Raw genomic sequence first — 248,399 nt, 5'->3', positions numbered from 1 at the left:
CCAGTGCTATGTTCAAAATTTGTAAAACAACCAATCATGTGTAAGCGCACAAAAATGCCTTCCTCCCCCCACCCCATGCTATAAAAGACCCTTTAACCCACCACACGGGGCCAAAAACCCTGCTCTTGGAGCTAAAGAGCTTGTCGTTTTTGACCACCAGTTCCTCCCCTAATAAACCTCTGCTGATTGCATCCAGGTATGGTTTCTTGTGATTTTTGGGTGGTCGAGATTTCCGGAGGGTTGAGGAAGGGTCTCCCGAGTATGGGGGTCTTCATTACCATGTCTATCTGCACACTGCCATGTTTCCCGTCATGATGATAATGGACTGAGCCTGTAAGCCAGCCCCAATTAAATGTTGTCCTTTATGAGTTGGCATGGTCATGGTGTCTGTCCACAGCAGTAAAACCCTAACTGAGACAGAGACCTTGCTGTGTTATGTAGCCTGGGCCTCCTCCCAGGCCCGAGCAGTCCTCTTCCCTCAGCCACTGAGATAGCCAGACTGCCGGTGTGCTGAGCCTAAAGCCCTTCAATGTTTTTTTCCACAACTGCATGAATAATTTCTCATGGTAGAGTAAATCCTAGCACAGAATAATATAAATTAGAACGGAACTTTCTGGGTCACGTTCTTTTCTACTTACCTCCCCAAAGAGTGAGCACTGCCAGGTGCTTTCCGTGAAACTGCAGATGGCCTTTTACACACTTGATTATCTGCCTTTGTTTTGACAATTTGCATAAATGAATAGTCACCATAAACATTATACTACAACCTGCCTCCCTATACAGGTATAGATTTTAAAAGTATAATTTTTAAAACTACATTTTAAAAACTTTTAAAGTTTTAAAACTACAGTAGACTCTTATTTTGTGTTGATAGATTTTAGGTGATTAACTGCCTATACAAACCAATGTTTTCAAAATCAATGTTTTACATCAGAGCTACAGTGGTATGTGTTAGGTGACTTTTTGCAGAAGATGTGGGCAGATGTCTCTGTACCCCAGATAGAACACCAACAACTTGCCAAAGAAATGATTCCACCGAAGGCTGCCTTACTGAACCTGTGAGTGTATTAGGGTTACCTCAAAGAGTATGAATAACCAAAGAGCCCACCCTGCCATGGGCAGTGAACCATGCAAAGCTAATCTCTGGGTTTCTGTACACATCTCGCAGGCAGCTTAGCTGGGCAGAGACTCCTCTGCCTCACAATCATTACTGCTCATATAATCTTGGGAATAGGGCTTGTGAAAACCCAAGAGCTTCTAAGAGCTCTCAGTTTCTTTTATGCTCTGTCCAGCCAGGCACTGGGAATGGACAGCTGGGGCACCGAGAGAGTAAAGAAAGGGCATGGGGACACAGGACACACAGAAAGCTGGGATTGACTGATTTGGGCTGGAGAAAGCCCAGCTCTCTGGAAGTCCAGCGTGTTTATTAGACAGTTGAACAGAGAGGTGGTATTGCTGCAGTCAGCTGAATGAGGAGGTGAGGTTATTATGTACATATAAACAAGGAGGCAGGGTTTATAGTGTTGGCTGCATCAGGAGGCAGATTTACCTGACCTCAGTAGAAGCGGTCTCCAGTGGGCAACAGCCTTCAGGCCATCGGTATGGGGGTAGTGCTAAGAACAATGTTGGGCATTTTTTGCTCATACTGTTGTTAGGTTTCAAACCCAGGACAAACAGCTGAGGTGTCTATGTAAAAATAGTCCTCTTTGATATTTTAAATAGGCATGTCAGCACCAGATGAATGAAAAAAGAAAGGAAAGAATGTGACCACTCCTAGGTGTGGTGGAGGATATCTCTCTGTCTCTGTCTCTCTCTCTCTGTGTCTCTCTCCCTCTCTGTCTCCCCCCCCCCCATAATTGTAGGTATGAGGGAGGGCAAAGGCAGAGAGCTGGGAGAGTCCAGAGAACATGACCCTGAGTGAGGCTATGTGAGGTGAGCGGGTTGAGGAGAGAAGAGACCAGGAGAAGAAAGTGCAGGAAAAGGAAGCCCAGTAACCAAAATGGCTGGACTGTATAGAGAAAGGCAGCTGGGGAAAGGGCAGCACAGACTCTGGGCTGGAGAAGTTTAGGGTAGGAGGTGGGACATGCCAGCCATACCTAGTAATGGATAGGGACTGAGGGATGCTGGGAGAACCTCACAGCTGGGTCCACTTTGATATGTAAATAGGTACCTCAGCAGTTCGTCCTGGATTTGAGACCTAACAACTGCTCAAACTTGGTCTTCCTGGGAAGGCTTTGCTATCCCTCTGAGCCTGAATCCATGGGGCCCTGGAGACAGCTCAATATAGGGGCCAGGGAATGGGATGTGCTAGTTTGAATTAGAATGGCCCCATAGGCTCATATGTTTGAATGCTTAGTCATGAGGGAGTGGCATTACTTGGGAGGGATTAGGAGGTGTGGCCTTGTTGGAGGAAGAGTGTCACTAGGGGTGAGCTTTGAGGTTTCAAAAGCCTCAACAGGCCCAGTGCTCTCTCTTCTTCTTGCCTGTCTGGATATAGAACCGTTAGCTCCTCCTCCAGCCCCATGTCTGCCTGCCTGCTGCCATGATGATAATGGACTGCACCTCAGAAGCTGTAAGCCAGCCCCAATTAAATGCTTTCCTTTATAAGAGTTGCCTTGTTCATGGTGTCTCCTCACGGATATAGAACACTGACTAAAACACTATCTTTATGGACTTTACAAAGAGTTTTGATGATGCCATGTCTGATCTGTTCTTAGCTGACTTAGTTTCTCAAGGAAATTTACATATGCTTTGTTGTGCATATGGATGGAGTTAATTATCACCAGTGGCTTTCACCAAATTGTGCTGTGTGTAGATATGCCTAAAATAAACAAAAAATTGGGGTCAGACTTCCATTGAGCCAAACTGCCTTCTTGTCTTCTGTGGGCGTGAAGGTCACAGAGCCACCCTCACAACTCCCTACATTTAGGTCGTGACTTCCAAACCAGACTCTGGATGAGAGGACTGGAAATACAACCAGATGTGGCACTCATGGAAACCGAGCTGCTTGTGACTGGGTCAGGACATCATGTCTCTCTCCAGACGGACAGAGAAGCACTGCATCTCGTTAAATGTGAAAAGAATGGCAGTGTTGGCCTCTCACACATGGGTACACTAAACAGGCGCACGCCCAGAATGAGCACTCGGGAGTGCAGACAGAAAATAGAAGTTCAAGATGATCAGTGGTTACATACGTGGGTTCCAGAACACCACCCTAGGCTACATGAGACCCTGTCTTAAACAAATAAATAAAAGATAAACATATACTAACAATGCCTAAAATCAAGTCAGCCACATTTCTTTACTATTATCATATTCTTTTTATTGTTATTTTTGAAACAGGGTCTTGCTATGTAGTTCCTGGCTGGCTTGGAACTCACTTTATAGACCAGGCTGGCCTCCAGCACACAGGGATCCACCTGCCCCAACCTTTCATATGCTGGAATTAAAGGTAGCACCACCATGCCCAGCCAGTTGTCATATTCTTTACCTCGGAGTAAATAGAATCTGCTGTTCTTCTGAAGGGAATAATAATAGATCAAAAGAGATTCGTGACTGTACCACAGTTCAAACAAATATACCAAAGGAAATTCTCAAATACTTTATTAGTTGTAATAACATTTGCTTAATCAAAGTTCTAAATGTTGAGCCAATGGTACAAAATAATTCTATAAATATATTTGGCCATAATTTCTCCTACAGCCAATTATTCGTAAGGAGCTGCCATGGTTACATGGCTGTAAGGAACGTTTGTCATAGACAAGTATTCATAGAATGCCAAATTTGCGTTGGCCCTGTGGAGAAAAACAAAGATGAGCCAGATCTCAAAAAGACTTACTGCCTCCTAACTGATGCAATGTGATTGGCAATAGCAACCCTTCGGGCGTCTTAGTTACTTTTAAAAAGAATTCCAAGCTGAAGATATAGCTCATGGTAGAGAACTTGCCCTGCAAGTGTAAGGCCCTGGGATCAGCCCCTAGCACCACGAGGAGGGAACAGTAATGATAATTTCCAATATTCCGTTTCAGGTCACTATTCAACCGCCCTAAGTCATCACTCTGTCAGCCAAGTACAGCAGGCTTAGGCACAGTTGCTTCCTCTCTAAGCCTGATTGGTAGCTACTGTTATGGCAAGTATTCTTGGAGCCATCTCTAACTGTTCTCTCTAGCAGACTCCAGTGAAGACTCCAGAAGAGCTGTTCTCAGTCAGAAGACTCAATATTCCAGTAAGAATTGTGTTTTGACTAACTTCTTATAACAAGTTTTGAGAACAAAAGGAAAATATTCTCTCATCTACATACATGTTAAAGCCAATGCTTTTTAGTTGGTTATATCATGAATAACATTTATCTTCTAAAGTTTATACTTTCTTAAGTTTATACAATGAACATATTCATTTGTTACTAAGAAAAATGGTTTTTGTTTTTTTGTTTGTTTGTTTGTTTGTTTGTTTGAGACAAGGTTTCTCTGTATAGCCATGGCTGTCCTGGAACTCACTCTGTAGACCAGGCTGGCCTTGAACACAGAAATCCACCTGTCTTTGCCTCCCAAGTGCTGGGATTAAAGGCGTGTGCTACCACTGCCCGGCTAAGAAAAAATGTTATAATAAAGTTTTCTCTACAATTATTGACTAAGTAATCCACATTTGTCTAGAGAGTACTTAGGTAGAAAGCTATTTTTACACCCCCTTACCTCAAATGATTAACACCTCTGATATTTAGGAAACTTAAAACAAATCCATAAAATAATTACTAGTTGAAACCAACTCCTTGTTCATCCTGCTGTTGAGCTGCTGGGGTGAGCTAACGGTTGGAAAGGTCACCCCTGGGCCTGAGACTCTACTGAGAACTGGAACCCAACTGTCTTTATAGAAGTTGTATACTTGAAGTCGCTAAAAGCACAAGGAAAAGCTAACTACAGTTATTTGACCATGCCAGCCAACATTCTGATCCTTTAAATGTGAAGAAAGCACTTCCTTTTAAAAGCACCACTTAATTCAAGGCTGAGTTTGTAATAAAACGTGTTAACTGCTTCAAAAGCTATGGACTACACTTGAGCTCTTGCCATATAAAGGCCAATGGAAAAGAACTCCATGGGTGTGGTTGTGGTTGGTCACAGAGGTCAGCCACACATGTCTGTCCTGTGCCCTCCCACTTCTGGACAGCAGTTTTAAGGTCTGTCCTGGTATTTCCTATATTTGAGGCTGGCAAAAAATATGGATTACCTACTGCGGGAAGCATTTATTCACTATTTCCTTACCACTTAGATACAGAATATAATAAAGTTACCTTAAGATTCATCTTTATTTGTATGAGTGTTTTTGCCTGCATGTATGTATTTACATAACATGTATGCCTGGTGCCTATGGGGACAGTGAATCTGCCAGAACTAGAATTGCAGACAGTTGTGGGCAGCTGGGAACCAAACTCAGGACTTCTGCAAGAGCAGCAAGTGTTCTTAACTGCTGAGCTTGACAGCCCCTGCAGCTGTGTAACTAGGACATACACGGGGCTACAAAGTGGCCATACGTTTTTCTTTTAATCTAAAAGAACAAACAAGTTTCAGGCTAGAGAGATGGATCAGTGGTTCAGAACACTTACTACTTTGTAGAGGACCAGAGTTCAATTCAATTCCAAGAACTCATGTCAGGAGCCACACAACCTCTCTTCTTCTGGCCTCTGTGGGCACCTGTATCCGTGTGTTCAGAAATTCACATACACACACACACACACACACACACACACACACACACACGGGAGGGGGCGGGGAAGAGAGAGGGAGGAAGGGAGAGAGGGAGGGAGAGAGGAAGAAAGAGAGGGAGAGAGAGGAGAAAATTTAAAAACAAATCCTTGCTGAATAGTGGTGACACAGAGCCGGGTGGATCTTTGTGTGTTCTAGGCTAGTCTGGTCTACACAGTGAGTTCCAGGGCTCCCAGGGCTACACTGGTAAACCCTGTGTCAACATCTAAAAATAAATAAGTAAATCCTTAAATTTTTTAAAGGTTTCTAATATCTTAGTAGCCACATTAAAGGTAAAAGTATAGAAAGCACAAAAATGTATATAAATTTCTAAAGGTAGAAAGTCTTTAGATGGCTAATAGAAAGGAGAGCATTGGGCAATCTGTAAACCTTTTATATTAGAGTTCAATTATACTTTTTGAGAGAGTGTTACTTCAAAGATGACTTGTATAAACCTGCCATGGTATTACACAGTCATGATCTCAGCTCTCAGGAAGTGGAGGCAGCAGGACCAGGAGCTCAGGGTAATCCTGCAGGAGACCCTGTCTCAAAACAAAATTTTAAGGAAGAAAGGAGTTTTGAGCTGGGTATGGTGGAATAACATTCCAGCATTCAGGAGGCAGAGGCAGGTGGATATCTCTGAGTTCAAAGGCCAGCCTGGTCTACATAGTAAGTTCAAGGTTAGCCAGGACTACACAGTGAGACCTTGTCACATAGACACAAAATGAAGAATGGACTTTGTGTCTGTGCTTATTAATTAATTACATCTGTCCAGCTGAGTGCTTGCTATAAAAGGAGATTCTGATGTTCAAATAATCCTGATAGCTGGATCTAGAGGAACACACTTTTAGTCCCAGCACTGGAGACCTGAGTCCAGGATAGCCAGAGTTACATGTGAGACCATGTCTCTAAAAATAAACAAAAAAAGAATGATCACAGCTATTTTATACTAAGCCCTTACGTTTAACTTTTATTTGTTTGTTTGTTTGTTTGAGACAGGGTTTCTCTGTGTAGCCCTGGCTGTCCTGGAACTCACTCTGTAGACCAGGCTGGCCTCGAACTCAGAAATCTGCCTGCCTCTGCCTCCCAAGTGCTGGGATTAAAGGCGTGCACCACCACCGCCCGGCTCACGTTTTTATTTTTAATTGTCAACTATTAAGTACAATATGTTATAGTGATGGGTATGTATATATTCTGGAATGGATATGTCAAAAATACATACATGCCTGCTCTGACATTTTCTACTTATTGAATCTCCTAATCAGGAAAAACTAAACAAATGTAACTTGAAATGTCCGTTGTATAAAGGCTCTACTAATATGAGTTTCTGACCTAAAAATCTTATTTGAGGAACTACTCTGAATATTGAGCTTGAGCAATTTTAACAGGAAAATGGATTTTCCCACTTATGAGATAGAACTAGGTTAATGTCACACAAATGAATATTTCCAGTATATTGTTTCTTGGTATTAATACATTGACTCAATAGAGATATACAGGATCAATAGCCGTCTATTGAAGGAATCAAATACCTGAATCCAAGGTTACATAAAACTGCTTGCTCTTAATGAGATCAGTCCAGACTCTACTTTGCAATAGGATGATGTAAGCTGTTAAGAAACTTCTCTGAATCTATCTGGGTGTGTTGTCAGTGGCATGAGGAACTCTGACATCAGAGCACTGATAATACACTCCCCTCCACAGTGTTCCACTTAGTCTCAGCTCACCTTAGGAGGTTTTTACTTTAATGTAGACACTAAAGCAAAAGATGCCAGTTGGTTCATCTAAGTGGTTACCTTAAAACTATGTATTCCCCAAAATAGTAAATTTTTCATAAACCTACCTTGATATTCATAAACACAAAAGCACTTAATAAAGAACAAATTAACTGTCATATTGTAATTCACACACAATCAGCAGCAGAATCCCTCACCTGCTTTGGAAGAATTCTGGAAAAAAAAATGACTTTCTGTGGTACATAAATGTTTTTAAAACCTTGAGTTCTTAGCTCTTTTTAACATCTAGAACCTCATGCTAATTTGCAGTCACTTAAAAGAAAGCGGGCTCAGGAAGATTGTGTCACTTAGAGGGCATGCTGGGGTTTGTTGTTTTGCAGCTTTTGGTTTTGTTTTACCTTTTTTCCCCCATATGTGTGTGTTGTTCATGTACACATGTGTGGAAAATGCATATATGTGTGTGTGCAGAGGAACACGGCTGATATCAGAAACATTCCTGGATCACTGCTTCACCTTGTTCTTTAAGGCAGCATCTCTCAGAAACTCATGGTTTGCCGGTGAGATTAGTCTCCCCAGCCAGCTTGCTTTGAGCATCCCTGGGCTGCCCTCTGGGCAGGATTTACAAGTAGCTTCCACACCCACCCAGAGTTGTTTCTGAGGATCCAACTGAAATTCTTTGCTTGGCAACAAACACTTCAAAAACTGCTAAGCCGTCTCCACAGCCCTAAAGTGAGGTTTGACTTAGTCTTTGCTGGTTCTGTTCCATTTCTTATTGTCTCAGAAATGCATTGAAAGTCAAATAATTAAAAATTATTTTACTGAGAGAAAGAGAGAGGGAGAGGGGAAGGGAGAGGGAGAGGGGAAGGGAGAGGGGAAGGGAGAGAGAAATCACCAACTGAAACACCTCCCTTAAGTATAAAATCACCAGCCAATTCAAAATTGCACATGGAACATGTGGGCTCTTTGACTGTGAAAAATCCCAAACCTCACAACAGTGCCCCAGTTTGCAGCCCTCTGGAAATTTCTGTTAATGTTTAGTATGCCATGGGTCACAGTGATTTGTGGCAGTAGATATATTTCAGGAGAGAAAGTAATTAAAATACAGGTTCCCTAAGGTTCCCTTCAGTCTAATTTGTATTACAGAACAGAAATATTAGGTATAGTTCATCCTGTGTTCTGGGGGTATTTAATTTTGTTCCATCACTATTATAATTGCACAACTCTCTTATGAGCTCCTTAAAATTTGCTAGGTCCTCTCTCTCCAGCCACCTACATTTAAAAGTTTATCTTTCCTTTTAGGGTCTGATTTTATCCTGAATGAACCTATGGTTACGAGGAAGAAAATAGCCTTCATGCTCTTAAGTGATCTTACAGTTTTGATTGGCTCTGGATACTGTCACTTTGAATTCATAATTATCTTAAGTACCTAGCTTAGCAGTTTTACATCATGGAAAAAAAAAAAAACCAGCATCATTCTCTGGGTACCTACAGTCACTCTAAAGCTAAACCACAAGGCCACAGAAAGGTGTTGCCCACCCTCCCAGCCTCATATATCCCTGCCCTCTGGTGTAACACTGCATACTAAGCCCTTCTGTCGCTGGCCCCTGCTGCTCCAAGATCCACAGCTTCTCCCGTTTCTTTTTCTTTGGTTTCAGCTTCTTCACTTTCTTTCTCATTTTTCATCTCTGCTTCCACCTTTTCTCCTGTCTCACCTAGAAAAAGCAACCAAAAGAGACAATAAGAGATGCTTGCTTAGCCAGTGTGCCCTGGCTAGGTGGTTTTTTTTTTTTTTTTTTTTTTTTTTTTTTCAACCTGAGCATTGTTTAAAAGGAAGGAGCTTCACTTGAGAAAATGCTTCCATAAGATCCAACTGCAATACATTTTCTTAATTAGTGATTGATGGGGGAGGGCCCAACCCATTGTGGGTGATGTCATCCCTGGGTGGATGGTCCTGGGCTCTATAGGAAAGCAGGCTGAGCAAGCCATGATGAACAAGCCAGTAAGCAGTACCCTCCATGGCCTCTGCATCAGTTCCTGCCTCCAGGTCCTGTCCTGCTGGAGTTCCTGCCCTGACTTCCTTCAGTGGTAGGCTATGGTATAGAAATGTAAGCCAAATAAACTCTTTTCTCCCCAACTTGCTTTAGGTCCAGGTGTTTCATCACATCAGTAGTGACCCTCACTAAGACACACTGAAAACGTGTAACCTCACTGGGGACCATTTTTGCCCTCTAGTAAACACAGTAGGTTTCTTCTGCACTGTCATGCCAGCATTCTCATTACCCAGAGGCTCTGAGAGGCCAGTGTCATGTCACTTAACATCCCTGGGTCCTGGCCTGCTTCTAAAGCCAAGATGCAAAATTCCCTAAGAAATAGTTTTTGGAGAGTTTTGTTTGGGGATGAAGAGGTGCCTTGATGCATAAGAGCCCTCACAGCACAAACGTGAGGGCCCGAGTTCAGATCCCCAGCACCTGTGTGTGAAGCTGGTTTCAACACAGCATGTCTGTAATGCAGCAAAACCAGGCAGATCCTAGAGCTCCTGAGCCAGACAGATTCGCCATTTAGTTAGTTACAACTAAGGCAATATGCTACAGACTGAGAGACTACCTCAAACAGAAGCAGGAGAGAGAGCAAGCGAGCAAGGAAGACACCTGATGTCAGCCTCCTGCTTGGACGCATGTGCACCCCTGTGCACACCCACATGGACATGGGCATCCAGGCAGAGATACTAATAATAAAGTAAATTTTTAAAATTTTGACATAGCTTGTGTTTTAGAAATGAGTTGCTGGGAGCTGAACTGAGCCAGGATAGACTGTTTCCCAAATAAACAGAAGTCTTGTGTGTTTGGGTCAGTTGAACTTCAACCACCCAACAGAGACGTCAGCACCTCTGGCCCCACAGCTGGCCTCCATCCCCTTGGAGCCTACAGGCAGTCAGGCCCTGGCTAGCCTCCATTACCTTCAATGTGTTGCTCCTCTTTATCAGGGTGGCTTTCTCTGGCCATTCCCACCTTTGCTGCTGTCTCTGAAGTCTCAGCTGGCTGCACCCCGTTACCACCTCTTACTTGAGGCTGAGACTCGTGGGCATTTCTGCTACCATCAGGAGCTTCACCGAGTGACTTGTTCATCACAGGTGTTGGCACGAGCTGGCTTCTGTCTGGCATCTGTGGTGTTTCATTCTCTTTGAGAACTGTTTCTAGAACTTGGGGCTGCTCAGCTTCACCTGGTGCTTCTGAAAGCTGCTGCTTTTCACTGTTTTCTGCAGATTGGCTCCCTTCCACTATTTCTGGAGAACTGTTCTCTTTGGGAATTGTTTCCAGAAGTTGGAACTCCACGTCCTTTCTCGGGATCTCTTGAAGATCCTTTTGCTCAACTTTTTCCACCAACTGATATCCTTCCAATATTTCTGGAGAGCTGTTCTCTTTGGGAATTGCTTCTAGAATCTGAGGCTGGGCATCCTTTCTCATTGCTTCTTCAGCAAGCAATAGCTCCTGAGCTGTTTCCAGAGGCAGAATGTTCTCAGCTGTTTGGAGAAATGTCGTCGTCCCAGACTGTGGAAGCTTGGTGTCGTCCCCTGCTCCAGGGGAGTCCCTCTCTGCTGATATCCTCAGAGGCTCCATCTCAGCATTTCCTTTTAAAGACTGGATCTCTGTCCTTGCTTCCACATCTTTCTTCACATCCTCAGTTCCCAGCATGTCGTCTTTTCCTCCTGGCTGAGGTAGTTCACATTCTCCCCCTTGCACTAGAGGCTCAATCTTCTTCAGGGGTCTTGAGTGATCTGTGGCTTCCTTTGCAGGGGTCTCATCGTTTGCCAGAGATTGTTGGCAGTAGGATTTAACACCATTGGCTGTAGGCACCACTGAAGCCTTGGGTCTCTCTAGTGGAGGACGGCTTTCCCTCTGTGTGTTGCCACGAAAGGTAGCTTCTCCTGGTGTACATGGTTTGGGTTGAGCCACACAGAACTTGTTTTGTTCTACAGTGGAAGAATTCTCATTCGAAGGTACTTTTGACCATTTAGTTGAAAAAATGGGTAGAAAAGAAAGAACAGAATTGTTATTTAGCTATCTTGAGAAAGTTAATTGGTATCAAGTAGATTTAATGGTTCAATCAAACTACCACCTTCACTCCAGATCAAAGTCCTTTAACACAGTCAGCCCAAACACCGTACCCTAAGCATTAGAGTCCTCTAACCTGGCTTTCTCCCGCGCATGCCGTCAAGGCGTCTGTTCCATATACTAATTCATCACAATTACATGCGTCTCTTGCCCTCACCCTTTCAGCCTCTACCTTTCCATGTGTGGTCCTTGGGCTGGTACCCATTCCCATTACACATTGGTATCATCATTCAGTTTAGTAATTGTGTATTGGTGACCACGTAAAGTAGTCACTTGTCATCATATAGAGAACACAAAATGAAGGCCATGTTCTCAGTCTGACCTCATCTCAACAGACACTCTAATGAATGGAAAAGAACTGTTTCCAATGAAACACCTAAGTGATGTATGAAGGCAGTTTCTGAGCAAACATGAAAACCCATGCCCTCTGGTGTGACAGAATCACGTGAAGCACTGTAAGCCTTCATATATGCAGTGGGGAGAGGTCTGGTGAGCACTGAACTGTATAGAACAGCTCTTTTGGAGTTCTCAAAGAATGCACAAGGAGGTCTGGAGGCTTCAGGGAAGGATCGCTGGAGTTCAGGGCTGGAATTAGAAGGAGCCTGTAGGTGGCGCTGATGAGCTCAGAGTGAAGCATGAAGAGTAAGAATTGTGAACAAGCCTTTAGTAAAAGGTTGACTATGGAGAGTAGAGCACAGCTCAGAAGTATTGCCTGTGTTTACAGTACATAAGACCCTGGGCTCAATCTCAGCACCAAAGTCAATATAGAACAGCTATTTCTCTCTTATTTTTCCAGGAGAAAACAGGTGTTTCTTTACAGGGAGTTGTTTACATAAATGTTAAATTTTCATCAGAAGATTAATGGGCATATTGAGGCATAGTCACACAACAGAATGTTACACCAAACATAGTGGCACACATGTGGAATTTCAGCAATCAGGAGACAGGCAGGAGGACCACAAGTTGGGGCCAGCCTGCTCTACATAATGAGTTCCAGGCTAGCCAGGGCTACACAGTGGGACCTGATTCAAACAAATAAAAATAGCAATTGATAAGTGCAACAAATTGATAATTCACTAATTTTCAAAATTAAATTTTAAAAAAATTTCAAAAAAAAGCTTCATGAAAAAAGGCAGAATATATACTGTATGATCTTTTTTTTTTTTTTTTATAAACTAGAAACTATTCCAACCTGCTCATCCGTGACAGATGCAGAGCAATGTTTGACACCTAGGACTGGGACAGGATAGGACTGGAGATTTCCAAGAGACATGAGGAAACATTTGGAAAACCAGAAACAGTCTCAATCTAGATTGCTGATTGCTATGGGTGCATTTGTGGGTGCACACAAGTGCAAAGTTTGCTGAAATGTCACGGCAGGATGTGTCATCAACATATCAACAATACTCTCCCAACCTGCTAATTTTAACGTAATAAAATAATGTGAAAAAAAAAAACCCTGTAAACATGGGAGTGGGTAGATGAGATACAGACTGTGAAAAGCCTCCTTTTTAGAGGTAGGGGCTTAGTTCAGTGCTCCAGGGCCCAGAAAGGAGGGATGAAAGCTAGATGTAATGACAGTATGAGGGACAGTCTTGGCTACCACTGAGTAACCATGTGGATCCTGAAGACAGAGAATATGAGTAGAGGATCTGGGATGAGAGAGAAAGAAACCTGCATAGTTTTGCCTGACGCATGTGATGGAGGCAGATATAGGTTGTGAATAGACAGGCAATGTCTGGGAGCAGCCAGATCTTGACCAGAAATGCATGTTGCCTGTGTCTGGAAAAGGGCAGTTTTGGCATAAAAGCAAAATGAGGGTGCAGAAATGGGGTGAGGTGGGGGTGCACAAGAGACAGAGAGATTGTATGTCTCTCCACCTTGCTCTACAGACTGTGATTCTCACTTGAAGGTCCAGAGATGAAAAAGTACATTAACAATTTTCTGAGCAGCCAGGTATAGGCTGTCAGTGTGAAGGGCTCATGACCAAACTGAGAGAGGTCTCTCTCTTCTCCCTTCCCTACCTCACTGAGCATGAATGAAACTTTCAGAACAACAGCAAGAGAGACAGCATAATGATGGTGCTTTCTCAGGACCACAGAGAAACCCAGCATGATAAAACAACTCACTTTGCTTCCACACAAGGCTGTCCTGGCAGGAACTGCCTTCAGGAGTGAGCACAGAAGAGCATTACTGTATTAATCACAGATGTTTGCCCAGTGTCATTTCTTGATGAAATAGTTACTATGGTGATTAGTACTGTCAGTGAAATGAAGCAAGCCATGGTCACCCACCTCTGGCAGCTGGTTGTGTTCCCAAGGTGCCACCCTTCTAGAGGGAGGGAAGGTGCAGGCACACCCAAAACACAGGCCCAGGCTTTATGTAGAATTTTTAACAGCAAATACATTTCACAAAAAGTTAAATGTGTAGACTTCACTCAGTTTGCTAAGTAAAATTAATAGGAGCACATGATAATCCATAGCACAAGATGAGGGGTAAGTAACCGAGACAATATCTGAATTAAATCAGCCTTTGTCTCCTAATAAGCTTAAAATACAATTGTTAGTCTTTATTAGTTAAATCTATTATTTGGCCATTGCAACAGAAAGAGTGAACTGCAGCATGAGAGGGCTTTGTACACAGTCCCCTGAACACTATGAGTTGTCAATACTGACCTATCAAAGTGTGGCATTCTCATGGCGGGCTTGGAAGCATGATCAAGGATGGAGAATGGAGCCATAGTCACAGGCAGCAACAATTTGATCAGACTTGACTGACCTCAAAATGAGCTACTGGTAACTTCTGGTAACACAAAAACAACAGCAACAACCCCCCCCCCCCCAACACACACACACACACACACACACACACACACACACACACACACAAAACCAGAGATGGTGCAGAGGTTAAGAGCATGTTGTAAGTCACTCTTCAGGAGGTCCCAACTTGATTCCTAGCACTCACATCAGGGGGGCTCACAAACTACCTGTAACTTCAGCTCCAAAGCCAGACACCCCTGGCCTCTACAGATACCTACACTCATGTGCCCATTCCCACACACAGTCACACATCCATGTACATAATTGAAAAGAACAAAAATGATTTTAGAATTACACATACAGGCCGGGCAGTGGTGGCGCACGCCTTTAATCCCAGCACTTGGGAGGCAGAGGCAGGCGGATTTCTGAGTTTGAGGCCAGCCTGGTCTACAGAGTGAGTTCCAGGACAGCCAGGGCTATACAGAGAAACCCTGTCTCGAAAAAAACCAGAAAAAAAAAAAAAAAGAATTACACATACAAAGTGTTTCATTCCACTTGTGGTTTTGATTTCATTTTCTATCAAGTCTTCTTCATCATCCGTCACAGGCAGGCTCCCTACTGGGCGCAGGGATTGAAGCAGGCTACAAGGAAGGGCTCTTCCCTGGGATCTAACTGACTTAGGGCTTACTGACTGTAGGAAAATTCAAACAGTACCTACTTCCTCACCAGCCACAACTCAGTACTTGTACAGTACCTGGTACCCGAGCATCTCCATACACTCCACATGAATCCCGTCCTTAAGGGAGATCAAGCAGTGCATGTCCTCTGGCGCCCTAACTTGAAGGCAGAGATCTACTTTTATTTTGGTACCTAGTCTACATCATTCTGTAATAAGTGCTGAGGACAGATGCATTGATTCCATACCCAGAACTGGTTAAAGATGTGTCTGGTTTCTGAACCCTCTGTTTCATCAAATCTTACCCTGCTCTGGGCCTAATCCCCTGATACTCATTATCTCTGACTGTTTGAAATCGGCCCATGCACAAATGTGTTGTGACAGCTGAACCAACAGAACCCTTGTTGCAAAAAGCATTGTGATAGGCACACAAAGAAACTAAATACCAGGTCACATTACTGGAAGGATTAGAACCACATCTAAAATACCTGAAATTCACATTATGGTAGAAGCTCTTCAATCAAGGTCATTGCCCTGATTAGAAATGACGACTTTCTACCCAGCAAGGAGAAACACTTGAGGTCAATATTCCCTAGGCTAAGCCAGACAGGACCCCCAAAGGCCTTAGCCAATCTTCGTAGATTTCTACAGTATCCCAAGGAGATGCTCTCGGTGTGTTCTGTGCTGCTACTGTGGAGGCTCTAGGTTCTGAGAATTTTACTTTAATTCTTCTGTGGAGAGGCCCTCCCTCTCAGGTCACGGTGCCTTCCATCTCTTCTCATGAACATAGTCACAAAAATCTATTATTAGGCAACTTTGGAAACTAGTGGTACAGTGTGAGTCTGCCCAGCAGAGTGGTCCATTGTATTCATTCTTTCCTGGCATTCTTCCCTGTCTTATTCTGGGAAGAATCCTCCCATCCCAGCAACACCAGGGAGCTATTCTGGATGGTTGTACCCCTTCCCTGCCCTCCTACAGCACAATGTGTGAATGTCCTGCTACCATGACTCCAATTCCGCCCCAAAGTGCAATGCGCTCTAATTACCAGTAGATATTAACAAGGTCCTCATTTTGAGCAGAGGTAAACTTAAGCAATATTTCATGTAATTGAGCAACATATTATCTAAAAACTATACAGGTTAAATTTAAAAACCAGTGTTTTCTGGGGGAGGAATTATGTAAAGGGGGCAGGGGGCAGTGATTGGGATGTAAAGTGAATTAATTAATTAATTAATTAATTAATGGGGGAAAAAATCAATGTTTTCTAACTACCTGTTAGACAATTTAGTACAAGATTTTTCATCTTGCTGTACTGAGAAAGCAGCCACAGGCAATGCATAATAAATGTTTAGGGGTGTGTTCCAGCGAAACTTGACTTACAAATCAAGCAGCAGGCTGTATTTCGCTGTCAGCCCAGTTTGCCATTCCCGTCTTGGGCAGTATTTAATCTCTGTCTCGATGCACTAAATATGTTAACTGGTTGGCTCCTCAGAACAACTCCAGGAAATAGACATCACTATTAACCATGAGGCAAAGAAAAAGGAATGACTGGTTCGCAGTAACACAGTTAGTAAGTGGCCCTGCTCCAGGACAGCCCCTCCATAGATCCATAGACCTACGTCCTTTTTCTTTCCCCTATTGAAAACAGGGACTATTGGGCTGGAGACATGGCTCAGTGGTCAATAGCACTGCCTGCTCTTCCAGAGGTCCTGAGTTCAATTCCCAGCAATCACATGGTGGCTTACAACCATCTGTAATGAGATCTGATGCTTTCTTTGGGTGTATCTGAAGACACCTACAGTGTACTTATATAAATAAAATAAATTGATTAATCTTTAAAAAGAAAAAAAAACAAGGACTATTATTCTTTTGCCTACATCTTCCTAGTGTTGGGATTACAACTATGTACCTGCTGCCACACCTGCAGAACCTACATTCTTGATTTGTTTTGTTTTGTTTTGTTTTGTTTTGTTTTGAGACAGGGTCTCTCTATGTAGTCCTGGCTAGCCTGAAACTCATTATGTAGATCAGGCTGGCCTCGAACACAGAGACTCATCTGCCTCTGCCTCCAGAGTGCTGGGATTAAATGTGTGCACCACTATACCCAGATCACTTACATTCTTTTTTTTTATATATATAGATTCATTTTTTGCTTTTTTAAAAGTATTATTATTTAGGTTTTTTGAGACAGGGTTTCTCTGTGTAGCCCTGGCTGTCCTGGAACTCACTCTGTAGAACAGGTTGGCCTCGAACTCAGAAATCCACCTGCCTCTGCCTCCCAAGAGCTGGGATTAAAAGCATGCATCACCACTGCCCGGCTTTTTTTTTTTTTTTTTTTTTTTAAGATTTATTTATTTGATATATGTGATTATACTGTCGATGTCTTCAGACACACCAGAAGAGGGCATCGGATCCCATTACAGATGGATATGAGCCATGGTGTGGTTGCTGGGAGTTGAACTCAGGACCTCTGGAAAAGTAGTCAGTGTTCTTGACTGATGAGCCATCTCTCCTTTTTTTTTTTTTTTTTTTTTTTTTTTTTTTTTTTTTTTTGGTTTTCCGAGACAGGGTGTCTCTGTGTAGCCCTGGCTGTCCTGGAACTCACTCTCTAGACCAGGCTGGCCTCGAACTCAGAAATCTGCCTGCCTCTGCCTCCCAAGTGCTGGGATTAAAGGTGTGTGCCACCACCGCCTGGCTCTCCTATTATTTTTATTATGTGTGTGTCTGTGTGGGGAGGGGGAGGGTATTCGCACATGACTGCAATACCTCTAGAGGCCAGAAGAAGCCACTGAATCCCTGGAACTGAATTACAATTGTGAGCCACCAGATGGATGCTTCGAACTGAATTTGGGTCATCTGGAAGAGCGGACGGTGCTAAGCCGTCTCTCCAGCCACTAATTTAAAAACTGTGTATATATAATGGGTGGGATGGGGGTTCATGAGTGCAGTGCCCAAGGCGACTAGAAAAGGGTATCAGATGCTCTGGGGCTGGAGTTACAGGTGTGAACCTCCCCACAGAGGTTCTGCAAGAGCAGTACAGGCAGGGCTAGATTGCAGGTGAACTGGAGGCTGCCAGCTAAGTGGGAGTTTTGGGGATCACACATGAGCTTAAGCTGTAGCTTAACAATCCAATAGTCTGGCAAGTTACTCCTCCCCACATTAGTTTTCAGGTAAATTTGGTACTCATGTTTGTTCTAAGACCTCTACAGGCACTAAAAGCACAGAACAAAGCTGTAATCAAGCGCTTGGCCTCTCTCCTGCATCTTGCCTTCTCTTGTGTTGATGTGGCTGTGTAGGTGTCTCTATAAGGTTTCTGTTGTGAGACGGACTCAGTGTCGAGGTTGTAAACTTATGCTACTGTCATAGAGGTAGTTAGGACATTGTCTATCAAAATTATGAACCTGTACCTGCTTCGACCCTAGTACCGCCACTCCTGAGAACTGTCTGCAGATACGCTGGCGCACATTTGAAATGATGTACACACAAAGGAATTCACCACAACCTTGTTCACAAAAGGAAAGACTGGAGAGAGATCAAATGTCTCCCAGCAGGGGACTAGCCAAATAAGTCACACAACAGATTATTTTGCAGGTATAAAAAGGGATAACAGTACTTCCATCTTGTTAGACTTGAAAAATAGTGGGTAGATACACTACGCTTTACAAACAAAGCCAAGAAAAGAATATCTGCAATGCAAAAAATAAAAATAAAAAAATAAAAAACAAAAAACAACAACAACAACAAAAAATCCCTCTCAGCTGTGGGTGGTGGTATACATTTCCAACCCAGAATCTATGATGCTGAGTCAGGGGGATCACTAACCTGGCCTGCATAGTGGGATCCTGTCTCAAAACAGAGGTAGTTAGGACATTAACTACATGGCTCTACACAGATAGGGTCCTGGAGCTGAGAGAAGTGGACACATGCCCCACCCCTCACCCAGAAGCTGTCTCTAATCAATAACCACTTGCAAATGAAAATTCAGTGTTCTCCAAGGGAGACTTACACAGAAACAAACTACTCTTAAGGTAGGCTGCGTGCCCAGCAGTAGATGCTAACAGAAAATGATTTCAAGGGTGTCTTTGGATTTCCTTGTCTCATAATGTCTTGTCAGAACTCCCCCCCCCCCTTTTAAAGAAATTATCTTGTTTATTTTTATTTTACTTATAATTTTCTTCTGTCTTTTTACACTGCAGATTTTTTGCACAGATGTTATGGCTTCCAGTTTTGTTTTTGTTTTGTTTTGTTTTTTATTCCCGAGTGCGTGATGAGTGGCTTTCTGCCTCTGTGTCTGTTTCTTGTGTCTTTTCTTGGGTTCTTTTCTTCTGTATATTTTTTTCCTATTCTGATTTGTGAAGTTTTGTTTTATTTTACTTTATTATTGTCCCTTAGAAGCCTGTTTGTTTTCTAATGAGAGGCAGAAAAGGATGGAACCAGGCGGGAGGGAGGTTCTCAGGGGAAAATATACAAAAACAAGCAATTGAAAAACAAACGATCAAAAAAACCAAACTCCACCTTTGTAGGGATGGCACGCCTGTAATCTCAGCTCTTAGAGAACTGAGGCAGGAGGCCTCATGGCATGAAGGCAGCATATGGTGAATTCAAGGCTAGCCTGAGCTACAGAGTGAGAATTAAAAAAAAAAAAAATCACCAACAAAGCACCCAATAATGGGACAACAGAGGTGGTACTGGTGGGAAAGGGTAATACTCTCCTTACATTCCTTTCTCCAAAACTTCCCATTGTGAGCCATACATCTGCACTCCTTATATTTTATCTAAAGTAGCAGTAAAGTGTAACACCTAAGTCCATGCCAAAAGCATTTTGAGCATTCAAAACTCAATCCAGAGACTTTTAGCATGTGAAAAAAAAAGTCCCATTCATATAGTATCTGTGTGGAAGAAAAAAATTATATGAATTAATGCTAATTTTAGTGATGCCCTCCAGTTATGATGCAACGACAATCTAAGATTGAGGTGTCACTGTGTAAAACTATTAGCTGAAGGCTGATCAAAGACCTTTCCAAAGACCATTCTCGTACCATGTGAAATTCAAACCTCCCTGATTGCCTAGGGAACAGACTCCAAGCAGCCAGTGAAAGTTCCAGTTAGAACAAACAGATGATTATAGCTGTCAGTGGAAACGAACACATTAACCTAGCAATGGATTCATCAATAATTACCCCGTATTTATTTTGTCCACATTGGTGCTTAAAATGTAAACCGTAGGGGTGGAGAGTCCTGGCAGAAAGGGGTGGCATTTATATCAGGAACGAATGATGAAACAGTCAAGTGTCAGCAAGGAGCTGGCGGGATGGGGAAGGGGCTGGGGAGACCACTGGAGACATTAAAGCCTGTGAAGTGGATACAGCCTCATGCTCAGGTTCCATTAGACCAGAGATGGCTGTGATGCTTAGAATTTACTCCAACAAACTTAGGAAACTCGAACCTGGGCCTATTTATCCTTTCTTCCCCAAACAAAAGCCTCTCTTCTCACAGTTTTCTAAATAAAGTGCAAATGCTACTGTAGAAATCTGGGTCTGTTCTAAGCCTGGAGCAGCTGGAGGCCATTCTCCTCTGATCCCAAGGCACATGCTTGTGCACTGGCTTCGGGGGTGATGGACAGATCTACAGGTAGGCAGGAAACTGAGTCCCAGCAAATATCCACCCACCATAATGTGTGGACCGCATTATTCCGGTGCCTCCCATTAGCCGTCTAACCAGTATCAGCTGGCTGATTAACATTTGAGCCTAGAAAATAGGGTCTTCTGAGTCCAGGAAAATAGGTCACTTTGTAAAGTACTAGGCAAGCACAAGGACCTGAGTTCAGATCCCCAGAACCACCCAGAGATAGCACCTATAATCTCAGAACTGAAGGGCCAAACACAGACAGATCTCTGAAGCTCACTGGCCAGCCGGCCTTGTCCAGTGATCTTTAGATTCAGCTATAGAATTATCTCAAAAGAGAAAGGTGGGAGGTCGGAGAGACGGCTCAGCGGTAAAGAGCCCATGCTGAGAGTTCTATTTCCAGCACTCACAGCAGTGGTTCACAACGACCTGATCCAATGACACAGGCACCGACACTCACATGCACATGTGGCTTTTAAAAAGTCTTTAAAATTAAAAATGTCCACCAAATATTTCTACTTCCCAGAGTCTTAGGAATTATAATAGGTGTTTTACTTGTAATATATTTATGTTGTGTGCATTAAATCACTCTAAATCCCCATTAAATATATAGTCACTTGCTATGGAAACAATCAAAGAAATAAGGTACTAATGTATTATGAATATATAATAGTAATATAGGTAAGCATGACATTTATACAACAGTGTGACATATCATATCTTTATGTAATATATTACATATTTATAAATAATATATGATATATGTTATATAATACTTGCATAACACCTAAGTATGAGAATAAGTATTTTTTAGTGTATTTCTTTTGTTGTTTCCAGGACCAAATACCTAATGGGGTCCAGAGTGATCTGATACAAAAACACTTAATTATAGTTAGCACAAACTGGCTCAAAAACCTGTATCTAAAGCCCAACTTGAAGCCTTGGCATCTCTGACTTGTGGTAAATTATTTGTATCTCTCTGTAAAGTAGAAATAAGCATAATTCTTAGTTACAGCATTGTTGTCAGGATTAAATGAAGTGACCCATTCAACAGGTAACTACCAACAGCAACTTTAAAGAGTGTTTTAATTATCTATATTTAAATATACAACAGGACTTCCTTGTTTTCCTTCCTTCCTTCCTTCCTTCCTTTTTTTTTTTTTTCTTTCTGTTTTTCAATACAGGGTTTCTCTGTGTAGCCCTGGCTGTCCTGGAACTCTGTCTGTAGACTAGGCTAGCCCCAAACTTAGAGATCTGCCTACTTCTGCTGGGATTAAAGGCATGTACCACCACGCCTGCCTCATGATGTGGACTTCACTGTACATCATACATGTATAGAGGTCAGAGGACAACATTGTGGCCCAGCTCTCTCTCTCTACCTTTACATGGGCTCTGAGGATGGGACACAGGCCTGTCAGGCAGTTGCTTTACCCACTGAGCCATCTCACCAGCAGCACGATGTTTTAAAATACTCATCTCGACCCTCCATCTTCTTTTTTATGTATGGCATCACCTAGATCAACTCTTGTCATTATGATGTTTGTATCTCTGGACTTAATTGTCTTACATAACTGCCATTCCAAACTCTTTGGCTGACGTTTTCCCATCCCTCCATCTACCCCTGCTACTCACAACCAACAGTCTACTCCTGTGTCTCTCTGAGACAAGCGTTTCATTCTCCAAGGTAGTATGAATAAAATGTATCATTTACTGTGTTCAATGAAAACTAAAATATTAGAGACGAAACCCAGGTTTAGGGGTCCCTAGTATGGTATACTGTTTGCAAGTTGAGCACTTAGGAAATCTTGTCAGAATTTGATGGCACTTCCCTATACTGTCAAATGTGACTTCTTTAAAACACTTCCCTGGGAGGCTGGAGAATAGTTCAGCAATTTAGAGCACTTGTTACTCTCACAGAAGACCCTTATTCAGTTCCTAGCACCAATATGGTGGGTCATAACTATTTGTAACTCCACTTCGGGATCAAATGCTATCTTCTGACATCCTTGGGCGCTGCATGTACATGGTCCACATACATACATGCAGATGAAATAAGCATATAAAAACAAAATAAGCTTACCTCGTTTTAAAAACATTAAACCGCTCCCAAATAGTCCGCTGATAAAATAGTCTGTTGAATTTTGCTGTTGTTTAGCTGCAGTAAGGGAAAAATGCTGCCCTGGTGGTTTGCTCTTAGCAGTTGTCCTGGGTAGGTTTTGTTTGTTTGTTTGTTTTACAACTTGACACAAGCTAGAGTCATTTGGGATGAAGACATCTCAACTGAGAAGATGCCCCTAACTTACTAGCCTGTGGGAAGACAGCAGATGTGGGCAGGTTCAGTTCACTGTGGGCAGTGCCATCCCTGGGCAGATGATATATATATATATCAGGCCAATAAGCTGCACTCTCTGTGGCTTTGTTTCAGTTCCTGCTGAGAGTTCTACCCTAACTTCCCTCAGTGAAGTGTGATCTGAAATAAACGCTTTCCTCTCCAAGTTGCTTTTTGTCATGGCTCTTATCACAGCAATAGGGACCTTAAGTAAGGCTACTGTCACAGTGGAACTGGAAGGTACTGTATTTATAAGACTTGAGAGAGCTGAAGCTGGGCGTGGTGAGAGCCAGCACTCTCTGAGTTCCAGGCCAGCCAGGGCTATACAATGAGACCTTGTCAAAAAAAAAAAAAAAAAAAAAAAAAAAAAAAAAAGCCACCCCCAAATAATAAGATTTGGAAGATCTGTTTATTTTTGTGTTTTTTGTGTTCCCAAGACAAGTTTTCTTTGTGTAGCCCTGGCTGGCTTGGAACTCACTTTGTAGATCAAACTGGCCTCCAATTCACAGAGATCCACCTGCCTCTGTGTCTCAAATGCTAGGATTAAAGGCCTGTACCACCATTGTCATTTGGTGGAGGGGGTGTGCAGGTGTATCTGATTTAAGAGTAGTCTCACAATGGAACCTAATTGGGATCTGGCAAAGTTTCTGACATAATAGTTTGGTAATGGACAGAAGTGAGAGTGTGGGAGTCTTTCACAATCCCCTACCATTTTAGACTAACTGCCATTCCCTTTATGATCTTGCACTTCTGGCGACTAGAACAGTTCACCAATGTAAAGTTTCCATTTTTCACCGAGAACCTATTACATACTAAACAGCGTTAGGCACTGGAGCGTGCGGTGAATGGATGCATATTACAGGCACTTAATAAACGAGGGACTGTTTTTAATCTAAAAGCACACATACACAGGCTTAGGTTATATCTAGAATTTAAAGAAATCTTAAGCTGTACAGAGAGTACTGAATTATTTATCAGGCCTCTAGGATCACAAAGTTGAAATGCTGAGCAGACAATAGTATTTGATTACCAGAGTATTGTCCATGGAGGCTCAGAGGCAAGACACCTGTTGGTTGATTCAGTATACGTTTCAAGCAATTTATGGTGCATACAAATCAATTTCTTATATCCTCAAACTTGTTGGCAAGTACTTAACATTTCTTTCAAGAACAACATTTATGCAAACTTACAAAAGAAATCAAGGATCAAAAAAAATGAGAGTGTAACTCACATGAATTGTTAATATGGTGACCAAACACTTTCTAAATGAGAGAATTAAAGCCCCCATTCTATTGATTAGATACATTTGCCACTCCTGGAGTTGTATTCCCTGGGATGTGCGTGTGAGTGCAAGAGCGAGTGTGTGTGTGAGCAGGTGTGCTGAACCTTGGGTATACTGCTTCCGTGTTCTACCACTGAGCTACACTCACTCTAACTTTTTAAGCCAGGACACCACTGAGAGGAGATAAGAGAAGATATGATGATATTATCCCCTAAAAACATCGCTTTTTCTTATATTTCTCATAAATTCTTATGAATTATCATGGACAAAGGCAAACATTCATGTGATTTTATGAGACGTGAAACATGAAAACAATTTCTAATCGCATTGGCCTTAATGGAGCTTGCTGAGGTATGAGGTATGAACTCCTGGTAGAGTGGTAGAGGTGGGCGGGGTCGGCAGGGGGCGGGGTCAGCAGGAAAATCTAATAGACTTTCCATGTCTTTATATTGTCAGTGACAAAGGGCTTGAATCATTTGCACATAGGGCTTTGATTTTTGTCTACTTCCTCACTTTCTGCTCATCTACAGAAGGTAGAAATCTCGATGCTCACAGCACAAATTATCAGCAACACATTTCTCAGAAGGCTAAGTTCTGAAATATCTTGAGGGATAATTTTGTGTTCTCTGCCTCAAAACAAAACAGCCAAAAACCTCTGCTTCTGCAGTAACACTGATGAAAAGGTATTTAAAAAAAAAAAAGTAAATTCCCCCTAAAACATTGTGCCTTAATGAAGACTCTAAGCTGCTTGGGGGAATGCACTCAGTGTTATGCCAACATCCAAAATTTATAATGTAAGAACTACCATAATCTACTGACTGTAAAACCCAGTCAGTCTCTAGTTCATTCATCTACCTCTATTCATTCTACAGTATTTATCACTGTCAGAATGATTATACACTATGATTATACATTATGCACCTCTCCAGCATCTGTGTACAGTAAGTAGATTATCAAAATGTGCTGGCTGAATTTCTTAACAATAATCAGTGGTGGTCACCTTTCATTACACACGATATGCCTCAAGAATATACAAATCGAGGCCAGGGGAAAGTGTTTGTGATCTTTTAAAACTTCAGGAGGAACCTATTATATGGAATGCACACGGGTGTTCCCCGCATTTGGCCATCTGGCGATGCAGAACAGTCCACAGGAGGGCAAAATGGGACTTTCAATGGGGAATTTCTCACCTGCATGGTTAAGGGGGACGTCGGAGCAAGTTTAATTAGTAATTTAGTACCAAGAACCCTAGCTCCCACCAGGCACGGCAGCACTCAGCTCTTGGCTCTGCCATCCTGAGCGGGAACACACGGTGGGCGCACAGGGATGGGCACACCTCAGTCCCAACAGATGATGCAGCTCTAGGTAGTCTGGGATACCCTCCCAGATGCTCTCTCCTCCTGCGGGAAAGAGCTCTCCCCCTGATGGCGAGGCTGGGCCAGGGCCGCACCCTCTGGATCTGGGGGCAGCCAGAACGCAGAATCCCCCTGCATTGGTGCGGTGTAAGTCCCTTGCTCACCTCCGCTGCCGAACCTGCTGCTGTCGCCCGCCTTGTTGAGGGAGCTACTGGAGCAGCCCATCTCGCAAAGCGCAGTCACCTGGCCCAACCCCACACAGGTGTCGGTCGCGGGGCGTGGATGCGATGCTCACCGCAAACCTAGCGGCTGAAGTTTCTCCAACTATGGGATCTTGTTTTCCCAAGAGTTCAAGGCGCACGGATAGCGGAGCTATGGCTATCGGGTGCACACCTAGAGGGGCGAAGCGAGAGACGCACAGGTGGATAAAACCGGAGAGGGCAAAGTGCCAGATGGCTGGAGGACCAGCAGGCAAGAGAGAGGGGGGGACAATTAAAACCGAGGGACCAGTTGTGCAGGAGGAGGAGGAGGGCGCTGGGAAGGGAAATGGGGAAAAGCTCGGGAGATGAGATGGGAGACAAGGGCGAAGCGCTGGGAGGGATAGTGTGAACAATCGTCCCTAAATAGTTAGGAAGGGGAGGCGGTGGCTGCAGCCAGAGGCAATTGATTGGTAGACTAGATGTGCGGTGACAGCCTTATCCTCTTACATAACTCCAACATAGTTATCACAAGGAAGTTCAACAATGAATACCAAACTGCTAGACCTGCCTCCACAGTCAGTTTGCTGGGCATGCTATAACAAAACACCATAGACTGAGTTCCTTGAACAACAGAAATTTAATTGCTCACAGTTCTAGAGTTTAGAAAACAGCCACAGGATGGCTGCTGCTGCTGCTGCTGCTTCGTCTTCGTCTTCTTTTCTCTCTCTCTTTCTTTCTTTCTTTCTTTCTTTCTTTCTTTCTTTCTTTCTTTCTTTCTTTCTTTCTTTCTTTCTTTCTTTGCTTTCTGTCTGCTTGTATGCCTGCAGGCCAGAAGAGGGCACCAGCTCTCATTATAGATGGTGGTTGCTGGGAATTGAACTCAGGACCTCTGGAAGAGCAGTCAGTGCTCTTCACCTCTGCAGCTCCCAGGATGGCTTCTTCTAAGGCCCTCTCCTTGACTGACAGCTGGCTCTCCTTTCCATATGTCTTCTGTATGTCTCTGTCTTAATACTCCCTTCTATAAGACTACAGAACTATTGGCTTGGGGACTCATCATTCTGACTTCATTTAACATTAAATCCTATTTACAGAAACAGGAGGTCCATCTTTATAATGTTCATTTGGGTGCAGAGACATGGCATAGACAACTCCATTCCCAAGGTTTTAAAAATAAAAGTCAATTTCTGAAAAAGATTTACTTTTATGTTATTGTTATTTTATTTTATGTGCATGGTCACCTTCTGCAGACACACCAGAAGAAGGTGTCAGATCCCATTACAGATGGTGGTGAGCCACCATGTGGGTGCTGGGGATTGAACTCCAGACCTCTGGAAGAACAGCCAGTGCTCTTAACCTCTGAGCCATCTCTCCAGCCTCATAAAAGCCATTTTTAATTTAGCTAGTGAAGGTTTTTAAATTTTTTACAGTAAGATATAATTTACATATTAATTAAAAGTAAATATGTTACTTTAAATTTCCTAAACTGACTTCTGTCATCTTCAGAGGAGGCTCTTGGCAATTAGACAAACAATAACAACCAGGTACTTAATGAGTATTAGTGCTTTTCAGGAATCATCCCATTGCTTCATAAATTAGCACAGGAATAAAATAGATATAGGAACAGGGATAGAAGCCAGACTTGAGCTCAACAACTTGTTCTTCCATTTTCCAGAGTTTACCTGGCCAAGTGCACAAAGGTGATGACAAACGTAAAGTCTCTTAAATGATACGCCAATGAGATCTAGCGGCCTTCTTGAGAAAGATAAAATAGATTGCTTTTAGGACGTGTGTGTGTGTGTGTGTGTGTGTGTGTGTGTGTGATATGTGTGAATGTTTGTATGACTGCATGGTGTATATGTGGAGGTCAGATGTTTGTTTTTTTTTGAGATGAGATTTCTGGGTGTAGCCCTGGCTATCCTAGAATTCTATCTATAGACCAGGCTGGCCTGGAATTCACAGAGATCTGTCTGCCTCTGCGTTCTGAGTGCTGGGATTAAACCCAGGTCAGGAGTGGCTGGCACAACCTTTCGTGTGGATCCTCACTTTCAACTTTGATTCAGAGACTCTTGTTTGCTACTGTGTTCTCTCACAAGCTTTCGGGGACCCTCCTATCTCTACCTCCCATCTTGCTGAAGGAGTGCTGGGATCATATACACTATGGAATCAACTTTATGTGGATTCTAAGGATCTGAATTCAGGTTCTCATGCTTTTGAGGCAAGCTGCTTACCCACTGAGCCATCTCTGCATCCCTAGGTGAGCAGACATTTTTGACTGTAATGGATGCTAGATCAGACTTGTTATTCCTAGTCACCACATCTTTGCCAGTATCACTCATCAGTGGTCCTGTCATTAAGATGTTAGTCATCCTTTGCCAGATGTAAATATACCACCCCACCCCACATTCCCTGCTACTGAGTGGTGGGGGTCATGCTAAGCAAGGAGAATCACTTGGGCCCAGGATGTTGAGATCACCTTGGGCAGTATAGCAAGATTGCCCCATGTCAAAAGGAGAAAATGAAAACAAGACACCCTACCTGCCTGCCACATTCCATTCCAAATTGTATCTTATCAAAGAACTCACTTTATTATGACACAAGCATAGTAATAGGTTAATTTCTACATGACTTACTGGTCTTTCCATGCATCTACCCAGAAGCAGACAAACCTATAGAGTGGTGGAGTTGTAAATGAAGCACCCAATTATGGCACCACCCAAGATAAGATTGTCCTGTCCTGTGTTTTGCAGTTTGCTTTGAACCGGAAACATGATGCTGTTTTTCCCATACCTAGTTTGCACAGACTTGGGTCTTGACCTCTGATTATCTTGTCCATTTGTTGAACTGCAAAACAAACTGCTTTTCTTCTTAATTTGGCTTCTTTCTGTTGTTTCTTCATAAGCCTGCAAACTACACGATGCATGCTTCTACCTGACTGATCTCAACAGTCACCTGGCCTCCTTTAGTCTTATTAGATGACTGGCTTAATACTATCTGGTCAGAACTGCTACTGTGATTTTTCTTATTTTACGTCTTTGGTTTTCAGAGACAGAGTTTCTCTGTGTAGCAGCCTTGTCTGTCCTGGAACTCCTTTTGTAGACTAGGCTGGCTTCAAACGTAAGAGATCCATCTGCCTCTGATTCCCGAGTGCTAACACAAAGACCAAGTACACAGACAGCACTTTATCTTCCAAAAAAGATTACTCCCCACAATAAACACAGGAAAGAAGTATTCTTACATGGTTCTTTGTATCAATGGGTATAAAAATTTATGCTACCTTGAATAGAAATTGGCAAAATAAAACAGAATCAGATGAGGAGAAGCATTACTCTGGCTGGCTTTCATCTCAGAGTTGTAGTCTGTTGAATGGGAGTGGTTTGGGTAGCTACCATTCTCCCTTACCCCCTTAGGATGCCCGGACTAGTGCACACTGGTCATTCACCAAGTTTTCAGAGACTGTTTCCTTGGGTTCATCATTCCTCCTTATCAACATATATATCAGCATATATATATATATATATATATATATATATATATATATATATATATGGTTAATGTGCAGGTGAGTTGGCAAGAATATTAAGGCTGAGTTCCACAGGCACTGAGGCATGCCTTACTACGAACATCAAGTAACTGTTAATATGATCCTTTTAGCTGCTGGGCAGCAAGGGCCAATGCCCTGAAGCAACAATTATCAGATGAGATTGTTAGAACTGTTTGTGTTCTAACAAGGGATACAGCTTGTCACTTTTAATTCTCATAGCAAGGAAAAACAAAATAAAACAAACCCCCCAAACCCAGGAGACACCATGAATGTAGGTGCCTATGTTTGTTTTGGTTTTTCAGAAGCTTGGAATGGCAGTTTTGGTGAAAGAAAAACAATAAAGAGTCTTGTGTTAATTTCCTTCTCTTGTAATTACGTTATTCTTTTTAAAGTCACAATGAAATGCTAGACACCAAAATGCATTCAGGAGTAATAACCTCTGGATGGTAAAGTCCTCTTAAAGCACACACATCTCATAGGTTTTAGTATGGAGATTTGTTTTTTTCAACACAGGGTTTCTCTGTGCATCTTGCATCTTGGTGGGGTTAAAGGCTTGTGCGGCCACCACCTGGCTCCTATGGATATTTTTAAAGTAACAGAATGCTGACTCACAATGAATGCCTGGATATACTCCACCTGAATTCAGAAGCTGATGATACATTTTTGCATTTGCCCTACTTACCTGTCAGCAGATGTTTTACTGAAATTAATCTGAAAATAAAAGACATGATAGCAGTAATCTTCCATCACAGGCCAAATCTGGCCAGCTGAGTTTTCTAAAAATGTTTCACTGGATTTCACCACACTATAGTTAAGATATCTGCAGAAAAAGTGATTCTCTCTTTATAGTGAGTACAGGAAATGAGGTTTCAGGAAAGTTACTTAAAGAACTTTGATTTTCTATAATGGAAATCTAGTAATTCTGATTATTTTGAAGGAAAAAATTATATACACCAGTAGTTTTATTCTGTGATAAAACACCATGACCAAACACAACTTGGAAGGGTTTATTTTAACTTAAGAGTTCCATATCACCCAGCAGTGGTGGTGCATGCCTTTAATCCCAGCACTTGGGAGGTAGAGGCAGGCAGATTTCTGAGTTCAAGGCCAGCCTGGTCTACAGAGTGAGTTCCAGGACAGCCAGGGCTACACAGAGAAACTCTGTCTCAAAAAACCAAAAAAAAAAAGAAAGAAAAAAAAAGAGAAAAAAGTTCTATATCATAGGCCATCACTGATGGAAGTCAAGGTGGGAAACTGAGGCAGGAGCTGATTCAAAGGCCATGGAGGAATGTTCCCTTACTGGTTTGTTTGCTTTCCAAGGGTTGCTCAGCTTGATTTCTTTTTTTTTTTTTTAAGACAGGCCTAGGCTTGCTTCGAACTCAGAGATCTGCCTTCCTCTGATTGCCAAGTGCTGTGATTAAAGAAAGGGTTTGTTGGGCACACACCATCTGTAATGGGATCCAATACCCTCTTCTGGCATGTCTAAGAGAGTGACAGTGTGCCAGTGTGCTCATATACAGAAAATAAATAAATCTTAAAAAAAAGACAGAAAAGGGTTTGCCACCCCACTCTACCCATTTCTTCTAGGGTTTTTTTTGTTTGTTTGTTTGGTTGGTTGGTTGGTTTTTTGTTTTTTGTTTTTCGAGACAGGGTTTCTCTGTGTAGCCCTGGCTGTCCTGGAACTCACTCTGCAGACCAGGCTGGCCTCGAACTCAGAAATCCGCCTGCCTCTGCCTCCCAAATGCTGGGATTAAAGGTGTGGGCCACCTCTTCTAGTTTTATTATCTATAAAAAAAGGTTAATATGGTCTATGACATTCTCCTGACCATAAGCTGAAGTTTACCAAAAGTATATTAAAGTCTGCACATTTGTAAGCAGACATTATATTCTTTATGTTTTTGAAGACGAGGTCTCCGGAGGGGCTTGAGCTTGAGTTGCGATGGAAGATAACCTAGAACTGGAGCTTCTGTCCTAGCTTCTTCCCATCCAGCCCCAAGTGCTGGGGTTACACAGCACGAACTACTACTCCCAGTTTTTTGTGGTACTGGGTTAAATCCAGGACTTTGTGCATGGCAGCCAAGTGTCTACCAGCTGAAACACATCACCAGCACTTCTGAAAGCACCTCACGGGGCCAGCAGTACAAAGGGCCTGTGGCACCACCTCCAACACTTACGTCCATAAAAATTTCTTCACACAGCCGTTAGACTTACACTGTATCTTGGCATGACATTAGTTCTGAGGGTGGAGTATGGTTCATTTTATGTATCTACCAAGAATATTTAAGAATGGGGAAAAGTGGGAGGAAGATTCGTACCTGAATGTCTAATGTGACCAGGAGGCCCTCAACATTCCCAAACTGTACCAGAAGAGAACTGTACTGCAAAGTGCTCTCAAGCAGACATTCCATTTCATAATCAGACAAAACAGGTCAGTAAAGAAAAGCACAGGATTAAAAAACATGGGGGTGGGTTGGGTAGGGTGGCATTTTAAACAGTAATGCCTCAACTCCAATCTAGGCTCAGTTCTTTGAATTTAAATCATACAAGCTATTCGTTAAAGTTCATTTAAAGATTACTATGTTTACAAAACTGGACTAATAGAAAAAAATCTGGATTTGTACCATCTTAAGTACTTTATGCCTAAATGCTAAAGTAAATAGTATGGTGATGGAACACTACTGTTTGGTCAGATTCACATTAAGATGGGCCCCAACAATTGAATATACTTTAATTGTAAAAAAAAAAATACCTAATTCACAGGCCTGGTTCGATTCATACTTCTGTATTATAGTAACTGTAAAATTTGAGAATAACAAGGTTACTAACTCATAGGGTGTGTGTGTTGGCTAAGTAATATGTTTTAGTTTATGACTTTTTTTTTTTTAATCAAAGATCAACTCACACAGATTGCCTGCCTCAGATGGGATTATAGGCATAGGCCCCCACGACGATGGATGTTTTAAAAATTAATTTTATTAAGGGGAGGCAGGGTTGTTCTTCCCTCTCCTAACCTCCAGAGCAAAGTAACACACCATACAGCTTACTTACTAACCTGGTTTTACTTTTTTATGCTTATATAAGTTTGGTGGCACAGGTGCTCGTGCAGTTGGGCAGAGGTCACAGGTCAATTTCTGGTGTCCTAATTCGGTGGTCGTCCACCTTATTTTTCACAAGATCTCTCACTGAGAACTGGAGCTGACAGGTTGTCTGGCTAGCTAGCCTTGAGGATCTGTTCCAGAAACGGAATTACAAGCGTTCACAACCATGCTAGAACTTTTGGGGGGGGGTGGGGGTGGGGGCGTTTAGGCATAGAATCCAGGTCCTCACGCTTTGCAAGGCAAGCACTGAACAATCTCAACAGCCCCGGGTTTTTGTTAGTGTTAGTGCTTAAATAGTAGAGGCTTCCAGTCATTTTTTTTTTTCTTGAATGCTACATTTATATAACGTTCCAAGTTTCGTAGCAAAATGAATTTAAAAGTACTCGCATTGTGACTTATTTCTTTACTTCTGTATACGTATGTGTGTATGCAAGCGCAGGTCAGAGAACGACCTGCTGGAGTAGGTGCTCCCCCAACAACACGTGGGTTTGGAACTCATTCGTCTGCTTAGCGCATTTACCCGCTCAGCCACCTCACCGAGTCTGGATTTTTTATTTTTTTTTTCGAGACAGGTGTGCCACCACTGCCCGGCAGATTTTTTTTTTTTTTTTAATTGCGGTTCCCGTGCAAAGTCGGCTCCCAAGTACGCGGTATAAAACCACCCCAAGAGGTGTGTGTGTGTCCGTCCCTCGGAGCAGCAAGCAGGAAGATCAGAGGCTGGACAGAGATGCTTCCGCTCGTGGTGAGCAGTCGCGGGGAAAGCGACGTCCTGGGTCCGCCCGGAGCATGCCCGAAGCAACATCAGGCGGACAGCAGCCCGGTAGAGGCCAGACCCGGGTCGCTGCCTCCTCACACATGGCGCCCTCGGCCGTCGTCGCCAGCTCCTATCGGGCTCCGGTTCTCCGCAGTCTCAGCCCGGAGCAGCAGAACACAAAGCGGAAATCCGTAGGCCGCAGCCCAGGCCACGCCGCAGCCTAGCCTCCGGTTTAACCCGGTCCCCATAGCAACCAACAGCTGCAGTCCGCTCCCGCAACTTCCGCTAGTGATTGGGACCGGTTTCTGCTTCCGCTTCCGGTCCCATAATCCTCTGTCCGCCTAGAAGAGCTTTGCATTGTGGGAACTCCTTCCTTTCTCGCTCCCCGGCCATCTTGGCGGCTGATCTTGGTGAGTGAGCTCTGCTGGTTAGGCGATTAGGCGGTTCGGGGAGCTCTGCTAGTCGGTGCTTGACGCTCCGGATCGTAATCCTGTCTTCTGTCCTTTGTGTATGCTAGGTTGGGGGCTGTCTCGCACCTAAGGCAGGAAGATGGTGGCCGCAAAGAAGACGGTGAGTGAAGCGGACCGGGCCCGGAAGCCGATTCACGTGGAGAGTTGGGTCTGGGCGGATAGATGTGAGCACACTGGGTGGACAGCATGCCGCCGACGTCTCAGGTCCTCAAAGTAAATCCAAGAGGCTCTTTGTGACTTCGCAGGCATCATTAAAGGGTTCAATTCCAGAAAGCTGGAACTGGAGTTGGTTTTGAGATGACTGCAAGTGGTTTTCAAGTCTCAAATGTTTGCATTGTAGAAAAAGTCTCTGGAGTCGATCAACTCTAGGCTCCAGCTTGTTATGAAAAGTGGAAAGTACGTGCTGGGGTACAAACAGACTCTGAAGATGATCAGACAAGGCAAAGCGAAGTTGGTTATCCTCGCCAACAACTGCCCAGCTTTGAGGTAATGAAGGGACCCCGGATGTGTGTGGCCTATTGTAAATTCTTTGTGCACTATCCAGCGTTGGGAAGAATAATTAGTGATGGTTGCTTTCTGGTGTTTGGACCTTGCTTTGTGTGTGTCGTCTAATTTGAAGCACAGTGTGTGACAGGAGGCATACAAATGATACAGGCAGGTTCAGGGAAGCACGGAGGCTTTTCCCACGTATCTTGTGCATCCCTATTTTTGATGGTCTTTGTAGGTATGAAGTGCTAACACTCCATTGCACGTGCCTGTTTTAGTTTAGAAAAATTACGGAGGTGGATTTTTCATATCATAAAATCGTCTACTTAGCAGGGCCCAATTTTCTAAACATATGTTTATTTCTGATTAGCTATTTTAACTTGAACCTAATAAGTATTTTAAGTAACCTACAGAAGCTTGTATAGTATAAGCCCCTTGATTTTTTTTTTTTCTCCTGTGGCAGTTGTACACCTTCAGTCCTTTATGTAGGGTGTCTATACTTAGTGGCAGAGTTTGGAATGTTTGGTCTTATTTTAAACCTTTTCAGTTGCAGGGCGTTGGTTTGTATTTTTCAATTTATAGTAGCAGTATAGACATTGATTATTAAATTACAAGCTCAGACTCAGTGGTTCCAGGCTGGGCTTCAAGTTCATTTGTCATAAGCACTTTGGAGCTCTGTTAATCTTAAGCATTTGTACCCCTTAACCTGGCATTCAAGTGTTTATTTGAGTAATAGTTCCACAGTCCTATATCATCAGTATGTAGTAGGTGGTTTAAGATGACCCTCCACTCCAATTCCTGTTCCACTCTATCTTCCTATTATTATTATTTGCCTTACTTTCTTCATTAAAATGGAGTACATAATTCTTGTTATTGACATGAGAGGTAGATTCTCCTGGGGCTGGAGTTGTGAAATGGCTGGTGTGAATCCTGGGGACTGAACTTTCTTAGGAGCAGTGCCAGCTCTCAGTGGGCTCCATCTCCAGGCCAGCACTGACTGACCCTTTTCTAGTACTCTAACAGTTTTCCTTTGGTTTTTAAGTAACTAAAACACATTTTAAGTTTAGTAAATTGAAACATGAGTACAGTGTATTTAGTAGATAAGTGCAGGGTCTACTATAATCAGGACAGCTAGAAAGGATCTTTAAGAGGTGGAAGTCATTTAGTTACTGGTAAAAAAGCCTGTCAGTGCCTTGGTATGGGATTTTATCTGACTTTTTGTTGTTGTTTCCCAAGGAAATCTGAAATAGAATACTATGCCATGTTGGCTAAAACTGGTGTCCATCACTACAGTGGCAATAATATTGAATTGGGCACAGCATGTGGAAAATACTACAGAGTCTGCACACTGGCTATCATTGACCCAGGTACGCTTTTAAAGTTATGTATTTTTCTAACGTAAGTGCTTATTGGACAGTGGCTTTGGTTCCTGAGTTGAGACCATTAGAACTTTAACATTGAAGGAGATAGGCCATAATTTTATTTTGCAGAGAGTTGGTAATGCATGTCAGTACATTGTAATTGGATTTTCTGTAAATAAAATATTTTTAAACTTTGATGCAATAAGTTTTGTTTAATGGAGTGAGGCTGGCTTACAGAGTGAATTCCAGGACAACTGGGGTAACACAGTGAAGCTCTCTGTCGCTCTTCCCCCTCTCAGCCTCTTACCACACCCCACCCCTGTGGGAAGAAAAGTTTGGTAGAAGGTGAAAACACCAGGCGAGATCAGAAGTAATCTCTTTGTTGCTCGGGAACAAATGGTTTGTTATGAATGCCTGCAAAATACACGTTGTCTTGTGTTTTGAACTTAGAAAGTTTAGTTGCCATATAGAACATTGCGAATATTCTCGCTGTTCTGATTCTGTGATAATCAGGACAGGCTAGACATTCGCTATAGTAAGACCATGCATGTGTCCCCAGACCTAGTTCTTTACCTTGGTCTGGTTTTCTGAATGCTGGTGACAAGCCAAGTCTGACTCATTATGTGTATGAGCTGTGTGGTCATAGGATGGCTGAGATTTTAAGGTATTTTTAATTGGTTTTAAGAGTGACAACCAACAACAATTTGCACATAGTGCTACTCTTCCTTATCACCTACAGAACATGTAGGGGAATTCTGTGATTTCAGTTGCCATTAAGTGACTTGTAACCCTTTTATTTTCCAGGTGATTCTGATATTATTAGAAGCATGCCAGAGCAGACTGGTGAGAAGTGAACAAGAAAGTTTTCCTTTAATAAAACTTTGCCAGAGCTCCTTTTGAAAAAATACAGTGTCTCTTTGGGTTTTCTTCCTATTGATTGGCTTTCTTAAAACCACAGGCAAGACTTGGGTAAAAAGTTATACTACTGGTTTCCATTTTGCTGGGGCTTTGTTTTTTGTACACTGTGTCACTATGCAAAATGCGTGGAACAGGGGTGTTTTCCAGTGTATATTTCTAATATTGAAATACACATTTGTGTTGATGTAATGTCTAATATTTAATCAAAAGGACATTTGGTGTTTTTATTACTTTTACATATGGAGACAAGGTCTCTCACTTAAACCTAGTTTGACAATGCCAGCTAGTCTAGCCATCTTCCTCTGGGGAAATCCCCAGACACCCTGAGTGATATGATAGAATTGCAGGCTGGCACCCACCATTTGTTTTACGTGGGTTCTGGAGGTTCAGCTTCAGTCCTCAAGCTTGCCTCTAAGCCCCAGCTCCTTGTAAAGGAAGGCGTTGTATTTTTGGGTATGTTTGAGAGGCATTAGTGAACCAAGATTTGTGAGGGACCAAAGCTGTGGACTCTGCATGTTATTTTGAGTGATTTTTTTTTTTTTCAAATTAACTATTTCCTACTTACTGTCTTAAGATACAAGGAGTTTCTGTATTGTGACTTGGCTATTGGCATTTAGATTTTTTTTTGTAGGTAGTGATAATATATGGTATAAGGTAATTTTTTTAAAATTTATGCATACTTTTTGTGTAGTCATTGTGTTTGCAAGAAGGGTTTAAAATTCGGAGGGAAGTTTAAAGCTAGATCATAGGAAACATTCCTTACTCTGCTGTGTTTCATGGAGTATCTGTAAGAAGTGCTATTATGCTGTTACTGAAGGGAAAAGGTCACTGTCCCAAATCCGGGATGGTAAAAAGTGGCATTTCAATGTGCAGGGGACTAGCTTGAATTCACAGCGCTACTGGCTAGCTGTGGAGTGTGTTAACTGCAAGCAACACTCTGTGGCAGATGAACAAAACTGTCTGACACAATTTGAGCTTGCTATAGCAAGAAAGTCTAACCTATTCCGGTGTTCTCTTCCTCATGAGACAAGCCGTTACATAGGCTCAAACAATATTTAAGAAAAAAGAATTGGCTGGTAATGAATGGAGTTAGTTGTGTAATGTGGAAGACAGTCTCTGTGGAAAGGCTTTTTCTGGTTCATCTTTGAACTTTGCTGTGCTTTTACCCACAATGGCAAAGGTTTCCTGCCCCAATTCTGGGCTTCCCTGTATTTGATCTAGGTGCCACCTACTTAAAAATTGGCCTTTTTAAAAAAAGCATTAGTCACATCTGTATCTCACTAAACTATGGTCTTAAAGAACTAAGGATTCAGCGTTTTCTACTTTATGTCACATAAAAAACTTGAATATTTTCCAGTTCTTAAACACTTCCCCATTAGACTTGTGACTGTCTAGTTGAGAACTTCTACTTGCCTTGTTAATAGTAATTTTTTGGGTGGGTTTATCATTTAACATGATTAACAGATGGAGTATCTGTTTCAGAGTCAGAGCAAACAAAGTGATGTTCTTCTACTCAGTGTAAATCTCCCTAAGCTCCATCTGGTGCTGAAGAATAAAATGTCACAACTAAACTGAGCATTTAAGATGTGGGCAGGGGGAGGGGTTGCTGTACACTCTTCTATACTCTAGGCACTTGCTGCATAGCATTCGCTTAAATGTCTGCATGCCTAAAAATTTTTTGGAGATTACATGCATGAGTGTTGTGTTTGGTTCCTGTTGAGGCCAGTAGAGGGCACTGAATTCCCTGGATCCTAGATCATCTGCAAAAACAAGTGCACTTAATTGCTGAGCCATCCCTCCAGCACAGGTTTATTTATCTGTGTTTGTTTTGCCTACGTGCATTTAAGTGCACCATGTGTATGCGTAGTGCCCAAAGAGGCCAGGTGCTGCTCTTGGGTCTTCAGAAACCAAGTCACAATGGTTGATAACAGCAAGTGCACTTAACCTCCCCGCCCCCCCCACCCCCCCAAAAAAAATTGTACATAAAAAATGTTTTGAGATTTACTAGATGTGTATGTGCTCAATATTATGCCAAGAGTACTGTGACATTACAGGGGACATACACGCTTAAAGAGGTTAGTGTCAACAATGAAATAAAACAAAATGCTGATAACACTTGGACAAGCTTAATTATTTTGAAAGGTTATTTTATGTGTACTCGTGTTTTGCCTGTGCATGTCTGTGTGAAGGTGTCCGATATTCTGGAGTTACAGGCAGTTGTGAGCTGCCGTGTGAATGTTTGGAAGTTGAACCTGGCCCCTCTGGAAGAGCAGCCAGTGTTCTTAGCTGCTGAGCCATCTTGCCCCAGCCCTGTGAGGGTTTTGTTTTTGTTTTGTTGTTGTTGTTTTTAAGACAAACTTTACTTACCATGTCTGCATGTGAGCATGCATGCCTGATGAGGGCATTTGATGGCTTGTAGCTGGAGTTTCTGGTGACAGCTCACCTGCCTGATGGGGACTCAGGTCAGCAGCAGGCACTCTTATCAGGTCCCTAATCTATAACGTCTTGGATTGGCTGCAGGCTTGTGTATTGCATGTGGCATCAAGGAGATGGGTAGGGATGGTTTTGTGCAGCTAGAGGGAGGCTGAAGAACAGCCAACTTGAAGCCCTGTGCCTTATACCTCAGTCTTTGTGGCATCCAGATTAATGCTTTGCAACGAAAACATGTATTTTGAGTCACAACACTGACCTATAGAAATAATCATTCAGTTGAGCGTGAAGCCTGGTAAATGTTCTTTCGCCCAGCTACCCTTTGGGAGAACATTGCAATCAAAGCACTTGTAGTATCAGTATAAACTTAATTACAGTATTTTGAGTATAAAAGGTTCATATTCTAAAATCCAGTGGCTTGTTCTCTATAAAGCTGCTACTTCTTGCTAAGTGCATTATTAAAGTGATACTGTAATTTCCTCTTGACTTGTCCCATTTCCTGCACTTAATGTGCATGTTAATATATCGTTGCATAACTACTTGTGTATGTGTTAATTCATAGAATTACCAGAATGCTAGATGTCAGAGTCTCAGTATATAGATCAGGCTGGCTTTGAACTCAAGGAGATATGTCTGCTTGTTTCCCAAATTGTAATTGATCTGAGGGCTGGAATGTGGCTCAGTTATTGAGTGCTTTCCTGACCCACAGGAATCCCTAGGTTCAGTCCTCGGCACCAGGTAAACCAGGTATGGCGGTGCATGACTGCAATGCTCAACACCCAGGAGGTAAAGCGGGAGGATCAACAGTTTAGGGTTATCCTCGGTTACATAGTGAGTTTGAGGCCGGCTGAGGATACTTGAAATCCTACTTTTAAAAAAAAATTATCTTAGTTTTGGGCTTCACCATAGATACTGGACATTTTTGTAAATGTATAGTATTTCTGTGATTCAGACTACATGGTGAATCAGTTCTGATGGTTAGGCTATTCCTGACTTGCTTTCATGCACTAGTGACATTTATCTACTGGTCTCCTTGTGTATGTTAAAACCATATGTTTTGATCTCAAATGGCAGCTGCTATATAGTTAAAAAAGTCTGTTTCCAGAGCCTGCCGGTTTGTACTCTATAGCAGCATGCAAGGACCTGTATTTCCACATCAATAACCATCACAAGTCAGTGACTTTGCTGAGCTGATGAGGTTTAAAAAAAAAAAAAACCACAAAATGTAAACCTGCTTTTCCCTGATTATACTGGCTTTTCATGTATACAGAGTTTGTACTTACAGTGAGTCATGCTTGGCGGCAAGGGACTGGTTCCCAGTAACTCGGAAGGTAGCAACAAGAGCATTGGGAGTTTGAGGCAGCCTGAGTCACAACCAGCACATAGCATGAGCCCTTCTTAAAGTTAAACTAGGAAGTTTATTCAACACACTTTCTGGAGTGGTGAATTTTAATATTGTGTAGAAATTCAACTTAGTACAGAATATAGGTCCTTAAGGCTTATGCACATGCCCATATACACATCAAGGTAAATTCCAGTACAAAAAAAATAGCAATTTGTGGAGTCAGTTTTCTGCTGGATTAGATATTTCAGTTGTCAAATGAACAGTTTCAGTGTTGAGGCAGAAGTCATGTCCACAGTACATCATGGGACACTGCATGGCTTATTTATTCTCATGGGAAACTCAGAATTCAGGATTCCTCCCCCCACCCATCTTGAATTTAGACAACTGAATGTCTCCATTTTCTCTTGTCCAGCAGTCAAGCAATCCAGTGTCTTCTGTACTGGTTGTATTTTGCTTTACAGCTGATAGATCTACTTATGGTGTGAGCTTTCAGGCTCCACTACCTTTGTCAAAATCCGTTTTATGATTGTGTACAAATATACATAAAAGCACTTCTAGTCTTCATCTGTATCTTAGGCGATTTTCCAAGGCTTCCATTCTTTGAGTCATTTCTTCTAGTAAATCTCAAATTAAGGAAGAGTCTGAATTGCCTGTTTTAGCTTACAACCAAGTACAATTTAACTAATAAAAGTTGTCAAAACAAAAACCTTTAGGATTGAAACCAAACTGTCCAATATTTAAAAACCCTTGTACATTTATAGTAGTTAACATACCTTAAGACTATAGTTCATGTTAAGCTCATTTTCAAAACATCAAAGCCAGATAATTTGAGTTTACTTTTCTTTATGATTAAAACAGCCATATCCACACCAATGTTTATAACTAATTAGCCAGTGATGTGAAGTGTGACATCAGAGGACCGGCATGGGGTGAGTTCCTAAGTGATGGTGAGGCCGAAAGCTAGGGAGTGGGGGGGAGGGGACAGGAAGAGGCTGCAATTAATGCTTGTCTTCCCTCTAAGCCACTTAATCTTCACCTGCCCATGAGTGAGTCCAGCTTCATCTGTGTATCTACCATCAGGAAGACAGTCCACATGGAGGACCAGTGTTCCTTCACCCCCTTACATGGGGAATTGCTGTGTTCTTATATAATCCTGTTGGTACAGGAGTAGTTCAGAATTAAGCATTTCCCTATTGACTTCCCTATGGACTAGCTGACACTGAGGTGTGTATCTGCCCAGTTCCAGTGCTGATTAAGGCTCATAATGTATTTTTTATCCAGTAACTGAATGACCAAAGGCAGGGCAAAAAAACCACCTATTGAGATTACATATTTTCAACAACAGAGCATTTGACTGGAAAAGGATATAGCGTTGGGTTAATTTTCTTACTTCTTCATTTGCAAGATTCTGGAACAGTATAAGGTTTTCACATTTGCATTGGTCCTGGTTTTCTTCCAAAGGGTTTCCTGAGAAAGCAGAGTTTGCCTTGGAGGTCTTTCACCACACTTCCCAGACAATAATGGGACTGATCAGTACACAGGAAACCTTAAAGTCTTTTCCATGCATCCAAATCCAGGGAAGTGAATGCTGGGAAAGGCTTTGTTGGCTTCAAACACTGGAAGAGGCAGTGTATTTTGAGGGTCATAGGGCTACTGCTTTACTCTAGTTTTTAGGTAATGCACTTAAGTTAATTTCCTCCTTCCCAGCTTTAAGATCTAATTCTGTTAGCAAACTCAAAGGCACCGTATCTAGAGGTGACCATTCATGTGGAATTACCTGAAGATTTCATTGAGTGGAAAAGTTTTTGTGTAGACCGTGGAAGATTGTCTTCTTCAAACAGGTACCTATGATGCACTGCAAAATTAGAACAGGAAAGTAGGTCTCTGATACTTATAGTGACTGGCTCAGATTCTGTGAAGAGAAAAAAGTGTATTCAAATCTGTTTCACATTACTGTCTAAAGCAGCCAGCAGCTGAGGCAAGGTGTTTGGTGTGGAGCTTTGCTTTGAGACATGCTGTGACAAAGACCTGGCAGAGATGGTAGCTACCAACTGTGGCTTAAGGGACAGAGTGATGCCTTCTTGTCTGTCAGAGGAAAGGGGCCCTAGGTGACATTTAAATCTTAACTATCACTTTACAACTTATGTCTACAGGGGAACTGAGACAGAAGCCCCAAGACTGACCACAGAACCTTTTAAGACTCACCTGTTGACTGGTGGACCTGCCTTGGCAGATCCCTGGCTGGTGAGTCCTGTCTTCCATCAGAGTCTTCTAGAGCTGAATGGAAAGAGATGGCCAAAGGGAGTGAGAGTTTCACACATGCTCTTTAGGACCCAGGGTCTTTGGTGTTATCTGGTAACACTAAGGATTCAAAAAAGCAGTTGGCTGTTGTAGTGATCTTTGACTTCTTTAGAGCAGTTCTCTCCGGAAGAGAACTTAAATTACATCTAAAGAATGCCCATGCCATTTCAAAAAGGTGATGTTTAAAAAAAAAAGTTGAAGTTGTTAAAAGACCCAGTATAATCACTGCAGCCCTACCTACCCAAGACATTTCACTAGGAATGAAAGCCACAAAGCAAAGCATGCTCTACCCTTGGGAATCTGGAAGGCTTTCTCCTTGGGTCTCCTCCTCACTCCAGAGTTCTTTGCTTTAGAGGAATAAGGTATCATTTAAATTGGATCTTAAAAGGAGTCTGAACCCAAAATGTGACTAACAGGCAAAATGGGTACTATGTGTAAGCATAACTGGATTAGTTAGTGAGCTGGAGAAAAGTATATTAAATGTCTAACATCTAAAGGATAGTCATTCTAGAAATAGAAGTCCCTGCAGGAAGGTACCCGTTAGGTGTCAGTACAGTGAGCCCTCAAAGGACAGGCATCCCTTTCTACAAATTTCAGGAAATTTGTACTACTTATGTTTTGGTTTCTTTAGTGATGGCTCCTTAAACTTTTCTAGGGTTTGGTGAGGATTAAGACTAGTATATTAAAACATTCAGAATGGGGGCTGGAGAGATGGCTCAGTGGTTAAGGGCACTGGCTGCTCTTCCAGAGGTCCTGAGTTCAATTCCCAGCAACCACATGATGATTCACAACCATCTATAATGGGATCTGATGCCCTCTTCTGGCATATAGTAGTACATGCAGATAGGGCACTCATACAAAAAAACTTAAAAATGTTTAGTATGTTGTTTGGCACAGCAAGACATGGTAGCTCTCACGTTTGTCTTCCCCTCTCCATTCAGTGTCTTTAGGTATCACTTGGTCAGCAGGGAGGCATCTTTCTGAGCACTGAGGAGACAGCTTGAGGATTTTTCTCCAGGGTTCATGCTGCCCAGACCCAGAGGCTGAGGTCTACCCTAGACACATTCTACAATACCTTCACAGATGCCTTGCTTCAGCTTTTCACTTATTTCACCCATTGTGCTGAAGTCTTCTGCATAGAAGAGATGCTTGTCAGTGGGCTCAGAGGCAATCTCCTGTAGTTCTTCCTCGATGGCTTTTCCTACCCCAACAGCATACATAGTGATACCTAAGCGACAGAAATTAGAATAAGATACCATCGCCTTCCCACAGTCTGGACATTGTGTTGTCCCAGAGATGCAGCATTTAGAGGGGGGCAGACAGTAAGGCACAGATTCATTGATTAGCTCTGGAGAGGGTCAGGTAACAAGTGAACAGCTTTCTCTTCAGTGGGCCTCTGGACAGTAGGAAAAAGTCTCACAGCTTGGTAAATGTAGTTTTCTGGGAAAATTCTAAGCAGGTTAATTCATAACATTAGTTTACAAACAAAATAGGCCCTTACCATTAGCTAAGGCTGGGCTGGAACCTCGGCTGTTATCCCCCTGCCTCAGCCTTCTGAGTGCTTGGATAGTTTAACCTCAAAAGGAAATGAGAAGAATCCTAACTGTCTTGGGATCAAGTGGAGCTGCCTTCTGCTCACCTCTCTTGGTGGCCTGGGGCATTGTCTTGAACAGAAATGAAAAGCTAAAGAGGTAAGTCTGCAGACCACTGGAATTCCCAGTTAGGATGAAGAAAAAACTGAAATATCTTCCTGAGATTTCAAAGGGGTATATGAGGTTAAAACCTCTAAATTTAGTCTGTAGACTTCATTCCCTCATACGAAAGGGAAGTAAGCAATTGAGCTCTGCTCGGTTTCCAACAATTTTCAACACTGGTATCTTATTCTGGGTAAACCATTAGACTAGAGGTTTAAGCGTGCATTATAGAATGGCCCTTAAAGCCGGTGGGTGGGGTGACACCTTGTTCTGAGTCTGTGTTGACAACAGTTGAGCTCAGCAGATTTAGGAGCCAGTAACCTTGCAGACAGTTTCCTCCAAGAGGGAAACTGCTAGTTCAAGGTCATATTAGCCATACCCAGAGAAACTGAATTCATTAAAAGAATGTCATTTTGGATAAGCCTGGATGACTCAAGAACTAAATATCTGCTTCCACTAGCTGCCTTTGGGTAATTTGAAGCAGTTTGCGTGTGGAGGTGTAAGCTGGGCTAGTTTCAATGAGTCTAATAAAAGGCTAATTACTGTTTTGGGAGGAAGAGAGTCTTCCCTAGTGCTTTTTAAGAATGCAGGCTACCAGGGCTTATACTTGAGCTCTAGCAAGCTAGTCTAGAGTGAACAACCAGTTCTACAAACCACTCAGATGACCCCAGAGATAGACAACTCTAATGGTTCCCTCACTCTTGGACAGGGAAAGATTGAACACTGAGGTAAGAAAAATCTATAAAATGGACTCTTTCATTAAAAAATTGGAAACCATCAGCTGTTCTGTGAGGAAGGATGGAGTTTGCCAATAGAACTCAGGGTACACTCCTGTTTTTATAGACTGAGCAGATGTCAATCATCTATGCACCTGGCCCATTTAGGCACAAATTCTAGAGAATCTCCAGTGGGACTGCATGCATTCTTTTTTCTTAGCAGTGTGCCTTCAGCACCTGAAGGAGTTTGGCTTATCTCATCAGAGTAAACCCATATATAACCATCAGGAACTGGTTCCACTATCCATCAAAGGCCACCTCTTCCACATTTATGCAAATAAAGTCACCCTTCAGACTCACCCTGCAGAATACACAAAGTCAGGAAAACCCCAGAGAATGGGTTGAGCTTTATGGAACATTAGGAACTTGGACCCATCCAACTTAGTTCTTTTCAAAAGCCAGGTTTCTGCCAACACACGTCTCTATCCAAAGACTTCACGTCTTCAGACTATTCACTTACAGGCTTGACCAAAAATCTATTCATGTGTTGGCTTATAGTCCAAGTCCTAGGGAGGCTGAGGCAATGAGTGTGAAGACAGTCTGTGCTGCATAGTGTGTTTCCGGCAGCCTGAGCTAGAAAGAGAATCTTCCCCCCTGCCCCCTTCCTGCTCCATTTTTATTAAGTGTCTTGGGGTGGGGGTGATGTCTCAGTGGTTAGGAGCACTGGCTGCTTTTCCAGAAGACCTGGGTTCAATTCCCACACCCACATGGCAGATCACAGCTGTCCCTGACTCCAGTTCTAGGGGGCCTGATACCCTCATATAGACATACATGTAGGCAAAACACCAATGCACATGAAAATGAAAATAAATAAAATTTAAAAGTGTACTTGTGTCAGTAAAGTTGCCACCAGAAATTCATCTTTAAAAAAAAAAAATTCTTCAGGTGACTCTGGAGGAAACATACCAGGGCGTTGAAACACCTGCTGAGGTGATTGTCTCTACTGAAGGTCACATACTAGGTGGTAAATCCTATTACCCGGGCTGTGAAGAGCACCGCCAGGGTCCTATTATGGCCTCTAGGTGGCAGTACTGCCAAGGTGTATTTTTAATGGCTTAGCCAGCAATTACTGATTGCTCACTGATTCCTAAGACCAGCTGTGAATTTAAGAGATCCAAACTTTGAGTAATATAACCCACAACTCCATCCCATTTTACCATTGGCCTTGGCTTTACTGGCCCACTCGGAGACATCATCCTGAGCTCGTCCGTCGGTGAACACGATGGCTACTCTGGGCACCCGTGTGGAAAGGGGCCTGGCCCCTTCTACTTGGGTAAAACTTCTCTCAAACATGTGTTTGAGGGCCAGCCCAGTCATAGAGCCTTTGCCCATGTATTTCATGTGGGCCACAGCTTTCTTCATGTCCTTGGCTGAGTTGAAGCCCCTCAGGGTAAACTCTGTGCGGACCTGTGTGGAATACTGCAGCAGCCCCACACGAGCAGCTTTGGGGGAAACTGCCAAGGAATCTATGATCCCAGTGACAAAATGCTTCACAATCTCAAAATTCTCTTCTCCAAGGCTCTTGGATCCATCAATCACAAAGACTAGGTCAATTGGGCCTTCAGTGCATCCTACAGGAATGAAAGGAAAGGTAACATGGTTCAAGATAGAGATCATGTGTATACAAAGTGTAAAAAAGCGTGCTTCAGTAGGAGGCATAGGCGAATTTAGAGAGCTGTTTGTTTGTTCTTCAGCTCGCACACAGGATAGACGAGTGGGGGATAGCACAAATACTGGTTTTTCCAGATACCCATTTATGTTTGAGTTACCAATTATTAACAACAGTAATTTCCCTAAGTAAGCTACACAATCTACACACATTGTAAAGGAAATCACACACTGACTACTGGCAGCAAGGCCTTTACTGCACAAAGAGTGCGGTAAAGGATTAGATCAGTGGTTCTCAACCTTCTAAATGTCACCCTTTAATACAGTTCCTCAGGTTGTGGTGACCCCCAACCATAAAATTCTTTTCATAACTGCGATTCTGCTACTGCTATGAATTGTAAGGCTCTGCCAGCCTCCCAGGAGCCGTGACCCACAGGTTGAGAACCACTGAGTTAGGCTAGACCACAGCGGTGCCTTTGGCTTTGCTGTGGGAGGCTGAGACACAGTGCTGATGTTTTGACTGACCGTAGAAGATGTTTACTTTCTCCTCAGCCATTACCTCTTCCAAGAAGCTTACACAGTAACCCAGCTGTGTCAGCTACTCTCTGCAAACCCTAACACATTAATTTATTCAACCGAAATCAATGTATTGAGTATCTGTTTTGTGCAAGGCAGTGGACACAGCAGGATTATGATAATGACTAACACAAAATGTCTAATACCACTTTGCTTAAATCCAATGTGCCCTATGCTGTATCCATGTGATAATTATTTAACAATGAGTCTTTCACCCCCTAGTCTGTTTGTTTGTTTGTTTGTTTGTTTTGGTTTTTCCAAGACAGGGTTTTTCTGTGTAGCCCTGGCTGTCCTGGAACTCACTCTGTAGACCAGGCTGGCCTCGAGCTCAGAAATCCGCCTGCCTCTGCCTCCCAAGTGCTGGGATTAAAGGTGTGCGCCACCACTGCCCGGCACGCCCCCTAGTCTGAATTCTCCTTCAGTAGATACTAAGTGGTTTTTACTTTTGGGCCCATAATGTTTGGCACACAATAGGTGTTCTATATATTATTACTGACAGAATAAAGAACCCAGTAGTATCTATTTGGTAGCACATGTATAAGAATCCTGCTGACCTATTAAGACTTAAAAATGTAACTTAAAAAAAAAAAAGCTTTTTGGGAAACTTAGATGGTTAACAATAAAAAGAAAAACTTTATATAAATACACAGGCAATTCAGATTTTAAGAGACTTTGTATGTAGGGCTGCATAAGAGAATTGTACCAATTCCAAATGGATGATCTCATCTCAAACAGTCTACAGTATGTTATTGTAATATTCCCTTTTATATAGATCAAGCAGCTATCTAATCTTTCAAAGTGAAGTACAATAATAAAGCAAGTAAAGACATACATACACAAAAATATGTCTATGCCTGGGCAGCAGGAAGCACTAATGTGAGTGCTCCCGTGTGTGTGTGTGTGTGTGTGTGTGTGTGTGTGTGTGTGGCAGTTGGGGGTTGAGTTCTCGCTCTTTTTTTTAAATTTTATTTTGTTTTATGTGTATGAGTGCCTCATGTATATGTCTCAGATCTTCTGGAGCTGGACCCACAGACAGCTGTGAGCTGCCATATTGGATGTTGGGAATTGACCCCAGGTCCTTTGAAAGAACAGATAGTGTTCTTAACCACGGAGCTAACTCTCCAGCCCCAGGGGTTCTCTTTCTTCATTAAATGCTCATCCTCATTACTCAGTCTATTGATTCATCATAGAAAGGAAATCAGAAAAGACTCAGATGTCATGCATGTGGCTCTCCAGCAGATGTCAAGGGTACTGGAGCAAATGCACAAGCCACTCCCCTTATATACTCTTTGCATACGGAACAGAACCAGCCATTGTATTTACTATCTACTAAATCACTGGTGTTCTGGCTGCTGTTGCTGCTGTCTGCATATACATCTTTGTTTATGGGAGAAGGAGGGATAAGGGGTCTATTGCCAGAAAATGCTCCAGAAAGCCATTGCTCCAAAACCAAATGGAAGCAGCAAGCTGGTTCTGGTCACTTACGCTTGCAATGCCTTCCATCCTCAGCTAGGACAAAGCCCTCTGAGCACCTGCACAGATAGGAATTCCCACTGTTCACACAGATATGCTCACAGCCATGCTGGGTTGACTTGCAGACATCCTTCCCTGGGGAAAATGTGGAGAGATGAACAACCCATTATTGTAGAAAGAAGCTACCAAGAACAGTCATGCCAGGGGAGGGCAAGGAAGTAATCCATCTTAAAGAACACATCTTTGCTAAAACGATCGATCACCTTTGCAGTCCATGCCAGAACAGGCCAAGATCAAGGAGCAGTTCCCCTCAGAGCTCTCTTGACCTACTGGCCCTGGTGGATTTGTCATTTGATTTTAGAATGGCTATCTAGAGGTTAGCTTCATATTTCTTAGTAGAGATCCCAGATACCCCATGCTGATGGTCTAATGAGCATTTCTCACGGTGAGGTAATTTGAACTTTTTGAAGTAATTAATGGCCCTTTAATCCTAACAACACCCTGGGGGTGTGGCTAGGTACACACAGAGAATAAATGAAGGAATGGATGCCATGTGTCTGACTGGCCAGAGAATTGCCCAGTTGAGGCCCACGTCCCCAAGTCTTTACTTTCTGATTGTATGACACCCCTGAGCCCCCTTTAAAAGGAGAAACCTTACATGAAATTGGAATCTGTAACTATAGATACCTCTAGGAAGTGGGAAACTGTGGGATTTAATTTAGGGATCAAACTGCAAGGCTAGAAATAGTGCCTTGTACACACCTGTTCAGTGTATTGACTGATATATATGTTAAATGAATAGAAAAACTGGCTCAGGCAGATATGTGGGCAGGATCAAAGCATGATCTCCATGAAAGAAGAATTGCAGTGTGCAGCTAGAAGGCCAGACAGTGCAGCAGGGGCTGGCGGAGGCCAGCCAGGGCCCAAATGCATTCACAGAACCTTTTGCTAGACACAAGCCCTGCTCCTGGAGAAGAATGGCGCTAATAAGTTCTCTGCTCAGCTTTGCTGGCACGTGTAGTGCCCCATGCTCTCAAGGAGTCTGTGGGGAAACTGCCCACAAAGCAACCTCAAAACCAAATGAACTTGATTTGTTTAACCAAGAAAGGACCATTCTGCCCACTACAGCAGAGTAAAAAAAAAACCGCATAGTTATTATCAACCCCACCCCCACTAGGACTACCATCTAGAAAGGGAAGAAAGTCTATACCCATATTCTAACCCCCTCTTCACTGAGCTGCTCTTTCTCGAGTAGCATAACTGCTAATTTTATATAAACTTTGGCTGGCTATGGTGCCAGCTTTTTGTTTTGTTTTGTTTTGTCAAGCATAGGTCTAGAAGTTGCTGTGAAGGTACCGTGTACATGAGATTAACATTTAAATCAGCAGATTCTGAGTAAAGCAGACTACCTTCCCTAGTGTATGTGGGCCACATCTAGTCACGTGAAGGCCTTCAGAGCAGGCTAAGATTGCCAGACGAGGGGAAGACTCTCTTCACCTGTAAGTTTAGCTCTTACCCGGTTTCCAGCCTACCCTCTGGACATCCTCACCAGCCCTCACAATCTCATGAGCCAATTCCTTAAAGTCAATTTCCCTTTCTTTTTCTCCCTCCGTATCCACAACATGTTTGCACATATTCCTCTGCCACACAAACACTGTTAGCTATTTTTCTGGAGAATCCTAGCATGAGTCTATGTGAGTGTCTGTGTGCACTCACACATGTTTGTATGTACTTGTGGGGGTCAGAGGTCAGAGCCTCAGTCACTATCCACCTTATTTTTTGAGACTAGGTCTCTCTCTGAGCCTACAGCTCACCAAATCAACTAAACTGGCTGGCCAGCAAGTTTCTGGGATTCTCCAGTGAGCCTCCCCACACTGAGGTGACAGTGTACTCCACCATGCCTGCTTTCACAGGGTGCTGGGGATGGGCCTCGGGTCCTGATGCCTACACAGCCGCTCTTTACCGACTGAGCCGTCTCTGAGATCCCTCCTAAACTTTCTAATGAAATTCTGTTTGAGAAACCTGGTCTAGAGAAGCAAATGGTAGGGTTTTGTTGTTGTTTGCTTGGTTTTTGTTTCTCCTCTTAAAAATCCACAGAGCCTCTTCCTCCAGCCCTTTTCCTAGCCTTACCTTACATATATAGTCTGGCAAAAAGGAAAAGCATGAAAATCATCTTTTGGCCCTGGTAGTCAATTGCTACCAATGAGTCTAGCTTTGCCTGTTGGCCTGCTAGGCCCGACACTAGGCCCTGTGCAGCCACCCAACCACCATGCAAGAGCTGAGAGAAAACAGAAGCAAAGAACCACTGAGAAATTCCTGAAGAGCCCAGAGGTAGCTGGCTTGATCCCTTGGAAACACCTTCAGAGCACCCAAAGTTGGAATCTGAGTTTGTGACATGGTTATGGATTCTACAAAGGAACAGTGTGAGGAGCCAGTGAAGAGCTGTGCCCAGAGTCCCATACGCAGGGCTTGCTCTCTCAGCTACTTACTCCTGCAGCGCTTCCCATCCTCAGCCAGCCTGAATCCCTCCAGGCACTTGCAGATGTATGATTCGCCACTGTTCACACAAAGGTGCTCACAGCCATGGTCTACAGCCTGGCACACGTCTTTCCCTGAGGAGAGTAGTGATTAAAACAACAGCATCAACACAAAGTCTATGTGGACTCCCCCAGGAAGATCCATCCATTTTGGCCTCTGGACTCGCTTGAGTAGGAAGGTGAAGGCGGATGAAGTTTGGTGGCTCTGGATTGACTTCAATCTTCAAACATTCCCACTGCCTGAGCCCCCTCCACTCTCCAGCACCAACTTCAGTGTCTCAGGATGCAATCCAGCCCCAGCTGTCTGCAGCATGGCCTCTGGTATCACTGGAAGGGGTTGCTGGTGAGATTACGTAGGGGAAAACTTTCTTTTAAATTGCTAGCACTGGGAGCTGATCTTGCCTTTGTCCCTGGCATAATCTATGATTTAGGAAAAATCACATAACCTCTTAGAATCTTAGCTTTCCTGTCTGAAAATGAGAGCAATGACTCATCTTTCCTTCAAAGCTCTTTGGAAAGAGTTTTGAGAAGTCAGAGAAGAAGATGACTGACAGACATGAGATCCATTTGGCCAGATGTGCACACTGCTCTTTGATTGTTATTGTGACTGGGGTTTTAGGGACAGAACCCAGAGCCTTATGTCTGCTTGGAAACTGCTCTACCACTAAGCTGCATCCTTAGTACATTTATTTATTTATTTATTTATTTATTTATTTATTTATTTATTTATTTTATGTTTTTACTTATGTGTCTGTGTATGGATATGTGTACATGAGTGCAGATGTCTTCAAAAGCTAGGGAGGGTGTCAGATCCCCTGGAGCTGGAGTTACAGGAGCCTGTAAGCCACCTGCTTGGGTGCTAGGAACTGAATTCATATCCTCCAGAAGGTCCCACCACATATTCTTCATCACTAAGCCATCTCTCCAGCCCTCTGGTTTTTGTTTGTTTGTTTGTTTGTTTTGTTTGTTTGTTTGTTTTTGTTTTGTTTGTTTGTTTGTTTGTTTTTTGTATTTTGAGTCAGTGTCTTACTAAATTGTCCAGGAGAGCTTACTGCCCAGGAAGTCTGAATTTGCCATGCTCTTGCTCCAACTTTCTTTTTCTTTCTTTCCCTCCCTCGTTTGTTCCCTCCCTCCCTCCCTCCCTCCTTCCCTCCCTTCCTTCCTTCCTTCCTCCCCCCACCCCCCCCAAGACAGGGTTTCTCTGTATAGCTCTGGCTGTCCTGGAACTCACTCTGTAGACCAGGCTGGCCTCGAAGTCAGAAATCCACCTGCCTCTGCCTCCCAAGTGCTGGGATTAAAGGTGTGTGCCACCACTGCCCAGCTTGCTTCAGCTTTCTAAGTAGCCAGGATTATAGGAGTATACCACCAGGCCCAGCTTAGTATGTTGCTGTTGTTGAGCAAGGGTGTCACTATGTAGGGCAGCCTAGAACTTGCTATGTATACTAGACAGGGCTTGAATCCACAGAGACCTACCTACCTCTGACTCCTGGGTAGTTTGAATCAAAGCATGTAACACCACACCTGGCTCGACAAGTTATTATTTAGTAAACATTATAACATACAGTTATAGTTACTTCATTATTACACAGCACCCTGCTTCTGTTCCAGGATCCCACCAAGGACACCACATGGCATTTGATTGTGTGCTGTTAGCTGTTGAGAGTAATTGGCTCACACCAAAGCTGCCATGGTAGATCTCAGGCATGGCTGTATGAGCTAGCTCTAGCAAACTTACTTCTGCAGGTCTTCCCATCGTCACGAAGGATGTATCCCTCAAAGCACTGACACACGAATGAATCTGCACTGCTGACACATGACTGTTCACAACCATGGTCCCCCAAAGCACAGGAGTCCAGTTCTGGTTGGAATTACAGAAATGGAAGAAAATTATTCATAAATAAATGAATAGTGACCTAGTCATTTCTAAAAGATGTTTCAGACATCTTAAGTTAAAACTGTGTCTTTTTTCACATAGTTCATTTTAGGATAGAAAGTATCTATGAGCAAAAATTCCTAATATATACAAAGCACATACATAAAGCAAAACATCCAGCTCTGTGAGGAAAGAAAACAGAAAAAGACAGTTTCTAAAAGGAGATGTAAATAGCTAAGACTAAAAGAGAGTAAGTCTAATACCAACTTTCTGAGATCTACACATGCATGTAGAATGCTTGACCTATTCATTCATTTATTCAAAGGCAGCAAAGCTTTTTGTAGTTATTTCAAGATAGGTTACCACTATGTAGCCCAGGTTGGCCTTGAACTCATGATCTTTTGCTTTAGCCTGAGCACTAAGGTAAGCTTCAACACACCTAGATAATCAGCAAAAGAGTTCTTACTGTGGGTCAGGCATTGCTCTAGACACTAAGGACAGAACAACACACACACACACACACACACACACACACACACACACACACACGGTGTCTGAGGAAGAGTGTCTGCGTGAGAAGGATGACTATCTGCATGCTGTAGATGCAAGAGCATGTTCATCATGTTTCAGGAAAGGCAAAAAGCCCAGCAAGGTAGGGGTAGGCAGGATGCAGCATGGGGGCACATAGGCAGAACATGTCTGAGGGAGAAGGGCAGTCATAGGATGTTTACAGCAGGAGAATCTCCCAGTCCAGCTGCATTGTGAAAGCACAGGAAGCTGTGAGGGTAGGGAAGGAACACAGGAGATGGATACGGTCTACTGCAGTGATCCTACTGGTCCAGAACACAGTGGTGATCATGTGCTCAGACTGGCTATGTCTCCATGGTAGAGCCTATATGATTAGCTGGTAGACTGATGCTAGACCACAGATCTGGCTGTCTTTCTCCCACTTCTAGAAATCAGGCTACACCTCCCTGAAGCCTGTTTTTCTGGTAGTTCTCTCTTCCTTTTTGCAGCTGTGAGCAAGCCTAGTCACCCTGACCCCTAGACCACAGACGACCCTTGAACTACAACTTCAGTCAGTGCCAGGCCAGATCACATGGCTGGCCACCTCCACTGACAACTATGAATTAGAATGTCCAGGACTCTCTGACATCAGCTGCTTTGCTCTGGTGTGGCTGGCTGTGCCTGCTAGTAGTCTCCATGGCCTGGCCTCATCACAGCTGCCCATAGTTTTGAGGATCTCTCCTAATAATGTTCATCTGAAGGGCAATTTTGTGTCAACTCCTGTCCTTTCAAACAATTGAAGTGAAGAGTCCACCTTCACATGGCTAGGGCAAGAGTCAAGGATAAATGTGAGATCACCAGACTGACCTCTTGAAATATAGCATTTTATTTTATAGGCTGGGTGGCAGTGACATTTCTAAAAGATTAATTGATTAATTAATTTAATGTATGAGTGCTTGGCTGCATTTTATTTATTTATTTATTTATTTACTTACTATTTTATGTATGAGTACTTAGCTGCATGTACACCCACATGTCAGAAGAGGGCAACAGATACCCTTAGAGATGGTTGTGAGTCACCATGTGGTTGCTGGGAATTGAACTCAGGACCTCTGGAAGAGCAGCCAGTGGTTTTTGTTGTTGTTGTTGTTGTTGTGGGTTTTTTTTTTTTTTTTTTTTTTGGTTGTTTTTGTTTTTTTGAGACAGGGCTTTTCTGTGTAGCCCTGGCTGTCCTGGAACTCACTCTGTAGGCCAGGCTGGCCTCGAACTCAGAAATCTACCTGTTTCTGCCTCCCAAGTGCTGGGATTAAAGGCATGTACCATCACTGCACAGCTCAGCCAGTGTTCTTAACTGATGAGCCATCTCTCCAGCCCTATGGGGGGCAGTAAGATTTTATGAGAACCACACAGATAACTGAAAGCTAACCCAGCCTTTTAGAAAATGAACAGGGGCTGGAGAGGTGGCTCAGTGGTTAAGAGCACTGACTGCTCTTCCAGAGGTCCTGAGTTCAATTCCCAGCAACCACATGGTGGCTCACAACCATCTGTAATGAGATCCAGTGCCCTCTTCTGGTGTGTGTGAAGACAGCACCATGTACTCATATATATATAAAATAAATAAATCTTAAAAAAAAAAAAATGAACAGGATTTCACCAGAGGGTGTGCACCAAAGCGGGAAAGGGCCTGGCAGGGGTTACAACAGGAAGAACCCATCAACTTTGTTTTTGTCACGCATCATTGCAGCATTTTTCAGAAAATGGAAGTCCTCAGAACTACATCCTGTAGGCGAGTTAAGGGATCCAATATTATTTACCAGCAAGACAAATTAAAGTTGAGGAAGACTTGTGACAGCTCGCCAAGACCACTTGCTAATAAACAGAGGAACCAGATTAAAAATGTTATTTTTTATATAATGAAGCCCATGACTTTCCCCAGCTACACAGCATTACCATTTACTAAGCTTTCAGACACAAAGGGAACTTTGCCTTTCTTTGGGCAGGAACACTGCCAGAAGGTTTGAACAACGGGGAAATGATGCAGGCTGGAGTTTTAACTGCAGAGGAGACTCTAAGCAGAGTTAGGTGCCCTGGTTTGTTCTGGGTGTGACTTACTTCTCTGGGCACATTCTGGACTCATTATTAATTCTTTGGGCAGGTACACTGCCAGAAGGTTTGAACAACGGGGAAATGATGCAGGCTGGAGTTTTAACTGCAGAGGAGACTCTAAGCAGAGTTAGGTGCCCTGGTTCGTTCTGGGTGTGACTTACTTCTCTGGGCACATTCTGGACTCATTATTAATGCAGAACATTCCCCTGTGGCTGGGTAGTTCCTCACAGAGTTGGAAGTGCCACTAAGTGACACACAGTATAGACAGCTGTTTTGCACAGAGGGGAGAATTTTCCCTCTTTCATCATGCATTTATAAGAATACTCTATTTTCCAAGGTATAACATAGCAAAAGCTCTCTGAGACCAATATTGCCAAGCCCTAATCCAGAGTGCACTTTCTGATCACATTCTCTGCCTGGAACTTCCTAAACCCAGCCCTGCTCTACCATCTACAGATCAAGCTTTCCAAGCCAGAGTGGCCCAAGCCCATGTCTGTCAGATGGCACTCCTTTTCTTTATCAGAGGTCAGGGCAGCCAGGGAGAAGCCCTGTGCCCATAGGGCCATGTCCTTATCCTTGGCTATAAGCCAGCAGCTCCCAGCCCAGCTCCTCAGTTCTCCTAAAACTGTTACTGTATGCATACTTTAAGCTTATATTTTCCTCTGTTCATTACATCAGGAGATCTGATCCAGAGCAGGATGGGTAACTCTCAGGCAGTCATAGGAGACTTATGCAGATGCCTGCTAAAGGGAAAACGGATACAGTTCCCAAAGTCAACTGTACTAAAGGGCTTGCTTGTCTATGGAGGGGTGTCTGGCAGTGTCTATGAAAGTTACAGAATGCACCTTTCACTCAGAAACTTCATGTAGAGACTCCCTTCTGCAGCTACCCTTATACTATGTAAAGGAATGTGCTTTCAAGTTAGTGACTGTATCGCTGTCTGTAAAGGTGAAAAGTGAGAGTCAACCAAAGTGTCCAGAAATGGGACTGGCCAAATGCAATGGCCACAACTGTTAAGAGAATGAAGAACTTGCCTATGTAATTGTGGTGGTTTGAATAAGAATGTCCCTTACAGGCTCACAGATTTGAATGATAGGGCAGTAAGCCCAGAGTCTGTCTGTCTGTCTCTCTCTCTCTCTCTCTCTCTCTCTCTCTCTCTCTCTCTCTCGGTCAGTACGTCACTCTCAGCTACTGTTCCAGCGTCTATGTGCATGCTGTCATGTTCTCTGCCATGATGATAACAATGGACTAAACCTTTGAAAGTGTAAGCTAGCCCCAAATTAAATGTTTTCTTTCATAAGAGCTGCCTTGGTCATGTTGTCCCTTCATAGCAATAGAACAGTGGCTAAAACAGACATTGGGGTAATTGCTGTAAGCAGCCTGACCAAGCTGCCTCCTGGCAGAATGTAGACTTTGGGATTCTGGATTAGGAAAGCAGTTGAATGTTTAAGCAGGGCCTAATGGGCCACACTAGTGGTATTACAGAAGACAGTGGTTCTGAGAGCAATGGAGATTATGACAGCTGGGTTTATGAAGGTTTGTAGGGAAGGAGAGTAAGTAATAACTAGGCTAAAGACATTCTTGTGATGTTGTGGTAAGAAGTGTGGCTGCTTTTTCCTCTCAACCTAAAAATCTACCTGAGGATAAACTGAGGAGTTTTGTTACTGGTGCTGGCAGAGGAGGTTTCAAGACAGCCTGGTATTGACTGTGTCATGTGGTTACGAGTAACCACTCTTATGCAACCCTATGTGAAAAAGAGCAAGCTAGGCAGAGGAAAATGCAAAATGTACAGTTTGAGGATAAAAGGAGTACCAGAAAGTAAGATGGGAGTTCATTGCACAAGGAGATAAAACGGTTAAAGAAGAGCCTGGGGGGAGGAGAAGGAAGAGGAGGAGCTAAGGGTGGGATGGAGAATGAGAGAGGGGGACATGGAGGCTGATGTTCACTTGTCTGTAGCAGTCAAAGGTAGTTGGTATGTCTAGGTTGGGTATTGGGTTACACCTCTGATTGTAAGGGCATCTTGTTATTGATCATTACCAAATATATAAGCCTTTCATTAATCTTAAAAAAAAATAAAATAAAGAAGGGCCTGAGGCTAAATGGGAGTGGTAACTTCAGGGCAAGACCCTGCTCACTATGCTTCCAATTTGTGAAAAGTAACGAAGATTCTGCAGTGATGGAAGCTGCCAACGGCAGAAAGCTGATGCAGATGTAACTGAAGGAGGGGTGAGGCCCAGGCCTCACAAGCAGCAGAATTGGCAGCTTTAGCTATAGTGGCAAGGATACATGAAAGGGGTTGTGGACACTCCCTTCTCAGCAAAGAAAAGTCTCTACACGAGACCCAGAGAGGTCATTGTGTAAAGCTGTGATCTAGCTGGACTGTGTTGGAGACTCCAGGATGTTGGAGAAGCCAGAGTTGTGGAATACCTGCCAAGGAAAGCTGCAGATCAGATGTGGAACCAGGCCAAGACAGACAAACATGCTACAGTCAACAAAGCTGAAAGGAGTTGGGGATCTCAGATATTAGACATGGCGATGCAGAGGAGTTTGCCCTACTGATTTTCAGTCTTTTTTTTTTTTTTTTAATTTTTTTCTTTCTTTTTTTTTTTTTTTTTTTTTTTTTCCGAGATAGGGTTTCTCTGTGTAGCCCTGGATGTCCTGGAACTCACTCTGTAGACCAGGCTGGCCTCGAACTCAGAAATCCACCTGCCTCTGCCTCCCAAGTGCTGGGATTAAAGGCGTGCGCCACCACTGCCCGGCGATTTTCAGTCGTGTATTGGTCCAGCATTTCCTCACTGTGCTTCTTTTACTCCTTTTTGGGATGGTAATATACATTCTCTATCATTGTATGTTGGAAGTATGTGATTTGTTTTTTATTTTGATTTATGGGAGTTACAGTTAACTGTAACTCTTAAGAGAGTGCTTTGGGTCTCAGAAGAAATTTTGAACATGGAGTTTAAGACAATGTTGAAACTGTGATAGACTATGGGAACTTTGGAAGTTGAACTGAATGCATTTTGTGTAAGGAGAGGTTCTGATACAGATGTCTTGTTCCCCAGTTGGTTCTTGATTAGCCAGTAAAGAAAGCCTGGCAGGGGTATGGGGGCAGTTGCTGGGCAGAAGGTATAGGTGGGAGTTCTGGGTCCTACAGGAAAAAAGCAAGGAAGGAGAGAGGGCTTTTCTGTCATGCTTTTGAGGAAGAAGAACACTGTAACCATGTCAGGTCTTGGGGAGAGTTGGGGCTATGTCCTCTGTTCCAGGCAGGTGACCAAGGATATTTGACAGGGACTAAGTGGGACTAGCCACTAAGTTTAGGGCAGGTGGAGAGACAGAAGTAATAAATTGATAAGGCCTTGCTTTTCCAGGCAGGAGATATCTGCGCCCAGCAATTGTGCCAAGAAGGCAGATTGTAAAATAGCAAACTGTGTATGTGTGTCTTTTATCCATGGATTCAGGGAAGCTAGAAAAGAGCTGGTAGTATGGTCACCTTCTGGAACCAAAGGCAGGTAAAGCAAAAGAGACAACATGAGGGGCTGGTAGCTCTGCCAATACCAGGCAAAGGCGGTAGTGAATTTAAAACTACAAGCAACAGTTTGCATTATGATATGGCTACAGGCCTATGGGGGCCAGGAAGTGGAATCTGGTGGTTTGAATAAGAATATCCCTCATAGGCTCATATATGTGAATGCTTAGTCACCAAGGAGTGATAATATTTGAGAGGATTAGAAGGATTGGGATGTGTGTTCTTGTTAGAGGAAGTGTGTCACTGGTGCTAAGATTTGAAGTTTCAAGGGCCCATGGTAAGCAAGCTTAGTGTTCCTTTCTCTGCCTATGGGTCAGCATGTAGCTCTCAGCTACTGCTCCAATGTCTGTCTGCAAGCCACCATGCTCTCTGACCCGATGATAATTGCATTAAACCTCTGAAACTATAATCAAATCCCCAATTAAATACTTTCTTGTATTAACAGTTGTCTTGGTTGTGCTGTCTCTTCACAGCAATAGAACAGTGATGAAGACAGTAATGATACAAAGAGATCTTCAGGAAATAGTGTTGTGTGAAAAAATAGAATATACTATATTGAATACTATCTTGTGTGTGAGGAAGAAAGCAAAGAACAAAATATGTATTTTATTTGCATCTATTCACATAAAGGAGCACTGGAAAGTTATATATATATATATATATATATATATATATATATATGTATATGTATATTTCGTTAATCCCAGGATTTGGAAGACTAAAGTAGATCTTGAGTTCAAGACTAGCCTGGGCTACGTTAGAAAGCCCTTTCTCAAAAGACTAGCCTGGGCTACATTACTAAGCCTTTCTCAAAAGCAATGAAAAACTAAAAGGTTTTTTTTTTTAAAGATTACATTTGTGTGTGTGTGTGTGTGTGTGTGTGTGTGTGTGTACTCATGAACATATGCCATAGCTGGCAAGTGGAGGTCAGAGGTCAACTTGCAGGAAGTTGTTTTTCTCCTTCCAACATGTGGGTTCTACAGGCCAAACTCAGGTGAGTTCAAGTCTGATCAACTTTATGAGACTTCATCTCAAAATAAAAGTAAAAGCAGGGCTATGAATCTAGCTCAGAGGTGGAGTGCTGGCCTATCATGATCTTAGGGCAGTGTCTCCAAAGCATCAAACACTGGACCAAGCGCTTCTTTAACGGTTTGACTATGTATGTGGGCGTTTTGCCTGCCTGTGTGTTTGCACCATGTGTGAGCAGTGCCCTTGGAGGCCATGAGAGGGTGTTGGATCCCCTGGAACTGGGGTGCAGATGATTTGGAGCTGTCATGTGGGCGCTGAGAACTGAACCCCAGGTTCACTGGATGAGCAGCCAAGTTCTCTTAGCTGCTGAGCTACATCTTCAATCCTCTGCACTTCCTGATGATGCTACGACAGGAAATCTTTAAGTAAGATTGGCACACCTGCCCTCCAGTCTCATCACCGCACTTTTCCTTCCTCTCCCATCTCCCAGCAGTCTCCTCCCTGCCCCAGGGTCTCCTCCTCTGAGCTCTTCCCTTCTTTTCCTCATGAATGTCTTAGGAAGTCTTCCCGATAACACAGATCTCAAAGCCTCATGTGTCTCACGTTTCGGGCACTATCAACCTGTATATATCATTTTGGGGGAATCTATGTCCACATCCTGTGTCAGGGTCTAAAAGGACCATGATAGGCCCATGGACCACACCTACCATTTTCTTCTGTCACCAGTGCCTTCCTGCCTGCCATATAATTGCCCCCAGGAAAGGCCTGTTGCATAAGAGGAAACATTTTCTCAATGTTCTACTCTAAAAACTGTGGTAATTAAATCCACATCATAGGATCTGGTGGATGCTCTCAATGAAAACTCTGGGTGGAGAGTGCTGGGTGTCAGCTGGGCTCCCCATTCCCAGGCTCCCCACTCTTCTCATATCCTGCCCAGGGATTCTAGTCCTACCTAGGTACACACTCTGGAAAACATCTTGGCCTCAGCTTCTCCCAGGGCCAATGATACTTTGCTACAGGAATGTACTTCAGTGCATCCTCTCAGTTACCATCTCTAACTTGCACCAGCCTACGGAAAGGATGTGCACTCAGGTAAGGACTGCACTTGTGTAGCAAGCATTGAACAATGACCTGTGCCTACTACTATCCATATTTATAGGCTAAAACAGGCCTTGGAAGTATACTGATCCAACCCTATTTTTAGAGATGAGGAAACTGATGGCCAGTGAGCAGAAGTGACTGTCTCATGGCTCCTTAACCTGAAGAGGTGACTTGTCTTAGCTGTACTAACCCCAGTAGGTCACAGATCCATCCCCTCTGTGTTTCCCTCCCAGCTCAGTCTGGTAAGGCTCTTGGAAGACAAACTAATAGTTGGCTTAAGGTAAGCTCCAGAAAGTTTCCTGTCGCTCTCTGTGCTATAGGCGACAGGTCCCAATGGCTCCTGTGGCTCCCTCTGGCCCATCTGGATCATGCACCTGCACTGCTGCTGCCCATGTCAGGGAAGCTCATGGGCTGTACCCGTGGCTGGCTCCCTCCCCTGACTGAGTATCTAGCATCAAATTTAACGTCTTTTCTGAGACTTGGGACTTCCTACTCCATGCTCTTATGGATGTTCTGCCCACATCCCAGTGGCCACCACACACATCTTAAATATCTCTTCCAGAGGAACCTTAACCACTGCTGGGGCAGAAATTGAATTAGGTCAGTCCCAGGGACCACCAGCACCTGGTGTACCACAGACAAACACGTGAGAGGAGATGGACAAATGAACAAGTGCTGAAGCAGATATTAAGACTCCCACCCAGGGAAGGGGATGAGTCAGACTCAGTCAGTGCTGAAGTAGAACAGGGTAGAGGGCTTGGGAAGTCTTGGGAAGTGGGACAAAAACATCTCCTATTCAAAGACATGCCTTTCCCTTTTCTGTTCCCAGGTGTCTTGGTAAAGGTTTTACTGTTGTGAACAGATACCATGACCAATGCAAGTCTTATAAAGGACAACATTTAATTGTGGCTGGCTTACAGATTCAGTGGTTCAGTCTATTATCATCAAGGTGGGAACATGGCAGCATCCAGGCAGGCACAGTACAGGAGGAGCTAAGAATTCTACATCTTTATCTGAAGGCTGCTAGCAGAATACTGGCTCCCATGCAGCTAGGAATAGAGTCTTAAAGCCCACACCCACATTGACACACCTACTTTAACAAGGCCACATCTCCAAATAGTGCCACTCCCTGGGCCAAGCATATACAAACCATCACACCAGGTCACACATTCAATTAAGGCCTTGTGAATGGGGTCTGCCCTCTGTGACCAAGATGGCTAGAGGTTGTACAGCATAGCTAGGTTTTTGGGGGTGCTTATACACTGACACAAACTGTGCTTCCCACATGTAAGTTATAAGCCAGGCAGTGCATGTAGGCTGGGGGTTGTAGGAATTGTGGGGTAATGTGTCCAGTGTACTCCGACTGTCAACGATGACAATGCAACTTCTATCTGGTTCTGAACTCCACATACAATGTAATTGAAAGGCACCTGACCCCAGGAGGAGATGGTCATAGGGGTAGTCTGACAAAAAGGTGACTGACCTAAGGTCAACAGGTAGCATGATGGTGGCAGCTGACCCTTTGGTGCCCCCGTAGAAGCCTTTTGTTAAACTGAGAAGCATTCACATATCACCACCATGGTCATCACTATCACCATTATCACCATCATCACCATCATCATCACCATCACCACCATCACCACCATCATCAAGTATACTTGGTGTGATGGAAGCTTAGGTGCCATGGTGTAGTCAGTCTGGAGGTCAGAGAACAACTTTCTGCAGTCAGTTCTCTGACCTTTATGTGCGTTCTTAACAGTTTAAACAGCTCAGCAGGCTGCCAGGGCAGGCACTTCACTGAGTCATCTTGTCAGCCAGGGACCAGTGTTTTATTTTAAAAGACACCAAAGCGCTCATTCAGTCACTCCCTGTCTCCATCTCTCTCCCTTCATGAGAGGACACAGCCATTGGTGGGGGAGCCCTCTCCAGAGCATTCCCATGCTGGCCTGAGTTTTTCTGGCCTCCAGGACTAGGAGAAAGACATTTCTGTGGTTAGAAAATAATACACTGTCTGTGGTATTCTGTCATAGCTTTCAGTGCAGACTTAGACGACTAGGGATGGGGTGGTACAGGGGCAGGACATTGAGGCTGAAGGTTTTTCATGTTCACCTGTGGTGGATGGGCCTTGATCCCGGAGGCTTCAAGGCTCTGGCTCCTGTGGACACAGGCAGTGTCCTCCACAGGTGGAAAGAAGGGCTTCTTCTAGAACAGTGTGTGGACTCCTGAGCTTACTAACTTCTGGAGTTGGGTATCTCTGAGCCCTGCAAGAACCGAGTGCCAGGGCTGTCCCTGAGAGATAGGTCTCTAGCAATACAGGGCGCTCCCTTTGGGCCTTTCCATGAAGAACACAGCTAAAGCTGAGTAGTGAGACCAAGAGGCCTCCTCATTTCCCTCCCCAGCTCACTCCCAAACCATACAGCTAGAACCTGGCATCAGAAGACTGAAAGGAAGAGAGGATAGGCCTCACGCCAACCAGTACCTGCTTTGACCCAGGAACTTGGACTTAGCTCTATACTTCAGTACCTTCCAGAATCAGTGATGGACTCTTTGACCATCTGTTGTCAAGGGTCTAAATAAAGGCTGAGGAACCCTTGTGTGTTGAGCAAGGCCTGGCAGACCCTGGCTTACTTTAGCGAAGTCTACCAGACTTTACTAAAATGGTACAGTCATGTATCTGGCTCTGTGTCATCTGGCATGGGGCTGGGGCAGATTCATCCCAACCCTGTTAGCTGTGACCATAGTGAAAACCTAGGCTTCGATTACAGGAGGAAGCAGCTGCACTGAATCACTTGAGAGCAGAGAGAAAGTCTTCAATTAGGAGGACAGCTCTGGCTCGTAAAACACTTCTGTCCCGTATGTTCTGAGGTACACTGTAACCTGTCAGGTTACCTCACGTGGCTCAGAACCACAAGCAGACATAAAGCCCACTTGTACTTGCTTGTTGGCTCTTTATTTAGACCCTTGGACTTAAACTCACATAGACGATGGCACCATCCCTTAGTTACAAACACTAAGTGTTAACCGAGAAAACGGGCAACGTTTAAGGGCAGCGGAAGGGCAGGATGAAGGAAGAGTCTGCCTGTGCTTCAGGAAGTCCTGCAATCATCTCACCCCTTGCTTAAAAGAGCAAGGAAAACAAAGGAGGGAAATAGCCCTAGATGCTGGAGAATCATACCCATAATCCCCTCACATCTGGCTTTGGCAGGCAGGCAAGTATAGATGGTATTTTATGTACCCACCCTTTTTCCACACCCCAGTGTCCGGGCTCTACTAGAGTTGGCTGCTGCTGCAGTCTGCAAGGCAGCTGGGCAGAGATCAACAAGCAAGCAGCAACATGGACAACCTACTTGCCAAGATCCAAGAATCCATCCCAAACCGGGAAAGTATTTTCTCACAGGAAGCGCAGTTGGAGCTGCACAGCTGTGCGGGCAGCTCATCTGCCCGTGTGAACTGACGACACAGAGGGGAGGAGGTTCACTGCTACCTCAGTTGTGCCAGTGGCCAAGGAACTTGGTCCTATAACCAGAAAGGCAGGAACCAGGGAAAGAAAAGTATGGTCTTGGCTTCCCCTTTGACCCTTTCTCTCAAACCGTTCCTAGTCCTTCACCTTAGTCTATGTGGAAGTAGGAGCATTGGGCAGAAAGCACATTACTGAGCGGAAGAGATGAGGAAGCCTGGAATGATTTTTGTTTGTTGTTTTGTTTTTGTTTTTTGGCCTTTCGAGACAGAGTTTCTTTGTGTTGCCCTGGCTGTCCTGGAACTGGCTCTGTAGACCAGGCTGGCCTCGAACTCATGGAGATCCTTCTGCCTCTGCCTCCCGATGCTGGAATAAAGCATGCACCACCACTGCCCAGTGAAGGAGCCTGGAATCTTATAGTTTGGTTGGTTGTTTAAATGGAGAAAGGAGTTAAAGCCAGCTACAAGGAAATGTATACCTAGATAATTTCACTGCCAACCTGGCCTGCTAAGGTGACAGGGCTCAGGGAAGGCAAAGGATTTCGCAGAGCTTTCAGAGCTCACTGAGCTCCCACACAGATTGAGACCCTACTTAGTAGAGGGCCTTCTAGGACTCCTCCCTGAGTCTGAGCTGCCGCTAATCCGTCTGTCCCTGGAGTGTGATAGCATGTACTCAGCGCCTGGCATGCAGCCAGCTGGCAGGCAGCAAATCTCTGTACTGTGGTGTGGGTCCCAGGTGTGACTGGCAAGGGGTGGAGCTGAGAGGGAGTCTGTGCTCTGGAGGGAATGACGAGGAAGTTAGGACTTCATCCTGCTTCATCTCACCGTGGGAAAGCACAGTGAGGGCTTATGTACAAAAGAGATGAGGACAGAGGGACTGATCCCATGCTATAATTACTCAGTCTCCACAATCAGCCCACTCCCACAAGAAAGGCATTAATCCCACCAGCACAACAATCACCATGTCTTAAACATATCACAATGGCAACTACATTTGAATGTAACTTCGAACAAACCACAACTCAAACCACTGCAGCACGCCAAAAATGAGGGCCTGTTTCCTACCTAATGCTGGTGAAGCAGGGCGTGGAGCTAGCACAGCCATTTCCAGGACATGGAAAGGAAGTGTGGGCAGGAGCACCAATGGTTTTGAGATACAGGCACACACATCACCAGGGGCCCAGTGAAGCATGAGGGAGAGACACTCAGGTACATGCCCGTGTCAACAGCCTGTGTCTGTCCCAGGATCAGAGATGTAATGAGACTCACTTGCACAGGTCCTCCCATCACTGCGGAGCACATGACCCTCAGGACATTGGCAGGCAAAGGATCTGTCTGTGTTGACACAGGAGTATTCACAACCATGGTTGCTCAGCAAGCAGTAATCTGCCCCTGTAAGACCAAAGCCAAGTGAGGTCCCTGAGCCTGTCTCAGCAGGCCTTCTGGGCTGTATGGGAATCAAGTAACTGTTCATTTACTGCCTTTACAATCATGTGGTCCCCAGCAGGTTTCCCCTTGGTCTCCCTAGGGGGGAACAAAGGGCAGAGAGAACATGCTTTTCTCTGCACTGTCTATACACGCCACTTCTGTTGGGAACCCTTCCCTGTAGAGAGGTGACAGGGAGACTCACTGGAGCAGGTCTTGAGGTCATCATTAATAAGGAAGCCTTCCGAGCACTGGCAGACAAAAGACTCCTCGGTGTTCAGACACAGCTGCTCACAGCCATGGTCCTGCTGTGCACAGTGGTCCACCCCTGCAATGGTCACAAAATACGAAAACATAAAGGGACTGCCAACTTGCCATTGAGCAAGGCTAAGCAAAGCCTTCTTGGCAGCCACAGGGAAGGACTGTGCTTGCTGAGATACCAGCCTTGCTTCGTATCAGTGACACAAACCTAAGTCACTTGGGATGAGAAAATCTCAGCTAAGGAACTGCCTCCCCCAAAGTGGCCTGTGGGCATGTGTGGCATGTCCTTGATGTTGACTGACGCCCACTGTGAATGGTGCCACCCCCGAGAAGGTAGTCCTGAGTGGTGTTAAGAATGAACCAGCGTTCCTCTGAGGTCTCTGCCTCAGTTCCTGCCTTGAGTTCCCTCAGTCACAAACTGTTACCTGGAAGCATAAACTGAAACAAGCTGCTTTTGGTTATGGAGTTTATCCCTGCAGCAGAGAAGCAAACGAGGGCAGGGCCAATCCCCATGCCCTTGCTGTGGATGCGGGTCACACTTAGCCTCTCTGTGCTGTGACCTCCTGACCCGGGGGTCATGGCAGTTCCTTTTCTTTTTTATGCCTCCCTTGACTCTGTGTGTTCACGTATGGTGCAGTGCATATGGGAGTTTGTGGAGGCCAGAGGACAACTTCATCATTCTCAGGAAATGTAGTCTTCTCCTCTAGACCGGCTCTCTCACTAGCTTGGAGCCCAACAATTAGGCTAGACTGGCTGGCTAACAGGAGCCTTTCTGAGGAGGAAATTCCTGGTTTATTTGGAAATTCAGTTGTGTCATGTGATGCTTTTCTGGAAGCTGTCTTATGAGAGGCTGTTTTGCTGAAGCAGATACATGAGAGGACGCTGTGATGTTTGGAAAGAGTCTAAGTAGAAACCAACAGACTCTTGCATTGGTTCACCTTGTAACCGGTCTTCACTGATCTTCACAGAGAGAAAAGTGCCAAAGATCTTCTCATGGCATTCCAGCTGCTTCCTGATACTTCAGAGGATTGATTCGGCAGAGCCTTGTGGTTTCTTCTGGATCGAGCTGCTGCTATGGATTTGTGTTTGGAATCACCCCCAAAGAACTATTTCTAAACAGGTCCACACCCCATTTCCTATCAACCTTTCTTCTCCCCTGCTTTTGGGTGGTGGGCTAGAAGGGAGGTTGAAGCATTTAAGAACATTTATTAATATAGGTTTTGGAAAAAATCCAAGCCTGCACTGTTCTGTTTCCACCTGCCCTGTGCTGAGATCACAATGCACGCTGCCACGCCTCCACTCTTACCCACGTTCTGGATGTAGAACTCAGACCCCTGGCTTGCAAAGCAACCACTTTACTGATGTGTTATCTCCCCTAAACACCTGGCAGTTACTTTCTGGTAATAATGCAAAGTCAGAGGAGATGATCCATCTAAAGCCCTCCAGTGGCTGGCATATGGTAACCACTTAATGAACAGCTATTATTATTACTAAGTGGAGCTCAGAGAGAATTATTGTGTAATTCATTTCTATTTGAAATTTTAAAAGTCAGTTTTTTAAAAAACAAAACAAAACAAAACAAAACTCTCTTAATCAGGACATCCAGAATCAGAAAATAAACAAAAGCTTCAGCTACCTGTGTGGTCTCTTCTGGCATCTAAACACTGTACAGCTGGTCCTTGGGCAGGGAGAGCAGAAAACCAAGGGACACACAGCTATGATGGATGGCTCCCACAGAGAGCCTCAAGCACTGCCTCCCAGATTTACTGAATGGAGAAAATGTAACCCCCATCAGCTGGACAGACGCTGAAGACTTCATGACAGCCCACGGAAGTAAGCCTTTTCACTCTGCACGGCTGAAGCCTAGTGCTTCTGCAACAGTCCACTGGTCAGCATACCTACTGTAAACTCTTTCAAGGTCTCAGGAGCCATATGCGCATGCTCACATCCTGATCTGCCATTTACCAGGCAGAATTGTTGGGAGGCATGCGAGAGCTAAGATGTTGAAGGTGCTCACAACCGTGCCTGCATGGAATGAGAACCTCAGAAGGGCTGGCTGCCGTCATGCCTGGGGCTCTCTAAGAACCCCATGAGTTTCCCTGGGGACTTCTGGGCAGAAACAGCTTGATTTATACTTTCTAAATGTCGACAAATCTTATAAAGACCCCTATCTCTTCTGGGCTCACATCTGAGCTTCTAGATTCCCCAAGGCATGATGGGAGAGTCAGGGAGTCCCGAACTTTTAGCTGCCTAAGGTAGACTCAGTGAAGCTGCAGATTACTACCAGTGTCAGCAGCAAGCCAAACCTACACATGCTGAGAAGGCACGATCTGGCACCTCCATTAACCAGGCATCTTCTTGTTGAATGAAGACCTCATTCTGCTCCCCCTCAGCTCAGGACCCAGTGACAGAAGAAAGTGTACAGCACAGTGCTGACTTTACATCAACTTCTTCATTCAAAACCCCCTTGACTTCTGGGATCACACTTAGACAGCCAAATCTCCTTCCCTCTGAAGACAGAGGAGAACGAGGTTTCCCCAGGTTGGCCCTGTATCTCATACTTCAGCTGTGAAACTTCCCTTCCTGGCAGTCGAGGGTCCAAATGTTCAACAGCTGCATGCTTCTCACTCAGGCTCCTGCCTGCAGAGCCAAGCAGATGCAGTGTACTGTGTGCAAAGCATACAGGAATGATTCTTATATAGGCCAGTGCCACTAGCCCCCACTCTCAGTGTGTCATGGTCCTGGTAACCATCACAGCCCCCACATACTCTTAGCTTCTGCTGGCTTGGGACTGTGAAGACTGTACCTTAAAAAAAAATTATGGGCTTACCCAGCTGGTAAGATCTGAAAGTTCTCATATGGTTATGTCACCAAGCTTGTTGTGGGTCTGATACAAGGAAATAAAAGATAAGCTTCACAAAATTCTCATGTTGCCCTGTTTCCCCCTCACATCAGCCTGGGGAGTCCAAAGTTTTCCAAGGTCCACCCGTTCTGGCTTCTTGTCCCAACCTGGTACTGGCCGTTAGTCACTTTTACAGGCTTGGTGATATGGACTATTATCTTTTATCTAGTATTATGTTTATCATAAACCTAGCACTAGGCCAAGAGATTGAAACGGCCTCAATTATGCCCCATAACTACCTGGGGAATTAATGCTATTAATTTTTAAAAATAGGCAATCAAAACTTGGAGAACAGCCTGTCTGAGTCACATATATAGACTATGACAGAGCTTAGATTTAAATTCAGGCCTATCTGACTTAGCAAATGCTTTTGATAGCAAAGACGAATAGTCGCTGGCAGCCCTGTTCTAAGTAGCCTATATTCATATTCATTCTCTCTCTCTCTCTCTCTCTCTCTTTCTCTCTCCCCTTTCTCTTTCCTCTCTCTCTCCTCCTCCTCTCTCTCCCTATCCTCTCTCCTCCTCTCTCTCACTTTCCTCTCCCTCTCCTCTCTCATCTCTTTCTCCTCTCCTCTCTCTCCCTGTCCTCTCTATCTCCTCTTCTCTCTCCTCTCTCTCTCTCTCTCTCTCTCTCTCTCTCTCTCTCTCTCTCTCTCTCTCTCTCTCCCCCCCCCCCAGCTTTATTCTCGCTAGGACCTAACCAATAGCTCTGTGCATGTAAAGTTACCACTCTACTTACTGGCTTAGCTACACCCTCAACCTCTATCTTAGTTTAGATTTCAATTGCTGTGAAGAGACACTATAACCAAGGCAACTTTTGAAGCTGGCTTATAATTTCATTGTGGCAGAAAACATGACAGGGTGTTGGAGGAGCTGAGAGATGTGTATCTTGATCTGAAGTCAGCCAGGAGAAGACTGGCTTCCAGGCATCTAGGGAGAGTTTCAAAGTCCACATCCAAAGTGACACACCTCCAACACTGGCACACCTACTCCAACAAGGCCACACCTCCAATAGTGCCACTCCCTGGGCCAAGCATATTCAAACCACCACATTCCATGCCTTAGTCCTCATGGGTTTGTTCAACACATGAGTCTATGGGAACCATACGTAGCCATAGCTTAATACAAAATACATTTAGTTCAATTTCAAAAGTCCCCATAGTCTATAACAGTCTCAACAATGTAAGAAGCCCAAAGTCTCTTCTGAGATTCATCTAATCACTTAACTGTAATCTCCTGTAAAATCAAAATAAAAAAGCAGATCACATACCTCCAACATCATATGATATATGTTACCATTCTAAAACATCATAGGAAATACTGGGCTGAAATAAGACAAACAAAACAAAACAAAAAAACCCAAAAAACAGCTGGACAAACTCCAAACTCTGTGTCTTCATGTCTAAAGTCAAACTGCTCTTCAAATCTCCAACTCCTTTCATCTTTGTTGACAGCAACAAACTTCTTTCTCTTGGGCTGGTTCAATTCCCTGTTAGCAGCTTTCCTCAGCAGGCTCTGACATCTCTAACAACTTGGGGTCTCCACAGCAACTTCAACTTTACAGATTCTTGTTCCAATGTCTGGGATCCACACAGTTCCTCTGGGATCCTCCAAAAGGCTTGGGTCACTTCTCCAACTCTGTCCTCTGTAGAACTCTAGGCTCTGGTTGACACCACTCCACTGATGCTGCTGTTCTTGGTGGTCATCCCATGGTAGTGGCATCTCCAATATGCTGGGATCTTCTGCTGCAACTAGACTTCACCAATAGCCTCTCATAGGCTCTCTTCATGGTGCCAAGGTTCAACTTTCTTTCTGTGACTCCTTCAGTTCTGGGCCATCTGAAACTGCACCTTCACCAATGGCCTACCATGGCCTCTCACAGTGCCAATCCTATGCTGCTCTCCATGACCCCTTCATGCTTTCAAAACCTTATCACCTGGGTGATTCTTAAATATTACCAAGTCCAATTGCAACACAAGGTACAACCTTGGCTATCTATCTCTGGAACATAGCTTCTTTGTGCTCTCAGAAAGGTGCTAGTCTCTTAGGTGCTAGTCTCTTCTTAATCACCACTGATTTCTTAGCTCCAGGTAACCAGCATCAACTGTCCCAGTAGTCTCTTCTATTCTTGACTCTAAAGCCAGAGCCACATGGCTGAAGCTACTGATTTCTGCTGCTTGCTGGAGCTAGAACATGCCCCCCCCACACACACACACTTATTGTACTGCCAGCTTTCTGTTTTTCAACTCCCTCATTGCCTAAACTCGGCTGTCCTAAAACTTGTTCTGTAGATTGACCTTGAACTCAGTCTCAGACTCAGTCTTCTGAATGCTGGGATTAAAGGCATGTGCCACTATACAAGCTTTTCTTTACCTGGAACTTGTTCTGTACTAGGCTGGCCTTGAACTCAGAGATCTGCTTGTCTCTGTCTCCTGGGATTAAAGGTGTATTCCATCATGCCTAAACCTAAGCTTTTCATTATAGATTTTAATCAAGTTGAAAACTGAGAATAGCTATCACAATCTATCTCTTGTCAATTTGATATGCAATCACATCTCCTTATGTCCAAATGAAAACAATAACCAGTCATAATAACACCTAATGAGATATAACCCTCCTTCATACAACTGCAAATATGTAAATTTAGCTGGGTGGGATTTTGCCTGAAGGTCACCACTTCCTTAATTCCATTTAATATCCTTGAACACAGGATTTAGCTTCATTCCACTTCCAGGTACCCCTTTACTTTTTGAACCATACATTTTGTATTTTTTCTTTCTAAGCTGGCTATGCTTGATCAAAATGCTCTTCATGAGAGTAAACCAGAGGACAACGTCTATACTGGGCTTTTTTTGAGACTTCCTTTGTCAATGCAATAAATATAAATCCCTTTACCTTAGCCTCAGGCAGACTGTTTGAATAAAGCCAAAAAGCAGCAACATTCTTCACCAAAACATCACAAGAACCATCTCCAGAGTTCAAATCACCCCAATACCAATGTCTTCCATAGTCCTACTAGAATGGCCCATCAAGTCCCACTTAAAGCATTCTATGGCTTTCCAAATCCAAAGTCCCCAAATCCACATTCCTTCAAACAAAAACATGGTCAGTCCTATGATAGCGATATCCCAGTCCCTGGTACAATTTCTGCCTTAGTTTGGATTTCCACTGTTGTGAAGAGACACCATACCAAGGCAACTTTTATAATGGACAACATTTAATTTGGCTGGTTTTACAGTTTCATCGTGGCAGGAAGCATGACAGCATCCAGGCAGACAGGGTGCTGGATGTAGCTGAGAGAGCTACATCTTGATCTGAAGGCAGCCAGGAAAACACTGGCTTCCAGTCAGTTAGGAGGAGGGTCTCAAAGCCCATGTCCAAAGTGACACACTTCTTCCAACAAGGCCACACTTCCTAATAGTGCCACACCATGGGCCAAACATATTTAAACTACCACAAACCCTACACATTTATTTCCATCCTCCATTCCCATCTTGTTCTCTTCCAATTTTTTAAGGTTACATCTTGCTCTAGAGCCCATGCCAGTCTTGAACTCACCATCTTCTGCCTCAGCCTCCTGAGTGCTGAGACTGTTAAGTGTGTACCGCTGTACTTAGCATTCACTAACTCTCTTCAGATTTCTTTTAGATTTATGTATTTTATGTGTATCAGAACTTTGCCTGTATGTATGTATGTATGTATGTATGTATGTATGTATGTGTATTATATGTATGCCTGGTCATACATCAGAACAAGGTGTTGAATCCCCTGTAACTGATGTCACAGTTATGAGCCACTAGGTGGACGCTGGGAACAGAATCTGTGTCTTCTACAAGAGCTCTTAACCACGGATCCATCTCTCTAACCACCATATGAATTCTCTTAATCATTACAACTCAACCTTTGAAGACACTTGATTGTTTGTAAACTGCAGGAAACCCAGAAGCTCTGGAAGGGCATGGATGCTAATGTGCCCAAGGGACTGTGAATGGACGTCACTCCATCAGCACCCACACCCCTGGGGCACACTCACGGCTGCAGGTCTTGCCATTGGGGTCCAGAGTGTAGCCCTGACGGCAGCGGCAGTAGTGACCCTCCTCTGTGTTCACACACTCATGCTCACAGCCTGGTTTGTTCAGTGCACAGTAGTTGATCCCTAAGGAAAGAAAGTGAAGACCCCCTGTTTAGACCGTGTGAGGCTATTAGGGTGGGCTCCAGGGTTCTCATAGACCTCATGGAAAGAAAGAGCTGCTGGATACCACTTGCTGAGGCTGGGAACTATCATTCAGTCAGTCAGTTACCAGCCAAGGGCCATGCCTTAAACTAGATGTACCGATCGATGTAAATGTGAACACTGCTGAGGCCCAGGCTTCAAGGATTTGCACTCCAAAGACACAGCAAAAAGGAATCAGGACAGTTAGACACCAAAAATGTAACTGAGTGCCAAGAACTGAGGTGAGGTTATTGATGCCTTCTGTGCACTGCCCTGCTGGTTAAACCATAAACTGAGGAGTAGTATAAGGGTGAGGACTGGATGTAACTTCATTTAGTAGGGTCCAGAATGCCAAAGTCACATGCCAAAGTCACATGCCAGAATTGTCACATAGTGTCCTTTATGTGTATCAATTCGTGAAGAGTTCAAGTTGGATCAAGAAGGTCAGACTAAAGACAGGAATGATGAGCAGCCCCACACGTCAAGTCATGATGACAGGTGACATGGGAAAGAAATTCCAGAAAACCCACAAAGGTTAAAAATGTTGAAGCAGAGAGTCTAAACTCCTCACTAAGGAAACCCAGGTCCAGAGAAGTAAAAGTAGCCTGTGACCTCAAGACTCATAGCTCAGACCATGGGAAATTCACACTGGCTTTTCAGGACATTATCCCAGCTATGATGAGGCCCAACCTGAGTACCAGAATCCAGGACCTCACAGCCACATCCAGGTCACACTGCGATTGCTCGGCCTCAGATCCTGATGACATTCCAGGCTTTGAATCATCACCGTCATGATGGATGTCTGGAACTGACAACAGCACTCTCCAGCAGGAGATGAGGAAGAAGGTGGAGGCCTGGCCAACAGTCTTTCCTCTGTTCCCCAGTTTAATGAGATGATACTGAATTCTTTTGAAATGGATTTTTTAAAATTAGATTTGAAAGTCACCACCAGCCCACTGTTCCATGTAAGTGGTCCAGTGTTCTAAGGCTCTATACATTCTCCAGATCCTAGGCTCCTAAATATAAACCCCAGATTTTAAGACAATTCCTTTGTTTCCCTCTGCCATGGGATGCTCTAGAGGGGCCATAAGCACTCCTTCCACTCCCGGTGGCCTGTCACAATCCAGGACTGAATGCAAGCATGAAGGGTAGCCCTGACAGGTAGATCTTAGAGGTCCAGGCCTGGGCTCACAGCAAAGACAACAGAAAATGTAATGAGGAGGAGGAAGAGGAGGAAGAGGAGGAAGAAGAGGAAGAGGAGGAAGAAGAGGGGGAAGAGGAGGAAGAGGAGGAAGAGGAGGAAGAGGAGGAAGAGGAGGAAGAGGAGGAAGAGGAGGAAGAGGAAGAGGGGGAAGAGGAGGAGGAGGGGAGGGGAAGGAAGGAAAGGAAGAGGAGGAGGGGGGAGGGGAAAGAGGAGGAAGATTTGGAGATGGGCCAACAGAGTCACTAGCTAGCTCTTAGGGAAACTCTGTTTTCCTTCCCCCCCCCCCCCATATAAAAGCGGGCTCATGGCTGCAAAGAAAATGGAGCTGTCACTATCAAACATATGTGGATGAGTGTTAGGGACTCTGGCAGGGGCCACAGCCTAGCAAAGGGCCCATTTGGGGTCTTACAGCAGCTCTTCCACCCTGTTCTCTCAGCACATCTCCTTTGATGATCTGTGCAATGGCTGCCTGAGAGGCTTCTCCTCTTCAGGAGCCTCCAGCAGGGAGTAGAGGGAGGGGTATAAGCCAAGGGAATCTAGAGGACTGGCAAGAGATGCAGAGTCTCAAGCAAAGTGTCCATCAATGGCTACATGCCTGATTTGTTTCCTTTTTCTACACCATTAGTAGCACAGGAAGCATGCTATCATAATGCCTGTCTGTGCTGAACCAGATCTAATTATCTCCTTAAGAGCTCTCATCCACTAATATGAGTCCACTGGCAACTGATTTCCTATGGTGTAGTCAGCTCCTCACACATTTATCCCTAGGAAACGGTGTCAGCAGACCAGAAGAGAGCAGCTAGGCCATGAAGCCAAGCCTCCCAACATAGTGTTACATGTGTGTGCTCTAATGGAAATACTCCACCTTATTGTCTTCACAGTTTGAATCTCTTCATTCAAGCTCTCATTTAATACTTGACTATTTCAAGGGTTTGTATCCAGGCTTGGCAGTAGGAATTATCTTTTATAAAGGAGGCCCAGTTTCAAAATATGGGCTCTATAACCACACTAAGTTTAATATTCATTAGAAAGAGTGTGGAACTTAGTCTGTGCCATAAGCAGACTAGGATTTGTCTAGATTCAGTTCTACCTATGACCCATAATGCTTTTCGGAAGATGTGCATGGTACAGTCTTGTCACACAACACATGATGGCTAGGAAGAAGTAGCAGGCACAGTACACAGGGAGACATCCCAGCAGGCATGATAGTGTACACCTGAGAACCCAGCTTTCAGAGGTTAAAGGAATATAGGTGCAATGTTGAGACCAGCCTGTACAACATAGCTAGAGTCTGCCTTAAAACATGCCAAACAACAAATAACAGCAAGAGAGGGAGAGAGAGAGGGAGGAAGGGAAGGGAAGGAGAGAGGAAAGGAAGAAGGGAGGGAAAAAGGAAATAAATGCACCACTAATCAGAAGTTCCAGAGAAATCACAAACAACGATCAGGAAATTCCATTTATGTCAAGGGCAGCCTTGCTTATACACTGAAGGCCTAAAATCAGCAATAGGCCTAAGTCAGCCTGCTAACATAAAGTCTTGGGTCTCTGTGGAAAAACACTGAAACAGATAGCTATAAGATATTGTAAACAGGCAGCTTTGGTGGAAATTTACCAGACTGGATAAGAACAAGTAGTCATAGGTCTTGTGGATAGTCATAGACCTTGGATAGCCTTGGTGGATAGTACTAACTTAGATAAGGACAAGTGAATCATAGGTGGAATCATAGTGACCTGTCCCCTGAACCTTCACCCAGCCAATACCCTGTTCTGGAAGATATCTGTACTCCCCCTGAACACCTATTCTCCTGCGTCATCTCCTTCCCCACATCCTGCCTTTTTGTGTTTATAACCCCTGTGTGAAAAAAGTAAAAATTACAGTTTGATCAGCCTATAGACAAGCCGTCATTCTTTGCGTCTGCCTGTTTCCCCACTCTCTTTTTCAGGTGACCTCCCTGGACCCCTGTTTAATGCCTTGTTGGATGGGACACATTTATAGTGTACTTTCTCTAGATGAAGTACCTCAGAGTAGCTCCATTGCTCATTCCTTCATACATAATCTACTCTACAAGTCTGCACTCAACCCACATGAGCCAAGCACTCTGAGCCACTGAGGATTCTGTGATGTAAAAAGGCAAGCACAGCTTCCTGGTAGGACTTCCACTCTGGTGTCCTTCGGAACAGTCTGGTGTGTGTGTGTGTATGTGTGTGTGTTTATGTGTGTGTATGTATGTATGTATGTGTGTGTATGTGTGTGTTTATGTGTGTGTATGTATGTATGTGTGTATGTTTGTGTGTGTGTGTGTGTGTGCAGACACTAGGGATATAGCCTAGAGGTCTGGTTTGGAGTAGATGCTCCAGTTGCTGGCTACCCCTCAGTGTGACTCAGGTGACAGGCATCTGAGTCACATGGACTTTCTCACCACCATCCTGCTGGTGCTTGGTTGCCTTTGAGAGCTGCTGCAGTGGCTGAGTGTACTACCCTCCTCCTTCCTTCCTATCAAAGAGAACAGAACCTTGATGTCCCCACATTCCACTGTCATCAAGTGTCCCATCTTGTAAGACTTGAAGAAGCCAGATCATTTGATGTCACATCTCTAAGCCCAGCCTTTTTTCTCCTTTAGGTTCCATGAACCCTTCGTAGGGGCATGGAACAGGGGTGTGCATCGTCATTTCAAGGAGCAGCGTCAGTATGGACTGAGTTGCTAAGTGACCAGATTCAGTCTATTCAGTCTCTAGAAAAGTGTCCCACAAAAGGTTCTCCTGAGGCTAAAGGAAAATAAGGGCAGAATAATGTAATAAACACAAACATCCACTACAAGGACAGGATGCTAAAGGTCTGCCAAGAAGGGAAACCAAGAGGAGCATTTGGAGGAATGGGCTAGGGTCACTTACTTCGGCAGGTTTTCCTGTCTGGGTTTAGCATGAAGCCTTTCAGGCATCGGCAGAAAGCGGACGTCTGGGCATTGACGCACTCATGCTGACATCCGTGATCCGAGGAGGCACAGTAGTCAATCTCTGGAAATCAAGCAAAGCCCTGGGAATCATGAGTAAGTCAATGCAGCTAGCCACGGAAACCAAGGGTCTCAGTCTCCATTTCCCCCAAGGGCATAAAATACAGAACTTACAATTTTGAGCCTCTCCCAAAAGCCGTTTCCATGTCTAGATATTATGTCCTCGTCTCAAAGATCTTTTTGACATTTGATTTTACAAAGTATTTATATATGGCAGAGGAATTTGTAAACATGTACTTTCCTTGAGTTGGTTCTCATAAAAGCGACTGGATTTCAATCTACACTGTGGCATGGGTGTGGTGCACACCTTTATTCCCAGCCCTTGGGTGGCAAAGGCAGGCAGATCTCTGAGTTCTGAGTTCAAGACCAGCCAAGACTATATATTGACATTTGGTCTCAAAACACACACACACGCAAAGTGTGTTGGTCTGGGGAAATATCTCAGTGGTAAAGAAGTTACACAGCCTGCACTGTTGAGGCCCGCACTAGCCTCACGTTCGGGCAGCCAAAAATGTTGAGGCCCGGGCTGCCCTGAGTTTGGTGGCGGCCACTGTTTCCCGGCCCAAGCTGCCGCTCCGGTCTGTGGGTTGGGGTTCAGCAAGAGAGAGAGTGAGGATGGACTCGAAGAATGGAGACCAGACATAGTGTGAGTCAATCCCGTTTATTCTTCAGTCTCTCTTCCTGGTCCAAGTCCCAAGTCTAGCTGTACTCTTGAAAGAGTCTCCCTAAAGAGTATATTTCCTCTAAGTGTCTGATTCTCTCTCTACAGTCTGATTCTCTCATCTCTTTTCTGTTTACCTCTTGCCTTTATCTGTCTCACTTCTAAGCCATGCCTTTTGGTCACACCTTTAATCATGCCCTTAGGTCTTGTCTCTAAATCTGATCTCTACACTTCTAAGTCACACTTAAGTTACACGCCTTTAATCTCACACACCTTTAATCTCACACACCCAAGGTATCTAAATCAAGATTATCAGAGTGTGCTCAGCTGTTGCAGGCTATTGTAATCCAAGTCTCATGTCAGGGTATATGGCTCAAGATGGCTGCAAAGCTGATAGTCGCTTTCTGCTAAAAGTCGGCCCCCAACACTGCACAAGTTACATAGCACAGAAAAAAAAAAGGTAAATGTTATATAGACTTGGGGATATGACTCAGTGCATAAAGTACCTGCTGCTGGATATTAGGACCAGAGTTCAGAACTCCAGTACCAATGTAAATGCCCATCTGTAATCCCAGCACTCCAGAGGCAAGATATGTGATCCCCAGAGCATGCATCCTTCAAGATTAGCCAAACTGGCAAGTTCTGGGTGCAGATCTTGACCTGATGTATACGGTGGAAAATGATCATGGAAGGTACCCCATGTCAAACTCTGTGCCACCTAAGGCAGGCAAGAGACCTGGCCCCCAGGTCAGAGAGCTGGCCCTGCCCCTCTCCTACTGCAGCATTCCGGAGAGTAGCTCCTCCACCTTACCTGGGCAGCATAGTAGAGCTGTCCTGGATGTGGGGGTTGTGGGTGAGTCAGTCCGAGAGAGAGCCCATCCTGTCTCCCTGTCCCCATGCCACATATGGCAAGTGCAAGAGCTGGCCTGGAGGCCATGAGAGAGGGAGAGTGTCCCTGTCCCTCACCGGCTACACCACTCTGGAAAGTAGGCCCTGTACATCACCTGGGCAACAAAGTAAAGCTGACCAGGTTGCGGGGTTGCCAGTGAACTAGGGTGTGAGAGTGAGGGAGATGACCCTGCCTCTTGCTGGCTGTGGCATCGGATAGGTCAGCCAGGGCAGGGCAGGAGAGCTCACCCTGGTGGTGTGGGTATGGGAGATCCGACTGGCTGAGCAGCCCAGATACTTCTCAGGCCCAGCTCCAGGGCTTCGAGTTGGTCCATCCCAACATCTACCCTGTTCATGAACTGCTGGCATACATGAAGGGGCCGGTTTTACAGATCCCAAACTAGGATCTCCATGACACAGGGCAGCATCAGGACATCTGAGAGGAGTTCAGGTGTGAGTTCCAATATTGATAGTGAGACATATAAAAGGCGAGAGGCAGACAGAAGAAGTTAGTCAGTTATTAGGCATTAGGTAGTAGGCACTTGAGACAGGCAACTATTATTAGGTATTAGGCACTTGGCACTTGGAGGAAGAACTTGGAATTAGAGAGTAGGCACTTGAGACACTTGGAGGCACTAGAGACTAGGAACTCAAGACTTGGGACTTGGACTAGGAAAAGAGACTGAAGAATAAATGGGATTGAATCACACTCTGTCTGGTCTCCATTCCTTGCGTCCGTCCTTACTCTCTCTCTTACTGAACCCCGACCCTCGGACTGGAGCAGCTTGGGGCAGTGCGGGCTCTAACAACTTAGCCCCCAAGGCTTCTAGCAGTGCGGGTTCCAACATCAATAGAGCGGTCTGCGACATTTTGGCCCCCAAACGTGGGGCAGTAAGGTTCCCGACATTTTTGGCACCCAACGTGGAGCAGCTTGGGCCACGACAGGTAACAACTTATATCTAGATTAGTTAATTGGTTAACACTCCCAATTGTGTGGGCATCTTGTTAATTTGAGCATTACCAAACATATAAAGCCTTTGGATAATCTGTAAGCATTAGAGTCTCATTTCTACTGGGTACCTCGTGGATGGCAGGATGGACTAGGCTCAGCCCAACCTTGTGTAAACAGCATGGTAGATAGGCAGAGCCATCCCCCATACTGGTATCTTGTGGATGGCAGGGCCAGTGTCTCTGGCTGCCTGAGCCGGTGGCCTGAGACGAGCAGTGGACAGAACACAAGGCAGCTTGAGGCCTCAGGCCTAGCCTAGTCGGGAACGTAGTGGCTCTGTAACTACAAGCCAGATCTAAAGCCGCTTTAAATATTACTAGTAACAACTAGAAACAGGTCTTTCCAGTAAACAACACAATCTTGGGGTTCACAGTGTGATCAAATATCCTGTAACACATTGCTCTTTTTTGTATATTATTAATTTGTTGCAAATAGCTAAAGAACTTTTGCATATATTTCATGAGAAATATTTGTGTGTACATTTTTCTTATAGCTTATTCTGGATTGAGCATCAGAGTAATGCTGGCTTGAGAAGGAGCTGAAATATGTTTACTTATCATTAATTTTGAGGGATCACTTGTAGAAAATTAGCATTAGTTATTGCTTAACTAAAGACAGATTTCAGTAGTTTAGTCAACTAGATCTAAAATTTTCCTTGTGTGAAGGTTTAAGGCATAAATTAAAAGTTACGAGACAATTTAAGAGACATGAAGTTTAAGAGACACATGGTTACCTATTCAGATTACCTATTTCTTCTTGAGAAAACTGTAGTAGTTTGTGTCCTTTAAGGGATTTGTCTATATCACATAACTTATTTCATATATTTGGGTGCTATTTTTCCTTTCAATGGATCAATAGTGATATCTGCAGAGGCCTGGGTAACTGCTGCCTGTCTAGCCAGCCATTTTAAGCTCTTACTAATGTTAGTAGGAAACTTTGTCATGTCCGAGTTGATGACATATTCTGTTATGTCCTGTGTTTTGATGTTCTTGGAAACCAATCACAATAGAGGTCAGTTAGAATTGCTTTGTATAGTTAGAAGCTTGGACCCAAACTGCCTGGGCAGCACTTCCTGCACCTGTGTATGATAAGTTGCCCCTGGGACAGATCCCAACATAAGAGAGACACCTGCGCCAATATAAGAAGTCATTTGGAATAAGACTTCCATTCTGAATAGGGGTCAAGTTTTCAGTTTTAAGTTCCCAAGATTTGATAACTGACATTCTACTTGACAGACAGAGCCATGTACCTGGGTATTTGACATTCTGGTTTGCAAGTTAAGACATGAATGTCAGGCCAAACAAGTCCCCTGCCACAGTTGAATACCCCAACCAATGGGAACAAGATAAATGTACAACACAGACATGTTCCTAAGAAAATCTCCCATGCCAAAATTGTGATTAGTGAAATAACTTGACAGTGATGTTTGTAGATTTCAGGCTTGAAAGCTATGTAGGATTTTGACTGGAGGTCACATCAACTCCTGAGTCTGGTCTGTGGCCCTGATTAGCCAGTCCTGGGGCAAGAGCTCAATAAACTATCCCTGTCTGACTGAGATCGATGTTTTTGTGCTTTGTAAGGCAACTCCTGGACCTCAACAGTATTCACATTTCTAATATTGGGAATTTCTATCTGCTCTCTCCTTTTTCTCCTAGCTAGTCTGATAAGAAATTTGTTTATTTCCTTCTTTGTTTCCTTTCTGTCTCCTTTCCTTCCTCCCCTCCTCTCTTTCTTCTTTTCTTTCTTTTATTTTTTATTTTTATTTTTTGAGACAGGTCTCACTATGTAGTTCTGGCTGTCGTAGAACTCACTATGTAGACCATGGTGTTGAGACCTGCCCCCTTCCCACTCCAGCAAAGCTGTAGCCATTGTGTTCCATGCCTGCCAGCTACTTCATATTGTTGCTGTAATATGCCCGCCAGTCATTGACACAGAAAAATGACTTGACTCAGAGCAGGGTCATGCTGATCACATACCCTGTTATGTTCTGTATAAGGTATATTAATCTTACAAATTCCACAAAGCTTTATGTAGGACCTATCAAATTAAAGGCCAATGTGAACTGTTCTATCTAAAATGGCTTGGATCAGAGCTGACCACTGGGCAGCACTTCCTGCACCTGCGTATGAACATACTGTGTTTTTTTTTGTTTTGTTTTCTGTTATAAGCCAGCCCTGAGAAATGTTCAGGTTGTAGTCTCAGGCCCGAAGTCTGAGTTACAGCCCTGATTGATCAGTCTTTAGAGTGTGCATTCAATAACCCCCCCCCATCTGACTGAGATCAGTGTGCATGTGATTTATGGATGACTCCTGGATGCCTCTGGACTGCTAAGATTTTCTTGATTCTAATTTTAAAAATTAAAATTATATCACCCCCTCCTTTCTTCCTCCTTCCCACCCTTCTCACCTCCTCTTCCCTCCCTTTCAAATTCAAATTCATGGCCTCTTTTTCTTTAACATGTACACACACACACACACACACACACACACACACACACACACACTTGTTAGTCCATTTAGTGTGCCAGTATGTGGATGACTTCAGGGCTGACTATGACCATTTGGTATTGGAACAACTAGGGCTCTTCCCTGGGGAAGACTTGTCCTCCCACCCTTGGCTTTCCTGAGTTACCTGTTCTTTGTCTATGAATGAGGCATCCCGAGGTTTGCACATCTATTGCTGTGGTTTGTTCAGGTCTTTCTTTCTTCTTCCTTTTTATTTTTTCTAATTGTAATTTTTCTTTCTTTTTTTTTTTTTTTTTTCTTTTTTTGGTTTTTCGAGACAGGGTTTCTCTGTGTAGCCCTGGCTGTCCTGGAACTCACTCTGTAGACCAGGCTGGCCCTGAACTCAGAAATCCAACTGCCTCTGCCTCCTGTGCTGGGATTAAAGGCGTGCACCACCACCGCCCCTGGCTTGTTCAGCTCTTTCTTAGGTAGTTATTGTATGTTTATTCATTTGCTTCCCACTGCCTTTTCTTTTTTCCTTTGTTTTTCAGAGACAGGGTTTCTCTGGAGCTTACTCTGTAGACCAGGCAAACCTCGAACTCACAGAGGTCTGCTTGTCTCTGCCTCCTCAATACTGTCCAGCAAAAATAAGCCCTTTGTTTGTTTGTTTAATTTTTGGAGAACCCCTCCTACAAGGCCACACTTCCTAATCCTTCAGTCCTTCCCAAACAATTCCACTGTCTAATGACTGAGTATTCAAATATATGAACCTCTGGGGACCATTCTTTTTCAAAGTACCACACATGAGTTCCAGAGCTTTAAATTCAGATCATCAGGGTTTAGTGCAATCAGTGACCCATCTCAACAGTCTCTCTTTTAAAAATATACACATGTGGATGTGTTTTTGTAGTTTTAAGATCATACAATATAGCATTAAATCAGGAGCATTTTAGCATATCATTTGCATGTGTAAAACATTTTAATGTCTATAAAATGTTCTGTATATTACATGGTATAATCTGGTAAACAGGTTTTTTGTAATAGGTTTTTCAAATACATATGCATAAATTCTTGTGTTTTTATGTTCTTAGGTTTGAAAAAGAATGGCCCCCAGAGGTTCATATAATTGAATGCTTAGTCTTTAGGAAGTGGAACTGTTTGAGAAGGATTAGAAAGATTTAGAGGTGTGGCCTTGTTGGAGGAGGTGTGGCCTTGTTGGAGGAGGTGTGGCCTTGTTGGAGGAGGTGTGGCCTTGTTGGAGGAGGTATGGCCTTGTTGGAGGAGGTGTGGCCTTGTTGGAGGAGGTGTGGCCTTGTTGGAGGAGGTGTGGCCTTGTTGGAGGAGGTGTGTCGCTGCGAAATGGGCATTGCCTTGTCTCACAGTTCCTGCTCCAAGGTGTTAGGACTGAGAGGTAAGGCCTGTGTCTACAACTATATCTAGCACACAGTAGCTACTCAACAAATATGGTTGAATGAATAAACGATTATCATTACTACTCTTAATAGAGTAATACCTAGTGGCTATTTTGTGTGTCTGCTTGTCTGTGCACCACAAGCATGCCTGATGCTCTTGGAGTCCAGAAGAGAGTATTAGATGCCCTAGAACTAGAGTTACAGATGGTTGTGAACCAACATGTGGGTGCTGATAATCAAACTGGGGACCTCTGGAAAAACAGGCAGTGCTTCCAACAGCTGAGCTATCTCTCCAGCCCCACAGTGGCAAATTTGATGCTATATTGTTAAAGCAATAAAAAATGAAAAATTCTAGCCAAAGTATTTGCAAACCAGTGCTATCTGAGTGTTTTCCTCTTCCACTGGGATGTGTTCAGCTGATTTGTTCTAAAGGGGAGAGCTTTGTTTTTATAGTTGAACTTAGCTAAAAGACAAAAGTGTTCATCTGTTTTAGTTTTTGGGGGTTTTGTTGTGTTTGTTTTTGAGATCAGATCTTTCTACAGGGCCTGGCTAGCTTCAAATTCACTCTACAGACCAGGTTGACCGAGACTTGCAGGGATGCCTCTTCCTCTGCCTCGCCAGTGCTAGGGTTACAGGTATATGCACTACCTTATAGTGGGCATACTTTTTGGATACTATTAATCTCTGTTGGTTGATATATATATATATATATATATAGATATATATATATATATATATATATATATTTTCAGGAACATAGCACATTTTGGCCCAATCACACATTAGTCATGGTTGGTGTATTACCTTGACTAGTAAACCATCTATAGACAGTACACGCACAGCTACTTTAAGTATATTTTGGAGAGATAACTTAGCAGTTAAGAACACATACAGCTCTTGCAGAGGACCCAAGTTGGTTCATAGCACCTGTACCCAGTAATTTACAAACCCCTAAAATTCCAGCCTTACATGTGCATAAGTTATCCCCCCAAAAATATTTTTTTTTAAAAAAAATACATCTTTTTTAAGACTGAATTTTTTTTAAAGATTTGTTTATTTTATGTATGTGAGTACACTGTCAGTGTCTTCAGGCACACCAGAAGAGAGCGTTGGATCCCATTACAGATGGTGGGGAGCCAAACTACCATGTGGTTGCTGGGAATTGAAGTCAGGCCCTCTGGAAGAGCAGTCAGTGCTCTTAACTGCTAGCCCAGAAAGATACATTTTAAAATAGATCTACAGAGATTGAAATGTAAAAAATTGATTTTTAAAAAAATTTTACTAATTTTTTGGAAGTGTGTGAGAAATGGAATTTTTTTTTCCCAGCATGAGAGCAGTGACCAGGTAGCTGGGACTGTGACACCTCAAAGCTACTAACAAGGTGGCTGCCTGGTTGCTGTTTTATTTGTCCCTTTTGTCACAATCTTTGCCACTGGCTGTTTCTCAGCTGTTTCTTGTCATGCTGGAGACAGGGACACCCCAACATAGTATCTGTATGAGCCGGCTTTTTCTTTACGGCCTGCACCGTTTTCTAAATACTTGCAGCATCTCTTCTCTTGCCACGCTTTTCATTCTGGCTCCGGCCTACCTCCAGGGAGGGTGGGAAGGTGGCCTTCCTAGGGGGCAGTTCACCCTAGTGCTGTTGGCCTGGACCCCACAGCTTTCCCAGCATTCCTCTCGGTCCACGAATTGGGCTGGCCGGCTTCAAGGTTTGGCTTTAACATGGCCCGAAGATCGCTGAGCTGCTGGCTCTAAGCCTAGCTGGTGAGACCTCCCAGCTGGAAGAGCCCTTCGCTCACTCCCAGCCAAACCTCTCCCAGGCAGCTTCTACTTCCAGATGTGACCGCGAAGCTCAGACCTTGTCTCCACTCTCAGGTTTGGAATAGGATTTAGTAAGAGGGACTGTGCTGAGAGGCAGCGTGGAGGCTGAAGCTGTTCTGGAACTAGGGCGGGGATGTGATCGGGACTCCTCTCGTGAGGAAGTTTTGAGATCAGACAGACGTGCTTTCCTCCATTCCTCTGACCATGGGGCCATGCTCCCACCTCCCCTAGTCCAGCTTATCTCCATCACACCACGGGCCTGGGTCACATGTGTCCTGGTGTTGTGACTGAGCTGCTTCTCTGTGTGGTAGGACTTGTGTTCCCACCAACTTTTAACAGAAGTCTTGAGTTTTTTATGTACCTTTCTGCTCAGTCAAGGCATATGGTACATGGTCATTTATACTAAAATCTTTGTGGCCAGTGTTATCTTTTTGTTAGTGTGTATGTGTTCATGTGTGCACAAACATGTACACATGTATGGGGGTCAGAGGTCAATGTTGGGTATCTTCTTCAATTGTTCTCCATCTGATTCTTTTGAGACCAGTATCTCTCTGAACTTGGAGTTTACCTAGCTGTCTAGACTGTTGGCCAGAGGCCCCCAGGAGTCTCCTGTTTCTACCTCCTCAGTGTGTGCCCTTTTTCACAGGGGTGCCAGAGACTCAACTCTCCTTTCTGGCACAGCAGTCACTTTACCAGCTGAGCCATACCCCCAGATCCCTGCATCATCTTTCGTGAAAATGTAATTAGTACTTGGCAATTTGATAAATCATTTTTATAAGTGATCTCATTTAGTCCTTAAGATAACAGACTGAATTATCTCCGGGTGTTATTATCTCTTGTTGCAGTTGAAGTCATTGCAGCATAAGGTTTGCCCAAGATCGCCCAAAGAAAAGGCAGAAAGGCTGAGCTTTGAACAGGGTCGCCCTTCGATGGGGAACGCTGATTCATCAGCCCATCGACCACAGCTCCCGGCCACAGTGATAGCCTGTCTGCTGTTTCCTAGTTCAGAGTGTGGTTTCTTGAGGGTGTAGTGGGACTAGGTAGAAAGCGTCTCGATGAGAACTGCTCAAGCTTTGTACAGAAAGGAGGGGAGACTATGAGCAGAGCAGCCTATTAAACCACTCATTCCTTCCAAAATCAGAGCTGTACACGAGCTGTGTACTGGGCATGGAGGTCTGAATGCCCTATCTTAGTTCCGCTCTGGACTAAGCTGTTCCTATCTTAGCACTTCCTCTCTCCCTCCCCCCCCACCCTCCTCTGCTTTGTGTGATAAATGATAGCTCACTTTAAAATCCAGCCAAAGTCTATCCTCATCCAAAGACTTTGCCTCCTTTGGCTCGAGGTTGGGCCAGTAGAAACATATAACATATGTTTTCAATGTAATATGCCCTGCCTCCAGCTCTGGGGTTTTAAGCTGTTAATAGTAAGAGACTGGAGACAGGAAATAGAAAGGATGCTTTTGAAAACACGCCCAGCAGTATATATGGATATACCTTCGAAAGGTGGAAGGTACACCAACTTTTTATCAATTAAAATCCCATTTTCTTGTTGATATACATTGCAGAAATGCCTTACTTTATTTTGAATTGTTATGAAATCTCATTAAAATATCACTGGGCCCCAATATTTCAGAAGTAGGCATTCCTCAAGTGACTCTCCCACTGTATCACAGGATAATAATCTATCCACAGAAGCCCCAGAGTGTTCCCCTGCATCTTTATATAAAACTTTTATAAAACTGCATCTTTTATAAAACTGGTCATCACCTTTAGTTTATAGATTTTTTCTGTTCCAATTTTAGGAGTTTAAATTAAGTTCAATATTTATGCATATAGCAAAAATCAAACAGAACTAAATAGTTTTCAGAAACTTGAACAGTCCTCAGCAAGATGCTGCCCACCTCAAGAAACCACATTCAGTTCCTTTTGGCTCAGCGATTTCCTGGCCATCCCGTGGAGTCAGTGCTGGAGCCCACAAGCCACAGAGCTTCAGGGAGAATGTTCTTCAGGCCCTGCTATGACGATAGGCATAGCCACACTGAGGCAGCATGTGGGACACTGGTTTGATTGTTAGCATGTTTGTCTCTAACAAAAGATGCTGTCACCAAAACCTTTGATTGGGGATAGTGAGACCAAGTAAGCCATAATCTTAGAATTATATAGAAAGGCTGACACAGGAGGGGTAGGAGCAAATCCCCATGACTTAACATGAGCTAATCCATGCTTGGGACAGGTCTATGTCCACAGTGCCCGCCACAATAGCACTGTGTGTGCGTATAACTTACTTGAGCATGTTTTCTTATCTGTGTTAAGAGCAAATCCCTCGTGGCACCGGCACAGGTAGGAACTTTCAGCATTTACACACTCGTGTTCACATCCATGATTTTCTGAGGCACAGTAGTCAACAGCTGAAAACAACACATATTTAGACTTTAACTAGGAATACAAAGACTAGAGCACTAGAATGTCAGAATACCTATAACAAGAATAATTGGAGCTAATATTGTCCCATCCTCCACCCCCCAAACAATATGGATAAATAAACATGAATCCAAAATCCCCCTAAAACCATCAAGAATCTAGATCAGGCTTTCATTCTGGAAGATGAAGAATATATGGACAAGTATATTTAAAAGTCAAAGAAAGGCAAATCAAAATTATTACAAGGCACACCTATTGAACTGGGGAAAATGGAGATCGGATAAAACCTAGTGGCAGCTGTGAGTGTAGCTCAGTTCGAGATTCCAGAGGCTCGAAGACCATCCCAGCACCGTAAAACAGCAAAGTGTTGAAAACTCAAGGCAGCAAGTCAGCACAAACAACTACTACATAAATTGTGAATAGCAGTAAGAATCATTATGGAAGCAATTTGATAATTTGAATTTGCAAATCTAATTCAAGCAAATAACTGGAGTGGGAAAATTATTTATATGCAATAAGATATTTATAGTAGCATTATCTACAGTGACCAAATATGTTTGAAAATAAGAACTTATAATAAGGGTAAATTATTTAGTAGTTCATGAGAAAACATACTGGATTATACCCTATTATTTCCATATATATTCACTGAGTATTTACTATATTTTAGAGACAGAGTGAATCACAAATGAGACCCACACAGCCTGAGGGTGTTAACAATGGTGGTGGTAACATACCAAAGTCATTAAATAACATGATCCACTAGAAGATGGAGAATGGTCTAGAGGAAAACAAGCTGAGTAGGACCTGTCAGGGAAGGAGGCTGGGATATGACAGGGGTGGTCTGGAAAGGATTCTCCAAAAAGGTGATTGGGCAGTACTGAATTAAGTACCAGTCATAAGGACATCTTGGAGTGTCCCAGGTATACAGGGTAAGTGGAAAGGTCAGGAGGTGGGGACACACATACTGTACTACAGGACCAGCAAAAGAGGCCCATGAAGAACAGGAAGAGAGGTAGAAATGCAAGTGGTGTGGTTAAAAGAGACACGTGGGCTTCAAGGACATAACATTCTACACTAGTGTCCATGGCTTTATGTGGAAACAGCATTACAGAGGTAATAAAGTTAAGATGAAGACTATTCAGTATGACTGATGAAGGGGAGTAAGTAGGAGTGGCTCTGATGCTAAGGTCCTGTTCCCCAATTGGTTCTTGATCTGTCAGTAAAGAATGCAAGGGCCTTGCTGGGTGGAAGGGACAGGCAAGACTCTGGGTCCCTGGAGGCAAGCAGAGAGATGCAAGGAAAGGAGAGGAGAGTTGACATGCTTCTGTTGGAGAAAAGTTGACCAGTCATGTTAGATTTCAAAAGAGCCACACAGGCTGCTCCTACAGGCAGGTGGCTGGGTGTTTAGATGTAACTGAGCACTAAAGTTTAGGGCAGGTGGGAGGTGCAGAGATGAGAATATAGATAAGGGCACCCTAGCCATGGTAGTTTAGTATTGCCCAGCAATTGTGCCAAGAAGGCAAGTTGAAATTGAACAACTGTGTGTGTGTCATTTATCTGTAGATTAAAGGGAAGTGGGGTGGGGACTCGTAGTGTGCTTTGTTCCCAGAGCTTGGTGGAGTAGCAAAAGCAGGAGTACCCAGGAAGACGAGGAGCAGGCAAATATACTAGCCATACACAAGGACCTGATTCCAATTCCAATAAATATCTTATTGCATATAAATAATTTTCCCACTCCAGTTATTTTCTTGAATTAGATTTGCAAATTAAAATTATCAAATTGCTTCCATAATGATTCTTACTGCTATTCACAATTTATGTAGTAGTTGTTTGTGCTGTATAGAAAGATAGATATAGTGATCACATTTGTAACCCAGCACTCCTACAGTAAGATGGAGGTGGAGATGAAATGGGGAAGCTGAGAGATCAGAGAGCCTGGAGTAAACAGAAACTCTGCCTCACAAAATGGAAGATGGAAATTTACTCCCCAAAATTGTCTGTCAGGGGGAGGGGATGCCTCAGCATGGACCTGGGGAGGCACCCCCTCTCCCACACACCTGACTGCACATCCACCAATCATATTCCTTCTATTGTTTTATAAAACACAACATACACACCAAACACGAGCAAACATACACACATACATACACACACATCACACACACATATACTACACACCACACACCACATCACCCAACCCTCCACACACCATACACCACACACACACCACCCCCACACCATACACCACACACACACACACACACACACACACACACACACACACACACACACACTCACTTTTGTTTTGGAAAGGAGAGCATCCTGTGAAGATTAGACTTCAAGACTGCAGGTTGGTATCACAAATTAGGAAGGGGCAGGAAGACCCTGTGCTGTGTGCATGGCCTTGCTCGGACCTTGGTTCAGGTTTCTAGTTTCCTGTACTTCCAACATTGCTGTTGCTTTAAATCCCCCAAATTCAGGGTGTTTTGGTAGACAGCCCTAAGACCAATCCCTGGGTGCTTGTTAAACGTGGGGCCAATGGGATTCCTGCTGAATTAGAGATGAATCCAGAGAAAAATATCAAGACTAACTCCAGGCAGTTGAAAAGAACAATCAGTAGGCTCTACCAAGAACTAAGATGGAGATGGTTGGAAGACTGTGGCTGGAGACCCAGACCTCCATCTGGAGCATCAAGGAGGCACTGACATTACAGTTGTGATGGCTTCACTGTTCACAGACACACAAAGTCTGGCAAAAAACATTATTAGATCTCAGGCAGGCAAGATGGCTCAGAGTAAAGACGCTTGCAGTGCAATCCCAATGAACTGAGTCAGACTCCTAAGAACCCATGAAAGGGTGGAAGGAGAGAACCAATTACACAGATGTCCTGTGGCTCCCCACGTGTGCTGTGGCACGTGCATTACCCCACCCCAGAAATAATCAATGATAAAGTTTTAAAAACCAGATCTCAAAACAATATATGTATAGTGATGATATCCTTTTTCTCAAGCAGAGCCCCCAAATGGGAAGTAGAAGTAAGAATTATTGTTACATTCAGGTGGTAGGACTAAATAGATAAATAGATGATAGACCTATTTCTGAAAGTTTCTGTCCATAGAATTTTAGGATATACAAATGTTAAAAGTTTTCAAATAAGAGAAAGGAAACGGAATCTGAAACCTGATCCATGCATACTTTTTTGTTGTGGTTTCTGTACTAGAGGCTGAACCCAGAGCCCGTGCACGTTAGGTGAGCTCTATCACTGCTCTGCCCACTCTGTCAGCATTCGAAGTTCCGTATAAGAAAATCATGCATGCAGGAGACAGTAGTGCATCGAACACAGTAACTGAAGGATGTAGAAGGAGACCCAAGACCTTAAAGAGCGGCAGTCTGTGTTGTGTGCTTCTTTTGCTTTCTGGGTCAATCAAACTTCAGTTGGAAGCATAGTTTTTAAAACGTCACCTCTGTAAGTAGTTCTAATAGCACCTAGGACCTGTGAGTTCAGTACATAGCACCTGACTTTCAAGTCCTATGATACTTCTGGTGCCACAATGACAAGGGTCGAATCACTATATCACAAAGAACTCAGACTCTTCACCTCTTTCAAACTTCTCATAAGGTATGACCCCTTGTTTGGAGGCTATGAAAGAAGTTATATAAAATAACATTGTACATAAGCAGCTTTAAACATTTAAACAAGAACACCATTCTTGATAAATCGGTGCTCTCCTCTCCTCTAAGGCCTCTGGGGTTTTATGTGACTGAGGCAGTTGGAGTCCCTGCATACTAGGCTATCTGTGCGTGTCTCACCTTGGCTGGGATGTGTGCTTATACAGCAGCTATGGTGGGACACCTGCGCTCTTGAATATCCCCATTCTTCTGCTGCCCTCATGGTATGTCTGTAAGGCACAGGTTCTCAAGGTATGGTCTGTGAACTGCTCACATCAACAATCATTTGAAAACTTACTCATAATATCAATTCTCTGGTCCTGCCCTAGACAAGTGGAATCAGAATTTCTGGGGATGGGAATCTGGAATCTGTGTCAACAAGTCCATAGAGGATTCTGATGCACACATGCCTAAAGGCATGGCTTAGAAGTGAGACATATAAAGGCGAGAGGCAGACAGAAGAGACAGAGAGAATCAGACACTTTAGAGAGAACATCTTGGAGAACAATTTGGAGTAACAGAGATTCAGACACTAGGAGTATGAGTAGACATTAGACACTCGGAAGAGAACAAAATTTGAGTACAACTAAGAACTAGGAACTCAAGACTTGGGACTTGGACTAGGAAGAGAGACTGAAGAATAAACGGGATTGAATCACACTCTGTCTGGTCTCCATTCTTCGAGTCCATCCTCACTCTCTCTCTTGCTGAACCCCGACCCGCAGACCAGAACGGAAACTTGGGCCAGGATACAGTGGCCACCAAGCGTGGAGTGGAGAGGGCCGCAACATTTTTGGCTGCCCAAACATGGGGCAGCTCAGGCCTCAACAGAAGAAACCCATTTCCAGTCATGTGAACCTCAGAGTTTTAGGATCCAGAGAGTTCTAGTCCACTCAGCTTGGGATTTCTTCACCAAGGATTTTGATTTGTTGCATAACTTCCTAAGTTGCAAAACGGTACTTTTGAAAAGGCCAAGGCTATGGGCAGATGTGTGGCGCTGACCACCCTCCTTACCCACTCCACCAAAATCCCTTGTTATCTCTTCCTGGAGTTTCTATGTGCATCTTCATAGATGGGAAGAATACTGTAACTCCCTGGCCTCATTCCTTGTCCAGGCATATAGATCATAGAGGGCTAATGTCCTAGAGTCTGAAATGAGCCTGGCTGAATCCGGTCTCTGTCCAGCGTGTGAGGAACCACTCAGCTGTCTTCAGACATAAACAGTACTTTAGTGCACTGACAAAGACCAAGATGGATTTGTCATGATACTTTATCACAGCACAGAGAATAACTGGAGACATTGTTAAGTTTAGTCACCCACAGAAAGCAGTCATAAAGGAAATACAAGCATCTAATTGAGATCAAGTGCCTAACCACTAGACATTGTAATGGTGGGAGACTATCTGACTCTAATAGAGTCACACGTTAAACTGACCTGTAAGTTACACGTTATTATCCTTAATTTACAGACTGTGGTGATTGAGCCATAAAAAAAAAAAATCCAGAGACTAATAAGAGCAAGAACGATGGTGCTTTCCACACAGGATGGCTGTCCTACATGTAAAATACTTCAGAGAGGTACCAGGACCGGTAGCAGTCAATAAATGCAAGCACATCTTTATCACCAGCACTCTAAGAATATAAGGTTGGGCTGAATGACACAGGGACACCTATGCCATTTATTTAGTTCAGGAGCACTTAATTCAGTGATTACTGAATCAGGCAATGTGTTGCACCTTGGATAGCAGTGACAAGCCAGGACCAGATGGGACATTAAGCAAGTAGGGTAATGATTTGAATTCTCAAGCCTTTCCAAAATTGGTGTTCAAATTTAATTTCTAATGCACTAGTACTGGGGAGTGCAGCCTTTAGGAAGTGACCAGACCACAAGGGCTCTGCCTTTATTAATGAGCTGGAGAAATGGCTCAGTGCTTGAGAGAGTGGACTGCTCTTCCAGAGGGCCCAAGTTCTGTTCCCAGCACCTATGTATGGCAGATTACAACCACGTGTAAGTCTAGCTCCAGGAGATTCAACTTCCTCTGCTGGCCTCCAATGGGCCTCGGCACTCACATGTATGTGTCCCCATATGGATACACACACACACACACACACACACACACACACACACACACACAATTAAAAATAAAATCTTAGAAAGGTCTCCATAGTACTCAGACCCTTCTGCCGGTCCACCTTCCATAACAAGATGACGCAGAGTTCACGGTGCCACCTTGAAAACAGAGAGCAACCCTCACCAGGCAGCCCATACTATTTAGAATACATTTCTATTTATGAATTACCCAGTTTCAGGTATTTTGTTGGGAGAGCATGAATGAATAAAAACAAAAAGAAAAAATTGGATTTGCAATTTAAAAACCAATTGATGGAGAAGCCATTTAAAAGACAGAAATGGCAATGGAAGTTCAATCTGACAAGGGAAAAGTACAGCTTGCTTCTGCCTGGACAGTTTATACTCTGCTCAGATAGACGGAAGGAAAACAGAACCAAGGCTACCTCCATTTACAAAGCCACTAGTAAACATCAGGTAAGCAAGTTCATCAGAAAATGCACAGCCAGGGTATAGAAGCACAGTCCATGAGAGATGTACAGGGTGGGATGACAATTAACACAGCTTCAGTAGCAGCCAATGCATTTCAAAGTCAGGAGCACCACAACCACATAGGGCATCTCAGTGAGTAATCCACCACCAACGGCTGCATGTGAAAGTAAGTTCTGTACTGTCTACAGTGAAATGGTAGCAAGGGAGATGGGACCTTGCTCCTCAAATGCGGTGTTCACTAACTCAGACGGGTGGAAATGTTAACTTGAATTCATGAGTCGGTACCTAAGAGATGGGTACTCATGCAGCGCACAGTGACAGCTCTGGGAGAGTCAGTGCAGCCAGTGTAAGATGGCCACTGCCTAGGACATTCTGGGCACTTTACTCAGTAGCCTGTCCTCTCAAACCCTATGCAGTAGGTAGTAGGACTCCTCATTGTGAAGCTCAGAGATCACGTGAGATAAAACCATGCTTCACTGGGAACTGGGACATAAGGCTTGAAGGTCCGGATGCCCTGAAAACAAGTAAAGACACATAGACATTTACAGCGAAACAACCTAAATGGACATTGAAAGGAACAAGGGGGAAAGCATGTAGTTTCCTGCATGCATGTTGGCTGTCTAAGCATCCTCTTCTATACTGGGGCTCTGTTCTCTCTCTCTCTCTCTCTCTCTCTCTCTCTCTCTCTCTCTCTCTCTCTCCCTCTCCCTCTCTCCCTCCCTCCCTCCCCCCTCTCTCTGACATATCCTTGCCTTGTCTCATAGTTCCTTGTATCCATTCTCTCTCTTCCCTCACCACCATGCCATTCTCAGAGTCTTAGAAACTAGAGGTCATGGCATTCCAGGTGTGTCCCACCCTGGATAGCCATGAAGTGGCTCAATACAAAACTGTAATCTTACTTAAAATATTACAGTGTTTTGTTTTGTGACATTTTGTAGCCCCTGGAGTCTCTGTTTGAGAATTGGGCCCTTGTTAGGCTGCTTGCATAGCTTCTGATACTTCTCTATGATAGCTCCCCTTTGAAAGCATTTGCACCTCCACACCATCTCTGCCCATCACATCGGCTCCTGCTTGCACATTTGTGCAATGGCCACCCTTCCTTCTATATGCAGATCTTCCAAACTAGCTCTCTAGATGTCTCTCTTCTATACCTCAGTCCTTCCTGGGCTCTCGACACAGCTCAATGGAATAGCAACTGGCTTTTGAGAAATTTGATCCCCTAACTGAGGTTACTGGTCACTGAGATCTACGTGGTCATCTCACACCTAGCTCCCCAGAAAGCTTGGTCAGTGGCTGTCAAGGGCAGTGGTAAAGATGGTAGTGTCAGGATCATCAGGGGAATGAGACCTGGGTCACCTTAGGAGACAGTTCTCTTGGCCTTCCATTTTTCTGCTTGATGGCCTAATACAGGCAAGACATTCTTGGCATTTTGGTTGTGAGCCTAGCCTTTAATGGCTGAACTATCTCTCCAGTCCAAGATACCCTTATATACTTATAAGCATCGGCAAGGAAAGCGCCCTTCTTGGATGAATACAATGCCGGGCTGCTCCCTGGCAGCCACAGCGTGGACTCACTCTTCAGCAAATGTCAAATTCCAAGCTTACAGCAGAATCCCGAAAGACACAAAGATTCTCTACTACACTGGGACAATTAGACAATTATTTGGTAACAGAGAGGACTGGGTTCCCCACCACCCTCCAGTTCCCCAAGGGCCAAGAGTTGACCTCCTGTTCGTTTGTCCTCTGTGACTCACACTCTTAGTTCATTTGTTTCTCCCCTCACTCAGTTAGAACTTTTCTACTGGCTCCTTGACACTGTCTCCAACCTTCCTCATAAATGCCCGCCCCACTTTTTTCTTTCTTTTTTTTCTTTTTCTTTTCTTTTCTTTTTTTTTTTTTTTGGTTTTTCGAGACAGGGTTTCTCTGTATAGCCTTGGCTGTCCTGGAACTCACTCTGTAGACCAGGCTGGCCTCGAACTCAGAAATCCACCTGCCTCTGCCTCCCACGTGCTGGGATTAAAGGTGTGCGCCACCACCGCCCGGCTTCTTCTTTTTCAGTTCACAAAGTTTCTACTCATTTAACAACAGGAAGGGGCAAAAAATGTTTTGTAGTGTGTATTTCTATGGGAAAAACTATGGCGGAAAATACAATGAATTATTAGCAGTGATTTTCTCAATCTTTAAATATTAGCTGTACAATAAAGAATTAATGAATCAAAATAGTAATTGATGGGTCCGTGTTGGCTTGTGTTTTCGCGGTGTGTTAATGGAATACCCTGCCACTCTGTCATAGTCACCACCAGGAAATTAACACCCTATCCGCAATAAATAGCTCCAAGCTTAGGAAACTGATCCCGTTTGCTGATCTCAGACGAGGGCAGTTTTCAAACATACCAGTGTATGAAAGCAAAGCCACAGCACTCTCCTGACTCCCATGCAAACAGCAAATGACCCCTTTTTGTTGTCGTTGTCTTTTTCCTCTTTCACACATCTAACAATCGGAGTATGCTGGAAAACATGCATTTGAAATACAGAAGAATAAACAGATACCCTGGAAGGAAACAGGGCACGAAGAGAGACAACATGGCCTCTGAAAGCAGTGGGCTATAGAACAGAAAAGCAAGATTTGGTCAGGAATCTACATTCACTCCAGCTCAGCTTACTACTTCTTTGAGTAAAATAGTTAGTGGGGAATGTCCAGGGCCTAAAAGAATGACTTAGCTTCGTGTGTGTGTGTGTGTGTGTGTGTGTGTGTGTGTGTGCTGGCTTTCAGAAGTTCGCCCAGAGTCTAATCTTCAAAGTATAAACTTTACAAGAACACCTGTTTTTTACCTACTCTTTCTTGCTCTAATGATGAGATCAGGCAAGGGTACTATAGCCAATCAGGAAGGTCCTGCATACGTATTAGGGGTTTGCTGGCCTGTTCTCCAGGGCCTCTAAGGAAAACTACAACCCATCAGTGAAGAAAGCAGAGGCTACCCCAAACCCTAACCCGCTCAGTGTGGTGTCCCCAAGTTGGAAGGGTGTTCAACTGTGAGTCGGTGCTTGCAGCTTGCACTTGCTGGAGACCCCCTCCCTGGCTTTATGTTTGAGGCTGTTTATTTTCTGTGACCATGATACCAATGCAGAGAGTTGAGCCTTTCACTGAACTGCAGGTCCAAATTGAAAAAGAACACTGACAGTGTCTTTGAGGTACTGCATAGAATACCTGCCCATCACCAAGTAAATGTATATATATGAGCTATACAGTTACATCCCCTAGCTCTGCCCTTTTCAAGCAGCGAAGTAGAAAGCAATTACATTTATATAGATTATCATCAAGTATGCTTCACACAGACGATCTAGAATGAACAGATACTGACTCCAAGCAAAAACAGTCTTTAACGTTCAAAATCTCCCTAAAAAGTAGACCGCAAAACCAAGAACTTCATTAAAATCCAAAGGACAATCTGATCCTCGTGATGTTGTGTTCTACCCGCAGTCCTTCCTATTCTTTATGTGCCTCAACACACAGGACTGAGAGATACTCACCTGTACATCGCTTCCCGTCCTCGGCAAGGGTATAGCCACTGTAGCACTGGCAGACGAAGGAACCCAGCATGTTCACGCACAGCTGCTCACAGCCATGGTCCTCTGTGGCACACAGATCCTGGACTGAGGAAAGTCACACCATTAGCTCGTAGCTCTGGAGGACAAGAGTTCCTGGCCCATGACAATCCAACTCTATAGCACTTACTACAGTAATCTTAAGTAACATTACACATTTTAATACATTATCATTGTAGAAAATTGAGGGGCAAAATACATAAAAGGGAAATCCACCTGTAGTCTACTGCCCAGAGACAACCACTCCTGACATTTTATGCATTTTAGTGTAGATAAAAAACATTTTCAAAGTTGCAATTATATGAAAACCAAATAATTTTAATTAATATCAATTTTGTCTTTTCCTGCGGCAATGAAAACCACTTTGAACATATTTTTGAGGGCTCATATGAGTTGAATTGTGAGCAAGAGCTTTTGCTTGCTCCCAGAAATTATCATTCCTAGCCATTGGGCATGTGTAGTATCGTCAGTGTATGCTGGGCTGTCTTTATTTTGAGCTGCCTTTCACGCTGTGCAGATAAGATCTGCTGGAAACAAGGTACAGTGGTTTGAGTAAGAATGGCCCCCATAGGCTGTCACCAAGGAATGGCACTATTAGTAAGTGTGGCCTTGTTGGAGTAGGTGTGGCCTTGGGGTAGGTGTGGCCTTGTTGGAGTATGTGAGGCCTTATTAGAAGAGGTATGTCACTCTGGAAAGGCTTTGGGGGTTTCAATCCTCAAGCTAAGCCCAAGTATTCGTCTTTCTGCTGCCTGCCAATCAAGATGTAGAACTCTCAGCTACCTTTCCAACACCGTGTCCACCTACGTTCCACCAGGACAATAACGGACTGTGAGTGTAAGCTAGCCTTAGTTAAACGTTTAAGAGTTGCCATGGCCATCGTGCCTCTTCACAGCAATAGAACAGTGATGAGGACCCGTGGCACGTCAAGCACACCCCTGATCCCCAGGTTCCCATCAGCCTTTCCTCTTCCCACCTGACTACAGGAAAGGTCTTTGAAAGCTCTCTGCGATCTACCCATCCATTCGCCAGACGCCATGAGCGGAGCCAAAACAGATTACAGGGAGTGACGGAGGAGTGACAATGCATGGTCTGATTTGAGTTAATTAGTCATCACATATCCACAAAGTGCTGAGCTGGCTAGTCACTCACACACAGTGCAGGAGTGTGTGTATGGGGATCTGCCTCAGCCATGGCTTAGGAGTACGCTAGATGAAGAAAAGTTAAAGGCACCGTCAATCCACCACTGACTCAGCCTCTCCTTGGCACAGATGGGCAGACATGATGGTGCTGTTTCCTGGCAAGGAGACTGCTTGGATGCCATGAAATAACTCTACTCACGATCCTGCCATTAAAACCAGTGAAAGCCAGAGAGCAGAAAGGGGACTGAAAGCATTAAAGAGACATTCCTTTGATTTAAAAGCATCACTACATCAAGTGTGATGAAAACTCAGTTACTCAGAAAGCTGTCAGCCCCTGACTTAAAAGGAAAAAAAAAAAGTTTATAGCATTTTTTAAAAGATTGATTTTATCTTAACTGTGTGTCTGTTTGTATGTGCCCACCAGCATAGCTGCCCACAGAGGCGAGCACAGGGTTTAGATCCTCTGGAGCTGGCGACACAGGCTCTTGAGAGCCACCTGACATGGTACTGAGAACTGAATTCAGGTCCTCTGCAGGACACTCTTAGTGGCTGGGCCACCTCTCCAGCCTCATCATCCTTCCCTGTTATTAAATATCCTTTAAATTAAATATCCTTTAAATTAAATATCCTTTATTAGTTTCTGACAATTTTGGACAAGTAATGCTTTCTGGTTCTCTTGCTCTTCCCCCTCCCTATCAGTCTCCTTCCCATATTCATGCCCTTTCCTTCTGTGACCACTGAGTTTTCCCAGGGCTTTCTGTGAAACCTTGAGTTTGAAACTATCCAGTGCATCCTGGGGGTGGAGTTACCAATGGGTATACAAGTAAAGATAAGGGCTGTCCCTCCCCAGGAGTCCACTGTAGGTAGCAGCTCAGCAAGGAAGGGTCGGGCCGTAAGTCCCTACGGATCTATGATTAACTCTGCCCAGTCTTGTGAAAGCTCAGTTCCAGCAGCCAGGGCTGCTGGAACAGCGGGATTGCAATGGCTGCTCTGCCTGGACAGAGCGGTCTGCAGCCCTTCCCCCATGTCCCAGCTCTCTTACATTCTTTCTGCTCCCTGTTCTGTGATTTCCCCTTGGCCTCAGAGAGGGTGTCATAAGCACCCCAGCACCTGTACAGTTTTTAAAATTGATTTTATTTATATGAGTATACTGTCACTGTCTTCAGACACACCAGAAGAGGGCATCAGATCCAATTACAGATTGTTATGAGCCACCATGTGGTTGCTGTGAATTGAACTCAGGACCTCTGGAAGAGCAGTCAGTGTTCTTAACCACTGAGCCATCTCTCCAACCCCATAAGCCCCCCTTTTAGGGAAAAGCCCTCAACTGTCATGTATTCTTAGCACTGTGAACATCCATTTGTCTCACACTATGAAAAGCAGTTTTTCTAACTGTCCCCTCCTGGGGATGATGGTTAAGTCTGCAAAGTTCTTGTCTTGGCAACATGAGGACCCGAGTTTGATCCCCAGAACCCACATAAAAAGCCAAGCATGGTAACAGATACTTGTAATCTTGGCAGTGAGACAGGAGGCAGAACAGAATCGCTGGTGTTCCCTGTTAGCTCTCCTCACCCACTTGGAGAAGACATAGACCAGTGACAGACTCTCAAGTAAAAGGTGCACAGTGCCTGAGGAATAACAAGTGAGATGTCCTCTGACCGCCACAGACATGCACACACGTGCACACACACAAGAACATACACAAATATATCATCAACTTGGTCTTTGAATTTTGTATTGTGCTTTCAGATAAACATTAAAATTGACAAAAAGATAAAATCTGATCTGAGTCAGCATCTCTATTAAGTAAATTGGGCCTTTTTTTTTTTACTTTTTATTTTTATATGTATGGATGTTTGCCTGCGTGTATGTCTGTGTACCACATTCTTGCATATAGTTCTCAAGCAGGCCAAAAGAGGGCATCATGTCCCCTAGAACTGGAGTTACAACAGTTGTGAGCTGTCGTATGGTACTAGAAGTCAAACCCAAACACTCTGGAAGGGCAGCCAGTGTTCTTTTCCATGGAGCCATCTCTCTCCAGCTTGAGATGAGCCCTTAAAAAATAAATTAAGATTTACACTCTCACATATTAAAATGCTCAGGTCTAAGAAGGAGATTGGAGACTGAGGGGACGTGCTGGTACAGAGGAAACCAGGATAGGCTTGGAATTTGGAGTCTGCTCTGAATCCCCGGAAAGTGGCAGGAGAGCCTGGGAAGGGCTGTTAACACCAGATGGCTGAAAGCCCTCTAGCAGGCTGAGGAATTTAAGTCTGTTCAACAGACAAAAGTGCCATCCTCGGGGAGCGACCAGGATTCCATCCAAACTGTGCTTTGTGCTCTAGTGTGTCTGACAGCATCTGTCACAGATATTCTCAGCGCTGGGGACCTTAGCAGACTTCCAGCACAGCTCAATGAAAACTATTTATTTGTATGAGAGCAGTATCAGGGTCTGCAGTCACAGGCTTCAGTGTGCCCGTCGGGTGACAACCAGTTTGCCTCATGAGGAGGGTTTGGCCTCACAGTGGCTGGCTGTGCGCCCTGCTCTCTCCCTCCTCAGCATGCGTCATGATATTAACGGTGCATGTGTGCTTATGTGGTGATGCAGTCACTGCCGTCCTTACGAGACTCTAAGTCCCTTTGCAGGTGGCCAGCACAAAGTCCTGCTGCTGAGGAAATGTATGGACCCAGCTTATGGCAACAGCAGTTCCTAGCTATCTCTGCAGGAGGCAAGAGCTTGTGCCTCTGCTCCAAGTGTCGCCTGGACCTCTTGGGTCACTAGACGACCCCCCCCCCCACACACACACACATACACACGTACTAACCAGGAAGAGCAAGAAGAGGTGGGAATAAGGGCTTTTAGTCATTTACTTACAGTTGCCTGGCTTCAAAATTCTGAGGAAGAGCTTTTGTAATAACAGGAGAAAATCAGTGTATTACCTTTTAAAAGAATCATTTCAAAACAAATGAACAAGGTCCTTGAGATACTATGTGGTTTTGTTTTTGTACCAGAAGACTTCCCCTTATAGAACAGACAGAGCAGATGGCAAGGAAATGCTGATTATTTTCTGGACAGGCTGGGGCTCTGCAAAGTCCAAGGAATAACTGTGTGGCCCCGTCTACTGAAACAGAATGCTATTAGACATTCTGGAGTCCATTAAAAAACACTTATGTTAGGACTGGAAGATGCTCAGATAGTGACGTGCCTGTTGGGCAAGCATGAGGACCTGAGTTCAATCCCAAGGCAATGTGAAAAGCCAGGCATGGGTGCTGGTAACCCAGCACTGGGGAGGCAGAGACGGGTGGATCCTTTAGTTCACCAGTGAGCCGGCCTAGCTTGACTGGCAAGCTCCAGAACCCAGTGAGAGACTTTGTTGGCCTGGAGGAAAAGAGGGGAAAAAAGAAAGAAAAAGAAAGGGAGGAAGAGGAAAGGAAAGGAGAAGGGAAGACCTCCTCTTTCCATCCCCCATTGCATTGCACCGTGAAATTCACTTACTTACAGTTACACACACACACACACCATTTCCCAATGCCAAGATGCATCCCTTCTGTTAAACTAGACTGGCTAAGAGGTAGGATTTCAGCAGCAGTGTTTGCTAAATATCCTTAAAATCCCTAGAGTGAGGTAGTAGAGAATCATCAAATCCCATGAAAAAAAAAAAAAATCCCCATGATCCTCTGAGGGGAAAGTATTCTTCTAGGACTTCTTTTGTGACCTAGGACGCCAAGGCTCAACCTTTTCTCTCCAGACACACAAGAGAACACAGTGTGGTAGGACCAGGAAAGATTACAGCTCCCAGTCCCAGAGATTTGGCCCATGAATACCGAGCTTGCCAGTTGGCTCTATGTGGCTGTTCTCTCATTCTGTTTTTAGAATGTTGGGATTTATGACCATGAGTGATTTGTACTGACCCAAGGGAGACTGTTGAGGGATTAATCTTATTAAACAAAGACAAAGGAATAAACGGAGACCGGGCTCTAACCAGATGCCTTGTTTTCCTAGCATCGATCTCTTCCATTTGAGAAAAAAAGTACAGATGTTTTTGGACAATCCCTTTATACTTTTGAAAAACAACTATTGTCTCCCTCACAGCCTGGAAGGACTTCACTGAAGAGTGATAAACCCACTTTAGGGCATGGAAGAGACCTCGGCTTCAGAGTTCCTGTTACCCTGGCACAGTCTTCTGCCTTGTCTGCCTGGTGACTCAAGTATGGCTTGCGACATCCGTCATCCGTCAAGCATTCTCTTCCAGAAGCTGTTCAAAGACTTCCTCCCCAGGGTTCTGCAGCTATTACCATTTTCCCCAGTATGGAAAGGCTGCTGTGTGTCACTGTGCCTGGCCCAGTGAGCATAACTGGTCTGCTCTACTGGATTGCTCAGAGTCTCCTGCGCTGCCCCTTTGCACATGTTTCATAAATGTTCATGGCTGAAGAGACAGTGACTGTTGGAGCTATGTGCCGGGACCCATAAAGTCACACCACGGGACAGGTCTCACGTGGGAGGTTTATCCAGGGGAAAGAGGGGTCGGGGGTACAGAAGCTGCCTCTGGGTGGAGGAAAGAAAAAAAGGAGAGAGGGGAGGAGGAATGGGGCCTCTTATCAGGAATGTGGTACCTGTGAGGGAGAGGACATGTGACACTAGGTAGCAATGAGAATTGCCTCTCAGCGGCTAGTGATGACATGTCCTGCTGTAGCTAGGCTCCTCGGGCTGGCCATGGAGGTACCTGACTGCCAACAATGACTGAGGTCCATATCCCCTGCCTTCCAGCAAAGATGTTCCTAACTCCCCAAAGCCCTTTCCCCCAACAGAAATGGGATCCAGGAAAGATGAGAGAGATGAAAGTGAACTCCTGCACATCTTCATGCCCCTCCTCATCCTTAGCAAAATTCACTCCTGTCTGAGGACAGGAGCATGGAGGCACCTCTAGTTACCAGATAGGAAGCCAGAAAAGCTGTCATGATGGGTAGAGAATCTGCTTGCTATCTGCTAATGCCTAGTACCAATTACAGTACCCAACACATTGGAGTTGCACAACAGGTCATTGTTGGCTAGATAAATAAATTCACATCTCTGTCACACAAACACAGGCTTGTTGGATGTCTTGAATTTATTCTTCTTACATGGACTACAAGCTCAGTGAAGGATTGGGCCAACACCCAGAAGTGCAGGCATTCCTGTGTCGTTGGGATGGATCAAATTGTGAGTTACTGCTGTTCTGACCTGATAGCCTCCTCTCTGCCCACCCCAGAGCACTGCCACCTGGTAGGTGCTCCTGGGAAGGAATGGGAGACCTGGAAAAGAGCCTTACTATTCTTTAATTTCCCTTCATCAAAGATAAATTTTTCTGATTAGCAGATCTTTGCCTTGGAGTTGAAGATAGTCACAGAATTTGGGTGTCTTCCCACTTCTGTGTTCTTCAAACCCAATCAACTCTTTGATACTTTTTGCTACTGTTCTTAACCTTCCCTGCCAAGAGGAGCCAGGATCAGCTCAACCGATCATGGTAAAATGCCACCCAGTCTTCTGGTGTCTGCTCCAGCCTAGCACGGCAATCCGCTCTGGTCTCTCCTTTGCATAACTCTTAGTGACTTCCCACTGCTCTAGAATGATATCCCAACTATAGAGAGTGAGGCAGAGAGTACCATACAATTGCCCGGTTACTCTTCAGTTCTACCTAATGCTTCTCCATCTCTCCTCTTTGTCCTTCAAGATTTTTCATGCTCCATGACTTCTGCACATGCTGTTCTTTTTTACCTCAAATGTTCATACCCCTCCCTTGCCTGCTTTTCACCTACCTAATTTTTATGTATCCTTTAGGATACATCTTAAAGTGTATTTTGTGAGGGCTGGAGAGATGGCTCAGCAGTAAAGAGCACTGGCTGCTCTACAAGAAGTCCTGAGTTCAATTCCCAGCACTCATATGTGGCTCACAACCATCTGTAATAGGCTCTGAGTCCCTCTTCTGGTATGTGTGAAGACAGAGCATATATATATATATATATATATATATATATATATATATATATCTTTTAAAGTGTATTTTCCAAGGAAACTTCAGTTGTATTTGTTAAGTCCTCTCTCACAGTTTCCCACTATAGTTTCCACAACAACTATAATTTAATGCTGAATTTGTAAACAACATGAACTCCCGCCTGTCACATAGAAGCAGCCAAGTCCTTATACCTGTTTGACTCAGCAGGCTCAACTACCCAGCCTGTTGCCTGGCATGTAGTCAGTGAAGGAATGTTTGTGAATGATCGAATTGTTCTACTTCTTCATTCAAGAAAATTCTCCATTGTATAAGGAAAACCATAGTGAATCAAAGGGACCCAAAAAGATGTGAGGGAAAAAAATTCCATTGAGATTCTAGTAAGGAATTCTTTGGTTTGCTGGAGTCAGCTCATCCAAAACTGTTGACTGGCATTTCTTCTGCATAGGTAGCTTGCCATGGCCATGGTAGAAGTGTTTACACCAGGGAAATTGGCAAACACTGCAAACTGGAGCCGTTTTTCCTAGAAAGATGGTTAAACACCAACCAGCACATCATTGAGGGACCAGCAACACTGTCCTGTAAACATGGAGTAAGGCGTGTTTAAGGACTACCACTTGTGATGATTTGTACATGTTTGGCCCAGGGAGTGTCACTCTTAGGAGGTATGGCCTTGTCGGGGAAGGTGTGTCACTGTGGGCACAGGCTTTAATACCCTTGTCCTACCTTCGTGGGAGCCAGTATTCTGCTAGCAGCCTTCAGATGAAGATGTAGATCTCTGAGCTCCTCCTGCACCATGCCTACCTGGAGGCTGCCATGTTCCCACCTTGATAATAATGAACTGAACCTCTGAACCTATAAGCCAGCTCCAAAGAGTTGCCTTGGTTATGGTATCTACTCACAGTAGTTAAATCCTAACTAAGACACACTTAACGCGATGATGAAAAAGTGGCTTTGCTGAGGTGATTCTGCACAAAGATGTGAAGAGATGATGTAGAAACAGAGTCTTGCAGGGAGTCACCACTGGAGGACAGCAGCATGTCTCTGCTAAAAAGCAAGGGGGGAGGCAAAACTTGCCCTTAGCTGGGAGACTTCAGCAAATGACCTTCAAGAAACAATTTTCTTTTCTTTTCGTTTTGGATCTTTGTTTGTTTGTGTGTGTGTTTTGATTTGTTTTGTTTTTGAGACAAGGTCTATCAGTGTAACAGAGTCCTGGCTATCTTAGAACTCACTTTGTAGACCAGGCTAGGATTAAAAGAATATTCCACCACATCCAGCAGGAAACAGTTTTCATAAAGCTGTGAAATAATTGAATGTAGAAAGTGCCCTGTTTACAGAGTTAAAGGAGACATAATAGATGGGGAAGCATGTGGCCTGGAGCAGGCTTAACAAACGCATACTCCTCACTTCTTACGTCTTGAGACAGGATGGAGAAAGGTCTACATGACACAGGCATGACCCTAGAGACAAGATCTGCCCAAGTCACAATTCCATAAAGACGGTTTCATTTTATTGGGTACTTAGGAAAGCTTCAGACATGGATATGACACTTAAAAAATATTTTAAAAGTATCTTTGGCTATGTTTGGTTTGTTAAATTGATCTAATACAGCAAAATTGGCATTTGAAGCTTATAACAAATGGTCAGGCCAAATTCAGGCTGTGTCTTGCCAGGGGCAACTTTTAGTACACAGTCAGCAAAATGTGCCTGTCTGCCTTCGGTCCTGAGGAATTTTATTGGAGTGATGGAAGGACAGGTGAAATCAATTAGTAAGGGCGCCCTAGCTCCGAGCCTCAAGGCGGTGCTGCACTCCATCCACGGGGTCTCCCCCCAGGGGCGCGTGAACCCTGTACTTAAGCATTTCCCTTCACTCACATCCTGATCTTAGTGCTGGGTCTCAGTCCAGAGAACTTAGGATGTGCATCTCGTTAACATTGGGGGAGGGGAGCACGAGGCAGAGGCTGTGGCTGCTTGAATAACATCACCCAGGGCTTAATCAAAGGGCTTTTATAGATGCTTCAGACGTTAGACAAGCCGCAGCGCATGCTCTTGGCACCAACGACAGCTTAATTTCTTCTTTGGAGTCAAAGCAAATGAACACCTTCAGTAAGGCACTGTATTTTTTTTTAAATAATTCCTTCTAGTATTTAACCCCAAAATGGAGAAATGAGAAATTGTTTATGAGAGAGAGAGAGAGAGAGATAGAGAGAGAGAGAGAGAGAGAGCGAGCTGTTACCACAGCTGCGATTTCACTTTACTGGGGTCTCTGCCTGCCCCAACCCAAAAGCTGACCCTTGGGTTAGACATCTACAAAGGCAAGTCAAACCCAAGCCCATATTTTGGGGACCATCCCCCCTTTTTCATTGTCCCAGAAAGCACTAATCTTATTTTGACAGCTGCAATTTGGATTTTAAGACTCAACAGTAAATGTGAGTCATCTGCCTTGTGCTTCTCTCCTGAAAGAAACCAAATGAACCCAAAGTCCCAGAGAAAACAAAGCCGGCCCTCTCTGGCAGGCTCCAGCTGGCTGTTGTCTCTCCCCAGAGCTTTTGGCTAAATTCTCCTATTCACTTGAGAGATGTTGGCTTTCCTTGGGGAAAGGAAAGTGAGGCTATGGGAGGGTCTCCCACGCAAAATACTAAAACCCAAGTAACTGGGCTGGAGACAGCTCAGAGGTAAGAACAGCCCGTGCCTTTTCAGTGAACCCCCAAGGAGGCTCACAACAGGCTGTAAACCCAGGCCCAGGAGATCCACTGCTCCCTTCTGGCCTCCACAGGTACCACACACACAAAATGATGCACAGACATACATATAGGCAACATCCATATACATATACATTTTAAAAAGACCCTGACTGAATGTAGTAATCAATGAAATAATACTTCATTGTGGGAGGGCAACACTTTTCGGTTTTCAAAGTTATCACATCATATGGTCTTAATACACACACATACACACACACACTCATCCGTGCACATGCAGACTCAGCGGACTTCCTAGTGAGAGTTAAACATCTGGGTCAAAGGGCTTTAAAACAGAATGGACATGAGAATCCACAGGTGCACTGTGAGCCCTGCGGGGAGGTCCTGATTTATCAGGTCTAGGCAGGTGGAGACTGGAATACATAGAGGAAGCACAAGCTTTAGGCTTGCTTCCCCACGTGTGGAATTCTTTCAAAACTATTATTGCTTCGTGTTTAGTCAGTTCAGTTCTCCCACAGGGCTTTTCTCTCTCCAGATTCCTTCTGTTTTTAACTCTGTGCCCTGACATAGGCAGAGAGTGAGGGAATGATGCACCATGATCCCTAAACTCTAGGCTCAGCAGCCAGGATTAGGAAGAATGGGTGGCCGGATTTACTTCTCAGCAAGGCCTCTGCGCACCCGCAGGTGCTCTTAGCCGCAGCTGGGTTAGCTGCTGGCTTGAGCAGTGGATGCTCATCCTCCCTGCCCCCACCTGTCTCTCTTTCTATCTATGTCTCTCTTTCTGTCTATCTATCTATCTATCTATCTATCTATCTATCTATCTATCTACCTACCTCTCTATCTCCGTGTTTCTCCTTTCTCTCTGCCTCTCTATTTCTCCCCAGACCCCTCTCTAAACCGCTAACAAGCATGTCCTGCCACAGGCTTTCTCTTCATTGATAATCTTCCCTCTCTAAGCACTTGCGTGGCATAGCTCCTGGACTCTGTAATTTGCTCTCAAAACTATGTTTCTCTGTGAAGAACTATGTCAGTCTCATTACTACTACCCACCCACCCACCCCACGTTATGTCATAAAGTCATCCTTAGGACAAATCATTGCTATGGTCTTGATAACTCTTTAGGCATAAAGAATACACACTGAACTGAAACTGATCAGAATTATAAACTGATTGTAGCTTGTATATCCTGCACTGTACGGGGCATGTAGGGGAAGCTAAAGTGTGAGTTTCTTAAGTCTCACATACACAAGAGAAATACCCAGGAAGAGTGCTCACCCACAGAAAGGATCCCGTGGGGAATGAATAAATGCATTCATTTGAATCATTATTTGCCTTCTAGTACAGAGCAATCATTAACGTCAGATCCAACTGTGACTTTAATATGCAGGACTAATTGCAACTTCGCCCTTGACACACAGGTTCAGCTCCTCCAGTCACCAAAGACCCAGTCGGAAACCAGCTGGAGTTTCCAACTGCTTTCGCCTAGTTCCAAGTCTCTCTCTCCAATCTCTTTTGCTTGCAGCATTTTGAGCACCACTTACCTTCCGAGTCCTCGTTCTGATTTATAGATGCTGGCTTTATTGATTTGTAATTGGCAGAAATAAACTGCATTAAATGCAAGGTCAAGCAGTTGTGGCAGCGCAGCCTGGTGCTGGGGAGGCTGAGGCCGAGAATCTAGTGTAAGACTAGGTTGGGCTACCTATGAAAAACACATCTCAATAAAAAAATAAATTGTATAAATTGATAAATGGGGCATATCTATACATTACCAACACAGTCAAGAGAGCAAATAGAATCGTCCTTATTCATCCTGTAACTCCTCCACCTGCCCCTCTTCTAGGTCCCAGAGTAACCACTGATCTGCCTGCCCTCTGTCAGCATGGATTAAATGACACTGCAAGTGGCTGGGGGGTTGGTCTGGTGTTGCTATGTATTTAAATGCTAAACACTGGCCGAGATCTGGTTGCATTCCACCCCCCCCCCCCCAACAGCTCCTCACTCATCAAGAGATACAATGTAAACTTTGCTCCCCAGTTTACAGCTATTGAGTAAGTAAAAGTGGCTGGAGAGATCAGAAGTAGGAGGAGTTCCAGTTACGGGGGAGGGCAGGGGGGAGGGGTGCAGGTAGGGAACACAAGGAAGAAGGAAAGGACAGAAAGTCTCCATCAGACATGATGGAGGAAGAGCACAGGGCAGAGTGAAATGCCCTCCCCACCCCACCCCAAAAGACTGCTGGAGCAGAAACAGCCCATAGAGGGGAAGTAGCCAGTTTAACCATTAGAAAATTAGATTGGGGGTAACCCTCAGTAATTGAGCAAAAGCTAAATAAATAAATCATAGTCTGAGTCTCATTCATTTGAAGTTAGATTGGCCCAGGATAGGAATACTTTGCTTAATTTACAGCAAGTATTCTATTTTAACATCTAGTTCCTTTCATGTAGAAGGTTTACACTGAGCCACACTGGCTGCTGCCTCTGGAGTCCATTCCTCGTTGCTGGGTAGTATTACAGTGTGTGCTTGAGTGTTCATTCCCCAGATTAGAGAACTGTTTGGGAAAGATTAGGAGATGTAGCTTTGATGGAGGACGTGTGTCACTGGGAGCAGACTTTGAGGTTTCAAAAGGCTATGCCATTCCTAGTTGCCTGTCTCTCTGCCTCTGGCTTGTGGGTCAAAATATAAGCTGACAGCTTATGTTGCAATGCCATGTCTGCCTGCTTGCTGTCACACTCCCCAACATGCTGGTCATGGACTCTAACTAACCTTCTGAAACTGTAAATCTTCAACAAACTCTTCTATAAGTTGCCTTAGTCATGTGTTTCTATTGTTCTATCACAGAAATAGAAAAGTCACTAAAATACAGTGTATCAAAGTTTCAGGTTTTGATTGTGTCAGCCACTCTTCAAAAGTATAGGACTACACAGAGAAACCCTGTCTCAAAAAACAAAAAACAAACAAACAAAAATTATCTATTCTAGAGCTCGAGAAATGGCTGAGCAGTTAGAGTGCTTGCTGTTCTTCCAGAGAACCTGAGCTCAGTTCCCAATACCCATGCTGGGTGGTATACAGCTGTCTGTAACTCCAGGTTTAGAGTATCCAACATCATTTTCTGGTCTCTGAGGATATGCATACACACATGGCGCATACTCATTGGCACACACACACACACACACACACACAGAGAGAGAGAGAGAGAGAGAGAGAGAGAGAGAGAGAGAGAGAGAGAGAGACAGAGACAGAGACAGAGAGACAGAGAAAGAGAGACAGAGACAGAGAGAGACAGAGACAGAGAAGGAAAATCTTTTAAAAATGTATCTAGTCTAGTTAGTGTGCAGGGGTACCCCAGTGTGGTTTGGATTTGCATTTTCCTACTGGCTAGTAATGAATGTCCTTTCATGAGCTTCTTTGTTATCCATATGCCTTCTTTGATTTTCAGACCTGGGATTGAACCCAGATCTTACACACACTGTACAAACATCCTGCAAACCCTGAACTACACCTCAGCTCTATGCCACCTTTGGTTTAGTGTCTACTCAAATCTTTTGTCAATTTTAATGGGTTGTTTAATTTTCTTTATAATTCTGAAATCTTTGTTGGGTATGTTTTGCAAATGTTTTATCCTAGTCTGGTTTATCTTTTCTTTTTAGTAGCAATATAACTCAAAGATCAATGAATTTTGATAAAATTTATTGATTATTTTCTTTTAAGTCTTAAGAATTTTTTTTTTTTGCCAAACCTGGCAATATTTCCCTATAGTTTTATCTAGGGTATTTAATAGAATTTATTCTTATGTCAGTCAGTTGAAAGTCAGTGCAGTGAGGCAGTGGAGTGGAGTTGGGGAAGATAAAGCTAGAGGATAAAAAGAAGCCAGAAGATTAGAAAAGATTGCCAGAATTAGTTTGAGGCCAAGCAGAGCAATTCAGTGAGAAGCCAAGAGAAGTCAGATTGAGTCAGTCAGCTTAGAGAGATGTTTGAGCCACAACAGCTGAGTTGAACCACCAGCCAGAGTCCAGAAAGAAGTATAAAGGGTGAGGTTACTCAGTAGTAAGCCTCCAAGACAACAATTACTTCAAGCAAATAAAAGTACTTTTACAGTAAATGTCTCGTATGATGATACTCATTAGGGAAAGCTCTTTGAAAGGCAGAAAGAATCAGTAAATGTAGACTTCTAGAACATTCCATGAGTGGAACTCAGAAGGTGAGCTCTAAATGCATTTGATCTAGTTTTGAATGGAAGGGAACTTTGCAATAATTGGTGTTCACTAAGCTGAGGGTTACTCAGACACTGAAGATGCCCCAAAGCAGGTCACTTAAAATGAATTTATATATTCCCTGAAAAAGAGACATTAGTGGCCATGGGTGGAGCAGGTAGGAATAGTCTTCCATACCTGACAGGGTATTTATCTGTCTGGAATATGGCTTCAGAGGGTACAAACAGGATAAAAGGTAGAAATGACAGAAATAAGATTTCAGCTCACTTGGTAACACAGGATATCTAGGATCCAGGTGCTCTGCAGTACACAACCAGCTTCTCTAGAGCCATTTCCCATCTGGACACCGCAGGGGATAGAGTTCTACCGATGCATGGGGAAGAGGGCTAGAACTTTGAGACAGATGCCCATGACACTCTGGGAATCTCTGAGTCACCTATGCCTGTCCCCTCTCTCCACAAAGGCAGAGTATAAACAGAAAGCAGTGAGGAAAGTACACTTTAATTCATAATGTAGGTTTGTGTGGGAAGGCGGTGACTCAGGGTCCCTCCCACATTTTATGTACTGACAGTAGCACAGCCAATGGCATGGAGAATTAACAGTGAGATATTTGTCAATGAATTAGTCTCAAGCCTCCCACAATCAGCAGGTCACGGACCATGTCAAACCTGGGCTTGGGGAATCTCTGTTTGCAGCCCTCTAGGGTCTCTCAAGAAACATGTAATATGGAGTGGCTAAGATCTGGACACAAGACCATTTTGATTGGGGCTTGGCCACATTTCCTAAATTGTCTAATGCTTTTGTCCTTTGTTTTCCTTATCTGTAGAATGACACTGATAAAATCCACTTAAGATCTCAGTGGGACAATCTCTCAAGGCAATAAACGTAAAGTTCTCAGGAAGCTCCTGGCACACATCAAACACTTGAAGAGTGTCTGGAGTCAGGCTGACCTCATGTCCCGAGCACTGAGTTGGTTAAGGGCTGCATCAGCTGTCGATTGTTATTACAGTGCTTATTTGGTTTTCTCCCATGTAAGAAAGCAAACTCCAAACCAAAAACCAAAAAACCAAAACACACAAACAAAACAAAACAAAAACAAAAAAAACCTTCTAAGCATTGATTTTCCACATTTCTAGGGTTCCGCATGTGACCTAGTATATTTCTATGTCCAAACACTTTTGACCAGACCAAAAAAACAGGTGCTTCAGGGAAAGATGTAGAATCCACATTCTTTTTCAACTGGGAGATTATCCAGCTACAGTCAGAACAGGATAATAAGAAATGGTGCATAGCTGTGTCTCATTTCGCCCCAGGCATGTTGTACCAGTGTCAGCCAGGAGGCAGCATGTAGACAGGTCTGTCGGGCTCCGCTTTACCTTCGTCATCCAGAAATTCGGTACATGGGCTGTCATGGTTCAATCAGCCGAGTAAGTTCTAACTTGTGACGATAGTTCCCATTTAGTAAGTGAGGAAACCGAGGGTCAAGGAGTTTAAATAAGCAGGTCTGACTGAGGCAGACACAACCAGAAGATGATAATGTCGGGATCCAAATTGAAGTCTATGGACTACAATGGTACTATTAGTCTCACAAGCCCCATTTCAGAAATGCAGCTGAGACAGTATGATTTGCTTCTGAGAAAGAAGCATGTACCTTTACCTCTGGTGCTGAAGATTACAGTAGCGGCCTCAGGGTAACTAGGCCTGGGCGGAAGACAAGGCTCAGCCACACTTCAGTGCCTCCCCCTACTTCCCTAAGGCTAGATACTCTCCCTGACCCTCACTGCCCAAGGTTAGAGGACCTCAAAGGGCAGCAACCATCGGACAGAAGCTCTCTGAAACTCTAAACCTGTAATCCCCAAACTCAGGAGGACAGAAGTTCACATAGTGAAACCATGTGTCAAAAAAGAAAAGGGACCAGAGAGATAATTTAGAAGCTAAGAACATGTATTGCTTTTGCCAAAAACCTGAGTTCAATTCCCAGCACCCATATCAGGTGGCTCACAACCACCTGTAACCCCAGATCACAGTGGAAATAACACCTTTGACTTGTATGACTCAGACACACCTGTAATTACAAATTAGCAGTATGTTTTGGGGAGGAGGAGGAATGGGAGGAGGAGAGAGAACAGAAGGAGGAGGAGGAGGTGGTGGAGCCTAGAGATACGGCTCCGCATTGGGAGGACTTGTTGCTCTTGCAGAAGACTCAAGGTTGGTTCCTAGAACAACCGCGGCAGCGCACAACCATCTGTAAATTCAGTTCCAGAGGATCTGACGCCCTCTTCTGGCCTCCACGGGTATGTGGTACATGCAGTGAACAGACATTCATGCAGGTAAAATACCCATACATGTAAAGTAAAAGAAACAAATCCTTTTCTGAAAAAGAACAAAGGGAGACCCTGGGTTGTTGAGTGGGAGTCTTCGGGGACTCTGGGAGTTGCTCTCTGACTCGTTTGTCACTCTCGAATTTAAGAGCCTCTACCCCGGGCTCCTGCCCTTCCTTCTTTGGTGGACTTCCCTACTCCCACACCTAATGGCCTGTTTAAAGCTCAGGTAGCTTCTGCTTTGAGCTCTTGGATGTCATAGTCCTAGGCAGAGCTCTGCCTGGCTCCTTCCTTTTTTTCCCTAAGCCTAGGCACTTCCCTCAGGCTGAGGGAAGTCTGAGGACACCAGGCCTACACTGGGCTGGGCAGGACTGACAAAGGCTGCTTGTGAAACTGAAGGAAGAAAAGCTCTTTGGTTTTATTTATTTATTTATCTGTCGGTGTCAGAATTTGTCGGCATGGGAGCCAGCCCATAGAAAACAGGCACTGGCAGCTTCCCAGACCCTAGTCAGTCATAGGGCATGAGACACAGAGAATATTTTGTGCTCCTCAAAGAAGAGAGGGCAAAAAGGGGGTGGGTATGATGGTTGAACACACCTGAAGAGGACAGGGTGACCAAGAAGATGTGTGAGATGACTCTAGATGACCCTTCCCAGGCTCCCTGGCCCTTCAGTAAATTCTATTAAACCCATGAGAATTTCCGTGTCCAACTTCTGCTGGGGAACCTGAGGGACTGTCAAAGGTTTCAGTGAAAGATGAAGATGATTCAGCTAGGGTCCTGGGGTCACAGAGGAGCCCCAGAACAGACAGCCAAGTGGACAGGAAGGACAGACATCCTTCCATCAACTGCTCAGTGCTGACACTGAGAAGTGAGAAGAAAAGTGGAAACTGTGGTTTGGCTCTCTAAATGCAGTGCTAATTACAGCCATTTGTGCGAACTGCTATCCATTAGTGCTTAATTGCTCGCCGTGTGAGACTGTAATAATTTTGCATTGTCATGAAGTACATGTCAGGCTCTGCTGAGTTCTCTTTGCTTCCTTGCAGCCAGTCTTCCCAGGCCTTGTGTGCTCAGTTGGGTTGTATGGGGTTAAAACAGTGGTTATAGTTCAACTTCCAGAAAATGAGGAGAAGGGGGGGAAGGAGGAGCAGGGGAGGAGGAGGAGAAGAGGGAGGAGGAAGAGGAGGAAGACAAGGAAGAGGAAGAGGAAGGGTATATACCCACTATATGATTAATTCCAGAAAAGCTGAGGTACTTCCTGCTGGCTTAAATATCAGTGTATTGTCTAGTTTTGGGAGCCAGGCCAGAGAAGAACACTATAAGTTCTAATGCTTTATATCTGTTTGTCCTTTTTTTTTTTTTTTAAATTAGGAGAACAATAAAATGTCTATCACCAAAGCAGCCAGATCCCTGCATACCTCTAGAATTGGGTGTGCCCAATGACTCACTGCTCAGTCCATGCTTGGGGAAGAAGATAAAAGAGAGAAACAGCTCCTTAGGGCCCAGCTAATAAAGCCAGGGTGGGAAAGCTTCCACCAAGAAGCAGTAGAGGTGAGAGGGACTGCTTCTTGGAGACAGCATCTTCACCAACCTTTCACACATTGCCTGGTGACCTACTATGTGCCTGACTTAAGCACTGTGATGGGGAAGGGGGAGGCACCAGAAAATACAAAAGCTGTTTCCAGCTCTGAGGAGGTGGCAGGTAGGTTGGGTGAGGGACTATGGGTGAATAAGAGACACCTAGCTAAAGCACAAGCAACACTGACACATCAGTAAAGTGGTCTTACTTCTGCAAGTCTTCTGATCCGTGTTGAGAATGTACCCTTGCTTGCACTTGCAGATGTATGAGCCAGGCGTGTTGATGCAGAAGTGGGCACAGTTGTGTTCTGAGACGCTGCACATGTGGACAGCTGCAAAGAAAGACAAAGAAGATGAGCAGTGACACCTTCCCTCAGCCTCTGTCTATCCAGCAGTCGTGTGTTGTGAGCATGTGAAGAAGAGGGTTGAGCCCAAAGAGAAACAATCTGAAGTTCCTTTCAGCAGGGAGGTTCTCTGTCTACAGTTGACAGTCAGAGTAAGGTGGAAGAGGAACAGTGTTAGGTGAACTATATGAAACTGCTGACTTTGTATGGTTTTTGACCTACAAATCCACAAATTTCAGGTTCAGCTTAACACCATTTTTAGGCAGAGAAGATCAGAGACATTTCTGATTTCAGAATGTCGTCAGTAAGATGGAGCCTTGAGTAGGCAGAAGTGGAGCCGGGAGGCCAGCTACTGGTTAAGTGAAGGCGTTAGAATCCAACAGCCTCCCACACTCAGAAATCCTAAGAACAATGTACTTTCAAATCTGCATAAAGTATACAAAAATTTGGAATAACACTGTATTCAAATGTTTTATACTGCCATGATTTTTGTGTCTCAATTTTAAATGCTGTTGCATTTAGTTTTTGAAAATATCTCAGCTTCAGACTCACAGGTGCTTACATAAGTCTATTTGGAGCTCTTGCAATTCTTGTTTTGTTTTTCAGATTAGCAGCATAGCTTTATTTTCAACAACAAACATTGAAGCACTAGACCAAATGTCCCCTAATGGTCCCTAAGGCCTGAGGACCAAATCAGGATAAAAAATTAGGCCCCCACATTTATGTAGCAGCTACCATTTCTGGAATCTTTTCCCTGGGGAAAACTGCGATGGAGATAAAGGTCAGACCTGGATCCCCAGTCAGGCTTAACAGGAAACCGGAGGCCCGAAACGATGCATGGTGTTCACCACTAGGGAAAGCTGGTCAAGAAAGTTCATGATGGAAATCCGGAGGAGGCGAGAATCTCCCGCGATCCAGTGTACCTCCAGTATGCTGCTGCTCACTTTAAGCTCCTTCCCTACCAGTCCTTGGTGTGGTTCAACATCAGGAGCTAGGGACCCACAGGCGATTTCTGCCTCCGAAGAGGTCCGGAAAGACACGAAGAGGGCGAATTTAAGATGTCGGATCCCAGGCCTTTGGGTTAAAGGTACCGTGCTTTTGCTGGAATTTCGGGAGGTTTCCAGTGCTCTTGCAACAGGGTGCGCTCCACTGGGAAAAGCTGCCATTATGCCTGCATCGCCAGGACAGCAGCCGCCAATCAGCCCATCGGCGCCATCTGCAGTGTGGCTTAAACCCGTGCGTGCTGTCTGTACATCTGCTGTTGCTCCTCCCTCCAACCCACCCTTGTGTTACCAGCCTGCCCCCTCCACCACTGCTGCGGCCCAGAACCTACCTTGCAATTCTTGTTTTTTAACATCTCAGTTTATGGCTTTAATCGATCTAGTACAACTTGAGCATATTTAAAATTAACAGCCATCAGCGTTAACAGAACACATTAGGTAAGTATTCTCATAAACAAAAGATGTCCAAATGAGAAAATAGTTTTCTGAAGCTTATACAATAAAGGAGAAATTTAAGAGCAATCCTATGTTTAGGTAGGGAAACTCAACTACCTATGGACTACTTATGCATATACACCTGTCTATATTTAAGTAAGGAATGTTGTGGCCAATTGTAAACACAAATTAAAGTTACTTGTGTAAGTTACTTAAGAGAGAACCTTAATTTAAAAAAAATGCCCCCACCAGTTTGACCTGTGGAATATTTTCTTATTGCTGATTGACAGGATGGCCCATCTCTATGGGTTGTGCTCTTCCTTGGCTGGTGGTCCTGGGTGGCATAAGAAAGCAAGCTGTGCCAGGTGTGGTGGCTCTCATCTTTAATCCCAGCATTCAGGAGGCAGAAGTAGGGGCATCTCTGGAAGTCTGAGGCCAGCCTGGTCTACATAGTAAGTTCCAGGACAGCCAGATCTATATAGTGAGATCCTGTTTTGAAATAATAACAAAGAAAGGAAGGAAGGGCTGGGCAGTGGTGGTGCATGCCTTTAATCCCAGCACTTGGGAGGCAGAGGCAGGTGGATTTCTGAGTTCGAGGCCAGCCTGGTCTACAGAGTGAGTTCCAGGACAGCCAGGGCTACACAGAGAAACCCTGTCTCGGAAAAAAAAAAAAAAAAAAAAAAAGGAATGAAAGAAGGAAGGAAGGAAAAAGGAAGAGTGAGGGAGGGAAGGAGAGAGGGAGAGAGGGAGAAAGGCAAAAGAAAAGAAAGGAAAGAAAGAGAAGAGGAGAGAGAGAGAGAGAGAGAGAGAGAGAGAGAGAGAGAGAGAGAGAGAGAGAAAAGAAAAGCCATGAGGGACAAGCCAGTAAGCACTCCATGGCCTCTGCTTCCTCCCTGCCTCCAGGTTCCAGCCTTGACACCCCTTCGTGATGATTCTTGACCTGAGAGTTGTAAGCTGGTTTTGGTCATGGTGTTTTATCACAGCAATAGAAACTCTAAGACAGCAATATATGAGATAGGGGAATGAAACTGTTTTATTTTATAACAGCACAATTTAGAGCAAAGTGTTCTGAGCTCATAACTGTATTTTAGCTCCTGTTGGATATAAATCACATAAGGGAAGTTGGAGGTTTAATCCAACCATTTTTTTTTTACTACAAGATGAAATAGTTGACCTTTTCATGACCCTGAGAAATTTTAATATCTTTGTATTAAACGAAGCTAAGCATTACACCAACCTCATCAGGGCCTTATGAGACTTAACTGAACTAACCTGATAAAGTGGCCAGAACGGTGATCAAGAACGCTTAATACCTATTAACTGTTTCATAGCAAAGGAAAAGTATCATGCTGTTTGATTTTTCTTTTCGATTTTATTCTATGTGTCTTGCCTGCATGTATGTCTGTACATCACATGCATGCCTGGTGCCTGAGAAGGTCAGAAGAGGGCATCCAATCCTCCAGAACAGGAGTTACAGATGATTGGGTACTGCCACGGAGTGCTGAGAATTGAACCAAGTTCCTCTGGAAAAACAACCAGTGCTCTAACTACTGAACCATCTCTCCATCATAGTATCATTCATTTTACATTTGGGAACACTATCTCTTCCTATACCCTACCATCAATCTGTCTATCAGTCTGTCTATCTATCTATCTGTCTATCTGTCTGTCTGTCTGTCTAACCATCCACTTGGATTTTCATTCAACATTAATCACAAATTCTATCTGTACTGACGCAAGCACTGTATTTTACAACATCCAAAATGTGCTCTAATTTCAAAGATAGTAAAATGATCCTCATTCTGACAGACTGCATATTTGTGGATTTGCCTGGCCACTGAAGTGTACTTGTAACCTCAGACCTGTACAGCACTTCCCCAGGCTTCACTGAGTCACTGAGAGATAACAATAGTCTATCTCCTGGGTTTGCTGCCCTTGCATGGGTTGAACAAGGCAGCATCGATTCTTTTAATCTTCTATTTCATATAATAGTGAATTGTTGCTTTCATAGTCCAAGCAGCACTGTGGGTTTTGTTTTGTTTTTTTTTTTTTTTTTTTTTTTTTTTTTTTTTTTTTACATTTTTGCAGGTTCTGTAGGTAATTTTCCTGTTTGAAATGACCCACTAAGTACAAAAAGCTATGATAAAGCCTTTTTAGGAAAATAAATATATTAAAATATGTTCCAACCTAGAATGATTTAAGGTCTTTAATGGCCATGAGCTCAAGGTTAGTGAGTCAACAATTCATATTAAATTTGTTGTCTCTGAATAGATTATATATTGACCAGCTATGAAAATGTCAGGTGACCAGAGGCTCATAGCAACCAATCCTGCCTATATTTTGTATAAAAGAAATGATTCCATATCCTTTAATTCAGTGTTTACAGTGACTTCAGTGGAGCAAAATCTCATTGAACAATGGGAAACAATTCTATCTGAGATTTAATCTCACATGTAAGCTCTAACTTAATTAACCTTCTTTGATTGAATTAAATTATCTGGCTCTGGATGAAGTCTACTGATGGCTTCATCCATTGGTCCAAAGGCCATTTCGCAGCCTACTTAGACATTTACCTGTTGGTCAGCAGGGGGATGGTTTCTAATCTTTCACCTTTAGACAGATTTAATGAGCATGCTCAAATATGTTTCCCAGAAGACATATAGTTATTTCTCCAAGATTGGCTCCAGTGTAACTAACCACTGGACCCAAGTCAAGTTGAGTTTCCATCACCTTCAAAAGAATCTCAAACATTTTTATAGAACAGAATAAAAGCTGTACGTCTGCTGAGTCCTGTGGCAGAGAGTGTCTCTGCACACATCTGGGTCTCGTGCCTGCTCAACTTTGCTGTGCTGTTAAAGAAGAAGGTTGCAGTGTTCTGCCTCCCCCACTGAGCTGAAGAACTGTGTGAGCCAATTAGTGCCATTCCTCAGAAAGTACCATGTTTAAGCTCCACCAAGGATTTTACTCAGAAGAAATAATAAACCACTAGCCTGAATCAGTATAACTGGAATTTTTAAAATTATAAAATTTATTATTTTAAATTTTGTGGTGTCTAGAATTGGAATTATTTATTTATTTATTTATTTATTATTCACTTTATATCCCTCTCATTGGCCCACTCCTGGTTGAATTTTTTATTTTTAAGACAATGTCTCATTTAACCCAAGCAGGCCTAAGGGAAGAATGTGTGTGTGTGTGTGTATGTGTGTGTGTGTGTGTGTGTGTGTGCACTCATGCCTTTAATCTCAGCATTTAGAAGGTAGAGGCAGGCAGATCTGTGACTAACTATGTAATAGAACTATGTAATTAGGTCCTATATCAAAGAAAGGAGGAAAGAAAGAAAGAAAGAAAGAAAGAAAGAAAGAAAGAAAGAAAGAAAGAGAAGAAGAGAGGTAAGGAGGGAAGGAAAGAAGAATAAGTAGCTAATTTTTTGAGATGGGGTTGTTTGTTTTGATTTGTAAAAGAGTTTTGCTATGTAGCCTGGACTGGCCTAGAGTCTATCAGCATCCTGCCTCAGCCTCCTGCACGCTGGGACTACAGGTGTGCACCACCACACCCAGCTTGCTTATGAGAGTCACACAGGGAGAAGACCGGGGCGGGATTCGAACTCGGAAAGTCGGGCACATCTGCCCTCTGGTGGCGGGCACCAAAGCCATGCGCCACCACACGCTTGCTATGAAATCTGTTTTTAAAAACACATGTGAATAATCAAATGAGCATTCTGTTCTGTGTAGCTGACTGAGGGTCTCATCAGGAACAATCACTGAATGTATAAGCCAGCATCTATGTAGGTTTGCTTCCCTGTTTCACAAGAGAGCCTCAAAGGGGTGAAATCAATGTAGACTCTGCCCAGATGCAGGGTGTGCCTTCAGAACACTATTAGGGCCTTAAGCTGTGTCTAAGTGGGAAAGGGCTGTTAGGGTAGGAACAGCTATGCCCTGGGCTCTGAAATGCCATCTAGACTGATAAAACAGACCCGAAGGGGTTAAGTAAATGCAGCCGTAGCCAAGCTTCACTGAGTCACCAGATTTCAGAAGACAGACTTTTAACCATAAGACGTGCAGTTTTCAACCTTGAGAGTCAGTGTTTTCTGCTCCTGGGCAAAAAAAACGGATGCCAGGGCGTGTGGAGTTTGGTCAGCTTGCACACAGAGCCTTGATTCGCAGGACTCTGGTCTTTTTGGTGGGCTCCAGGGTGGCCTGAGATTATGACCTCATGATTTCCCCATGCTGTAGCTGTCCTGGGAAGTCACTAACCACAGGCATAAAACTGCTACTGTGCCAGGTTCATGGTCATACAGCTAGCCAGAGCCAAATCCAGTATTCCTTCTTACTCAGAGAAGTCTGGATCCAGAATAACCAACGTCACTTGCATGACAGTGGCTCCTTCCCTGAGTACATCTGGATATAGCCTGCTGCTCTCAAAGGTCCACCTCACTTTTCAGTCCTGCCTGCCAGGCTCTCCCTTAAGTATCCTGTCCTTCCATGCACACACACACACAGTGTTTGCCCTCCCCATGCTGGCTCTTCACCCTTCATCATCACTTTCAAACTGTGAGTCATGGCCCCTTAGTGGGGGAGGGGGGGTGAAACCAGCTAAAGGGCCAGGACTGGCAGATAGCTGATAGATAGATAGATAGATAGATAGATAGATAGATAGATAGATAGATAGAGAAATGTAGATATAGATTTTTAAAATAAAACAGACTTTAAACTATCATCATTCTGTGCTCGGAGCATGGTGATCACCTTCCCTACACAGCCCTGAACAGAGAACTGCTACTCTTCCTCCCATCTGAGCAGCACATCACGGTTTAGCAGAACATCTGGCTGCCCTTCACTCTTTCACCTAGAGCTGACTGACCCTGGGCAAGTCAATTAAGTCTTTAAGTTTTAATTTCTTCCTGAGTTTTAAGAGTACTTATTTCTCATGTTTGTTGTGTGAATAAAATGATTTTACATACTTTAAGATCTCCAGAGAGCATGTTCACACACTCGGGCACACATATGCACACCTTTGAGATAGGTTTCTCTTTTGTAGCTCAGGTTAGCCAGGGACTTCCTATATAGCCTAGGCTAACTTTAAACTCTAGATCCTCCTACTTCAGCCTCTTTAAAAACATTTATCTTTTTATTTTGCCTCTGTGTATGAGTACTCACTCATTCTCTCTCTCTCTCTCTCTCTCTCTCTCTCTCTCTCTCTCTCTCTCTCTCTCTCTCACACACACACACACACACACACACACACACACGCAGAGGTCAGGGTAGCATTTCAGGAGTGGATCATCTTTGTCCAGCTCTTCAATGCTATGCTGTGTGTACCCCAGACTATCTGGCGAGGTAACTTCTTGCTAGTTCTCTAGTCTTGGCTTCTCATCTCACCGCTGCCTCCAGCTTTTTCTGTAAGTGTGAGTTGTGGGGATGGATCTCAGGGTATCAGGCTTCCAAGTCAATATCTTTACCCTCTGGGCCATCTCCTTGGCCTCTCAGGGATTTCCGGAGTGTGCTATCAGTCCTAGCCGCATAGATATATTGATAACAGCCACTGTTAAAGATTAATCTTATTGCTTCACTTTAAAGGCTGTCCTGGAGCCCCTAGGCAGACCCAGGCTCTTTGGAATGAGCTCCTAGTCCAGACAGCTATCTTGGGGCTATGAAGGACACATCAATGTCCACCACTCATTCTTCTATAAGGAGAGCATCTTCCCAACAACCCTGGGGCTCGCTCATGGAGAGGAAGCACGTAGGCTCTGAATCTCGGGAGCTGGTATTTGAACTGCTTCTTTTTCTCTAAGCCAGGTTTCCACTTTTGTACGTGGGCATCACAAGCATACCTGTCTGGCAATACAGTTTTAGTATTAAATGGAACAGTGTACAGAATGTACCTAACATGAGACATGACTATGGTCTATGGGCTATGGTCATCAGGGTGCAGTTCGGTATTTCAGGAACAAATAAGACTTCCAGAACCTGGAGATGTCATCCGCAATTCAGGCTGTGTCTGGATGAGAAGTAAAGCAAGTTGCCTCACATGTGCACCCTGAGAGTATCTGACTGTACTACTGCATGCACACTGAAAGGGCCTACAGCTTATAACACCTGTCTGCCCATCCACCAGCCTGTATAGATGAGGTAAAAGGGAGGCTCAAGGAGCCTACCGAACTTACTCTGTCACACAGCCAGTCACCCAGCCAGTCTGTCTCTCACCCAGTTCTACACAGGGGTCATTTCCCAGGTGTACCCGCATCAGATGAATGGTACTAGCAGAGCCATTTTCCCTGTGGAGGCTGCCCTTAGCAAATGGTTCAAAGACAGGAATTTATAATTCCTGGCCTGTGAAGGAGAACAGGAACTTTGGAATCAGCAAAGTTTGCTAACCTGTAAGGCCAGGGTTGGAGAGATGCCTCAGTGGTTAAGAAGACTGGCTGCTATTCCAGGACCAGGGTCCAAATCCCAGCACCCACATGGCAGCTCACAACTCTCTGTAGTTTCAGTCGCGGGGGGTTTGATACCCTCACACAGACATTCCGGGTGGTACCATGTAGCCTGTCTCCTTGGTTTTCATGAGCATCAAATGCATGGAGGAAAGTGCTTAATGAATGTTAGTTGTTGTGGTGTTCGGCGTGTGGTTGATAAAGAGGCTCTGGGGCCTCCTCAGCCTTTCAGGAGAGTTGATGAAGCTGCCCAGCAGAGCCTGGTGGTGCAGGGCCCCGTGGTGCAGGGCCTGGAGCTCAGCTGCACTTCAGCAGAGCGGATGAAAGGAGTCCCAGGGGATTCATTTCTCAGGCCACACAAAGGAATGAGATAATATCAGTGTTTTCTTAAAGCTTCCAGATTAAACACAGATGATGGGGGGGGGGGGGGAGATCCAAATGGCCTTTTAAATTTGCTGCCTGTCTAAAGCACACAGTCTCTGAGCCAAGTCCACATTCAGTCCACATTCAGTCGCATGGGGGTCATTCATGTCATACAGCTCTTCTGCCTTGTCATCCCATCTCTCCATTTGCTGGTGAATGCAGAGTGCTTATAAAAGGCACTCCTCCATTAAAGCCATCCAGTACACATGAAGAAGCTGTCAAGAGCTGATTTCTTTTTTTAGTATTTCCAGGAAAGGGGGAACATAAATTCTGCTGAAGTCATTTAAAGTCATAAACCTTTAAAATGTTTGCGGTGCGTACTACTGATAGGAGTTTTCCAGCTGACTTAGGCCATGGCGAACCGCAACAACGCAGCCTCTCTGTGGCGCCGGGGAAACGGCGCCTCTGAATGGTTTCCAAATAACATTGCTCAGAAAAAAAGGTTATTTTTCTTTCATGGCATTGATTTCTTAAGTAAATCATTTGACTCTGGAGTCAAAAGAGAATGGAGTCTTTGCTTAAGTTAGTTTTTGCAAGGTTTGCAAGGGTTTTTTGTTTGTTTGTTTGTTTGTTTGTTTTTGTTTTGTTTTGTTTTTTAACAATACATCAAAAGTACATCCTGGGATTGGGGATGTAGCCCAGTCAGGAGAGTGCCTGTCCATCATGATGAGGCTCTAGACTTCATCCTCATCGTGGTGGTACACGCCTGTAATCCTGGCATGTGGGAGGTAGAAGCAACAGAATAATAATAATAATAATAATAATAATAATAATAATAATAATAATAATTAATAATAAAACTCAAGGTCATTCCCCACTACAGAGTTTGAAAACAATGTGGATTTTTGAGACTTTGTGTCAAAAGAATTAAAAAGATGAAGCCGGTCAGTGGTGGCGCACACCTTTGATCCCAGCAACTGGGAGGTAAAGGCAGGCAGATCTCTGTGAGTTGGAGGCCAGCCAGGTCCACAGAGTGAGTTCTAGGATAGCCAAGGCTGCACAGAGAAGCCCTGTCTTGAAAAAAAGGTAAATGATTTTTAATTTTTTTTTGGGGGGGGGGGCAGTTCCTCTGAGAGGCTGTACCCAGTAGCTGACTCAGACAGATACAGACACTCAGCCAGACAGTGGACAGAGCTTGGGGACTCTTAGGGAAGAATAGGAGGAAGGATTTTGGCCTCTAAAGGGATAAGAACTTCACAGGAAGACCAAAAGAGTCAACTAACCTGGACCCTTGGGGCTCTCTGAGACTGAACCACCCACCAAAGATCACACACCGGCTGGACCTAGGCCTCCCTGCACACATGTAGCAGCTTGATCTTTATGTGGGTCCTGAACAGCTGGAGCCAGGGCTATCCTAAAAGCTTTTGCATGTATGTGGATATGTTCTTCTAGCTGGGCTGCCTTGTCTGGCCTCAGTGGGAGAGGATATGTCTAGCCTCAGATGTTCCAGGATGGGAGGGGTACCCAGGAGGCCCCCATGAGCTCAGAGGGAAAGGGGTTAGGGGATAGAGGTAGGATTGTGGGAGGAGGTAACTAGAAGGGAAACAATGAGCAAGATGTAACATGAATAAATAATAATAATAATAATAAATTTAAAACTTTTTAAGTGCATCTTGTTTCCCACTCTTAAGCACTACATCACAAGGTTTGCAGTTTGTCGTATTCTAAGAATTGACCTTCAAAGCCCTCATAGTCCTTGCTATGTATTGAGTCTGTCAGTTAAAAAACACCCACTGCTCACACTGCCATGCAGCAACAGTGCCCTGGTCTCCCACACACGAGGGGAAGCTATTACAATCCCACCTTCTGCTCCTAGTCCTACTCCGACTTGCAAGTTCCAGTTTTGGGAATGTCAAGTGGACATGCTAGAGGAAACCTTTATTCTGTCCTTACTCATTCTGCTCCTTACATTCCAATGCCCTTTAGAGCTGTCAAGCAAAGGGAGCTGTCACCAAGCCTGATGATCTGAGTTTAAATTCCCATGACTCATATGGTAGAGAGAATCAACTCCTGCAAATAGTCCTCCAACCTCCATACACAAGCTGTGGCATACCTGCACCTATAGACACACACCCCTTCTCCTCTAGGAAAGTCTTTATAAACACCACGGCCTAGGTTAGACCCTGGGCTTTTCTGCTCCACCAGGCCCTGAATTCTCCCTCCATTATGCTAACAATTAAGGCTACCTTTGTATTTGTGTAAGTATGTGCTTAATATATGTGTAATCCTCCAAAGAATGGTGCTTTTCTCTTTGCCCATGAACCTGAGCACAGGATGAAGGCTTTAAAGACAAATGAAGCACAGAGGCACAGGACTTACTGCACAATTTGTTCTGGAACACTGAGGTCAAGGACTCAATCTGGCTGAAATTGGCCACCAGGAAGACATGGTCCTTGTGGGGCTCACTCCCAATGGCCTTTAGTGTATTCAGGTCCACCTGACCCACACCGATGGCAAAGATCAGGATGCCTGTGTTCCGGGCCTTGGCGGCCACCTCAGCCACCGAGTCCTGAGGCCTCCCATCAGTCACAATCATTATGACTCGTGGCACATTCTCCCGCAAGGGCCGGGCCCCCTCTGCTTCTGAGAAGGCAATGTTGAGGGCATATTGGATGGCCAGCCCTGTCATGGTGCCAGTGGATAGATGCCTCATTCTCTTGACAGCCCTCTCCACCTCAGACTTCCTTTTAAAGGTCTTCAGGGAGAACTCGTTCTTGACCGTGCTGCCATATTGGAGCAGACCTACTCGGGTAACATCAGGACCAATGTCCAAGAACTGCAGAATATCCAGAATGAACTCCTTGACCTTTGCATAGTCATGGGTGTTGACACTTCTGGAGCTGTCAATGATGAACACCAGATCTGCCCGCTTATTCTCACAGGAACTCTCTGGGGAAAGAGCAGAGGTCACAGGTATCAGAGGACGGGATGTTCAGATTTGCTCTTCTGTTGCTGTGATAGAATACTGGCCCAGGTCAAGTGGTGGTGGTGGGTGACTTTAATACCAGCAGAGAGAGGCAGATCTCTCTGAGTTCAAGGCCAGTTTGGTCTACTGAGCTAGTTCCAGGACTAGCCAAGGCTACACAAAGAATCCCGGATTCAAAAACCCCAAACCAAAGCAAATCAAACAAAACAAAACAAAACAAAACAAAACAAAACAAAACAAAACAAAAAAAAACAAAAACAAAAACCTGGCCCCAGTGTAACATGGGTAAAGCGACAACTGTAGCTAGCTCACAAATGAGGAGAGCGGCAAGCATGGTGAGTGTGGCCAGCGTGACAAGTACAGTGATCGGGCATGGCCAGCACAGTGCTGGAAGGCTTCGCCCTTCTTCCCCACTCCCCCTGCCTTGCTAAAAGCTGTCAGATTACACTCCTAAAGCTAGCTCCCAAGGTTTACTCCTTCATTTGGTCCTCCTCCTGAAGCTGACTACTAAGGTCCAGCTACCAAAGTATCGAAAAGGTCCAGCAATCAAAAGCCTTCTTTGGCTCATCTAATTACCATGCTCAATTAAAGTTAAATAATTCACCCTAACATGTGCCCCCCCCCCCACTTGTTAGGGGAAAACTGCCATTTTCCTAAGTGCCACATCTGTCACTTCTCTATCCAGAAGGAGTCCTTTGTCTCACTCCAGGACAAATGCCCCTTTCCCTTGCCCTCTTTCTCTCCTCTCCCTTGCTCCCTGCTTTTCTCCCTCATCTCCTGTCTTTGTCTCTTATCCCTGCCCTCTGTCCCTCTGGGGCAAAGAAATCTCCTTTGTCTAGAGAACTTGCTATTGGGGGTCCTGAGCTGGTTAATGGAGACAGGATTTATTGGCTTACAGGTTATAGTTCAACATCAAGGAAAGTCAAGGCAGAGATGTGGAAAAACACTACCTATTGACTCTCCTGCCTTTCTCTTCTACTTTTCTTAGACAGTTTGGGCTGCATTGCTCAGGGACTCTCACAGTGGGCTGGGTCCTTCTACATGGTCAGCACTCAAGACCATGTCCCCACAGACATGTCCACAGGCCAGTCTGATGGAGACAACTTCTTAGTTGGGTTTCTCTCTCCCAGGTATGTGTAAGTTTTTGCCAAGCTGAGCAGAAACAATGATAAGAGGTAAGGATCCAGTTCGAACTGTCTCTTGTGGAAAATCCTGAGACCCAGGAACACCTTTAGAACCTCCAAAGTTCAGTTTTACTCTTATCCAGGAAAGTTCTCAGACATCTCTGTGTATACCAGATGATAATGACCCTAGACTACACAGAGCGTCTCTTTTTGTAAGTTAAATCTACAAAGTCACCAATGCAGTTTCAGTCAAGCCCTTTATCAGAGTCAAATGTATTTTGTTATTTGTGGCATGGTATATAAGTTTGACAAGGCACTGCAGAGAACACAAAAGACGCTTTAGAGGGTGCAATATCATGGCTTGCAATCTATCTTGGAAGACAGAGCTAAGAAGACAGAAAATGAATACCAAGCATTAAACCAAAATTTAACAACAGACTTTAAGCAAGGGGGAGTGATGGCTCAGCAGTGAAGAACACTGGCTGCTCTCTCACAAGACCTGGGTTTGATTCTCACCACCCACACTGTGGCTAACAACCGTCTGTAATTCCAGTGCTATGGGAATCTTGACAATCTCTCCTGGCCTCCAAGGGCCAATGTATGCACAAGATTCACAGACAAAACATAGAAGAAAAATAAATACATCTTTTTTTTCAAAGAAGGAGGAGGAGGAAAAGGAGGGAGGGAAGGATGGAGGGAGAAAGAGTAAGGCAGAGTGCACTCAGAGGCTGAGGTCAAAGAGATGAGACATGAGCTGCCTTGTGAATACAGAACATTTGGCTTGAAAGAATATTTGGAGAGTGGCTCATGAACATAGTCCTAGCAGGATAAATGTGGTGGGAAACTAAGCAAGGCTCTAGAACACAGAGAACGCTGGGAACTACTGGGTGGGGTTAGCTGAGAATATTCTGAAGCCAACTATAAAAAAAACTTTCAAGTCAGACTCAGAAATCTGTACACAGGTCACAGATGGCATGACATCCTAGCACCATATTACATAACACCTCTTGTAGGGAAGTTGCATGACTGCAGTCAACTGAATCAGAGTTTGCAGATGCATGCAGCTTGGTGGTAGGAGACATGACATTTATGAGACCCTGAGTTAAATCCTCAGCATTGGATTTGAGCCTTGCAGAGATTCCAGACGGATAACTCACTCTACTGTTGGAATTTCTGAGAGATGAAAGTGACAACCTGCTACTTCCCCCTTCTCTATGTCCTCCCTGGACTTTGCAACTCAAGCAGGATTTGAAAGGGATTAAAAAGACCCCAAGTCCTTGCCCTAAATCCCACCCACCACAGCTGCAAGAATGAGACGGAAAGCCAATGATGAAACAGTGAAGCCAGTCATCAGGATGGGAAGTGGAAAAGGTCTGGGAAGCCATCCTGCCCAGGCCAGCTTGCCAGGTGGTGACTTTTCATGCAGAGCTGGCATAGACACCTCTCCACTGCAGCCATACAAGCCCAACAGGCAGAAGAAGGTAGATTCTCCTCAATAGCCTGGAAGGAAGCCACATATAACATAGCTCCATATGACACCCAAACCCAATACTGGGATCTAGGGACATATAAGGAGAGTTTCTCAAGACAGAGTCTCTAAAAATCTCCTTTTCAGAGTGATTTCATCATAGGTACCTAAGTTCATTCTCAGAACAAGCTACTGAGAAAAGTGCTAAAATTGTACCCATTTTGTAGATGAGAAAATAGAGGTGCTGAAGAGGTTTTTTTTAATCTTTCATAATTGAGGAAAAGAGAAAACACACAGAGATAACACCAATTCCCAGCTCTCGGGGCAGCTATGAGCAAGGGGCTCCAGGTAACAGCCACATAAGCAAGCATGTAGATTCTCCTCAGCCTACCCTCCTCTCCAAGTTCTTTCTCCTTCCTTACCTCTTATACTCAGCTCAAACTGAGGTTTTTATTGTGACTCTTACTCATGGCATCCACACCCCACTGAGCATCACAATTTGAAGAAAATCCTGGAAGGTCCATGCAGAATTGCGTGCTAAACTGAATTAGCTCCCATCAAAACAAATGGATAGTTTCCACAATGCTTGGGACACAACAAAAACATCACCATGGTTCAAAAATGTGGTTAAGAAGTCCCACAAGAGTCGTAGCTCTGAGCTGAACTCAGGTGTAAGCAGTCTACCCTTAAGAACTCAGCCCAGCTCAGTGTGTCCCTAAGGCTAGCTCAGTGGTTCTCAAACCCAAGCATGCACTGGTTCTCTGCAGCACTTGTTAAAGGTCAAAGCAGTGAGTTGCATCCCGATAGCTGCGGACTCTGAGTGTGGAAAAGCAGATGAAAACTTGCCTTTCTAACAAGTTGAATGGTGACGTTGATATTCCTGGTCCAGGGAATCACGATCTGAGAATGCTAGAAAGTAAATCTCTGGAAATAAAAAGAATTCTGGTATGTCCTGACTTCACTGCCTCACTGTGAGTTCCACAAGGTGGGACTCTGGAAGTGTGTGTGTGTGTGTGTGTGTGTCTGTGTGTACATATGCATGTGTGCATGAGTGTGCATGCATGTGCTTGTGTGTGCACATATATGTGTGTGTGTAGGCATGCATGTGTTATGTGTGTGCATGCCTATGTCTATAAACACGCGTGTATATATGCACATGTGGTAGAAATACAGTGAACATTCCACCACATCAACATCTGTAGAATTAGGTGAAATTTCAGGTGGTAAAATAAGGCTTCATGTGAAAGAAACTGAGTCAGGCAGGGCAATCAGCCTTAAAGCCAGAGAGTTCACGGGTGCCTCCTGTTGGTGTGACATAGCTTCAGTTTCTACACTTACACACGGCACCGTCAGAGCTGAACTCTCAGTTCATGGACTCCAGACTAATGAAATGTAAGCCAAAGGACCCCAGGTAGAGGCAAGTCACCCACTTTACAGAACAGCAAGCTGAGGCTTACGAAAATGGCCCTCCTGCTGCAAGGTCTTGAGGCTTACTAGTCAGGCTGAGATGGTAACGGTAACTTCTCTATCATTTCAAGGACCTCTTAACACAGCTTCACGGCAGATAACACAGCAATGTGAGCTGTGCAAAGGGTTGAGAACACCGAGATACTTTCTGTGAAAAGCCCTGTAGCTTCTCCACGACAGCCAGTTGAGAGAAGTTTCCAGAAAAATGGACTCTCCTCTGCGTGATCCCCTCATGTTAATTACTGGTGCTGAGGAAGGATGCCCCTTCTCCTCAGCCTTTGGAAAGAACACACAATGATCTTCCTCTTGGCCCCTCATGACAGGACTTTCAGCCGACTTGGATAAGGATTTGTGAACACATAATAAAATGTCATCCCCCTCGCCATTAAGCAATGATCTGGACTCTGTCAACTGCACTCCCAATCTTGTCATCTGGACTCAAAGTCCTGGCATTGAGAAAATAGTCTGTTGCCCTTCCAAAGAAGGAGAATCTGGGCCAGGAGAATTTTAAGAACATTTCTGCCCTGCTGGGTGACAGCATGCAATCTCACAACTATTTCCTCTCCTTGGGCTGAAGATTTGTCACTGCTGGACTGGCTAAGGTCAACCACACGTATGTGGCAGCCTGGTAAACATTTGGTGCCATCTGCCCGGGGAAATCAGGGCATTTTGGAATGGGAAGGATGTGAGTCTCTATAATGAGGGTAAAATAATTTCATCTGGAGAGGACTCGGGGATTCTCAGGGAAACAGCAATAAAGTGTGATGCTCTCGGTACAAGTCCAACCTCTGTCAGTTTCTGCCTGAATAGCCCTGAGCATCTCTGTAAGTTCTTTGACCCTCAGTCTCTTGTTAATGTGTGTGTGTGTGTGTGTGTGTGTGTGTGTGTGTGTGTGTGTGTGTGTGTGTGCACACACACATGTCCATGCTTTTATGTGGAACAATCTTGGCTGTTATTTCTCAGCACTGTCTACCTTCATGTTTGTTTGTGCTTTGTTTTGAGATGGGGTCTCTCTCACATAGTTAAGCTAGACTTGTCAGCCAGCAAGCCCCAAGGATCTACCTACCTCTGCTATCCCAGGACTAGATTAAAAGTGCATGACACTGTGACCAGTTTTTTTTGTTTGTTGTTTGTTTGTTTTAAGTTTCTAGGGACAGAGCTCTCTTCCCCAGCCCAATGATCAATCTTGTCTTCTGTAAAATGTGACAAGAAAACCTCAAAAAAAAAAAAAAACTTGTAAGATCCAAAGAGAATATTGCAGTAAGTTGAAGATCACATTGAACTGCCCAACCTTGCTTGGAATATTTTCCGTATGCTAGCCTATTTATTCCCTAGTCACCTTAGGAACTGGGAAGTTTCTGTTTCCACATTACAGATGAGGACACGGCTCTAGTGAGTCCAAACCTGCTTACAGTCTCCTTCCTGTCTAGGAAGCAGAGACATTGGGTTGAACTCTATGACTGTGCAAGTGTGAGGAACCAAGGCTCACACTCTAACCACCAAGCATCCTCACTCAATCCTCTTCTCCTTCCATTCCCAGAATCCTCAAGGATTCTCTGGTCTTCAAGGTCCATGAGGACTGTCTATGCTCTCAGGGGTCAGTTCTTTCCTTTTCTGGAAGGATGGCTGAGCAACATGGTCCAAACTTGCCCGCACTTCGCCAAGTGTTTTCCCCTCGCTAAATATTTAACTTAACCAAATGATAAAAACAAACCCTGGCCTTCGTCACAACAGGAGCCTGGGACTTTAGGCTGCCAGTTAATTCACATCCACACTCACTTGACGACAAGGCTTTTTGAGGGTTCAGCGGGTGTGAGATCTGAGGAGACTGAAGGAGGAGACACTGAGATAGAAAGACAAACTGCTGGTCTTGCCATGACTGTGGGGACTAGGGGGAATGTCGTCAGCACAAGAGACAAATGTTAAGAGAATGGATCTCAGAGACCCAAGACTTCAAATCACCCCCTAGCAAAGCAGATGATTTGTAGGCACTAAGAGAACTGAAGAGTTTAATGATACAAGAGGGAAAAAACAAATAATAGTTTCTGGAGCTCTGGCTGCATTAAGAACTAGAGAGTAATCTTAAACAGCCCAACGGCTGTCTTGAAGAAAGAGGATTGTTGTGTGTGAGACCAGTGAACACATTAGGGTGTTCCGCTGCAGCTACTCTGGCCTGGGCTACTCTGGTTGGGCAAAAGCTGGATGTAACAGGGTTATCAGGTGGATCAGGAGGGGACAAAGGTTGACAGCATTGAATCTAGAAGGCCAAGCAACCGTGAAAGTGAAGGGTGAAGGAGACAGTGAGATCAATGGATGCAAAGTCCAGATAAGACTTCAGCATTATCGAAGTGTGGGCGTGAGCTTGGAAGTGCAGTTACCGTAAGCACGGGGTGGAGACAGGAGAAGCTAATAGCTGAGCTCAGAGTAGTGTGTGAATACTGAGCTCATCAACATCATGGCAAGAGTAATGCTGGAGACAGAGCTAATAGCTACAGCTGCTCTTGTTACTAGGGTTAACCAGTGGGACTTGGACATGATTTAAAATGTGACTAGAACGTTATTGAGAAACAGAGAGTCGGGCGGTGGTGGCGCACACCTTTAATCCCAGCACTTGGGAGGCAGAGGCAGGCGGATTTCTGAGTTCGAGGCCAGCCTGGTCTACAGAGTGAGTTCCAGGACAGCCAGGGCTACACAGAGGAGCCCTGTCTCAAAAAACAAACAAAACAAAACAAGGAAAAGAAAAGAAACACAGGGAAAAAAGACCTCAAAATACTTTTCTATGGAGCACAGGAGAGGTGGGCAGTGGGGGTGGGGAGTGCCTAGAGCAAAGACTATCATGCCAACAATGCTGTGATAGTCCCCACTCACGCCACAAGCACATGCCACATGTGATTCTGTCCCTGTGTGCCTCAAGACTGTGATTGACTTGCAGGGCATACAGATGGTAAAAAGGTTATTTCAGAAATAAGTTGACTCATCTTTGGCTCTTGTCCCCAGTGTCACTTGACCTGTAATTCCCACATATTTAGGCACTTTAATAGACTGCCTGGACCCTGGCCAGGCCTGGAAGACCTGTAATCAACTCTTGTTTCTCTAACTCCCTTGTTAGTCAGAAGCCAGCTGCTGCATTACCTCACATCAGACACTGTACAAAGCTGATGAGGTCAGCTCTCTCTGACCCTGTCACTTCCATTCAAATCTTCCAAATATATTGCTGGAAAGAGCCTGAACCCCGACTCAGTGTCTCGGGACAACACCCTCCACTGTGTCCTGGGACCAGGACATTTCTTAGACTCATTGACAAAGCCTTCCGTCCTCTGTAATACTTTCCAAGTACTTCTCCAAAGTCAGGGGAAAACAGCTCTGTGGTCTCTCTAGGCACATTGTTGGGTGGAATCATGAATTAATGGAGAAACAGAGTCGAGTTCATGAGGTATTTCTAGAATAATGAGTCAAAACTAATATGACGAAACCTAATAGAAGTTAGTGTTGCACACTTTACATGGGGTTCAAATATCAGTTTATGAACCCCGAGGAGAGGGACTTCTGGATTGACATCTGGTTACAGATTAAAATCAGGACCAGAGTGTCAGGTAACCCTGCACCACAGCCTCTATTCACAGCCCCAGCTCCTTGGCTTTAACAGCAAATTTTAGCTCTAGGATTCCCATCAACACCACACATCAAGATCTCTCAACAGGGGTTCGTGGAAGGACAGCAGTGTGCCAGCACGTCATTAGACTCCCCCTAATATTAGTATTTTAACTATCTTATCAATGGCCCTCCTGGCCTCTCCTAACTCAAGGGACTTCAGTCTTCTCATCGTATATGGTATCTTCTTGTTGTCATACTCATTCTTACTCCATGAATTTTGATCTGAGTCACAACAGTTAGTCTGACAGCTATGAAGTATTCAGGACAATGAAGCCTCAGGGAGTGGTTACCAAAGCCACCATCCCAAGGTCACTGACAACAAGGTTACTGATGTTTGCAGGAGGCTGTCTGAACACTATTCCATTCTGCTATTGATGCCCTAAGTCATGGGGTCTCTTGTTTTGAACATTTCTCCTAGTGGATCTCCACTGACCTAATGACCATCTCTCAGAGCCCATGTTCACCTCCAACTAAAATCCTCTCTCCGTGGTAGTGGTATAAAGCTATTTAGCCGCACGCACTGTCTTCTGTGAATCCTGGGACTCAGCACAGTGCCATGAAGTTGGATGCTCTTATCTGAATCTTTGCTTATTCCCTTTGGTGTGCACATTTAGGTGTACGGAGTGGAAAGGAAGCAAGAAGAGAAGTGTAAGCAGCTTTCCGTGAGCTTGGAAGGATGGAAAAGCTGGTCTGGAGGTTCAGTGAGGGACAGCCAGGACAGAGATCCCTAGTGGTCTGGTGATGTTAGAAACACTGGGCAAATGTATTCAAGATGCCGGGCCTAAAGTTAAAGAGTCAGATTCTGTACAGGTGAGGAACAGCACTTGTTCCAGGTGGCTCCTGGACACAAGCCTGAGAACTTCGTTTCTAGAGACATGTGGTCAAGAGAGACTGTCTGCCAAGAGCCTAGAAGAGGAGATAGCAGCAGAGCAAGCACTCCATGCCTGTGTATCCATTACCAGGAGTGGTCTTAGAACTACGGTGACACTGTATCCTGGATTACCCAAGGTCAAAAGCAGAAGCTGAAGCTTTGGGATTGCCAGGTTTGCTCTGTGTGCACTTTAACTCAGAGGGAAATGTACAGAAGAACAAATGTACAGGGAGAAACCCCAATCAACGAATTCTTCCCAACCTGGAGACACACAGGCAGCATCCTTGCAAAAATATACTTGTTTCTTTTTCTGTTATTTTACAAAGATTTTAATGGGTGGTCATCTTTGCATAGCAAAACTGCTGAATAAGTAGAGTCACAGGCCAGGGGCCCCTGAGGGGCTCCAGCTGACACCAGCTGGAATGTCAGTTGTTACCACTGACTGTCATAAATGCCCTCAGGAACACAGCTCTCTAAGGCCCTCAAGGAGCATGCACCAAGGAGCCAGAAAAAGGGAAAGGAAAAAAAATGCCACATCACACTAGTCTCCTCTGGTAAGTATTACAGGAGCTAAAAGGAGGCATCATATGAACTTCAACAACTGTGGCTTCCAGAACCCTGGATGGGTTTCTTTACAAGGAAGCCAAAGAAAAGGCTGCCCCAGTTTAGCCCTGGAGAAAACGTTTCCGATGAATTGAAATTTTCCTTGCACGGTAAAGCAGTTTGCTCCAACCTCACTAAGAAATGCTCAACAGGCCCTCTCAGAGTTTGCTGCACAAGCTTTCCTGTAATTGATAAAGAGAGTATAAACAAAACATACACAGTCAGTGGCTTTCGATCCTTAAAAAAAAATAGGAGCTGACAGAATAAAAACAGAAAAACACCTTAGTATTATTCTCAAACACTCTGGGCATTTTCTTTCTCAAATTGAGAAATAGCACCACCTTCCAGTAGAGTCCACAGATCTGTGTGTGCACATGCACGTGTACACACACACACACACACACACACACACACACACAGTCTCACCAAGATAACTCACAGAGTAGACATATTTGGAAGGTTTACAAAAAGCATGAAAAATTAGAGCCTAGAACAGAGGACCACGCTAGAGTTGAAGACTGGGGGATTCCGGAACAAGGTTTTTGCATCACAGATTTATGGTATGATAGATTGGGTTAGGCCAGGGATTGAGTAGACACTTTAGGGCAGAATGAGCACAGGCTAAGAGCCAGGCCAGAGTGTAGTACCCAAGTATACAAGGAACCAAAAGTGGGTGGTAAGGCTGGATCCAAAAGTGGGTGGAGGCAGGGTAACAGGGCTGTCTGGGACCACGTATAGTCACTATTAAGGAGCTGATGTGAAGCTATAGAAAAGTTTGTGTGGTGTGTGAGTGTGTGTGTGTGTGTGTGTGTGTCTGTCTGTCTGTCTGTCTGTCTGCCTGCCTGCCTGCCTGCGTGCGTGCGTGCGTGCGTGCGTGCGTGCGTGCGTGTGTGTGTGTGTGCATGTGTGCTTATCCTCCCTTCAAACACATACTCAGCCCAGACTTCTCCATGTCTGGTTCAACCCAGTCTTACCAGGACTGTCTCCAACCTGCTACTACCTGTGTGTTCCATCATTTAGATACTCAACAAGTTCTTAGGTATAAATTTTCAGCTCCCTATTGATAAGCCTAAAACAAAAGCCCAGAGAAATTCTTTTAAATTCCTGATTTTAGTAGTTGCATATCTGCCACAAGACTAAGTCTACCTTATGCTTGAGTTGTTGAAGGAGGAAGTTCAGGTTGACTATGAAGGCTTCTCAACTTATCCTACACCTCGTTCCAAATTTCAAAAGCAATACTGATTGAACATCAACTCATAAACACCACCCCTCCCCCAGTCTTCAAGTACTACAGAAGTTTAAAGGGAAAACCTACAAATACCAGACTCCATTGCAGCTAGAGTTTGGGATAAGAATGAGATAAACTATTAGACACGGTCAGTCACAAAGGGTGATGAGACATAGAGACTATCTCTGCTAACACTATAGAAGACAGCTCCCTACAGCAACAGACTTGGTATTCCAGTGTCTGCTCACCAGCACCCAGTAGGTTACAATGACAGTAGTATTCATCAGTAGCATCCTGGTGGATTATGGTGACAGTAGTATCCAGTGATGTGTGCTAGTGCAGTGAACTGCACACCACCTTCTTCCTACTATCATGTAAGCACTCAGCTTCCTATACTGAATCTCTTTCTGCTTAGTACCTAGTATAGTCTGCTTTCCTGACCTGGTTCTCATGGCTTTCTCAATAGTTACCTCTCCGCTTAATGCCTTGTCTGTCCTCAGAATATTCCAGATGGAGGTTCCAGTTTGTTAAGGCAGAATAATCCAGCCAAGCATGCTCAGTACTGTGACAACACTCAACCTCCCCAGGTTCTGTGGAAACTAACCATCTTCACTTTCTTCTGGTCACCTAGCACTTCTGAAAACCCCACCCCTACGCCCCTCTCTACAGTGACTTCCCAGCTGGCTATTCATAACTCGTTCTCTAACTTGTTTGAAAATGTGTCCTGTTTCCACTTCAGTATAATGCATTGTTTCCTCCACCCCTACTTAACTTGGCTTCAGTTTCAACTCCCTAAACACACAGGGACAGTAATTACTCAAAAGGAAAACTATTGGGCAAGCAATTTGTTTCCTCGCTGCTCACAGCACTTTAGCAAATGCTCTGTCTCCAGCTGCTGCCTTCGACTTCTTCGAGATTGCCACCCAATGTTAGGGTTGTCATGGAAGCCAGAAATAACATGCTGGAACCCGCACCACACAGATTTGGTGCCTTTGGTTTTACAAAAAGCCTTTCTCGTAGCTGATCATTAACGTGCGGCCTGATTGTAATAAACAAGACAGCAAGCTAATGAGCTGAAATGGCGTCTCTTCAAGGCCCAGAATCATCAAGCACTTGGGACTTAAACATTTTAAAGGCTCGATTCAATGCTTTCGTGAGGACCGAATGAGAGAATATGTATTGCGGATGCACACAGAGGGAGAATCATGATAATCTGCTATTGTTTTTAGTATTCCCACCTAGGAGCGCACTAAGGTCTGTGGTAGCAATGTATGGAAGAGGGACACACCCTGAAAGCCCAGAGACCGGCATGCTAGGCTTAGTGAGAGGACACTAACCACGTGTATTTACTATATAATTTTCTATTCCTTTCCTGGGAAATAAGTGTTGAACGAAATGGTATGTCTTCCCAGCTCTTGCGTGCTACAGTTTTAAATAAAAAAAATATGTATTTCAGTAAAAACTGTTCTTTGGTCCTTTATTCATGGTTCTAGCCACATCTATGATAGCTAATATTTATGGAGTAATGGTCACAGACCAACAGAATGTACTAGCTTGGTGTTCCTCACATAGCCTCCATTTCAGATGGGAAGCTGTAGCTCTGAGAGGCCCAGGACCACACACATAGTAAATGGTGGGTGAGGACTCAAATGTAACTGACTCTGGAGTTCCTATGATTGTACTAGAAGAGCAAACACACACACACACACAAAACACACACAAACACGAACACACACACCTGTACAAGAATTTAATCTGTTGACCTTTCCATACATTCACATTGTACAGTTGAAACTGAAGGTTGCATCCTGAGATACAGGTTGTTCAACAACCTAATAATGTTCAAAGGAAACTTTGGGATTGCCACGGAATAAAACGATGCTGACTTCTCCCATTACACTGCAGAGGTTTTCCAGCTCCACCACTAGGCCTCACCTGGGCTGCAGTATTTACCCCTGGGCAGAGCTTGCCTGTGTCCTCTTCATCCTAACCTTGATCACACAGCTAGACTGATTCTTTACAAGCCAAGTGAAACTCTGTCATTCCTTTGAACTACTCATCCTTTCTTATGACAAAGGCTACATAACTTGATGCAATACGTGGGAAATCGGTGGCTGATGAATGGGCTTATGCCATTGGGAACACTTGGTCCTCAGTGAGAATTAGACATCGGGATAGAGAAGACACGGATAGGACCTGGAGGCCAGACATGTGGTGCCCAGCTCACTGGACCTGCTAGAACAGTGTTCGTAGGAGCACTTGGGCAGGAGCTAACCTAAAAGGGATCATGGGACTGCAATGGGGCTTTAGTGTCTTTACAGAAATATGAAACATCATGTTTATGAGGTAGATCCAAATGTCTCAGGCTGTCATGTAAATCGGATTCCTAAAGTGCTAACGCACTCCATCCCAGGTAAGAGTAGGGCAGCCAGGCAGTGATGGTGCTGATAGTGCATGCCTTTAATCCCAGCACTCGAGTGTAGGCGTGGGGGCGGGAGCGGGGGTGGGGGTGGGGCTCTGAGGCAAAGGCGGAGGTCTGTGAGTTCAAGGACAGCCTGGTGTACAGAGTGAGTTTCAGGAGAGCCAAGGCTACACAAACAAAAACAAAAAGAAACAAACAAACAAAACCAACAACAACAACAAAAAAGTGCCACCCCACCACCACCCAAAGTAGGGCAAAGTAGGTTGCTCAAAAGCAAATGTGGTAAGATCTACATGGATCTAGAAGTCCTGGGAGGGGGGGTGGGGACTGACCAGAAGCTAAGATTCAGTGCTTGTGAGCCTCTAGAAGGGCTTAAAACCTAAGTAAAACAGTACAGGTGGAAAAGACTAAGCTTGTCCCGGGTGGTATCCCCCAGGGTAACTGTGTACATTTCTTCCCTGCAAGAAAGGACACTGAGATTGTTCACTCAGCTCTGGGCCCTTTCAGCATCCAGATGTGGCTGGTGGAAAAACAACAGACATGTGCTGGCTCCATCCTGTAAGACTGAAGAGGGCAGCTCAAGCCATGGAAATAACGGCCAGAGCACAGCCCCACTCCCTCGTGTCCCTAAGGAGAACCAAACAGCACATGCCAGCTCTGTGTAACCAGGCAGGTTGACAAGGACATAGAGCAGCTCCTGGAGAATGGCCGAGGGTTACAGAGCTAGGTGAGCATGTGCTGGATCTGCAGCACTGCATCCAACACTGCAGACAACTGTGGTGACGGATGGGATTCTTTCGTGCTCCTAGACCTTGTTAACACTTTGTAGTATCCTCCTAGCCATGAATCCCCAACCAATCGGCACTTACTTGGGATGGGTTGTGATGTGCCCTCAGAGACTGCCCACTGTGGTAGAAAGGCTTTTATATACTGTACAATGTTATCTATAACTATATGTTAGATAACTACATAATATTTATCTTTAATTACATATTATATAATTATATATAATATAATGTTAATCCTTGAGTATTTTACAGATGAGTGAAGGCATATGGAAGAACAGTGAGAGCAGCAGTCAAAAGACTTAAACAGACTTCCTGTGGATAGGAAAAAAAGAAAGCCCAGAAGCTGTAATTTTATTGAATATCCCAGTGCCAAGGTGGGTTAGCTCTCTGTGAGTTGTTCCCAGGAAGGCCCAAGGTCCTCACAAACCATAAGGGCTATAGCGGCTGCTGTTGGTTATAAGCTAGAACTAGATGCTAAGACCCTACTTGTCGCCAAAGACACTACTTGCTTTGGTTGTAGGACATAAAACTAAAACTAACACTGAGCTCGAAATCTGCTACTGTTGAATAGCTCCTGCAGTGCCTGGAGGCTGAGGGGAGAGATTCGTAAGTCCTGCTTGGTGGTGAAGAATATGCACTACCATAGCAACATGTCAGGGAAATGTGCCTGCTGGGCTACCATAGCAACATGTCAGGGAAATGTGCCTGCTGGTGAAATAATCACATGGCTGTCAGGGATGCAACCCAAATCATTCCAGATTGAAGTTAAGGTTCACTCCACAGGAGGACCTTGTGTTAAAAAACCTTTACCTACTGGGGTTGGAAAGATGGCCCAGCGGTTAAGAGCACTGGCTGCTCTTCCAGAGGTCATGAGTTCAGTTCTCAGCACCCACATGGTGGCTCACAACCATCTGTAATGGGATCCGATGCCCTCTTCTGGAGTGTCAGCAACAGCGTGCTCATATACATAAATAAATAAATCTTTTTAAAAAATCTTAACCTAGAATATTGTCTCTTCTATATAAAATGGCATGATCAAGGAGTGGCTTCTGGTTTCATCTTGGTACCCAGTTGGTGGAACTGTTTGACAGGGATTAGGAGGTATGGCCTTGTTGAAGGAGGTGTGTCACTGGGGGTGGCTTTGAGATTTCAAAAGACTCCCACCATTCCCAGTTAGGTCTCTATGTCTCCTAACTGGGGATGAATAAGCTCTCAGCTCTTCCTGCCGCCAGACCTTCAACCCACCATCATGAACTCTAGCCCAATTAAAAGCTTTATTGTCTTGGTAATAGTGTTTTGTCACAGCAATAAAAAGCAATGAAGATAATATCTCAGGTCATGATTTTGTTATCTATAAATTAGGCATCATTATAAAATCTAACTCTCAAGGACTTGATGAGGTCAAGTGAGACAAGACAAGCAATAAGTGCTCTAAATTGTAAAGCTCTCCCATAAATGGCAGGAGTGATCAGAAGAACACAAGAGTCAACGACAGCTTCTCTTCCCAGAGTTACACTCTGTTTCTGAAGAAACAGGTCACAATGTTTCTTCAGATTTGTATGAAAAGAAAACACTGGATCCTTTCTTAAAAAAATATGTTGTGTCACCTATTAAAACACAGACTAGAGCCATAAACTGAGATTGTCAGAAAATGCCTGAGCACTCAGGCCTAGCCATCACCTGTGTAGCCCCTCCTTTTCCAGAAGGGTAGACCAACCTAAATCAAGATCTCACAGGGCCAGGGACTCTCTCATGCTACGGGGTCTATAGCATGCCAGGAAACTCAGAGTATGAATCAAATAACAACTACAGACAACCCTGCAGGCCGTCCCCAAATGTGGCCCCAAGTAGACTGGACCCTCCACCACTGAAAGCCTACTGTCCCAAGTTTGCTATAGAAGACAGATGATCCTCTGCCTCACTAGGGTGTAGGCTCACACTGTGGGCTCAGCAGTGGCCCAGCTGTGGCACTTCTGAGAAGCTGTGGTCATTAGGTGGGCCAAGGAGTCAAGAGAGTTGTTAGACAAGAAATCATGTTTGTCGAAGCTCTGTCATCAAGGCCAAATCTCACAAGGAAACTAAGAGCTCACCTTCTATATAAAACACAAGCCTATCCTGAGGTCTCAATGTTTCTCCAGAGTTTTCTGCTAAGTTTTATGATCTCTGAAAACAAAACAATGGGCACGCTTTGCTAAAGGATACTGTGTCACTTCTTAAGCTCTGGCTCGATGTTGGGAAGTGCAATTTTACACCAATAAACTTGACCATGTAGATAAGTGGGGCAGCTTTTAAGGAAACCAACTACCAGAGGAGACCGAAAAATAAACAACAAAAGCTGAATCGATGAATAGCTTTCAGAGAAATGCAATACGTTGTCAAGAAAATCTCTGTCCTGGTTGGTATTGTGTGTCAACTTGACACAAGCTAGAGTTATCATGGAGTAAAAAGTCTCTCTGGGTGGTAGGTGCCATCCCTAGGCTGTGGTGCTGTGTTCTACAAGAAATCAGACCGGACAAGCCCTGGGGAACAAGCCAGTAAGCAGCACTCCTCCATGGCATCTACTTCAGCCCCTGCCTCCAAGATCTTTGAGTTTCTGTCCTGACTTCCTTTGGTGGTGAATAACAATGAAGAAGTATAAACTAAATAAACCCTCTCTTCCCCAACTTGCTTTTTGGGCAAGGTGTTTCATGGCAGCATCAGACATCCTAATTGAGACGTCTGTTCTCCTGAGGTGGTGGTGGCGCACACCTTTAATCCCAGCCCTTGGGAGGCAGAGGCAGGCAGATCTCTGAATTCAAGGCCAGCCTAGTCTACAGAGCAAGTTTCAGGATAGCCAGGGATACATAGAGAAACCTGTCTCAAAAAAAAAAAATGTTCTGTGAAAATTTCCCAAAACACTATTCCTTAACTCTTGGCACTCGAGACTTTAGAATTTGACCAAATCGTAAAGCAAAACACAGTGAGCTGGTTGTGACGTTGGCATGCATGACCTGCAGCATTCTTGACATCCAGAACAATGCTTGCACACTATAGGGTCCCAGTGTGTTTGTCGAATGACTGAAAAGCCAGATAAATTAATGAAAGAAACAAACAAATAGTGTGTGAGAACTAGGTGATTTACAGCATATCTAATAAGCTATGTAAAATAAATAGACTTCCTCATCTTGAAGACAAAAATTTGATTAAAAGAGTAGAAATACTGCTTCATTTAGAAGAGAGGACAGTCACAGAACAGCAGTGTCTACCAGACATGTCCAACACATGGCTCACAGGTCAAGGATAACTTATGAGTGCAGCTCAATGAAAAATAGCAAGAGTTGCCTAAAACAATATAAGGAGAAAGAGTTGCCTAAACAATATAAGGAGAAAGGGGGAGGGAGGGAGAGTCAACTATGTAGTTTTCAAGCCTGAACTTTGGAGATGGCATCATGATACAATGACAAAAGGAAGGTACACCTGATTCTAGATGCATACAGGTGAACAGGACGCCCCCTCTCATCTCTAAGATGTAAGGATTTTCCATCTTGCATTGGTCCAAACTCAGCCCTGGGATTAAGGGGTCCTGGAAAATATAGTTCTTTACTGAATAAGTCAAATAGAGAGGCACCAGCCCTGGAGTCAGCTCCTGGGGAGTGAACATCTGGAGATGGATGGCAGTTCCCAGTACCTGTGCCAGGTCCAGGCCCCTAGGATGTAGCCCTCATGGTCCAACCTGATTTGAAGGGCCTCTGGACTCAATCCCATGGCCTCTCATGGTCCATTGCCCACACTACATGTAACCCATCATGCATCTCCATAGGCCCCTCCTAGCTCTGAGCTCAGACTACCCAATGCCAACATTTGTTTTGTTTCCCACAGCCTTTCCCAAGCTTCAGCTCTTTGTACATTTGGTCACCCAGAACTTCCTTTGAAGTTTGGACTTACTTGCTGGCTCTGGGATTTATGAGAATGTCTCCATCCTCCCTCCCTGGCCCCACCAAACTCTGAGCAGCCAAAATACACATACTGCCTCTCTTTCATATTTTTCCTGTCCACGTGTATGTATGGAAGCAAGACTTTCTTAACTTGAAGTTATCATTTTTGGATTTTGAAAAAACTCCCTCCAACTAGGGGTTTCACCCCCTAGTTACATTATGCTCAGTTCCCATCTGCAGCCCCAGGATCATGGCTGGGCAACTGCATAGAAGGTAGGGGTTAACTTAGTGGCTCAAAACTGCAAGTGGAAATTAATGAGTATCACTCTGCTTAAGTCTGAATGTGCTTGGGGATGTCAGAAGCCATATGTTACATCAGGTGAGTCAGAAAGAAGAAGCAAGCTATTTAAGAAACAAACCAGGAGAGTGGAAAGCTTAGTGACTTTCTAGGAGATTAACAGAGCCCTCTAAGAATCTACATATTGAAATTCAAACCATATTTCAGTAGCCATGCTTGAAAATAAGCTCTTATGCTATTAAGAGCTGGGTGTAGGAGTTACACTTATAACCCCAGCACTAGAACAGAAGAGAAAGGGTTAAAAATTCAAGGCCATCCTGAGCTACATAGTGAGTTTGAGGCCAGCCTGGGATGCAGAAACCCTACCTCAGAAAACAAAATAAACAAGACAAGAAGTTATTAAAGATTTGGGTATGATGGGTCCCACATGTACTCTGGGGGCTGAGGCAAGAGGACTATCCCAAATAGTCTGAAGCCAGTCTAGATGATGTAGTGAGTCCCAGGCTAGCCTGGGATACAAAGTAAGACTTCTTTAAAATAAGCAAACAAATAAAATTATTAAATTAAAATGAGGTCATGAAGAGGGTAACCTAATACGACTGTTAATATTTTTAAAGGAAGAAATTTAGATGCACAAAGGTACATGGAAAGAACCCATGTAAAGACACAGGAGCGAGACAAATATCTAAAAAGCCAGGTCCGAGAGCTCAGAAGAAACCAGACTACCAACACCTTGACATCAGACCTTCAGCCTTCAGAATTATGGGACAACATATTTGTGCTGTTTTAAATCCCCATCTGTGGTCCTCTCTTCTGGAGGCACCAACAAACCGGCATATTACTCAAGTCTATACTATTTCTTGTCAAGAAAACAGTAAATATTTATAGACCAGTTGTTTGTGTAACATTTAAAACAAGCTCTTTTGCATTTTTCAGTAATACTCATTAAGTATTTAGATATGATCTTAAAAAGTAAATGACAATCTTTATATAAGCATTTAAAAAGAATATACATTATTTATTTTAAGAAATTATGGTATATGAGCAGCATGAGTTGAAGTGCCTCTTCAATAAGCTATTTTAAAAGACAGAACATGAAGTTAGGAAGAGTGGGAAGTGGGGAGCCATATAGAAGAAATTAAGGGAGGAACAGGGGTGATACAATCAAAATACATTGTATGAAATTCTCAAAAAGATGAATAAAACATTTGAAAAGACTGAATTTATGACATTCACAGGAAAATAGATAGAAATGGAATTTTAAAAAGAGAAATAACAGATCAATACCACACTTTCCCTTGCATACAAAATCTCGATTCAAATTTATGTATATGTATGTGTTATGTGCATGAATGTGTGTAGAACATGAGAGTAAAGGTCCAGGAGAGAGAAGGAAGTGGAGAGGGAGGGTGCAAGGGAGGATGGCAGCTACTCATGCTACTCTAGTGATGTGGGCAGGCAGTGGGGGTAGGCATACAGAGACTCCCTCTGTAGGCACCATCACTGAAGACTCCAGTGATTAAGCTCCACCCCCGAATGCTCTGGCACTAGGCCTGACCCCTAGAGACACTTGAGTGGCCAGCCTCCACTCCGACCCCAGGAGCTCTAACTGCTAGGCCCTACCCTTGAAGAGCTCCAAAGCAAGGCCCTGCCTCCTTCTCCATACCCATAGTCTTCTCTAAGGGCCATAATAGCTATTTCCAACTCCTTGGGATTGGAGAGTAACCAGGCCCTACAGGAAAGAATTCCACCAATTCCTGAGCATGCACCAAGGTCAGGTCACATAATCCCTCCAATCCCAGGACACCTTGGAAAGCTGCCCCAGTACCACCTCCACCCCATTCCTGCCTGCTCCCGAGTCTTCTTCCTCATACCCACCTCACATACTTGTACTCTCCCAACCCCCAACCCACCAGAAACCCTGTATAAACCCTGTCTTCTGTTTAGTTCTCTGATGCTTCTCTGTGAGTAGAGGCAGCCACCGTCCTGGGTTTTTCCCTCCCAGTAATACTCTTGTGTGAGGTTTGCTGAGAGGTGCTCTGTGGTGTTCCTACCTTTCCTACCTAGGCTGTAACACACACAGGGAACATGGGGAGTGTGGGGAGCTGACAGAAGGTGGATATCATCCTTGCAGCCATCTTGAGCCATATACCCTGAAAAGAGACTTGATTACAATAGCCTACAACAGCTGAGCACACTCTATAACATTTTGCTTTAGATACCCAGGATCTTCCCTTGGGTGTGTGAGACTTAAAGCTGTGATTTAGAGCCGAGACTTAAGGGTGTGACTTAGAGATCAGATTTAGAGACAAGACCTAAGGGCATGACTTAAAGGCGTGACTTAGAGGCGTGGCTTAGAAGTGAGACATATAAAAGGCAAGAGGCAGACAGCAGAGTTCAGTACAACTTGGAGTAGGAATTAGGCATTGAGGAAGAAGACACTTGGACTAGAGAACTTGGAAGAAGAATGATTATTATTAGGTAGTAGCCACTTAGCACTTGGAGAAAGAACTTGGAACTTGGAGGCACTAGGAACTAGGAACTCAAGACTTGGGACTTGAAGAGAAGAAGAGAGACTGAAGAATAAACGGGATTGAATCACACTCTGTCTGATCTCCATTCTTCAAGTCCATCCTCACTCTCTCTCTTGCTGAATCCCGACCCTCAGACCGGAGCAGCTTGGGGCAGTGCGGGCTGACAAGTTAGTCCCCAAGGCTTTGGCAGTACAGGTTCCAACACTGACAGAACATTGTCTGAGACATTTTGCCCCACAAACATGGGCTAGAGCGGCTCTCAACAGGGGAGGGTAATGAGACAGAGTCCCGTGAGTGCAGGAGGGACTGAGTTGGGAGAGAAAGGAGAACAACAAGAATGGAGGCATCACTGGGGAAAGAACAAACCGAGTGCTACAGATATGCAGCGGTACCATGGTATGACCCATGGTAATTTTAGTTGAAAACTAAAATTTCATTTAGTTGAAAACTAAAATTAGTTGAAAACTAAAATTTCATTAAAGACAAAACAAATTTTAACACATTTTGTTTTAATATTTTCGATGGGACTTTAAGATACTGAAGATATCTTGACAAATTTGCAAGTGACCCTCACTTGCTATACCAAGGGGTAAAAGAGCTAAGAGGAGGAGGAGAAGGTGGCAGTGATGGAGGAGGAGGGGGAGGAAAAGGAAAAGGAAAAGGAAGAAAGGAAGGAAAGAAGAGAGAGAGAGAGAGAAAGAAAGAGAGAGAAAAACAAAAAATAATGTTGAGTTTGAGCAAAGACAAACGCAGCTGAGCTGAGCGAGGTGGTGCACTCCTGGAGTGTTAGCACCAGAGAGACTGAGTGAACACTGAAATCCTGTCTCAAAAAGTAGCAGGAGACAAAGGACTGGGGAGACGAGAGGTAGGTAAGAAAGAGTTTTTGCTGTGCCATCATGAGGACCTGAATTTGGGCCCCAGCACCAATGAAACAGCCAAGTAAGCACATCTGTGACTGTGCTGTGAGAGACCACAGTGATCAGTCAGCACAGCCAAATGAGTGCACTGTTTCACACAGAGACCCTCTGCTGGCTACGTTTGTCAACTTGATACAGGCTAGAGTCATCTGAGAGGAAGGAGCCTCAGTTGAGGCTGTGTCTCCATGAGGCTGTAGGCAATCCTCTTCGTAGTGATTGATGGGGGAGGGCCCAGCCTACTGTGGGTAGTACCATCCCTGGGCAGGTGGTCCTGGGTGCTTTTAGGTCCTGTCCTGACTGCTTTGGATGACAAACTGTGGTGTGAAAATGTGGGCTAAAATTAACCCTTTGCTTCCTAAGTTGCTTCTGGTTATAGTATTTTATCATTAAGGCAGATCCTACTTTAAAAAAGTGAGGTGGAAAGTGACTGAGAAAGCCACCCAACATTAATTTCACTTGCACACACACACACACACACACACACGCTCACACACATGCACAAACACACACACGCATGCATGCACAAACACATGCACACACACACACACACACACATGCATGCACAAACACATGCACACAAACATACACACACACACACACACACCCATGGACTGAAAGAAAATGTGAGCTTTCACTGAGCACCCCCATTGAGTTTCCAAGCTCCAGATTTGTCAGCTATTTTCTGTATTCCCTGGCTTTGGAAACCTTCATAGGCCCAGTGGCCCCTCTCTAGACTCCCTTTGCCCATCTGGGAGGTCATTTACCTCTTCCTAGAGATGCACCGAGTGCCTTTGGTACACCAGACTCATTGCTCAACCGATGATACAGCAATGAGCCACACAGTTGATGGAGCAGGGATTCACTCTGACAGCAGAGAAACTGTGGAAATGGAGTCAAAGTTTAAAATCTGAACCCAGATTAGAAGTGCTTCCACCGAGACCTAAATGGTAAGCCCCGTTCATGTTAACGGAGCAGAAGGGAATGTCTGAGGGCGTAGGTAAGGGTTTGGGCAGAAGAAATACCAAATTCTACCTCTGGCCACTGGGTAGTTCTTAGGAATTTGAATGAAACAACTAACTTCTCAAAGACTAATTGCCATCTGTAATATGGGAATAATGGCACTGAGCTGAGTGACATGTGACGTATCCTAGCACAGTGCCAGGTAGACAGTAGATGCAAAGGAGAACTAACAAAACTGGTAAAACAAAGGAAGAACCCACATTGGCCATCATTGCCGTCATTGTCATTATTAGTATCAGTTATGAAGACCAGGGACATGAGCAGCCCTGGAGGGAAGTGGGAGACTAGAGAACGATGGCTTTGTCACCCACGAAGGAGACTCCATCCCACCTCTTCTCCACATGACAGCCACTTATTGCAGGCACAAGACTCACTGGGGACACAGCCTGTGGGAATTGAGGAAGGTGACAAGAGCAGGCAAGGTAAGAGTCAATAAAAGAAGGCAGTAAAAAAGAAAAGAGATGAGGAAAGACTTTAATAGGAAGTACGAGAAAAGAGACATGTTGTAAAGGAGGGGAAAATCAACTTACCCATTAGCTAGGAAAGCTTTTAAATCTGTGGTTTGTTGAAAACCAGATACCACACTTTGTCGAATTCCCCAAGTATTAATCACAAGAGAAGGGAATTTTAGCTGGGCAGTGGTGGCGCACGCCTTTAAAACCAGCACTTGGGAGGCAGAGGCAGGCGGATTTCTGAGTTCGAGGCCAGCCTGGTCTACAGAGTGAGTTCCAGGACAGCCAAGGCTACACAGAGAAACCCTGTCTCAAAAAAAAAAAAAACCAGAGAGAGAGAGAGAGAGAGAGAGAGAGAGAGAGAGAGAAATTTATTTTATACAGTTTATTAAAAATGAATAATAACAGAAGTTGGTTTATATATTAATCAGGCATGAAAAATGTATTTGATAAAGAACATCATGCCCGTGCTAAGAAGCATCTATGATTCCCTCTGTCGGATCCACAATCCCACTGACTCTGCTGAACACGCATAGTGACTGGGCACTTAAAGAACAGGGGAGGATTTTACTTCAAAAGTCTTTTCTATGTTTAAAACAATCTCATAAACTTTATACATCAACCTTCACTTTTATGATCGGTTCTACTGAAAAGATACTCCCACCTAATGGATGCTGTAGAGATGCCATGTGACCTGCCCTACTGGACAAGACTGGCTTCCCACCCAGGCATGAACTCAGCATCTGCCAACTCCTCCCTGGATAGGAAAATAGGAGTAGCTTATTTTGAACTTTCCGAGGGATGGACCCAGCCTGAAGTTAGTTAACTCTCCAGCTACAATTTTCCCTGCAGATATTATTCATCTTGAATCCTGTTCTTGGCTCACACACCACAGCATCTCCTAAGGCCTTCCTCTTGTCCATTTCCACCCCACCTCAAAGACTATTCTTTAGTAATGGTTCTTATACTGGAGTCCTCAGAAATACAGCTATTTAAGTTTGCGAAACAAGCTAAGTGAAACCTTCTGCGTATGGGACTAAATATCCTGTATTCCAGCAAGCCTCCCATGGGCTTCTGATATGCCTGGTCCTGTTGCCCCATCCTCTCTACCTCTGAATTTCTTTCTCAACTCTTCCAATCTAAAACTTCTCCGTTCTTATCTTCCAAAATGTGGTACTTCCTTGTCACTCTTACCTGAAGAGAGTGAAACAGAGAGCAGGCATGTGCCTCTGGCATCCCATAGAGGGATGCGGAAAGAAATAGCTACATCACATTGCCTAGATAAAACCTGAGGAATTGATATCCTTCCCTTCCTTCTGGAGAACAACAAAGAAAGGTATGTCCTAAACAAAACTTCTCAGAGAAGAAAACTATTTGTCTCAGTAAGATGTAGTCAAATCAAGACTGGAATCCAGGCTGGGAGATGGCTCAGTGGTTAAGAATGTGCTTGATGCACAGGCATAAGGATCTGCCTCCATCACCGTCCATGGAAAACCTGAGTGTGGTGTGCACATGACTGTAGTCCCAACACCATGGGAGCAGAGACAGAAAGAAAACAGACACACACGGGTTGGGGGGAGGGGAAGGAGAACAGAAAAGACAGAAAAGAAAAAAAAACCCAAGCTGGAATCATCCAGTAGTAGGAGGGATACAGCTCCGTGTCTACACAGAGCATTGCATGTGTAAAGATCCAGGGTTTGAGTTCCCACCGCCACTAAAGAAATGAGTGAATAAATTAGCAAATAAGCAAATAAGTAAATATTGATCCAAATAACAAAGCCATCAGATATTAATACACTACTTTGTGGGCAAAACCAAGGCCAAGGCTGGAGGTGAGCAGGGCCTCAGCATGTGCAGTGCGGGCTGCACAGGCAAGTGCATAGGTGTCTCATAGCCTCCGTAAAGTCTTCATGGAGGAGTCAACCCAGGCTGAAATCGGCAGGTCCTTCTGTAGAACACGCCTTTCTCTGTTGTCGCGCCTTGCTTTGCTCCGAGTACATGCTCTACAAAGCCATGTATCCTTTCATAAGGCTGGGCACGGTTTGTGGGAGGTTTGCAGAAGCACTGACAGGTTGATACATTGTTTCACCTCTCAGAGCTTGCTTCCCGATCATTATGAAGCACAGAACAAGACTCGCCTTGCAGTGTTTTCCCCACACATGAAATGAAATAACATCTCTGCTGTCTCAGGGGCTCACAAATCCCCCGTCCTCTGGGTGCCCGTCACACACAGTACTCATCCCTTTCTAAGGGAGTCACAGTCTGGTAAACATTAAGTATAAAAATAGCAGGAATGCCGATCTCTCCCAAGTGGGAACCACAGCTTGCCCTTAGAACATGATGCAGACAAGGGTAGCTGCCTTGGCAGAGGACCCACAATGTGTGTGGCTTTCTGAAGGTGCGTCTTGCCTCATTGGGAGAGGGAGGAATTGGCATCTGACTTCACTCTAGCTGATAATGGTGTCTTGTGTGGGGGGTGTGGTTTTGGTTTTTGGAGACAGGGTTTCTCTGTGTAGCCTTGGCTGTCCTGGAACTCACTCTTTAGACCAGGCTGTCCTTGAACTCAGAGATCTACTTCCCAAGTGCTGTGATTAAAGGTGTGTACCACCACCAGTGATAATGGGTATCTTGGGGTTTCTACTCCTGCCATAAAACACTGTGACCAAAAAGCAAGTTGGGGAGGAAAGGGTTTATTTAGTTTATACTTCTAGATTGTCATTGAAAGTCAAGACAGGAACTCAAACAGGGCAGGAACTTGGAGGCAGGAGCTGATGCAGAGGCCATAGAGGGTACTGCTTACTGGCTTACTTCAAGTGGCTTGCTCAGCCTGATTTTTTTACATAGCCCAGGAGCACCAGCCCAAAGATGTGACCCACTATGGGCTGGGCTCTCTCTATAAATCACTAACTAAGAAAATGCTCTACAGACTTATCTGCAGCCTGATCTTTTCTTTGTCTGTCTGTCTGCTTGAGACAGGGTTTCACTGTGTTGTTCTGGCTGTCCTGAAATTCACTCTGTAGACCAGGCAGGCCTCAAACTCAGAGATCTGCCCGCCTCTGCCTCCTGAGACTTGGGATAAAAATCACTGCCTGGTTCAGCTTGATCTTATGGAGAAATTTTCTTAATTGAGATGCTGTCCTCTCAAGTGATTCGAGTTTGTGTCAAACTGACATGAAACTAGCCAGCACAGTGGGTCTTGGCTGAAAAAAGATATTCTGGGTAGAAGGAAGAGAAGAAATACTAGAAATTTTGGGGAAACTTGAAAATAAAAGTTTTAGCCCTTCAAAATAGCCTCAAAAGATGTAAGATGATTAGCTTTAATGACGTCTCCTCAAGAGCCAAGGAGTCTCCTGTCTGCTGGCATCTGTTTTCCCTCTCTCACCAGTGGCTCCAACAAATGCCAATCATGGGTACTGTTTGAGAATCTGAATATCCTTCCTACTTGACTATTGGAAGTCAGTGATTAAAAATGCTAGTAATTATCAAGCTACATGAAACCCTCATTGGTACCAGCGCCTGCTCTGTTTTCACTCTCCAGAACAATCAATTCCTCCCATTACACTGATAATTTAGGAAGAGTTTGGTCTTCTAATGAGATGCATAGTAACTACATGGCTGTTCACAAGCAGAGGCTGGAGTGTTGCCTGTCCCACCTTACTTCCTGGAGGGTCTCTCTGAAGCCGACGCAAGGATGGCAGCCAGTGAGCTCTACTGATCCTCCTGTCTTTGCTGACCTCCAACACTGGGGTTGGGAAATGCATGGCTACACACAGCTTTTTACCTGGGTGCTAGGGATACAAAATAAGGTTCTCACGCTTAAACAGCAAGCGCCCTTCCCCACTCAGCCATCTCCGCAGTTATCCATTTGTCTTAATTAGAGTTTTCATTGCTGTGAAGAGACACCATGAACAAGGCAACTCTTTAAAAGGACAAAATTTAATTGGGGCAGGCTTACAGTTTCAGAGGTTCAGTCCATTATCATCCTGGCAGCAGGCACGCAGACATGGTGCTGGACGAGCTGAGAGTTCTACATCTTGCTCCGAAGGCAAACAGGAGAAGAATGAATTCCGAAAAGCAGGAGGAGGATCTCAAAGCCCATCTTTTCAGTGACACACTGACTCCAACAAGGCCACACCTCCTAATAATGCCACTCCCTGGGCCAAGCATATTCAAACCACCACATAACTCTACTACTATTTTAATGTTAGGCTTAATTACGGGTGTTTGCAGTGTAGTAAATGTCTTATAATGAATTGCGATTTTCAAAGAGCAATGTTTAGAGATGTATAAGGTGAAATAAGATGATTTTGTGTTGGCTTTTCTTGGTTGTTAACTTGACTACTTCTGAAATTAACTAAAATCCAAAAATGGGATTGATTTTTGTCTAATTTGAAATGGGAAGATTAAAAAAAATATATAGGAAGATCCACTTCTAATCCAGACCTTTGATGTAGGAAGATATCCCTTTAATCTATAGTTTTGAGCTGAAAAAAGATGTGCCTTTCATCTGGGTCTTGAGGTAGGATGACACACCTTTAATCTGGGCCACACCTTCTGCTGGAAGTCTACACATGGACAGGGAAGCAGGAAGCTTTGCTCTTGGCCTGCTTGCACTCACGGTGCTGCCAAGTCCATTCCTTCAGTGGCACTGGAGCCAACTTTGAGATTCCAGCACATACTGAAGACCTGCTGAGCCATCCAGCCTTGTGGACTGAGTGTCTTCTAGATTCTTGGACTTTGTGTTCAAAGCCAGGCATTGTTGGATTAGCTGGACCTGTAATTATCCTAATAAATTCCCTTTCTATACATAGAGAGATACTCATTCTATAAGTTCTGATACTCTAGAGAACCCTGACTACCACAGATTTTCTTCATTAGCTGAGTTTTAAGTAGTAAAATGACATTTATAAAGAAGTGTCTCTCAATTTTGTTGACCGTACCCTCGTACACTGCTTTCTCTCCCTGACAATGTGTGTATAGGAAGAAGAGCAGTGCTTCCGCTCCCATGTGCCCAGGCCAGATTAAGGAGCCAACATCTGATTTAGCCTTTGTCACCCACTTCTTGACTCTACCGCCATATTGCCACAAGGACATGTGAAACAAACATGAACTTTATGTGGGTGGCATTGCTGCAGGGGAGGTAACACACAGGGAAAGGAAACGGCCTCAAGATTAGTTGACAGAAACAAAGTGAGGACGGCTGCTGTGGTGGCTTGAATAAAAATGGCCTTCTCCTCGTTGGAGAAGTGGTGTTTCAGTTTTCCCTTGCTCCCTACGGATCTGGATGTAGAATTCTCAGCTCCTTCTCCAGCCCCATGTACCTGTACTCAGTCAGGCTTCCCACCATGACAACAATGAACTCAACCTCTGAAAGTGTAAGCCAGCCCCAGTGAAGGTTTTTCTTTTATAAGAGCTGCCACGGTCATGGTGTCTCTTTACAGCAATAGAACTTTAACTAAGACAGCTGGCAGTGTAGGAAGGCATAAACCCATCAACAATACCCAGGAGAGACAAAGTTGCAAACAAGTCAGCAGCAGAACACCTACATGGAAAGACCATGGAGAGGCTTCCCTTCCCACTCTCAGAACGGAGGACATGGAGAATATGAGAGCAACTGGGCAAGAACAGGGTTCTAAAATGGCTGTAATGCTGTGCTGGTTGCCCTGGAAACAGTACACACACACACACACACACACACACACACACACACACACACACTTCTACCGCCCCATAGAACAGTGATGTATAAAAGAGAACAAATGTGCACAGATGATACAGGCAGTATCTGAGGGTAGGACAATGTGTCCTCCAGCTGACATCACCATGAGGAGCCTGGGGAGGAACTGGCAAGGGGGTGTGTGCCATTGGTAAAATGAGAAGAAACCTATTGGGCTCTGGGGACAGCACAGATGCTGTTCAGACTCTACCTGCCACCATCATGGAAGAGACTTGGGCTGTAAAGTAGGAACCAATTGGCCTAAAAGCATTGCTCTGGATGGCTCTTGCAAGCCACATGGCTAGTTAGAGCCTGGTTTTTGTCTGTCCAGGAAGGTTGTGGTGGTCTAGAAGGTCCCTCGGGTTCAAGTCAAAGTGGTCAGCATTACTGTCTGCTGAAAGGCTCAGACTTTTCCTAGAAGCCCCCGAAGATTCAAATCATTAGTTCTTTGCTTTTCTTAGCTTGTGTCCCTTTTAGAGCCCCTACGTGGCCTGGCCTAGCATCCTCAGGGCAATGTCTGAGGTTGCCTCTGAGCTCCAGTCTCATCCCTGTGCTGCCTGCACAACCTGAGGCTCTCCATGGTCATGGCCTCCATGATCTTCACAGGTAGTGTTCCCTTAAATCGGCTATCATTGAAGTGGTTTGTGGGCCCCTAGGTTCCCTGAAACTCCTTCAGAAGATCCATGAGGTCAGAAACACATATTTCATTCTCTCAGACTTTCATGAGTGAATATAACAAGAAAAGGTTGACTAATGAGGTTTTAGGTTCCACAGAACAACTAATTCCAAGAAACCACTGTCAAGTTTCATGTACTGACAAAGGAGACTCCACATGAGAAGACTGCTACAAGATGCCTCTCATTTCTCCAACTACATATGATATGTGTATTTATGTGGCATCTATGTATAGACCAACCAAAACATGCCATGGCTGGAAATACAGCTCGGTGGTAAAGCGATCGTGTAGGGTTTCTCTGTGTAACCCTGGCTCTTTCTGGAATTCCCTCTGTAGACCAGGCTGGCCTCGAATTCAGAGATGCCTGCCTCTGCCTCCTGAGTGCTGGGATTAAATGCATGTACCACCATAGTTTACATTAACATGGGAGGGACTGATTGTTGTTGGGTTTTTTTGTTGTTTTTTTTTTTTTTTTTTTTTTTTTTTTTTTTTGTCAGTATCTTTTAAGTTTCACTTTAGCTCCTGGTGAGTGACTCATGGTATTTCTAGCTCACATAAGAAGCTTTTTTAACCTCTTAATTTTACTCTTGAGTGTATGAGGAAGATTCCTGAGATCAAAAGGCTAGAGAAAGCATGTTCAGGGGGCAGACTGGCTGGAGATGCCTGCACGGTCACACTGCTCTTTCCGTAAGCCTGTTCCCCACCACCGCACTACACCTCTTCATGGAGGCCATTGCTCTTAATCCTCCCACACTGGATTTTATGTCTATCACAATGTAGAAGCCCCAGGTGGATGAAAAAGACAAGATAAGTCCATGTGGATAAAGGAAGGAGTGGCCTAACACACTGGTAGGAGGAACGGGTAGAGAAGTACATTTCTGATGGTGGTGGTGTGTGTGTGTGTGTGTGTGTGTGTGTGTGTACATGTTTATGTGTGTGTAGGTGCATGCGTGTGCATGGGTGTATAGACCAGATGGTGTTTCTCCTCATGATTCCACCCACTTTGTTCTTTTGACAATCTCTAACATGCCCTAGGCTGGTTAAGTAGGCTAGACTGGCTAACCATTGAGCCCTCTTGTCTCCACCTCCCCAGCACTGAACTTACTGACACACTAAACCATGCCAGGCATTTATAAAAAAAAAAAAACGACAAAACAAAACACCATGGATTCTGGTTAATTGAAGTCATGTCCTCATATTTGCACAGCAAGGACTTTACCACTAGAACAGTCTTTCCAGCCCCATTGGTTACTGAGACTGATTTGAAATCAGATATAAAATACACATGTATGAGGTTTTTAACCTTAAAGAGTTTGAACAAAAACTTAACCTATGTAGGCTGGACATGGTGGCACATGCCTTTAACCACAGGTCTCAGGAGGCAGATGCAAGCAGATCTCTCTAAGTTTGAGTCCAGCCTAATATGCATTGAAAGTTCCAGACCAGACAGAGCTATGTACTGAGACCCTGTCAATGAATGAATGAGCTAATGAATGAATGAACTAATGAATGAATGAATGACCTAAGAAACAACTTTGTTTCTACTCAAAATTCAGAGAAATACTTGTAAGCAAGTAACCAGGGAATACATCATGCTGAGAGATGCTGTAATTCTGGCCAAAGTGACACACTGTCCAGGACTGCCATGTGCCCTGGACAGTGTTCTGAACATAGAAAGAAAACCAAACACACATAAAACAGAAGATACCCTATTGTGAGGATTGCAGAGGCCTGACCCACCCCACCCCCAGCACAGCTGAAGCCATGTTGTTCATGCCTGCCAGCTATTACGCATTGTTGTAACATGCCTGCCACTCATTGACATAGATAAATAAGTAACTTGACTCAGAGCAAGGTCACGCTGATCACATACCCTGTTATGTTATGTTATGTTATGTTATGTATGTTATGAGGTTTGTCAACCTTAAGAGTTTCAACAACCATATGCTCCTCTGAAGACCAATCAGAATAAAGGTCAGTTAGAACTGTTCTATCTAGCTATCCAAAATAGCCGAGTCAGAGCCAACCACCAGGCAGCACTTCCTGTACCTGCACGAGTTCGTTGTGGGTTTTTTTTTCCTTTCTAAGCAAGCCCTGAGAAATGTTCAAGGTTGTAGCTTAGCCCCAAAATTCTGAGCTACAGCCTAACTGACCAATCTCAGGGTGTGTGTTCAATAAACCATCCCTGTCTGAGATCCGTGTTTGTGTGGTTTGTGGGGTGACTCCTTGACCCCAACAAAGATGGAGAGGAGGCCACATGATCTGGCTAAAGTAACTTGTTGGCTTCTTCACCTGGTTCTCTTCAGAGTGCCATCTAAAAGAGACTGATCCAGACCCCTGGCCAGAGCTGCAGGGTTTGCCTTTCAGGTTCATGGAAGCATCCATTGTGAGCAAGCATGCTTTTCTCCATGTTTGGGAACCTCAGTATTCAAGGCTCCGGGAGCAGAAAGGTAACTGCACACAGCATGCCGCTTCCAAGCCCAGGTTGCAGATGTGACCTGTCCCACCCCTTTGTCCCCGTCACATTCCCCAGTAAAACGAGGAAGAGAGGATGATGCTGGTTGTGGGATGTCTTAGTAAATGATCTGTTGCTGTGAAGAGACATCCTAACCAAGGAAACTTATAAAAGAAAGCATTTAACTGGGGCTTGCTTAGTTTCAAAGCGTCAGTCCATAGCCACCATTTTGGGGAGCATGGAACAGACAAGATGGCACTGGGGCAGCAGATGAGAGCTCATATCCAATCCACAAGTGAGAGGCACAGAAAGTTAGTGAACTGGCAATGACATAAAACCCATCCTCACCAGGTGTGGTGGCACATGCCTTTAATCCCAGCACTTAGGAGGCAGAGAAGCAGGCAGGTCTTCGTGAGTTCAAGGCCAGCCTGGTCTACAAAGCAAGTCCCAGGATACCTAGGGCTGTTTCTCATTGAAAACCTATCTCAATCCTCTCCACTCCCATCCCTACGCCCACCAAAAAAAATCCAAAAAGAATGAATAAATGAAAAAGAAGAGCCCACTTCCAGTGACACACTTTCTACAACAAGGACACACCTCCTAATCCTTCTCAAACCATTCACCAACTGGGACTAATCATGCAAATGCAGAATCCCATGAAGACCATTCTCCTTCTATCCATTACACAGGAATTAATGCCTTTGGAAAAATAAGTGTCTATCTCTTGTCTCTTGTCTCAGAAGGTTTGACTGTTATCAGTTTAGAGGTGTGTGTGTGTGTGTGTGTGTGTGTGTGTGTGTGTGTATGAAAGACAGAAACACAGACTTGGAGCCAAGAGAAGAAAAGAGAAGGCATATGCTTTTCCAATTAAACCAGAGATGGCTCATCCCCAAACTAGCTGTATCAAAAATCCATTATGAGGTTGTAGACATGGCTTGGTGATGCCATGCTTTCCCAGTATATGAAAGTCCCTGGGTTCCGTCAATAACATTATTTTAAAAAATAAAAAAAGCCCAACTATGCAGTCACAGATGGTGATACAGGAAGCATCAAGATGTGTTCAGTTATTTATATATACTTAAATATGTATAATGTTTATCATATAAATATCTTTAATTTTTTTATGTGCTAAACATTTTCCAGTTCTTTTCAAAGTATGTAGAAGACATGCATTTATGGCACTACGAACCAGGGACTCTTAGGAGAATAAAGACGGGCTCAGTATTCGGTCAATCAGAACAGGTTCTGACCTATCAGAACATGGTTCTTCAATCCCTAGGTCCCTGACTGTAATTTTTGGTCCCCAGATACCTGTCCAAAGGGCCTATGTTTTAACAGCTGCCTGCAAGCTATGAAGGTGAAGTGGTTTCAGAGATCATGTGGGGTTGCGCTAAAGCCAACGCTTATTACATATTTAGAATTTACAGAAATCGCCTCATTTACTTCCCTGAAAATGGTGCAAAGCCAATCTCTCTGCTTCCATTTTACAAATGAGGGGATGGAGCCTCAGAGAAGTCACCCAGTGAGAAACAGCAGCAGGACCTGAATCCAGACCCATTCCAAAATACGTTCTCCTACATTTAACAGCTAGCCTGTGTGTCAGGCCAGACAATCTGCTGGTATTCTGTATGTTTTGTGGCATTTTCTTTCTGGAGAAAACATGTTTACTAAACAGAAATTACTGAGACCTGCCATTTTTCATTCCCCATGTCTGGATGCAGGCTCTGCCTGTCTGCATTGCCTGCTTCTCCCTATAACACCATATGCTGGAATACGGATGGCCTTATCCAGACAAGTTTAATACATTTTCTTTTCTTATAACACCCCTATCCAGGCAAGTCCAGCAAGGATATTTTCAGAAGAAAACTCTTTGGCCTTGTGTATTAGAGCAAAGTTATATGCCCACATTAAACTTAAGGCTTTAAAATAGAAGCCTAATTTTAATTTAAAAACCTGGATACTTTGCATCCTCAATACAGAGGCGTCAATTGCCAGTGGGATTCCCAGAGTCCTCAGCACTGCAGCAGAGAATTCAGAGGCAGGAGCCTCTCTAGCCCAGGCACTTTGGTCCAGGAACGGACAGACAGATAGACACACACACAGACACACATACACAGAGACACAGACACAACACACATACACCACAACACACACAACACACACACTACATACACACACAGAGACACACCACACACACATACACACACATGCACCACACACACCACATACCACACACACACACGCATCCTCACACACACACACCACACACACACCACACATACCACACACACCACACATACCACACACCACACACCACACACACACACACACACACACTGCCTACTGCTGTAGGAATTCTCACTCACCCAGCAGTGCAGTCTGTGGATGCATCTGGACATGACGGCCTCTGGAGGGGAACTTGGCTTGGGGACGCTCTCTGGCTCCAACTGGGAGGACAAGGAGGAGTTGCCCAAGCATCAGCAAGCACCCCAACAACATCTTCTCCATCTTCAAGAGGAGGAGGGCTGCAGCTGTAATACAACATGAGAAAGGCAAGTGAGCTTTCTGGGCAACCCTGATGGTAGTGTGCTGCTGCCCCGTTGCCCTGATTTTCCAGGTCCCAAACATGCTACTTGTCTGATTTTGCCCTTTCTAAAAGTGAGGGTGCCTGTGGGGTTGAGAGAAAACCATCAGGCGAAGGAGAAAGGAGGAAGGAGGAGCCGCCATGGGTTAGGTAAGTTCATGAAAACGTGGCCCTGAGGGCTGGCCATTTGGAGTAACAAATTCAAGGTTAGCCATAGAAGACAGATCTTAATAGCACAGAGGGTAGTTATCTGCTCAGCCCTTGTGCTGATTAGACTTCTTGTAAACACAGGTTGCATGTGTCATTTATCCTGGAACTAAGTGGTCAAAGGCAGGGTAGAAACCCTGGATTGGGATTAAGTACTTTCTACAACAGTTGAGCCATCTCTCTAGCCATTGGCCCTTTTTATAATCTTAAAAGTTATTATTTGCTTTCATAATGACTCGATATTAATCACACAACTTGCTATGACATAGATGGTGTGACACCATCACTGTGGGTCACTGTGACATGGATGGTGTGACACCATCACTGTGAGTCACTGTGATATGGGTGGTGTGACACCATCACTGTGAGTCACTGTGACATAGATGGTGTGGCACCATCACTGTGAGTCATTGTGACATAGATGGTGTGGCACCATCACTGTGAGTCACTGTGACATAGATGGTGTGGCACCATCACTGTGAGTCACTGTGACATGGATGGCATGACACTATCACTGTGAGTCACTGTGACATGGATAGTGTAACACCATCACTGTGACTCACTGTGACTTGGCACCATCACTGTGAGTCACTATGACATAGATGGTGTGGCACCATCACTGTGAGTCACTGTGGCATAGATGATGTGGCAACATCACTGTGAGTCACTGTGACTTGGCACCATCACTGTGAGTCACTGTGACATGGGTGGCGTGGCACCATCACTGTGAGTCACTGTGGCATGGATGGCGTGGCACCATCACTGTGAGTCACTGTGACATGGATGGCATGGCACCATCACTGTGAGTCACTGTGACATGGATGGTGTGGCACCATCACTGTGAGTCACTATGACATAGAATGTGTGGCACCATCACTGTGACTCACTGTGACATAGAATGTGTGGCACCATCACTATGACTCACTGTGACATGGATGGTGTGGCACCATCACTGTGAGTCACTGTGACATGGATGGTGTGGCACCATCACTGTGAGTCATTGTGACATGGATGGCATGGCACCATCACTGTGAGTCACTGTGACATGGATGGTGTGGCACCATCACTGTGAGTCACTGTGACATAGATGGTGTAGCACCATCACTGTGAATCACTGTGACATACATGGTGTGGCACCATCACTGTGAGTCACTGTGACATGGACGGCGTGACACCATCACTGTGGGTCACTGTGACATGGATGGTGTGTGTGGCACCATCACTGTGAGTCACTGTGATATGGGTGGTGTGACACCATCACTGCGAGTCATTGTGACATAGATGGTGTGGCACCATCACTGTGACTCATTGTGACATGGATGGCATGGCACCATCACTGTGAGTCACTGTGACATAGATGGTGTGGCACCATCACTGTGAGTCACTGTGATATGGGTGGTGTGACATCATCACTGTGAGTCACTGTGACATGGATGGTGTGACACCATCACTGTGAGTCACTATGACATAGAATGTGTGGCACCATCACTGTGAGTCACTGTGACATGGATGGCATGGCACCATCACTGTGAGTCACTGTGACATGGATGGCATGGCACCATCACTGTGAGTCACTGTGACATGGATGGTGTGGCACCATCACTGTGAGTCACTGTGGCATGGATGGCATGGCACCATCACTGTGAGTCACTGTGAGATGGATGGCATGGCACCATCACTGTGAGTCACTATGACATGGATGGTGTGGCGCCATCACTGTGAGTCACTGTGACATGGGTGGCGTGGCACCATCACTGTGAGTCACTGTGGCATGGATGGCGTGGCACCATCACTGTGAGTCACTGTGACATGGATGGCATGGCACCATCACTGTGAGTCACTGTGACATGGATGGTGTGGCACCATCACTGTGAGTCACTGTGACATATATGGATGGTATGGCACCATCACTGTCACTTACTGTGACATAGATGGTGTGGCACCATCACTGTGAGTCACTGTGACATGGATGGCGTGGCACCATCACTGTGAGTCACTATGACATAGATGGTGTGGCACCATCACTGTGAATCACTGTGACATAGATGGTGTGGCACCATCACTGTGAATCACTGTGACATAGATGGTGTGGCACCATCACTGTGAGTCACTGTGACATAGATAGTGTGGCACCATCACTGTGAATCACTGTGACATAGATAGTGTGGCACCATCACTGTGAGTCACTGTGACATGGATGGTGTGGCACCATCACTGTGAGTCACTGTGACATGGATGGTGTGGCACCATCACTGTGAGTGACTAACTGTGACATGGATGGTGTGGCACCATCACTGTGAGTCACTGTGACATGGATGGTGTGGCACCATCACTGTGACTCACTGTGACATGGATGGTGTGGTACTATCACTGTGAGAGACTCATTGTGACATAGATGGTGTGGCACCATCACTGTGAGTCACTGTGACATAGATGGCGTGACACCATCACTGTGACTCACTGTGACATAGATGATGTGGCACCATCACTGTGAGTGACTCACTGTGACATGGATGGTGTGGTACTATCACTGTGAGAGACTCATTGTGACATAGATGGTGTGGCACCGTCACTGTGAGTCACTGTGACATGGATGGCGTGGCACCATCACTGTGAGTCACTGTGACATGGATGGTGTGGCACCATCACTGTGAATCACTGTGACATGGATGGTGTGGCACCATCACTGTGAGTGAGTAAGGAAATTGTATCTTTCTGTGCCTGATTCGTTTAGTTTAGTGGAGTCTCCTCCAGTTCAATCTGCTTTGTTCCATACATAAATATATTATGAACTGAACTCAGGTTGTCAGGCTGGGGGACAAGCGCCTTCATCCACTGAGCCACCCCTCCAGCCACGTATGTTGTACTTCTTATCATTCTGCATTTGAGCCAATTATGTATACATGTTGGTTTATGATTTTTTGACTTTATATTTTGAGGTAGCATCTTACTATCTGAGTGGCCTCTATCTCATAAGGATAGCCTCCTGCCTCTGCCACCCCAGTATTTAACTAAACTGCTCACCACCATGCCAGGTTCTAATCTCAGCTTAAAAATGGGTTAAACACAACTTTAGTAAACCAGGACAATTTCTAATCGTACTCTAAATATTTGTCCTTACACAGTATATTTCATACCCCTAACAAAGAAACTTCTTAGCCTCCTGTTGGTGTCAAACGCCTTTAATCCTAACACTCAGGAGGCAGAGACAGGCAAATCTCTGTTTGTTTGAGGCCAGTTAGCCTGGTCTACAGAGCTGGGGCTACACACACACACACACACACACACACACACACACACACACACACAAATCCTGTCTCAAAAACAAAAACAAACAAACAAAACAAAAACAAGAACAAAAAGAAACTTTTCTTTGCAACAAAGACCGTTACAGAAAATTACAACTAAGAGATCAAGAGACTGTGTGGTGCCCAATCCCCACTGACACGCTTACATTACATTTTTGCATGTAAGACCAGGAGTCATTGTGGAAGAGAGGCTGGAAAGATGGTAAAAGCCAGAGCAGCAGGAGGGTTGCAGTGAGGTTGTAAGTTCCAGAAATGTTAGAAATGCAACACCCGTGAAATCTCATCATGGCTCCTAAACAAGACCTGAACACCATCACCACCAACAGATAACTCTGGAGGGGGAAAGTTCACAGGGCCTAAGGCCTATACAAAGAATGACGGGCAACTGGGAAACGTGGAGACTGAGACGTGGTCTTCCTCAGGGGAGAGCCCCCTCCATGATAGCATGCTTTCCAATACCACGTGGTCAGCCCCCACATCATACAGATAACATTATACACACTGAGCAGGTTATATTTCAATAAATACAAAGGGGCCGTGAATTTGACAGAGAGCAACGGGGGTGCATGGAAGAGACTGGGGAGAGAAAAGGAAAGGTAAAATGATCTTATTATATTATAATTTTAAAACAATAAATTATTATGCTTTAAGGAGATGCAAATCCCTAGTATGCTAACTTTGTTATAGATTCTGTATTACATTATTATACTACCCCATAAATACATACAACTAAGATAATCGTGAAAATTCAATTCTGTCTGTAATTGTGTGTTTGTGTGTGTGTGTGTGTGTGTGTGTGTTATATCTCTGATATATACATGTGTTCTGCTGTGCTCACTTATATATGTGTAAGTCAGAAATTCATCAATGTGATGGCTTATATATGTTTAGCCCAGGGAGTGGCACTATTAGGAGGTGTAGCCTTTTTGGAATAGGTGTGTCACTGTGGGCATGGGCTTTAAGACCCTCATCCTAGCTCCCTGGAAGTCTGTATTCTGCTAGCAGCCTTCAGATGAAGATATAAAGCTCTCAGCTCCTCCTGCACCATGCCTGCCTGGATGCTGCCATGTTCTCACCTTGATGATAATGGACTGAACCTCTGAACTTGTAAGCCAGCCCCAATTAAATGTTGTCCTTATAAGAGTTGCTGTGGTCATGGTGTCTGTTCACAGCAGTAAAACCCTAACTAAGACAGTCAGCATTAAGCATCTTTCTCTCCTGAATCCAGATCCTTCACTGAATCTAGAGCTAGTTGTTAAGGCTAGACTGGCTGGCAGCAAGCTGCAGGGTCCTCCTGTTGCTGACTCCCAGTGCTGAGACTGCAGATGTTCATTGCAAGGCCTGGCCTTATAGGTATTCCAGGGATCTGAACTCAGGTCCTCAAGCATGCTCAGCAAAGATTTGACCTGTTGAGCCATCTCCCTATCTCCTAATGTGTATATATATATATATATATATATATATATATGTATATGTATATGTATATGTATATGTATATGTATATGTATATGTATATGTATATGTATATGTATATGTATATGTATATATGTGTGTGTGTATGTGTGTATGTTGTATGTATATATACCTTTTCTTCTCTCCACACTGAAAAAAATAAAAAGTGTTCTTACATTTTCAGAATTATTCCGTGTACTTTGAATACTGCCTAACATATCTGTACTTATGTTAAACATTTAGACGATGGTGTAATGAAAAATTATGATTTTCCTGAAAATAGATCTCATTGCATTGTGGTTGTGCTTAACTAGATTTTTTTTAAAAAAAACTTTTTATTGGCATTTTGTGAATTTCACACCATGCATCCCAATCCCAGTCCTCTCCCCCTGCCCTTATACCTGCCTTCCATCCTAGCAACCTCTGCCCCCCAACGGAGAAAAAACTCTCCTTGTGGAAGCTGCGGTGTGTCACAGTGTGCCCACAGTGTACACTTTCGTCCTCACTTCTTTGCTTGCAATGCTCATTGCAAGGTCAGGGTCAGCTCTACTCTGCTGCCCAGGTAAGGGTGCTTAACTGATTTTAAAGAATGGTTTCATTTTCAAGTCACTATCATCAACAAAAGGTACAGAAGACAAGGGAGGGATAGAAAGTTAAAAATAAACAAAGTCAAATACTTTAAGCCATCTAACTGGGTAGGTTACTGGCCTTTCTCTGCCCAGTCTCCTTGTCTTTAAATTGAGATAACAATAGATACTGTTTGTCTTAGGTTTCTACTGCTGTGATGAAACACCATGACCAAAAACTGAGTTAAGTAGAAAGGGACTTATTTGGATTACACTTCTAGATCACAGTCCATCATCAGGGGAAGTCAGGGCAGGAACTCAAACAGGGCAGGAACCTGGAGGCAGGAGCTGATGCAGACATCATGGAGGGGTGATGTTAGCTGGCTTGCTCAGTTTGCTTTGTTATAGAAACCAGGACCACCAGCCATGGATGACACCACCTGTAGCGGGGAAATTTCCCTGCAAGTTGGGAGAAGCTAAGGTGAGAGGAGTAAGGAGAGGAAGAGGAAAAGGAAGAGGAGAAGGAAGAGGAGGAGCTAGAGAGACAGAGATGTAGGAGCCCTGGATGACCACGCATGGATCGAGAACAGTCCTGGGTAACAACTTATATCTAAGTTAGTTAATTGGTTAACACTTCCATTTGTGTGGGCATCTTGTTTATTGAGCATTACCAAATATATAAAGCTATTGGATAATCTTTAAACATTAGAGTCTCATTTCTACCGGGTACTGCATGGATGGCGGGATGGTCTGGAGTCAGCCCAGCCTTGTTGAAACAGCGTGGGAGATTGGCAGAGCCATCTCCCACACTGGCATCTCATGGGTGGCAGGGCTGGTGTCTATGGCTGCCTTAGTCAGGGGCCTGAGCCCAAGGCCTGAGCCGAGCAGCTGCAAAAATACCCCGCAGACGTCGATGCTCGTGGCCGCAGGCCTAGGCTAGTCGGGAAGATGGCAGCTGATTAAGAACAAGCAAGATCAGTGCTGCTGGTTTAAAATATTTACCGCAACAACCACCCACGATGGACCTGGCCATCTCCCACTGATCACTAGTTGAGAAAATGCCTTACAGCTGGATCTCTTAGAGGCATTACTTCAACTGAGGCTCTTTTCTCTGTAATGACTCCAGCTTGTAGCAAGTTGCCACACAAAACCAGCCAGTATACTATTGTATGAATTCAATGTTTGCACACATATGGATGTATACACATACATATACATATACATATACACACACACACACAAGTACCTGGCGCATAATGAGTGTTAGTATTCTGTCTAAACTCCACCTCCACAGTTACCTGGCAACCACCAGGTAGGCCTGGTCCACTATAAAAGGGGGCTGCTTGCCCCCTCGTCTCTCTATTACTCTCTTACCCTCTTAATCTTATTCTTACCCTCTTGCCTCTCTGCCCCCTCCCCCCTTCCTCTCTCTCTCATGGCCGGTCTCTCTCTCTCTCTCTCTCTCTCTCTCTCTCTCTCTCTCTCTCTGCCTCTACTACTCTCCTGGCTCCCCTCCCCCATGCCCTCAATAAACTCTATTCTATACTATATCGGTGTGTGACTGGTCCCTCACGGGAAGAGATGCCCCTGCATGGGCCCGCTGAGACATCCCCTTCCCTATACCTCTCCACACACCCACAGAACATACTCTCCTTATCTCTTTATCTTTTTATAAACACTTCAATGAGTACTGAATAAATGCTAGCTATTTTTGTTACTTTTTTTTCCCTTTATCTATTTATTGGGGGCGGGGGCATGCACATGCCACAGTGTGCACACGTAGGTCAGAGGACAACTTGTGGAAGTCAGTTCTTTCCTTCCACAATGTGGACTCTAGGAATTGAACTCCGATGTCGGATTCAGGGACAAGGATCTTTACCCTCCGAGCCATTTTGCCAGCCCCTATCCGTTATTCTTATCATTCTGCACATAAGCCACTTAATACAGAATATGCACTAATTTTGTCAAGCTGGGTTCATTAGCATAAACCCAGCTAATATGTTTACTTACAAAACAATACTGAAGTTCATAATTTTAAAAGTTTTTTACATTTATTTATTTTATGTCTGTGTATACACATGTATGATACATGTGTACTACAGTTTGCACATGAAACTCAAAGTACAACTTGCAAAATTTGGTTCTTTCCTTCTACCATGTGAATTCCAGGGATGAAACGTAGGTGGTCAGGATTGGCAATGGGCAACTTTATCCACTAAGCCATCTCATCAGCCCCCAGTTCACAATTTTTAAATATATGTAAGTATCTGAAAGTATTTAAAGTTTTCTTATTTCAAAAGGAACTGGCATGGTAAGCCACAAACTGGTAGAAAATATTCATGAATATATATGATTAATGGTTTGTATAGTTAATATAAAAAATGTATACCCTTTTCAATAAAAAAAAAAGAGAAAGAAATGAAGGACCACTTTAAAATATGCAAAGGTTTGAAGAATGTTTTAGTTTGGGTTTCTATTTCTGTGGGAAGACACCATCACCATGGCAACTCATAAAGGAAAACATTTCATTGGTGCTGGCTTACAGTTTCAGAGGTTCAGTCCGTTATCATCGTGGTGGGAAGCACGGCAGTGTGCAGGCAGACATGGTGCTAGGAAAGGCGTTGAGAGTCAGCAGGCAACGAGAGAGACTATATGGCTGGACGTAGCTTGAGAATACAAATGACCTAAAAGCCTGACTTCACAGCAACATTCTTCCTCCTGCAAGGCCACAGGTCTCCAGACAATGCCACACTTCCTAATAGTGCCACTCTCTATGGCCAAGCCGTCAAACACAGAATGAGTCTATGGGGGCCATTCCTATTCAAACCACTACCAAAAGGATAAGTAGAGGACAAACATGAAAAGATATTCAAATGTTAATTGTTAAGGAAATACAGATGGAGGCACCACAAGACACCCCGATAAACCTGCTGGGGAAGCCACCACAGCGCAATGCCTGCCATGTTGAGAGGATGCAAGGACATTGGAACCCTCACGAGTTGTTGGTAAGCATGCAACGTGGTGTGTCATTCTGGAGCATAGATGCCAGCTTCTCATAAAGTTATACCCAAAAACACAGCAAAGGTAACCCACTGTCTCTATTCACCATGCTTTTAAGCTCCAAGAGGCCACACCCTGGGAAACCTTTAACCACAGGAAAATCAAAAGCATTGTCTTCTCTGAACCCTGACCCTACACACTTACTCAGAAGACAAGAGCATCCACCCACACAATAACTCTTTCTCGGATGTTTGCAGAGGCTGTGCTTTCCAACGCTGGACATGGAAATGACCCAATGGCGGTCAGCTGATTACAGAGCGTCCACACACTGGACTCCTGAGCCATTAGGGGTGCTCTGCTATCTGAACCCCAGAACCACACCAAATGAAAGCAGCAGACACAAAAGGACTACGCTCTGAATTCTCTGACTAGACGATATTCAATAAAGGGCAAAACTACACAACAAGAACAGGAAGCAAATCAATGGGCTTGTGGGTAAGAAAAGGGAACCAGATATGAAGCCGCCAAAGGGAAAGCTAGGAGGCTATGGAAACGTTTACCTTATGGGTGTGATGAAGCAATGCACTTGTTGAAATTTACCAAATCACACCCTTTAAAATTAATGAATTTCATTGTAAGTTAAACTTCAAAAAAGCTATTATAAAAATAAAGGAATCGCATCATAGAAGAGCTGGGGGAAGGGTTGGAATATTGTGGGACATTGTCTTCTAAGTGTGGCCTGGCTGTAGCGTGGGTAAGCTTTCAATAGTTCTGGTTACCTATACAAGACCTGCACAAGGTTGGATGGGCCTGTTAATATCCCCTGTCCCCATGCAGCTCCCAGGCCTTGTCCCTCCCAGAGCATCTCTAGGTAGCTAATGGTTGCTAGGAGAGACATTTTCTTCAGTGGCGGAGCCATTGTAAGTTACCCCTGTTCCTGTAATCAATCTTAAAACACATACACATGGGTGGGGGGAAAATCAGAGAGATAAGACAGGGACAGGGAGACAGACAGAGACAGAGATGGGGGGAGGCATGCATCACACAGACATCTGCCAGTGAGACAGATCAGGAGATAAAGTACTCGATTCTCAAGGCTGGAGATCTGGTTGGAAAGAACCGACTCTACAAGGTTGTTCTCCATCTCCACATGAACCCCCATTAAAGCTTTAAGGCATGAGAATAGATGAGGGCTGAGTTGGGAAGAGGAAAGGGATGAGTGGGGGCAGGAGGGGAACAAGAAAGGATAATGGGGTCTAAATGCATTGGGTCTGTGTCTGAAAAGTTGTAATGAAACCCATTATTATATTCACTGATATATGCTAATTAAAATAGGAAAGATATTCTATAAATACATAATAATGGTAATATTATGTAATGTAATTATATGTGATTAATATAATCAGACAATATAGATTTTTCACATAATAATAAGTTGATGCTTGTCCTCAAGTCAATGGTACTTTCTTGGCTTGGCATTTATACATACATCCCTGAGAGGAAAACGGAAAAGGCTTTTAAGGACAGTCTTTTCACCTCTGAGCAAATGAGGAGAACTTTTGTGTGAGAAACAGCCTCAGTGAAGCAACAGGGGGCACAGAAAGAATGTTCTGAAATAATACAAGCACTTTGACTTTTGTTTGAGCCATTTGTCTCCTTTCCATGAGACAATGAGTTCTTTCACGAAGCTTTACCAAGATGCTGGGACAGAGAAAGGCTGCTCTAACAGCTGGGGGCCTTCTTAGCGTCACTATCTGACTCACCAGCCAAGTAGGATCCCTCCAGAGTCAAGAACAATGCCATTCCTTTATTTGAGAGATCTGGCTGTTGATATTCATGCAACTTCACTTGTATATCATAACTTTCTGGTTTTTAATTAACCATCAGTAAGAGGCATGGCATGGAAGTGGTGTCTGTACCTACAAGAACCTTGTAGGTACCCAGGGAACCGTGCTCTTCTAGAAAAGTCTATAGCCAATGCTAAGGCCCATTCACATAAGAAAAGGAAGTGGCAGGCTGGGAGATGGCTTAGTGGGTGAATGCACTTGCTATCAAATGGGACAGTCTGAGTTCTATCCCCAAGACTCATGTGGTAGCAGGGAACCAACTTCCACAGGTTGTCCTCTGACCTCCATGTGTGTGCTTACGGACATACATGCACATAAATACATACAATAAAAATGTACATGTAATTAAGAAAAAAAGTAGGAAAAGCATAAATGTTGGCTTAGTGTCTATGACAGGTTAGGCAGGGAACCAAGTATTTTGGAAACTGTCATCTCACTTGATCCCCGCCAAAACAGATAAAATCTTACTTTTGAGGATAGAATGCTAAAGTTTATAGATAGAGACCCTCCAAGGCCGCAGAGCTAGAACTGGTAAAACCATGAAGACTCTCCCGCCTGCCACCTCTGAAGCAGAGAGAGACAGAGGGACATCAGGTTGGTATCTGTGTCCCTCACAGACTTCTTGTCAGCAAGATCAATACATGACTCTAAGCATTTATAGAAAACCAGGCCATCCTGAGAATAAATCTCAGAGCTGGGCCCCCTTTGTCTTCCTTCCGCCTATTATCAGAACTGCCATCTTCTGCATGGCCAGCAAATGGGAAGCCAAAGTATGCTAGAACATAAAGGTACCCGTGGGCAGCTAGAAATTTTACACCCTGGTTATTACCAGGTTGACCTAACATGACTGTGACTTCCAACCAGAGGTGAAGATTTGCTGCTGATTCAGCTTGTCCAGGCAGGAACTCATCTTCTCTTCCTCAAGTCCTTTTATGGTCAAGGCTACCTACCCCTTGGCTTAGCTGTCTACACCTAGACCAGTAACTGCAAACCAGTTTCCATCTGCCCTCTGCATCCTGACCGCATTCAGGCATACACAAACTTCACTTTCTTCTCTTGGCTGCCTTCTTGTCTCTTAGCTGCTTCTGTGGCTTCTGTGGCTGCAGCCAATTTTGCACTGTCAGTCTGCAGCAGATTGCCACTGGCATCCAGTTACTTCCAACTCATTTGTCAGGGTCTTGTGGAGAGACCCCTAAACTAATACTTGGTGTGGTCCCAATCCTGTTCTAATTTGGGGTCGTGGGTCAGTCTACATTTTTCAGAAAAAGAGAATGGAGCCTGATGGCTGCCTGAAAGACTGGTCTGTCAAGTGGACACAGATCTTGAGCCTAATAATTATGATTCTAATGATGATGATGGCTCAAAATCTTTATCAACCAGCTGATTTAACTTGGTATATAATCTCCACTCTTACTGGAGAGTGTTTTTTATCATTACTTAAAGCCACCCACTATATACCTGGTGGCCAGACTTTGTGTCTGATCCCTGCTAATTAGCAGTTGGATTAGATACTGAAATACTTCCACTTCCAACCTTATTTTCTACATTGCTTGGATAATCATGTTGCTTTTAACCATTGAACCTTGTATTTTAAGCAGATTGGTTGCCCTCACACAGGATTGCTCTCAGCAAGCTCAGCTATTCATCATGGCAGTTACACATCGCTGTGAAGAACTGCATCTAGTGCATGCCCACAGGTCCTTTGGTCTGAATGCAGTCTTGGTCTAAAGAGTGTGCCAATGATGGCTGGTTAGTCAATGACGGGTAAGAGTGTTTTGAGCTCCTATAAACCTAAGACAGAGGCATCATCATTATGCTATGTATGTTTTCCTCAATGATGGATAATTATAGGAGTAATTTTTAGCTCCTATAAACCTAAGGCGGAGGCATACATCAATATGCTATGTATGATTTCCTCAATGACGGGTAATATAGGAGTAATATAAACGCCAACCTAAGCCAGGCACAGTCGCCTGGCCACTTGAGACCCTAGACGGAATGAAATATTGTGCCCTGTCTAGATATTGGCACTGCCATTTTAAAAAATTAAGGGGGAACTGTGCCCTTCCCCCATGCCTAAGCGGGCCTGTGAGTCTTTTACCACAATAGACCAAACAACAGTAGGACCTAGGAGAGGCATTGCCTTGCCAGACTTGGTGCCCTACAGTCTGTTACCGAGCTAAGAAGAATGGACTGCCTGCTGAGCTAGCCTTGACACCTTCCGGACTGCTATCTCCTTGCCCAGCCCCTGGGCTGAACCGAGAAGAGACTCTGGGGGGTGGGGCTTACACTTTATATGTGAAAGCAAAATATTAAACTTTGGGCCTTGATCAGAGAACTTTGTCTTGGCCCCACATTTCTCTTGCCCTTCATTCCCGTTCATTCCCAGGCTTCCTCTCAGGCGAACCCGGTTCCCGTAGCTGCTGGTAGCTACAATTTAGGCCTTTTGCACCCAGACTCTCTGAGGCACTGCTAAAATGGCCTCTCTGTAGCTCCTTCACCTGTTCAAGGTCCGTCAATGGCCTCACTGAACAAATGTTATCCTCAGCCCCCCTGCCCCATTACTGACCACTGGGCATCTCTCCAATATGGATGTCTCCACATTTACCCAAGGCTTCCAAGTGAAGCCTGAAGCACCCAGATTGTTTTGCAGTGGGTGGCCTTGCCTATGCTCCAGTGCCTATACTCTGTTTTAATTGAGATGATATTCAGCCCTCCATGTTTGACTCATGTGTCACTCAGGCAATAAAATGTCCCACATTTTCACAAGGATTGACTTTTCCATACATTACAGATGGGCTTGTTGTCTGGTCTTCTGTGTCCGTACTTCGTTTATTTTTCTTACTACCTCAAATCTCTTCCTGTCTTGGTATGAGCTACTCTTTGCTATTATACCCTGTCACCTGTGTCTCCAACATGCTGGTTCCAAATTTTGTAAGTAAGTTTGTATAGCATCAATGTGCTGGACAAATGTCTATTCAACAGAAGATCAATAAAGGTCAAAGCAAACTGGTAGCTCGAGCCCATGTGTTTACTTACTGCCTCAGCTCAGATGGAGGCAACCCTAGTAGAAGGTTCTTATTTTCCTAATGGCAGGACCCTCATGTGCTCTTTCTTTTTTAAATAATGTTTTAAAACACAGACTTATTTATTGTATTTTATATGTGTGTGAATGTTTTGCCTCCATGTATGAATGGCACATGTGCATGTAGTGCCCTTGGAAGTCAGCAGAGGGCGCTGGGTCCTCTGGAACTAGATTTTCAGGTGGTTGTGTGCCATGATATGGGTGTTGGGAACTGAACTCTTCTGCAGACTCAAGTGCTCGCAACCACTGAGCCACCTCTCCAGCCCATCACATCCAGTTTCTTGACCAATCTAACATATATTTTTTTAAAAAAACTATAGATGAATTATCAAAATTCTTATAATGTATCAGTTGATCCATACTGAAGATGTTTTAAATTGTAAAACCACATATAAATTTAAAACTAATGCTTTTTGATGAAAAAATTCTATAAAACAAAGTTCTGCTTTCGTTTTCATAAAACGAAAATGTTTTGGGGTGTTACTTGCCTCTCTAACACAGATGATGTATTTATTTTATGCATATGAGTACACTGTAGCTGTCTTCAGACACACCAGAAGAGGGCATCAGATCTCATTACAGATGGTTGTGAGCCACCATGTGGTTGCTGGGAATTGAACTCAGGATCTCTGGAAGAGCAGTCAGTGCTCTTAACCACTGAGCCATCTCTCCAGCCCTAAACTTTTTTTTCCCCATGTGACACGGGCGGAGACAAATGGGACGGAGCAGGATTCGAACACAAGGATAGAGAGAGAGAGACGGCAGAGGGCCCCGCACCCTCTGCAGGCAAGCACCTTAGCCGCTGCCCCACCGCCGGTTCACTGCAGATGATGTATTAACACTAAAGATGCCTCTGAGGTCCCCTGCATCTTCACTTCTAGGTGGCTTGGGACACAGCCAGTTTTCAATCCATGTATTACATGTCACTAGAAATTGTATCCCAGGCCAGCAGTCCTAGTTTACAGACCATGTGGACAGCCAGATTTTCAGTATGTTCTGAAAGCATGCATCCATACGCTATACCACCTAGATATGCACTGTGTTGCTCTTTTAAACCATCCTAGCTTAGGAGGTATGAGCACTTGATGTTTTCCCAAAGGACTGAAGTTTACTTCCCAGAACGTGGTTTTGGCAGCTCCCATAACTCCAGCTCCAGGGAATCTGATGTTCTCGTCTGGACGCTGTGGGTACCCAAATACACTCTCATATATACTCATATTCTCCCTCTCCTTCTCCCTCTCCCTCCAGCGTTAAACTTCCATTTGAATGTCTCCAAATGAGGACACATACCTCCACAGAGTGTCTTCCTTCCTGCCTGAATGGAGCTATGACGACTGAGGTCCTGGGCAGGTTGTCATCCCTTAGGAACAAGGTGTGAATTTAAGCAGCCCCCCAAGAGCTGAGTGGGTAAACAGTAACATGGTGAGATGTGTAGCAGCAGGAGTGAATCACTGCTTTTGTAGTGAACAAGATAAAATACTAATCTGCAATCATAGCAATCAGTATGGTGACTGCATGATAGGACTGGCACACAGAAATTGGTATAAACAGGAATTCTGGGTGCTAAGATTATTCTGCTGATAAATCAGATTGCTGTTTATGCCCCTGTTCACCTCTAGCTGCTTTCTTGACCGGTGCACACTTGCATATGTTAGCATCACAAAAAGTTTCACTCTAAAAATTCATCTTTGTTGACAGAGATACTTCAGAAGATAGGTCGTAATTCACTCGGACTCAGTGAGGAGCTTAGGTACAGAGCCGGCAAGTGGTTACATTGTTCACTGTGCAAAGCTCCGCTGACCTACATTGTGTCTAATCATTTCATACACTTACTTATCACTCAGTTATGTGTCTTTCAGTGCTGGGAATCAAAGTTGTAGATGAAGCTCAGTTGGTAAAGCATTTGCTTAGCGTGTTGTAAGGTCCAGAGTTCAAGCCCTAGCGCCACAAGAAATAAGTGCATGCTGGGAACTGAAACCTGGTCCTTGAAAAGAATGCTAGGTAAGCATTCTCCTATAGAGCTACAACCCCAGATAAGCATTCAGAGCTAAGCAAGGCTCGGTCCCCAAATCTTGTTATGAACCAGCCAGAATTGAAGCATATTTTTTAATTTATATGTATATGAGTACATTGTAGCTGTCTTCAGACACACCAGAAGAGGGCAATGGATCCCATTACAGATGGTTGTGAGCCACCATGTGGTTGCTGGGAATTGAACTCAGGACCTCTGGAAGAGAAGTCAGTGTTCTTAACCGCTGAGCCATCACTCCAGCCCTCCACTCTCCCAGGAATTGAAACATTTAAAGAATGCTTCATAGAATCCTCTTTTACACGGGCCTTCTAGAGGGGAATGATTAGTGAACAAGACTGTACCGGACTGCTGCCACTCCCCAGAGCACCCCTCAAGCCCTATGCCGCTAGAGTAATAGTGTTCTAAACTAAAGGTGGCTCTGTCCTAAAGGAAATTAAGAACAAGAATTAAGACCAGTAATCAAATGAAAAAAAAAAAAACACCAAAAAACTAAAACAAACAAAGAAAAAACTCCTTTAAAACAGAGATACCAGGGCTGCAGAGATGGTTCAGTGGTTAATATCGGTGACTGCTCTTCCAGAGGTCCTAAGTTCAAGTCCCAGCAACCACATGGTGGCTCACAACCATCTGTAATGGGATCTGATGCCCTCTGAAGACAGCTACAGTCTAAAGATGAGCTCCAGTGTACTCATATACATTAAACAAATTATTTTAAAAAACAACAACAACAGAGAGATACCAGATATGGTGGAACACACTCCAGTAACACACTCAGGAGGCCGCACTAGAGTCATGAGCTGAAAGTCAAGTGAGCTACACGTAATCATAACAAAGGGCTCAGTAACTGCCAGCTCTTGCTGATCCAGGCTCAGTTCTCAGCACCCACACAGAAGTTCGGAGTTACTCTAACTCCAGCTCCAGAGGATCTGATGCCCTCTTCTGGCCTGTGAGGACAACAGGCGTGCAAAACGTTTCATACACATAACTGTTCAAAAAACAAAAATGATGAGATAACCCTGGACTAGTCAAGGAATCCAAATATAATCCCAAGGGTCCTCAACAGAAACAAAAGAGAGAACCCAGCAGGTGGCATTGTGATGTTTATAGACTTTGAACGTCATGGTCAAGACAACAGGCCAAGGATGCAGCAAGCAAGCAAGCAAGCAAGCAAGGTGGAAAAGGGAAGGAAATGCAGAAGGCTCCAGTCCTGAAGACAATGGATTTGTTTGTTTGTTTTGTTTTGTTTTGTTTTTTCGAGACAAGGTTTCTCTGTGTAGCTCTGGCTGTCCTGGAGCTCACTCTGTAGATCAGGCTGGCCTCAAACTCAGAAATCTGCCTGCCTCTGCCTCCCAAGTGCTGGGATTAAAGGCAACCGCCACCACTGCCCAGCGAGGACAATAGATTTTACCCAATGAGAATCATTCGGAATTCAGACTTCTGTAGCAATAAGCTAGTACATTTGTACTGGTTTGAGCAATTAAACTTGTAGTGACTTGTTACGTGGGAAACTAATACAAACATTCACTGGAAATAGAAGAGGACTGGATGCTAGAAATTTCTAGACTGAAAAAAATCACCTAATTCTGTTTTTGGAGAAACAGCTTGTGTTAAGGGCCCAGAATCAAAAGCTGTGCTTGGTTCAAGAAATAGAGAAAATACAAAAGGAACAGAAGTCGCAACTTCTTGTCTGAGTTTGAAAAAGCCAAGGGTTCAAAAAGGGCTTAGCTGGTATGGATTAGTCAAGGTTTCCAGATGGTAGAGGGAGCTTCATTTTCCTAATGGACTCGATGTAATTATAAGAATCTAAGAGACAGTAATGGGTGAATGGCAATGAGAAGGTAGAGGCAGACTGGAAGAGGCAGGGAGGGGGATGGACCAGTTAGGGAGGAGAGAGATACATAGAGACAGAGAAGTTGGAAGATGCCGGTCCTCGTTTTTTGAAATGGAAGACAGGACCAGGGCAAAAAAAAAAAAACAAAAAACAACAACAAAAAAACAAACAAACAAAAAACAACAACAACAAAAACAAACAAACAAACAAAAAAACAAACAAATAAAAAACACAATCAGTTTTAGAAGTCAGAAAACATGAGGAGCTACATTGTTCCTCGAGCCAACAGAAAGGATGTGTCTATTTAGCCCCTTGAGACCCATTTCAGTTTCTGACCTCCAGGGCTGCAAGACAATGAATTGGTGTGAAGCCATTATTTTTGTGGTGGTTTGTTGTAGCAGCCACAGGGAACTGTCACAATAACCTGTGAGTGGCTATGAGTATTCCACTGGGTCCATCCACAGGTGGGCAGTGGCTTCTCTGTCAACGCTCCTGAAACTTTGAGCCTGCTCAGTCACTGGTTTTTATATGTAGCTATTTTATGAAACTTTGTTTCAGCCAAGTCAGTCTGAAACCTAGAATACTGGATGGAGTCACATGAGTTCCATTTGACCCTCAGAACCTATCGTAAGACCTTTGACAGTATCTCACCTGATGATCTCACCAGGCCAAGGTAATAAGGATAGACAGTAAGTACCAACCATTTGCCCAGAGCCAGCCACTGCATTAAGTTTCTGGCATGTGCAAATGAGGTCAGTTTTCCCAACAACCTACCCCTAATTTACAGAGGAGGAAACTGAGGCACAGAGCACAGATCACTTTTTAAAGCCCCTACAGGTATGAGGAGATAGGACTAGAACTCTGGTTCTTCAGATGTCAAGCATGGTGCTTTGAGCTGTTCTCTAGCTTTCTCTTCTGTGCCCAGGTCACTGTCATTGTCACTACTGACAATGGCCAAGAGCTCTGAAGTTTAGCCCAGCCCTGCCACTAAGCCGCCTTCAGGCTGCGGTGACTGGCTGCTGAATTGTACTGCAGAACTCAAAGGTGACCTAATGGGCTGGCATTCCTAGAGCTCTTGGAAGAGCATACCCCCACCCCACACTGTTTCCTAGCAACACTATGTACACCACTCTCTGGGGTATCAGTCATTATTCCCAGAACTTTGTACATCATCCCCATGTTCATGTTAGACAGGGAAGGGAATCCCAGTCCTGAGAACTGGGACGCCCAGGAAAAGATGCTGTGCATGGGATAGAACCAGCAAGCAAATGCCAGAGGAACTCCTGGAAAGGCCCTTGCTGGCCAGGCTGGTGTTACCTCTCCATTGAGCTCTGCCAATCCCAGTATCTCCTTGGTCACCGCTCACTCACTCGGCTTCCCCTGAGACCAGGCTTTCCCTCTCTCCTTCCCACCCCCGTATCTCTGTGCCTTCTCTTAGTTACCAATAAGAACTGCTTCTAGGCAAACTGGAATTGTTTTTTTTTTCAGACTCTCCAGTGGCAACATCTCTTTGCCTTCACTAAAATCTTGAACCTCATTCCAATTGTTGTTTTTTTTTTTTTTCCTTTTGGTTTTTTGAAAAAGGGTCTCATGTAGTCCAGGTTTGTTTTAGACTTACTATATAATCAAGGATGACCTTGGAGTTTGGATCCCCCTGCCTCTCTACATTTCAAGTGCTGGGATTATAGCCATGCACCACCACAACCAGTTTTTACCTAGCCTTTTGCAGTAGACATGAATGATCTTAGCTAATAGGAGTTTAACCTGCCGGTTGTCCAAAGCTGTCTAAGATTCCAATTATGCTATGATACTCTCAGCAATGAACTTCAGGTCCCAAGCCTCCTGACTGCCTGGGTCTGGACTCTGGAAGCCAGGACCTCCAAAGCCTGGATTTATAGAAATGATCTGGCTGGTGATGGGAGGGGGGGCTGGGTCTGAAGCTGAATCCTATCAACTGGAGTAAAAGTAGGTACAGAAGGGAGACAGAAGACGAAAACCTGCAGCCATTGCCTTCTTCATTGGAGTTTCTAAGAGAATAGACTTCAGAGGCTTAAAGGAAACCTTCCAGGCCACAAACTCACCCTGGTATCTTGACTGGCCTTGTGAACTTATCACTTTGAAAGAAGGCAGAGAGAACGTGCTAGAACGGACTTTTGCACAAAACCTCCACTAACACATATAAATTATCTGCCATCTTAGCGCACCCCTCAGAAGGCTTTGCCCTAGAGTTGGGGGGGGGGGGGGTGAATTCGATGTTCACACAGATTCCTTCCTTTTCTGAAAAGGTGGGCGGCAGAGCTCAGTAGCAGTCGGAGAATTATAGAACTATTCTCTACTTCCACCAAAACTCATTTATCCCTGTAGGCGTTACAATCCCCTCTAGACGGATGAGAAAACTGAGGCACTGTGTTGCTCGTTATCCGAGTACTCCAGCCTGTAAACTTGGCAGCTGGGGTTTGAACGAGGCCTACTGATTCCCAAGCCTCCACCCTTTTATCCTTACAGCTTCATTGTCCATTCCTCAAAGGTTAATGGGAATTGCACCCAGTATTGGTAACTAAGAGAAGGCACAGAGATACGGGGGTGGGAAGGAGAGAGGGAAAGCCTGGTCTCAGGGGAAGCCGAGTGAGTGAGCGTTGACCAAGGAGATGCTGGGATCCCTTACAAGGGATTGTCCCCATATTTTTCTGTCCACTCCCCAAACTGTCCTCCAGTTTTCCAGCAACACAAAATGCCCTCTTCCTATTCCTTCTTCCGCAATACAAGGAAGCCGGAGCTGGACAGAGAAGGCAAAGGAAATCTAGACGACACTGGTCTTGAGTTACCAGTGTATAGAGGGAACCAAGTTATTTTCTACCTGGTAGATAGGACTGTCACTGCAAACCCACTCAACAAGTCCCCATTCCCTGGTCAGTATGGAGCGGGTCTGAGTGTCCCTGCAGCGCGGCACAGCGCCCCCACGGGGCACTTGGGGACTACTGCCGTGCCGTGTGTCCTGCGCCTGGCCCGGCGTGGCGGGACTTCTCCCGGCCGGGGGGCCCCTGCAGCGCCGCTTTCCTTTCCCACTTTCCCCAGGGAGACAGCGGCTCCCCCGGAACGGAACAGATTGTGCGTCTGTCGGCCAGTGGGTCATCTGTCTGCGCCCGGGTCAGCGCGCCGCGCTCACCTGCAGCCACCGCCGCCGGCCCTAGAGAAGCGAGACAGGGGCGCAGCCGTGAGGGTCCGTCTCCGTCGTCCGCCGCCTCGCCCCGCAGAGGACTGCAGAGCTCCTTGGGCACCACTCCCGGGACGCGACCAAGAAGCCCGCGCCAACGCCGTGTCCTGAGCCGCCGCCTTCAAGTCTCATCCCAGAGCGCTCTCCGCGCTCGCTGGCTGACTGCGAGGCTCCTTGCAAGGGCGGCGCGAGGAGGCGGTACCGCGGGAGGGTTGGAAGCCGGCGGGCGGAAGGAGGGGTGTCCTCTTTGGGGATGGGGAAGGCGGGGAGAAGCAGCAGCCAGAGCTGCCCCCACTCTGCAGGCAGACCCCCAGCTCGGGACCCTGGTCTCTCTCCCTGCCTGCTGCCAACCTCAGTCTCCAGGGGCATCCCCAGCCCTGGTGGGATGGAGTGGTCTCCAGAGGCTTTAGGGGGCTTGTCGGCCTGGGGCGGGAGTGAGGTAGGGTGAGGGTTTCCTGGTAACAGGAGACATAGCTGGAGTCTTATAACCTGAATTGAAGATAATTTTCTTCAGAAGGTACCCATGGAGCACGATGATGAAGAAAGAAGTGGTGAGACTTAAGATGACTAATGACAGGGCCAGAAGTTGTCTTGGCAGCCTAGGACCGCCCCACCAGAGCCAATTCATATTACTAGTATCCGCTGGCCCTGGACCAATCCCTGGGATGGGAAAAGCCATTAAGATGCCAAGATGAAGAGGTACAATTCCTCCCCTGAAGGAACAGAATCCAGTTCAGACAAGACTCAAGAAATTATGGGCAAGACTTCTGTAACGTTGTTAAGAGAGGAAACATTACCTGAGAGAGCAGCCATTTTAGGAGAGACAGAGAAAACCGGGCTGAGCAGTAGCAGGGAGCAGAGCTGACTCCTAGACTCTGGGATTACCAAACTAGGATGACAGGACTCTACAAACATCTCTTAATAAAGGGGATGGAGAGATGGCTCAGGGGTTAAGAACACTAGCTGCTCTTCCAGAGGTCCTGAGTTCAATTCCCAGCAACCACATGGTGGCTCACAACCATCTATAATCTGATGCTCTCTTCTGACATGCAAATGTACCTGCAGATAGAACACTCATATAAATGAAATAAATCTTTTTTTAAAAAACTAATTCTATCGCCCAATTTGCTAAACCCAAACACCCCCATCTGGGTTTTAACAAACCATCAGAGAAAATCAGAACTAGTTTCAAATCTTAGAATGTCATGTGCAAGACTTATTCCCACAAAGAGCTCCAGGAGTGGGTAATTAAAATCTCAGCCATGGGGCTGGAGAGATCACTCAGTGGTCAAAATCATTGATGCTCTTCCTGAGTTCAGTTCCCAGCACCTACATGGTAGCCCACAGCTACCTGTAATGGGATCTGGTGCCCTCTTCTGGTGTGTCTGGAGACAGCTACAGTGTATATACATAAAATAAATGGCTAAATACAATCTCAGTCATGCCCATTGGTGATGGTGTACACCTTTAGTCCCAGCACCCAGGAATTAAGGTGGGTCTCTGAGTTTGAGGGCAGTCTGGCCTACATGGTGAGTTCCAGGCCAGCTAGGGTGATGTAGAGAAGCAGTTTAAAACAACAAACCAACAACAACAACAACAAAAAAAAAAAAAAAAAACCATAAAACAAAGGGCTAACATATTCTGTCCTTACTACCAAGAAATAACCAAGGCCTCAAAACCCTGTGTTCTTTCCCTAAATCTCAGGTCACACGATGCTGCTGGCCACCTGCAGAAATTTCTTCTTTGGTCTTTGGGAGAAAAATTATGGAGGTCAGAAAACAGAGCAAAGTCTTCAGGAAATGTTTGGTCTTGGATCCCACAGAAGAAAATTCTTCCTGAGTTACAGACAGTGAAAATCCCCCAAAAGTTGGAAAAGCTGAGTTACAAGTTATGGAAACTTATATTTCAAATGTGTGTCTATTCCAAGATACCCATAGGATCCAGTAATTTACAAAAAAAAAAAAAAAAAAAAAAAAAAAAAAAAAAAAAAAAAAAAAAAAAAAAAAGCAAAGCTATTTGGAAATCCTTCCAATTTTAAGAAGACTCTGATATAATAATGATCCCCATTATTTGGTCTGTGCCAGCTAAAGTGAGTGTTTCCCCCTAGGGAGCTCTATGGGGGATTCTTCAGAATAGGAAATCTGTGGGTGGAGCAAGGCTGAGGGCAGGACAAATGGGTCAAACGAGTTGTTCTACTTTATGGGATGTTCTTCAAGTCTGTAAAACAACAAAAACATCCCAGCAAATCAAATGGAAGCTCAGTGTCCTGATATGCACAGTCAGAACAATGGTTTACCTCTCTGGCACCTTGTGTGCAGGGCAAGGCTGAGAAGGGCTGCTGGAGGGAAGAGCCAGCTCTGCCTTTTGTGCTTGAGGCTCTACTATAGACTTGAGGAAATCTTGTTCAGAAGAAGCATTGGGCTAAGGTGTCCAGTTCATATGGGGACCGGCAGAAGCACATGAGAGTGAAGGCAATACTATCCGAGAGCTCATGAGATAACTGTTTGATCACACATTTGTAACTACGCTACATGTTAGCTGGCTATTCTGTCTCTGCTGAGGGTCTGTGCTGGGGTCCATCTTACCAACCTGATATAGGTAGTCCTGAGCTGTATTTAAAAAGAAAGCTGAGCTGGCATAGCAACACACACCTTTTAGTCCCAGCACGTGGGAGGCAGAGGCAGGTGGATTTCTGAAGTTGAAGTCAGCCTGATCTATAGAGTAAGATCCAGGACAGCCAAGGATACACAGAGAAACCCTGTCTTGAAAACTAAAAACAAATAAACAAACAAAATCAAGCCACGAAGAAATGTAGTGATCAGGGTCTTTGCTTCAGTTCCTGCCTCCAGGTGCCTGTCTTGGCTTCCCTCAGTGGACTGAGACCCCAGTTACCTAGGCCAAATAAACCCTTTCCTCCTAAAGTGGCTTTTTGACTGGTTGTTTATCACAGCAAGAGAAAGCAAGCTAGCACAAGGTCTATTTGGGACTGGGGAGGGGGGCAGTAATTTCACATAGGCCTTAAACGTATGAAGGGCCTCAATATGGATTTTTTTTTCAAGATTTTTTTATGTGTGTGTTTTGTCTCAATGTCTGTCTGTGCACTATATGCATGCCCAGTGCCCTTGGAAGTCAGAAGAGGCATCATCAGATCCCCTGAGGACTGGAGTTGTGGATGGTCGTCAGCCACCAAGAGGATGCTGGGAATCAAACCCAGGTCCTCTGCAAGAGCAGGCAATGCTCTTAACTGCTGAGCCATCACTATACACACAGACACACATGCATACGTGCACGCGCGCACTCATGTGCACACACACACACACACACAGAGACAGAGAGAGAGAGACAGAGAGACAGAGAGACAGAGAGACAGAGAGACTTATTTACAGAGGGTCTCACTGTGTTTGGCCTGGAACTTACCATGCTAGCATCAAACGCATAGGTCTCTTCCTACCTCTTCTGCCAAGACTGAAGTCCTGCACCACCACACCCAGTGTGAGAGATTTCTAAATAGACACATTTACCCACTTTAGAGAAACAAGGTTGTAGTAGAAAATATTTTATAAATCCTGGTGCAGAGTTTCTTCCTGCCTTAGACCATTTATGTTCCAGGATAAAAGATACACATAACAGGCTTTTTTCTCTTCTTGCTCCTTTCTTGTGGTCTCTAGCCTGGGAAACCTAATAAGTGTTTTTAAGTGTACATGGAAGAATAAATAAGGAAGAGAAAAAAGCTGCCATAGAAGGGTAAAAACTTGCAAGGGAGCCGCCATGAGACAGAGAAGGAAGGAGAGCCGCCATGGCATAGCAAGGAGACCTGGCATGGGCTAGGGGCCCAGAGAACATGACCCAAAGGGCTGGCTGCCTAACTGGGGCTAAGAGCAGCCTAGGTAAACATCGTAAGTAATAACTTGGGTTATGGATAGGAGGTAGATTCTAACAGTATGGAGGGTAAGCAGCTGCCTACAATCATGCTGCTTAAGGTATATTAAAAATACAAGGCTGTGTGCATCTTTCATCTAGGAACATAAACTGTCTAAGGTGGGAAGAAACCCCACCTTTATAAAATACTTTTTACTACATGAGGTAATAGAGATCAGGAGCACTAATACAGCAAGTCAAAAATTTGTTGAAGAAACAAAGCACATTCCAAAGAGAGTTCAGATTTTGTTTTGGTGTGTATGTGGTGGGAGATGCTTAGCATGCATATTGCATGTGGTACGCATGTAGCAGCCAGTGGACAACTTTGGGTGTCATTCCTCAGATGCTGATGCCTTGGTTTTTGAGACAGGGTCTTGATTTGGCCTGGAACTCACTGGTTAGGCTAAGCTGGCAAGCCTGTGAGGGCCAGGAACTCATTGTCTCTGCTTCCCCAGTGCTGGGAATACAAGCTCATGTCATGACTTTTTTGCTGTGGGTGATATAATTGTTGAGGATCTGATTCAATTCTTCATACTTGCAAGGCAAGCACTTTGCAACTGAAATATCTCTGAAGACCATGGATTCCAATGTGTGTGTGTGTGTGTGTGTGTTTTAAAGATTGAACTTTAATTTTTAGTTATGTTTATATGTATGTATGTGAGTGTGAATTCATGCATGAATGCAGTATCAGGAGGCCAGGAGTGTACACTGGATCCCTGAAGCTGAAGCTATGGACAGTTGCAAGTTCATCAGCATGAATGCTGGAAACCAAACTCTGGTCCTCTGCAAGAACAGTTAGAAGTTTTAAGCTACGAGGCATTGCTCCAACTCCCATGGATTCAGATGTCGTTATGTAGTCCTGAACTATCTGTAAGGTCCTGCAGATGAAATCAAGTCTTTCACTTCTCTTTTTCATTTATTTATTTTTTAATTGGATATTTTATTTACATTTCAGATGCCAGCCCCTTTCCCCATTTCCCCTCCTAGAAAATTCCTATCCCATTTCCCCTCCTCCTTTCTGCTTTTATACATTTTTTTAAAATTGTTAATCAAAGGCTTTATAAGTTTGGTAATGCTCAATAACAAGATGCCCACACAATCAGAAGTGTAACCCAATACCCAACCTAGATATGTCAAAAATCTTTGACTGGTGGAGACACGAGAACATCCGGCTCCATGTCCCCTCCACCCCCCTCATCTCCTATCTCCTCCTGTCCTTCTCCTCCTCCTCTCCTTACTCCTCCCACCTTAGCTCCTCCTACATATCACCCTTCCTGGTAAAAATAAAACTATTTTCCTAGTTCCAGCTGTAATAAATCTCAAGTCCTTATCCCAGTTCCAGCTGCTAGTCTCTTTCCCAGTTCCAAGTTCCAAGTCTCTAGTCTCAAGTACCCTCTTCTGTCTGCCTCTCACCTTTTATATGTCTCACTTCTAAATCACACCTTTAAGTCACTCCTTTAAGTCTCACACACCCAAGGGAAGATCCTGGGTATCTAAAACAAGATGTTATCAGAGTGTGCTCAGCTGTTGTAGGCTGTTGTAAACAAGTCTCTTGTCAGGGTATATGGCTCAAGATGGCTGCAAGGATGATAGCTGCCTTCTGTCGGCTCCCCACACTCCATCTATGGTAATTGAGAGTTTTACTGGGTATAGTAGTCTGGGCTGGCATTTGTGTTCTCTTAGGGTCTGTATGACATCTGCCCAGCATCTTCTAGCTTTTATAGTATCTGGTGAGAAGTCTGGTGTAATTCTGATAGGTCTGCCTTTATATGTTACTTGGCCTTTTCCCCTTACTGCATTTAATATTCTTTCTTTGTTTTGTGCACTTGGTGTTTTGATTATTATGTGACGAGAAGTATTTCTTTTCTGGTCTAGTCTATTTGGCATTCTATAGGCTTCTTGTATGTTTGTGGGCATCTCGTTCTTTAGGTTAGAAAAGTTTTCTTCTATAATTTTGTTGAAGATATTTATTGGCCCTTTAAGTTGGGAATCTTCACTCTCATCTATACCTATTATCCTTAGGTTTGGTCTTCTCATTGTGTCCTGGATTTCCTGGATGTTTTGTGTTAAAAACTTTTTACATTTTGTGTTTTCTTTGACAGTTGTGTCAATATTTTCTATGTTATCTTCTGCACCTGAGATTCTTTCTTCTATCTCTTGTATTCTGTTGGTGATGCTTGTGTCTATGACTCCTGATTTCTTTCCTAGGTTTTCTATCTTCAGGGTAGTCTCCCTTTGTGATTTCTTGATTGTCTCTACTTCCATGTTTATGTCCTGGATGGTTTTGTTTAATTCCTTCACCTGCTTGGTTGTGTTCTCTTGTAATTCTTTAAGGGATTTTTGTGTTTCCTCTTTAAGGGCTTCTACCTGTTTACCTGTGTTCTCACGTTCTTTGAGAGTGTTATTTATGTCCTTCTTAAAGTCCTCTAACATCATCATTAGAAGTGATTTTAAATCTGAATCTTGCTTTCCTAGTGATATGGGGAATTCAGGACTTTCTTATGTGGGAGAACTAGGTTCTAATGATGCCAAGTACCCAGGGTTGCTGATGCTTATGTTCTTGCGCTTGCTTTTTGCTGTGTGGATCTCCTTAGTGCTACCTGCCCTGTCACTGACTGGAGCCTGTCTTTCCTATTATCTTGATTGTATCAGAACTTTGTGGGGTGGGTATTACTACTGGGGTTAGAGCTGGGGCCCAAAATCTGCTCAGTGCTCAGGCGCAGACAGATCGGAACCAGTGCTCCAGGCCAGGAGTGACTTCCTAGGTCTCAGTGGGTCCTAGTTACTCCCTGTTTGGAGTGGGTGTTGCTGTCTCCTTACCTAAGATACTGCCTGTATTAGAGCTCCTGGGAGGCCCACTTCCTCTGGGTTCTGTGAAATTGAGGGCAGAGCTGCTGCCCGGGATCTGCTCAGTGTTCGGGCCCAGACCCAAGCCCTTTACTTCTTTATAAAACCTGCACTGTGCCATGCTTGGGAGAAGGTACAGAGTAGTCTTTACGCATAGGGCCTGGATGTCTGGAAGCATCTCTTAGAAGCAGATTGTTGGCTTTTCATCCAAAACCTATGCTGAACTGGCCCATGACAAGAAGTCAGCAGCCTAATTGCTGTGACACTCAATTACCTATCGTTCCTCAAAGACGTTAGTTACTCAGTCTCTGTCTGCTCTAGCTGTCTGGTGCTAAACCAGGTTGGGAGACCCTTGGGCAGTGATGGTATCCATTTGTCCTACAAGAGCCCCAGCTCTGGCTGAGCTCAGTATGAGTAGACTCGTGAATAACAAAATAGCGGATGTGAGGACTTTTCCAAATCCTCCTTTGCCATGAAAGCAACTGTAACATGGTTAATACCTGAGTCCAACAGAAGAAGCACTACAAATAGTTAATGGAAAGAGTAATGTGATAGTCCACTGAGAGTCACAATACACAAGGTGTAGAAAAACGTCTGTAGTGCAATCAAGTGAACAATTTCATAGACAGTGAAGTCTCACTATAACCACTTTTCTGAAGAGTTTGAGTGAGCGTTGTTTTTTTTTAAAGATCTACTTCATGCATATGAGTGTTTTGCCTGCATGTGTGTGTATATGTGTACACATACATACATGGGCTTATATATTCACATATACATACATATGTATAGCTATACGATGTATATGTATATACCACATGCATGCCTGGTAACTTCAGGGACTGGAGTAGGGTGCTGGATTTCTTCGAGTTACAGAGGTCATGAGCCACCATGTGGAAGCTGGTAATGGAACTCAGGTTTCATGGAACTGCAAGAGCAGCCAGTGCTGAGTTAGATCTCCTGCCACAATTGATAGTTTTTGTGTTTGTTTGTTTGTTTGTTTGTTTTTCTTAGAACAAAGCTTCTACAAGAGCCGAGCCTTTCTGATCAGGCTCAGTAAGGAGGTACCAAGCAATCCTGCTCCACAGGACAGTGTTGTCAATGGTTTGTCAGGACAATGTTTAAATACAATGTAACATATCAGTGCGCTAAAGGACAAAGCCCACACATTTTCCCCCACAGAAGCAGAAAGCAAAGACCAAGAGAAAAACATTCCACAAATGTGAAATAGAAAGGGAATTCCTTAACTTAATGAAGGTTATCCACTAAAAGCTATGACCAGCATGGTGTCTGACTCTGAGAGATTGGGATTTTTCAGGGATTGGGAGCAATTTACTGTCTCACCACGTTCCCTCATGGGAGGAAAAAAAGAAAGCCAGGTCCGTTTGCATAGACAGACTGCATGCAGAAACTGGAAGGCACAGACTACGGAGCCCTTAGGATGAATACAAGAGTTTAGCAAGTCTTCAGGATATAAAATCAATGATCCACCGTTCAAGGTATAGAACTCAGGGCCTTGCAAACAAGGCAAATGCTCTACTACTGCACTATAACCAGGTTATCTGTGGGTGGAGAGGTCTGTTCAAGAAGTTGAGGAACGTGACATGGGGGACTTCTCCTGAATCTAAAGTGCCAGGAAGTACGTAAACATGAATTTTGAGCTGCATGTTCTGTTTAGAATCCCCCCCCTCCGCCCCCAGCACCTTACATCTCAGGGTTTAGATTTGGTAACTTATTGCTTTAATGATCCAGTGACAGGGAGAAGGAGAAGGCCTCGAAGAGAAGACTCTTCTATCAGTTTTCTGTTCAGAGATGCACGATTTAAGTTCACACAAAAGGAACACAATCACAAGAATATTTAGAGGTGTTGGTTTTGGTTTGTTTTGTTTTTTTTTTTTTTTTTTTTTTTTTTTTTTTTTTAATCTCAAATTTAAGCAGAGTATTAGCTAGGCTCTGATCTTACAGTCTTTTAATCTTTCTTTGCAGATCAATCTTTTTCTTACTGGGTTAATGTTCTTTCAAAACAACCTTTGAGATTTTCTTCTAAAAGTCAACACTCACACACATGCACATACATACACTTGCACACATGTTGTAAACACTTCTCCAGCTGTGACTTTGGGGGTCTGCCTGAGGGACCCTTCCCTTAGAATGCTCTGTGGGGATATGTTTGCCCCCACCAGGCTCCCCAGTGAGAATTTTTCTCTGTAGGATTCAAGCTCCATGGAGCTGTTAAGAATGTGTGATGATCTCTGGGGGTGGGATTACAGCTGGCTTTAATTTGTCTTCATGTGCTTCTTTTCATTCAAGTAAATACTTTCTGAGGCCTTTCTATTTGCCAGATGTGTGCGTGGCACTGACATAAAAATGAGCAACAGATACACAATTAGGGGATCACAGCCAAGAGGAGGGGGCCTGGGAATGTTATGAGAGTCACAAAACAACTGCCTCCCAGATTAGTGATTCATAAAACTTCCTTTTTTGTTTTTTTTTAATTGATTTTTAGGGGTTTTGTTTGTTTGTTCATTCATTTTTCCTGAGGCAGGGATTCTTTGCTTAGCCTTAGCTGTCCTAGAACATACTTTGTAGACCAGGCTGGCCTCAAATGCACAGAGATCTGCCTCTGCCTCTTGAGTGCTAAGATTAAAGGCATGTATCACTACTTCTAGCCCTATATACTCCTCTCTCTCTCTCTCTCTCTCTCTCTCTCTCTCTCTCTCTCTCTCCTTCCCTTTTCTTCTTTCTCTTCTTCCTCTTCTTCCTCCTCCTTCTTTTTCTTCTTCTTTTCTTGTTTGTTTTTCAAGACAGAGTTCCTTTGTGTATGTGGCCCAGCTTTCATAAGATTTCTAAATGGAAGTCACTTTTTTTCTTTTTCTATTCTTCTCTCATACATTACATCCCAACCTCAGATTCCCTTCTCTCTACTCCTCCCAGTTACCACTCCTCACCTCCCGTCTCCCCCACATCCATTCCTCCTCCCTTCAAAAAAAATGAGCAGGTCTCCCAGGAATGTCACCCAAACATGACATAACAAGTTACAATAAGACTAGGCACAAACCCTTGTATCAGGCTGGATGAGACACCCAGTCAGTATAAGGAAAAAGGGTCCCAAGAGCAGGCAAAAGAATCAGAGACACCCCTCCCCAATTCCTATTGTCAGGAGTCCCACAAGAACAACTCTAACATATATGCAGAGGACCCAGCTCAGACTCATGTAGGATCCATGATTGGCACTTCAGTCTCTGTAAGCCCCTATACGGCTTGCTTAGTTGATTCTGTGGATGCTGTTCTCATGATGTCATCTTCTTCGGGGGTTCCTCTGGAACTGCCTAACATTTGTCGATGGGTCCCTGCGTCTGCTCCCATCAGCTGCTGCATGACACTTCTCTGATGACAACTGGGCTAGGCTGATCTATGAGTCCAACAGAATACCATTAGTAATCATTTGTTGAATTTTTTTCCAGTTGTGTTTGGTTCTATCTTGGGTCTCTGGGCTGTCCAGTCTTTGGTTCCTGTTCATCCAGGCAGTCTCAGGCATGAGCTTCAACTCTTAGGGTGGGCCTCAAGTCAGACCAGTCATTGGTTGGCCATTTCTGCAAGTTCTGTGCCACCATGGCCCCAGAACATCTTGCAAGCAGGACAGATTGTAGGTGGAAGGTTTTGTGGCTGGGTTAGTGTTCCAGTCCCACTGCTGGGAGGCTTTGCTAGTTTGTAGAAGATGCCAGTTCAGGCTCCATATCCCCCATTACTAGGAGTCTTTGCTGGGGTCACTCTTGTAAGGAGTTTCCCCTGCACTAAGCTTTTACCTCGCTCCCAAAACTCTCCCTAATTGCAGTTGTCTCTCCTAATACTCTCTCCCTCCACCTACCACCTGCTCCCCTCCCTCCGTACCCCATCCATTCTTGAAATCTACTCTATGTCCCCTTTTTAGGGAGATCCATGTGTCCTGCCTTGAGCCCCCCTTCTTACTTAACCACTCTGGGTCTGAGGATTGTAGCATGATTATCCTTTACTTATCAGCTAATATCCACTTATAAATGAGTATATACCATGTTTGTCTTTCTGGGTCTGGGTGGTCTCACTCAGGATTTTTTCTAGTTCTATCCATCACAAATTTTATGATATCATTTTGTTTAACAGGTAAGTAATGTTTCATTGGGTAATGTGCCACATTTTCTGTGGGGCAGTGGACTGTGCTACCAGGCAGAAAGCTTGGTAAGGTCGAGCAGATTCAGAAACACCAGTACTCTCATATCTGAGAATGGTAGGTGTTTCATCTACTCCTGACCAGGGGCTTGTCCTGGAACACATGACCATGACACCCCATGGAGAGGACTATGACAATCAGTCGTGTAGGAGCAAACGCTGAAGCCCCTCCACATGCACATGAGGAATTTCTAACATCTCAGACCAAGCCAATAGAAAGCATCTCCTTTTAGACCCCAACCCATCCCAAAATGTATATAAGACCCTATCCACAAGGAATAAAATACATGAATAATTCATCAAAGACTCTCTGAGAGTTTCTATCTTACAGGGCTGTAACACTTTGGGGAAGAGAATTTTCTCCTTTAGCTTTCACAGCTGAAAACTGCTTGAGCCTACCACAATCACTCCCTGCTCAGTGGCTCTGACCTTGGCTTCTAGCTGCCCTCTGTGCTCCATCGCCTGCCACCAACTCTGGAGAAGCAGCAGCTGAGGAAGAGACTCAGCAGCCAGCCTTGATCTGGTTCTCCCTCCTCTTCAGAGAGTGCAAATCTTTGGCCCATCCTGCCAGAGCCCCTAGATTTCAGAGGATAGCAGCTAGTACACAGATCGACAACTGGCACCCACATGGGGCAAGAACAGTGGACACACTGCAATGGTACCACTGGAAGGTGATCCCCATCCCTCCAACTCTGGAGACGAGCAATCATTCCTTCCCTGCTGTGCTTTCAGTCAGTGCCATCACATGGATTTGGACAAGATGAAGGAACTGATGCCTTCTGACCAGAGCTACTCTTTGGTGTGGGCTGAAGGTCCCTTTAGCCCCTGTCTAAATCCCCGACAATCCATAATGGGCACTTGTTATGTCTTATAAAAAGAAAGAAAGGCCAGGGATATGTTTGGTGGAGGCATGGCATGGTGTGTGGGAAGGGGGGTGCCTCTGAGGGCCAATGCTAAGGCATCCTTTCCCCCTGAGATACCAGCCACACAAAAGTATAATATAAAGTTTATTTAGGGCATGGGGAGGGGAGTTGAAGGGGTACTAAAGATAGAGAAAGGTATAGAGGAGAGAGAGAGAGAGAGAGAGAGAGAGAGAGAGAGAGAGAGAGAAAGAGAGAGAGAGAGAGGTAGAAGCCAGCCATGAGCACGTGGAGAGAGGGAAAAGGGGAATGGGGAGAGAGGAGAGAGCAAAAGAGCAAAAGAGCAAGAGAACAAGAGAGAGGAAGGGTCAAGCAGCCCCTTTTATAGTGAGTCAGGCACACCTGGCTGTTACCAGGTAACTGTGGGGTATAGCTTAGACTAAATGCCAACATTCCCCCATTTTGGTTTAATTTTAAAAAAGGAAAACTTAGAAAGAAGTGATGGTGAAGCAGAAATAGGGCCATTGTGTGATCTTTGGCTACTTCCTGCTGCCATTGGGGCATTGTGTCCCTAGGAAACCTAGGAAAATGGGTATGAGGATATTGGTCCAGTCTTAGGAGAGTTGGCTGTCTCCTTGTTGTTCAGGGTCTGTAAACCATCTGTGGATAAGAAGGAGCAGGTCCAGTAGAAGCATCTGTGTCTGTGAGAGAAGATTGGAGCATCTGTGGGTTGCTTCTCTGGAGCTGTCCTGGATGTAGTAAACACCTAGACTTGACAAAATGCTGAAACACACACACACGTTACAAGTAGAGATTATGCTTAAGCACGTTTGGGAGAAAAAAAAATCCTTAGGTGTACATTTGAAACCCCATAGGTCTTGGTGGTTATGTTGAGAGGAGTCCCAATCTCAGGGCACAGGAGAGGAATCCCACCCTCTAGGATAGGTAGCAAGGGGGAACTTAGGTTATTGATTGGCAGGTGTACTTATCTGGAGGGAGTCTATTTGGTCCATGAGAAGTAGATCCGAGTGAGTTTCCTGTAGCTTATATGTTTACAAAAGGACCAAGAAGACTTTTTCCTTCTGTCTAGGAGACTGAATATACATAAATTTAGCATAAAAAGAAATAATTCTAAATCCATATTTGAGAGACAAAGGAAACTCAAAACCTTAATCTTGTGCATATTATAGTTAATCATACAGTTTAGCAAGAAAAACACCTTAAGTCTATGGTTAAAAAAACAACCAAGGGAAACTTACATTTGAGCATGATATCTTATAGTGTAGATTAAGCACAAGTAACACTTTAAGACAATCAAAGAGATCTTAAAATTTGAACTTGTGATTATATAGTCGGATCGTATAGTGGAATGTTTCATTAGAGTTAGGCTAATTTATAAGAACTATACTGATTAATGTTAGGACAATGGCATAGCAAGAAGAGGAAATATGAAGCATTCGGTCACTGGCTACTTAGGTAAACTTTAGGTAAGGAAGTAACAGGTTACATCTGTGAAAGCTCACATCTGAACTTACATATTGTTTATCATGAAGTTTATAAGAAAGCTGACAGTCTTAGCTAGTTAACGAATATACTAATGAGAAAATAAGGTGGTAGATTTCCTTAGGGTAAGGAGCTAGGTCTGTTTTCTAGCTGTCAAGCTACAGTTACCTTAGCTGTCAATGTAGACAGAAATCTGGGAAGAATAAATTGTAATCTAGGAGTATGTATTAATTAAAATGACAGGTTGATCTATGGTTCACTACCTAAACAGTTCCCAGGTCCCTGTTGTCTCCAGGGCAACTTTGGCAGAGTCAGTCTGGCTGTCAAGCCCAGAAGACAAAAAGCTTTTTTTCCCTGTGAAGTAGATCTGTGTGAAATGAGAAATGACCCACTCTGAGTTAGTCACTATGAGACATTTGACTCTTGAGGTATGTTGTGTGTCCACAGCGTAGACCAAGCCCTGAGAGTGGACAGGGCAATGGAGAGGTACTTCTCAGTGGTTCTCATACCACAGTCTAGGTAGAGTCTTGTCTCTGTGTCCATTATCTTCTTGGACATCTTTGGGGGTACCTTAGGCATTGTGAGTCTCTGTCCTAAGCTTAAACATTGTTACATTTAGCAGATTTCTAACAAGATCAAGAGCGGCTCTATTAAGCATAATCTGAGTTAGACAACCCGTGTTTGTTTAATTACTTGCTTGAGAATGTACCTAGCAAATAGAACACACTATAACTTAATGGCAGTAGCAAAAACAAGGCCAAACACATACATAAGGCAGTGCTCTTTAACCTTTAGCTTGACTTAGAGTTGATATGGACCAGAATGGAAAGAAATCACAGGGTTGACAATGGTGGCGAGAGACCGTGGCACGGACCTGAAGCGGCCTGGGGACATCTGTGGGAACGCAAGTGGAGGCAGTAGCAGAATCTGATTCTGCTTTTTCGTCCTAGCCGATGGCAGCGGTGGCCGTGGGAAAGCGGGCAGAGCGCGAAGGAGAGAGGGGCAGATGGCTGCAGGAAAGTAGCATCTCAGAAGAACAGTGTTCCAGGTAGAATGTGGAAGCACAGGCAGGCAGGGTGAGAGCTGCTTTTCTGCAGCAGCAGAATCAAGAGGCAGGACTGTGCCAGGCCCACAGGGCCGAGCTTCCTCTGAAGCTGGACGCCCCAGGGCTCAGCCCATCAGAATCCACGGTGGACAGGGGAAAGGAAGCACCTGAAGTAGCGGTCTGTCTCCTAACAGCTCAGCTCAGGCCGGGAATGAGCACACTCAAGATGGTGCAAGAAAGCTCACGCTTGTGAGGGACAGTGGAGTTGGGGAAGCAGGAGCAGGTGCACCAGGAAAGTGGGTAGAGTAAGAGAGAGGGGTGGGGTAGGGCAGGTGGCCTCGGGAAAGAGAGACTCCTTAGATCAGTGTCCCAGGCAGAAGCATAGGGGGCTGGGCGAGAGCTGCTTTTCACTCAGCAGAATCAAGGGGCAACGAATTGGGAGCAGAGCAAGAGCAGTGAGAGAATGAGGGGAGGAGAAAAGCCTAAGGATTGCTAGCTAGAGCAGTTCTTACAGTGCCAGTTAAGTGGCCCTGTAGCGATATCTTTGCTGGGTACTGTGAATTAGATATGTGTGTGTGTGTGTGTGTGTGTGTGTGTGTGTGTGTGTGGTCGTCCCAGTAAGCAGGGGCAAGGTGGTGAAGACCAACCTGTTGGGTGTGGAAGTTATTAAAAATGTTTCTACTGGCGTCCTGAGAACAAAATCAATAACAAATAAACAAGCAAACAAACTGACCAGCCAGGTCTAGATGTACCGGATCATCACGAGGATGACAAGTGGCTCCATGTGAGTCCTGGACCTGTGAGAACAAAATTTGAAAGCAGCATTGTAACAATAACAAAAATTCATGGTCAGCAAAGACCACCAACAATTTGTTAAATATAGTCATAATAAAAATATTAAGCCCCTGCAGGGGCAGGGTGACAAAAAATAAAGGCATACAAGGGCATGCCCAGACAAGTCCAAACAAGCCCAAGTGAGTAATGGGCTATCTGGTGTTTACTTTTCTCTCCCTCCCTTTTCTGGGAGGTCCGAGTTTCTGCAAGTTCTGCCAGTTCTGCAAGTTGCTGATGTTTGAAATATCCAATCATATGTAACCGCGCCAAATTTTCCCACTCTCCCCAACCCCTACCGATAAATATCCCAAGTTCCCTGGGTCCGGGTCGAGGAATCTCTATCTCCTGTGTGAGATATGTTCCAGCCCGAGGGCCCTCGTCATTAAACCTCCTCTGCAATTGCATCAAGAAGGTCTTGTAGAGTGAAAAATTATAAAGGCCATTTTATGAAATATGTGTAGATTTTTCCGCCTTACAGAACTCGGAACTGAAAATAAGATTTCAGGCCTTCACATTCCAGGTGAAGGACACTTGCTGGATTACATTCCCCAAGCCTCACCCAAGGCAGGAAGGCATTCCTGACTACAGATAAAGATGTTATCACCTAGGTGGGGCCATAGCCCTATAGCCGGAAAAAGTGACTCTAGATCGTTTGGGCTAGATTCTCTGAAATGTTCCACTGTTCTTGGTTACCCCTCCCTTGGTCTTCCCAGTGCTATGTTCAAAATTTGTAAAACAACCAATCATGTGTAGGCGCGCGAAAATGCCTTCCTCCCCCCACCCCATGCTATAAAAGACCCTTTATCCCACCACACGTGGCCAAAAACCCTGCTCTTGGAGCTAAAGAGCATGTCGTTTTTGACCGCCGGCTCCTCCCCTAATAAACCTCTGCTGATTGCATCCAGGTATGGTTTCTTGTGATTTTTGGGGGGTCGCGATTCCGGAGGCTTGAGGAAGGGTCTCCCGAGTATGGGGCTCTTCAGTCTCTCGTGTGTCCTTGGGGCGTGCAGGTCCGGACTTGGGTGAGGGTCCCCTTGCGGGGGGTGTCTTACAGAGGGTCCCCTTGCGGGGGGGCGTCTTACAGAGGGTCCCCTTGCGGGGGGGGGTCTTACAGACCCACAGGGAAAAAAAACACGTGAGTCCTGGACTCACAGGATAGAGGTGGGAGGGGTCATCCAAGGGTTAGAGGTCCAAAAAAAACAAAAAACAAAACAAAACAAAAAACAAAACAAAAAACAAACAAACAAACAAAAAAAAAAAAAACGAGGGTCCGTGAAAAGACCAGTCATAAAGACAATGTCTCTGTCCTCAAGGGCAGCACGGGGGTGGCTTCCGAGTTCAACAACTTTTACATGAAGAGTGGGGGTAAGGAGTTTACCAGTTCTCCAAAGTTTAGGTGGATAGGTTTAGCGAGTGGTGGCTTGCCACGTGGCAGTGGGGCATATGAACCTTTGAGTTCCTAAACCTGGGTTATGGCACTAATGTGTTTTACAAAAAGAAAGAGAGGTCAAGGGTACGTTTGGTAGGGGCACTGTATGGTGTGGGGGAAGGGGGTGCCTCTGCGGGCCGTGCTGAGGCGCATCCCTTCCCCGTGATGGTATAGTATACAATAGAGTTTATTTAGGGAATGGGGGATGGGGAGAGGAGTTGAGGGAGTAGAGAAAGGAAAGGGGGGGAGGGGGAGGGAGAGGGAGAGGGAGAGGGAGAGAAGCTGGACATGAGCACGTGGAGAGAGAGTGGGGAAGAGAGGGGAACAGGAGGAAAAGGAAGGAGCAAGAAAACGAGGGGAGGGGCAAGCAGCCTCTTCTATGCTGAGTCAGGCACACTTGGCTGTTGCCAGGTAACTGTGGGGCGGGGCCTAGACTAAGTGCCAACAGCACTGGCAAAGGCTCTCTAACTTCTTAAAACAAAAACTGGTTACACGGCAGTCAATTAAAAGCTACATGGCGACTGCTAGTTCTTAAATCTGCAGGTAGGCTCAGTGTTTCGGACTTCTGTGGAATCCCCCAAAACCAACAGGCCAAGGGGACATTCTCATTGGACAAGATATTTCTTCTCTTTTATTGTCATGGACAACTTGTCATCACATAAAAAATTTCCCCAGGTCAGGGAGATATGTGCCCTACTAGAATGCCACAAAATAAAGATCAGCAAAACCCAAGCCTCCTTGTTTTGGGAGGAAGTTCTTCAGACAGCGCCACGCATGGCCAATGGTGATAGTTACAGCCCTGACTCATGGACCCGAATAGCTTGACACCCAAAGCAGGAATACCCAAGAAAGAAAAACCCCTCTTCATGAGTTTTTGCCAATCTTAGCTTCAATTAGGCAACACATAGGACAGAGCATCTAAAATAGGACAGGATGATAACAACACAGCCTGTGAGCCCCTCAGTCAGATGAACCCAAAGATCAAGGCCCTAAAAACCACCCTACTTCAGATCTTACAGCCCTTATCTGATTAATATGGGAAATAAAATCCATACGCCCACCCCTCCCCCCTTATTCCTCAGAGGAAACACTAAACAAGCCCCACCCACCCTTTCTTCCCTCAACCAAGGACAGGGATCCATTAGAAAAACAAATGAGCGTCCACTGATCTCTCCTCCCTGCTCCACCTCTCCCCATGAAACCAGAGAAAGATATTTCTCCTTTCTCTCTCAAGCCACCAATGCCATAGACGTACTAAAACACTTTGATAAAACCCCACCAAATTCCATAGTCCCCTACCCTCATCCTTGTACCACACAACAACTTGTAATTTTCGTGACTCCGTTGCAAAAATAATACAAGGGATGCACAAGAGGAACATGTTTTTATTCTCCTTTGGGACTGAGCAAGGGGGATGTGGGAGAAGCGAGCATGAAGCCCCTTTAGATTTGTGTGTGTGCGCGTGAATGGAACTGGCCTGCTTGCCCAGTGGGGGCTATGCATGTTCCTGTTGAGGTGGTTTGGTCAGTGAGAGCATTTCCCTCAGCTATCTGGCCTGGCAGGGGACTGTGAGATCTGACTAGATGTGGATGACGGAGGTTCTTTCCTGTAAGAGGGAGTAAACCTGTAGGAGAAGAGGGGAAAGCGGGTTGGTGTCTAGTTTGACAGAGGATCTCCACAGCCAGGGAGAAAATTGACAGCATGTACTGTTAGAATATATGACACAACCCTGGACAAATCACACCAGCCACAGGTTTCACATGGGAGATTTTATTGGCAGAGATGGCCTCTGAGGGGTGAGAAGGAAGAAGGGGCTGTAGGCTGGGGGATGAGTCTTTTATCCGGGCCATGACGCCTGTGACGAATGTGCAAAGGGTGCCATGGCAACGGACTCAGGAGTGGAGCTGTCGCCTAGAGATGAAATATCTCCTCGCTGGGTCCAGGAGATGGCTGTCCATAGATGCACCTCATGCTACCATTCCTCTCTTTTTCTTATCATAAAGAGAGAAAAAAAGGGGAGGGGGCGGATGGTGAGGTGGGAATAGGGCATCAGATCTCTCCAACTGCTGCCTGCTGTCCAGGGGTGCCGTCAATTTTGGGGTGTAGGTGACCCTCACCATCAAGGCTCATTCAATAGTTGTTCGCATCAGGTTCCTCTGTGGAGAGTGATTGGTAATCCTGTAAAGGGAACTAATTAGTTGGTTAGAAATGTTTTGTCACTGGAGGAATGTGGAGACGAGGTTAATAAGGCAGGGAGGGAGCAAATGGTAAAGCCAGAAAAATGAGAAGTGGGGTTAGAACAAGCAGTGCCCACTTCCACTTAGGGGTTTTTGAAAGCCGAGGAATTAGAGGCCTCATGCTGTTCCCTGCCGGGGGGGGGGGGGGGGGGGGGGGGGTTTGATCTGATTGTAGCTGCTGGATTTTGTTTCTCACTGTATTGGACTGGTTGATGTAGAAGCAGCATTCTTCTCGAAGGAAAAGGCAAAGACCACCTTCTTTCACTGTAAGAACATCTAGTCCCCCGTTGGTTCTGAAGCACCACGGCTGTCAGGGAATCGATCTGTCTCTGGAGGCAGAGCATGGTTTGGGTCACTTCTTGAAGATTATTGTCAAGCTGGGAAGAGAACTGATTGTGTAAGGTTAGGGAGGAAGTCAACCCTGCTGTTCCAACACCTAGTTACTCCCACAGCAACTATATACACTGAATAAAAAGAGGTTGGTGGGGGCTTGATTTCTTTAGGACTAGATAGCTATAATTCTTTAAATTGGGAGGGAGTGATGGAGCAGTTCTCTGAATGGGAGAATAGGGGGGTTGATCCTCAGGGGAGTAGTATATTATTGCTGCAGCTCCCCTCTCTCCCTACATCAGTAAATATTGAGGGGCTCCAACTATCGGCTTTTTTGAAAATAGTTTGGGGGGCAGTCATTGCAACAATCTTCTTTATCCATTCTTCTGTTATGGGGCATCTAGATTGTCTCCAGTTTCTGACTATTACAAATAAAGCTGCTATGAACACAGTTAAGTAAATATCCTTGTGGTAGGTATAGCTGCACCTTGAGGTAAATTGATTCCCAATTTCCTGAGAACCCACCACACTGATTTCCACGATGGTTGTACAAGTTTGCACTCCCACCAGCAACGGAGGAGTGTTCCCTTGCTCCACATCCCCAACAACATGTGCTGTCACTTGTGGTTTTGATCTTAGTCACTCTGACAGGAGTAAGATGGATTTGCATTTCCCTGTTTGCTAAGGACTTTGAACATTTCTGTAAGTGTCCTCAGCCATTTGAGATCAAAGGAAGTCACTTTCAGGGTGAGAAGCCCAACAGATAATTATTGGCTTTGTTTAGTTTTATTAAAAACCCAGAGCCAACAAGATGGCTCAGTAGGTATAGGTGCTGCCTATAGGTGATGACACAGCCCAACCCCAAGCTCCATATGGTCAAAAGAACCTATTCCCAGAAGTTGTCCTCTGACCTCCACCCATGCAGTGTAGCAAGCATTCACGTTTTAAAGATTTAATGTAGGTATGTGCATATTGATTTGGATGCCTGAGGAGGCCAGAGGTGCAGGATGCGCTGGAGCTGGAGTTACAGGCAACATGGGTGCTAGGATTTGAACTCAGATCTACAAAATCAGTATAGGCTTTTAACCTCTGAGCCATGTCTCCAGGTAGACACACAATAAAAATTTCAAATCCATGTTCCCTGATACCCAGAAGAATTCCATTTAAAAAAGATAACGTTAAAGAAAACTAGCTCCTCATGGAGTCTAGCTGGAAATCTGGCTCACCCTTGAAAGGGGTTGTGCAGCTCCAGCCTTTCTCTTTCCCATTTAGATCCTCACAGTGAGGTAAGAGCTCTGACATGCCAGAGTGGTTGCATTGCCACAGGCCCAAATGATACTGTACTGAAAACCCCAAGATCATGAGCCAAAGGAAACCTTGTAGCAGTTGGTGATCTGTCTTCGTTGTACTGAAGGGTCCTGTGCTAAGACTGCTAATGACTTTCCTACAAAACACGTGGAAGTACTGTATAGGATAAAGCAAGTGAGTCCATTAAGCTGTTCTTGCTAATTGGAGTCCTCTATTGGTTGAGAGGGCTCCAGGCTCCACTTTGATGCAATACGTTCTGGTGGCACCGCACAACAGTGCCGTGTCTAAGTCAGCTTCCACATTTAAAAAAAAAAAAAATGGAAGGAAATAAATGTTTTTCTAGTTTTTATAGCTCATTAAGCGACAGCTTCTCTCTGCTGTCCTGGTGCTCTAGTCTGTAGAAGGCAAGCAAGGGCTGCTGGGGGGCGGGTACAGACCTGGCTGGCTTCCATACACCATGAGCCGTTTAGCAGAGAACTTGGCCACCGTGCAGAAACACTTTAAGTGAATTCCATGGGTGTGGAGACATCCCTGCAATACCTCCCCTTTCCTTCCCTTTCAGAACACATAGCTATGAGCTGCCAAGACCCATTTCACACATCCACAGGCACTATTTTTGGTTGTTGTTAGGGCTAGAGGCAGGGAACCCTGAAATGGCTTCGCCTATACTGTCAGTTCTTCTCCAAGGGCTGCTCTTTCGGGACCCTGGCAAAGATATCTGCCTTCTCCCCTCCAAAGCCTGAGCCTGCTTATGGTTCTGCAGCACGACAGTGCAGTATTTAAGTCAGCTTCCATACTGGCTGCAAAAAATAACACATTTTTTAAAAAATGGAAGGAAATAAATGTTTTTATAGTCTCATTAGCTTTCTCCTATCATGAAGCTTGGTCTGCACAGCAGGATTTTTTTTTCCCCTTCAAATAACGAATATTTCAAATGCAATAGCTCTCTATAGAGAAAGCTACTTTAATGGCAGCAGTCTTGAAGATCATCTACTGAGACTGTTACCTGAGGGTGGAGGGACAAATGAAATGGGATGTGGTTTGGTTAAGCAGTCAAACTAACAGCTACTGGCCACAAGAGCATTTTCTTTGAAAGTAAAAGAGAAAAGAAAAGAAGTGACTGTTAAGTATTTGGTTTCCAGGGCTGCAGAGGGGCAAGGACATGAAGACTGGGGAGGCACTGAGGTGTGTGATAAAGAACAGGAGGTGGCAGGCCCTTTGGCCTTAAGTCTCTCCCTGACTGTCCTCCTAACAGTCTGAGCAGCTGGTTCAAACATAAGCTCAGTTTCTGAAGTTGACAAACTCAGCAGAAGGTTACCTTCCCCGTTGTGTAGCAGGGGTCTAAAATTCCCTCTCACACTGCTACAAACGAAGTCCCATTTATGACCTTTGAGGGACCCAGTTTGAAGCTGAGAATTTAATTAAGACTTAAAGGTGAATATGAAAAACCTAGAGGGTTTCCACACAGTAACCACAGGACATAAGCACCCCGTGTGGACTTCCAGCTCCTGGATTATGAAGATGGGGGTGGGTCAGTGGAGGCAGGCACATTCCATACCAAGAGCTGCACTTACACTCCGAAGGCAAGTACACCTATCCATTTGACTATATATCATTTGCAAAAGTTAGGCAAAGAGCTTAAAAATCTTGGAAGGGAACAAGCTAGTTTCCTTATGAGCCCTCTGGGGGGATCATACATGTAAACTACTTGATAGAAGCCATTTCAATACTCCAAAGGCTTTATGTATCTGACTTTCTGAGAATCTTACACACAAAGGTTCAGGACACAGAATTTCTCGGGATTAATTCAGAGTCCTAATGAAAACAAGAAAGTCAACTAAGGCTGATTCAAGGATAAAATATCACCTCCCAGCTTTCATGTTAACTTCCCTGTATCTTATGTTCTTTTTTCTGTTACTATAAAATACCTGCAAAAGCAATGTCAAGAAGGGTCTATTTTAGCTCAGACTTCAGGGTTCACTGCCATCTCAGCAGAAATGGCAGGGCAAGCAGGCAGCAGGCAGCTGAGGAAACTGGTCAAATTGTGTCCACCAGCTAGAAGAAAGCAACACACGGCAGTGTTCCCCATTCTTATGGGGTGGGCTTTGCTGCCCAGAGAATGGCCCTGCCCATAATAAGCAGGTCTTCCCACTTCAATTAAAGTACTCAACCTCCTCATCATGCCCACTGACCAGGTGATTCCAAATCCTATCAAGCTGACAATTAACAGGAGGCAGAGGCAGGCAGATCTCTGAGTCGAGGCCAGCCTGATCTACAAAGTTCTAGGACAACCAGGGCTACACAGAGAAACCCTGCCTCAAAAAAAAAAAAAAAAAAAAAAAAAAAAAAACCAAAAACAAAACCAAAACCAAAAAAAAAAAACCAAAAAAAAAAAAAACAAAAACAGAGAAAGTGTTTTGTGCCTTAGTGTGGTGAAACATGCCTATAATCCCAACATTATGGAGATAAAGCAAGACCCCAACTCTTAGGACGGGGTGGGGGGGTGGGGGGGTTGGAAGGTGGGCAGGTGTGGGTACCATGGAGACAGCATGATCACACATACCACTGCTGGATATTGTACAAGGTCAGGCAAGTGACCCGGGACACAGGGTGTTGTTGGACCATCATTCTTGGCCCAACAAAATTCATCAGCATTTAAGTATTAGACCATCTGTGTGAAATGAGCTGAACTATGTGTATCTGTGTAGCCCAAAGAACAAGGAGAGTCACCAGGCAGTCACCAGAGCCCCCTGAGGACAGAGAGAGTCACCAGACAGTCACCAGAGGCATGATTGTTCTCTTGGATGCAGACAAACTTTAATTGCAAAGCCTTCGTGTACAGCACATTAAGCAATGACCAAGCAGAAGAGCTGCTCACATTCAGAGACAAGAACACAAACTGTTTTTGCAATCCAGACAGTCTAGAGCATTCCACATGGGAACAAGCCTCCTTATCTTTCTGAGGACTGCTTGACATTTTAATAAATGATTAGGCATACTTAGAAATTCAAAGTAGGTTATGCCTTGCAAGGAAAGAGTGTGAACACCTTCTCCCAAACATACATGGGCGGTTCTGCTCAGCAAAGCAAGAGATTTGCTGAGGCAAGACACTGAGGAAAAGTGAAGGTGAGTCTTTCTGGGCCAAGCAAGCTGGTCCCCCTTTCACACAGGGAGACACATCAGCCACAGCCCAAAACAACGGGCAGCCCGGGCAGCTCGTGCCCACACTGTTCCCTATTACCTCAGGGTCTTTTATTTAGCACAAACAAAATCCTTGACTAGCAAATTCAGAATATCACTGAATTTGGGGATAGCAGGGAAATTCTTATATCACATATGTAAGGGCTCCTAACTACCTAATTAAAACAATTAATATTATTTGTATTAGGGATACTGGAATGATTTAAGTACTATCTATTTTTGATTTTATATGTTCAAAACAGTCAGAGGAAACGGAGAGGAAAAGGATGACTGACCACCCAGCTTTGGGGCCAGGCAGGTATAAACCAGACTGGGAACGCCATCTATAGTTTTGAGAAAAACTCTGGGAACTCATCACAACCCACTCCTACCAAAACAATCCTACTGAGTGCTGTAGCTACAGGGTGTACCTCAAACACCAGAGGCCTCAACCTAACATCTAAATTATAAAACATGGCCGTTTAACAACAAACAGGCTCAGAGAGCTCATCATGGAAGTGAAACCACAGGATCATTCATTCACGAAGCTGTGGGATCAAACTGCTGCTCTCAGCTCCTCCACACCAGGTTCAGGCAGACACGTAAGGTGGTGGTGGCTCCTTGGCAGTGCCAGTCACAGCAGTGGCATCATCATACGGAGGCAGCAGCACCTGAGAGGAGAACCCAAAGTCAGTGTTTAAAAGCAGGCATCCACTCCCTGACTCTGAACATACACACAGTTAACCCTTCCTATAATGGGTGCTCCAGTGTGTGGCCCACTAAATGGACACATTTCATATGAGACTTTGAAACCTTAAGGAAGCAACTGGGGCGTGCCTGCTGCCACCTATGCTTTCCTGCCACTTTCCACATGTGCCTGCACAGCCACGTGTAAAGGAATAAGGGGGTGGTCACGATTCACACTGTTACCAGCATGTCCTTAGATAGATTATGTAGTCTCAGGTTTCACATCTGTAAAACAGAAAGACCTGAAGATCAGAGGCCTATAAAGTGCTCAGCCTTCTGCTTGGCACGAACCTGAGAGGGTAGGTGTTAGTCAGGTGGCTGGAGGGAAACTAACAACACTATGTGCTGACTGACAAGACAACACGTCTGTGGTGACATTTCAAGCATAAACCAGGACTGTCTGTAGTTATTCGCTGCATGCTGACTGACAAGACAACACGTCTGTGGTGACATTTCAAGCATAAACCAGGACTGTCTGTAGTTATTCGCTGCATGCTGACTGACAAGACAACACGTCTGTGGTGACATTTCAAGCATAAACCAGGACTGTCTGTAGTTATTCGCTGCATGGAAAGATAAATAATAACAGATGAGAAACACCGAAAACCTGGGTGTCTGTCACCCTACTTACTACACTCCCACTGCTCACTAACTTAACAGGTTTCTCTTTTCCACTCGTAACTCCCATAGGCTGCAGCCATTACCTCACCCAAAAGTGGGGCCTTCTGTTCACCTCGTGGTGGGGCTCAGTAGGTGCAAACAACACGAATCCGTTAGGTTGCCTCTGAGGTTTCCCCAGGGAGAAAATGAAGGTGCACGTAAGGCAGACGTCCTCTGGATTGTTTTGACTCAACCAAAACTCAGAAGCCACAGTAATGGGAACAAGGAAGTTGAATAAATTATTAATGTGGGCCTGGAGGACTGAGGACCTGATTAGGAAGGTGTGTTGGAACTGCTGGGTGGAAAGCAAGTTCTCCTGGTGGAACACAGCAGAAGTCATCCACTCTCAGCATCCTGCTCAGATGTTTCCCCATGCTATCCACCGGGAGTACCCAGAAGCAGACATGTTAGAAGCCTGACACAGCCAGGTGCTGTGGTACCTACTTCCTACTCAGACTCAGGGACACTGCCAACAAGACCCAGACACCCTGCAGGGCACACAGAACCAGGTGACCTTCCTTGCTATAGTGTATTTGACTGACATGGCTCACAGTCAAGCAGGTGACAGACAACTGACAACGACTAGCTGCAATCAAATTAACAGGCAACAGTGGAGCAAGGCATCTGACACCATATTTGTCAGGAGTGACCTTGCTTATACACTGAAGGTCTAAAATCAGCTGTAGGTCTAAGTCAGCCATACATGCTTGCTAACACAAAGTCTTGGTCTCTGTGGGAAAACACTGACCCTAAAACAGATGGCCATTAGATCTTGTAAACAGGCAGCCTTGGTGGAAATTTACCAGCTTGGATAAGAACTAGTAGTCACAGACCTTGGGATAGGCAGCCTTGGAGGACAGTACCAGCTTAGATAAGAAACAAGTGAATCATAGACAGAGTCATAGTGACCTGTTCCCTGCTTCTTCACTCAGCTGATACCCTGTTCTGGAAGATATCTGTACTCCCCCTGAGAAGACCTATGCTCGTGCATCATCCCCTTCCCCACATCCTGCCTCTATGTGTATATAACTCCTGAGTAAATAAAATAAAATAAAATAAAATAAAAATTACGGTTTGGTCAGACTCTAGACAAGTTGTCCTCTTTTGTGTTCCCCTGTCCTCCAGTTCTCTCTTCCAGGTCCCCCGGATCCCAGTTTGCTGCCCCAGGGCTGGGTCACACATCCTACAAGCCGCTGTTCCTGTCAGCTTTGTGTCTGTCTCCTCAAAGGAGCAGTTAATGGTGTTCCTCTGTCCTAAATACCTCACAAATCAATCAAGGGACAGGAACACCTGAGATGCACTTGAGTCCAAGAGGCAAGAAGGCATCTGCAGGGCTCTCCTCACAGAGGGACCATCCACTCTGGGGGTACTCACATCAGCAACACAAAGGCAGTGACTTACCGTGCTGTCTGCTTAGGAGCATATGGCTTAGGAGGCAGAGCAGGCAAAACAGGAAGATGATCAAGAACAGGGGGAAAGGCAGTATACTGCAGACCAGTGCAGACCAGAAAAGCTCCCCTCCCGGGAAGGCCAGAAGAAGTGACTAGACATTAGAGAGAACACTTGTTCTCGCTACACGTGTGGTAGCGGGAAAGAAGACGGGCAGTGGAACAGTTTCTGGGAAGTTGGAGGGGCCTGGCCACTGTCGACTTACAGGAGGTTGGAGAGATGCAGCAGGGCATTCAGGAAAGGCTCTCTACATGTGTCTGTGATCTGAGGTGTGTGTATGTATCCAGGAGGGCCACCCATGACCAGTGGAGCCGTGACCAGCGTAGGAACATTAACTATAGAATGATAGGTTCTGCATTATCCTCGGCAGCCTCACTGAAGAATTAACTGACTGTAACTACCATTATCTTTGGAGAAGTCTTAGAACACAGGGCTGTGAAGGAAATGAAAGCAACCAGCACATTCGACTCTGTTTCTTTCCTTTCTTACAAAGCGAAACATTCAGGCCAAATTTCCCCAAAATGTTCAGAGGCTGAACACAACATTTTCTTTCAGGGGAGGCATAATTATGTTCTGTCAAAATAGAACTCTCACACTAATATTCATTATCAAGCAAGCCTGTATCGAATGCTGTTTTACTGCAAATATCAGCACTTCATCACTGATGGTCTTTTCTCAGAAACACTCTGCTGACTTCACCTTGCAATCTGAAGATTCCTCCCTCCACTGAGCTGATCACACCCTCAGTCACTGTTCTGCGTTGGCTGTGAAATATTCTTGACGTGTCACCTCTGGCTATCAGAATACATTTGAGAGTTCTCCAGATGGAACTAGTTTAAGTTCTCAGCATCCTCCTATCTAACTGATGCTCAATCTGGTCCTGACTGAAAGACAGGACGGCTGAGTACAGACTGCATTTTTGATCCTAAGTATGCTCTGTCAGCACCGAGGATTCGGCCATCCTCCTTTTCCATAAGAACTTGGACATTGAGAGAAATGACTGTCACATGACTAACACCAAATTTGCCAACTAGGATGCCATGATGTAATAGATGATAGTGTGACTATTTTGACATTTTTAATCACTTGGCATTTAGTTGAATTTTTTTAGGAAAAAAAAAAAAAAAAACCCTAACCATTCATGGAATGAGGCCACACTGCGGTCAGGACTAAATGAGAGAGAGGGAGAAAAGAAGACCAAGAACATGTCCTGCTCCAGTGTAGAGTTGCTGCGACCAAGCAGAGGCTAATGGCTGAGTGCCAGAATGTTCAAGCACACACACCCGGGGCTACTTTATATGTGTCCAGTACAAATTCCACCCTCGTGTAAACTCCATTTTTCTCTCCATGCACACCCCACTCCCTGCCAGCTCAGTAAAGTGCTTGCCTAGAGTGTCAAGGCAGAGGAGGCTACCCAATGTCAACAGCCAGCCTGTACATGCATATGTGCACACAAACAACACCCTACATACAATAAATAAAATCTAGAAAAGAAACTCAGTTCATCAGTTAATAGATGATAAATGCCATGGAAGAGCTCCAGCCATGCTTCACGCCACAGCGGAGCTTTGCTCCAAGAGATGTCCCGCTGGGCAACTCCATCTCACTGTGGAAGTTACCTACATAACGAAGATGGCTACACCATCACCCAAACAACACAGAGACCCTGTCTGGCCGACTGAGATGCTCTTGAATCCAGCTAAAACACATCTGAAGCTTGCCCTCTAACTGCCCTGGAAGCAAGAACTTCCCCAAGCTTGTCCAGCAGGTTAGTTATGACTTCTCTGCAACACTTACAGGATGAAGACTTGCTAATGTTTTGGGTTCTGTCTAGTTCCTTGGAGATGAATGAACCAAGACCAACAAAAGGTCTTTCTCCCTGTCAACGTGATCACACACCCTCATCTCTCTATGGTTAAAAAAAAGTGCTCAAGAGCCTGGTGAAGAACTTGCCTCTAACCATGTCCAGTTTATACCAAGTGAAGAAAATCAGCATAGTAGCTGAATAAAAAAGTGGGGGGGAGGAGATGGGGGAGTAGGGCTGGGTGAAGAGGGAAGGGGAAGGAAAGAAAACTGAAGGAACTGGACAAGTCACTGAGACCACCATATATGTCATTCCAACTGCTGAGTTCTTCAGAGCATTTTACGGCCAAAGGTCAGCCTAACTGACCTTCAGTGTGCCAGGGAATCTACTGGGCAACGGCTACTAGGGAGATGGTCTGACCATCAATTAAAGTTTTTTCTTATAACTGTATTTATAAATATATTATAGAACAGACTAAGAAAGCCTCATGTAGCAGAATACTGAGAACTCAGAGCAATAAACTTACATTAAGGTAATCTGAATTAGCACCTACAACAAGGCATAGCGTAACAGACTCCTTGAAGTTTACATTTTCCCTTTAAAATATTAAGAACCTTCCTATCATACCTAAGGCTATAATGCTTTTATCTGGAATCAGAATTTCAGACACTGTTTTAGCTAAATGTTACCCTCACTGATTCTGAAGACCTTGGTCCCACAGAGATTGCACTCCATACTTTACATTTGGCAAAATATTGCTGGGACCCCAGTCTTGGTGGTGTCAGTGAAACAAAGTTGCACAGATTAAGTTGTCAAAAACTTCAATTTGCAAATGTTTAATTACAAAAAAATTTCATAATCTCTGTCTTTATCACTTGAATGTGCTTTTTCCCCAGAGAGCACATGTTCATGCACTAGGAAGACAATGTGACGTTACATAATGTGTCCACCACATGACTTCTCCAACTGGGGCTCGAAAAGGGAGGGTGCGTCTCCCTAAGGCACCAACAGTGCTGGGGCCAGGCGGCTGCAGAGGCACAGAGGGGCACCTTGGGATATTTTAAACTCTTAAGAGAAACAAAACAACACTTCCTACATACTGAGCAGGCTGCTGTCAAGCTGTGCACACATGACTGCTTAGTGCAACGAAGAGTTGAGTATTTATTCTCGCTTAGGCTCCAAGGTATAAATTATACTTGGGACCCTCTCCCCAGGCGTTCCCACTACGGTCTGGCTAGAAATGGATGCAAAGTTAAACCTGGTCTGGGAATGATGTCCGGTATGTAAAGACTCTTTCCTGTCTTCTCTGCGTGCAGAATTTGAGAAAGCATGAATCTGGATCACAGCATGTGCACTGTCTTAGAAAAGGAGACGAGGCATGTTTATTTTGTAATAAGAACTCCAGTATCTATCCACAAAGGTCAACAAGAATTTATTTAGCCTGGGAGAAGAGCCATCTGGCCCAGTACTTAATAGGAAGTGAAAGCCAGGCATGACATGTTATTATGTTGACGTGGATGCCCAGTACTGACACGGGCAAAGGAGAAGTGTATGTGGGGCTATGTGCTATGAAAAACTAGATTACCCCAACCTCCTAGATGGCCTGAGACAGGCATCGGCACATTGTGATTTTTAAATCAGGATGTCAACATTAAGCCTCCTAGTTCTTGCCAAACAATCTTAAAATGCTCCAATCCTGGGGACTATAATTATGGTCACCAGAGATCATTTTCCACCAACAAGAATGGCTCTTTGGAGACATGGCACACCACAGGGGTGGTAGAGAAAATATATGAGTCTGTTATTCCAGAGAGCAAGAACACCTTAGAGCTATTGATGAGGCTCCAACTGGCCAAGGATGGTCTAGCCTGAACACCAGTCCTATGAACTGTGATGCATTAGTGTTTAGAGAAAGCATCTGCTTTCCCTATCTAATGATACAGAATAGGTACAAAACAAGAAGTTTATACAACTTATCAAAATACATGTAGTTTTCATATCCCCAGCTCTTCACTGTTTTGTTATGTGTATATTCTATATATATTATATTCATGTACTAGTGTTTTGGCTGCATGTATGTCTGTGTATCATGTGCATGGCTGGTACCTGTGGAGGGGACAGAGCCAGATCAACTGGAACTATAGTTACAGGTGGTTGTGAGGTGGCATGTGGTGCCAGGAAATGAGCCTGGGACCTCTGAGAGAGCAGCAATCTCTCTCTTTAGGCTGGGTTTTTGTTTCAGTTTGCTTTGTTTTCTTTGTTGCTGCTGTTTTCCAAGGCCCAATTATTATCTATGTTATGGTTTGGATGTGAAATACCCTGGAACTCCCCTCACTGCCAAGACTCAGTCCCCAGCTAGTGGATCCAACCACTGAAGCAACTGGATAACAAAGGCTCTGGCCTCATCAATGGAGTAACCTACCGCTGACTTCCTAATCTGATGGCATTAGTGAGGCTGGCTTAGAGGGAAGTGGTGGTCCTTTGGGAGAGGTCCCATTGTCCTCTCTGCTTCTTGGCTGCCCTGATGTGAGCAACCTCTTCCACCACAGGGTCTGCAGCAATGATATTCTTTGTATCTTACCACAAGACTGTGGTAATAGAACAAGCCCTATCACACAACAGAAACGTCGAAAAGATAACCAAAGCACCCCTCTCCTTCTAAGTCATTTCTTCCAGGTCTCCGTCACACTGACAAAAAGTCTACAACCTGGTATACTCTGCAGAGCATACAAATGACAAATATGTCTTGGCCAGGCAGAGGTGGCACACACTTTTAATCCCAGCACTCAGAGGCAAAGGCAAGCAGATCTCAGTGAGGTCGAGGCCAGCCTGGGCTACAGAGAGAGTTCCAGGACAGCCAGGGCTACACAGAGAAACCCTGTCTCAAAAAACAAAAGCAAAAAAAAATAACATGTCGTAAATAAAGCAGGAAATAAACAGCAAACACTAAAGCATCAGGCATTGTCGTGCAGCAGAGAGGGAGGGAGGTCTCCTTTGGTGACATCACACTTACCGTGGTATCATTGCTGGTCACATAAACCAGAACATCAGAGGAGTTCCTGCCATTGATGTACCTGTAGCAGCTCCAAACACAGCTAATCAAGTAGCCCTGCAAGTAACAGTCATCAGATTTTTAATTTTCAAAATTAAAAAACAATTTAGAACAGTAAGAAGTCACAACACTATGAAGGCTTTACTGCATACACAGTTAATGTTACTGAACCTCCTGTATTTCAAGGGGTGTCCTGCCACAGTCTTGTTCTATCACAGTACACCTATGGTACTGATACTGGAGGGGGTGGGGTGGCTAAGGATGGGACATCGGTCAAATTTATTAAACTATTTTACCACTGTACTACTTATTCTCTGGCAAGAGGTAAGCCAAACTTGATGGTAAGTTCCTCCTGCTTAGCACCCTGACTTCCAGTATTACACGCAGTAAGAATTTTGGTTTCTTAAATAACCCAGTTATGTTATGTGATTATGTTTTTGTTTTCATCCCAGGTATGGGATGTGAGGCTGCTTCAGATTGTTTGTCCACAGCTCCTAACTATGATTTTGTCTGGTGCTGTAGGAGGGATGTGACTCTTGCCGGCTGCAGATGGTCTGCATTTGGAATTTTGGGGACTCTTGAGAGAATAGATTATAAATGTGAGAGAGCCCGAGAGGACAGCGGTGGCTCCCTCTGCTGCTACTGGTTTTTGCTATTGCACTTGTTGCTTCTGCTACTGCTGGAATTCTGTTTGCTGGTTGGAAATAGTCTAACTAAGACTGAAACTTGAAGCCCTAATTAGCAGGAGGTGGTCTGAAAAGTCTATGCCTCCCTTCCCTCTAAGCTTCGCTCTCCTACCCAGTGTTGGGGATGGAGTGGGGTGGGGTGGGGATGGTAGATTTAAGAACCCAATAAAGTAGCCAAAACATACGCCTACAGTTACAGGCATGTACTTTCCCACAGTTTTTATTCTAAGGATTATCTGATTATATTGTTCCATTGTCAAAATGAAGCATCTAAAGTTACTTAAGATTAAGACCCAGAAGAACAAAGTGCTAAAAGTGACACATGAGATGTTTGATCAGGAACTCTCTATGCTCTTGCTCCAGCCATATCTAATTGGATTAGAACTCAATTATTTTAAAATCTCTCCCCAATTTTAAACTTCTTTGACTTAAAAAAGGTTCAAGAGAGAAACACACATTTCTGGTAACAATGTGAAACGGTACAGCCCCAAGTTTCAAACAAGTCACCACAGGACCTGGTAATCCTACCCTAGGACATGTATATCCCTAAACTTTACTGCAGAAATGTGAAAAGTAGCATTGTTCACTGCTGTCAAGGTGGAGGCAACTGGATACCTGTCGTGCGATGGATGGATATGAGGCATGTCACACAGCAGGACACACCTGCAACTGTCCTGGTGAGAGTCACCAGTCTGACACAGCTAGGTCATCTATGAAGTGTAAACCTTGATCGGGAAAAATGACTCCATCAGACTGGCCTGGCGGTGAGACTGATGTGGGAGGCTGCCACCCCTGGGACTTAGATGGTGTGGAAAAGGAAGCTGAGCAAGCCCTGAAAAAGGCAGTGTGCATGGTCTCTGCTACACTTCCTCCCTCAGCTTCCCTCAACATACTGCGACCCTGGAGCGTAAAGCAAATAAACCCTTTCTTCCTGCAAGTTGCTTCTGGTCATGGTCTTTAGCACAGTAATAGAAAGAAAACCAAGGTAGCAACTTAAGGGGTGTGGGGAATCCCACAAAGACCAACATGAGGTGTGACTGTACTGGTAAAAAAAATACCTATACATACCTATAAATGCACTAAAAAACACTGACTTACATTTCTTTTAAGAACATTTACTTAGTGTGTGTGTGTATACACAGATATATGCACAAATACCCACACCCATGTGTGTGTTCATGTGCTCAGAAATGAACTTCTGGGAGCATCATTCTCTCCCTCCATCTATGTGGATTCCAGGAACTGAACTCGGATCAGTTTACCAGCCTTTGTGCAAAGACCTTTACCCACTAAGCCATCTCATCAGCCTGTATGTTACATGGTTGTATTCTGTGCCGCGGATTGAAGCTCTATTGAAACTGCATGTGTTATGTTTATTGAAATATTTGCATCTAACTTTTGTGATGTTAATACTAAAAAAAGATACAGAACATTGTAATACATGTTGCAGTACTAAATACTATATAACCTTAAATCTGTTCCCAAATACATTGTTTTTGTTGTTTTTTGATTTATGTATATGGATATTTTGCCTGTATGTATACCTGTGCACTGTGTACATGCCTGGTGCCATAGACATCAGAAGAGGGTGTCAGATCCCCTGAAACTGGAGTTATGGATGGTTGTGAGTTACCATGTGGATGCTGGGAACAGAACTTGGGTCCACTGGAAAACCACAAGTACTCTTAACCACTGAGCCATGTTTCCTTGACTGGCCTGTGGAATGCAGATTAATATTTCTCACAGACAACAGAATAAACTGTAACGATAAGAAATCAAGAGGTGAGCCAGGCAGTGGTGCACACACCTTTAATCCCAGCACTTGGGAGGCAGAGGCAGAGGCAGGCGGATTTCTGAGTTTGAGGCCAGCCTGGTCTACAGAGTTCCAGGACAGCCAGGGCTACACAGAGAAACCCCGTCTTTCAAAAAACAAAAACAAAACAAATAAATCATGAGGCAATGAACTAGTTATTTTGTTTATCTCTCTTGCAGTCAGGAATACATTTAATATTTAGCCCATAAAGAGAATATTTATGCTTACCTTAAATGTCAAAATAATGCCAATAAACAGAAGAATAATAAGGACCAAACAGGTTGGATTCACGGACATTATGTCATCTCTGTAGGGAAAGCTGGGAGGCTGAAAGGAAAGGGGCCTCATTAGCAAACCTCATTCATCTTTCAAGATGTCTTCCACAGGCGGCGGAGGCACAGCCTGAAGGCTGGTGACTGTTATTTAGGACAGATGCCTCTACCGACGAGACAGCAACAGCGAGTTAGGGAAAGCCAACACTAACTCAAGGCAGTGATTCCACTGAAGGGAAGGGCAGACAGACAGTCAAGTGGGCAGAGCCCCTTCGCCCTCCACTGCACCCTGGGGGTCCTCCACCAGTGGTTTGTATCCTCCTGGTGTTTGACGTGGTAGTGTTTTATTTTCTTCAGGTTCTGGATATTCTAAAGGCTGTGTGCAGGACAAGGAGGAGAAACTCACTAAAATGAATATATTTGCTAATGGCACATTGTTTTGTAAACAAGGAAGATGAATTGCTTTGACTGTGTTTTGCTGGACTCTGGCTTGGGCTCGCCTGTGGCCTTCTCAGATGACGGCTGCCTTTCTAACCCACCAAGTTTCAATTTGTCAGCAGCAGCCATCAGAGGAATGTAAACAGCCCCTTTCATTGATGATAATGTACACAATTTGCTACTACAGCTCAGACTGATCTGGGGTTTGTTTGTTTTGTGAAAACAGATTCTAAGTAGCTCGGGCTGACTGTGGACTTCTCCTCAGCCTTCTAGGTGCTGGGGTTACAGGCATGCGCCACCATGCCCAGCTCAGAATGACCATCAAATGGTACAGAATGTTTTTGGAGGGGGATTGGGAAGTCAAGACAAGGTCACATGTAACCCAGGCTGGCCTCAAATTCACTATGTAGGTAAGGATGAACTTTAACTCCTGACCTTGTTGTGTGTGTACTCAGTTATTATAAAAGACAGATACCACACAATCAGACTAACTTCAAGTTACACTTTCCTCTTACTATCAAGCTGTGTGAAAAGTATGACAAAATATTTTAATTTCCTCTTCTACATAAGAGACTACATAACAATACTAATTTTTCAATCCAATAAAATAAACATAATCATAAAAAAAAAAACAAAACTCCTGACCTTGAACTTCAGCCTGGCTTCCTAAAATATCTCACTTCTATTATTTGGTTTGTCATTACAAATAAAAGTGAAAGCTGATTTGTTTTACAGTATCATAATTCCTGTCAGCTCCAACAATATGTTGTTGTACCATGTGATAGTTCCAAAGTGAGTGAATGGAGAATAACAGAAAAGGTAGGGTTGGAATGAAGCCGCTGAATGACCTGTGTGGTCTATGTAAGTCTGCTGTCCATGGACCGGAATATATACAGTGCACTCACACCACAGCACAGGGCAGCTGCTGGCCTGTCTTCACGTGTTCTTACCATCACCACCAGCCAGTCCCATGGTTAGGACTGGGTTTCTTTTTCTCTTGCAGCATGATCTGAGGAGCCCAGCAAGCAGGCCATCATAGAGTTAAAACGAAGCCTCAGCACAGAGGCTAATCCTCTATCTGCTCTTCACTCATCAAGGCCCTTCTACTACCTCCTAAGGGGCAACTCTCAAAACTGGCACATGACAATAGCCCATCAAAGTGTGGTCCTGGCTCTTCAAATAGTCACAAAAAGAATGACAATGTAGACATTTTGAGGAGCAAAACCTTGGGGCCTTCTGTGGTGGGACAAGTCAGAGCAGGACTGTCAGCAAGACTACATGCTTCTCTCCTCCCACCCTCCTCCCTCCCCGCCCTCAGCCATCCTTTCTACTGGACCATCTAGTTCCCAATGCCATGTGCATCCTGTAGCCTCACCTCTCCTGGTCCTTACCCTGAATTCAGAGACTACTACAGAGGCTGCATGAAATGAGCACACTGGCAGTCTATAACCAAGGGAACAGGAAACAGGCAGACAGAGGAGGCCAAGTCGGGCAACTCAGCAAGACCTGGTCTCAAAATGAAATTCTAAAATAAGGATTTAGCTCAGCAGTAAAGTGCTTGTCTTGCATGTGGCAGGCCTTGGGTTTAATCCCTAATGCCACATTAAACACACACACACACACACACACACACACACTCACACACACAAATTATATAGAGAAAACCTTCAAGAGCAAACATCTGCTGGGCATTAGTGGCACAACCTTTAACCCCAGCACCTGGGAGGCAGAGGCAGGCTGATCTCTGTGAGTTCAAGGCCAGCCTGGTCTACAGAGTGAGCTCCAGGATAGTTAGAGCTACACAGAGAAACCTTGTCTCTCAAGAAGCACAACAACAACAAAACAAAAACCAAAAAACAATAATCCCCCCCCCCCCCGCAAAAAGAGCAAACGCTTTGCCATTTAAACAAGGAAATAACATTTTCAGACACATTCATAATTTAAAAATCCAAGGTTAAAAACCCTAAGGGCCTATAATTCCTCCATCTGATGCTGTTAGAAGCTCCTTAACACCCAGCCACCAATACTACTCAGATGTCCATAAAGGACTTAACAGGAATCAGGAAGAAAGGGATCTCTGGAGAACTAAGTCTGGAAAGAACTCCACAGCAGTTTCCTGTCTTCCACAAGCCACAGAGGAAAGTCGCCATCCATTACTGACACAGTAAGAGGGTCACCTACCAGCTGTCGTATATACTCCTGAATGGAGTTTGGATAGACCAGCACGGTGATTGCAACCAAAGTGTTCAGGGCAAAATCAAAGATCTGGTAACAGAAGAATGGGATGATCCAGGCGGCGTGTTGCTAAAAATGAGAAAACAGGATATCAGTGTGTTGGATATAACAAGACACTGGGTTCATCAATATGAAGGGACCTGGAGGAACTGGCAGTCATTAACCAGGCCATGACGACAGCTGGCGTGCAAAGCCGAAGCAGTCAAGCAATGGAAATACTGGAGGGCTGGAGAAATGTCTCGGCAGTTGAGAGCATTGACTGCTCTTCCAGAGGTCCTGAGTTCAATCCCCAACAACCACACGGTGGCTCACAACCATCTATAACAGGATCTGATGCCCTCTTCTGGTGTGCAGGCATACATGCAGATGGAGCACTCATACATAAAATAAGTAACTCTTAAAAAAAAAAAAAAAGAAAGAAAGAAATAAAAATACTGAGTGTTCATAATGTCTGTGTTTTACCAGTTTTTCTAGTACCACAAGGTATTAGTGAGAGATTTCTGAAGACTCTTGCAGAAAACTATGAATTACTCCATACTCAGCAAAGGTACCCTCAGATTATGCTACGGCAGCAGGTCTCAGACCCACGGTTCTCAGCCTGTGGGTCAAGACCCCTTTGGAAGTTGAACAACTGTTTCACAGGGGCTGCCTAAGACCCTCGGAAAACACAGATATTTACATTATGATTCATAACAGTAACAAAATTATAGTTATGAAGTAGCAACGAAAACAAATAATTTTATGGCTGGGGGTCATGCTGACCTGAGGAACTGTGCCAAAGGACCCCAGCATTAGGAAGGCTGAGAACCACTGCTCTAGCAGAAGGGCCTGAAGAAGAGCCTGGCCCTCACCTCACCACAGCCACTTACCTTGTATGCACCGTAAGTAGCCATGGCACATATCAGGATCATGAGGAGAGAGATTGCAATAGCAATGCACATGTCTAGCAAAAGGTCAAAAAAGGGGGGTGGAAAGAGACAATTAGATCCATTACCGAACACAATGAGTTTCTCTTCATTTTGTTTATAAACCAATTATAGGTGAAAACTTTACGCTCCATCAACCAGAGCTACAACCAGAGCTACCAAGTGCCAGATGACATCCTCACTAAGTGACTACATCATTGCAAAGTGCAGAGGTGCTGGTTACAGAAACCAAAGGTGGCCTTCTGGTCCTCACTAGCTCGGTCATCCTGTAGCCACACAGGTGTCTGTCTGCTCTTTACACACTCATGCATAAACCACAAATTAAAACTCTCGGATCCTTTACTCACTCAAATTTAAAAGTGTTTCTATTGAAGACTCTAATGTCCCAATTTACTCTGAGGTGATCTCTCACCTTACTTCATCACCCTGGCTGTCTTCGTAACCTAACCAGAACCAGACACTAACTACACTAACTGCTAGGTCTTATGTCTGAAGTCTTCTTCATTGGTGGTATGATCAAAATTCCGTTTTAATGATGAAGGTGGTCCCAGGTAAAATCACCTTTGGTAAGGCTTCCCTCAGTACCCCAGCTGGTGCAGTTCCTGCCTTCCAGCCACTGCGCCCAGCCCTGTCATGTGGAATTATACCTACAGCACACATCATTATTAAACTTATTCTAATTGCTACTGGTGATTGCCAGTTTCTCTCCAGGTAAAAGGACAGCAAATGCCCCCTCTGGTAGCAGCAGGCGGGTGCTGGGAACCTACACGCAGAAGGTAAGATGAACACACGCTCCAGTCCTCCAGACTCAGTTCAGAGAGTATGAAATATCTCATCAATGACATCTATATTAATTTCAATAATTACAATTAATCTGGTTTTTATATGAAGGTATCATTTTCTATTAACCACATTTTGAAAAGCAACAGAAAAAAAAAAAACAAGGTTAATGACTGAACAATGTTGATTGGGAATGATGCCTGTACACAGAAGTCTCAAGGTGAACAATTATTTATTCAGGAAGCCTGTGTCTTTTAGGTGTAACTAAGCTGCTAACTTCTGATGCTAAGAAGGCAATGAAGTAGCTCTACGCATTGTTTTTCAGAGATGTTTTATTCTTCTTGGATAAGGCAGATGTTCTTTTTGAACAGAAGATAAAGTGAGGGTTTGGGGTTGCAGGACACTCTGACCACAAAGGCTGGGCTGTGACTAATTCTGCCACAGTGGTTAAAATTAATCACCAACCTGACTGGATCAAGATGGACCTGGATTAATCAAGCATATTTCTGTGGTGTCCCTAAGAGTGTTTCTGGAAGCTAAATAAGAGGGAAGGCCCTCACAGTGGCTGAGGTCCCTAACACAAAAGTAGGAGAAAGGTCCCTTAGAGCATGTAACCATGTACCTACCCCTTCTGAGCTGCCTGCCCATAATGAACTCAGATGCCCTGAACTGTAAGGAAAGGAATGAGGGTCATGGTGTCTGTTCACAGCAGTAAAACCCTAACTAAGACAGGAAGCAGCTTGTACAGATCCAAATTGTAAACCAGAACACAGAACAGGTAGGATGAAAACAGGCTACCACCTCCAAAACAGCTGCCAACCCCACAAAAGTAACACAGCACACAGTAAATAAAGCTTACTCTGAGGAATTAAAGCATATTCCTTCCTAGGACTCTCAGGACAGCTCAACAGTAGAACATGTGCCTAACATGAGGCAGGCCCTGGGTCCAAACCCACAGCCAGTTGACACTACAAGTTAGAGGGGACTTGACCAACAGCTCTGGCCAATGCTAGGACTATACCTCCCCCACCCCAACATCAGAGCACACTGATATCACACTGGTTCCTGAAATTCCTGCTTTAATACTGCGCTTCTATTTTGAAAAGGATCCTAAGAAAAGGTATTAAGGGGCCATGATTAGAAAACGCTTCCTGAATCCAACGAGTCACTGAGACAGACAAGGCACATAAAAGCCACCTGAATGCCTGTGTCCAATCTTCTAGTTCTGTTCCCCAGCTCGCGGACTGTTTACTCCTCAACAGGCTTGCAGCCGACTCCGTTTGCATCTAGACTCCTCTCACTTCTGGCCACATTGCTGGCAGCAGAGCTCGTGAAAACAAATAGTATCACCAACTATTTTCAGTTGAATTTCCAACAGTATGTAACTACTCAGAACAAAATGGAAAGCCCTCCAACACCACAGTGAAGACTAGAAAACCCAAGCTTAAGTCCGGCTTCGGGGGGGCCCCTCCTGAGGCCCCAAGCTCGGGGAAGAATAAGCAATGAGATACTAATTTTTTTACTTCCCTAAAACTGACGAGTCTAATACTCTCAATTCGTTGATTATTTATAACGTATTATTGAGAATCCGCAAAGAGGGATTCTATAACTTGCCAACTTCTGGTTTCATGGGTTTAGCTTAGTTTATGATAAACTGCGAAGACTAACTTATCTTGGTTCTGAAGCCAATAATTAGCTATTATGGATGGGAAGAGAGGAAGGAGTTCTGGGAACAAGTGGAGGGCAACCTGGCAGAGAAGAATTTATCAAAATGCATAACATTTGGGTTTTTCTCGTAATTTTAAAATGAAATATATATGTAACTCAATGCCATAAAGTTCAGCCTTCTATTAGCATGTGTAAGCTAAAGGCTTTAGTATATTCAAAAAGCTACATACATGACCATCACCATGAGGGCCAAACCATGTCCATTCTTCCAAAATCAGTTTCTAATACCCAATAATGGTCATTCCCCGCTCTTCACTCTCCCAACCCCTGGTATCCACCTTCCATCTCTCTGGACCTAGGCAGAGAGATGAAATAGAGATACTCTATTTCACACATGTGAACTACAGAGTTCGTGAGACAGAGCCCAGCTCACTCGTACATTTGAAACAAGGTCTTACTATTTAGTCCTAGTTGGCCTGACACTCAGGTTCTGACTACAAGCCTATACCGCCACACCAGCTCTGCCTTTCCTCTTGAATTCAAGTCTTGGCACCCTTAACAAGTGTCTGGATAACTTCCTTTGATACAGTAAACTTAAAAAAGCAAATCTATGCCATAAGTGTATGCTATATCATGAAGTCCTTCCGAATTAAACAACAGGCAGATTAGAATGATGTGTAAAGTAAAGAAATGATGAAGACCAAGGCAGGAGGTTCACCTAAACTCCAGATCAGCCTAGGTGACAAGAGTAGAAACCATTCTCAGAAATAAAGCAAAAAGCAAGCAAGCAAAGGGAAACTGCAAACACCATTAAGAGGTGTATACTCGACTTTTCTGACAGGTCTGAATCTTTTCAACATTAAGTTCTGGAGGAACATGGGCCTGGTGCTACAGATGAGTGTATAATCCTAGCTACTTTGGAGGCTCAGACAGGAAGATCTCTGCAGTGGGATGCCTGCCTGGGTGACTTACAGAGGGGCTGGGACTATAGAGCTCTGTGATAATGTTTATCTAATATGTGCTACACGGTCCTGGCCCTGGGATCAACTTCTGCCCCAGCATTTTAAACAAACAAACAAGGTGAGCAGGTAGGCAGACAGACAAAAAGATAACAGATGGAGAAAAGGTCAAACATCCTACCCTGCACTGAATCTGATAATTCTTTAAAAAGTAACATTCAGACTTCAAAAACATTAACATGTGATCAGCAAGAACCATAAGGCCTTAGTGTGAAGCCGTGTGGGGCAATGTTAGAAACCCGAGCTATTCTAGTGCCTAACTAGCTGCTGGCAAACTTAAAGTGCTCAGAGCTACCAAGGATTCTGTGGATCTTAAGAGAAACCCTTCTTGAGAGATGGAAAGAAGAATGCAATACATGCAGCCAAGTTTACAACAGACACAGACTGCAACACCAGGCTTTTTAGTATCTACTGGTAGGAGGATCTCTGTGAGTTTGAGGCCAGCCTGGTCTATACACTAAAGTTCCAGGATTCCAGGACAGCCACAGCTATCCAGAAAAAACAAACAAAAAAACCCCAAGTTTATGTTTATGGGTGTTTTGCCTGCATGTATATATGTGTATTGTGCGTGCAAAAGGCCACATGTACCCACAAAGGTCAGAAGAGGGCATCAACTCCTCTAAAACTGGAGTTAGATCTCAGGATAAGCTACCACGAATGTTGCTGAGAAACAAATCCAGATCCTCAGGAAGCAACAAGTGCTTTAAAGCAGTGCTTTTATCTGGCCATCTCACCCTACCAAATAGCTCTAGTAACTTGCAGACTTTTCAGTCCTAATTATGTAGCTGACTGAATCAAATCTCAAGGACTATTCTCTCTGTGCCTGGGTTAAATACTTAAAGGCACAATGTACAAAAGGTACAATGACCTCTAACCTACAAACCTATTATCCCACCCCACCTTTGCAGTACTGAGGACCAAAAGCAGAGCCTCATGTATACTCTGGCGAGCATCCTTCCAGTGAGCTTTGTTCTCAGCCTAGTGTTTGGAAACATGCCTCATTAGGTCGTTGCCAGGGCAAGCTCCAATCTTACAATCTTCTGCTTCAGCGTTGCCAATAGCTATGATGACAGAGCCGAGCTTCCAGGCCCAGCTGACCTAGCAGCTTAGTTTAAAAAGGTGATCAACATACAGAAAATAAACATTAAGAGGAAATAAGTTTTTTAAAAGATTCAAATCAATACCTACCTTTGTAGCCACATAATATTCAATCATTCCTCTAGTTAGAACTGTTGAGTCTCGTGTCATCCACCCAGCACTTCCCTACCTCTCTAACCCCTGCCTCTTTGAGACAGGGCTTCGCTTGGCTGTCCTGGAACTCAGAGTTCTCCCTACCTCTGCCTGCCAAGTGCCAGGATTAAAGGCATGTGCCAGCTTCACCCTGCTTAAATCATTCTTAATAGCAATTATACACTATTCATTCAATCTTCTCAAATGTGTGGTGCAAAACATGTGAGAAACCTCACACATGCTTCAATATGCAGGACTTTACAAAATAATTATTGTTTCAGTCTGAAGTGCCAGCAAGCCTCTCTTGTCAGACAGTGCATTTGCCCAGCTTGGCCCTGATAAGTGGAAAGTGCACAGATTACCAAACACCTGAGAGGACCACAATGCTGTCATTTAAATTTTCCAATTACCTTAGAAAGAGACTCCTATGCCTAGAAACAGTGAAAGAAAACACATCTTTACAGGTCAATCAGACACTGTCAGGCTGGGCCTGGAGATACATTAGTTAATCCCAGTACTCCAGAGGCGAGCAGACCTCTGTGAGCTCCAGGCCAGCCAGAAGGAAACCATCTCAAAGCAGAACACTTTCAAAGCAGACAAAGAGTCTGCACACTTCAGGTCAAAATCTGGTTTTCATCCTTAAGTGTGTCTCCACCTTCTTCCTCCAGCTTCTCTTACCTATGTGGACATATAAGTCATCTTTGACCATCCTCTGACCAACTTCTGTCCACATCCAGCCTCTCTTCCATCCCCAGTGCCTCCTCACTAACAGCAAAATGTCTGAGACTAGAATCCTAGGCTGTTCTCCAAGCCGCTCAACAGCAAACCACTCGAGTCTTCAGTTAACAGCAAAAGGGGTCCTTACGATACACAGCAGTTCACACACTGCCTTAAGCACACTTGTTTCACTCTGAGGATAAAATCCACAAAACTTGGGGCTGGAGAGATAACTCAGCAGTTAAAGGCACCGGCTGCTCTACCAAGTGTCCTGGGTTCAATTCCCAGGACGCACAAGGCAGTTCATCACCATCCCTAAGTCTAGTTCCAGGGGATCTGATATCTTCTTCCCCTGTCCTCCATGTACTCGTGGTACAGATATATGTGCAAGGAAAACCATACACAGTAAAAAAGAAAAAGACAAACAACTACTAATCCCACAGCACTCACTGCTCTTTCAACTCCTTATAATTTCTCAAAAATCAATCTCTTCAGCTTGAGCCAAGCTTTCAAAATCATTCGCCTCCAGCCACACTTTTGTTTTTTAAATGTAAATACATTGTCACTATCTTCAAACATACCAGCAGAGGGCATGGGATCCCCATTAGATATGGTTGTGAGCCACCATGTGGTTGCTGGGAATTGAACTGAGGACCTCCAGAAGAGCAGTCAGTGCTCTTAACCACTGAGCCATCTCTCCAGCCCTGAGCCATACTTTCTTAAACTCATACAAACTTCTACAATGCCAATCATGGTTGCCTAACCTGCCCTTTGTAGTCATGATTAGCTCTGCCTCTCAATTAGCCAAGACCTAGCAGGTCTGAGTAGACAAGGCCTGCACTACAGGTATCTCTGGGCTGGCCATCCATTGCCACCAACTTCCCTCTGATTCCATTGCTGGGAAAGGCTCTATCACAACTCACCAACAACAATCACTTCCTGGAAGGAAGGGAGGAAGGAAGGCAACTCCTGGAGCCATCAGAACACCCAGAGAGAGAGGTATAGCCCTTTTCATCTTCTTTCCTGATATTTCTTCATTCTCTGCTGCAAAAAGCCAGTCTATGGCAAAGCTGGGTGTGGTAGTACATGCATAAAATCCCAACATCAGGAGCCAGAGACAGAAGGATCAGGATTCCAGGTTAGTTTTTACTACATATAAAGCTCCAGGTCAGCCTTAACCACATGAAACCCTGCCTCAGAAAATCTGTTACAAAGGAATAGTTTTTACGTGTGTAAGTTCCAGCGTGGCAGAGCAGCCCATCCATCAACTGAGCCCTTGGGTAGAAAAAGCAGGAGGGTCTGGAGGCTCAAGGTCATCCTTGGGTACACAGTGAATATTGAGACAAACCTGAACTAAATATAATACATGATTCTGCCTCTTAAGAATGGGAAAACGGTACTCACATGAGAAATGGCAAATTTACTGTCGGATACTCATTAAGAACACAGGGCATGGGCAGCACATAAGTATTTGCTGATTTAATTTGTAATGATGGAAAGAAAGAAAATAAAGTTAAAATGGCAGCTCAAATAGGCCCTTGAATCAATATTTGTAATTTAACAGAAAAGACAGCCAGCCAGACTCCTTGTCCAGAGGAATCCCAAAATATCACCAGCTGTTCTTTGACGTACTTACTGGCATCATCCATGAACTCAAATTCACCTCCTAGTTCAGAGCCTGAAAAGTGATACTGATCGGGATCTGCCAGGGCACTCAGCAGGATCAGCAGGACCACAGCATTGATGATCTGCAGAAGAGAAAAGGGACATAAGACACCCAGGCCAGAGTCTCAGATCACCCACAGTGCTTCATGTCTGCAGCTGGGGAAGTGTGCAAAGGCTCCCAGGCAGAGGGCTCTGGCCAACTCTGTGCAGCTAATCTGGGGAGATGGCTTGACAGACAACCACAAAGACCTGAGGTCAGATCTCCTGAGTCTGCTTAAAAAGTGCAACAGATCCACCGACATGGGTAGAGGCACTTGTCATCAAACCTGATAATATCAATATGAGTTCGATCCCCAAAATCCACATGGAAGAAGAATCACCTCTTCCAAGTTGTACTCTGACCCTCATATGTGCACCTACAGACACATACAAATAACACACATAATTTTTTTTTTTTAGTGCAGTGTTGTGTACCATGCACACGCACGATGCTAGAGGCTTGAGAAGCACTAACCCCCGCAGCCCCCAGTCTCTGACTTCCGCTGAGGACGGTGTCCTTCAAACTCAGCACACTCACATGGAGATGACCGCAGCCCACCTATACTCTCCCACCTGTACTCATCCCTTCCGGTGTGTTTCTTAGGAGTGTACCACACATTGTGATTAAACAGGACAGCGTTCAGACGTGACACTAAGCACCTAAAATGCGGACTCCCGAGCCCTGCAAGCCCTCTAGTTAATTAGAGCAATGCAAGATAATCCCCATTGTGAGAAAACTGAGACTCAAAAGTTAAAAACACCGCCCAGAATCACAGACTAGAGTGAGATTTGAACTTAAATGGCAAGCCTTCATGTCTTCTGCTCATGTGTGTAGCTTCATCATCTGGGCTCACCCCACCCAAGTTCAGAAACATGAGTGTGCTGTTTTACTTGTCTCAGAATGGTGAGAAAAGGCCTTTTACTAACATTAACTAAAGGCACACCCTACTATTTGGAAGTACTTACTACAGAAGAGATTCAGACAGACCATTTGGTAAACACCCACTGCAGAAGTTTTTAATGTGACCATCAACAGATTATTTTAGAACTGTTGTATGACCTGGATTTTGTTTTCCTTCCTCTATTTCCCACATGCAACCTGATGAGAAGGATTAATTCACAGAATACACATGCATGACTGATTGAGAAAGGGTCTCACATAGCCCAGGTTGGCCTTGAATTTACTATCCCCACCTTCGGAGTGCTAGAAGCTCTTTTTTTAAAAAAAAAAAAAAAAAAGATTTATTTATTTTATGTATATGAGTACACTATTGCTCTCTTCAGACACAACAGAAGATCCCATTACAGATGGTTGTGAGCCACCATGTGGTCGCTGGGAATTGAACTCAGGACCTCTGGAAGAGCAGCTAACCGCTCTTAACCGATGAGCCATCTCTCCAGCCCCCTAGAAGTTCTTAAATTACTGGAACACAAACCACCATGTCTGGTGTATAGTGCTGGGGACCATACCTACCCTGTTCTTGACAGGGTGATGCATTTCTGCTCTCCCCTCTTGGTGTCCTCTTGTGGGTTCACAATAGTGCTGTTGGCTTGATTTATCCTCTCTCCCCAGTATTCCCTACTGCTTTACAATTGCATTTGCCCAACCTTGAACCCTGAGGCCTCTGTGTCCCAGGGTCAGTCCAAAAAAGTAGTCATGTGACTTTGATTCTACATGTGTGATGAGGCGGGCCTGGCCCAGAAGTCAAGGCTGAGCAATGGGGACCTTAGATCTGCAATTTAAAAATACCCAGTACTGAGAGGCTGGAGCTGTCACATGCAGCAGGGAGAAAAAAGCCCAGAAAGAATAGGCTTCAATGGCTCACTCCTGGGAGGCTACGGCAGGAGGAGCTCTATAAATAAGGACAAGTTTCAGCTACGCAGTGGATGGAAGGCTAAGAACCACACACTTGCTCTCAGGAGCGGAGAGCTGAGGCTGCCAGCAGGGATCTGTACGTGCAGACACACGTTTAGAAGGCAGTTCCACAGGTACACCCCATCCAGCTAAAACCATAAAAGCTGCTTCCCCATCGCGACCTGTGACCCCCCCCCCCAGGCACAGGTTTTGTCCCGGCTTACAATACCAGATGTGAACCCCCTCTTGTAGAGCAGGCCTCAGATCAAATGGAAAGGCTGTTGGTCCTACCCATGACAGCGGAGGCCGACTGCTCAGGCAGGAACATCCTGTCTGCAGTGTTGGTATTCTGCATGCAGGGTCCACAGCCAAGCAGGGATGTGGCAGGCAGTTCTCCACTGGCACCTATATAGCTCCCTCTGGCACTATGAAAGCCAACCAGCAGGATGGTATAGTTCAGTCCCAGCTTAAATCCTTTATGTCCTGTAGTCTCAGCCTGCATACAGCCTCCTCAGCAATAGGATCTTACTATCTAGTTCTGTCATACAAGCACCAGCAGTAGCAATAGCCTTGACATTTTGGGGGGTTTCAAGGGCTTCCCTGGCTAACAACTCACAGGAGGTAGAACAACCCTAGCACTGGGTTTTCGTTAAATGAAGTTATGTCCTCTGGGAGCATCCTTTCCCACCCATATAGAAAAACTTTCAGATTTTTTTTTTTTCCTTTCAATTTACCCATCCACACTTTGGTTGTAGACCCATGGAAGTACCATTGTACCGAGTTGTCTTTCCAAATCTGCAACACTCAAGGGTTATATGTCACTATTTAACAAAACCTTTTCCAAGGATGGTCAGGACAAGGCAACATCCCAAACCACCATCCCAAAACAAATGGTGGCGTTACAAAGATAATCTTGGTAAAGCACCCTGAATGTCTACTGTCATGTATTCTGAGCAAGTGCCACGTGACGACTGCCCCAGTCCCAAGGGGTATTGAACTGGGATCAGAAGACCTGGAAGAGGGAACTGGAGGACAGAGGACGCAAAGAACAGAGGCTTGTCTAGAGTCTGATCAAACCGCCATTTTAATTTTTTCACACAGGGGTTATATACACAGAGGCAAGATGTGGGGAAGGGGATGATGCAGGAGCTTGGTCTTCTCAGGGAGAGTACAGATATCTTCTAGAACAGGGTTTTGGCTGGGTGAAGAAGCAGGGAACAGGTCACTATGACTCTATCTATGTTTCATTTGTTCTTATCTAAGCTGGTACTTTCCACCAAGGCTACCTATCCACAAGGTCTATGACTACCTGTTCTTATCCAGGCTGGTAGTTTTCCACCAAGGCTACCAGTCCACAAGGTCTATAGCTATGTGTTTTCCCACAGAGACCAAGACTTTGTGTTAGCAAGCATGTATGGCTGACTTAGGCCTACGGCTGCTTTAGACCTTCAGTGTATAAGCAAGGTTGCTCTCGACAGACAACTAAGACACCAAGGGGAACATGAGCACGGTTGAATCCAACAGGAAAGCTTCCATCCAGTTGCTTGTATCAGTTGCTTCCTCTGCAGACCAAGGCTGAGTAGAAAGTCTGAACAGGAGAGGTTTTAACTGGCTTTCTGTAATCCACACTTATTCTATTCTCTCTGAGCCATTTCCACAGCCTGGAGCTCCTCCATGGGGCCTCCCTACCTGGCAATCTTCTCAGACCTATTTAGTGATGTAACCCTGTTCTCCCTGACTGCAGTAGCCATCATTGTTGACTCTCAAGCTACCACACCCTGGCTGGGCAAACCATCTCCAGTCCAGAACATAACCTTTTACTGGAGGGCAATGTACCCTCCTTAGTCTTAGTTTGAGGGATAATTACTACTCGGGGCCAGGCTTGATCACATACACCTGAATCACCCTTATCACCGATGCCTTCTGGCTCAAGCTTTAAAGTCTCCCAGCAGCTCCTCAGCAGTTTCCCTCAGCAGGTGGCTTTCCATCAGTCTTTCCCTTAGCAACTCCAACCCAACACAAATCTTGGCACATCTGTCCTCACAGCAACAGACAAACTTCTTCCCCTTTGTTTTTCTTATTTCCTCTCTCACCCTATGGACACATGTTGGTCCAAGTCACTTAGATCTGTCAAAGCCTTTCCCATCGTGCCCCACTGATTAACTCGGTTAAGCCACTGAAGCTCTATACCAACCTCAAGGTCCCTGCTGGATCGGCCTTTCCCTTAACTCCTCTGTGAACACGGTTCTAACCGGCCCAGTGAACTGGGGTTCAAACACAGCTCCTCTTAGTCCTAGTTCCCTCAATAGCATCTTGAGAAGTATCTTTTATCGTTTCTACCATCTCCCTGTCATTCTCTGTCATTGTCAAGTCAGAGACAAACACGGAGGAATCGAGCAGCATCTTCCTTTCTCGTTGCAACTGCCCCTTCGCATAAACCAAGTTCCTGCCTGGCCACCGTCTCAGCCTCAGATGCATTTCCAACTACACGTAGCAATAGCCAAGCAACCTACACTGCTGCTTGCCAAGAGCTGACCATTGTGCATGGAATCTGAAAGACTGCAATTTTTTCTCTAAGCTTTTGAGTGTTGTTGGGGTGTTTGTATGCATGTAGTAGACACCGGGAATGCTGCCCCGTCGCACACAGATGAAGACTAGCATCTTAGAATTTCTCCTACTGATACTCCTGATCCTGATAGCTCACCTTAGCTGTATATCTCACTACCCATAGCAAGAACCATGCAGCCACTTGGCTCACTAACATGCACCATACAACAGAGTATCACAATTTTCTCTGCTGATGCTCCCCACTCAGGCATAGTCAGGATCCTCCCCAACTCGCACTGGGTTTTGTTGAATGCCCATCAATTATGTTGGGTAACGTAACATTGTGTAACAGCACACAGGTCTACTCACCCCAGATAGGGAGCCTACAACAGACCAAAGTATGGACACCACTTAAGACCAACTTGGTGAATCCTGAGTTTTATTGAAGTTACTTATAGGAGCAGAAATGACTCAAAAAATAATAGCTGCATCACCAAGGCCTACCCCAGCATGGGTGACACTCACAAAAGCAGGAAGCGTGGAACATACTGCACAGCCTGCAGGCTCAACAGGCCTGCGAGTATACTTTCCAAGCAACTATGGTCTAAACTTCTTCCAGGAAGCTCAGCAGAGCACGTTTCTGCATCTTCCAGGCAGTTGGTCTCACCTCAAAGAATCTTCACAGCTCAGTTAACTACTCTGAAAGCAACTCTGCCTTTATTGTATACAATGGGGGTGGGGGGGTGGGGGGGAAGTGACTATTGAATCTGGTCAGTTTCAGGGTCTTCCTGAAGCTGTTCTCAGTTGTTTACCTTCCTGTTTAAAGGGATTCCCTGCAGGATGAAATGTTTCCATTTCTGAGAAACCTGTTATACAACAAGGTAACCATAAGAAACTTAGAAATAAGAATCCCCTTGGAGAGCAGGAATTGGTTGGCCTAATGGCAGACCTAGGGACACAGCTCCATGTAGGTGGTTGTGGGAGTATGAGGAGTTTTTCTACAAACTCCTTAGGTAAAGTTGGGATTCTTGATTTCCAGCAGAAAAGAATTTCATGGTGAGCCAGTATCAAGCAGAGTTGGTGTTTATTAAGAAGAGGTTTTAGGAGCCAGTCTTGATTACACTCAGGTTACATCTCAAAAAGTTGCTAGAAAACCTTTTTTCTTCTCCTTTCTCCATAATAAATGGAGATATCCTGGATGTAATTTGAATCTGAGAAGAGCCTGAACTAGGAACCACTACAGAGCTGCAAAAGGAGATTCATATACAATATTTCTTATAAACTGGGTTTCTGCACAAGTCCTAGAAGACTGCATGCAGGTTTGCCGACAGAAAGTGAGAAACGCCTTCAGCCTCTCTCTCCCCCTTTCTCCCTCCTCCCCTCCCCCCTTTCTGTGTCTCTACTACACTCAACTCCCCTCCCCATGCCCTGAATAAACTCTATTCTATACTATACCGTGTGGCTGGTCCCTCAGGGGGAAGGGATGTCTCAGCCTGGGCCCTCAGAGGCACCCCCTTCCCCCATACCTTACCGCACATCCAAACATATTCCTTCTCTCTTTATTTTTATAAAACACAACAAAGGTGAACAAAGAGGCTTCTCTGGACTTCAGAAGGGCCCACAGGTTAGGATGGTGGTCCCACCCCACAACTCCAGCAAACAGAAGAACCAAACGGCAGCAGCTTTACTACAGAGAAGGCTCTTCTTCCTTACAAAGGAAAGCAGGACTGAGGTGCTCTGACCTTTGTACCAAGCACAGAAATAAGACAGACTACCCCAAAAAAATGAGTAACAAAACGGAGACTTTACAAAGGACCACACAGGAGGCAAAGTCATCTTTTACTGTCTGTTAGCATACAATTCCGCTGGCCTACCCTCAGCTACCTGGCATAGGTCTCTACCAGGTAAGAGACATTCTGAGAGGGAACAAATTCCCAGAACAGTTGGCTTCAATTGCCTTAACAGAGCTCCCCCTGCCTTAATCCCGAGACAGGAAAGTAGCCCAATGCTGACAAGTGATTTCCCTGTTCTTTGTCTCCCAGCCCCAGCCCTAGAAAGGAAATTAACTTTGAAATGACCTTTTTGGGTTGTTTTTACTTTCTGCAGCTTTTTTTTTTTAGGAAACTGACCTTGGCTCAATATAATACTCTATTTTACAGAATGAAGCCCAATCTGATTCTATGCTCACAAGCAGAGGCAAAGGGTTTATAAACAAGGGGCAACAGGCTGTTCAGCAGAGAGGCACTTGCTGCCAAGCCTACCTGAGTGGAAGGAGGCAATGTTGTGCTAAAGCTTCTGAGTTTATAGGGGGAGGACATATTTTCTTCAAGTAAAATAAGAACCAGTTCAAGCCTTTAATCCCAGCACTCAGGAGGCAGAGGCAGGCAGATTTCTGAGTTTAAGGCCAGCCTGGTCTACAGAGTGAGTTCCAGGCAGGAATACACTGAAAACCCTGTCTTAGAAGGTGGGGGGTCGGGGTAGTGACTTGACTGCTCTTCCAACAATTTCCTAACTTCCGAAAGTTCTAGAAAGCCAAGGAATCAGAAAGAAGAGGAGAAAGTGAGTTAAGCTTCGAGGGCTCAGGCACCATCAACCCCAGCACCAACTCTTACAAACAATAAAATGGTGCCCAGCTGGCATGGTGATGCAGGCCTGCCATCTAACCATTTGGAGGATGGATGCAGAATCAGGTGTTAAGTCATCCTGGGCTACATACAGAGTCCCACGATAGCTTCATACATGACACCTGTCTCAGAATATAAACTGCTGTGGCTGAGGAGATGCCCAGGCAGTTAAAAGAATGGGTTGCTCTTTTAGAAGGCTAACACCCACCCCCCACATCTTTAAAAGAGGGGGTGGGGGAGGGAATTTAAAAAGCTGCCCAAAAGGGGGTAGGGTGGATGGAAAGGGAGAATTCTGGCCTCTTCCTCCTACATGATGGAGATTCAAAGTTGACAAAACAATTTATAAGGATTTTGTCCTGTTTTTCAACATAATATACTTTGCAATGTAAAACCCACTTTAATCAAGTTAATACTTGGTATTCTGTTAGATATGCTTAAATGGGTCATAAAATGTGATAGTAATAAACAGCTTTACTAGCAACCTTTTGTTCTTGTCTAGCTTGTTTTCAAAGTATCCTTATAAGGGCTGGAGAAATGGCTCAGCAGTTAAGAGCACTGGCTGCTCTTGTAGAGAACCTGGGTTCGATTCCCAGCAACCACATGGCAGCTCACAGCCATCTACAATTCCAGTTCCAGAGGACCAGACACCTGGCCTCTGTGGGAATCAGACATTCAGGTGGTGCTCAGATACGCATGCACATAAAATACTCATTCGATAAACTTAAAAAAAAAGTTCTAATAACTAGTTACCGTTAGGAAAACTACTAGTAATGAGGAATAAATAGATTTTATATATATTCATTAAACAACTCTACCAGCTAGTATTTTTCAGAGCTGTCTTTGATTTTTAAGAAAGGAGGCACAGCTGTATATTATTGACAAGGCTGTATATTTAAAAACACAAAGCAAAACTATCCAAATTGATTCAAATCAGATAGTTAAAGGCTACATGGCAGCAGAGACCTAACATAAATCTCCGCCTATACTACACCATCAGTCTGAAATCTGCCTGAAAAGAACCTGCTATGCCTCACAGCTAGAAGCTTACTACACCCTGATTTGGTTTGCAGTCATCTGAAACACCCTGCCATTTTAATCTTCCCGAAAAGCCGGCTAGCCAGACATGGTAGCCCATAACTGTACTCTCAGCACTTGGGAGACAGAGGAAGAAGGATCTGATACAAGTTCAAAGACAGCCTAAACCATATAATGAGTTCTAGACCAGCCAGGTGTAGGGCCGTGAAAGGGGTCTTGGTTTTGGTAGAAGCGCTGGCTGGAAAGCCCAGAGACCCAACAGGTGTCCATTGCCTGTAAGGGACGGGCATCTATTCTGCTGTGCTCCCAGAATCCAGGCTCCTAACATGTGGTGTGCGACTCCATTAACCTGCACTGTTCAGTCATGTTCCAGGCAATGCAGCCCCACCCAAAGAGCACAGGTAGAGGGTGTGACTACAGGATTCAGGCCCTAGAGAGATTTACATACTAATGAGATGCCTGAAAGCCAGAGGGCGGAGCCAATTAAGCATTCTTCCCCAGCCCCTCCCTCCCTATTTAACTCAGGTCTGCCCTGTGTTTTGTGGCTGGGGTGCACATCCAGACTCAACTACCATCCGTCATAAAAATAAAGCCTGTAAAACTCACGGATTTTCTTGTGTCATTGGGGCTGTGACGTGAGGAACCGTGGAGAAGGCCTCTAATGAGCCGATGTAGCCCAGGCTGGCCTTGAACTCATGATCCTCCTGCCTCTGCCTCCTTCAGCAATTCCTACCTGCAATAGTAGCCTGGATTCTGGGAGCACAGCAGAATAGATGCCCGTCTCTTACAGGCAATGAACACCTGTTGGGTCTCTGGGCTTTCCAGCCAGTGCCTCTACCAAAACCAAGACCCCTTTCACTGTCCTTCGGCCAGGACTACATACACATACAGAGTGAGATTCTACATCAAATCAACAATAAAAAAAAATCCTATATACTATCACCCCTGTTCATAATTCCTCAATGTTTCCCCCACTGCCTAGAGAATAAACATCCTGGCTCTCAGCACAGAATTTCAATCTTTTACAGACTGAACAGTAGACAGTAAGAACTATCAGTACCATGAGTCAATTCACATATTGCCCTGGACTTACTGGCAGTCATATAACCTGGCAGCTGGCAAGAAATATTAATCTTAAATGACTACACTGCCACCTATCAAGCAGGGTTGCTTTTATGGAACAGGATAGCTCGGTGTAGCCAGGCCTTTTTGATCCCAGCACTCAGGAGGCAGAGGCAGGGAAATCTCCAAGTCTGAGGCCAGCCTGATCTATAGCACAAGATCCACGATAGCCAGGGTTACCCAGAGAAACCCTGTCTCAAAAACAATAACAATACTAATAATATACAATGAAAGAAAAATAGAATTAAAAGGGGGCACATGAAAGCCTGCTAAAAGCAATGCCAACTTCATAGACTTCATAGCAATGCCAACAGTTATAACAACTGGGGTATACCAACAGAACGCAGTAGGCTTGACCCAGGTGGCAAAGCCAGTAAGTCCAACTATCCTGTCTGACCTTTCACAGCCTATAAGCTGATATACTGCCAATTACCCAATGAATATATTCTAGATGGAAAAAAGTACAGCTTGCAACTGTCATAGCCATTTGTATTTAAAAGTGTATCCAGGAGGGCTGGAGAGATGGCTCAGCAGTTAAGAGCACTGGCTGCTCTTTCAGAGGTCCTGAGTTCCCAGGACCCAGCAACCACATGGTGACTCACAACCATCTATAATGAAGATCTGATGCCCTCTTCTTGTGTGTCTGAAGACAGCGACAGTGTGCTAACATACATAAAATAAAAAATAAATCTTAAAAAAACAAACAAAAAAAAACCTTACTGATCTGCACAAATAGACATGTTGACGGACATTCATACACATAACTTTTTTAAAGTAAAAATAGAGGCATTGAGCTGGGGAGTCTAAATGGATGGCCTGATTAGCATGGGATTAGTATGGGAAAACCTGGGCAGCAGAGGGGTGCAGCAGAATCCTTCAGTGCTTAAGTCTTACATACAAATGTCTTTAATCTCAGCATTTGCCTAGAACCTAGCATGTCTTCTTTTAGAACTCATGTTTATCTTACTTATAACACTATGTAAAAACCACATATAATTACATGTAATTATACTGTATTATTTAGTGAATGATGGATTACATATATTCATTACAGATATATCCCCAAACCCTTGAATACAGGGGACCTATTATTCTGCTGCAATGGAGAGAGAGAACATTCCAGAATGCACAACAACCAATCAACTACACATTTTTCTCTTTCTTGAAGTTTTAATAGGCTGGTCTAAACTCATGGCAATTTTCCTGGTTCAGTCTCCTGAGTGCTGAGAATACAGCCATGAACCCTCATACTCAGCTGAAACTGCCTTGTGGGGGGGAAAAAATGGATGCCAGCTCCTACCTCACAGAAAAGCTAAAACCACAGAGCTTCAAGGGGGAAAAAAATTCTTTATAGTCTTTGATTTCATAGGATACAGAAAGTATTAACTTTGAAAGAAAACGCTTCACAAATTGAACTTTTGAGCTTCCCATTACGGATGGTTGTGAGCCACCATGTGGTTGCTGGGAATTGATCTCAGGACCTCAGTGCTCTTAACCACTGAGCCATCTCTCCAGCCCCACTTTTGAGCTTCTAATCACCAAATGCCTCATTAAGAAAATGAGGCCTGACATGGTGGTGCACACGTTTATTCCCAACACTCTAGAGGCTGAGGCAAATGAATCTGAGTATGACTCCAGCCTAGTCTACAAAGTTGAGTTTCAGTACAACCAGGGCTGCTACAGACAAACCCTGTCTCAAACAAACAAAAAGGAAAGGAAGGGAGGGAGGGAGGGAGGGAGGGAGGATGCAGGCTGCACACAGTGACAACCTCTTTAATCTCATCAGCACTAGAGGCAGATAAGCAAATCTCTTGTGAGTTTGAGGCCAGCTTGGTCTACATAGCAAGTTCCAGGACAGCCATGACTATACAGAAAGACCCTGTGCAAGAGCAGTCAAGGCACAGTCTGGGAGAATACAGTCACAAACATATATTTAACAACAACAACAAAAAAAATGGTATCCAAGTACGTAAAGAGTTTCTACAAATTGATGAGACAGCTCAATAAAAATTGTAAGACATGCAACTGGTTCATAACCAGAGTCAAACTCTTCCACATCACTCTTTGTGGGGGAAATGCAAATTAAAGCGGTGTAGCACCGTATGCCACTTACGGACAGCACCAAACACCGTGCTCCCCGAGACCATCAGCACTTCATATAGTTAACAGAACAAACTGGTAGAAGCAACCAGATTGGAAAACTGGCGTGCACTGGGTAAGTCAAACACACATCACCCAATAAGCAAGAGTTCCACCCACTGGAAATACAAGCATATGTCTAGAAACAAAATCTTGCTTAAGAGTGTTCAGAACAGTTGAATAGACATATAATAGCCCTAAACTAAAAACAACTCAATCTCTGGGAAATGCACAAACAAGATTTGGTATACTCGTGGAATAAGGTAGTATTAAGCAGCCAAACGTAAGCCTACCACAGACTCCAACACTAGGAAAGTGAAAGTTATGCCTTCTAAGTGAAAGGAACAGGAAAGGAATTCAGGTGCACACAGTAAGACCGTCGTCTGTAGAGTGGCCTATGCCTCTGCCTGCCTGACACACTGAACAGGACCAGGAAGAGGCAAAGAAAACTTGTGGAGTTTCAGACCTTCTCCAGGGATATGGGTTAGTGATACTGCCATATACATTGTCAATGGATTGCACAAGTAACAAGTGAATCTCACAGATGTGAATGGTAACATAATAAAGAGAAAACTCTAATAGCTGAATCAGTGTTTTATTCCTGAAAACCTTTGATAGTCAAGGCAAAACCACAAGTTTTTTCTTTTTTCTTTTTTTTTTTTTTTTTTTTTTTTTTTTTTTTGTTTTTGGAGACAGGGTTTCTCTGTGTAGCCCTGGCTATCCTGGAACTCACTTTGTAGACCAGGCTGGCCTCGAACTCAACTTTTTTCTTTTTAAAGTTTAAAGAAAAAAAGGACTATCAGATGAGCTGTAAGCAAGGACTGAAATAAACGGCACGCTCCTGGCCTCTGTTTTCATCCCTAAAACAGGAATGAAAAGTAACCTCACTAGGAACATTTAAATTTAGCTTACTGAGTAAAATAGCATGCAGCACCTGGTTAGTTAGTAAAAAGTTAATACCAGTAAGCCCTGGTCAGTAGCAGGGATAGGAGACGCAATTAAAAATCACACAATGATTTTTATTTGGAGAAGTCTGCCTTTGTCACACCAATACAGCATGGTTGGGTGCCTGCCAACTGCAGGGCTCCAGTAGGTTTCTCTCCGTTAGATCTTGTAGTACATTTCATTTGGGCTCAGTCTACTATTTGAAGGCTATCCACTGTTTTCCCATAAAAGTCTTTCTTATACGTGACCACGTGGCAGGTGAGACGGAGCAGGGAAGTGGGGGGGTTGCAGGAAGGAGAGGTAGGTACCTGGTTTTTCCTTAGGCCTTAGACCCCAACCACCTGTAACCTTTTTAAGTAGAAATTAAGGTCTTAGATAGGCAATTTGTATTTTAAACTATAAGGGAATTTCAACTACTGAACAAGAAATTCTCAGTAGTCTCGTGAAATAGCAAAGGTTTCCGTATAGACAAAGCGTACCTAACCCTGGTTTCCGGTCTTCTTGAAAGCTATCATGCAAATAGCTGAATTTCCAAACGCATATGCCTCACAAAGGGCAGGCTCCGACAGGAAAGGAAGCCTATGGAGAAGTCTGCCTTTGTCACACCAATAAGGGGAGGTTGGATGGCTGCCAACCACAAGGCTCAAGCAGATTTATCTCTCCCGTAGATCATGTTAGTACATCTGCCTAATGCAATGCCCTAGATTTTACGAACTGCATCCACCAAAGCATTTGCAAGCCTGCAGATCTCAACACTTCCGAGGAGGGCACAGACATCTGTAGACGGCCGTCTGCCCTGACTGACCATCGATAAAAGCACTACCTGAGGCCGCTTACCACACTCCAACTATGATTTTAAATTCCTGTAAATTCCTTGGCTTTAAACAAAGTCAGGGCTGAGCCAATGCATTCATGTCCAATCTGCATTCACACTGCACAGCCAGAACCCACATACACCAACGGTCTGTTGGAAAGCTTTTAAGGCTAAAATTTCTATTATGTGGCCCATAATGGACCCAACTAAAGAAAACTTAAGTCTATAAATACCACAGTAACATCACATGGAAGGGGAATACACTGTTTGAGATGGCACAAGGCAGTTTACAATTCAATACTGTACATTATATTTTTTTCAAAACTACCAAAGAGAGCTAAGAATGTGTTCTAACTAAAAAGTTTTATTTGCCACTTAACTACCACCTTCAAACACACTTCTTTGTCCTGCAGCGTTATTCGCTGCCAAGTAGCTCGGATCTAACTCGCTAAAATGATGTCACAGAATCCAAAATGCTGAGGAATCTGACTCAGTCCAAGATTGCCAACCATCAATCAGGGGCAGCGCCACAGGGCAAGAATCCATCAAAAGCTAACTCGCCGCCCCAGAGAATCACCGTTTGTTCTCGACACAAATGAGACGTTGCTTAAGAGCGCCAACCTATAGTCCATTAAAAAAAAAAAAAAAACAAAAAAAAAAAAAAAAAAAAATAAATTTGCCCGCTGTGCCTGTTCAGAGCGATCACCTGTCCTCGGGCAGGAACCTGAGTGGTTGTTAAGATGGCTTCTCCAAGCCAACTGGAACGCGGGCACACTGGGGTGCCTTCCCTGTGTAAGAACTTTAAACAGGCATATGCGGGAAAACCCTCTCCAGAAGGGCAAGAACTTCCCAGCCGATTCTGCTCGGACACGAACTCGCGAGGGCGAACGCTCTGCAGCTGTGGTGCCGCACAGGGGTGAACATGCCAGGTCCGCAGCTCGCAGGGCCCCGTGCCCCCCACACACGCATGGCCCGGCCACTGCAGCCCGGCTCTCCTCGAGAATTAACTTTCTAATAATACAACTTTAGGCGGATGATCGCGGGCGGCCCCCAGGCCGCAGCCCGACCTAGAAGCGACTTAGAGGCGCGGGGTGGGCGGCGCACGTGGGGACCCCGGGAGCCCCCTCGACACCCGGCCGCGCTCACCAGGTACCAGACGCCCAACAGGATGGTGCCGGTGCGGACATGGCAGCAAAGGCAGCAGCTGTGGGAGTAGAACCGAGTCCAGGGCGCGACCATCTTCATAGCTCCGGCGCTCGCACAAGTTTGCGAGAGCGTCACTCGCTTCGTCCCGGGCTCCGCTCGCAAGGTCGGCAGCTCCTGCCCCTCTCCTTGGCCGCCCAGACGCTCGGACAGCTTGCCCGACCCTTGGCTCGCACTGCACCGAGAGCTCCGAGTGGCCGCAGCGGCGGGACACTGGGCTCGAAGACCCAGGCGACGCGAGGGGGCGGGGGAGGCGAGGCCGTGGGTCACGTGGCCTGCCCGGGCTCGTGATGTCACCGCCCGCTCCAGCCAGCTGCTGGCGCTGGGAGCGCTGCGCCAAATAAATGCATCCTTGCTGGACCCTCAAGGAGGCTCCTTTTCCTCCGGAAATGGGGTGCACCTTTGCTTAGGATTCAGATCCATTCCAACTGTGTTTGCCTCGCATCCAGCTTACAGATAACCCGTGGATGCTGTGCTAGAATTGTAGTTATCTTGCAAACTGATGGAAGGAAGGAAAACTGCGTAGTATGATTATTCCAGTCAACTGCGGTACTTTGAACCACTGCGGAACCCGCAGAGAGCAATTTGTCTCAGCTTCCCAGCTCAATTACTCTGGTAGCAATCTTTTCCCAGAAAATAGAATGTATGTCAAGGGCATCCTCACTGTGCTTCCGTAGCATTTTTAATAATGACTGAAGTTCTAAAAAACAAAATTATCAAACTAATTACTGCCAAGAGGTCCATGCAAGACGCAATACACAACACAGCGTTGAAAGAGCCCAGGCAGAGAACTGGGGCTTGGGGCCTTGGGAAGCGTCCTTCCAGCTGCTGTTTTGTCTTGAAGGCTAGGATCCAAGTTTAGCCTTTGATGACCACAGCGATAGCTAGGAATCTCCAATAACTTAAATTAAAAGTCCGTGTGAAGAGACAAAGACAGGGGCTGGAGAGATAGCTCAGTGGTTAAGAGCACTGACTGCTCTTCCAGATGGTCCTGAGTTCAATTCCCAGTAGCCACTATGTGGTCAGCCATCTGTAATGGGATCTGATGACCTCTTGTGTGTCTGAAGACGGCAACTGTACTGTACTCACACTAAATAAATAATAATTTAAAAGTTTATGTGTCACCGAATGGTGGTGGTTTTTGAATCCCAGCAGTCGGAAGGCAGAGGCATGCCAGCCCGGCTCTAAAGAGCAAGTTCCAGGACAGCCAGAGCTGCACAGAGAAGATGTTTCAGAAAGGAAGCAAGCAAGCAGAAACAAAAAGCTATGTGAAAGTTTTATTTCAGGATTGGAACAAGAAATAAAATGGGTTCAATTTAAATGTAAGTACCTGTCAAATGAGATGAAAGATGACGCTAATGCTAGGTAGGTTCAAGATTGGTTAGTTGCACAAAGACGAACAGCTACCACATTCTTGTGTAGTTTAAACTTGGCTTCCCAGAGATACCAAGTGTAGGTCCTTGAGCAGAGATACAAACGTGATAACTGTCGTGGGAGGAATTGGGAAAGCTCAGTATTTGTTTATTTTCTTCCTGACATTAAAGATAATTTTCTCTCTGGGATTGTCTATTGTTAGTTATGGGCTGGGACTTTCCTCTCCTGTGGAGCGTTAGCTTAGCATTCAGGAGGAGTTCCATCCTCAGAGTTGCAAAAACTTAGTATATAATTATGTCCACAACCATTAATGCTCAAAACCACAAGCATTAGTGTTCAGAAAAGGGGTGGTAACATAGACTGAGGAAGACTGCATTGAAAGACTCTGAAAATTCACACGCTTAAGAAATCACCATAGTTACCACCCTCTCTCTTCTTTTCCCACCAAGATTTCAGATTTATTAAACAAATGACGCATTGATTCAGGTAAATTTTATATTTCAGAAATTTTACTACTCAAGATATGAAGTCATAGTAACCAAACTGCTATAGATTTTAAAATATAGAATAGAAGCTAGCTGGAGAAAAACGTCTGCAGGTGAAGCTTGGTAGGTAAACCAAACAGCTATAGCATCTTTGGAATGATCTTATTGGGATGCAGTAGAGAACTGCAGAAAAACAAGAACTGCACCAGGCATGGGGGTTCACACCGTTAATCCCCACCACTCAGGAGGCTGGAGGCAGAGGCACGTAGAGCTCCATAAGTTTGAGTCCAACTTGGTCTTCATGGTGAGTTCCAGGTCAGACAGAGCTAAGTACAGAGGCCCTGTCTCCAAAACCAAACAACAGCAGAGAGAGCTGGGCTTCCCCCTGTATTTTAGATAGAGAGCCCAGAGCCAGGTACTCACACTATGTAGCCCTGACTCACTCTGCTCTGTAGACCAGAGGGACCTCCAGATCTCCTGCCTCTGCTTCCCAAGGGTTGTGCATGTGCCACTGAGCTTGGCACAATGCCACTATTTGCAGCACTGCCATTATGTGAGAAAGTGACTTTATAGAAGCCTCAGGGCACAACGGTCCCTTCCCTGTCCAGGCTTGCATAGCAGCTTCCCTGACCATTTTGCCCTGCAACTTGATAGAGTCTACTCTTCCACACCTTGCTGTCTCCATGCTGTCCTCTGTAAACAATTGAGACACTTCTCCTTCTGGGATTTTTAGGACTGGCAACTTCTTTGTCTCCCAAATCTTTCCTTTGTATTCCCTTCTCTGATTTCTTTTTCTTTTTCTTTCTTTTTTTTTTTTCTTTTTGAGACAGAGTCTGGCTAAGTAGCCCAGCCTAGACCTCCTGGTTGACTGGGGGTGGGATGGGGGGTGGTCTTTTGCTATGAATTGACAGTCTGGTTGCTCCCTAAGAGGGATGGGAGAATCTGCACATAGACCCAAGTGACTCAGTCTAGGCCTCTTTGTTGACCTTTGACCAATGTTTTTTTTTTTTTTTTTTGCTATGTATTGTAACGCTAAATACTGCTAAATACCGGCCCCCAAAGGTCTGGAAGGTCTGGTTGCCTCCAGCAATGAGACTCAAGGACCCCTATCGGGGACTGCTCTGCCAAATGTTGGAACTTGTACTGCCCCAAGCTTTGGGGACTAAATTGTCCCAGCTGGTATTGCTGCTCTGGTCCGAGGGTCAGGGTTCAGCCAGAGAGAGAGTGAGGGCGGACGTGAAGAATGGAGACCAAACAGAGTGTGATTCAGTCCCGTTTATTCTCAAGTCTCTCTTCTTCTCTCTTTCCAAGTCCTTTGTTCCTAGTCCAAGTCCCAAGTCTCAAGTTCCTAGTCCCTAGTTCCCAGTCCCTAGTGCCTCCAAGTTCCAAGTTTCCAGTCCCCCCTTCTGTCTGCCTCTTGCGTTTTTATAAATCTCACTTCTCAAGTCACACCTTTAAGTCACACGCACCCAAGGGAAAGTCCTGGGTATATAAAACAAGATGTTATCAGAGTGTGCTCAGCTGTTGTAGGCTGTTGAAAACAAGTCTCTTGTCAGGGTATATGGCTCAAGATGGCTGCAAGGATGATAGCCGCCTTCTGTCGGCTCCCCACAGACCCCTATGTGACCTTGCCCCCCAAGTTATCGGTGATTGGTGAATAAAAATGCCTACTGCCTACAGCTGGGCAGAATTGAGATAGGTAGAATTGAGAAAGAGAGAGACAGAGAGAGAAACAGAGACACAGAGAGAGAGAGAGAGAGAGAGAGAGAGAGAGAGAGAGAGAGAAGAGAGAAGAGAGAGAGAGAAGAGAGAGAGAAGAGAGGGAAGATGCTCTGGGTTAAGTGAGTCATAAAATCATGGCCATGAGCGCTGGCCAACTGGAATTAAAAGCAGCCCAGATGGAACATGGCAAGTCATATTGTGGGATTATTGGCAGAGAAATAGACATAATAGCATAGAGGGTACATACCTGCCCAGCTCTAGTGCTGATTAAGGCTTGTTATAATGATAAAAGCTGTGTCTTTTATCCGGAACCGAATAATCAAAGGTGGGTAGAAAAACCCCATTTGAGATTTAATACCTCCTGCCTCAAACTCTCAAGAGAGCTAAGATTACCAGCATACACTGCTACAGAGGATTCAAATCTTCCTCTTATTAATTACTTTCAAAGCATGTATCAGAAATCCAAATGACACAATGTTAACTTGTATACCTTCTCTATGAGGCATGAAAACAGAGGCCATATAGACTTGTAGCACCATCTGATGCCAGCCCCAGCTGGTCACCTCATCTGGTACTACAAGTTGCTGATGCCACTCAGAATGTAGGCATGGGTGAAAATAGTCTCCACTAGAAACAGACTAGTTTAGTTACAATAAACTACATGGAGATATTGCTTCTATCTGGACTTGTGTGGGGCAAATAGAGCAGGGGAAGTGAAGGAGTTAGACAGAGCCAGACAGTTTTCTGAGATAGAAAAGGTTTACAGCATCTCCCACTGACCTAGATCTACCCTAAGGGAAACCTCAGGACCACTCCAAAGGCTGACAGTTAAGAAAGCTAACATTTTCCCCCATGAAAAGATGGCTCTGTGGTTAAGAGCAGATCCTGCTCCTGCAAAGGGTTTGAGTTCAGTTCCCAGCACCTTATCAGGAAGTTTACAAACCCTGGAAACTGCGGTTCCACGGAGATCCAATACCACACACACACACACACACACACACACACACACACACACTCAAACAAATAAACATAAATCACTAAAAAGGAGGCACTGCTTCCCCAGTGTGTGTTAGAAAAGAAACCTGTGACCTGTGCCAGGACTGTACCTTTGAATGTCTTCTGCATTGTTGAGAACACTCTCTTCCTCCTGTAAAGATTGTGTGAAGCACAACATGTGAAGTCTAGCAGGCTGGGCTCAGCCCATTATCCTAATAGCTAATTAAAGAGAGGTGAGAGGGAAAAGCAGAGAGAAGAGCTTCATCAAAGTGACCACATTTGGAGTAGGGACAAATCGAAAGGTCCAGAGACCCCAAGTCTGTCTGGGCTACTGACATAAGCCTTAGATTTAGATAGAGGGAAAACCGAGGCTTAATTAAGCAGTCTTGGTCAAGGTGTGGTCTCTTAATCATGGTCTCAACTCTGCTCCTGGAAGTTGTGTAAAGTTGTGTGAAGAAGTTAAGAACGCTTGCTGTTCTTGCAGATGATCTGGGTTCAGTTCCCAGCACCCACATTTGGTGGCTCACTGCCACCTGTAACTCTAGCTCCAGAGGATACAACACCACCTTCTGGCCTCCCTGGGCATGTACATGCACGAAAACACATACAGACAAGCAGGCAAATACACATACAGGGAAAAACAATAGAAAAAAAATTAAAGACAATAAATGATGGCTGATTCCAGTCCTTCATCCTAGCCTCAGTTTCCGATGTGTGCCCTTGAGGAGTCATGCTGTAGCCTCCACTCCTGACCCCTCCTCTCTTTTAGACAAAGTATAAATTCCAGGCTGACCTCAAACTCATTACTTTGTCACCTTGAATTCCTGATCCTCCTGTCTCTCAGCCCATGTAGGCCGCCGCCCCGACTCCGCTGGTCAAGATGGTGCCGGCTTCTGGTATGATCTACTGGTAAACAAGTGCACTGCGCATGCGATCACCCTTGGGCCAACTCAGTTTGGCACCAACCCCTCCCGAGTGGGACATGCTAATGAAACACTGCAATCCTGACCAATCGTGCACCTCCACGTGCATTCCCTGCCCAGGGCTGAGCATATAAGCAGCTCGCTCCGGGTGTTCAAGGTCCCCGGGTAAATGATGAATGAATCGCTTCAATAAAGGTGTTGGGAAGGATCCAGTTGCTCGCATCTTTCCTTGCTGGTCGGGGGGGGGGCGCGACAAGCCCAAGTGCTGGGATTGCAGGTGACAGGCACACAGTGAACCTGAGTCTTCTGCGTTCGAGGCATTTTACCAACTGAGCTATAACCTGGCTCCTGAAAACAACTTCTAAATGCCTGTTTCACTTCTAGGTGAAACAAAGAAAAATCTTAGAGATCTTTATGCATCCTCCAAATAAACCAGGGACCCATTTTTCTGGTCTGATTATCAGGAACTTCTGAGTATGTCCAATGAGACCAGAGCAGGTTGTTCTGAGCTCTCACAACCTATAGGATAAGTTTTGATTTCTAGTTAGGAATACGTTTCTGTTTCCTAAACCTGATATGCCTTGCAAAACACGTTTTTGAACCTACACTTGTTAGGGTCTGAGAATTTGGGAATAATCCACTATTAAGACAAAGTTTGAGGCAGCAAAAATATCTTTTTTCCAAAAGCTGATCTGCCAGGCAGTGGTGGCGCACACCTTTAATCCCAGCACTTGAGAGGCAGAGGCAGGCGGATTTCTGAGTTCTAGGCCAGCCTGGTCTACAGAGTGAGTTCCAGGACAGCCAGGACTATACAGAGAAACCCTGTCTCGAAAAACAAAACCGAAAAAGAAAAGGAAAGGAAAGGAAAGGAAAGGAAAGGAAAGGAAAGGAAAGGAAAGGAAAGGAGCGAAGCTGATCTATCGGAGAGATGTCTGGGTTTAGGATCCAAACCATGTTGTCAGTGGTGGGAGTGCAGGACAGAACAACTTTTTCAGACAAAAAAAACAAAGATTAGGAGAGGTGAGGGGCACCCAATCAAATTTATGTATACACAACTGGTATTTCATATGGCTTTCTTTATTGGGGTGGGGGAGGGTTCCTCGACAGGTGTGTTGGAAGCCCCTCCCACTCCCTTCTGAGAACTAACCTATGAAGCTGAGATATTGTGGTCTAAGTTCATCCAGGCCATGGGGGCCAGAAAGCATTTGAGAGGATTCAACTGTTTCTTAGAATTTAGCTTAGTACAAAATGAAGAAGATATACAAGAT

At 44.5% G+C, this 248,399-nt stretch overlaps 4 protein-coding genes and 2 non-coding genes across 8 annotated transcripts; 3 read left to right on the top strand and 3 right to left on the bottom strand.

Annotated features, from left to right (window-relative positions):
* Positions 1-3,586: 3,586 nt before the first annotated feature.
* Erich5 (glutamate rich 5) lies at positions 3,587-26,239 on the bottom strand. The gene is made up of 3 exons (XM_034517346.2): positions 25,780-26,239; positions 10,431-11,474; positions 3,587-9,186 (listed from the first exon to the last, which is right to left on the bottom strand). Exons 1-3 carry the CDS (start codon positions 25,838-25,840, stop codon positions 9,056-9,058), a joined length of 1,236 nt encoding a protein of 411 aa, XP_034373237.1. The 5' UTR covers positions 25,841-26,239; the 3' UTR covers positions 3,587-9,055.
* A 7,242-nt stretch (positions 26,240-33,481) lies between these two features.
* Rpl30 (ribosomal protein L30) lies at positions 33,482-36,432 on the top strand. The gene is made up of 5 exons (XM_034517115.2): positions 33,482-33,618; positions 33,726-33,778; positions 34,019-34,164; positions 35,401-35,531; positions 36,330-36,432. Exons 2-5 carry the CDS (start codon positions 33,758-33,760, stop codon positions 36,377-36,379), a joined length of 348 nt encoding a protein of 115 aa, XP_034373006.1. The 5' UTR covers positions 33,482-33,618; positions 33,726-33,757; the 3' UTR covers positions 36,380-36,432.
* LOC117719487 (small nucleolar RNA SNORA72) lies at positions 36,000-36,131 on the top strand. Its single transcript, XR_004608204.1, has one exon. It is a non-coding gene; the product is annotated as a small nucleolar RNA SNORA72 (small nucleolar RNA).
* A 938-nt stretch (positions 36,433-37,370) lies between the features above and the next one.
* On the top strand, positions 37,371-37,496 carry LOC117719491 (small nucleolar RNA SNORA28). The gene has a single exon (XR_004608207.1). It is a non-coding gene; the product is annotated as a small nucleolar RNA SNORA28 (small nucleolar RNA).
* A 2,772-nt stretch (positions 37,497-40,268) lies between these two features.
* Positions 40,269-182,642, bottom strand: Matn2 (matrilin 2). 3 transcript variants are annotated; one of them, XM_034516989.2, is made up of 19 exons: positions 182,406-182,642; positions 161,694-161,858; positions 127,114-127,683; positions 116,368-116,490; positions 98,151-98,273; positions 88,253-88,375; positions 77,615-77,737; positions 73,339-73,461; positions 66,349-66,471; positions 65,988-66,110; positions 52,919-53,041; positions 51,136-51,258; positions 48,659-48,781; positions 46,147-46,560; positions 43,595-43,747; positions 42,424-42,495; positions 41,996-42,130; positions 41,587-41,685; positions 40,269-40,835 (listed from the first exon to the last, which is right to left on the bottom strand). In XM_034516989.2, exons 2-19 carry the CDS (start codon positions 161,833-161,835, stop codon positions 40,780-40,782), a joined length of 2,871 nt encoding a protein of 956 aa, XP_034372880.1. In that variant the 5' UTR covers positions 161,836-161,858; positions 182,406-182,642; the 3' UTR covers positions 40,269-40,779. The 3 variants fall into 3 exon arrangements, with proteins under 3 accessions (XP_034372880.1, XP_034372881.1, XP_076767367.1); XM_034516990.2 differs by having other exon boundaries at positions 41,996-42,073; positions 182,406-182,637; XM_076911252.1 differs by lacking the exon at positions 48,659-48,781 and having other exon boundaries at positions 40,628-40,835; positions 182,406-182,542.
* A 23,117-nt stretch (positions 182,643-205,759) lies between these two features.
* On the bottom strand, positions 205,760-241,884 carry Laptm4b (lysosomal protein transmembrane 4 beta). The gene is made up of 7 exons (XM_034516717.2): positions 241,575-241,884; positions 227,280-227,391; positions 220,173-220,246; positions 219,250-219,372; positions 216,587-216,685; positions 213,821-213,916; positions 205,760-206,818 (listed from the first exon to the last, which is right to left on the bottom strand). Exons 1-7 carry the CDS (start codon positions 241,671-241,673, stop codon positions 206,738-206,740), a joined length of 684 nt encoding a protein of 227 aa, XP_034372608.1. The 5' UTR covers positions 241,674-241,884; the 3' UTR covers positions 205,760-206,737.
* Between the last annotated feature and the right edge of the window lie 6,515 nt (positions 241,885-248,399).

The sequence above is a fragment of the Arvicanthis niloticus genome, chromosome 13 (genome assembly GCF_011762505.2).
Source record: "Arvicanthis niloticus isolate mArvNil1 chromosome 13, mArvNil1.pat.X, whole genome shotgun sequence".
NCBI lineage: Eukaryota > Metazoa > Chordata > Mammalia > Rodentia > Muridae > Arvicanthis > Arvicanthis niloticus.
Note: the sequence above shows the minus strand (reverse complement) of the source record. Positions and strands in the feature narration are given on the sequence as shown.

What these genes read in the sequence shown, in the direction of transcription:
- Erich5 (XM_034517346.2), bottom strand. Translation starts at nt 25,840, where the DNA reads ATGGGCTGCTCCAGTAGCTCCCTCAACAAGGCGGGCGACAGCAGCAGG. An exon ending in CAGCAGGTTCGGCAGCGGAG is followed by an intron (nt 11,475 to 25,779) that starts GTGAGCAAGGGA and finishes AATGGTCAAAAG; the next exon opens with TACCTTCGAATGAGAATTCT. An exon ending in AGAGGAGCAACACATTGAAG is followed by an intron (nt 9,187 to 10,430) that starts GTAATGGAGGCT and finishes TGCTTTTTCTAG; the next exon opens with GTGAGACAGGAGAAAAGGTG.
- Rpl30 (XM_034517115.2), top strand. Translation starts at nt 33,758, where the DNA reads ATGGTGGCCGCAAAGAAGACG. An exon ending in AACAACTGCCCAGCTTTGAG is followed by an intron (nt 34,165 to 35,400) that starts GTAATGAAGGGA and finishes TTGTTTCCCAAG; the next exon opens with GAAATCTGAAATAGAATACT. An exon ending in ACTGGCTATCATTGACCCAG is followed by an intron (nt 35,532 to 36,329) that starts GTACGCTTTTAA and finishes TTTATTTTCCAG; the next exon opens with GTGATTCTGATATTATTAGA.
- Matn2 (XM_034516989.2), bottom strand. Translation starts at nt 161,835, where the DNA reads ATGGAGAAGATGTTGTTGGGGTGCTTGCTGATGCTTGGGCAACTCCTC. An exon ending in GTTCCAGAACAAATTGTGCA is followed by an intron (nt 116,491 to 127,113) that starts GTAAGTCCTGTG and finishes CTTTCTTTGCAG; the next exon opens with CTGTCCACATGTGCAGCGTC. An exon ending in CAGTAAAGCCAAGGCCAATG is followed by an intron (nt 43,748 to 46,146) that starts GTAAAATGGGAT and finishes TCTGTCGCTTAG; the next exon opens with GTATCACTATGTATGCTGTT.
- Laptm4b (XM_034516717.2), bottom strand. Translation starts at nt 241,673, where the DNA reads ATGAAGATGGTCGCGCCCTGGACTCGGTTCTACTCCCACAGCTGCTGC. An exon ending in TGTTGGGCGTCTGGTACCTG is followed by an intron (nt 227,392 to 241,574) that starts GTGAGCGCGGCC and finishes TCTCTTCTGCAG; the next exon opens with ATCATCAATGCTGTGGTCCT. An exon ending in CTACTTACGGTGCATACAAG is followed by an intron (nt 219,373 to 220,172) that starts GTAAGTGGCTGT and finishes TCTCATTTTTAG; the next exon opens with CAACACGCCGCCTGGATCAT.